Below are 243,617 nucleotides of genomic sequence, written 5' to 3'. Positions count from 1 at the left end.
CCTGGCCAAATTTCCCATTGGTCTTTACCAATCATGGCCTCCTAATAATCCCCATCTATAAAAAATGCATTTATCACTCTGTTCACCTCCACACTATTAGCTGGTATATGGTGAAACGGTGTCCCCATTGTGCTTTGCGTCAGTATCCTGAAGGGAATTCTGTAAGGAATTATTAATTGTAATGCAGTAAAGCATAATTTCTACCAACACAAACAGCACTGTGATGCACCTTGGTTGCAAAAGGCTTCCTTCATTGTATTTCAACATGTTTTTCAAAGTCTGCTTTCGTCTCTGATTTGAGTACCATACACAAAATGTGAGCAAATACAAATTGGTAAAGGTGTTTCAGTAATGCAAAACTACTAGTACCAGGGCTAGCTGAACACAGAATATTTGGTTCAAGTAGGTAGCTGTGTCAGCATGTGTAGGCTGCAAAGGAACAAGTAAAGGTTTATTCCACGCTGAAAAGAGAAGAAAAGAAACACAACATTTTGGCTGTGGAGCCTGACACACCTTAAGATGTTGTGTTTCTTTTCTTCTCTTCTCAACGTGGAATAAACCTTTACTTGTACAGATGATTTGGTTAACTTGCTTTCTTTGTCACAGTACATTCAATTGCACAGTAAGGTCCTGGTGTGCCTTAGCATTTCCTGTCTTCAATTCATAATTGCCCAACAGCAACTACAGTAATAGCGTTCAGTACAAGTGTATAAGTATGTGGGCAATTCACAAATTAGACACTGACATCACCAGGAGATTAGTGCTATATTCAGTTATGACATTTTGTCATGCAAGATCAAAGAATATACATACCTACATATTCTGATGTTAATGATAAACAACTTTTCACAGTTCAGGTTTTATGTACTTGCCAAACTAAACCACTAGACTGGGCAGCAGGACGATACATAAAACCAACATCGTGATTACCTGGTCATTAAAGATACAACATCATTTACAAATTTGAATCTAACCTGCCTAAAGTCCATTAATTGGAGTAAAATTCTGCTTCAGTTATTACTTAAGAAAGTCCTGTTCTGCTGTGTACTGGGACTGCTGGCATATAATGGCTGCTTCATATCACCAATGTAGGTAACACATGTCATTAATGTATGAAGCAGATCGCTAACTACTTTATATGTAAAGCACGTTAGGATGCTTTAGTATGAAAAATGTTACATAAATGAAATTAATATTTTGTTGTTACACCTGTTGCATGTACAACCTTGGCGAGTTTGGCTACCGGCCAAACATGTTTAGTCCCTTAGGCTGCAGTTTCTCCTTTTGGCCACAAGATGGTGCTCGTTTTACCCTGTGTGAGTGTTGATGGAAGTTATAATAATAATAATAATTGCTTACACTTATATAGCGCTTTTCTGGACACTCCACTCAACGCTTTACAGGTAATGGAGACTTCCCTCCACCACCACCAATGTGCAGCATCCACCTGGATGATGCGATGGCAGCCATAGTGCGCCAGAACACTCACCACACATCAGCTATCAGTGGGGAGGAGAGCAGAGTAATTAAGCCAATTCATAGATGGGGATTATTAGGAGGCCATGATTGGTAAGGACCAAGGTGAAATTTGGCCAGGACACCGGGGTTACACCCCTACTCTTTTCGAGAAACGCCCTGGTATCTTTAATGACCACAGAGAGTCAGGACCTCGGTTTTACGTCTCATCCGAAGGATGGCGCCTGTTTACAGTATAGTGTCCCCGTCACTATACTGGGGCATTAGGACCCACATGGACTGCAGGGTGAGCACCCCCTGCTGGCCCCACTAACACCTCTTCCAGCGGCAACTTTAGTTTTTCCCAGGAGGTCTCTTATCCAGGTACTGACCAGGCTCACACCTGCTTAGCTTCAGTGGGTTGCCAGGTGCCAAGTTTAAAATGTATTATTAATAATACATTTACATTCACAGCCGAAATGTGTTTTCTCTCTTCTCTTTCAGCATGGACTAAACCTATTGTTCCTTTGCAGACTACGCATGCTAATGCAGCTGGCCACCTGAACGTATTAATAATAATCTTTACTCTTACATACACTTTTCTAGACACTCCACTCAAAGCGCTCTAAAGGTACTGGAGACTCCCCTCCACCACCAGCAATGTGCCCACCTGGATGATGCATACAGTAGACAGTGCGCCAGTACTCTTACCACACACCAGCTTTCGGTGGGGCTGAGAATAGAGTGATGAAGCCAGTTCATAGATGGGAACATTAAGAGGGCCATGTTTGGTTAAGGCCAGGGGGAAGTTTTGCAGGACAAAGAGTTAACAACCCCACTCTTTTCAAAGAACACCCTGGAGAGTCAGGACCTTGTTTTTAAGTCCAATCTGAAGGACAGTGCCTTTTTACGGTATAGTGTTCCCATCATTATACCAGTGCATTAGGACCCACAAAAACCATAGGGTGAGAACTCTTAACTGGTCCCACTAACACCTCTTCCAGCAGGAACTTTAGCTTTCCCAGGAGGTCTCACTTCCAGCCAGCAGCCCCCAGTACAGTATATTGCTGTATAGAACAGCATATAGCTGTTGGCTTCTTTTTCTTTGTCTTCATTATTATTATCATTATGATTTATTATCATTTATTATTTATAGGTGCTGACTCACTGGATTTTCTGCTGCAAGAAGTATTCATACTGAAGATGATTATAACCCTTTCGTGTTTCTGATTTTTTTATCAATGAAAAAGTTTTGCTCCTGCCTCCATTATGTTCTCAGTGTGGAGCACATAATAATGCTCAGGACTGACCTGGGGTCTGTATGTGTTTGTACAAAAAATGTACATAAAGCACTTTATTTTAAAAAAATTAACTATAAAGCACTGCCACCAAGAGTCTGTTGTTGAGTTTTACACCATATACATACAAATTTACCACAGACGGCACCCCAGGTTCAGAATTGAACCCAGACCTCCACCACAGCACGACAGCACCATTAACCACTGTGCCATACAAGCTGTAATATGGTTATCCTACTTGTTTATTTCCAGTAAACTGCAAATTTAGTTTAGTTACCAAACTAAAAACAGATGCAGTAATGCTATCTCTTTTTACAGAAACAGAAGATTATCTGTTGGCATCTGTTTAGTGTGTATTGAAGAAAAAACAATCTTGTTTATACTAATTCAATACAATAAAAATAACAATGTGCTTGTTTGAAATAAAGCAGTTTTAGCTTTTAAATCCTGTGTATTACACTTCATTCTAGTTATAAGTACACTTACACAGGTCTTGGAAACCCTTGGAAATAAAGTCTTTATTTTTTATTCTTTACATACAAAGTTTTTCCTTTAAAGGGCCCGGATCCCCTGTATACATGAACACATTAATTTTAACTGCTGGTGGTATGTCTGTTTGTGCTCTTTTCTATGCTAAAGTATCTCGAAAGCACACTATTTTTTATAGATCTTTATTACAATAATGTTAAGACTTACCTATTGTAACAATATATTATATTTCCCCTATAATAACAATAAGAGAACAAATCTCTGAGGACTCCTTGGGGAAGGCAGAAAAAAAATACAAAACCTACTATAAATTCATCCATCTGCTTTATGTCTCTCACTTCTTTATTAAATATTATAGATATCACATTACTTAGATACTGTATCTTTTAACCATCAGTTATCAAATTTTATTTTTAGGTACTGTTGATTTATAATTCTAGATATAATTTTAATTAGGGATGTCCACATTTGCACATGAGGTCTATTTGTCCTTAACCAGTTCCTAGTAGTTCCTAGTGTTCAAAGGGTTATACTGAAAATATAAAAGGTTTAATATAGCTGTGCTTCTGATGGCAGTTATCATGCCTATGAGCAATTTACAATCACTAAGCAAGGAGCAGGTAACCCAGCTTGATGCTCAGAGATACTGTACCTTCCCTCTCCTTAGTCGGTCTTACAGTATTTTCAACGTTGCCAGAGTGTTTTATAACCATAAAATTAAAACCATATTTCCTGCAGTAAATGTCCCAACAAATCTTTAAGAAGCTACATGTTCGCAAAAGATGTGCCATTTGAGATCTAGAAAAATAAAACGGTGTCTTCCTTCCGTATAATTTAATTATCTTATCTGAGTCGGGAATATTGCCTCAAAGATGCTGAAAATGCCCCCTTTCCCCTAGTGCTTTGCTCATGATATCATGTTTCTGAAAAAAGAAGAAAAAAAATCTTGATGTTGCGGTTGCCGTGGAGACCAGAGAAAACCGATTCCAGATACACACAGAGACGCACAACATTTGCATCAGGCATTTTACTGGATATGAATCACAGCAATCGGGCTGGGAGCCAAGACCTCTTCTGCTGGGCAGCTGAGCTCGGTGCTACGCAGGCTGCGTTAAGCACAAAGGCTTCACGAGCTCCAGGAAGCCGGTGACTGAGGACCAGCAGCTCCGCTCGGGATGGCCGTTACCATGGAGTATTTCACGACAAGAAGGGGGCTGTACCGTGCTCGTCAGAAAAGGTGCAAGTCACTGACTGCATGACAGAAAAAAAAGGATTTTTATCTGTACTCAGATTCCTTATGGGAGATTTGGCGGGGGAGTGGGGAGGAAGGTTTCGAATAAAAAAAAAACGTAAACGTAAAAAAAAAGAAAAATACAAGAGACCGTGATTTTATTATGAGGACCAAAATGCGCGATAAGAAATCTGCAACAACCGTTTGGGGTCAGACTCGAGTGCGGAAGTTATTTGACCTGCGTGGACACCCTCTTGACACGTCCTTAGTCGTAGACTGATATTTTAGAAGGCAGGTGTCTGTTAGAGTTGGTAAATTTTTAGAGTTAGTGGTTTTTTTTTTGCATGTTGAATATTCAAGACGAAAAGTGGTTTTATAGTATACCCCGACACCTCGTCAGCCCTGCCCCTTCCTGAACCCCAACCAACCCTATAATCGTTCCGCAAGCCGTTCCCCCCAGATTTTAAAGCCGGACGCACTTGGCCATCACATTATATCACATATGCGCAACAAAAATTGAGAACGATTTTTAATGACAGATTGCATCAGACTGTGTCCTAGGGCTGTGCCCCTTCTTTGTCGAGTGCAATCTGATCCATCGCTTCGGGCAAGTCACTTGTGCGGGTTTGAAATGGAAATTGGCACCACTACCGTACAGGACGTTCTGTACTGTCATGACAGCCCTTGCACTGTGAAAGTTTTAATGGTTACATTAAAGGGTACAACTGTTAATGGTTACAACTGAATTACTGGTGCTTCTGGCTGGCATTTTGAGACATTATTCAAAAACCGATTCTGTTTTTCAAGAGTTTTCAGACTTTTAAGATCACTTTATTGGCCATATACAATTTCTTGTATTAGAAATGTGTTGTTGTTTTTTTTGCATACTCCAACTTGTTCTCCATGAGACACACAGACAGGGAGAGAAGCTTGGGGTCAAAACAGGGTCAGTCATTTATACAGTGCTCCTGGAGCAGTTGGGGTTAAGGGCCTTGCTCAGGGGCCCACTGGAGTAGGATTCCTCTGCCAGCCACAGGATACAAACCAGCATACTTCCAGCCATAAGCACAGATCCTTAGCCACAGAGCCACTGCACTGCACTGCACATTTGGTGTTTCAAGCTATATTTTAAAATCCCTATCAGGAATGATAGAATTGTTTTCAATTTGTCCACACAGCTCCATTACTAAAATGTGGAAAACCTGTATCTCTCCATCTGTGTTTTATTTGTTGTTGTCTAGTGTACAGAGCTTTTCTACCAATAATGATATGCAGTTCTGCATCAGAGTTAATCAGGCCTTGAATTTCAGTCTTCCTCTTAGAACGTCCATTTCAAAAAGCTTTCCTTTCATACCTATTATCTGCTATAAGAGAATGTGTTATACAACTCCTTTTGAAAACAAACCAGTTAAAACAATCATCACTAAATGGATTTGTTTTAGGGGTTTGGGATTTTAGGATTTAATCCTAAAATCTAGATCATAGATGAGCCTCTGTTTGAATACTCACATTGATATTTCTTTTCAAAACCTTAAATAGGTTTTTAGCACTTGAGGGTTCTGCATTTTTTACCTTAAAGCCACATAAAAAACAGTGACGAGTGATTGGAGTCCTTTCGTTTTTGAAGGTTCTTGTTTCCTACTAAGTATAAGAAAAACCTCAATGCTGTGTGACTTTGTTTCAAATAATTAATTTGAATTACATTCCTTCTTTGTCGTATGAACAGATTCTAAACAGGAATTACAAACCAGCCCTGTCAGAAATCTATCCATACTGCACTGTTTAGTTTGAACAAACTAAAGCTCTGGTTTGTTTTAAACACAATGTCAGTGGGGTTGGGGGGTAACCACTACCTTAGTGTTTTTAACACATTTTTAGAGCTAACCGTAAAATTATCCTCCAAGTGCTAATATAAATAATTATCAAGATCTGAGACTGGGAGATTGGCTCTTGTAACAGTCCTGACTTCATTTGGCCATATCTGAATATGAATAATGATAAACATTAGTTTTTTACAGATATCTTTTATATCTTTTGTAGATTTTAGTGAAGAGTAGTTTACATGGGGATGTTGGCATATAGGGCCTCACAGCACTGAGGCCCTAGGTTCTGTTCCAAGCATGGGGTACCAGCTATGATCCCCCTGTGTTTATGTGGGTTTTCAAACATCCAAAAACATACTAGTAAGTTAACTGGCTTCTGGGAAAATTTGCCCCGGTGTGAGTGTGTTTGAGTGTGTGCCCTGAGATGGACCTCCGACTCGTCCAAGGTGTGCCCTGCTTTGTGCCCACTGCTTACTTGGATAGGCTCTGGCTCTCCCATGTCCCTGACTTGGAAGAAACAGTTAGAAAGTGGATGGATGGATAGCTTACAGTGTTACACGGTTTGGGAGATCGGGTAAAATATAGGAGCGACTGCTCAAATAAATACTGGTTGATGACCACAACCGAGACAACCAAGAATTAATGAAGCAGTCATATATTCAGACTTGTTGCTAGACTGCAAAGGGGGTCTTATTTCAGCAAGGGCAGGCTTTCTTAGTAAGCAGGGTAGTTGTCCAGGATTAACCACAAAATCAATAAATTGGCTGAGCACACCAACATGGACAGTGGAATTTCACTTCAACAGATCTTTCATGAAAGCCCCTTATCCCCCTCCCCCACTTTCACCCCACCTGACTTGTTCATTTCAGCAGATGTGATCAAATAAAATGAGAAAGAGCTAAAAAGTGAGTGAATACATGGATGATTGCTGTTTCTTGATTGTGGATAGTCATTTCTGTCTCACATACATTAAAAGTATGCAGATGTAGATGCAAGCAGCAGCAATAGTGAGCTTTTCAATAGTTATAACCTTCACCGATGACAGAAGCCCCTTACTTCACCAAGGGTTCAGATACAGTATGTACACTATTCATTTGAATACTTGTAACATTAATCAAATTTAGTATATGCAGTGTAGCCCTTATAATGGCCTATCAAACTGGACAAAATGTTTATACAGTTGAATTTGCTGCTTTCTTAAAATAATATTAACAATAATAATAATAATAATAATAACAATTGCCCACATCCATGCTGTTTTTGTTGATTTATCTTTTAGTACCTCCAGCACATCACATTTCACTCGTATCTTGTGATTTTTTTCAAATCATGCCTTCTTCTGTTGTAAGCAAATGTTTTTGTGTGTATACAGACATTCAAGGTCACTGATTAACAGCAGTTATTGAGCAGACAGATGTAAACTGGGGTTTCTACATTTTTTACTTCTTAATCTCTTCTTGTGGGTGAAAAATGGGTCAAAACAAAATTTAACCTGCAGCATTTCTGGTTTTAAATGTTGTCACATAACACAAGGAATACATATAACAGCTATTGACATAACACAAAAAAACATAAGCAAAATACATAGCATATAGGCTGATATCTGTTTGGTGCTAAATTGTTACGTTAGCATGTTTTTCAGAAGCCTCTCGTGGATGAAATCAATTGCACCATTTACGATGTAAACCACCCTACAACGTTTTTATTTTTTAACATTTTTTTATAAAGCTGCTAAAATAAATCTCATATGTACAAGTTTTTGCGTTTCAGATTCAACTAAATGTAGCGCTGCCAACGTTATTTCGGTAGACACGTTTTGATTGCCATTTTCCTGTCAAATACAGGACAGTGTGTGAATTACTGTACATATAAAATGCTTAGTTTTGATTTATTCGAGAAAGCCCCCTATTGTCTGTTATCACTGTTATCTCCCGTGTGGCGTACGGTTTTAACATCCATTTCTGTTCTCGTTAGCTAATTACACTGGCCCGTTCATGTAATTCACCGCGGTGGCGTTTTGAATTTCCCTCCCCGCTTGTGCACCGGCGATTATTGCTCGGTGTTCCCATCTTGACGCAGGCGTGCTGGATGCGCCCCCCCCGTAACGGACCGACCGAAATACAGGCAGAGCCCGAGATCCCCATAGAGACAAGCTTTCTGCACTGGCTGTGTCGGCAAGGTAGAGCTTTTATTTTATTGAAAACGAAGACTGATTTGCAGCCTGCTCGGCTTGGAGACAGGCGAGAGAGCAGCGGAAGAGCCCGGTCATCGGAATCTAGGGGGGGTGGTTAAAATTTGCAAGCCTTTCTTTTTATTTATTTTTTATTTTCTTCTCATTTTTCTCCCCCCCGCTTGCTCGCTCTCTCTCCCTGCCGTGGCGGTTACCATGTAGGCCGCAGATTGGATCGCGTTGTTGGGGAGGAGACCTTTTGATTCCGCTGCTGGTGCTGCTTGGCCGATATGCCACAGTGGAACTGAATTATTTTCCCTTTATACGTCTTGGTTGCCTTTTTTTTTAAACTAACATTTAAAGCTGGATTGTGGATCCTGGACGGTTCTAAAGGTATTATTTAATCCGCTTGTCACCCATCGTAACAAAAAGCTGTCTGTTTAGCCTGTTCACACGAACATTCATTCATTATTTTTTCGGCTTTCTGTTGCCGGTGCCATATGCCATGCTATATGCAGTATTTCTGAAATTGTTTTTAAATATTCACTGTTATTAATCGGCAAATACGTGTTTGTTAATCGTTTTAAATTCGAAAAGGGATTCCTCCGAAAATTACTCGCTGCGTTCATTCTTAATTATACCTTGTATCTTCTTATTTTATAATTGGGCTGTGATTATAGCTGCACTTGGCATTATCACGCCCAGCTTGAAAAATGTCATCTGCCTGTATGTATGTGGATGAACAGGCGAGGCCTCATACGAAACGTTTTAATGTCACGATTAACAACTTGTGAAACGATTGAATTCCCAATGCGAGGGTCGAAAAATGTGTATTTATGGGCGTTCCGGTTTTGTTTACGAAGCATATTTCAGTGGCTTTGTGGCACTGTTTTTTTAATTCTTTTTCCCCAGCTCTATTTTTAATCAAGCTAATTAGTTTACATCAGGCTCCGCTTTGACAGCCTCCAGATAATTAAGCATTTGGGTTTTTAACGAAGCCGTATGTGTATGGCATTTGTTTTCTGTATCTGTGCGACTAGGTCGTCTGACAAGAAAAAAAAAGACACATCGGATGTGAAAGTATCAGCCTGGGCTTTCTTTCTGCTGTAGGATGGATGTAGATGTCTGTGCTGGGGGAGACAGCACCAGAAGGAAGATGGATTCTGGGGGAGACGGGGGGCCGGAGGTTGTACCTTTGGAGCTCTATGATTCATCCCGGGCAAAAATAGCTGCTAATCTGCGCTGGCTGTTCGCGAAAGCCTACGGGATAGGTAAGTAACCGATCGGTCATTGTTCACATTTGCGATGCCGGATCAATTTTTTTTTAAGGCATTGTATCGAGAGCCAGTGAGATCATCACTGAGATACTGGGTTTAGGATTTAATATCGGTATGTGACCAGTCTTAATCAGGATCTGTTACAGGATTCACCCCGGAGTGATTGAAAATGTCGTCTTCATTTGTGCTACACGGTGGCCCAGTAATGGTCGAACCGTAAACGCCGGAAACCACACCAAACCACACACGTATACGGTGTGTCAAGGGTTTGATGTTGGAAGTGTGTTTCTTTGTGCACAGTACTGTTGTACAGGTAAAAGGACTGAGGGGAAAATGACAAAACTGATTCAACTGATTTTGCGTGTTGTTAATACAAGGACTTTGGATGGTTTAGGTAGGGTTATTTTAATGCGAGAAAAGAGGGAATTCGGGGGGTATGTCTTTTGTCTTTCTTTGTTAAAGAGCAGCAAGAGACAGTAGTGCCCAGTATTCGGCGAAGGAAGTTGGACGCTGAAAGAATGTAAACAGACCACACGAGTTGAAGCTTCCCTGATCCCTGATCTGTTTTAGGGAGGTTGTAACAGAAAGCAAAGAGCCATTTGCACAAAATTACATTTAAAAAATAATTTAAGCTATAAATCCCAAGTAAAAAGATCTCAGACGACCTGGGAGCTGAGTTTTAACAGAAAATAGTGGTACTTTACTTAGATTAGATTTCGTAAGAGATGTTTTGATTTTAACATGCTTTAATGAAGGGTCAGAGGTTAGTGTAATTTCTAGAACTCAAAAGCCTCATTCTGTTATCATTTAAATTATGTATATAAATTAAAGGAGCTTGCTGCATGTTTGTAAGTGGTGATTACAAGACCACTATTGTTTAAATTAAGCTATGACTTAAGACATATTTCACACATAGAGATGTCTGAAAGCAGTATAGCAGGAATGCACAGTAAGCTGGAAATGCAGTGTCTGTATCTACTTTAATCAATTTTTAACTTCTGTTTTTGATGTAGCTGCTTGTGGACCCTGGTGCTTGTTATGTTAGTGTTTCTAGCCTAGTTCCGGTCTTTGTTACATATGCATCACTGGCAAAATAAAATAGACCAGTTAAGTCTGTCCTTGCTAGGGACAAGAGCTACAGACTAGGGGTCAGCATTCTGTGTGCTCCATTCAGAGCTGATAACACAAACACTACAGTCATTTTGTTCTGAGAAAGAAATTGTTTTGTGGAAAATTGTTTTAATCTTAAGTAAAGACAGTTATCTATAAATGAGACTTCGATCCTTTAGGACAGAAGTAAGTCTTAAGGAATACATTTTTATTGAAGTTTTATTAAACAGTTACTCTTGGTGAATCAGTTTATTCCCATTGTGTTTGTTTTTTGCTAGGAAAAGCATTGAATGTTTCTGTGGGTAAATTCTGTGTCTTACTAGCTGTGTGCACAGAGGTAGGGTACACATATGGATTACATGGCATGTGATTGGGAATTGTTTTGACCTAGATGGATTGTTTGAATTTGAACTTTTAAAGCTTAAGACTATTTGACATTTAAAATGCATGATTTTGGTAAAGTAGTTGAAATACAAGCTATATGACCATTAGCTCCTTTCAGATATTCAAAGATCCTGTTGCAGATGGACTGCCAAAAGCAAAGCTTGGTGTGAGGTTCATGGAGTATTTCTGATGAGCTTATCTTGTATTGTTTCTTGTGTTGGTTATACAGACCTCATTTATTTATTGATTTATGTTGCACAGCAACTTCAGAACTGAAACAGTTGGCTGTGGTGTAACTTGATTTGTTTTTAATCACTGCTGAACCAATCTGAGTGTTAATTGATTTAGAGTGAGATAGTAGCAGGCATTTACAGGCCTCACTTCAATTTATAGTTGCCTCCGATTACATACTGATTTGTATGAAAAAACTTGCCTCTTTTCTGATCTCCAAAGTTATCTTAAAAGGGAATGCAGCTTTTTGCTTAACTCTCTAGGAATCTGAGGAATGCAGCTCAGGCAAGATTGTGTTTTAAGAAATTATATTCTGGCTGCTCTTTTCTTAAAAATTTAACCTTTTGGCTAATTATAGACATAATTTCTTTTGTGCAATCAGTCCAAAATACTACAATAGTTGAGTTTTGCTGGGTGAAAGGTGTCTGTTAATTAGTTTTAATTAAATCTGACTTGATGTTTCACCCTGATTTTCAATGCTTGTCTTGTGTAACTGGACTCAGAAGCACTGTGCGTGTTACAGCATTGATGTCACCCACCCCTTCTTTTTGAAACATAGGCAGTGTAGAATTCTCCCAACCTGGCCTTTTGGCATAGTTGAGTTCTCTGCTGTTTAGTAAGCGGCGCTGTGTATGCTGTAAATCAGCAAATTATCATGATCAAATCCTGGTACCAGCAAAGAAAATCTACACCTGTCACCCCCTGCACTCTGTTTTTTTTATGAAGCAAAAGATATTTCAGAATTTCAATACTTACATTGCTGTCACTGGTTGTAACAGAGTGTGTGTGTTAAATAGATTATCAAAGTAATCTTTGTCTTGTTTGAATACATATGGGGAAAAATCTTGTTTTTGTAAATAATGATACCACTAATTGTAATGTATTTGGCAGGGGCATTAAATTTTATTATGTTGCGAGACGCATTGTACTTAAATATTAATGAGGTCTGTCCTTCGACTGGTGTGACAGATAAGTTAATGTTAAATTGACAATTCAAGAGGTTTAGTATTCCCCTTAAATTTCCATTGTTTGGATCCTTCACGGCGATTAAAGAATACTGTTGGAATAAGGGAAGAAGGTTAAACTGTGCCATCCCAGTTAAAAGACGTGGGCAAACCTTGTGTAAATTGAGTAAACACTAAATTTGCTGACGGGGGATGTTCAGTGCTGTGTACTGGAGCCGAACTCTGTTCTAATAATGCACGCAAAACAGTGTTTTCAGGACTGATAGTAATCCCTGGCCAGGCAGCTAATAAGGAAACATTCCAGAGCGAGCATTACATGGAAAGGAGGTTAAAATATTACATAGACGCCTCTTTCCCCACTTGACCTGGTTTTTAAGATATGGGTTATCGTTACGGGTGTTACACTGTGTTACACTGTACTCTGTGTTCTGACTGTTAATATTTCAATATTTAAGACTGTAGTGGTGGAGCAGATCAGAGGGAGGCTGTAAATAGTGTCTTGCATGATACTTGGTTTCTTACAATAACAACTTTATTCAGACTGCATACACCTTTTCTTCTGGTCTTTCTTCTTATTTTACACACATTGCACAGCCAATCCAGCTCAAAACACCTGCATCTTTAATGGCAATGATAAACTGCTATTAATTTTGTTGGAACCTCTACTGGAAGGTTCTTAAAGTTGCATTTGTAATTCCGTAGTTTGATTTGAAAGACCTGTGTTATCAGTCATCAACAGTTCTGATTGAAGTCTTAGTAGAATATTAACATTTTGTGCCTGTCCTTTGAATTTTCATTAGGCCTTTTAATGTGTATTAATGCCAAAATTAGTTTATGTACAAACAAATGTTCTTGATGTCATATTACTGCATTAGGGTTCATTTTACAACTGAGCTTATTTTTAATTTATTTGTATGTGTGATTACCATTTGTCTCCAGTCCACAAAATTGGCATTTAATTAGTTCCTTTTTATTTGGTCGAGGAGCTGTTCAGTGGGTTGCTGTACTTGTGTTTTGGCTGGTGCTACACTGTCCTGCTGATATTCAGGAAATTGCAGCCTTCATCCTAGTTAAATGACCTTTATCAGTGAACAGGAGTCATGCATAGTTTTGTTTTGGTCAAGACCAGTGAATTTCAATCATTAAAAAGATGCACATAAACATGTTTGGGACTCCTTTTGTGTATTGGTTCACATTGTTTTGCATTTGAACTGCATTCATGGTAAGAAATGTAACCACGATGCCATAAAATGAACATCCTAAGCATTTTACAATACAGTCCAGGCATTTTTTTATCAAATGTATAAATCTTACTATACTTTTAATTTCATGGTAGATTATGCTGCTTTCGCCAGCAGCCATATCACCCTGCAGTTCTCAACTAGCTACCCACTGTAACTAAGCAGGGTTGAACCTGGCCAGTACCTGGATGGGAGACCTCCTAGGAAGCTAGGGTTGCTGCTGGAAGTGGTGTTAGTGGGACCAGCGGGGGGCGCCCACCCTGCGGTCTGTGTGGGTTCTAATGCCCCAGTATAGTGGCGGGGACACTATACTGTAGTGGGCGCCATCTTTTGGATGAGACGTTAAACCAAGGTCCTGCCTCTCTGTGGTCATTAAAGATCCCTGGGCACTCGATAAGCGTAGGGAGTTATCCTGGTGTCTGAGCTAAATTTCCCTCCTCAGCCTTTACCGTGGACTCCAGATTGTCCCCCTGTATGATTGACTTGCACTGGCCCTGCGATGGACTGGCGTCCCGTCCAGGGTGTACCCTGCCTTGCGCTTGTTGCTTGCCGGGTAGGCTCTGGATTCACCGCGACACCGTATGGTATAAAGCGGTTTGGCAAATGACAAGACATTATTCTGTTTTCTAGAGATGTTTTGGAAATGATGAGTCGAAAAGCAAGCCTGTAGTATCTGATAGGCCTGCAATATGATTCGATTAAACAGTTTAATAGTGTAATAGAAGTGATTTAGTTCTGTGTTTAAGATGCTGTAGTTTACAGAAAAATCTTGTGATACTCAGATTCATCTTGCAAATTGAAAATCTTATAATTAATCCAGTTTTTCTAAAAGTAAGGCATTTAAATTGTTGTGAATAAAACTCCTTTTATAACTACTGAGATTTTATTTAACAGTTACATCAGTAGTGAGTCAACGTAGTTCATGCTACATTATGAGGTGTTGTTGCTTTCTGCTGCAGTCTTAATTTATTCTCATTCAGGAAACGTAGACAGTGCTCTTGATTGCTGAGTGAATATTCAGCCTTCTGCAGTTCGTAGTTGGCTTACAGAAGAAACAGAGTTTTCAGTGCTTGCTGTCCTCAGGAACAGGAAAGGGTTGAAGAACACTATAATCTTCTGGATTCCCAAGTGACTCCACCCTTGAAGGCATTTATTTGGAGCTGAGCCTTATATTTCAGAGATGCCCAGTGTGATAAACTGTTATATGACTGTGACCTGGACAACCCCAGTAGTGTAAAGTTGTCTGAGTACTTCTGGGGTCAGGTTGGTTTCAACAGGACAGGCTATTCTTGGCTTGTTATGTACCACTGACCTCTGTAAGCCTGCAGTTCTCTCAGTGAAAACTGCATCACCCATTAGATGCTAACATGGGCAGTTGTTGCTTTAAAGTTTAAATTGTAAAAATAGCAGATGGCTCGACTTCATGCCTTGTGGGTTGTCTGTATCCCTCGCATGTTTGTGTAAATTCATAGCTGTAAACTCAGTTGATTGACTATTGACAGCAACAGATCTGGAGAAGTGTGTGTTTGAGGTGGGTAGGGGGCTGTTTTCCAAATGTGGGAGGAAAGAAAAAACACCAGTGTAGTTTTATCTGGAATGACAGGATTGGGCCGCACTAGTACCTGAGCGTTCCTGCAGGGTTTCCAGGTACGGGCATTTCTGCTACATTTAAATGAAGTTATTTATTCTATAGTAAATGGTCAAATTTTGTTGAATGTATAACTTCTGAATGTGTATCGTGATCATTTTAAACAGAAAACTGTGGAAAAAATAGATATAATAAGGCATATTATGCATCAGTATTTACTTTGCTGAGCGATGAGAAATTCTGCAGTAGAAGGAGAGACGTTTTATATATGAAATGTTAACAATACACACTACTAAGCCTAATAGCTCGAATCACATCATGTTGCTTTGTTTCTCTCATGTTGCTTTATAACAACAGTCTCGTTCCAGAGTAATAGCTTTCCTTTTCTTTTCACGAGCACCTCACACACTAGCAGAATGCTTCATACCCTTGCCACTCATTATAACAGCAAAGTTTCTATCAATGTTTCTAAAGGATGAAAATAGGGCTGAGCACAGATGCATTTGTTGCATATGCAGGTTGGGCAAAAACTGACACCAATGTGTGAGATAATTCCCCCAGGATCCCAAGCATGTCTTGCTGCGCAACCGTCTTTATTCTAGTGGAACTAGTGACGCGTGAATACGGTACACGATTACGTTATGCACAACTTGCACCTGCAAAAGGCGTTATTTCATGATAAATCATACAGCCAATTAGTGTTATGGAAAAACATGTTACAGCAGAAATGGCTGTACTCGTGTAAAATTAAAAAAATAGATGATCAATAAAAATATGTATTGGTAATTGTTTTATAATAAACTGAATTACCAATTAGCTGATTTAGGATGAAAGGATGCTAGGGCCCTATCCACTCCAGAGCTCTAGTGTTGTCCATCCCTGCAAAGTGAGAGTTCTTAAAGGAAACAGAGACGAAGGCTTGTTGGTGCTTCACAGTTTTAACATTATTACAAGGACTCCAGTGATATCTGACACAGCCTGGCTTTGAAAAAGCTTTCCCATAGCTGTTGGGCTGAAAGCACAGTTAACACACCCAGGCAGTTAATTACAGAAGGTTTTTCAGTTGGTGTGGTTACCTTACCTGGCATGGCTGCAGCACACTGAGTTCATCCTGGAGCTCGTATTGATGATTAGTCTAGAAAACAGTGGTGAGATTTCCAACAGGCATCCTGTAATGTACATAATGGAAAATATCGGCGCATTGGACTGCTGAAATGTGGGCTGCTCTTTAACTGTTTGGAATTTATTTGAAGTAGCTTCACTTACCTTAGAATGACCTCATTTGCAACGGTAATGAAAGTCCTGGGGATTTAGCTACACTTAAATAACACTGGATCAAAATGAATCTCTTGTTTAAAAGGTCTAAGTGTGACACTCCAAAATAGAACCTTATTTATATCCAGTGTGTTTTAAAGTGGGGCTTTCAGGACAATTCAATAACTAGAGTATACAGACAGCATGCTGTTGCGTCTATGCTTTGTTTTCGTATTGGAAATCAAATATGTGTTTTTTGCTGTGTCAGTTTGTCCAAGGTTATCTATCAAAAGTGTAAATGTTTTGAACTTTTATGCTTGCATGCACAATATTGCTTTCAGTTTGTAGAACCTAAATGTTCAGGTCACAGTTTCTTTCAGTTTTCCAAACTTCTGTTATGTATGTTTCTGAAAATAATGGAAAGATGGCACTTGCTTTCATGTGCAACTGTAGATGAACTATTAGTAAAAAAACTTCCATTACGTTGTATAAATAATGCATAAAAACTGGTCACCTTCCATTTAATGCAATTTTTTAAAGTAGTTCCACATCCCACTATGTTCTGACCACAGATTCATCTTCTTTCACACTGTCATTCATATTGTGAAATTGATAATATGCTGTATTAATGAACCTTTACAACCTGGAACCTAACCTGCTGGGATAAATCGAGTTTAAATAAGGAATCACTTTGAATCCAGTAGTTCCTTCTGTGTAATTATCACATGAGTGGCAGTGAGTGGAAATGTAGTCATCTACATTTTTGGTGGTGTTTTGGTTTTTCTCCCATCTGTGCCAATTATTTGCCACTGGTATTGTAAAGTGAATTGTTGAGCGTGCTAATAAGAAAAACAATGTTCTGTATGGTACATTAGCCTTTTAGAACTTGTGGCTTTTTATGAGAAATTTAAAGTCTTGTGTTTAAATAACCATCTGTAGACATACCTCTAGTATTTTGGAGTCTTTTAAAAGCCTTTTATGCTGATTTCATTTTCACTGCATTGCTGCAAGCGCTTTTGTAGTTACCCAGGTACAGTATATTTGATTCACAGAGCCACACCAGACTCTGGTATCTAACATTTCACAGTTTGTGTTTGTCAAAATGAAGAAAGTACGTTTTCAAGAACGATTTTTACAGAGATTGTCATGTGTAAAGCCATTGACCTATTTTTCTCAAAAGCAGGTGCCGAGGTTATTAATGTTTAATTTCAGGATCATAATTTCATTTTCATTGAAGACATCTTCACCCCATCACAATAGTAATACATTTCCATGAAACCTGTACAGCGTTTATGAGTCCTTAAGCTTTATAAAGTTTCGAAAATGAATAGGTCAGCCGTGTTGGGCTGCCAAGCACTCCTTATCTTTGATATCTTAGATCTTCTTCATAAGGTTAATGTGCTTTAAGGTAGCTGGGTTATGCAGGGAGTTTGGGTAAGCTATTTCTGTCCTTGCATATGCATATGCAGTAGGTCTAGTCACTTATCTGTTGTGGTGAGATCATTGTATGAAACCATTAGTTTACTTTGCATTTTAAAAAGCTCGTAACCTTTCTACTTACATCATGTGGATGTAAGTAGCTCAAATCAGAACTCTGCACTTGAAAATAAAATGCTCATTATTGTTAGACAAAAGTAAAAACAAATGGGGAGAAGAAAGTGTAAAAGTGTAACTGGTGTTCTGTCGGCCTTCTGCTTTTCCTGTTGCACATTTGCCGAAAATGTTGAATGGTGCAGAAGTCAGTTGGCTCTTTGTATGTGGTGGCATTGTCAGCACAGAGAGAAGCAGGCATCCCGCTCTTTGTGCACAGGAATGCCACGTTGTTTCAAACAGTGATGAGGGCAGTCTTTTGTTGCAAGTTTGTGTTCCTGTGTTGGATTGCAGACGTGGGTGGCATCGTGGTGTGGCGGTCAGGGCAGGGTCTGCCACAGCTAAAGGCTCCAGACTGTAGAGCCCTCTCTGTGGATTGTGTGTGTTCTTCCCGTGTTTGGGGTTTTCTCCTCTTCTGGCTTTCTCCCACTCTCCTAAGACGTGCCAGTTAGGTTAGTGTCCCCTAAAGCAGCTGCTGTGTGAGTGTGTGGGTTCCATTGTGTGCAAATGAATTGGAAAGTACTGATCAAAATAGTTTCCAATATTTGGTTTGAGGTTCTTTGTCGGCATTTGGCAGTTCAGACCCTTATCTGCTATAAATAAAGTAATATTTCACTTTCAGGTAGATGGGCATCCTCACCCTCACACTTCTAGAGGTGTCAAAAGATCATTTGTTTCTGTTTGATGTGTTCTGTTAATTTTATTTTTGATTTTTAATCACTTCCCTTTGTGCACCTAAAAGCTGTTAATATTCTTCTTTTTTTGTCTGAGTGGGTTATGCAAGTTTAGACACTCTTCCAGACTTGTTTCCCACCCTTTTTCCACATACACATAAATAGAGCTCTGTGGTCAGGTGACCAGTGTCTGCCAATCCAGTTTCCTTATTTCTGAGCTGTTACAAGATGAGGGATCCAACTTCTTGTCCCAAACGGCTACTCTGTGCTAAAAACAGAAGCATGATCTTGTGGCTTTTAAGAACAAGGGTATTCCAGTTCATCTGGCTGGTTATTCAGTTCTTTTTATATATGGAAACACATATATAACACATTTTGAATAAATTATGCATTTTTTTAATTTGTATTACTTTTTCTAATTGGTTACTTTCTTTTGGCAGAGTTAAATGAAAATGAACAAGAATATACAAGTTTGGACATTCCTTCATGTATTTTAACCATGAAAAGAAAAACCCTTTCTATCCTATGTGCACATTTGATTACTCATAGTCATCTCATTGAGCCACTGTCAATCACCATTTATCACAATTGGATTTTGCAAAAATGCTATAGTTATTGATTTTTTTAATGTGCGTTCTTTGAAACGGCAATTAACAATGCATGAACATGCTCTTTCTTTGATGAGAAATGTTGTCGATTGCTCTTTAAAAGGATGATGTTTCATGTTTGCAGCTTATGAGACTTTCTGTCTGGTATCTTCTAAAGTAATCTTGCGGCAGCTTATAATCTTTCAAAGTACCTCGGTATCGCAAGGTCACAATTACAGTGCAGGAGCACCTGAGTAAGATTTGTTCTTCTATCGCTTCATGATCTTTTGTGGACAATATTTTATTTTGACTTTGCAAATCATGTCTTTAGTGAGGTCCTGTTTGTATTGTGGTTAAATCATAGTCATAAATCAGCCATTGTAACATGAAATCCCCTTATTTATAATTAGTTGTGGTCAAATTTGTTTTTATAGGTTCTGCTCCTAAAATGAAACATTGTATTGTTGTCCTAATCTCTTCGTTGTCGTGATTGTGTTATTTCCCCAAGGGGATAACAGCTTGAATTGAACTCGAAATGTTTTAATTGCTGAAGTTGCTTAACATAAGATTTCAACCATTGATGGCTGAGCAGACAGATCCTATAAGCTTTTAATCTATCACCTTGTTACATTACTTGGGACCAGTGCACTGGGTGATGCGCTTTGTTGGACGGAAAAGGAAATGTTAATCTCCAGATTAGAATGAAACTTCTGAAGAGAAGTTGAAAGGTGAGAGGTAGTAGCTGTGATTTAAAAACAGCATGCAAAAATAAGTTATACTGTTAATAGAATATTAACAGTCTAATATTGATTTTAGACCATGTAGAACTTTGTCTTGGAATAAGCATCAATAAAACAACCATTCATATGTTTTTGTGTTCCTCTGTAAGCAAAGACCGAAATTACGATTCCTCCTGTACTCCATGTTTTAGCTGTGGATTCACAAGACATTTATTATGATTTTATGTTATGATTATCTATATGATATATTTTAGTACTCTATCAAAGGCAGGAGTATGTCTTTATCTTAGTAGGGCTGATTTTGCTCAAAAATGAAACAACTGGGGCTTTCCCCATATGTTTGCTTCTCTATAGTCTATTGTTCCTGGGCCTAATGAATGCTTGCAAAGGGGATTGATAAAGTCTGTGACACCAGCAGGCAGCCAAGTTAGGAACAAAGCCATATCAGTGCGCAAAAACAGCAAGTAGATGAGGCATCATGATTGCAAGCTGCTCCCAGTTTTGTATCCTGAAAGCTGTGATGACTGCTCTAAGCATTAAATAGGCTGCCCACGGGGAAGTGTTCATTATGGTTATGTACCCTGTTCACCAGATTATTTGCAGTTATGAATACTGGAATTATAAATGGCCATCTCTGCATTGTGTAACTGGTGGAAAATATTATGATGGTCAAACTTCTCTAAAAGAACTACACACTTCTTTAAAAGAAGGGGGCTTTTGAGATGGTTTCAGTTTTCTACTGTTTTAAATTTAAGATCAGTAGAGCACATTGTAAACTGATTATTGTCCTGACTGGACGTGTTAATGTTTTCAAATAGTGGGGCAGTGGTGTTTTTTTTCTCTAGGATTCCAAAAAGTAACACTTACAATAATGTATTACATCATACATTCTATTCCATCCTTCCTTACCCATGGAAGGAAAACAATAGGAAACGTTCCAAAAGTGAAAAGTGAGGACGGTACCACTTAACAAGGTAGTTTCCTTTGAAATGTTAAATGTGTATAATTCAACCTGATAGTATCATGAGCTCTAAGGGTAAAATTAAACCGCATCTTCTGAGCAGATTTGGGTTCCCAGAATTAAGAACGCTAAGTCAAAGCTTCTGTATTTCAGAGTATTTTAAAGGACTCGTTTACTTTGTGTGTTTTGGGGAGGGGGCTTGCATTTCATAACTTAAACGTCGGTTCACCCTGTTGTGTATTCAGGTTGATTGCCTTGTGTTATTGTTTAGTCTAAGCACAAGCTGGATTGCTTTTGGAGAAGGTACTAAGATGAAGTGCAGTGGAGGAAACATATCGGCGATGCACAGTGCTCTGAAGACCCATTAATGAGGCATTGTAAACTGCTGAGACCTGTGCAGCATTGACACTTTTCCTTTCATTTCTGTGCATTCGCCCTGAGTGAACCTGGATGGGAAACATACTTTACTGGTTTATTTGGAATAGCAGATGGGCATTGTACAGTTAAAGATCACACAGAGAATGGCAAAAGAGTATTTGCAAGGCTTCTGAGCAAGTTAAACACTGAGAGGGACAATGAGTTCTAAGCAACCCCTTTCATTCGGATTGTATCATAGAAAGTAGGCAGCTCTTGTGTGTTGGTTGGCTAACTTCAAAGAGGTATTGCTCTGTTGTGGAATTTATGGCCCTGCGTCAATAGGTGCGGCTGGGCAGTTTGCTGCAGTACATGATGGGGAGCTGCAAGAGCTTGCCTAACGTGTTAGACAGGGAGGGGAGAGGAGACAAAGGGGGATAACCGTCCTTTTAAATGTAGCCCCAAATTCATTGCCATCACGAAAATCATAGGATTAACCACATGAAGTGGTTGTTAATAAGATGTTAATAATTCTTTTCATATTTGCAAATTGGCAAGCAACTGCCATAGTTAAAGTTCCAAGTGGAAAAAGGATGCCTGGATTAAATAGGAAATGCTTTCTGCATTGAGTCTTACACTAAACAGATGCTAGTAATGTTAGAGGGCTGCATTCTGAACACATTTATAATGGATGAAGCCTAGAAACTTTTTTCCCCATTTCAATTCCTAGAAGGTATCTGAATTAATAAATATAGTTTGGTAATACTATTCTTCTCAGGCCTGTCTAATTTAGAGAGAATGTGTTAATGTGAACAAAATGAAATGTTTAGATTTTTAGGATTAACGGAGGTTATACACTATTGGGTGTCCAGGAAAATAAAGGAATTTGCTTTCTTTTTTTTTTTCCATTTAAAAAGCATTAATTTTGTGTTCGCTAAAGACTGTTTTTTTAGTTGCTGCTTCTCAGGAATGAGCCATTGCTTCTGCACACAGTTTCTTTGTACCTGTGGTGCAATAATTCGAACTTGTCAGTGCGGCTGAGCTCAGTGAAGCTTGATGCCTTGGAAACTGAGATCTCCAGCTCTCTATGGGAAGCAGCATTGTACACCACAGTAAATTCATGCAGGCCTCCACTGTCTCCGTACTGTTACTTGAGAAACTGATCAAAAAGGAGTGCATCTAAAGGATATAAAATGCTGATCATCCTTGTGTTTAGCACTACAGTGTAGTCCAGTACTCTGTACAAAATGTATCATTAGTAATTTAATTTGGTGATTTCTGTTTAGAGCCTATGCTTTGCAAACCTCCCTTGAAACCTAAGAACATTAGCAGCCGAAGAGCTATATGCTTACAAAACTGCGGACATAAAAATCGTATGCTTGGAATTCAGGGAGCTTTGACACTTAGATTGTGAGGTGTCATGAAAGGGTTAACTCTGTCTATAATGCGTATTTTCAAGGTTGTGGTTTCTGTCGTGTGTGTGTGTTTTTTTTAATCTGATATTTCTATGTTAACAGCTGACAATTTACTGTTTATAGTGTGTTTCTTAGGCTATCGATTGTCTTGCTGGGGAAAAATGCAGCCTTTGCGTAATCGGCCAGCAAAGTCGACCTAGTGTGTTGACGGCTTGTCTCTTTTGTGCTCCAGACAATATCCCAGAAGACCTGCAGGACCCATTCTACACAGACCAGTACGAGCAGGAGCACATCAAGCCACCAGTCATCAAGCTGCTGCTGTCCAGTGAGCTGTATTGCCGTGTATGCAGCCTCATCCTTAAAGGGGATCAGGTGGCAGCTCTGCAGGGACACCAGTCTGTTATTCAGGCTCTGTCTCGCAAGGGCATCTACGTCATGGAGAGCGATGACACCCCCGTGTCGGAGTCCGATCTCAGCTGTGCCCCCATCAAAATGGTGAGTGAAGTGGAGCAGTTAATTGCTTGAGTACCAGAGGGCACACAGAATATATTTCTCTGCTGGTGTCAGGTGGGTGCTGCTGCTTGGTGTCTTATGGTTGCACTCCTGAAAATGCTATATCAGATGATTGTTAAAGCTTATTAGTACTCAAAACAGACATCAGTGCTTTTTGTAAATGCTCAGTAGTACAACATTCAGCACTTTTTAAAAGCTCTAGGGGAGCAATGTATGGCGCTGGTTAGGCCTCCGGACTCCAGTCCTGGGTGGGAGGCCATGCTTTTCCCTCAGAAAAACTTCACAGAACATTTCTGTAGTAAATCCCCTGCTGTATGCATTTTTATTCTCAAAGTCATAATGGTAAATTATAGTTTCTCAATTCCCTCATCTTGTTCAGACGCATGCTCCGTTTTTTTCTGCCTTTTTGAAAGAATTTTAAATCTAGGACTTAATAGCATTACTCACTAAACTTTCTTTATAAAGGATTTGGTTAAATTATTATAGCACGAGTTTTCTTCCACTTTTCAGGATTATTACTTAGATATTTCAATGAGCTAGTTCAATGTGTGAAAAATATTCAGACATTTTGTGCAGGATTTTTAAATGTCAGTGTTATGATTTATTGGTCTATATAGTTAAGTTTCTGTGTTTACTTGTTACAGTTTTTGTTTAGATAAGTTGATAGAAAAGAACACGGTGAAAATAAAAGTAGTGTAGAAATTATTGCTGACATGAATTGCCTTACAGTTTACTCTCTTCATTTGTCAGAATAACTGTACAAAGCAATCATGTTTCCACTGTATAGAAAATGTTAGGGGATGCTGATGACTGTACTTCAAAAACATAATCTGAATTAGAGGAAACTACCGGCAAGTGTACAAGACCACGAATGAAACCTTTTCTGTCTGATTAAAGTTACTTTAGAAGTGACAGATTGCTTTCAGAGCAGTTTTCATTCCCAGTGGGTTGAGTGGTGATTCAACTACTTTTTTTTTTCTGAAATAACCAAGTAGATAAGGGAGACCAGGGTGACATGTCTCAGTGAAAGAGAGCTAGTTTGAGGATGTGCCTAAAGCAGTTCTTCATGCAGGTGATCACTTATCTAATTCCTGATGTCATTTTGTGAATAAGCCATTGTGTAGTTTTTGCTTATCTTCAAAACCTGAATGTATCATTTATCTTTGTGATGTAAAATTTAACAAAAAATAATCTAGACTCTTACGCATTGAGCTCTTTTTGTAGATTATTGCTAGTTTTATGACTGGTGGAAAGCTATATGTACATAAAACAATACCTTTTTCAATTTTAATTTTTTTTAGGGAGGGTAATTTCATAATCTATAATTTGAACTGAAGTGTCAAGACCTTTGGATGTGAGTCTTGTTCCCATGTGGAGCAGGGCAGCTTCTTGTTCTGTGCCCTGGCTGCAGTCAGTCAGTCAGTCAGGCTGGTGGGGTAGATGCAGAGCCAGAGGGAGGAGTGGCTCAGAGCTCAGAGGTCAGTGGTTGCCTGGGGAGGTAAAACTGAGAGATTATTGGAGATTCATGCAGTGCTGACAGCTGGTTTTGGGACAGAGGAGGTTAGACAATGTTTTGTGGCACCAATCCCAGTGACTTTAATGGAGATGTAATGATCATTTCCCAAACCTCGTTGCACTTTTGTCGAGCAAAGAGTTGTTTTCATTTATTATTTCATTAAAACCTGTTTAGTCTCTTAATGGGATAATCAATATGACTATTTTGAATAGTCTACATGTTTATAAATGGTTCCCTCATCTGTTTTGTTCATTTAACTTGTTTATGCAGAAACCCAGTTTCTATCCATGTGGTGATATTGACATTTTTGGGGCATAAGTAGGTCAGGAGACACTGCGGTGAACTGTCATCTGTCACATTGGATGGGAAGTTATTTTTTTCCATAAAGACCATGATGGTTGAGACCTTTTTAGTAAGCAATCAGTAGGTATGATGAATGAAATGTCTCCTTGAATTAATTTACAGAGACATGAAGTGAATAGTTTTTGAAGCATCAGATCAATTTGCACATACTGTATTCTATTAAAACACCTCACTGTACATCCTACTGCTGCTATGGAAACAAATATTGACGTATTCGTTTCTCACTTTCTCTATTTTTTCCCCTTGGCGGGCTTGTTCCAGTTACAATGAAGTGTTATGAGCCGAGAAAGGTACAGAAGTGTATGCAGGGATTAATCATACCAAGATGCAGATCCTTTTAAATGCATAAGTTTTCCAAAATGTCTCATGTGCTCTTGATGAGTGCATTTACACAGGACTGACTTGTATGGTTTCCATAGTTACTACAAGGCCCTGTAAGCTTCGGGGTGTTCTGTAAATCACATAACCTGATTTGGTAGAACATTTTTGATACATTTTATTTGGAAGCCCACCCATATTTAAATTTAAAAATAACTTTATGTATCTTTTTTCATGCAAAGACTTCCAAAAGAGTTTCCCGCATTTTCTAAAGAGTGAAAATTTAAATGTATTAAAATGATAATAGCAGCAGAACAACCAACAATAAAGTAAACGGCAAAGTATAGCAGCCCTCCACATTTTCTCTGGACTGGCTACTTTTCACTGGTTAGATTTTCTTGGATTCCTGATTTATATTTTTATCTTTTTTGCTTAAGCAGTGTTTATCCTAGATACTGTATGTCTGGGTGTTGATTTAGTTTTTTTCTGATTCGGGTTTCTTGGATGTATGCAAGGGTCTATTTAATATGAAAAGCAAGTAAAATGCACATCCAAAGTAATACAACTTATTACCAATGTAATAACTCTTAATTTTATAATTATCAATACACCTCTGTGAGGTCACTTTTGTGTTTTGTGATGTGTGTGTGTATGAGACTGCTAAAATAATAATAATAATAATAATTGCTTACACTTATATAGCGCTTTTCTGGACACTCCACTCAAAGTGCTTTACAGGTAATGGGGACTCCCCTCCACCACCACCAATGTGCAGCATCCACCTGGATGATGCGACGGCAGCCATAGTGCGCCAGAACGCTCACCACACACCAGCTCTCAGTGGGGAGGAGAGCAGATGAAGCCAATTTATAGAGGGGGATTGTTAGAAGGCCAATGGGAAATTTAGCCAGGACGCCGGGGTACACCCCTACTCTTTTCGAGAAAAGAGTAGGGGATCCCTGGGATTTTTAATGACCACGGAGAGTCAGGACCTCGGTTTTACGTGTCATCCGAAGGACGGCGCCTATTTACAGTATAGTGTCCCCGTCACTACACTGGGGCATTAGGACCCACGTGAGCCGCAGGGTGAGCACCCCCTGCTGGCCCCACTAATGCCTCTTCCAGCAGCAACCTTAGTTTTCCCCAGGAGGTCTCCCATCCAGGTACTGACCAGGCTCACACCTGCTGAGCTTCAGTGGGCTGCCAGTTGTGAGTTGCAGGGTGATATGGCTGCTGGCATGTCTTGCATGATAAGCCTGTCTGCAAATGTCTTGCTATGAAGACCTCATATCTTTGCTTTGCATTTAGTTTTAAAACGTATCGTGAAAGATGTGCACAGGTTTCCTTAGGAACCTTAACAGCACAAAATATTTGGTACCAGTTGCCATATGTGAGTGCAAATGATGGAGAAACAAGACGATGATAAGGAAGTAATTTAAATATGTAAATAGAGGCCAGGTCTAGAATAATTTAAACATTAATGCTTCATATCTGTCATGATAAGTTTTTCTCCATTTTGAAAAGTACATAATACCTTCCTAGAATTTTGACTGAAGATGGATTCTTTTGCCAGCTGACTCCTAAATCTAGCTGTCAGACTGAGCATTTGAGAATACTGGGTGAGGTCCCTTGCCAGTGTAATATTTTTGTCTGGAATGGCCTTTTTAAATTAAGGGGAAAGTTTGCTTTTAATGCCACTTGTTTCTTTAAAAAAGCTGTTTGGTTTCAGTGATATAACCAGGTATCCTGCTTGTTCGTTCACTAGATGTATAAATGCTTATTTCTATCAGTAGTCAAAAGGTCAGCCTTGATTCAGGGCTGCATATGAGCAAATAGTTTTCACACATCTGAGTTGCAGCATTGCAGCTGAGTTTATTTTAATTTTTTTACTTAAGTCACTTTTTTTTCCCCTTTCATTAAGGCTTTAACCTTTATTTGACACACAGATAAAGCTACATTGGGAACATTTGGAAAAAAAAAGTGTGCGTTTTGTGGGAAATATGTCCAAGGTGCAAGGTGTTGATTATAATACACAGTGTATTACAGTATGGGAAGCATCCCAAAAGATGGTTTGGTGTTCTTATCCCACTGTTCTTAAGTTACCTGTCAAGGGGTTTCCAAGCCACTAAAACCTTGATGTGATTGGGGAAACAGTCACTTCTTCTTCATCAACATGGATCTGACATTTGGTGCCTCTAACCCCTGAAAGGCCTAGCTGATTAAATTATTTTTCTGACTTTTTCATGTAGTCTCTCAAGGAAAATGCACTAGTCAAAAACACATTTTAAAATTTCACCATCTATGAATGTTGACGTTGAATTAAGACTGTGAAAAGGCAACCAAATACCAAAGGAGCATCAAAGCAAACATATCTTCCTCATCAACTTGTGTACTTGGTTAATATTTTAGGGATCTAAGTCTAAAACATTTCAATCTTAAATGGGTAACATTTAGACCTGTTACATTAATCCTGACAAACCCTGCGCTTTTCACGTTTTTGAACTTCTGAACAATATACCTTTATCAGTATAACTGTATATATTGACAATACAAGAAGTGTTTTTATAAAAAAATGTATTTGTGCTGTTATGATATTTGGAAAGTGTTTTAAAGGTTTTATTAAAATGAGCACTAGGCTTTGGTTACTGGTCAGCCTCTTTCTGATAATTCATCAAACATATACTCAATTCTACACTGTCCTCCAACATGTGTTATACTACGGACTTTGATTAAATGCTGTCTACCTCAATTTACTCCTGGACGGTACTTTGTGTTGCACATAAGCATGTATGCTGCCTTGCATAATCAAGATTAATCACAAAGCTTGTTTCAGGCTTGTAAGGCATCCCAGCCAATAAGATTGAGTTGTTTGGTATTTATATAATAGCAACACCCTAGGAATTGTACATATGTAGTGTTTTATGGTAGATGGTCTTATTTTTTTCAAATATTGAAATAGTAGACCAATTTAAATATTTGTTTTTAAATTGCTGGCACTGAATCCTACCCCAACACTGTTTACGTTATCATATGCCTTGGTAGTATATAGCACTATCCTGTCTCTTTTTGTCAGATCCTTTTGTAATTGTAATAAGCTTTTGTAATTGTGTCTGGACCCCAGTTAGCAGACAGATTCCCTTCTGTTTTTAACTGCTATTATACCCTAAAACCTGCAAGCATTTTACACTGGTGGTATGTTGGCTAACTGTTAATATGTAGTGTATTTTTGATACATTTTAAATTATAATCGTGGTAAAAGTTATTACACTCTGCAGTACTGAGTAACAGATATTGGGTGCAGATGTAGTAAAAAGTTCACTGTCCAAGGAAATAATAAAGATGTGATGTAAAAAAGCTGTGGGATTAAAGAGCAGTTTGTATCTGGTTTTAACTAACCGCAATCTGTCCCATAGTCTGTAGATGGGATTACTTTGCCTAAGAGGGTTGTGCATTTGGAAAGCTTCAGTACTATTTAAGGCTGGCACTAAGTCATACCTTTCTTAGCTGTCCTGTGCTTGTACTCGTTTGTTTCTGAACAGTCTTGTCTTCAGAGACCACTGGAGTTAGCTTTGTGCAGCAATCTGACTGCCAGAAAGCAGGATTTTACTTTTCTAATGAATTATATTAGATCTTTTGTTAAAACATAAGAATATTCAGAATATGATAGTTGTTCGATTTACAATTTGCTAATAATGGCTCTTGTGATAAGATTAACGAAATATGGATATTTGGAAAGGCTTGAATGGAAGAGATTTGGTATCAGGGTAAGTTCATATTAACAACTCCTGGTTTGTGTTTGTCTACTTGTTGCTTTTTTTGTATTGTTGTGTGACCATTTGTTATTTTAAAATACTGTGAAATTCATTTCACTTGCCAAAAGGGTTTGTTTAGTTAAAAAAATGACATTTGATTGAAGATGAGTGTAGTCCATTATTTTCACTTTTTGAATTGGTTTCTCTTGACAGAGTGCACACATGCCAATGATCGATGCCCTAATGATGGCCTACACAGTGGAGATGATCAGCATTGAAAAAGTGGTTGCCAGTGTGAAAAGATTCTCCACTTTCAGTGCCTCTAAGGAGCTTCCTTTTGACCTGGAGGATGCAATGGTCTTCTGGATAAATAAGGTATGTGGTTTAGCAGGGGATCCATGAGTGGATCCATTTTACAGGTCAGCCTAAATCACCTGTTTCTAAACATTGGGAATACCTGTAAGTGATCAATTTAGCAATTTCATCAATTTATAAAGCTTTGGGCTCTGAAGATTTAAGAGTTTTGCTCCATCAGAATTAAAATGCTCCATATAATAGACACTTTAATGTCTATTAGTCAGTGGTCAGTAGGTGGAGATGGGGGTTTAGAGCTTATAGGGTTTTTCACAGATAATTCAAATATTTTTGAAAATATTTTTACAGAATGTACATTGTAGTGAAGATGATGTAGGTATCAGAGGAATACTTTATTCATAGGCCCTATACAGAAGTAGGATTTCTTTCCATATAAATTTGATGTTCTATGACAATTATGTCAGCCGTCTGGTAGGCAGATAAAGTTAAGATGGATTTGTGCATTGTAGTAATACTATATTGATAAATATATACACACCTATCAGTTCAGCAGAATTACTGTACTATATATGTAAAAAAAATGTAATATTTGGCAAGCTTTGCATCTCTCCCTACACTGCAAAGATAAGCTTAGTTCTGCCCTCAGAGAGCAGATCTTTCAAAACAGCCTCTGTACAGAGAGAAAATCAATTCTTGTGCTGTTGCTCATAATCTAACTGTTGGCTTGTTATGGTGTTTGAGTGTTTTGAGTCCTGGTCAGTTAGATTTATTGTTTGCACAAAATTAAAGCAAATAGGTTGTCAGCGTTTGCAGGCATGGGTGATTCAGCACTTCAGGTAGGGTCTAATTACATCTTTATCAATGATACATTAGAGCTGGAGTAATGCATTACATCCAAAGTGACTGCTGGAAGCTATGATTTTGTGACATCTTTTCTCCTCCTTTCTCTTACAATAGGGAATTCTCAAGAAGTGATTTTGTTTTAAAAGTCCTCTTAGGCTACTTTAGACATTTGTTAAAAGTTCTAAGAAATTTCTTAAAGCATGATTTGGATTTCCTATGTTCTCCTTTCTTCTATAAGAATCCTTATGTGATAATAAGTTTGTTTGATCACCTGTTTCAGAATCCTTATTGCAGATATTTATTTAAGTTAAAATTGTATTTGTACTAAGGAAGTGCTTAGTCTGACCTCTGTAACCAGTATTCTAGAGTATTGCATAGTAAGTGAAGCTGATGTATTTCAGAGGCCCTATACTGAGTAACTTGAGGAACCTTTGGCACAATGTGGAGGGACTATCTGTAATCATTTGTTCAGGGTTTGGTGGGAAGGAATGTAATGCCAGAAATTGTTTAAGCTGTATTTTGACAGTCCTTCTACAATATTGGCACATGCAGGAATGTATATAAATTGGCATAATGTAATGTGAACTTTGTGAAAGTGATTTAACAGGTGTGGTAATTTTTCCACTATTTGACACAATTTCAGGATGATAACTCTGAATTGTCTTTTGTTTTATCACTGACAATTATGCTGCAGTGAATGGCTTTGTTAATTAAATTTCAGGTAAACCTGAAGATGAGAGAAATCACAGAGAAAGAGATAAAACTGAAACAACAGCTGCTAGAATCTCCAAGTCATCAAAAGGTAATGGATCACAATTGTGGTCAGATTTTGAAAAATGTTTTCAAGCTTAAATTTGGCAATTTTAATTATCTTTGAAGTGGGACCTGTTTTTTAAAAAACATTAATACCTGAATACTCCTCTTTTGTGATGTTTACCAAAGAGACTTATCTAGACTTCTGGACATTGAGACCCCTAAATCAGTAGCAGTAGTAGTAGTAGTGAAAGACCAATATTCTTTCAACAGAAGGATTTTATTTTGTATTTGGACTATATATTTTAGTTATTTTTAATTTAAAAAACCAACGTGGTCCAATTTCAATTCCATGATCTTTATTACTTAACAGAATTAATCACGGGAATGCCTTTTATTATGTGAACCTTTCCTGTTTTCCTATAGTCATAATTTGCTAGAAACATCCTGCCTGTAGTATGTGTTCCCACATTCCCCTGGAAACTAGTAATCTTGTATGTTTATTAACCTATAAATGACATGCATGTTAAGTAGATTCCTCAGTGAAAATCCATTTCTGGGTTTGATTCAATGGATTATTCCTTTTGACAAGATTGTTTGATTAACCCTTAAGGTGTTTATGCTAACCTAGATTTTGTAGTAGGTTTGATCCTGTTGATTTGCATCTGACTTTCTCTGCTGCTTTTCCTGTTTTCCTTTCCTAACTCCTACCCTGCTACTTGGATAGTCTCCCTCCAAATGGTATTGGAAACTAGTACCTGTAAGTTGATTGTTAGCTCTTTTTTCCTCTGTTAAAAGGCATTTTCCACCAGTGCACCATTCATCTCTTAATTTATGCCTCCTTCCCACAGCAATAAGACGCACTCTGTTGATTGTCTGGGGCAATTGGCTCATCTCTAGATGATCTGGTTTAGTATTCTGTCCTTCCTGTGTATTTCAGAGGTGCTGATGACAACACAATGCTTTGCAGTGGCCTTTTGTAACTAAACTTTGCCAATCTCTTTGTTAAAACATGCTGTACACCATATTCACATTGTCCTATAAACTTGCAATTCCCTATACTGTGAGGATAATGCGTTGACAGTCCAATTGACTGTCTTAGACACTGAAATATCAAGGATTTGAACATTATGGATTTCCCACTCAGAATCTAGTTCAGAATGGTGGTTTCTTTAACACACTTATAAAAGATTTTCCGACAGAATATCACGGGGTTGTTCATGAATATGAACATTATACTTGCTTACATAGAGAGCTAATAAGACACCTTGCAGAATTTGGAGTGTAAAGCTGTGTGAGCTTTATCATTTCTCCTTATCTTTCTTCACTAAACTATTTCTATGTTCTTAAATATTGATACTACCTTCTGTCTGAACTCAGCCTTGTCTTTTGTATGTTTATTAGCCTGATCTTATGCATGCCTTAGCTCATTGCATGCTGGAGCCATTGGAATACTCTCGTGTGGTACAGTATGCTTTCTACTTACTGTACTGTTTGAACAAAGAAAAGGATAGTTGCTGGAAATGTCTCCTTAGACGCTTTGTACTCCTTTTAGTGTCATAAATTCCTTTATCTTCCTTAACATGCAGTTTCATATCTTATATTCCTTTTCATGTTTTCTGTGTAGTACAACAATAGCAGATTTGGTTCCTTTCTGGGGTTATGTTTTTAGTCCATGCTAATTTGCATTTGTGACAAGACGCAAAATCACAGATCCGTTCTACAGGGGAAGCTTCCCTTTCAAATTACTGTCAAGTATTCTAGTATTGTATATCAAAGAAGCATTAGAATCTAAATGTACATTAAGTCCAGCCTGCTTCTTCTTTTGTACTGTTCAGATCGTTTAAAAAGCAAAGAGAAACATGAAAAGGAGCTCTAACATCTGTAAAAACAAATCTTTTCAACGGTGCCATGTTTTCAAATACATTGGTTTGCTTGATACTTACATCTGCTTTTACCACAGGCAATATAGAATACAGCTTTTCACCCTTTGATTTCACATACTGTACGGTCTTAAAGCTCATCCTTTTTAACACTCACAATTAGTCAAGGCAGTGCAGGCAGGGATTAAACGTGACACAATGAAAGTTGTAGACATGAAGCAGTCCCTCTGGGGCTTCTGTTAGACCGTTACTGTGTACCAAGCTTCCTTACAGTCATTCTGTTTTAGATCCTGGTCCCAGACATGTGATGATTGGTAGATCCTCTGTGCCATTGATTTGTTGTCATAAAGCAGTTTTTGTATTCATTCTTTACAACTACAAATTTGATCAAGCCCTCCTGTAAAAATATAAATAACATTTTCATTGATGTTTTTTAGGTGCGTTATCGAAGGGACCACCTCACTGGCAGACAGCTGCCATACTTTCCTTTGCTAGAAGACCTGATGAAGGATGTGTGTGATGGTGCTGCGCTCTTAGCTGTTATACACTACTACTGTCCTGAGCTGATGAAACTTGAGGGTATGCTAGTGAAAGCTGTTCCTGTAAAATTGGTTTTAAATCCTGAGCCTGGTTTCAGCTTGCACATTGATATTGCTGATCTTTGTAACATGTAGTAAGGTGATCTTGATCTATTGTACCAAATCTGCAAAGGCTATTTGAACTTCATCTCATAGACTTTACTCTCGAGTGAAGTGTGGAATTTAGCAATGCATTAACTGTGTCAACCTTTTTTTTTTGTCAGATATCTGTTTGAAGGAGGTGACCTCTATTGCTGATAGCCTATACAATATACAGCTGCTGAAAGAGTTTGCTAATGAGTACCTGAACAGAGGCTTTTATCTCACTACAGAGGACATGCTTTATGCACCTTTAGTGCTAAAGGTAGGTATGTGAGAAAATATTTATGTGAATGTAGCTCGGAACTGACCCATTCTCAATCTAATTATTTTTGCTTTTTTTTTCTTTTTAGCATAATGTCATGGTCTTCATTGCTGAATTGTTCTGGTGGTTTGAGATTGTCAAGCCTGACTTTGTACAGCCAAGGGACATTCAAGAGGTTAAAGATGGTAAGAAATTGCACACAAGTGAACAGACCTTTTCTGAACCTGATAGTGTTGGTTAAATGATTTGTGTGGAAGGTCACGTAGGTGTGCTGCATTTTTCATCTCCAGTTTTAAAAGCATTCCTACTAACTTGTACAACCAGTTTCAGGTGTGGTTGCAGTAAGCAGGAAAGTATTCTAAATGATACATCATGCAAATTACATGGGCCATTCTGATAAATGCACTTTCATTGCTAGTGATTAACTGAAAGTTTCTGTGCTTTTCTTTATTTATAACAGGATTGGTTCCTGTTCTGTTCATTTGTTTTCACAGCTAGAACAGTGCTTCACCCTAAGAGTGCCCGACCTCCTGTCCCCATCTCCAATGCAACCAAGCGGAGTTTTATGGCAAGCCCTGCCAGTGTGGCCAGCCCAGCAGATGCCCCAGCACTGGTTCAAAGCAACTCTGAAGTCTGTAACAGGTACTACCTGCACCCCGAAGAGTCTGAGACTCTGTAAGTCTGTCTTGTTTCTGTTTAGCTCTTAGTTTTTTACATGTGCATGTCTGACGCTGGACAAAGCAGCTGAGAACCATTTTTAGCAATATCCAACTGGGGCTTTGAATTCAGGCATTTGATTTTCTGTTTTTGTGAACTAGCTTTTTCCTAAAAACAGAAAAAGGGACCCTTCAGTAGTCAGCTGTGATTGAAATACCATACAGCAAGGGTCTCGGCACTATGGATCTGGATGCTAGAGGATTTCCTTCCAAGTAATGTCAAGACAGGAGCAAGCCAAAAGAGCAAATGCAAAAGCTTGCAATGCAGAACCAAAATCTTTTTAGCTGCTGCTGTGAGAAGCCAAGATAGGAGTTGCCATTTAACAGGAGTATTAGAGCAAAGTAAGAGCAGGGAGTGCCCTTGCTGTGGAACAAACACTAACAGGAAAAGTGTTTCCAAAACCTAATTGCATCAGGAAGCTCTTATAAGTCAGGAGGACAGATCATACATGAGTAAATAAGGACAAGGTTCATATTATGGTACCAAGGAGAGTATGTGTCCAGTGTGTTTTGTGCCAAAATTTTAAATGACTTATTTGAAGATTTGTTTTTGTTGGAACCTAGATTTGCCCGGAAAACTTCCTTATCTCTAGCAGTCAAATCCCTATTCCAAAAAAAGCCTTAACATAAATAGTTGGATCAAGTACCTTTTTTGCCCCTGAAATCCTGCAAATGATGCACTAGGTGAGTGTGGGCAGCCTCTCGTCTGAGGGGATGTCACAGGCATGCATTACAGAATTAGAAAAATAAAGCTGGGTCAGGCAACCCCTGTTAACATGGCAAGTCCTGGAATGTATCCTTAAACTTCTTGAAAACTAAATTGTCTTCCAAAAGCAGTTGTCTGTCCAAGTGCTGTGGAAGCTTGAAACAGTCGCAGCTGCTGGATATGCTATTGTTATAGTGTGTGTGTGTGTGTGTGTAGTCTCTCCTGACTATTCAATCGTGCTGTGCCAGAGCTAGAAATCCCTAAGGAATAGGTTTTTAGTATAATGTCATGGACATATACCATGTAGATGTTGCTACAGAACCTCCAGGTTGGTAACCATGAATTTAGAATTGTCCTCAGTGTTCAGTAGCTTTTTCTGTTCCATTTGTACAACTGCTAACAGTTGTTTTAATATCCTAACAGTGTGGTATATGGCTAAAGCTCTAGTCGGGGGCTAACAATATATTGGTCAATTTATCTCCCAGTTATTTGATTTCTTAGAGACTTAAAAGTATTTTTTTCATGGTTAACTAAAAAGTCTAAAAAGTTCCTTCATATACTGCCGAACAACAGCAGAAAGATTTTCTCATAGCTACGTCTTTTGTGTTTGCCTGCTGTTGATGTTTTTGTTTCATGCATATTGGTAATTTTGTTAATTGGCTGTTGGTACATTCATTATTTAAATAGATCAGGTAATTTTTATTCAATAAAATTAAAACTTAAGTTACTACTGAAATTTAAAATCATTGGTTGATCATATTTTTTGTACTACAATGTAAATTGTACTTAAATGGGGTGTCATTCTTGGCTTTATCTCATTATGCTATTAACAATTTTAAATGTGCATTTAGTTCCGTCTTGACTGCATCAGTTCTTTACAGTGCTTACAGGAATATGTTTTTGGTTATATAAAGCAGATTAAGGCTTCCAGGTCTTGTCACCATTTCTTAGCCTTGATTTATATCCAGTTTACCTTCAACAATTTCAGCTTGTTTAAAACTGTACTTTTCTCAGGCTAATTGGATTAAAGTGACAATGCGTGGATTGTTGGCTGTCAGAAATGTTGAAGTGTTGTTTCACATGTACACAAGTCCTACAGAAGCTTGGAGGTGTTTTAAGTATCAAGAACCATGGCCGTGCGCCTTGAATCCGAATCCCATTTAAAAGGATGGTTTGATGTTTAATATTATCTTGAACTGTTTTCTGTTGTTTCTCATTTCCAGTTCCTTTTGTGTTCTGTATAGTATCAACTATTTTCACTAACACTTTTTTTAATGCATGAAATAACACATGATTTCTTGTGGAGTTAATGCTAAATGCACTTTCAGTCATTATGTAATTAACATACCCTTACAAAACCTTACCAAGTCGACTTATATGGGATACCTTCCTGCATCCTATATTTCTATATTTATAACAAACTAAAAAACGTTTTTCTGCAGTTTTCTGTAGTTCTGTCTCCAATGTTGAGCTCTTATACTTGTAGTCCATTTTGTTTAGTTTTTTTCAGCTTTTATTAGTGCTTATATCAGCCCTGCAGTACCCCTTCAATTCTGGCATATTTTAATCTGTTTTGTAATTTCTTTTATTTTCATGATTCTAATATGACTAAACTAATAGTATACAAGTATACCCCCACAGACCCCCACAGAGGAAAGGTCATATCTTTATTATTAGCATAAGAAGGACTCCTGTTTTACATGTTTATAAATATTTTAAAAGTGCCTTTGCTATACTTTTTTCTTTTTTTTAGGACCCAGATAGTCTTCCCACATCATTAACAATGGGGCTAGTAATGCTCTGCTAATGAACAGATCTATGATGCAGTTTTATGCACCTTGAGTGGTGGTAGTTAATGGATTGATCTTGTAGATAAAATACTGTTGTTGTACTAGTCCTTCTTGTATCTCACTTGCACAGTTTCTCATCACAAATGCCCAAGGCTTTGTTTGAAACCACAGCACCAGCTGTATCCAGTTTGATAAAATGTGCTTAGGTAGCTATGAGGATGTCTGCATAAACATGTCATAGGATGTTTATCCCTGTACTGGTTATAAGGGGATAAAGCAAATGTTAAATCGAGTCAGCAGTAAGCTCCAAATTTGTTCTTTTAAACACGTTAATAATGCTCTGCCAATTAAGCAACAGATCAGTTTTATACAAAGAATTCTATAAGAAGGTTATGGTTTGGAAACTCATTACAAAAATGTATTAAACTGATTAAAAGCTGGAAGAATTTAAAGAGATTAAAAGGTGAAAGAGTTTATATGAGTTTTCTAATATATTGGCCATGAAGCAACATTACCATCTTTTTATTGAATAAATTGCATTGAAAATAAGATTTGGATTTCAAAAATAATTTTAAGCGCTGATTATTTTTTTCCGAAGAGTAACATCTTATTAATTTTGCAGTATTAAAGGGAGTCCAGCATTTAGCCCATCCCATCCTTTGCTTCCTCTGAGACAGAAACAACAAAAATCCTTGCAAGGAGAAGAAAGTCCAGGTAATATGACGAATTCAACTGTTTTGCTGCCCTCTTGTGGTGTGCTGGAAACACACAACAGTGCATGGAAGTTCCAAGTTGTCACCATGCATCAGAGCTTCTCAGTCCTAGTCCTGGAGTACCCATGTCTGCAGTTCTTAGTTCAATGCATTGGTGTTTGTAACAAATACCTTGAACTATATTTTTAACAATTTCTGCGCACAACATTTTGCAGTCTCTACTCAACCTGATTATGAAGAATTTCCTCTTTTATTTCTTACTTAACAACTCTTAATATGTTGTCAGCTGGTAATGAATAGGAGGGAATGGCATGATGTCATTCAGTTCCCTTAGTTGAGTCAGTGTTATGTTTAAGATTTTAGATTGTAAACCCGAAAGACAATATAGGGGTTTTCTGGACCACGATTGAGAACCGCTGCCATACATAACAATTTGCTTGATGATAATGTCACAGACTAGTGATACTTATGCAGTGTGATACTTATGCAGAACACCAAATAATGCAGAGAAACTCATTCATCAGTTCTTTCTGCTTTAACCAGGGCATCGTCACCGATCCAACTCCCTCACACGAATGGACGGACAGCCCAAGGGAGCTGTGGTAGCCTGGCCAGAGAAGAAACAGAGGTACAGTGACCACTCTCAAATGCTCAGATGTGGCTTTCTATTTGAGCGGCCATTACCTTTGAACTAAAGGACCTTGTGTGATGTTTTACTGCATACCTTTAGTTGACTATGCAATATCACATAGAAAACCATTTTGGGATTTTCAGAAGTAGATTGTGTCTGACACTGGTGTTAAATTTAAGGAGACTTGTTCTTCTGTAGTTTTGATTAATTGGAAATCGCCTGATTTCTTGGCTTTATGATGTAAGTTCATTTTTTTACAGATTGCCTGTACAATATTCTATAAAGTTTACCAAAGTGCCGTCGAAATAGTCTAGAAATTTAGAATGTTCATCTTAAGCAATAATAACAGTAGCAATTGCAGATATACAGAAACTGCCTTTTAGGTTGACCCTTTTATATCTTTGTTTCTACAGACCTCTGTCCCAGCCGACACCATATGCTCTTCATTATGCCACAGATAGCGATGTGGACATGGCCTCAGGGGACAGTGTTAGTCTAGCCAGGTCCATCAGCAAAGACAGCCTTGCTTCGAATGTAGTCAACATAACACCCAAACACCAGCCGCTTACTGCACCTCGGAAGGTCAATGGGCAGGGATTGCTGGGGAATGTCAACATAGAGGATGATGAGGAAGAAGAACTAGTGGCTATTATAAGGTCTGAAGATGGACTGCACAATGAGGGTCTTCCTAACCAAGGTGACCTACAGCTGCAAAGCATTTCCTCAAGGACTGCAACAGCCAGGTCTCCGAAAAGAAAGGTGGAAGAAGTACCCCCAGAATCCAGATCTGATAGCTTTTTCTTAGAACCACTGATGCCTGCAGTATTAAAACCTGCGAAAGAGAGATCTATAAACCTTAACAAAGAGGATGAAAGTGGAGAAGGGAGGTACAGAGGGCCACCCTCCAGGAGAGGGGTTGATGGGCAATTGCCTTCAACAAAAAAGAAGGTTGGCATGACCACTGGGGGCGATCTCGATTTAAATCGCACCTTTACTCCAATTTCTAGTTCAGAATTTACCACCGCAACTGATCCCCCACTTGCAGAATCAACAGAGAGTGTGCATAGTGCTTTCAGACCTTTGGTCACCAGCAGTCTCGATCCTGCATCTCAGGAGCAGTTGGGAGGATTTTTCCTCCATGCTTGTGAGTCCGAGGATAAGCCATCTGCTTCCGCTGGCCGTGGCAGAAGTAGTCCATTTTATGCAGCTCCATCAACGTGGGAGATCAAGCAAGATTCAGATTCTGAAGTGCTTGATATGGATGAAGTTGATCAAGATTTTGAACTTAGTAAGGAGTTGCACCCTGTCAGACGGAAATACTTTGAGGAAGAGGAATCTGCTAAGCTCCAGGAGGATATGAAAGTAAAAGAGCACGAGGACAAAGATGGAGCCAGTGGGCGCTCGAGTCCTTGCCTCAGCACCATCTCCCAGGCCAGCAGTGTATCCATGGCAAGCGGCAGTGTGAGGATGACTAGCTTTGCTGAACGTAAACTGCAAAGGATTAACAGCCACGACACTAAATCGAGCACAAGCAGCTCACAAAAGACTACCCCAGATGGTTCAGAAAGCTGCCCTTTACCCCTGACCACCTGGAGACAGAAAAGAGAACAGAGCCCCACCCGGCAGAACAAAGACAATGTCCATGTCCTTGCCTCAGAGCTGGTGCAGCTTCACATGCAACTGGAGGAGAAAAGGAGAGCCATAGAAACGCAGAAAAAGAAAATGGAAGCTTTATCTGCAAGACAGAGGCAAAAATTGGGTAAAGCTGCTTTTTTGCACATTGTTAAGAAAGGGAAAAGTGAGACCCTCCCTCAGCCCCTAAAATCGGACTACTTTTCAAAAGAGGACCAAAAGGTCAATGGAGAAAATTTAATCATTTCTACACAGGATTCTAGAGCTAAGGAAGTGTCATCAAAAGATGAATTCAGAGAGGACATGACCATAGAAAAGGACACGCAGGAAGGCAGAGGGACAGTTAGATGGGCAAGAGAATCTCCAGGTCCTCCAGGCAGTCTGGAAATGGACAACAAATTAAATACCACCATCATATTGGATGATGGGGCATCAGAACCTGACCTTAATGAATGCAATCGTTCAATTGAAATGCTGAATGAAGCCATAAGCACCATTCAGCAGCAAATGATGCAGCTTTCCTTGCAGCAGGACCTATTAATGAAGCAGAATGTCCCGTCTCCAACTGCTCCTTCTGCCAATGGGAGAAGCAACCCACCAGAACAAAAGGTTAGGCCTTCTGTCCATTTCGTGGAGCCATTTTCCCCGACAGGGAGCAGCACAATCCGTAAACCACCACGTTTAAGTTCAGGGAGGCCACCGCGCTCAAAACCAACTGACCTTAAAATATCAAAGGATAAGCAAACTGTCTCTCGGGTTATCACACCCACTCAGAGTGTCGAAACACTTCCTCATTTAAGACAGTTTCCAGGTAATAGGACACCTAAAGGGGAGCCAGAGGATGCGGGTTCTACAGACAGCACGCCTGCAGACTCTGGTAGCAGCACTTTGGACCGGGGCAACCTTAGACCTACTGCAACCTTCCGGCTTCATGGTGAAGCCAACCAGCGGACATTAATTCTTTCTGCTTCTAGAGATACAAACAATGTCATTTCTGAACAAACCTTCGATGAGTGTTTGCCCAACAACCTGCAAGAGTTGGAACTCAACACTTCAGACAGCTCTGGCAAGGAAAATGTTCCGTGTGAAGAGTCATCCAAAACTAAAGCTCATCTCATTGAGGTGGATCTGTCTGACCTGAAGGCTCCTTCAGAAGAAGGGAGTTCCGACATTCAGGATATGACTGCAGAGGTCATTGGGGATGGTGAACAGAAGTCTGTCTTGGGATTCTTCTTCAAGGTACAGTGTGTGCTGGATTGTGTGTATAGATCTGATTCTTTAATTGGAAAAGTTGCTTTGATTACTGCTTATAATTGTGCCTCCTGCATGTCTGTTCTGTGATAAATATATAGATTCAAGGCTTTTTTATTTGCTTGTTATAGGATGAACAGAAAGCTGAAGATGAGCTTGCGAAGAAACGGGCAGCTTTCCTCCTGAAACAGCAGCGTAAGGCCGAGGAGGCTCGTCTGAGGAAGCAGCAGCTTGAGGCAGAGATTGAAATAAAGCGGGATGAAGCCAGGTACAGAAGCTTAAGAGGCTTACAAGCAGGCTCTGAAGAAAGTTGCTCAAAATCAAGATCTAACAATGTTTTCCAAGATTCACTGTTCTAATGCACACTTGCTGCAATATAAACATTGCATGACCCACTACTCCTCCATTATTCAAAATTGCAACATCTTTTATTGAGAGTTGCAAATTCTGCACTAACTTCATTTCGCACTAACTGAAGTAGCTTCTAATATGATGAACAGCTCCTAGTGTGCGACCCTGTGCTTTTTAGCTGTTGTTGGATTGCGTGGGATACTGACGTTCATGCATTCCACTTAGTATAAACTATTTAGGCTACAGGAAGGTTTAATTGCAATGCCTAAAGGACTGGAAGCTTTGCAGAGTTTGTTGTTGTTGAAATTATTTGATCAAGTATATTAAAGTGATGTAATAAGGAGGGCACAATGTTACAATTTTACAGACGTCAAAGAAAACCTAGCTCCTAAAGTAGCTACAGCGCCTTACAAAAGTATTCAGACCCTTGACCAGTTCTCTCATTTTATTGAATTACAAATCATACATTATAATTTAGTTCTCTTTTATATTTTTATTTCTAAGCAAAGAAACTCAACATGAATTATTTTAATGTGACATTGTTTTATGTAAGAAAATATTTTTAAGAAAAATAAAAAAACTGAAATATGCTGTTGGCATAAATATTCAATCCCTGTGTTGCAGAAGCTCTAAGTTTACACAGGTGAAAAATGATTGCCCTAATGAGTACACAATTGCCTTACAATTGGCCTTTACCTATGAATCATTATAATAACTGCCACATTTTCTGGTTAAAATCCCCACAGTTAAAGGATCAGATTGTGAATCTGAAGGACAGCTGTGAAAATGAAGACTAAAGAGAATTCCAAAGAAATTAGAGATAAAGTAAAACAAATGCATGGATTATGAAAAGGGTAGAAAACAATATCCAAGTGTTTGGGTGTCCCTGTAGGCAGTGTTGGTTTAATTATCAGGAAGTGGAATCTACATCCAGCCACCCAGACATTGCCTAGAAAAGGTCATTCCTCATATAAATCTGTGTGAACAAGAAGGAGACCTGCGAGAGAAGCCGCAATCACTTTGAAGGAGCTGCAGAGTTCAATAGCTGACAGCGGAGTTAAGGTGCACCACTCAACCATAACACTGGCCTGTATGGGAGGGTGGCACAAAAGAAGGCATTACTCAAAAAGAAACATGTGAAAGCACATCTGGAGTTTGCCAAAAAGCAGGATAGTGACCCAGTTGCGATGCGGGAAAAGAGTTTTTGGTCAGATGAGACCAAGATAGAGCTTTTTAGCCAAAGTTCAAAGCGATATGTGTGGCGCAGATCTAACACTGCCCACACCTCAAAAGACACCATACCTACAGTGAAGCCTGGTGGTAGCGGTATCATGCTGTGGGTCTGCTTTTCATCAGCAGGGACTGGACATCTTGTTAAAATAGAAGGAAGAATGGATGGTGCAAAATATAGGGAAATACTGCAAGAGAACCTGTTTCAGCCTGCTAAAAAACTGAAGCTTGGGAGAAAGTTCATTTTTCAGCAGGACAATGATCCCAAACACAAGGTCAGAGTAACACTGGAGTGGCTCAAGAACAGAAAGGTGGATGTCCTGCAGTGGCCCAGTCAAACCCTGATCTCAATCCAATGGAGATTCTGTGGTGCTATTTGAAAATTGCAGTGCACAGGCATTATCCAACTAACCCAAACAACCTGGAGCACATCTGCCTGGAAGAATGGGCCAAAATCATTTCTGAACAGTGTGTACAGCTGGTACATACTTACCCCAAAAAGCTTAAAGCTGTTATTCCTGCAGAAGGTGGCTCTACAAAATATTACTATGTGGGGATTGAATATTTATGCAAACAGCATATTTCAGTTTTTTATTTTTCTTAAGAATATGTTCTAACATAAAACAATGTCACATTAAAATAATAAATTGAGTTTCAGTTCTTTGAAATAAAAATATCACAGAGAACAAAATTTCAATGTAGGATTTGTAATTCAGTAAACCGAGAGAATTGGTCAAGACACTGTAGATATAGGCCTAATTGAATGTTGATGAATGTATGTGTAAGTAGATGTTTTCTTAGTTTTCATACTGGCTTCAAAGTGACTTTTTTCATATTGCAGGAGGGCTCAAGAAATATGTGCATGTAATTTAGCCTATTGATTGCAATGTTGGTAAGAGTGTGCACTTGGGTCATCCAGTTTATGATCGTGGTGCTCACACAATTTCCATTGCTTAAAGGCGAAAGGCAGAAGAAGATCGCATCAGGAAGGAGGAGGAGAAGGCACGCAGAGAGCTCATTAAACAGGAGTACCTACGGCGAAAACAGCAGGAGATGATTGAGGAACAGGGGCTTGCCAAACCCAAGACGAAACCCAAGAAACAGAGACCAAAATCAGTACACAGGGACGAGTCCTCAAGTGAGACGCAGTCCAAGTGCTCTTCGACTCGTAAGCATCTGTTTTCTCGTATTGCCATATTACAGAGCACTAATGACCTGTCTGCTGGCTATGTGTCGGGTGTTTGTTCTGCTTTGCCCTGAAAGGAATTTTCAGGGTTACCTCAGTATTACAGATAGTAGTCTTGAAAGGAGTGTCATTGGTCTGTTTTGAAAAGTAAATCATTAATGGTTCTTTACCAGTAGTCCTGTGAAATTCAAACCTGTCTTAGCATGAGTGCAACAAAAAAAATACGTTTCAAGGAACGTTTTGCTCAGTGCGGGCTTAACATCGATGTGTTATAACAGGGATGTTAAAATAGGGTGAAGCATAGATGTGTTATGTTCCAAAGAGTATGTGCAGGTTATTACGAATGTGAAACACGTTTTTAAACTCGCTGTGGGTGTCTTTGTATGGCTACTAACCCTTTGCATCTGTCAAAACCACGATCCATTGTATTTCATAGGATTTGTAGACTACTAAAGTAACCCCAAACCTGAACCACTTGGGGTACCCTACTGAGAGCACTCAGGATTGATTACAATAGTATACTGCATGCTACACATCAAGGTATAAATCTCCTTGCTTCTAAAAGACCCCTTTGTCCTGTAAAGAAGCACTGTCTTGATCACTGTCTGCTTTAGTTCTTCAGTTTCCCATGTGTCTTGTACACAGGACAGTCTCCCAGGAAAGCATTATGGATGGCCTTCCAGAGTCGAGCTGAAGTTGTAGGAGGTGACTTTTCTTCCAAGTACCCATGCACTGCATGTTGCCATGTGTCATTATTTTTTTACAGAAGTGGAGAGGCTGGGATGCAAAGGGTTATGATGTTATGAGTTATGTGCAGTAGGTAAGGGCTTTGTTCGAATGGTGGAGCCCTCCTGAACTATCTGCCTGACTTAAATAGTTCCCATTGGAACAAAATGGGAAAAACGCACTGTTTCACATACAGAATGGAGGCCCTTAGTTTGGACGGCACAGTACATTATATTCTCAAACTTTTCACGGTTTGATTTCTCTCATCTTTACCTCTTATCTTTTTCAGCATTTTCTCTCGTTTTCTGCTGAAGCAGGGTCTTACTTCTCCAATGTGTCTTGTTCTTCTCTGTTTTCAGCTGATAATCTCAGCAGCGCTCAGTCTGGGTCCAGTCTGTCTTTAGCTTCTGCTGCCACCACTGAGGCTGAGAGTGTCAACTCCGGAGGAGCAGGCTCGCAAAGGTACGCCTTTTCTTTATTCCAGATTTCTCTGAAATGTTATCTTTGCTCTTCAGTCTTAGACTAATCACTAGAAGGCGACATCCTTTCTAAGCCATTTCCTATTTTTTAAGGGGGGAGTCTGTGGAATCGTTCCCCGGGTTGAGCAGAAATGCCAGTCGGAACACTGAGAGGGACTGGGAGAATGCATCAACAGCATCTTCCATTGCATCTGTGGCTGAATACACAGGTAAAAACACACAGAAGGCAGTCAAAGCAATGACTTTATATTCTGGCTGTATGGTGAATGCTCTTTGATATCGTTAGTGGAATTAGTTAGTGGAATTAGGAAAAAAATCATCTTGTTTCAAGTACTGAGTATACCTGTAAGTTTAAATAAGGGAATTGTCATTTTTCAATAACTAGTCTTTTTGGTGCCCACTGCCATATAAAGTATTTCTGTTACAAGTTCTCAAAGATGGTGTTTCATTAATATATTTACACTGATAAAACTATTTTTCCTTCCCTTTCAAGGTCCAAAATTGTTCAAGGAACCCAGTGCAAAGTCAAACAAGCCTATAATCCACAATGCTATTTCGCACTGTTGTTTAGCAGGAAAGGTAAACGAGCCTCAGAAGAATTCCATTTTGGAGGTATGTTGAGCCGACCTGGGTGGTTGTGATAAAAATATAAATAAAAAGTTTTAGATTTTGAGGTGCATGTTAATGTAATACATTTATTAGTGCAGTGAAGAATTTTTAACTCTTTGGTTTCACATCTTCACAAATTGTGAAATGTTTGTTTCTCTCCAATACTAAAAACCCTTATTTATTCATGTAGGAGCTTGAGAAATGCGAGTCCAACCATTTGATGATTTTGTTCCGTGACGGCGGCTGCCAGTTTAGAGCACTTTATTCCTACTTTCCCGACACTGAAGAGATCCACAAGCTGACTGGCACAGGGCCCAAGAGCATCACCAAGAAGATGATCGACAAACTCTACAAGTATAGCTCAGATCGCAAGCAGTTCAATGTCATCCCAGCTAAGACCGTGTCTGTCAGCGTGGACGCTCTCACCATCCACAACCACCTCTGGCAAGCCAAGAGACCAACAGTGCCAAAGAAAACGGGGAAATGAGGAGATCGCTCCAAAACCTTGCTTTCATCCTGGCTGGACTGCATTGACATCCACCACGTATATTTTCCAGTAGATACATCGAAGACTCCTAGCATTTTCAGGTGTGACTTGCAAAACGGGACACAGTGTGGGATTTGGAAGAAGAAGGAGTATATTATTTTTTTGATATTTGAAAGTGTGAGTGGAGAGACATCTGCTGGATCTTAATGCCATCCGTTCAGGGTTGTTAGCGTTTTGTTTTTTTTAAAAAGTCTCTGCATGTGGCGATTTTTTTCTAACAGGTGGAATTCTTATTACTTGAAGTTTTTTTTTGTTTGGCACTAATTGTGGAGTTCTTCTTTCGCTGATTCACTCTGTGACGAGACGATAGGGGAAAAAACATTACTCAAGGGACATTTTCTCTCTATATCTTTGTCCGCTTCTTGTTCTAAGACATTTATTATGAAGCTCCGGACTTTTCTTCCTTGGCGGGAGTACAGCACTGTACTTGTTCTTTCGCTGTAGTCTGACATCACATAATGCAAATGATCAAATATGTACTGCCAACTTGTCTCCCAACTTCTCTCAAAACATGCTGCTCAAAAAAAACTATTTTAAAGAGGAAACAAATGCAGGAGGTCCATCATAGGCTTTCACTGATTGTGGTACTGTTGTCTATTTATTTTTGACTTTTAATTATAATAAAAGTCTGGTAATCATAAGGTAAACTCCAGGACTCATGACAAAGATTCATGATTTGAAGAGTTTTAAGGAATAAAAATAGAAGGTACGAAAGGGATAAGTGAGACCTTGGTGCAAGTGTCAAATTCTCTTTTTTTAAGAAGTGTGTGGTATAAAGGTTTAAAACAGGTGTTGTGTGTTCCAAAACAATTGTTAGAGGTAGAGGTGTTTCTACACAGGGCACAATATTCCTGTATGGAGGTGCACTCATGATCACGTTTTTAATGGTTTTATCATGCATTGTAATCATAACCAATGTTAGCTATTATTTTTATTGTTTTTTATTCAAAGTGAGCAGCATGCTCTGTTATGAAGAGTACATATGCTGCTAACGTCTTGGGTGACAGTATTTAATCTATTCATAATGGCTTACTCTTTTGGATTGTTGTCTAATTATTTACAGTTATTAAAGAAGACACTCATGGAACACTTGAGAATACCAATCTTGAAACTTTTTTCTTTTTTTGATATATTACCAATAGAAAACAGTTTCATGTTTGCCTCAAGATCAAATAATGAGAAGTTTGCACATAACCTTGCTTGCTGATCAAAGTAGAGTTCACTGCTGAGACCCTGTCAGAATGTGTAAAATGTGGGTTGCAAAACGCCATTCATGATCGTATGTATAAGCTCCAGCCGTTACTTAAAAGCGAGATGTACATGTAACCAAAAAAAGCAGATAGGTTAACACTAACCAGAGCAAGCTAAAGGTCTTCCATTGCCCTTTTTCTCATGTTTCCAAATCATTCTTTAAAGAAGGCTTTAGAATACTTGTTAATATAATTTGCTGCATTTTGTATATATGTTTTGAATAGCTGTCATGTAAATAACTTTTGGTTTGTTTACTAAAAACTGGGATTAGAATGTTTTTTTCTGTTACAAATACCATGCTTTTCATGCTTGTGCTTTTTTCCCTGTTTGTTTGATATTATGCCATATATTTATTTTAAAGAGAAGCACTGAAATTTAATAAATATTACCAGTAAATGAAATGATTTGTGTCCATTTTCCGTCCCATTTTAACTGCTTTGCAATTTCACAGTTTCATTTGCAACATGCCTTTTGATTTTGTCCTTTACCTTATTTTTCCCCTTTTGTCAAACTTAAGCAATTAGACATACCCCTCACCCCACAAAATGAGCTCTGTTTGTATATTTAACACATCCTTGCAATTTTAACATCTGAGCATAGCAGGGTGTGCGTTCTGAAAGCTAAGACTTGCTGTAAGTCTTGAGTGGGGAACTGCTTCAATATTTGAACTGCAGAGGGACAAGTAGAGGTTAATACTACACTGAAAAAAGAAAAATATGGAGTGTTTTTCCTATTTCCTTTTACTTTAAAGGGAAAAATTAACTTTGAGCTGTTTGTAAGCCTGGTAATATTGTCAAACAATTTTGGACCTTCTAAAGAGCATTTATACACCAGTTTTAATCTAATCTATTTTAAGAATTGGTCTCTACTTGATAAATATGAGTATTTAGGATATAACATCTAAAGAAATGACCACAAAAACCTGTTACGTGTTTGGGAGGTAGGGATTAAATTGAAAAAACACTTACAAGCTTCATAAAATAAAGTTAATAATTCTAATGAACATTCTGAGTAACTGTTTCTACTGACATTAAAAACAAAAAGGTATGAATTTTATGTGGGGTCTTAGATGTTGGTCGTGGCAGCGCAGTGGCTCTGTGGCTAAGGATCTGCGCCTGTGGCTGGAAGGTTGCCGGTTCGTATCCTGTGGCCGGCAGAGGAATCCTACTCCATTGGATCCCTGAGCAAGGCCCTTAACCCCAACTGCTCCAGGGGCGCCATATAAATGGCTGACCCTGCGCTCTGACCCCCAGCTTCTCTCCCTGTCTGTGTGTCTCATGGAGAGAAAGTTGGGGTATGCAAAAAGACAAATTCCTAATACAAGAAATCGTATATGGCCAATAAAGTGATCTTATCTTATTAAATAGAACATGTCCTCAGGTCTTAAAATGCAGACTCTTTGGCATGTACAGTATGAGAACACAAAAATCCAGCGAGAGAAATACACATTCTGTCTTATTCATATTCACACTTGGTTCATTCAAGAAGGTGTGATTGGTAGATGTACCAGAAAGTACATGATGTTATAGCCTCTGGTTTTTTGACAAATGTGTTCTACATCACTAGCCATGTGGAAATATGAAGATCAAATGCACAGCAATGCCAATATCTATGGAAACCACCAAAGACAAACCAAGCCAAGGAGACAGCAGCTGAGCTATGAATTGTTGAATATTTTCTAAAGTTCAGGACTATACTGAGTGAGACTGGGCTGGTGGACAACTGTCAGTTTTTAACAGAAGATGTTAAGAAAAATGAATTGTAAGTACATTGTTAAACTATATATTTTTTCAACTTATTTTTTCAAAGTGTTAGTCTTAACCGTGATTTTTTAAAAATAAATTCATAAACTGCTACGAGGGTAAGGTCACGTTGTGCTTTGGTCAGTACTATTAACCGTTTCTGAAGTCACTTTTTAAAATGTATTTGAATTCCAAAGATTTGTCCAAAGTTACGTGCTGTGTAAATGTAAATATCTGAAATATAGCTAAATGTTTTACAATACAGCTAAAAGTTTTCTTTAAAACTTGCGCTTCATGAGCACGTCACAGCAGGAGATTATAGATATTGCAGGTTAATTTTTGATTTTGGCAACCTCTTGCAGTTTTCTTCACAGTTGTTTTAATGACTGGATATTTTAACTTCACAAGTTGTGCCGACTGCGTTCTTGAATCAGACTACATGTACATCTGCACTAGAATACCACAAAGTAAGTCTGCATGATTAAAGAACTCTTTACTAATAAGATTTTGTAGTGAATCCTGAGTAACTGCTTCTTGCAAACGTAAACTGTATGTCTTCTCCCAAATTGTTTTAAGTCTGTCTTAAATACAATTTGTTTAGAGTAATAATTTTTACGGCGTTAATTCTGTCGTTTATTTAATATGTAGAAATCAGCTTTTTGCTAAATTTTAGAAATATGTCACAGGGCAATAGAAAAGGAGGTTCTCTGCATATACTGTATATTAATATCTTTTGATGACTGAAACTAATGTAAAAAAAATATTGTAATCCAGATTTGAAATACAGTATGTGTTCAATTAAGAAATGTGCCACATAGAGGCAAGTCTAAAAAGGTCATGTTTTAACCTTTTTTCATTTTTCTCATTCCAGACTACCTTCCTGGTATTTCCTCTGTTGTGTTTATAGGCAGTGACATTGGGGTGATTAACTCATCTGTGTTCACCAGTCCCAGTTTGGCTTCTGTTTCTAGCCTGAGCTTGGGAAAAGCTGGCATCACTCAGATTCAAACTGGTGCTTTCAGATCCTTCCAGCAGCTGAAGAAACTGAACTTGTATAGCAACAAGTTGACGCAAATCAGCAGTTCATGGCTCTCCAGACCAGACATCCTGGAGAATCTAACCATATTCGAAAACGAGGTCCAGAAAATTGATGTGCGGACGCTGTCTGAATTTTCTAACCTGATAGCCCTCAACCTGGCTAGAAATAAAATTGCTGAAATAGCCAGTGGAAGTTTTCAGGAGCTCCACAAATTGGCTGTTCTGGACCTTTCTGGGAACAGGCTGTCATACGTAAGCAAAGAAGCTTTTCGTTCATTGCGGTCAACCAAGCTGAGGCTCGATGGGAATCCATGGGACTGTTCCTGTCAGCTGAAAGACTTCAGAGAGTTTCTTCGAGGTAATGGAAATTTGCTTTTAGAGGTTTTTTTAAGGGATTCACATGTTATAATGTGATTAGAGCAATGAAAAGATGTTTTATTCTTGGATCAAAGACTGTTTCAGTTCTGTAGTGCCCGAAACACCTTACCTTTTCAAAAATGTACTTCAATAAATTTAAATAGCAGTCACATAGCAGATGGCCTGCAATTTGAAGGCATGCATGAGTCAGCAAGGGTGATAAAACTGAACTGAGTAAAATTAGTTTTTTCATTATTATACCTTTAATTTTTGTTTTAATCTAGCTGGATCGCACCTTATGGTTCGACTAGTTGACAGCAGCCGTTGTTGAAACATAGGTTCATCTGGTTGCTTATATCAGGTCAGGCGTTTCTGCTGCCAAATGCTGGACTGTAATCTGTGAAATCTGCTTTTGGGTTCTCTGAAATTAATGAAGGAATTTTTCTTTTCTTTCAGATATGATAAATGCTTCTTTACTTGAAAATTATTTGGATGTGACCTGTGAAACTCCACCTGCTTTAAAGGGCACACCTGTATGGAACATTTCTGAGCTGAACTGCTTATCTCAGAGTACACCCAAACCTCTCTTGGAGCCCCTTCTCAATATAGGAGTCCCTATTTTAATGGGCATCCTGGGTAAGGGTCTTACGTGTTTCTCTTGTAATTCCAATCTGACTGACGCCTGCAGAGGACCTGACAGAGTAAAGATTCTTGCAAGCTTAATTGGAAATAGTTGCAAAGCGATTTTATAGACTGTAATAGGCTCTCATACCATCTCTTGTTTGCAGTCTAAATTGTACCTTCAGCTTTGCTTCCAGGAGGTCTGCTAAACAAGTGCTGACTGAGTCCAGGCCTAATTACTCCTGGTCAAAAAGCATCATGCCCTTGACGTTCTGGCAGTAGTCCAGAGATGTGCACTGCAGTGTAAATTTTTTGAAGCACCAGGTTTACCTCCCAGGGTTGGACATCAGAGCAATGAGAAAACCCAAACTGCTGCTTCATTTTACCTGGTGTTTTACATTTAATGGTAATGCAAATGAGATCTATTTTAAAGGTTTAAATGAGCTATCATTCACTGATTGTAGCCAGCTCTCTGCTCAGTCAGTAATCATGTAAAAACTGACTGCATAGAAAGTGCTGTTCGTCACAGCTGCATCCCAGCAATAAAAAAAATGTGTTGGTGATTTACAAACCTGCAACAGAACTGCACGCATCACATAGCAGGAAAATGCAACTTGGGTTAAGCTACCACTCCTACCTCATGTACATGTTTATAAAGGATTAAATATTATGAAAGAAAGGAAATGCAGCCCAAAGACAGTTCATGGGAGGCTCCATCCTTCATGAAGGACCGAAAGAAAGAGAGATGACAGGAGCTCAATGTTGTGCATGGTTCTGTTTTTCAGCCATCCTCTGTTGTGTCGTGTGCCTCGCTTTTCTGTGCAAACGAAATCAAGAAAAAAAACAAGTGAACCCGGGCGGAGGAAGACGAGAGGAGCCAGGACTTCCCAAGGGCAGGCGAGCTGTGAACGTAGCGGTGTGCCAGCCAGGAAAGTCCCCGCAGGGGCCCGACGCTCACGGGAGCGGGCTGAAGAAAGGTCGGGCCAAATCGGCCTGTGCAGTGCTCGTGAGATCCCCACTTCCAGAGCACAGTCTCCGGAAGGAGGAGGAAGAGGCCGGAAACAAAGGCCAAGCCAATTTTCAGGCTGTGTATTACTGTACAGCCATAGCTCCAGGAAATGGAAGAAGAACTAATGAAACTGACAAAATGACGGAGGTGAGAGGCGGAGGCGGAGAGGGACCTAATTTCCCACCATCTGGACCAAAAGGCATCACAGCCACCAGCCCTAATTATTTGTGTGAAGACAATATGCAGTGTCAAACTAAGATCGGGAATGTATCCTTCACTGTGGAAAGTCCCCATTCACACGAGTTAGTTACTGAAACAAACCAGTGTTCTCATGGAGATGAAAACTTACCTTATCTAATCATTAACACCCAACCAGCCAAACTCAACGTTGAATCCATGGTTCAGTGCCACCCGTACCCCACAAATAAACCAGTGCTCTTTAACCCTGTAAGGGTTAAGAGGATGTCAACCTGGCCCCCAGCAGCCACAGAGTGGAAAAACAATCAAGTGGATAAAAGTGATGTCCAGAAGTATTTTCTGAAGCAAGAGGAAGAATCTGAAATGGAGCACAACAAGGAGGGCCGTATAGTAGTTTTCTCAATAGGAAATGATACCCAGAAGGCATTGCATGCAGACAGAGCAAAGAAGACATTGCAAGGAGGCGAGGCCCAGAAGGCATTGCAAGGAGACGAGGCCCAGAAGGCATTGCAAGGAGGCGAGGCCCAGAAGGCATTGCAAGGAGGCGAGGCCCAGAAGGCATTGCAAAGAGGCGAGGCCCAGAAGGCATTGCAAGGAGGCGAGGCCCAGAAGGCATTGCAAGGAGGCGAGGCCCAGAAGGCATTGCAAGGAGACAAGCCCCAGAAGGCATTGCAAGGAGACAAGCCCCAGAAGGCATTGCAAGGCGAGGCCCAGGAGGCATTGCAAGAAGACAAATACCAGAAGGCATTGCAAGGAGCGAAGGAGAGTGAGTTTTCTCCAAAGAATGATGGTATAGATGGAGCCGAACCACAAATAGACTGGAACCGCAGGTCGACAAATGAAGAGATGGCCAGAAGAAGTCTAAGTCCCCAGTTGTTAACAATTGAGAAAGCAAACAATGGAAAGTGTTGCAAAACCAGCAGGGGCTCTCAAAGGCAGGATACTTTCCCCAAGAAGAGAAGTCAGCAGAGGCAGAGAACATCCCATGCCAGGGACAGAGAAGATGACGAATACGATCAGCCTCCTGTAGCCGTATGTGATTCACCAGTGGATGAAAACCTGCTTCACGAGGTGGTTGAGAATCAGGGCAGGTGGACCAGAGATAGGTGGAAGCAAACTCACAAAGCCAGACAAAAGTGCAAGCAGCAAGGTGAATCCTAATCGCAGAACCAGGACATTCTTCTATGCTTCCAATTAATGCAGACTTTATCCTTTAAACATGCCATGCAGAGCTGGAGTCACTTTTTAGAGAAAGATTAAACGATGAAAAAATAATTTAACACACCTTTAAAAAAGCACATTTATTATGATTATGATTCATTACATATTGATCTTCACAAATGTTAGAACATGTAGAGCAACACAAAAGATTAAACGGTTTTTATAAAGTACTCAGAATTTACCATCCGTAGTTGTTTATAGCTCAGTTAGCAATTTTTGAATGTTACATGTACAGTAGTTTACTGTTATTATCTGTAAATGTAAAATTGAAATTTAATTTAATTTATACTTGATGTTGAAGAGAATGCATTTCTATTAAATTAAAACCAAGTGTTAATCAGTTTTTGCACAAATTTGCAGTATACTTTATGTATTTTTGAGTGGTAAGCTACAGGGTGATCTTTGTATATCTAGTTATTTGCAAGTAAATTAGATATTTTAAGAATCTGAAAACAAAAACTGTGGTACCCTGAAATGTTTTTTTGTTTTGTTTTAAACAATTCCTTAACAAGGTGTTTTAGAAGAAAGATTTATAAAGAACTTCAGAAGCAGAATATTTTTTGAGTATGGTAAGCTTTTATAAAATTAAGAATACAAAGACATTTAAAGATAAATAGCATTTCTAAAGTTGTTTTCTTTCTTGAATGTATTTGTTGTACAACATAAAATGTCTTAGGTTAGATATTCCAAAACAACAGGAAAAGTGAAAAGAGCTCAGCTAGGCACCACAGTCATAAGAAATGGGAGCACAAACTGTAGTTAGACCACAAAGCAAGTAATATTCTAGAGGTGTGATACTGTTGTGTCATACAAATGACAAAGTGCAGGAGTCTGTGATGCAGAAGTCTCCTTATAACATATGCATATGGAAGTCTGGCTTGCAACCACCAGACTTAAAAATAAGTGGCTGAAGATGGTCCTTTATACCTTAAAACAAAACCAGTTACTATGATACATTCTAAACAAATGATACGACAGCAACACATGCCAATTAATTATATCTAAGTTGCAGACTAGACAACAGTTAGTTCTTTTCACATTCTGGGTGTACAGCCAGCTTACCAAATACATGCCCTTTAACTTACTGACCAAAGACAGGCAGCATCTTTATATATTTGAGTACAAAGCTAACTTCAAGACACTGGAGTGCATAGTTTGCAAAAATACAAAAACAAGAAATTATATTATTATCTTGCTTCCCAGGTGTCTCTCTTATCTCTTCAATACCAACCAGTGGCACAAGCTACAGTATGTCTCTTACTCTTTCAGCCAATAGGATAGAAGAGGCAGACAGGAGGCAGCTTTGATCACAACTACTAACAATATACCCAACAGCCAACAGTTATTGGTTAATGTTTCTTAAAGATCTATACTGGGTTATTAATGGTCCATAACCAACAAGGGGAGTCAATGTGGGCTCTTGCCACCATCTTGAAACAATGCACCAAGGTACCCAACTTCTTGTCTTTCTAAAATCAGTCTGCTAAGAAATCCACGATATCTCTTATAGGAATATTAATTGAAATGGCAAAGCTAATTAATATGCATTCCCATAATTACAGAGACTGCATGTAATTAAAAAACGCCACTAATCAGAAAGTTTTTTAATTCATAAATAATGATGTTTAATCTCTTTGTAAAGACCTTTTGACCATACTGGAAATAAAAACGGCAAACTTTCTGAATGTTTCTTAAAGATCTGCTGGGTTTTTAATAGTCTCTGTATTGGTCTTAAAGTATGTAAAGGTATTAAATGACACAACATTTTAAATACTGGATTACGATGTAATGAAAATAACTATTTGTAAATATATAAAAATCAAATTTAATGCTACAAGAGCCATTTAGTCAAATAAGCCTCATGTAAGATCTGAAGAGGACAAAAATTCCACTAGTCCAAAAAAAAAAAAAGAAAAGCATTTGCTGTGTATTTGGTAAAAATGACAAGTGGCCAATCGTATTTGCTGGATCAACTTCACTGAGTGAATGAAGAAATTCTTCAAAATTCAAATTTGTCAGTGAAACCAAACTCAAAAAGCAATTTTGATTCTCATTGTTGGATTCCTAAATATTTAATATTTTATTTCCGAATCAACACATTTGGGGTACATTTTTTCAATCATTTATTCTCAATCTTAACAGAAATAGTTAAAATCACTGATTTAACTTCCTTTCTATTGCACTTCTTTTTCTGCCTACAGTTGTATAACCTAACACTTGGTTTCATTTTTAATATATTTATTGATTTAAGAAGCCATATCAGATTTTTCATTTGCTTTAAAACCAGCTTCGGATGTTTGAATTTTTATTTATCATGGGAATACGTCTCATAACTCAACCAAATGAAATACCTGACAGTCCAGTTAAATAATTAATAATAGTGACAGAATGTCTCAGACCCCTAGCTGGTTTATTAGAATTTCAAGTCACACGAAATTTAGTGGCTACTTGCTTGGGCTTGCTAAGATGGGTTAATGTTTAAGGCCTATGTAATACGGTTGATTGGCTTCAGTGCTCATCCCTAAGCCAAAGAAAATAAAGGTTAATTAACAGCCGTGAATGCTGGTTGTCACCAACACTGCATCGATTACTGGGCTCAAAATGCTGCAACACAGAGTCCACTGTTCATTCACTCTTCAGTCTTGTTCAATTCAAATTACCCTGAGTAAGAAGAATGGACAGTAAGTTAACTTTCATCAGCTCTTCCAGTCTCTTATTTCTGTTCTTAGTTCCATTTTTTTCCTCTTTCTGTGAAGGCTTTTATTAGAGAATTTATTTTATCATGCTTCTGTAGAGAAGATGCTATTCCGAGTTTAAACTTCTGTTAAAGAAATCAGTTTAAAGTTCTGCATGACCAGTAATACAGTATTTGCTTTAGCATTCACAGCCTAAAGCTACAATGCCCCTCACAGTGTGCACTTGTTTTCAGAGCTGTTGAAGATTCTTTCTCTGACGGTCTTGGTTTCTGACTCTGCTCGTCTCTGTCCCATGAACTGCAAGTTCTGTCTTACAGGCCTGGCGGACTGTACACATGTTTCCTCTTTGACAACTGGTAAGAATTGGCACGTCCGCTTTGTTATCGAGTTTGGACATCTTTTAAATCACCCTTTTTTTATTCTGCAAAAAGTAACTACATACTGTATTGATCTTCAAGAAGAATAAAATTGGTTCATGTTTTGATGTTCTGTTTAAGTTAATATATACTGGGTATAGAGGCATGCATCATCATTTATATTCTTGTACATTATATTTGTAATGTTGCCAAATCATAGTTTTCATATGTAAAATCATGTCATGCACAGCTTTAGGTAATTTATGTAGCACTTTATGTGAAAGTCCGGGGAGAACAGAATTTTGCCTAGTCATTAATTCTTACATTTGTAATTGAATGACCTTATTTATTCAAGTGTCATAATAAATACACTAAAATGAAATAGATGAATAGAATGTTTCTCTTCATCCAATTCAGTATTTGAATCTTTTAAATTATTATACTTTTTGAATGATTTGAATACAATGTGGTTCTAACATAAAGCAATTAAAACATTAAGTACTGTGCATGGAAGAGCTTTCTAGAATAATTATGGGCAAAGGCCATTGGTTTTGACACAATACATGCAAATAAAACATGGATTTTTAATGGAAATGTTTTGTTGGAAGTTTTGGCAGGTATCCCCACCTCTATCGATAAGATACTACTACGGGGCGGACCTCTGACCCACTTTCCAGCTGAAGCTTTCAGAAACTTTTCTCAGCTCAAGGTTTTGTCCATCAATAACTTTCCTCTTTCTTCCCTGCCGGAACACTCATTCGCCCTGGCCGAGCCGAACAGCTTGACAGAGCTGGACCTCAGCAGCAACCTCATCCGCGGCTGTGGAGTTGAAGGTGCTGCCTTTGCTGGCCTTCACAACCTCACTGCGCTGACCTTGTCTGGCAACTTTCTAGGTAGTCTGAGAACGCCGTGGTTTCAGCCCTTGGCAAATCTTGAAATTCTTAAACTGGATAACAACGGCATTACCTATCTTCAACCAAGAATTTTTGAGAACTTGCTTCACCTCAAAAAACTGAATTTAAGCACCAATCGAATGACCTACGTTTCCACAGATACGTTTTTCGGTTTGAGATATTTGATGGAACTGGACTTGTCCAGTAATCAGCTGATGTTCGTCAGCGGCGATTCCTTCAGACCCCTCACCCAAGTGAAGGAGATTGTTTTGTTTCGTAACAACTTAACATCTCTTCCCTCCATTCCAAAATCCACAACAACTTTGCATCTCCACACCAACCCATGGCTGTGCAGCTGTGTGCTGGTAAGCACCATAACTGCTTTGAAAGTCAAGGTCATGGATCCCACCAGAGTTACCTGTGCCAGTCCAGCTGAGATTGAAAGACATCCAGTTCTTGAAGTCTACCACGTTGTCTGCAATACAAATTCATCTGAAGATAAATACCCACATGACTGCACAGCAATACTGGACTGCTGCCAGTACTGGGTTTATGGATTGATGGGTAATATAACCTCCTAAATCACATATGAAATACCACTTTATGTTCACCAGTATGATTAGTGTACCTATGGAGAATATATGCAGTATATTTTTTTTAAATTGTGGTGACTGCTCTTGCAACTTCTATGCATTTAAGATGTCGTGGTTAATAAGTATATTAAACAAATATCGTGTCACTTAAATCAAACACTGACAAATGGAAACAAATACAGCTGTTATGGCTATTATATACTGTATCTGTTGCTCAGTTCTTCAGTATTTTAAAACTTATACAATTTTTCTAACACAAAATGTAAAACAACATGGTTTCAATTATGTCGATTTTATCCTAGTGGAGGAGTACGGCCCACTGAATGCTTTTATTGAAACATTTTTTTTTTATCTTGCAGCTATATTAGGATGTGTACACATAGACATTTCCAAAAAGATGGCAGTAAGGATTCTCCTTGACAAATTTGATTTTTCTGTCTTCCAGGAGGGTTCATTCTGTTACTGTTTGTATTTTTGCTGGTCTGTCTGATGCATAAGCACTGCAGACAAGATCGCCTCACTGGCCCGGTGTCTGGGAGGAAGGACTGGGACACTGTTGATTGTGAAAGGGGTTTTGGAGACACAGATAACAGGCTGTCCAGTGGTGCAGATCGTCCCCATTCTCCTCCACACTGTACTTTCCAAGGGAACCATGCCTTGACGTCTACAAGAAGAGGAAAGGAGGGAAGAATCACTCAAAAGATTGATCAGATCCGTTTATGCAGGACAGCTCCTGACTTGACCTGTCTGCCTATGGCCAGCAAACTGGGTCAAGTGAAAAAAAATGTAGAAAGAACAGACCATTTTGAATCAGATGGTGAGTCTGTAGCTTCCAGAGAAATATGACATATATTACCTTGATGGACCCTTACATGGTATTTACAGAAGCCTATAAGGAAGTGCTTGATATTTAAATGTCTCAATGTAAAAATTCACATTCTGGTGTGTGCTGCGGATTTTTCAAATTCATACCTTTCAAGTGAGTCCTATTTATATACTGGACCTGAGTGACTAATGAGAAACACTTTTCATTATACTATGCACCTGTGTAAGTATAATGACAATAAAGTTGAATTGAATTGAATTTTGCTTTTCTTTTACAGACGCAGAGTATTTCAGAAAGGAGGGTGTGGTCCACTGTGAGGAACACAACATCTATGTTCAAAATCCCAGCCTGCATGACATCGACAATGCCCAAGCCCAAATTGGAACTCAAGTTACAGCTGGGATTTGCAGTGTGGAAGATAGGCGCTGGCTGAAAAGAGCTTTAAGTAAAAAAAGCAAATCCTGCCACAATTTGAATTTCAATATGAGGGATTTGTCTCTTGAGGGGGAAGAAAGAATGTGGACATGTGATCTTGACCTAAACAAAGCTGCAAAACCTACGAATGAATCATTGGCCAAAGTTCACGAAGCAAGTTACCAATTCAAAATGGAGGATCATTCTAAAACAGAGGACCAGGGCTTGCAAATTTTGGAAGACTTCCCAAGTTGTTTGGTTTCCACTAAGAGGTTCTTCTTCAAGGCTGATAACGCCCCACACTGTGGTGATGTGGGATGGGATACTGATGAGCTTGAAGGCAGTTTGGGGCCTCCAAACTTTCAACCGTGTGCTGCCGAAAATGTAAAAGATGAGGGACCTGACAAAAAAGACGAGAGGGATGAGGCCAATGAGGGCAGCAAGTGGCCAGGGGTCGAGGGTCATTTGTACAGAAAGGCTCATGGGAAAAATTGTTTCAAGAGCCCTGCAGTTTCCGATGCTAAACGTAAACAAGGCCATACTGTGTTGCAGCGGAAGAAGACAAAGCAGGAGAAAAAGAAAGTGGTCTTCTGGACAGGTGAGCTTCTGACCCGAGAGAGGTTCTGGAAGTATCACCAGAACTGCTGTGATGAGTACAAGCCCTGTCCAGCGGCCAGGACTATTCTGAAACAGCTCCTAGCGGCGCCCCCACGCGTGGTCACTGGCAAGGCCTCAATCGAAAGGCCTCCAGGTGACAGCGACCTCCTGCGAAACAACAAAATGCTCTCAGTCAATCTCTTACTCAGGCTCCAGGAGAGAGAGGAGAGGAAACGGAACAGGAAGAGTGCTTTGAAATAGATTCAATCCAGTCTGAGCAAAAAAAAAAAAGGCATCAGAATGAATTTCAATTTTACAATTTAACCTACTGTAAATCCATATTCTAAATCATTTTATTCATTTGATTACTATTAAACATTCTTAAGTGAAAATGTGAATTAATGAAAAACAATTACAGGCATGCTAGTTGGAAGCAAAATTGACCTTGGAATTTACATGTTGTCTGCTGTTCTTTGCTTCGTCAAGAGAGTATTTTGTCCAGGGCATCATTTTAAATATTATCTTATTTTTAATGGTGTGACAATAGAAGTGACATGAACAATTACCAAATTGTTTATGCTGGGCAGGTCAGTGGTCATGGTGTACAAAGGTAAAATAAGATCTAAGATGTCAGTAAAAAAAAAATAGATTTTAGATTTTAACTATTAAATATTAGTCAATTCTTTACATATCACTTTATACTCTTTTCTGCCGTTGATTTTTTCCATCAATGGCACACACACACACAGTACAGTTTCTGTTTGTAGTACTAAGACTGGCATGTGTGCACCTGACAAGCTGACAACTCCACAATACTCCACAGTATTGTTGCTATACAATACTTTTTAATTCTGTAAAGTGCTCTGTGCCCAACAGTTGTGAATTGCCATATAGCAAATAAAACACTGATTGGGAGCCCATGACCCTGGAGGAAGAGTCTTATCCATTCTAAGCCCAGAGCTGAATGGTGTATATTCTGGCATTTTATTTTAAAGCACGTAAATTAGTTCAGCTGAATTGTGCTTTCTTCCCCCGCAGCATGATTACATCTTAAATGACAGGAAGTCAATAATACAGGAGGGAACTCCTACCAGTGCTTCAAGCCATGTGCTCATAAGAGCAGAAAGCTCTAATTCCTTAAAAATTACTTTTAGTAACACAGTCGCAGTTATGTTTATTTTGTTGCTCACTGGATTTTATAGATGTTCTTTGTGATTAAGGATTAAGTGTAAAATAGTCTCTACAGTCTCTACTTTAAAGACTGTTAAGATAAAATAAGATTTGATTAGGGAATAAATAATTGATGTTTGCTGTAAACATTCCTGTAAGAATGTGCAACACTGCTTTGGGTGTTGTTCCGTTTTAACAATTTTGCTTTGTGCCCTGAAATTCGACTAGGAAAAAAAAGTGCTGAGGCTCAGCCTTCTGCTTCAAGTTCTGACATGGGAATCCGCAGCTGAATAGAATCTTTCCTTGTAAATTCTTCAGGCTAAAATATATTAAAGCTTGGCTAGACTATTTCAGCAGCACACTGTAAACAATGCACATTTGTAAAAATTAAACATGCCAAACACCAGGTTAAACTGGTATGTTGCATAAATGAAATTATGTAAATAACATGAAATATATTAACATTTGACTTCTGATACTTGTCCAATAAAACAGTGAGAACTGATTATGGCTGCATGCAGCTAATTTATTGTTTTTTTTTTACATAGAACAATGAAGTACGCTGACTTCATATAAGAAATTTTACAAAACAGTTTATACTTTTTTTTCCTCCTTAACAGAATATTTCACACATTCAGAAAAGAGGGTGTCGCATTGGAGGTAAAATACATTACTTTTGGCAAGGAGAGAACATGCATTTCTGAATTGTTAAACATATAGTGTACAGATGCAATAAAATATAAAGTTTACAACAGATTTGCAGTGCAGTAAAGGAGTTGGGTGATTTTTTAAAAACTATATACTCAAGTCTGTAGTGCATAAAATCTGCACAGGGCTAAAAATAAAACAACTGATGAAGATGAAAACACATACTGTGAGAAGCAAATTAAAACATGATCTGAGTGTTCACAAAGAAAAAAAGGTTCGAAAGAAGAAGAAACAACTCAGTCAGTCTAACTCATTTGGTTGCCAAGTTGCTCCATGATCCAAAAATGTGAAGTGTGTTCACTTGCCAAAAGGAGTTTTAACAAATGGTCGGGAGAGATGACATCAGTTCTCCTTCAGCTCTTGTGCTCTAACTTGTAATTTTGCCACATCCTGAAAAAAAACTAGAAATACCATAGTCTGCCTCCGTCTTGCTGGCATTTGTGATCCTGCATCGCTCCCCCACTCTATCTCCACCTGTGAGGCTGTCCCTGGGTTAACTTTTCTTCGTTTCCTACAGCTTAGCGATTGGCTCTCAGGCAAGTGGATTAAGTCAATAGCTCCCCCATCCCTAACTCGCTTGTGTACATCATTATTGTACAAAAACATCATTATTCCTTCAGAAATATCACCAGACTACCTCTAGTCTCCGTGCGTAGCTTGGCACATTAGTACCTGTCTGACTTACCATCTTTCTACTTCCCACCTTGTAACCTTTGTTCATCTGATTCTGGTCTCCTGTCCCCCCCCAAGCTTGCTTGCACCCTATGGGTGACATGGCCTTCTCCTGCTACATCCCGAAGCTCTGGAGTTCTGTTCCCAAGGATATCAGAGCCACCTTCTCTGAGCACTTTCAAATCCAGACTCAATACCTTCTTCTTCAGAAAGGCTTTCAGTTAAATCAGTTCTACAGTATGTCTGCCCCTTGCATCTACTTCTGCATTCTAAACCCTTGTGCAGATTAACTCTTTTTCTTATTTTTTTTCTTGCTTAAGTAATTTTAAAGGCACTATATAGAATAATGATTATTATTTATTATTACATTCCTAAATGTATTTTCATACCAGTTGATGTCATACCTTGCAAACTACATCTTAAATCGTTTTGTCATTCTGTGCGAGCTTAAGAAACAAATACAAATTCAAATGAGAATTCACATCATATCAGTTATGAAGATATACTGTATGAAGAATCGTGGGGTTTGCCTCACACAACTGGGCACTGAAATATCGAAAATGTTTTTAGTATCGCAGCATGCATCACAGGATTCCAAAACTTAACTGTGCCCACAGAAGTTAGTACATGTCAATTCCTTGGTGATTCTGGAAATTCATTTCCTACAAAAAAAACAAAAAAACATGCAGATATGTCTAGGAAACCTTACAGTCCTGCTCCTATCCCACTCAACTGTGGTGAGCAGAGGCCAATCTGGTTGATGTAGTAGAGGACAAAAAAGCATTGATCCAATTATCACTGTTGTGGATTTTTTGTTTTCAACAGCTCTGTGAGAAAGTCACGGGTACAAATTGTCACATCCCCGTCACAAAGAAACCTTGTAAGATCTGTGCAGCTTTTTGCAGTGTTCAACCTCTGTGCCTCTGAAATCAATCAGGTTTAACCTCCCCCCTTGTGGGTATTCCACAGAATTGATTGGTTGTCTGCTTCCTCACATTTCTAAATTATAGATACGGTCTCAACAGGTTCAGGAAATGTGAGTGAGACAGTACTTGCAAAAGAATGTACTGAGAATTTGTGCTATAGGTTTTTGGTGACACAGGCAGGCTTTCAGATATGCTTGTCAATACTGCATTAGAATATTTACTCGTTCTTTGCAAAAATGAAAAAAAAGTGAAGAAGCACTCAGGCATTTATCGTTTAAGTCATAAGTCATAAGGATCCCCAGCCCCTTCTCTTTGTATTGTTATTGTGACACCTGTGATATTACAACATTTTTTTATGCCTTTCGGCCCATAGAGCTCACAGTAGCTACATAATGCAGGGATGTCATCCAGCTGTTCCTTAAGAGAAGCCATGGCATCAGCTTCAACATGGCTGGGTAGCTTGTTCCACACCCCCACAACCCTTTGGGTAAAGAAGTGCTACCAGTTCATATAATAGAAACTGCCCTTCTTTAGCTAAATGCATTAAATAAAGCCACATGTAGTACAAGTATATTATATACTGTGAACTAAACTACTTCAATGACATATAAATTGGCATCCTTTTCATTTCATACATAAAATTTGGCAGGGTTACAGCAAACATTTAAATATATTTACATATACTTTTCATATAAATTTTATAACAAAATTTACATAAAATAAATGATACATAAGTACACATATACAAAATCACCAGCTTTTGGAATTGCAAAGCCTCCATCTATTAAGACCACTCAAGATCGCATCAAAGCACATAACACAACTGCTGACAACAGCAATAGCCCTGTATCCTAGCAACAACAGAGACTGCAGGTCTCGGCTGTGTGTAACCCTATGACTTTTACAGTAGAATATTTTTTCACATACAGGTACAACAGAATATAATAATACATGATATGACCACAGCACCACTCTGTGTGTGTGACGGTGTGCGTTAATGCGTAACTGAGGTACTGGCTGATATCTACAGTAAATAAAAAATACAAACATTGGATAGGCCTCAGGACATTCCTTCTCTATGCTGTTCGAGGTTCCAGAAAAATCCAAACGTGGAAGTCCTAAGTTGGCAAAGCTTTGACTTGCTGTAAAGTGTTAGACACTGACTGTTCTGGTGTGATGATTAACAGCTTCAATGACAGTAATGAGAGCAAAATGATACAACATTCTGTAAAGCGAGTAATTCTGAACCTTTTTGGTGAGCATCTTGTCGTCACCTTCACTGGGAACTGCACAACGGTGTGTCCTCAAACACAATCCTTCCTCATCACAACAGGCAGTGCCACCCAGCTCTGTGAGAAACTCTTAAACATTTTTATTATCCTACTCTCTTTATTGAATTTTCCCCGCTTTATATCAAAACACAATTTTAGCATGATCTTCCATTTGAAAGGTTATCAATTTTGTTTAAAAACAAATGGTTAATGTTGATGTACTGTCAGAAAGTCGGTGTCATAAATAATTAAATTTTTATTTTAACATGTATATATATTTTCTGTGATTCATTGTACAGTGCCATACAGATGATGTAGCATGAAAGACACTATAAAATGTTTTATTTTGTTTTAAGTGCTTTATGGTAAATTAAGAGAAGCTGCAGAGAAATGTGCTTCTCTCTTCATTCAAATGAGGTATTAAACAATTCAATAAATTAAAAACTATATGTATATATACAGTACAGACTATGTAAACATTGTATAGAATGTCCAACTTTTCTACAGACACCACCTAATCTGTAATCTTGTGTTTTTGCTTTAAGGGCCAATGAAGGAGTTGGCAGGTATAATAATAATTGCTTACACTTATATAGCGCTTTTCTTGACACTCCACTCAAAGCGCTTTACAGGTAATGGGGACCCCCTCCACCACCACCAATGTGCAGCATCCACCTGGATGATGCGACGGCAGCCATAGTGCGCTATAGATAGGGGTTATTAGGAGGCCATGACTGGTAAGGGCCAATGGGAAATTTGGCCAGGATGCCGGGGTTACACTCCTACTCTTTTCGAGAAACGCCCTGGGATTTTTAATGACCACAGCGAGTCAGGACCTCGGTTTTACGTGTCATCCAAAGGACAGTGCCTGTTTACAGTATATTGTCACCGTCACTTTACTGGGGTATTAGGACCCACATAGACCACAGGGTGAGCACCAACTGCTGGCCCCACTAACACCTCTTCCAGCAGCAACCTTGGGGGAGGTCTCCCATCCAGGTACTGACCAGGCTCACACCTGCTGAGCTTCAGTGGTTTGCTAGTGGTGAGTTGCAGGGTGATATGGCTGCTGGTATAGATATCATACTCATCCTCCCTTAAAAAGTAATCAGTTACAGGTTTCATCTATGATTTAAAAATGTAGTAGTGAGACCTTTTGTCTTCTCAAGTTCAAAGTGTTTGTGATACTAATCCCTGATTTCAGGGTTTTTGTCTATATACAGTACGGTGCAAAAATTATAGATAGCTGATAGTCAGAGGAACAGTGTGCAATCAAAGTATTAAATCAAACCAACCAAAAGTAGCAGCTCAGTATTAATATTCTTGATAAACAGAAGTTAAAAGCAAAATTAATGAAACTTCTGATTTTGTCTGTTCAGACATATTAATTTTTTTGCTAAGAAACTAAAATCTAAAGAACAAGATAAGGTTAAATTATAGGATTGTGTATTTAGAAATATGTGCAAATATTCTAATGTTCTGTTCTTACAATATTAAATGCTCCATTTCATACAATTTTAAAATATTTTATCGATTAGTGTTGGTAGGCACACTTGAGGTACACCACCATTTAATTGTCTTAATTAACCCTTAGCTACTGTTTGACAAAAGCATGAATAAATCTGGAAGCCACAGTACTTACCAATTTGGCTGGCAACAGGATTCTCCAGAAAAAGTGGAATGAAACTTTATAACCATAACTTGAAATAAATAAGGCAGAAGATAAAGACAACGATGATTATAATCCTGTCACTCAATATACAGACCAGCTGGCATATGGCTTAGTGATGCATACACATACAGTATACAGGCTTTAATAAGGAGACCACTGAGCCACACTAGTTAACACAGGTGTGCTGATACACAGTAGATTCTCAGACACATGAACACCATAGTTATCAACAGACTATTCAACAATCCTTAACTCTCCAGACTAGAATTGATCATGAGGTGTGAGTTTGGATATTTTTAAGATAAAGATTAAATGTATTAAATGTTTGTTTTTAGTAAGAAGGCTTTAAAATAGTTTAAAACGAAGCTCTTATTTTGTTTTCATTTTTGTCCATGTATAGCAGAACACTAAGACATCCGAAAAGAAAAGATTACTTGCACTTTAAAAAGAGAAACTGAGGGGAAACTAACATACAGCACTGTACGTGCAGAAAATAGTTTTGCACAAAAAATGAAGGGACTGTTTAGCATAAGGTTTTGACAAGTTAAGGAAGCTTGGATATATAGGTTATGTTACAGATCAACTTAAATGATTCAATTTGGCATTTTTCTTCTTAAAGCTTTTCAAATCACTATAATGTGTATTATGTGAATTTTCAGTTGTGAAAGAACATCCATGACCTTTTTCAGAAGAACATACTGTGCATTTCCCTCATTCCAAACGTGCTTAGAACTCTGGGGTTCCACTGTTACTATGATATGTGATGAAGTCACTAACAGAATAACAAGAATCATACACGAACCAAATCAGTTAAGACAACAGACTTCTCAGTTGCTTGCGAAAAAATTCTAACCTACGCCAAAATAATGATACACACCTCTGAAAATTGAATCGTGTGGCGCAGCTGTGTGGTTTTTCATTAATCTCAAAAGAATCAATAGTGAAATAATTTAAGAAATCTGGTGCATCATGGCAAAAGGCTGTTAAAGATGCGTCTTGTTCTCTGCGTGACCTACTAGCAACATTTACTCTCTGGGGGGTCTCACCAGTTTCCTGGTGATTGGCTCTTTGATTTAGGTAACCACTGTGCGAAGTTTTCCTTCCCACAATCATCTTAGTAGGTCAACAACTATTTTATACAAGACGTGCTCCAACCCACATTTTTTCTGGGCCTGTTGTGTGGATTCTTCTCACACAACCGCACTGATTAGAGTGATTAGAGAAGTGCTGCCATTGTGGAAGGGGTCTGTCAAACTGACACTTGCTCATCTCGGTTCCCCCCCTTCGTGTTCTCGTCTCACCAGTCCGTCCTCTCCCCCGTCTCAGAGCGGACAGCTGCCCCCTGCCAGTTGCTGTGTCAAGTCCAAGGCACTCCCAGGGCGTCTTCGCCAAGCAGAACAAGCAGCAGGTCGGTTTGGGGCTGGAGGAAGGGAGCCCTTTTCAGAGCTGCGTCTCGTCTCTGGTCTCGCTCCCGAAGTCTTGTTTCATTATGCCTTTCGCCGCTTGAGGCTCATTAGGGACGTGAGCCAGCGGGTCCGATCGGATTAGGTACCTAGAGCAGAGGAGAGGAAATAATTAAGAATCCCTCTAAATCCTCTACATCAGCGTTTCCCACTTTTGCTCATTCAGGCTGGTTTTTACTCCAGCTCAGCTCCGAGTCATGTAATTTGACTCTTAATTGAACTAATAATGTGATTAATTTAAACTTAACGGTTTCAGCTCTTCAGTTTATTAGAGGTTTCATTTTATTATTCAATTTAATAAGTAACATAAAATGTCCTTCTCAATTAAAAGCTGGGGAACCCACACATTGGAATTGGTCATTCCTGATTGAAGTTGAACTTGCAATATGAGGCTCCAAACACTAATTGATTTGTTTTAACCTGGAATTACCATTTAGTTTTTTGTTCTGTTACTGTATACTTACCCAATTGGTAATCAGCCAATTGTATATGACGTGGCTTTATGGTTAAATCTCATTTATCTGCTTGGAAGAGAGTCAGACACAGGTGCATTCTCCTCTGACATGCCAGTTATCATTTGCCACATGGAAAGCTCCACAGGAGAGTGAGCACCAGCCGAAGGAGTGGACATTCATCAATGTTTCCACAAGTCTGAGGGGCCAGGAATGTCACAGGAGCACCTAGGAGATCAGGCCTTATCTGACCAATCCCCACTCTATCCCAGCCACACTGAGCTACTGTAGCTGTGCACTGCTGCTTGGGCAATCCCAATGGCCTCCACTTGTTTGAATCTGTTCTTAATTCAGTCACAAACAGCTAGCGCCATACCTCTGACTTGAACCAGCAATGATGGGTTCCATCGGTTCCTACGGTTCGTAGGACTTGACCTGAATTATAAAGAAGTCCTTGACTGCTTGAGCCAATCTTGTGAGCCCCAGAGAGCAGGGTGTTTGGTCCCCTCAGAGTCCTGAGTACGATTGCCTTCTCTTTTTCACCTTGGCTGTGGGATGTTTTGCATGCAGGATTCAAAGACTTTTCAAGCTCGTCTTCAAGCACAAGTACGTTCTTTGTGCTGCAATTATATTTTTATTCAGATGTTTGCTTGATTTTTATTTCATTGCTTTTCTTTAGACTAAAAGGGCCATAGAAAGACCACTGTATATTGCTGTAGGATTTTAAGCACAAAACATCAGGAAAATGTATATAAAAAAACATTTGGCAGAAAGGCAATTTGTATTTTGTTTGCTATAAATCCTATCTTTTTGGTTTTTAATGCAATTTAATTCCATGCCAGATAACAATGATTTGTGGGCATTGTGCTGTGAGGTGATTTTCCCTTACACAGGTATGTGCCCCCTATAGAGGGTATCACTAAAAAACGTCACTGCTGGTACCTACACAATATCGTTGAGCTCCAGGCGCGTATCTGGGGGAGGATTTATAAGAACATAAGACAAGGTATTCTGGTGATCGTTCATTTCATCTGCAATAGAGACAGGAGAGTAATAAATTGAAGCAAAACATCTTTAAAAAAAAGGTCCAAGCATGAAAAATTAAAAGTATTTTATCAATTTTTTAAATTAAATGTTATCTACATACCTTCTAAATGTGCTATCACTAAAAAAAAAAGCTTAATGAGCCAAACTAAGAAATAAACGGTTCAGAAATCTCCCAAATTAACTTTGTATAATTTTCTAAACTAATTTTCTTTTTCTTCAAGAAAAATCCTGATACTTTGGTACAGTTTCACAATACGTTTTTGCTAAACTTTAACAATTTAAAGGTGCATCTTCAATATTTTCTTCAACTACTGTATAGTAAAATTAAAATCAATCAATATCTTTACAAAATCATTTATGAATTGAGATTTCATACAACATTTGTAATGAAATTGAGTTATAAAATGCATTCATTAATGTCCTTGTTTACATCTAAAAAAAACTATTTTTTTTCTATTAAAATAATAATGTTTTAGCACATAAACCTAAAAATGCTTGGTATACAAAAAAAAACAACATTTGAGTTTTTTGAGATTGTTTACATGAGCGATATTTAAAACCATAATGGAACTTCTATTAATTAATAATCCTTTCTTGTTAGGATTTATGAAGACCGGATGTTTATCACAAACCCACCTGTGAGTATCACTTAAATTGCCAGGAAGAGTAGGGAAAGAGAATGTCTTACAGTTACAAGTATGTTAAGATTCATGACTAAACCCCATGCAACAAATGCAGTTTGGACCAGTAATCTCTAGTAATACAGAATTTAATTCCATGCAGGAACAATGCTCATTTAGTCTGCTTAGGAGACATGTACAGATCACTTCAAGACTTATAACAGCATCCTGGGCCGAACACTCTCCACAATAGAGAGCATCCTGTTCTTGGGCATGCCCTGATAGTCTAAGGCTAAATGTTGATGAGGCAGTTTGGAGTTCAAGATGAGAACGTTTTATTTTAAAAGCTCCATATACAAAGAAAGATCATTCAATTTCGGCGATGCTAGAAGTCTGCAACAATGCAAAAATAATCCAGACTTGATGATAATCATTTCCCATTATAAAGGTAAAGTAAAGATAGACCATGTGTAAATATCTCACCGCAAATCAAAGATCATGGTCCATTTTAACTGGAACAATAACCTCTTTTTGTTGTTCTTCTTTTTATGATAAAATTAGAAGCTTCAAAAAGAGGAAAGTTGTGCAATTTACTCATTTTTCTCAGCTGCTTCGAATCCTGAAACGAATCAAACCTGATATGCAATGGGAGTCTTACAGTAGTTTTTCCCCCAGACTTAAAGAAATGGAGTGTATGATAAAACAGTACAATGATCAAAACAATCTAGTCCAATTCCAGTGTGCTACAGAAGATCTTAGCTGGAAGTGAATTTGAAATGAGGCGAGCAACCACACAGCACGTGAAGACATCATGCCTCATTAAACCCACTTATATTCATATATGAGTGGGAGTTTCAAGATCTACTGGCTCACCGCTCATAAGTCACTGCCCAAAAAATGAACTAGCACTTGGATATGCTCTAGAATGGGGCAATCTTAGAGAAATCAAACCGATATTGCACAAAAACTGGCATGGCATTATTATACCTAGCCAGTAGCAGGCTTTTGCAATAAACGGCAAAATAAACTAACAACTGATAAAGAAATCGGGCCAATTATGTACTGTATACTGTGATGAGAACAACGCCAGTTTTTTTCTTGCATTGTTCTCATCATAGTATACATATACATAAAGTTTAAACAAGAATAAGATAAATACTTGACTGATGACAAATTACTGATGTGATCATAAAAGACATGCAAAAACAAAAGATGGATGTTCCACTTGGCAGGATGTATTCTGTCATCAGTTAACACAAGCCTTTAATAGAGTACATTTAAACATTGAAAGAAATACCATATCTTACTATTACTTTAAAACACTTCAGGATCACACAATTTATATTATATTACTTAAATTATAGTATATTACTAATGTGGAAAATTAAATAGCTTGAAGACTGTAGTTTTTGAAACACACTTTCTTTTTAATGGAACTTAAAATATAATGTTTTAACACATTTATTCAAAAGAAAATTGGTTACTAAAATTATTTTCTAGGGTTATTTTGTTTCCATAGGTTCAAGACAAACATGTTTGAAGGTGTAAAGAATTTAGTTACCCTTTTTACATGGTTAAGTGACACACAAACACCATTTATGTTTGTTAATATTTTTATATTCTGATATTTTGTTGTTTTATTTCATTACCATCAGTAAACGTAAGTAAAAAACCTCATTTTAATAGTGTCTCTTTTTTGTTTACATAATGCGTTTATCTAGTCCTATTTTTCTGAACATCCTATTTACAGCTTATATTAGATCAATCAAAGAAATGGTGTGAATCCAAAAACATGGACAGCAATCAGAAGCCATTCGGCTTACAGGCCCCATCTTTCATCAGTTTAAAATGTTCTTATAAGGCGAGTGCCTATGAAATTAACAGAATGTGCGTCAAAGAAAATCGGAGTAGCTTTTGAGTCTGTTAAGGTGAAGGACTAATTCAATTTCCTGTGAGTGCCGTCTTCAATCCCAAGAAGGAAATGAAAATTTGTAAAGATCTATCAATTGCACTTCTTTGCCTAATCCACTTTTAGTCTCTTTGTAATTATACCTATTATGAAATGGTTCCTAGATGATGAACTCCAGGATTTGTTGGGATTTGCAGATCTAATTAGATTTCTGCTCCTGAAGAGCCACTATGACTCCAGTGTGACAAAACAATCCCACCTTTAGTCCTTGGCCTGGGCACAGTTGCAGAGCTGAGACTCATGCAATCCATCCCTCATGAGTGCACTGTCAAGCATGTGATCTAACTGTAGCACACTACAAAGGTCTTTTAAAGCTCACAAAAGGGTATTTCTGAACCAGGACTAGATTGATTAAAGGGGGGGTGGGGTAAAAAAAAAACAAACAGATTATTTTAAAATGTAACACCAAGAAAAGAGAAAGGGATGAAATTGGTTGTGATGTTTCAATCGGCACAAACACTGCTAATTTGAGTTGGGTAACTGAATGATCTCCCAGTGTTCATCAGATGCTCATAGCCCTCAGCTGAACTGTTCCTGTTAGTTTCATTTTTATTTGTGCTATTTCTGCTCCTCCACACCACCTCCTGAATAGTTTGCATGCTTGTTGTGCTGGACTAAGTAACCTTTACCTTACGAAGCACTAACCCCATTGCAGAGGGAGTAAGACATCTGTAATTATGTGCTTGAATGCTTAGAAAGGAAATGCAAGTAGGAAAGCAAGAATTAAAAAAGGCAAATAGAAGAAAATTCTGCATTATCCTTCAACCAGCCAACTATTAGAGAAAACTGCTCACCAGTTTTGTCTTTTTTTCAAAGAAAATCGGGTCAGATGGAAGATGCTCTTCTGTTATCTCGTCTTTCCCAAGTAAACATGCTTTACTTACTCTGTTCTTCTGACAGTCTGATCTATTGCCTTATTTCAAAATATTGGAATTAAGAGCTTGTTTACAGATAAAGTGATCATGATGTTATGATTGTCATTCATTTGCCTAGTGGTTTTCCCATGTAACTTCCAAATGGCTTTTGAATTGGCACATTCACAGTTACTATGACCATAAATACTTTAAGGTGGAGTTTTTTTAATACTCCAAAAAGCGTTGAATATTTTTGTAAGTAATCGGAAGATTTCCCTTGGAGCTGAACTTTTCTATTCATATATATAGTTCATTAGATATTTAAAACTGATAATCTTGTTGGGCTTTTTCATTTTAATCTCTAACCTTCATTTCCCAGAGAGGGTTTTGCATTCTTGCATTTCAGTAGATTTTCTCTTTGCAAACAGCAACCCTAGCAGAAATAAGGCAAGGCAGTAAAGAAGCATTTTCCATCCAACCTCATTCTTGGGCTATTTGTTATAAAGCAACCAAAGCACGCTCAATAAAAGAACGCCAGCTCTTAGAAACAAACATTATAAATACTAGCATATTTGAAGATGTGAATCTTGGCAATTATTTACAATGTAACAATAACAGCTAATAAGAATAATGTCTTATGTGGTTGCAATAATTGTATTGGGAATAACATAATTGTTATCAAAGGACAGAGAAGCCATTGATGTCCTTTAACAGGCATCATAGTTTTCAGATTGTTTGCTTTGGCCGTTTTGGACTTCAATACAACACCTGAAAGATTGCGTCTAAAACAATCACGCAAATATTTTAGGCATTTAAACAGAAGGGGAAATACAGTTAATTACAAATAAGACTACTGTCTGAACAAGCGATCTAACTTCATAGGACAACTAAGTGCTTTAGTATGCTAAAGGTACTAGGAAATTAGTTTATGCCAGATGATAACTATCTTGAGATCAAAGTTATGACAAATAATTCCAAAATTCCAAGTCACTTTATCATCTGGTACTTTGGTGGATTCTAGATCTTACAAATAAAGCATTTTTGCTTTGGACAGAAATTTAGACAGCATTGTATGGCTCACAGATGACATAGGATTCCACTAGCGAATTTAATTTTAATGGGAGGCCTGATGCAAGATTACAATCACATCTTCCTATTTCTGCAGCTCTGGTGGGTTCAGCTTATTGAGCGTGTCCCGGCGTTTTGCTCTGATACCCAGGAGAGGAATTACCTTGCAAATATCCTAGGTTTACCCGATTCATCACATCACTCGCTGTTAAATTTGCTACATCCTCTACAGGCCACAAAAGGAAAACACACACACAGACACACAGAGAAACAGAGAGAAAGGAAGAAAGGAAGAGAAAGGTCAGGCAAGCAGTGGCAACAGCAGTTCAGAAAAAAAAGAAGCTTGGAGCCACGGCGGAATTAAAAAAGGCTGGAATGAGGAAAAAGAAGGAAAGCAGGCGAGGATCCAGAGGTATCGAAAGACTGTGAGGCATGAGAAGCTCCAGACTGCTGTCAAGCCACAGGCTACACAGAGCCAGCTACAGCTACAACTGGGGCAGTGTGGTGGCTCTGTGGTTAAGGATCTGCACCTGCGGCTAGAAGGTTACCGGTTCGAATCCCACAGTCGGCAGAGGAATCCTACTCCGTTGGGCCCCTGAGCAAGGCCCTTAACCCCAACTGCTCCAGGGGTGCTGTATAAATCGCTAACCCTATGCTCTGACCCCAAGCTTCTCTCCCTGTCTGTGTGTCTCATGGAGAGCAAGTTAGGGTATGCGAAAAGACAAATTCCTAATACAACAAATTGTACATGGACAATAAAGTGATCTTCTGGGACAAATCTGCAATATTAATGAAGATGCCTAAGGAAATTTTGCATATTCTCATGCCCCATGAGGAAGCCAACTGTATACGTTAAAGTTTGGTTCTTCCTCAATTATTGCCTTTTCATAGTGAAAATCAATACATTGCAAATGAATGTACCTCTCCATTCCCCATCCTTACCAGTCATTCTGGTTGTTTGCCGATCATTTTCCCTGGATGCAGTGGGGAAGCCCCTATTAGTATCATCTGTTCGAGCCTTAACAATATTAATGTTCATTACAATTCAATAAAACAAACCAGAATTAAGCCAAAAGAATTGAAGACCTAATTATTTCTCAGGATTTGAGAAATGTTCCTATTGCACTTTAGTAAATTACAATCATTACACATTTATGTGTAAATATAAATCATGCTCATCACATTAGTACTTTGACATGTCACAAGTACATTAGAACTTTGAAATGAACCATTATCAAAAGGCTGGAAACGATGACTAGCACTTCCTAAACTTTGTTCCCCACAGAACAGTGAGAATGTTCCCAAGGTTATAAATTAGGATAGGACATTTTGTACACCACCTAGATCATCTGAGTTCTACTGTAGGACACAAATTGATCCAAGAATCTCATCGAGCTGCTTCTTGAAGGTCGATATTCTTTTTAAACTGTTTTTATATCCATTTTTATTATGCCTAAGAGACAAATCAAGATTGATGAGGTTTTCCTGCACCCTAAAGTACTAAGAATTGACTTATGACTTGACTTGTTGTAATTGGCTGTTAGCAGACGATGCATAGGTACATGAACCTGTGAGAGAAAGAAAATGTGAAAGCAATGGTGGGGAATGGGATGAAATCATGCTGAACATTTCACTGAACATTTTCCAGTTTCATTTTCGTATGCAGAAAACACACATAAATTATATGTAGTTTGGGTCAGAAAATTGGATTATACAGTATATACTGTGCAACACAAAGGGTTATTAAATGACAGGGGGTTGCTAGTATTAACCTTATTTACTAGAAACGTAACTTTTCTAAAGATGTTTTTTGTATTTACTGCACACAATACTGCCCTTATCTGTTAGTCTTAAATGAAAAAAAAATACCTAGCATAAAATGGTCAAAGAATATTGCCCAACAAGTACACTAACATAGATTACATAATAATTTTTGTAACTGATAGGGAAATCACTCCCTCTTTCCTTGATTTGAAAATAACTTTGTCATCTCTATTGGTGTATAGAAAAGTAATGTGCAAAAGGATCATTACTGGGAAAGTCTTAGGTTAAAAGATCAGCTAAACTCTAGAAGGCAGAATGATAGTTTCAATACCAAAAAGCACTACCAGCCCAACATGGAAGTGCAGTAACAGAACTTCAGTGTGTAGGTTTGATTCTTTACTACACATTGTTGTTGTGCTCTTGAGCAAGATATTCTATTCTTATTACTCCAGTCCATCCATTTAAATGAACAGATACCAGCATTGCTGGAAGAGTCTCATGTGGAGGAATTTATGAACTTTCAGAGCTCTTGACACCAAGATAAGCTCTTGCCTGATGGAACATTGAAATCAGTTGGCTGAAATCAAAGCATTGAAGCACTTTCTGTGACAAAATGGAACCAAATGTGGATACCACTGTATACTGTATGCTTTTTAAAGTTTACATTTGTTATTAGCACTAATGAAACAAACCAGATGATGAAAGCTGCTTTTCAAGTATTGTAAAGCAGGTGAAAATGCTACAGAAACACAGTAATGTGTCTGGGAGCCCACAAACAGGGGGGGAGGTCTGTACTTACCATAGCCGGTGGTAGGCAGCCCCAGGTGTTTCATTCGGTTCTTGACCAGCTCAGAAAGTTCCTGCCTTTCGGAGCGGCGGTACAGGTTCAGACGCTGCTGGCTGAAGCGCTCGGTTTTGCTCGCCGGCTTGTTCCCTTTCCGGCTCAGTCTCCGGGCCCACTGCATGCTCTTTTTCCTCAGCAAGGGGTGCTCTGATTGGTCGCTGGAGGTGGAGTTCCTGTGGGTGCTTTTATTGCTCCAGGAATCCCTGACCTCCTTGGTGTCCTCACAGTCTTCCACGTTGATGGAGATCTGAGACTTGACCACAAACAAGACAGAGCATTACCCAGAGACTTCTGATTCCAGAGAATCCTCACCTGCAGATCTGGACTCCAGAATTCAGCTAAAATCGTTTTAATACTTCAAGTGTTTTTTCTTTCACAAATAAGACTGTCAGTAATATGGTCTGTTTTGAATTTTTATTGCAAAAAGGCTGCAGCATGCAACCTTTCTTTGGACTTATTTCTCTATTGACGTAATACTCATCTTAACAATTATAAGAGTATGAAATTGTGCTAGGCAGCAAGAATTGAACAAAGTGGGAAGTGATGATGTATACGTACCTGAGCACAAATATCCTGTGACTGAAAAGGAAAAACAGAAACAAAAATGAAAATGTTTCTGAGAAATAAAACAATATGTGTGAAAGATTTTTCAAATTTTGGTACTTCCACCAGGCAGCAAAAATTAAAGCATTAGATGGGAGTGTTTCAAAACAAATCATATTCCTTGGAATTGACAAAATGAAAATGAAGGTCATCTACAGTACATCACCACACATCTAATGGCAAGCTCTTGTTTTACAACTAATTTTTGCAAAATTTGACACCTGTCACTTATTCCGACGAAGTCAGTCACACAAATGTCATTTAAAAATGTTACAGTACAATTTTAAGACAGACAATTCTTATATGGAAAAAATGACAATACTGTCTAAAATATACAAATAATATATATTTGAAGTTCAATAAACTAAAGCCTTTCTCTCAAAGATGTTTACAAAATAATTTAATTTTCATATTTGTTAAGCTCTTCAAACTTGTTCTGAGTTTATGAAAAGAAGTACATGAAACAGCTTGACTAAGTCAAATGGCACAGAGGCCGACTTGACATTACTATGAAATGGAACAAGTAATAGGTTTATTCCATGCTGAAAAATAAGAAGAAAGAAAACACAATGTTTCGGCCGTGGAGCCTTTTTCAGGTGTGAGGGCTGCTGACGCAGCTACCCACCTGAACTATTACTATGAAATGACCTAGTTGGACATAACTCAAGGAAGCAAAAGCACATTTATGTTTGAAACTCTCACAAAACAGGAGCCATGCTTTCATTTTTCTGTCATCCATGCTCTTGTAGAGTCTGAACAGCTTCGGTCTCACCTCAGACGTTGAGAACATGTGTGACTCAGTCCTGTATATCCCTATGGGGATTTCAGCACTGGATGAACAAAGCTTTTGGAATAACCTCCCATAAGTCCTTATCCATAAGTCTTCTTCTGTGACCTTCATCTGATTAAGAAAAATAAATAACAGCACAAATTAGTATAGAATTACCAATAATCATCATCATCACATCATGTACAGTTTGTACTGCTTTACTCAGGATACAGTACTTCTGGTCAATTCACAAGCTTAAAGTTTCAGTTTTGGCTAATTTTGTTTTAGTAAAAGTCAAGACTGTCTTTATCTCTAACATTAATACTTTATCTCTAACATTAATAAAGACTAACATGTTAGGACTCCTCTAAAGTCCTTCTGCTGACACTTCTTGCGACATAATGAAAAAGAAAACAGGATGATAGCTCCTGGTTTTGCAAAATCAAATTAGGGTTTGAGAGAACCTCAAAGAATTTTTCAACAAGACTACTAAATGGTGTTATAATAAAAGATTAAGTGCATAATAAATGTCCTGATTAAATAATTCACAATAACTTGAAGGGTAAAAACATATTAGTTTTGAACAATACTGATTAACCCTCAGAGGACAAGTGTCAGGTGTCTTGACAGAGAATGAGAAAGCACAATACTCACAGCACACAGGTATCCTGACCCAGGGGTTGTGTCAAGGCCCAGTAATAATCTTGCTATGGGTATCATGTAGTCTTTTACAAACGACTGATTAACAACAACAAAAAAGAAAAATGAAAAAACCTTAAGTTAATGTAGGAGGGTTAGGCATTAAAACAGCTCTTGAATAAAATCTGATGTTTTAGGAATTGGGCTCGAGATGAGAGAAGACAGACAACTGGTCTACATTAAAGAAAAGAAGGCTGTTTAATTGTATGCAAGATTTAAATAAGAATGTAAACGTATTTTTAGCTGCTTTAATTGAAAGTTCATCTTTAGTTCATTGTGTTTAGTTTTTTCATTGCTAATGTAACTGTAGTAGGACTTTCTGCAAAGTTGTTTTCAACAAAATATTGGATTTTGGTTCTACACAAAAGTTTGTTTTATTTTATTTTTTTGGATGCTGCAATTCAACCTCTCCAAATCCACCCACTGTAAAAGTACTACTAATAATGGTAGCTAATTGTGACGCAACACATTGAAACTGATTCAGTTATTCACATCTTCAGTGGATCAATCACAGGAGAGCTGTTCTAGAATGTCATCTACAGATGGGCATTACGAGGTTATGAAATCCGTACTGGAACCAATAGCAGTTGTTGAATTTTTAAGACATCTAAGTATGGGTTTGGGAGAATAAAAAAACAGCCACAGAGCACTCTGGAAAAACAGCAATCCTACGGTATGTCATCAGGGCAGGTGTTATGCCCACAACAGACACTGGAGGGCACTGCAGTTCTGCTACACAGAGAATGTTAAAACTATTACAATTCTGACAATCCAGCCGAATACATCAGCAAAAAACAGAACGAGACACATTGTTCAATTTCAGCTATATCACTGTAAGCTGTCATTATTTTTTTCTGGGATGATCAGCAGCACATTCTAATTTATATTCCAAAGGCAGCTGCATTATACTGCTGTAACTAAATTACACAAAGTGAATAGAAAATAAGGGTACAAGAAGATAAATAACCATGAAATTACAACAAACATGACATTTCTGTGACCACGCTTTTCATCAGGAATAATGTCTTTATACTACCTTATTAGCTTCTGAAATTTCACATCCACAAATTTCTTTCATTTTTTATTTAATCATGAAGTCTTCCTTCCTTCTTGCACAGTACATAAACATTTCCTTTTGGTTACTGGAAAGGGAAGTTTGTTGTATTATAATTCTGGGACATGTTTCTTTAAAAGGAAGTGCCTTTCTTAACTTTGAAGAAGTTAAGGATCTCACTGAGTTATAAAATTATCTCAACATTTCTGACATAAAAACTATATTTTGGCACTCGCTAAAGTTTACTTCAATTTGATCAAAAAACCAAAACCACAAGCTTTACTTAAAACAAACAACCCATTGGTACTAATTGAAAAGCTGACCTTAAATAAATTACCACTGAAGATGCTTGAGAAGAAAACACTAAAACAAAATGTGGATACTGACAGAATTGATTTTTATGACCTTTGACTTTAATGGTGAGCAAAATTTAGCATTCAGATCATTTCTCAAATAAAAAAGCACACAAATAAGCAGCTGGAGCTCAATGCTGATTGGGCACTGGAAAATAATCATATTTCTTCTGAACTCATTTACAGAGCCATGGGGAGGCATTCAATTAAAATGCAATTTCTACGTCAAGAAAGGAGAAGCTGAGGCTGCCCAGACTATTTTCAAATTGAACGGTAGGGAATTCTATCAAACTGATAACAACAATCTGCATAGGAAACACGGATATTGGGCATAAATCAGATCTTAAAAGATGCAGTTCTAGCACAAAGAAAATACCTGTCAGTCTTGTCTTTCAGTAAGACAGAAACGAGTGCAGGAAATGTAGGACCCTCCAGCCTGGACTCACCTGGTACAGTAACGTGTCCAGCATGCTGATGCTGAACACTCTCCCAGCTGCAAAGGGAAGCCGGAACATAAAGGCCAGATTGGAGCCTTTTTCGCGCTCCTTCTGAAAAACAAGAAGGGTTGGAACCCATAACCGATGGTGCTGAGGCTGATCCACATCGGGGACATAGATTTTCAAATGAAAATATCCCAGATTTTCAAATGACCTGATTCAAGTTTTTTTTACAAGCTACAGAGGATGATCCCAGTGGACTTTCTTCAGAATCAACGGTTAAAATACAAACCAGGAGACATCAAAGTGAGAACAAGAGACTCTCTTTTACTTGAAGGGTTGTGGGATCATGTTACGGGCTTCCCAGGTTTGTTTTCTGGAGTTGATGATCTGGCTTCTTTCAATTAATGGCTGGTATTGGATCCTTTGATCAATAAACTACTTAGGCCATGGACTAAGGGACTGAATGACTTCTCTTTCACAACACTTCTTACATTCTTACCCTTTTATACAGTATCTGAGCACAGACTTTCTGTGACTGCACACGCACACAAATGATAAAAACGCAGAGTGTGTAACGTTAATAACAATTCATCTCCTTCTTTACGTTTGGCATGATGCACATTTTCTCATTACGAGCTTTAACTAGGCCCAAAAATGTACTGAGCAAGATGTGTAGCGTATCAAAGATGATAGGGACATTTCACTTTTAGTGAAGAAAAATAACAAAAAAAGTTCTACTCTTGGAAGGAATGATACTGTACCCCTCTTATCAGGTGTCTCCAGATCTTCGAAAGCACTGGTGTGTGTTTTTCCTTACCTTTTCCAGTTTGGAAAGTGCCAAAGAGTAGCAGTCCTTAGCTCTGAACTGCATGAACCTCATGTTGGAGGGGTGTGTGAGCTCTGTGATTATACTGAGGCTGGGGAATAACCTAGGAAGAAAGAACAAGATGCATTTTTTGAAGAGCTCTTACTTTAGGAAATGACAGCCACCAACCTGTTGCTGCTATATGAATGAGTCCAGGGTCACAAAACTGCTAGCAAGATCCTAAAATACAGCAGCAGAGCTGCAATGGCAATGACTTGAATGATTATTTTAAGGGAAGGTATTACAGCCAGGCTGCTGGAGATGCTGAAATGGGCAATCATTTGTGACACCTACTAGAGAAGGGTCGGGAGTCTCTATGAGCCGTCAGGGCTCTGGACTGAATCTAGGTGGCCTTGTGGACTCTTTACCTTTCCACATGAACATCTTCAGAAGTTACTCTTTTGCACACAGACACTTATGTGACAAGCAAAGCTCCCACTATTGGCCACATCTCTCATATAAAACAAAAGCTCTGGTTGTCACATCCGTTTATACCCTGAGAGACAGGGTAAATTACAGCTCATTAAACAGTTAATTACAGGCAATTTGGCCAGCTTCCTCTGAACAGCCTTCGGAGAAACGCAGTCTTTCCTGTCCTGCCTGACATACTGTAGGGAGGCCAAGAATCTTCAGTGAGCAAGATTACAGAGGGGAGGGATGTATGAGCTCCTGTGGTCCATAATGCATTCCCTCTAAAAACCCTTCCCAAAATTTGGAAAAACACTTTTTATAAAAATGATCTCACCCAACTAGAATTGTTACAACACAAGACCCATAATTTCACCAGAAAGCTAAAAGCCCCAGGCCCCTAACAAGTTTGTAAATTGAGTTTGGTCGGCTGAAAAGCAAAAATGGATTCATCCGACAATTACAATTTACCAGCTTATTACTGGTTGCCAATGGATACGAGATCTGTCTGGTAAACAGAAACCAGCAGCTAGTGTCTAAAACGGGCACGTGTGAAGAAGCTTTGATTTAATCAGAACTTAATCTGAATTTAGAGTAAAAGAGTGTTGTAGCTGAAAAAAATGGCATTTTTACACATTTTCAGGTGGAATAATGCAAACATAAAAAACATGACATATCTGTGGATTATTCACTATTCCTCATGAAACCATGCTGAAAAGCCCATTATTGGGGAGCGCTAGAATGGGGATGAAACATTAGGCAGACCTGAACATAGTTTGCACATTGACAATGGTTTTGGCATCGGCCATGTAGTCTTCTTCCGCACTCATTGTGCTCTCCTTGTCCACCACAACAAGATTGTCGGCATAGATGATTCCGCACTGCAGCAGGTTATCCAGGCTGAAAGAACACGAGGCAAGAGATCCTTTAATTTTTACATGACATCACACAATCATTCTGAAAATTGCATCCATTGTGAGCCCCTCTGCAGCCGTTTTAATAGCTGTTATTATCTTCAGCTGCAGGCCCTTGGTTTTAAAAGCCCTTTTAAAAAAGAACAAAACACAGCGGTGCTCCATTTATCCTCATCCAATCCGGACAAGGTTGGTAAGTGCAGAAATGTAGTTTAGAAAGGAATAAATTAAGAAAACTACTCATTTTAAATTGATACATACTTGTCGATAGTTCCAGCCATAAAGTAGACCATTGGGAAACAGCATATCGCTTCTAAAAAGTGGTTGTCTGGCCTGGAGAGAGGAGATAAACACCAAAATTAAAATAAAAAAGGCAACTGACAATAAAAGCCAGTGCCATTTATTGGAGATTCACCTTTTATTTTACAGTACCTGTTTGTTCGAGGTAGGCACTATGGAAAAAAATTACTGATGTGTACGGTCATAAATATGTGGATTTTGATTTTTATTGAATGTATTGTACATTTTGTAGATTTATTGGAAGACACTGAAACCTGAATCCTGAGGGTTATTCCTGATTCAATGTACAGACAGCATAAGCCGAATGAGTGTATTGTTTCTTAATTGAAACTGGCTCGTGACTGCATTTAAAAACAAAAAATAATACGGATGCAATGCTTCTTGTCATCAATTATTCAGTGCATTTGGTCCAAAATCGAAACCTTTTTTTAGAAACAGGTGAAATAAACATTCACAGAGATAAAACGTTTTATTTGCACAATGTTTCCTCTGCCTAGTTTTATTTTTAGTGATACTTTGTATTGTCCAATTCTATTATGCGCATCACATCGTCTCTGAAATGCAAAATGAATCTCAAAAAACATGCACTATGGGTAGCTGATCAATCGTGCACTCCATGTCGGAAATAATGGAAAATTGCAGCAGACTGAACCAATTGAGGGTGGGAGAGTGGCGCAGTGGTTTGCATTGCTGCCTTGCAGAGCTGGGGGCCTGGGTTCAGTTCCCAACCTGGGCTGCTATTTGCATGGAATGTGTATGTTCTCTCAGCGTGTGAGTGGGTTTCCTCTGGGTGTGCCAGTTTCCTCACACAGTCTAAAGACGGTTTGGTAGGCTGACTGGCTTCTGGGAGAATTGGCCCTGGTGTTTGTGTGTCTGTCTGTATGTCTTTTGATGGCCAGGTGTCCTACCCAGGGTGCACCCTGGTTTGCCCCCATTGATTACTGGGATAGGCTCATGCTCCCCTGTGATCCTGAACTGGAAGAAGTGGTTGCAAAATGGATGAACCATGCAAACTCCACCAATATCTCCTCTTTGGAAACATATTAGGATTAACTCTCCTGTTCTCGCTATCCTGCAATATGTGGCAACGTGAATTCTGAGGTGCAATCTGAATGATATCACTGGCAACAAATTAGCAAAATGTTCGTATGCTGTGACGAATTTGGTGGAAGGATGGTAATATTGTTACACCGGGAAAAAAGAAACGGGTCAGAAAAAGGAAAGGTTTGTCTGAAAGTGTGCACAACCTGCATGTGCATGTGTGAAACTGTCAGGTAAGGTTAACTCTGACAGAGCTCCAGTCTGCGTGTGCTACTGCTTCTACAGCAATTTGTCAAGCAAGACAAGAGCCTTTCAATGCTAGGCCTTTCAAGGATAATCCCCTTCCCCCATTGCCAACACACCAATTCAGGGTGTTACTGAGTTGCCATGGAAATCCTTTGTAAATGTACAGTACATCTTTTCAAACAAAACATCACCACTCATCAATTTCCCCTACGGGATTAATAAAGTATTATCTATCTAACAGTTTCTTATTAGGATACAAATCTCACATTATTTCTCCAGATATGCCTAGTCTTGTCAGGATGTCTTTAACCTGTCTACTTGAAAGAAATAATGCTAACTAAAAAAAACTTACAGTAATGAATCGAGACACTCCCTGGAAACATTTAATACAAATATGTATTGCCAACTGTTTCTTCCTTCCGGAAGCTGATTAGTACAACAGAGTTTTTTTCACATCATGGAGAAAAAATCCTTTTTTTCATTTAATAATTTGGCATTTAAACAGATATTTTGCGTTTAAATTAGACATTTTTTGCGTTTAAACAAGATTACAGTGTGTTATATATGGTGTATATATTGAATAATATTGTCCCATGCAAAGCAGCATTCTCTTTAACAGCAGAAGAAGCACTGCTCTTTAATAAAATGAATTAACATAAAGGAACATGTGAACTTTTGTGTACAGGAAGTAGAGTATCCTGCGATTGAGCATTCCTAGGTTAAACCAGTGTCTTTTTCACCATTTCTGAAAAGCAGAAATGACATGGCTTTACTAATGTATTTTATTCTTCATGTAAACCTGCAGAAACAGAATACATTTACAATGACTTGACTTATACTTGCTGTTGGTTTACTGCTACTGTTACTGTTGGTCGATGATTGAGTTTTTAAGCATAACTTAGCCTATCCTGACATCAAATACATTTGAATTTGGAATTTGGAAGGGAGAAGAAATCAATTTTTTTGTCTGGAATTGCTGTATCTCTTTACATCATTGTCATTGCATGTGCAGCAGGTATTACCCTCCTCCATTCCACGGTCTGATCAAAAACGGATCGGGTGAGCTAAGAGAGTTATACATTTATGAAGAGTGTACTATTAATGGTGTTTTTCACTATTACGTATCTAGTTCAAATGCAAAAGTATATGCTTTATACGCACTGTTATCTTGTTTAAATGCTATTTTTTTTCTCTGTGGCGCTAATAAGCTTCCGTACTTCCCCAAAAAACTGAGAGATATTAAATAAGACACTTAGTCCCAAATTAACCCACAATCAATTCCAAATAATCTTTAAACACCTGGTGTGGACCACAACAATGAAAAAGTGTGACAACAGCACATTTGGGTTAATGGAAATCCAATGAATTTTTGTTTCCTCCAGGAAAGAACCGAACTTCGTGTTTAATTGTGACTTAATGAATAAACACACACAAGCCAGCAGGAGAGAATATCGGAAATTAAGGCCGAGGACATGACAGTGCTCACGGGTTGTCCAAGAGGAGGACGATGGGGTTCAGCTCCTTTCTGGGGCGATAGTAGGCACGCAGAGGGACAATGAAGTTATACAAGCCGTTCCCTGCTGTCTCCGCTGAAACGATTATCAGCTTGTTCTTAAAGCCGTATGCCTTTGCATCTTCGAAGCTGTTGTGCCTGCAGCCCTAATGCATTTACAATAGAAACACACACAGAACTATAATAAATACATGAAGAAAGAAAACAAATCTGCAATAAACCAGATGATCCAACTCAGGCAGTGGAAACTGTATAAGAATGTAAGAGAGCTCAGGAAAGATGGAGCTCTATCCTGCCTAGTCAAATCCAAGGTGTCCAGGTGATAAAAAAAGAGCAGCTGAAAGGAAAACATTTTACAACACTAACAAAATGAAAGTTTTAAAGCACAGCATGTTTTTGCTAATACACTGGCCTACACTCGTGCTCTCCCAAATTTAAAAAAGTTCTGCAAATGTGATTGGAACAAACATTCCATGACAGACCCACTAGTACTTCAGACTGAGTTATATAATGTACATGAGACTTCCAGTTTCAATTTCTTTCTCACAATATCACCCAGGGAGAAAGGTGGTTCCATCAGATTTCATCTGCTCATTTAGGTAGGAGTGTGAATTTCCCAGGTTCGTGATGAACTCATCGGAAGCAGCCCACTCATCTGAACCCCCTGTACAAGACGATGGCACAGTTTCGTGATTCACTATTCCTTGAGCTCTGTGTTTGCTCTCATAAACCCACTACTGTGAGAGGAAGGAAAAACAACTGGTTTGCTCTTGGTGAGGACATTAAGAGAATGGGTGATCATCTTCAGAGGACAGCCACCCAAACCTGAAATAAACCAACTTGTCACATACTACATGAGGCTGAACTGCTTCCCTGTGTATATTCAGCTTTTATTTAGCTCCATTTAACAAGGCTGTCTCCTGGTCCTCTGTTAGGAATTTCGCTCAACAGTATTCACTTCTGACATGTTATATAGTGCTTTAGGGAAAGCTCTTCGCTTGAAACTGTTAAGTGAAGCTGCAGTAGTTCTTCTTAATTCCTCACCTTGTCCAGCCGCAGACAGCAGAATGGAGCTTTCTGAGGAAGCAGGTGACACAGGGTTGGGGAGCTCCCGATATAAGGGGAATTCGGGGGATAGCCTTTCACGTACCTAAGTGCAAACAAAGAAACAGGAAAATGTTTCATATTCTCTTTTCCAATTAAATCAACTACATCTTGAGTCTACAAAACAGGGCTTTTAATATTTTAAAATGAACAATTCCTAGAGACTTGGTACAGTTTAGCTGTTAACAATTAAGCAGGTAATTTCATAAACTAAATAATTTAGAAACTATTTGACACAAAAATCTGAATCCTCTTTAGCTTATAAGAGCCATGGTTCTACTAACTGAACAAATTTCTTAATCAATTAATCAATTGAAATAAGCAAATGAAGATGCCCTACTGTCTAAAACATACTGAAAGAGGGTAAGAGATTCCTGAACTGGTGCAGTGTTTCTCATTCTTCATATTGCAAGTATCTCAAACACAGATCTGGCTCTGAGGCTCTGAGGTGATTTATGAGCACCTTAATAAAGTGAATGTCTTATGGAGTGTAAAAGACCTTAAGAAAAATCCTACATATGTCTAAATGAGAAAATAACTTGCTTAATTGTTTAACTGACTATTCAGTCAAAAAACAAAACAAAAACAAAACACAAGTCCCTTCAAGGATTGATATTGAAACCCTTGATCTGCAACTTTGTTGAAAACTAACTGCAAACCTTTTCACATCTCCACCATTTGGGGGCGCTGTGAAACCGCAAATAGCAAAACAAAAGTACAGTAATCCTCCTGGGAGATTATTTCATGAAGGGCACTGGCATATCTTAAGGGAACACAATGCAAGGAATTACTTTGAAAAACATCTGAAAAGACCTTTATGTGCATTTTCCCTGGCGAGGCCTTTCAAATGAGGAAAAAGCATTGAAAACAACAAAAAACGAGCACTACAACAGCTGCGGCTAAAAACTAGAACGATGTTGCCAGCAAATTATTCTCAGGACCAGGCTGAGTCATCCATCCTCGTGACAGACGACTGAAGCTGCTGTCTTTTCACAGGTCTGCTCTGTACACCACACAAATGCAGAGACGAAATCTTTAAACAGCAAAACATAACTACATTGCTGCGAATGTGAAAGTAAAGCACGCACGAAGTGTAATTTCTTTTCACACTATGAAAGGTTTCCTTAAAGCTGGTGGATGTTCTTAAAACAGCTACTGTATCTCCTTGACCTCTGCTTACAGTATGTTTGATCTGTCATCTCTGGGACACATCGCAGCACAGAATAAGACAGATTACCAAAGCCAGGAAGCCTAAAAAAACAGCTATCTGACACAGCACGAGTAGTTATTTTCATTCTTGTGATGCCATTGCAACACACTTACAGCAAATGAGCCCTGTAACATCACGACATGAGCAATTTAAGAATAGAACACACCAAATGCTGAAGCATGTAACCGGAGCACATTTGAAACCCTACTATTTACATTTATAGAAGACTGGAAAACAACAATGGGGTGCCAACATCTTTCAGACACAATCTTCATATGCTCCACTGCTCAGAATAGTTACAGAGAGAGTTTGTCATCTGTGAACAAAACCCCTAGTTTTTAACATGCTGTAGTTCCTGAAGTAGATATTGCACAAAAGACACAAAAAGGAGATACAGAAACCTTTACAACAGATGTATTAATAAACCTTAATCTACCCTACTCATAATTATTATTGTCAGAGAAAATCCATTTTCATTTCAGAACTCCCAGTTAATCACTGCTCATTGTTCTCCAAGTGTTAATAATCCAGTGACGTAGGAAGTGACATCAGAGAACTAGATGCTGTACATTAGGCAGATGAATTCAGTTTAAAGAGAGCAGAAAATAATAGTCAATGTGAATGTGGTACATGAAGCAACAGGGTTTAGTTTGTCACATTTTTCTTTTTGTAACTAATTTTTAATTAATTTTCAAAAACAGAACAAAATGAGCAATAAAATCCAATAACCAAAGTTATTGAAAGTCAAATGGGGGAAAAGGGGGCTGAATTGCACGTTTTTAAGAGGGAAGCACCTGACTTGGCTGACGTGCTTGAATACGTCATGAGCTAAATACGTGAGCAAAAACAGCTAATGTCATATAGCACATCAGATGCTATAATTCAAAATCACTTTTCTTCGCATTTTAAACAACTCATCTTGTGTTCTCTGGGTGTGCAGAGTAGAGGTGGACAAATCCATATCTGACAGCCATAAAATCTTCTGCTTTTAATTCCTGCTCTGATCTTAATTACTTAAAGAGGTCAAACCACCTGATTAATTAGGCTGTCATCAGTTGGTAATTGAAAATAAGTAAAACACCTTAGTATTTCAGCCCTTGAGAATAGGAGATGCCCATGTTCCATTGTTTCAAAATGTTCAGGCATCTACTCCAATTAGGACAGGATACTTTAATCCCTATACTCATTTTATACTCATTTATTCACAAGTAATCAAGATCAAAGTAATTATTTTTGATGAATTGCACATCATCATAATGATGTTCCTCAAGCTGAGATTTCTCCATCCTATCCACTCTAATTCCATCCTGCTATACAGCTGTCTTTGTTAAATATGCCAACCCTTTGGCTAGGGCAGCAAACTGGGCAGCTTATTGGCTGAGTCTTTAGAAACTTTAAATCTGGCTCATTGTTGTGATCTAGAGAGCACAAATCAAAAGATAAGATAAGATCACTTTATTAGCCATATACAATTTCTTGCATTAGGAATTCGTCTTTTCTCATACCCCAGCTTGCTCTCCATGAGACATACAGGCACACAGATAGGGAGAGAAGCTGGGGGTCAGAGCACAGGGTCAGCCATTGTACAGCACCCCTGGAGCAGTTGGGGTTAAGGGCCTTGATCAGGGGCCCAACAGAGTAGGATTCCTCTGCCAGCTGTGGGATTTAAATCAGCAACCTTCCGGCCACAGGTGCAGATCCTTAGCCACAGAGCCACCAGAAAAGGGCACTAAACAGATTATCAGCAGCAAATCTAATGAGTTCGAATCAATAATGTCCAATAAAAAACATTTAACAGAAGATATCTGATCACTGTACAAGAGAGATAAATGAAGCTAATCAAAACACAATTAAATTATGTTCCCAAACTAGAGCCAAAGATACAGCCACACAGAAAATTATATTCTACGGGACTGGTAAATAATAATTAAAATATGTCACATCCCCTCAGGCTTGAGGCCAGAAGCCCTCTCTTCTTTCAACCTTATGCAAGAGGCTTAGAATTTTAAGACAACATAGAATCATATTTCTCTTTGGTTCACAGTTAATATATTAGTAACACGAGAACTGGCAAAATAATCAAAGTGATAACAAACTAACTTACTGAAAGGAAAGAACTGAAAACCTGTTGTTTATTTACTTTTAAATCAAGCCTAGTTGTTTGTTTAAAGCAGAAGCAGTCAGCCATAGGACAAAGGCCCAGCAATAATGCTCAAGATGTGAAATTAAACTAGTTATTATCTGGTCACAGGCATATTATGAGTGATACCTTATCATAACCTTGAGTAAAACACTATCTGGTATTTGGTCATGATTTCAGATTTCATCTTCTCTGCTTCCAAATTAAAATCCTTTATGGACTGATACTATTTAGAAGTTTCTGCAGTACAAATCCATACACAAAAAGTGCAACAGATGGTTTCCAAGTAAATGTTTAAAAATACAGTTACTATATATATGGAATCAGCTTGGGATGACCTATTATTAGTTGGGTTTAACTGTAGTAGAAAAGATAAATACCTTGTTTGAAGCCTGCCCTGCTCCACAAGAGAGATGATCAATACTGAGACTAATGGTTCTCTGGGGGACTGTCTGACCATAAAGTGAAATATAATCCTCAAAATATCTGCCCATAACTGACAGTGTTGTCTAAATTTCAAAATTGGCTGTAAACAATTGTAGAAGGTGTAAACTTGGAGACCCTAGAGGTGTTTCTCTGGCGATGACAGGCAGTTTGCAGTCATTTTGCTGTATTTGAAGACAGGAGTACATTAAAAAGCAATAGCCTAGTCGGTTTTTAAACTTTTTCCTCTTATCCCAGATAATTTGAAGAAGAGTTTCAAATTTAAAATGAGACATAGCTACTGCCCGAGAGTGTCTGAGAAAAGATACGAACCTGTGGCCTAAGCAAGACAGATCTATCAAAACACTTAGATCCTGTCAACCTCTGTGTGAAAACTACTTCATTGAAAATATATCTAGTGTATTTAACTAAATAATATAGAACAATAGAATCCTAATGTAGCTGCGAGAGTTCATCTTGTTCCTAAAATTTGCATGTACATGTGAGAGATACAAATATACATCCATCCAGTATCAATGAGTCCATGATTGGTGAGGGCTGCAATAAGCTGGAGACTATTTAAAGACCAGAAGGGACAGGGTGAATCTTAGAGCACATGTCTGCATATCCCCTGGGCCACGGAGAAAGGGATAGCTCTGGCAATCAAACTTAGCCAGCATTTCTCTGGAAGGAAGAAGGACTGAATGTACCAGGCCAGTCTTTGAAGGCAATGTAATGACACTGACTGACACTAGAGCCTGCAAAAAGGCCTTGAGGAATTTTATTGTTTCATCAACCTCTTATTTAAGGTGGCACATAGAGCATCCAGAGGATGCCTACATGAATGTCACAAAGCGTTTCTTTCAGGACAACAATGCAGACAACACAATCTGGGAGGGAGTGAAGGAAACACGGGGAAAAAGACATGCCAGGGGCTGCAAGAAAAACAGGGGGCGTGTCCATAATGCGCTGGTGTTCGGGGGAGGTGTGGCCGAGGCAAACAGTCCAAGGGAGTCCAAGGCAAATCTGGGAGTGTAGCAAATGTCCAAGACCGGGTAATCCATCCTGACAGACAAACAGAGTTAAACCGGAGTGGGATCCGGCAGAGGGTCAGGGGAATTAAAAAGGGGGTAACGGGACCAGATGCTCCCTAGTCCTGGACTCAGTAGGTCAGGATGCCGTGATGAAGCCTATGCCGTCGAGTTGCTCCTGGACTCGCGGGTAGGCAGGCTTCCAGGCGTCCAACTTCCAAAGCTGAGCCCCGATAGGCAGGAACGCCTGGCTTTTATAGCATGGGGGGCTGAAACTGGAGGCAGGTGCGGGAGATGAGTATAAAACAAGGTAGGGCTGGAGCGTCCTTAAGAGGAGGGGTTTACGATCGTGACAATGAAGACAAGAAAAACATGCAAATGGATGCCTGAGTTTCAACTCAAATCTGGGACTTAAGATCTGAGGCAGCATCACTAACCACTGTGCTACCATGTCACTCTGTACAAATGTCACTTGCAATACAGAAGAGTAATATCAGATAATTAATGAATTTTCTGCTGTAGTCCACTTCCCTGTCCTTAAAACCACCCTCAAGAAACAAGAAACACCTCCTCCTTTTCTCTTTCCACCTAAGGTAGTTATACATCCTGTAAGGCAATTCCTTCCCTTCTCAACCAGAGAGCCCCAAGATAACTCATGGTATAGTAGTACCTGGAGGTGGGCACAGTAAAGTTGATGTGCTGTATGCTGATCAACAAGTTTAATGGTCAAAACGCAAAGAACTGCCAAAATAAACTGTTGGATATGCAAGCTAAATAATGGCTAATTAAGGCAGAAAGCACAAGGTGAATCAACATCATTTCAAGATCAAAACTGCTTCGGATACCATTGCATTTCATATTTATGGACATAAGATGGTGGTGCTGTGAATCCTAAACTCATTTATCATACCTCATAATGTTCTGTGGAACCACCAGAGGAACCATACTAAGTCAATATTTACACAAGATGCAAATTACATTTCATAGTATTTCACCAACAAAACCAAAAAAACTTTACAGAAAACCTTTTAGCAATCAAAAATAGACAACCAGAGATTCAGAAAACCATTGTCAGAACCAAAATACCCCAAGGCAATCAATCACAATAACACTTGCTATGTGATGACGCACTTCAGCAAACTTCCAAAGTTCATTGATAAGTAATCAATAACCACCAAAAAAGCATATATCCCATGTTTTTACCTTGGTCGGGGCATCCATAAGATCAGAAATATATCCAGAAAAGGCTAACTATAAAGCTCCAGACCTGAAGAAAACTGACAATGACTATTGGAACTGAATATTGAAACTGACTGCTTCGAAAAAGCTGGTCTGATTGGTGGAAAACACTGTCATCAATTGTATTTTTAGTTTTTCAGAGCCCTTGGGGGATGGGACTTCCTCTGGGAGCCTCTGGCTGCATTCTAGCTGTATTCCAGCTATCAATTGTTGACACAGCAGGTGGTAATCAATCAGTTTCTTATCAGTGGTAATTTTTTCACACCTGAAGGCCACTCTCAAAGTTTTTTTCAATGCCTAAAGGCTTTTATAGCCGTTGCAATATCTTTTACATCTTTTATATTTTTATATGACATCTAGGACAAGGCCTACAACCATTTTGAGCCAACTGATAGGCCTAAAAAATTTGAAGACAGGAAAAAATTCTGCCTGCTGTTTTTTTTGTTTGTCTGCTTAGTGGACACATTAAGAGATCAACGAAATGTATGCCAGGTGTTAAGGTGCCAAGGGTGTTAGCTTCAATTTAAGACCTTAACCAGGCTTTTGCTACATTCTGCTGCAGAGATATAACAAAACAGGGGAGAAAATTCCAGGTGGAAATTGGCTCTCTAGGGGCCTGAATCACTAACAATTACAAGCTGTTGGCAAGCTTTGTTGACAATTTATTGATGTGGAATCACAGTGGAAATATTCTCTATTGTTAAGGTAAAAAAGAAATGTTAGAAACTATGGGCAAATTCCAGCACCTGCCTGTGCTCCCCTACCACCGTGCCTCATTGATACATACTCGGGAGCAGGTATTGTCTCATCATCCGACTGCGTGGTCTCATCTTCTGATTGGTCGCTTAATAGGTCACATGGCAGAATGGAGGCGGAGTCTGCGATCTCCAAGACAGGCGCGATGCTAGGTCTCCTGCTGCCTGCTCCATTCTCTGCAGGCAAGGCCAGCTTGCTGCTGTTGTTGGGTCGGCACTCTGTGTTCTGCAGGTCCATGGCTACAGTTCCTGAAATAAGAACCGCGGGTACTATTTACTTTTTCTGCGGTGATATGGAAATACCTGGCGGTAGTCTCTTTTTTTACTGTGGCCCTCGTGACCGGCAAAGCAGGTATGTTGAGTGGCCTAGATAACATTCTTCAAAAGGGCACGTTTTAAAACGTTGAAATTAAATTATTCGGAAATGTAAAAATTAATAATTTAATTCAATGGCAATCGGGTATTAAACATTCACAACCTCTGAGAAAAAATGCGTTTTTTCAGACATTCCCCAGAACTAAGTTAAATAACCTAATCACTCTAAACACATACAGTGCAAGGTCTTAGTGCAAGCTGCATTTTGCAAAATCAACAAAGCTGAATATCTGATGAATCTGCCCACAGTATACAGTGGGTTTTGCTCGGAAATTGTTCATAAAACTGAACTGTATTTTCAGAATACAGTGATAATTTCCCAGATTGTGTATATAAACATGCAAATTCCACTGATATTTTTAAACGTTCACAATCCTATGTCCTATCATACTAGCTGTTGGAAGCAAAACCTCCCATATGGACAAAGGTTAGTGCTCTGTTATAATGTAATATATCTTTCAGATATTGTATAATATTTATTTGCATATTAATAAACAAATAAATATTAAAAAGGATTAAAAGTGTGTTGAAAGAAGTGTGCAGTAACCAAGACAGTATGTACAGTACATTATCCTGGTTTTTAGAAGATAGGTGGCATTCTTTTTATGTTTTAGGCAAACAGAAGTTAAATAAAATTTAGAAAATAGCTATTTAGAAAAGTTTGATCACATCATTTTGGTTAACCATTCATTATAGTGTTAAAAAATGCTTGTTTCTTTTTACAGTACAGTATGTTCAGGGCGGGTGATTAGTTTGGCTAAGCTTTTGCACAATGTCTAGAATTTAAACACCCAATTCTCTAGGAATAAATCTCTGCTGATAGTTAATAAGATGCTTCTAAAGGTCTAGAAAGAAGAAGTGTATTTGTTCCAGGACCAAACTTCATTACAATTCTACACAAGTATAGAAAACAGTCTATATACTGTAGGCCATTTTGGAAGGAAATGTATTTCATTTTTTTTAGACAAAGTAGTAACAAAAGCAGTGTAGACATAGTATTATTTGTGATGTCTTAGGAATAAATCTGGAATCCTATTGTCTTATTCTTAAGAAAAAGCATTTTAGGAAGTTCAGTTTGTCATTACCCATTTCTTCAACTGGAGACATATTCAGTACCACTTTTGGGGGGCAAAAGCTCGCCTTGCAAAAGCAAAATGGGTGCAAAAAATACAAATCTATACTGAAAGCTTTGAAACATTCCTTCCTTTGTTTTCTCTTTGCAAAATGCCATTGAAGCGACATGCACAACTTACCATAGGCAGTGGACTGATTAACTTTAAAATATTAAAGAAAAAGAAACAATAAAAAAGGGTCAGCCAAAAAGAGAAAGAAGTAAAACAGCCAAGAAAACAGTCAGCTTATGTACTCATGCTGATACACGACAAGGGCAGACAAAAACACATATACTGTACTAGTAGTCTCTATTTCAGAACATAACAGAAAAAAACTGGTACCTTACAATACAATACACCTATTTAAAAGGAAAATCAAAGATTATGAAGATTGGTAGGAACAGAAAAAAGGAAAAAAAGGAGGAAACCCTATTTCAGATGTTTAAGTTTTGAAGTCAATTAATGAGATTAAACCAAAATATTTTCAGACCAGGATTGAGTCATTTTAGAAACTGTGAGGTCACCTGGCCTCTAACATGTACAGTGTTCTGACTTACCCATACTGGCGATGATACTGTGCACAGGGAGCCTTGATGGAGCATCGTAAAGACCCCCAGGACCAACTCCTATTCTCTTGTGCTTTTCTTCCTGTTTGAAAATGAAGGCTGAGTTCTCCTCCTTGGTGATGTTGATGTAGTAACAGGTGTCAGAGGAGGCCATGATATGCCGGGGGCCTGGGTTCAGCAGAATGCTCTTGTTGTCTTCTCTCTTGACTCCTATCAAGCACACGCCGTACCTGACGAGGGAAGAGAAATTAGTTTTTTTTTTTAACCTTATTTCTCCTCATGACTCTGCTCAGCGCCCGAGAGGCTCACGGCGGGCGTCCGAGTTTCAGTCCCAATAAATTCAATTAAAATTAATCAACCCAATTGGCAAATCTAATTGGAAGATAGCACTTAAACTCAAAACCTACACCAACCGACCGCCTCTGACTCATTCGGGGCTTCCTGTAGTGCTCATCCAATAATCCTGCCCTGGCTGTGGGGATGAAATTTGGCATTTGCTTCACACCTGCATATGTTAAGCTGTAAACTTCACAGTTTGGGAAAAACATTATACTTGCTTTTTATGAGCGTGGAAGGAGGCATAAGTGAAACTCTTCCCATCGTACTCCCCGAAGAACTTGCTGTCTCCCAGCCTGATGCTGTAGACCTCATTCCCCGAGCAGCGTCCATACATCCTCTGCCACTGTTCAGGAGACTGTTGGCCTTCCCTGAAACACCAGCAAAAGCTCAACATCTGTAAAGCTCTGCCCATGTCCGGGAAGATCTGTTTCAAGATACTGTCAGCATAACATGATGGCCTCAGAAGTTCACACATTTTTTGTGTCACTTGTGTCTTGTTCCATTCTTTTTAGAGTATTGCTTCTGGTCAAGGAAGGATAAAACATCCATTTACCTGACCTGTAATGAACACTTTCTTTTGTAAATTTCAGGGGCCATCTTGTCTGCCATCTGTGATTATCGTCCATTTTAAGTTTGGTCCTTCCGAAGGACTGAAGAGATGCAATATTAGTTTTCCCTCTTTAACCAAATTGTTAAAAAAAGCATGAAGTGGTGAACTGCACACAGGGCATATAGAAAGGGGATATAAACATAGCCGGTCAAATCAAAGCATTCTAATGAGCCTATGTGCAAAGTAATGGGTGATGCGAATTGCCTGATTCTTAGTGGGCAGGTGTTTGCTGCTTCTACATGTCCCTGAGCATGTAACATTGTCACTGAAAGCTCCATCCCTCCTCCAGTTGAGGCAAGCTCTGACATGAGTACCATGGGTGATTAACCACCAGATGTTGCTGGTTTAAACCAGTGCCAAGTCATGAATTGACAGTGACCAAGTGGTCCTGTGCATGTAACAGAGTATCACCAGGGTATTAGTGTGGTATAAGTCAGGCAGGGCTTTTTGCAAATAGGGATCCCTGAGACTTGGTAAGGGACATGGAGATTTGTAGTGAAGTCAGGGACAAACATGTCCCTTCTCCATTCAACAATATCTCTCCAGTTAGGTGCTGTGGACCTCGGCAGGTGTTGCTGTCAACCCAAAATGAGTGATTCCACACTGGGAGGATATATAATAAAAATAAGCAATTCCAACTAAAAAGACAAACCAAGACAAAATAAAATATTAGGCAATAAAAATGCATCATGTTCTCTTAACGTTGCTTGTAAGAATGCTCTTAAAAGACCAACCAGCTTTATAGCCTCTTAGATATGCTGTCAGACACACACAATGGAGGCTAGTCTAATGAAGTGATTATTTTCAGAAGTGCTTCCTATGAAGGTCATATCACCTGAATATAGAGTGGTATGCTCCTTGTCTCTGGTCTAAAGCTTCCAAGGGAGTTCTGTAAATAATTATCATTAAGGTGTCAGTAAAGAATTAGGAGATTTAGAAAAACAGGAGAGTCTGTTATCAAAGTGACTCCTGCCCTTTGTTTGAAGTCAGACTGTCAATATTCTGATCCCTCAAACAATGCAATGCTACAGTTCACTAGAAAAAAACCCCAATATGAATTTCCATAAATTACTTTATTGCAAAAAAAAAACATTTTCCACTTAGATGTTCTTATACGCATTCTCTGTGAGAAAGATTTTGAAATGTTTTTTAATTGCAGGCTGTGAGCTAGGTCATTAGAATCAGCTGGAAGAATTCCATGAAAAACAAGTAACAGAATGAACAAAAACCAATCTGCCATGCTGACGTCTAAGAAGGTTGCATGAAATGGTGGATGAGGTTTCTTTTCTGTATTATTTGTATTGCGGTTTGTTGAACAAAAACCACAACCCCAACCTGAAGTTCTACTGTCATCACAAAATGGACCGTTTTCACCAAAAACACATTTCATACACCCAGGCATTGGATGCATTTTAAAATAACACTACCTAACCATATTGTGTTTACAGGGCAACATGTCTAAAGAATATCAAAAATACATTTACTATTAAATAAAGTTGATATGCCAGAATATTAGAATACTGTTGATGTGATAGAAATTATAAACATAAAAAGGTTTTCTAGCCCAGGAAATTACTCAGTCATGTTTAATTTGTACAATTTAAAAAAGTGTATCCCAAACTTTCTTATTAACTACATAACAGCTCATTTATTTTTTCTCTAATTTAGAATCACTAGCTATTTTTATTCTATACCTACCCAATTTTCCATCACCAACTGTGTTTTATGGTCTGATATTACAGGGATGACCCCTGTATTCCACACAGGAATAAAACAGTGCATATAAAGGTCCTACAACCTGTCCATCCATCATGTAACACACCTTTCTCACAGGCTACAAGCTGTGTGTTGATGTTCAGTACAAGAATTCCAACACCCACTGCTGGAGGGGTGCAGCCCTCTACACAGATTTCCCCACAAGACTGCTAGTAAATGGAAAGTTTCTGGGGGCGTCGTTTTACTGAGAGAATCTGGCTGGCTAAGATGGACAAAAAGGACAGCTTCTAAGGAAATCCTTTTCATAGTCAGCTAGTACCTAGCAAATACCTGTTTCCAATGACAACACTGAATGAATTTCCCTGAGACTTCAGTTACTGCTTAATAATGTTTACCTTACATACCATACAGATGCTTTTTGTCTCGAGTAAAACACATTTACAGTACGTAGAGAAAATCAAATATTTGTATCTGCAGACACCACCCAAAAAAAGCTAGGAAAGTATGCTGAACATACAGAAAGTAGGTGGTTTTCCTAAAATAACGTACTGTATTTTGGTATAATATGGCCAAGTGATGCCTTTAAATTGTCCTTGATGATCAGTAAGATCTGCTGATTGTAGATGAAAGGGTTGATAGAGGGATCAAGGTATGAAATGCAAGCCTTCTAGTGACAAGAAGTCAAAACGTTCACATGCAATGGAAAGGAAAAAGATCAGACACACATGGTTAAGTAGGGAGCAGCTGCCCAAAAATAGCAATTTTCCACCCTGGCTTTAACTGCTAAGAGACTCTTTGAACATAGGAAAGTGTACAGAAAACTATATACCTCTCACGTTTTGTTCACTGAAACAAAGCCACTGGCATGAAGAGCTATCTGTTAATCAAGGCCACTTGTGAAGAAACATTATTAGGAACACAACATTAGGAAGAAAACAGAGGCAAAACCGACAAGGCATCAAACATTTCTTTGCTACAAAAGAACAGGTAAAGGTTTACCCGAAGAAGGCTCCACAGCTGAAATGTTGTGTTCTCTTCCTTTCAGCATGGAATAAACCTGTACCTGTTCCTTTGCAGCCTAAGCATGCTGACGCAGCCACCTACTTCAATTTCTTTCATTTATCAATGAGCTGATACTCACTGTCCCCGCGAGGTATGGACTAGCAAAGTTATGAGTGTGGAGGTGGCAGGGCAAACGCAGTTCAGGGCTAGCATGGCGTACTTGAATTCCTCCTCACACACAACATGGTCTGCAAGACAAGGAGACACCCTCACTTCTCTATTCCACCACAGGAAATAAACATGATTGCAACTAGGAAATTAAAAATACTTACCTGCAAATTTCACATGGAATTTATTTTCTGGTTTCAGTATCTGCACATAGAGAGGGCGGTTTGGTGCAAAGTCCTTGACAGCCCATGCTCTCAGGATAGTCTGATGATCCTGTAGAAACAAAAAGGCTTCCTTGCTACCAATGTTGTAAAAGGCAGTAGTTTCAGTTTTTCAGAATTAAGTCAAATCTGGCCTGAGATGTTTTGTTTGGAACTCAAGACATGAATTACTAAGCAAGTGCAGACTTTGAGATAAGAATGAAATGAGTCTCTTCACAAGAGCACGGGAGTTAAGAAACATCAGACAAGGTCTGTTAAATACATATTGAAATTTAGTAAACAGGCAGGTAGCACACAATTCCTGAAACCATAAATATTTTTCATTTGCCTCAAATTTAATATACTCCACATACAAATCATAAGTATGAAAATAATAATTTTATGCTTTTTGTGGATTAGCCTTGTAACTACTAATGAAAACTGATTTATATTTTCAGTCCTTCAAAGTAGATAGTTGGTTTATAGTAGATAGTTAAAGTAGGAAATCAATTGTACCCCAATGTCATTTAATATTTTTAAATGACTGCTTAAGCCCTAAACATTCAAGATTAGAGAAAAGAATCACTTCCAAAGGTAAAAGGGTGCATATCTATGTTGTGCCTTATTTCCTAATTTAATTTTAAAAATAGATCATTGCTTACAGCTGCTGTCCTGTCCACCTCATTTCTACTGCTCAGAATGAAACAGGCCTCTGCATCATCCATTCTAAAAAGCCAAAAGAAAGAAAAATTCAGCACACTTCTTTTTTTTAGAAATAGGTGTTGAATTGGTAAAAAAGAACGGCCTAGATCTTCACTAGTTGATTGTGAAAAGGTGACAAAGATATTCCTGCACAGTGGTGCACAAATCATGTAGTTCACTGCTGACAGAGTGCCACAAAGGTAGGATTGCCCAACAGCTATATCACCCTACAACTCACAAATGGCAACCCACTGAAGCTAAGCAGTTGTGAGTCAGTAGCTGGTTGGTCAGTACCTAGATGGGAGACCTCCTGGGAAAAGCTAAGGTTGCTGCTGGAAGAGGTAGTAGAGGGGCTAGCAGGGGGCGCTCACCCCACAGTCTGTGTGGGTCCCAATGTCCCAGTATAGTGATGTAAAAAGGTAAAAGATACTGTAAAAAGGTGCCTTCCTTCAGATGATATGTAAAATAGAGTTCCTGACTCTTTATAGTCATTAAAAATCCCAGTGTGGTTCTCGAAAAGAGAAAAGAGGGGTGCTATGTCAATTTCCCACTGGCCTTTACCAATCATGGCCTCCTAATAATCCCCATCTATGAACTGGCTTCATCATTCTGTTCTTCACAGTGATAGCTGGTGCTCTATGAGATGAGTGTACTGGCGCACTATAGCTGCCATCGCATCATCGAGGTGGTGGTGGAGGGGAGTCCGTTCAGCGATTTGAGTGGAGTGTCTGGAAAAGTGCTACAGTATATACTGTAAATGTAAGGGATTATTAATAGAATTAGGATTAGTTGTCCAGGACTCAGTGCTTGAAGAAAGAGGGTGACCTGTGACTAATTTGTGACTTGCTGGGTTCCTGCACTCACAGAGATGTCATCTTTGATCAGTGTTAGGTCTTATATTTATTCTCTATAGAGCCTACAGTAGTCAGAAGACAAATGGGTCTAGTGGGAGCTATTAAGAGTAGCAGGTTAGTGAAGCCTCTCTCCCCTGCCCTATTATTCCCATGCAAATCTGCAGGCCCCTACTTATACCAGGTAAATCTACTATATTAACATTTCACAGATTCACAGACGAATGATTTCAATTATTGCTCGAATACTCCACATTGACAGAGAGTGGTCATGACTCTCTCTCTCTCCTTTCTAATATAATTTACTTTCTTTTCGATGAAGCACAGTGTTGATTTTACACCAGCGATTTTAATGGCGTCCAAGGTGTTTTAATTCCTCAAAAAATGGTAATAATACATGAACACAAAGGAGCTGTCAAACTGGTAAGGCGATGATGGCAGGCTGAGTTATAACAATGTGTTTTATGATTAATGAAACGTGCAACAGGAAGATATTTTGAATGCCTTCAAAAGTATTTGTCTTCCCTTTCAGAAATTATTGTGGCCCACAGACATGAATAGGTCACAAAGAACGGGAATTTAAATTTCAGTGCTTGATAAATTAAAATAATGATAATAATAATGTTTTGACATGCAACAGAAATTATTAATACTGGTGGCACTCAGAATTCAGGAAAGAGTGTCTCACACATTTATGTCTGTGTTATCATGAACTAGCCAGAATTTATTACTTCTGATAAACAGCTTTACTGAAGGTTTTAAATTATTTTTAGGACCCAACCACTTCTATTTAAAATGCAAATACTTTTTTTTTGCTCGACTGCTGATGCAGAACAACAAATAAATGCTGTGAACTAGCCTGGTAGCTGCAATAACTTGTCTTTAAAAGTCAAATTTTTGGTTTGGGAAAAGAACAATTAAGAGGGGGAGTAAAACAACATTGCCAGAAATGTCCCTGTAGAGCAAGTCAGAAGGAATAGAAAAAAACATTATAAAAAATACATGGTAAAAAAATCCTACAATACTTTTACATAACTTATAGTGTTTTTGACTACAACCACTAATTTAACTACTTCAGTTTTATGAAGTAGTACAGGGTTAAAACTGACCTACTGTAAATATCATCCGCCTAATGAACTGACAGGAGAGAGATAAGAGAGAGGGTTGTTCATACTCACTTAGCTCTCATGAGATCCTGGTCCTTCAGAGCTGATCCCTGAAGATAAATGACCCTCTGGGACCACAGTGGAATCTGCAGGACACGTCTCACCTGGAGGTCCATCTCTGTTGGGCACAAAATGACTACGTAGTAATCCTGCAAGCAGAGAGAGGAGATCTTTCACTTAACAGGAACAGCCTCCAATGAGAAAACACCACTGGTCCCAGTATGGCAAAAAACAGTTTAAAAAATGGTTGATTGCACACTTAAAAATTCCATTTGTGCACTTGGACAGGTGATAATTTCATTTTAAGCCTCAGCTCATCTGATCAAGAACATTTTATTTTAAAGAGACTGATTTTTTTAACAGCTGAAACAAATTAATAACAAACTACTGTACAATTCCACAGACATTTCAATTAAACACATTTAAGATAACAAGTAATAGGTTTATTCCATGCTGAAAATAAGAAAAGAGAGAACACAACGTTTCGGCCGTGGAGCCTTCTTCAGGTGTGGCACACCAGAAGAAGCACACCTGAAGAAGGCTCCATGGCCGAAACGTTGTGTTCTCTTTTTTCTTTTTTTCAGCATGGAATAAACCTATTACTTGTTCCCTTGCAGCCTACGCATGCTGACGCAGCTACCCACCTGAACTACAACCACATTTAAGATAACACGTTATGTACAATAATAATGACCTATAAGTTATATAATTTAAATAATTTATTCTTCAGTATGTAGACCACAGAATAATGTTTTTCTAATGCCAAAATATGCCAAAGTTACAGATTTCACCAAACTGTTCCTAAAGAAAAAAAATGTACTTGTTGATCAGTACATTCGACTTCACTCCTTTTCTGCTGTTTGCTAAAGGATGACGATACGAAAAGAAGGAATTTTTCAATTTGCCACTGCGTTCTTACCTGAAGCCGTGGATGTGCATAGAATTCATTGAGGAAATCCATCAGAAGGTCGATTTTCAGAGAGCTGACGCACAGGACCACGTGTTTCTCCGTCTGAGCTCGGTGACGGCTATAATTACCACCCGATTTCTGCCTCTCCATCCACAAGTACACCAGCTCTTCAAACTGCAAGATCAGAGTGTGGCTCCATCATCCAACACATTGCAAAACTACTGACAGGTGGAGAGAAGTCAGTGCCGTTTCATTTTTAAAGAAAAGCATACTTTCACAGTCTGGTTAAAATGGAAGAAATGAAAGAATCATGGGGAAAAATTGAGAAAAAAGCACATTTAAACTACATTTTCCACCATTCCTCCTGCAGCACACTCTCAATCATTTGGGGGGAAAACAGTCTGTTAAAGAATGAATTAAGAAATGTATAGCTTTTACAGCATGACCTTGTATATCAGTTCCACAAACCTCTGAATCTTTCTTTGACTTGCCTATGGTAATTTCAGAATAGCGATGTTAAATACTAAAAAAGCCCCCAAGCAGCAGCTGTGATTTTCCTACATCCTTTGATTAGCCATTTAGAAATAGCTCTTCTTTCATACAGACTGTTATACCGTATCTTGATAATAGACTCTGTCAAGGCTTCCTAATAAAAAAGAACTACAGGGCTTCATCTTCTTCTTCTACAGTCCCAGTAAATCCATTTAGCAAATCTCCAAGTACCATGAGGCTAAAAAACTCACAAATCCTACTTACAAACTGCCATACAGAAAAGAAGCAGCCGACCACAATTTAGGAAATCTCGCTTCATTAAAAAAAAATACCCAATACTTTTTGGCTTCCTAATCCCTGTCAAAAGAAGAGTGGAATCCTTTTTTAATTAAGATTTGTAAAGCTTAGTGGGTAAATTAATCTGTTATATCTGACAACATTCAAGTCCCATCTACCTGTTATAATCTGAGTCAAATATGTTTGAATTGGCTTCATTATTCTTGCTCTTCTCCCCACTGATAGCTGATGTGTGGGGAGCGTTCTGGCGCACTATGGCTGTCGTCGCATCATCCAGGTGGGGCTGCACATTGGTGGTGGTGGAGGGGAGTCCCCATTACCTGTAAAGCGCTTTGAGTGGGGTGTCCAGAAAAGCGCTATATAAGTGTAAGCAATTATTATTATTATGTTGCTTATTCTGAAATCCCTTTACCGACCATTGATAATACACACTTTTGACATTTCTGTGGCTTGAAAGTTTCCAGTTTGGCATTGACCAGGCGTTGTGATGCAAAATAGCAAAACAACTGTTGGCACAAATTTCAGCAGGGATAAAGTCAGCCATCCAATTCCACAGGATAACAAAATGCTCAAACTCTGAGCCAGCTTAGACAGAACACTGCTCTCCCACCTGTAGTGGCAGCACTACGAGAGCCACGCAGATCATGATGACAACAAGCAGCTGGGAGGGCCAGATCCGCGGAGTAACGTCGCCATAGCCCACAGTAGAGAACGTGACGATGCAGAAATAGAACGAGTTGAACAGAGAAAGGTTTTTCCCAGCTCTTTCCAGATGCTGGATCCCACATGTCCTGAAGATGAAAAAAAAAAAATCTTCTTCTTTTGTGTTATGTCTCAGGGAGCACCTGCACATAATACCAAATACATCATAGCTGGTTTCAGTCATGCGCATCTCTCAGTGTTTGCTAGCACCCTGCTGGCTCAACGTGAGTTCCTGCTCAAAACTAAAATAGAAAATGAGTTGTGACAGGTTTTGATGGATGATGCGGGAGACTGCTGTTCTTTAATTTGATTCTCATATAAGTCAGATATTGCTTTAGACATCAGTTTTTATACAATGCCATAAGCTAAGCTGAAAACATTCCTATTTAACAACTGGTGATTAAACACCAAGATTTTAAGTTTCAAAATGTACATTATCCCTAGAGTTCAGTGCAAACACAACCTCCTGTTCTTTTTATGGTATTTCTGGACATACTGTACACAAGGAGAAAAAATGAATTTTGATTCTGCTAGAAGGAGAAAATCAAATACTGTACGTAATCCTCATGTCCTTAAGCACTCATCATCAGTGGATGAACAAAGCTTTGTATTGTATTGGAATTCTGTCCCAACTCTACGTACAGAACTGCAGAGGGAATGGAAGTAAGCTTACCCTGTAAACACCAGGCAGAGCAGCGTGCAGATGAGAATAAGGACCTGATTAAACATGGCAGACTGTGTCCTCTGAATGGCTCTGTGCAAATCGTTCTGAAATAACAATGTGTTGATAAATGATAAATGAGCACCAGGATGTTGTGAAATCCCCGACTTTAGACGGGCACATTTTTATCTGAGATATACTGAGAGGCATTTAAAGTGCAACAAATGCTATTGGTTCCGATATGCCTTTGTCGCACCTCCAATGGCTCTCAGTATATACGTGGATTTTCACCTGTCCAATACTTATTGTACTCCATGAAAAAAAAAATGTAGATTTGAAATAGATCTAAGTTTGGGTTAAGGTCATCACAATCCAGTGGCTTACAGAGCCAGATCTTCAGGGTTTTGTAATGGTCCACAGGCTGAGAACACAGGACTCTCTACTGGATGGGAAACAGGCAGGAGTCCAAGACAGATAAACCCACAGTGATGTAGGACCCATCTACAGGGTCTACTGGAGCAAGAAGGCAAAGGCATCTTGTTAAGGACCTCAAAGATTTTCAGCATGTGGACAGAGCCCTAACCGCAACTCCATGCTGCACAAATTACATCAATTTTTTCAACTGCTTTATCCAGTACAGGGTTATGGGGGAAGTTGGGGCCTAACCTGACCAGCAATGGGGGGCCAGTCCATTGCAGGGCACACATGGACACAAACATGTACTTAAAGCAGGGACAATTTTCCCAGAAGCCTATCAGTACGTATATATTTGAAGTACAGGAGGAAACCGGAAAACCCAGAGGAAATTGATGCAAACACGGGGAGGTTATACAAACTCCTTAGCACTGAGAGGCAGCAAAGTTAAACACTGTGCCACCATGCTGCCCCACTTATTACACATTTGACAAAATCAAGGCAATCACTGACAAGGCAACGCTGTAGAACTGAAGGCCTGATCTAATTTACAAAGCTTTTCATATTGCCTGACTGAATAAATTAACCAGCAGGCATACAGTCTGATGTAAGAACTGGAGTACACTGATATTTAATTTATCTGTCCTGTCTTATCCTGTTGTGGCTCTTCTTGGTGACTCTGTTGTGGTTGCAGCTGAGATTATCATCTGCCGAATCTGCTGCACACTGCGGCACAACCTGGTCCTGTGAATCAATTCCTTACAGCTGCACGTGAGGAGAGGAAATGAGGTGGGAAATCACACAGCTGTCATGGAATACTCTTAATAGGATATGCAAAAGGAAAGAAAAATTCAAGGATCATTCAGGTCCCATACTGTATATGACTGCTTGAGGTGGTTCAACCAGCATGCATGAACTATAATTTTATCTATGACAAAGGAAGCTGTGTTATTATTGCCTGAAAGCCTAATCGCAAAAGCAGAAGGACTAAACTTAAACAAAGAAATAATGGGTTCTGTAACTCCTAACATATGAGTAATTATAACCAACAGATTTAGGAAAACCACATATACTATAGTCTGTTCAGTCCAGTTTTTTGTCAAGTGGTTTACCTTCAGACATCCATGGCTACGCCAAAGAATTTTGGAAAACTCAAAGATATGAAAAATTAATAAAGTATTGCTTATACAGGAGCTATATTTGTTACTGTTGCAGAGTAACCAAAATGTGGTGCTGCATGTTTGGTCCACAGTATAAGACTGTTCATATGGGAATGTCGTGGGCAAGAATGAAGTTTTTAAAGTTTGATGGATAAAAAAGGCAAATATGGAGCTCATTAATTCCTGCTGGGATAAGGTGAATTTGCCCTTCTAGGCAAACACAGCTTAAACATTGAAATATGTTTTGCTAATAATATTAATAATAATATGTTTGGGCCAATGATGTGTGTTTGGGAAGGGAGGGGGTCTGTCACAAAACCTTTATATTTATGTAAGAGTGGTTGAGTCCAACTCTACAAGCTATATACTGTAAGTTCTGATTTTCCATTCATCTGGCAAGAGTCAGAGATATATTTAAAAAAGATTAGTTTTTTAAAGTAGTTTAAAAAAAGCCAGTTACCCCAAAATATTATTCACACACTAATGTGAACATGTTTCGACAAAAGTTCAATTGTGTCTTTTTTCCACGTACAGCTTAGAAAACAAACCAACTTACTATCATGTTCTCCAGTGCACATTTGGCCAGCCAGCAGTTCAAAAACACTGGAATAAAGATGTTCCTCAATGGAGGCCAGAATATCTGAAAACAAAGAGATGTACAGTATACTTTTTAATGTGTAAAAGCAATATTTTACACTGCATGTGTTTGTAATTCTTATGTAAAATGAGTACCACTGTTTATGATATGTATTTATAAACCCCAAAATTATCTATTGTTACAGTACATATAAGCCACAGGTAATTTTTCTCTTCAAACACAGAAACACTGCACTTAATAATAGCATTGCTCTAGTTTCTTACTCAATATTCTTTCTATTATACTTTAGAATGTGTTCAAGTCACATTCCTTGTAATGTAAAAAAAAAATTCTGTTCTGATAAACCTTGGAGCTCTTTGGGCCAAAAGATCTATGCATGTAAATTACTTGCTGCTGTACTTGGTGAAATTTATGTACTGTACATCATATAAGGCCTCTATATGCCATATAAGGCATCCTGTATATTTGGCCTCTGTAAGGAAATGCAGGAGCTGGAGGTGATCTACTAACTGAACGCTGCAAGTATCATGTAGTATCAAAGCTGCCAAATTTATTATTTGCATAAACTGGTAAACAATAGTCCTAATCACAATAAAACTATACATGACATATCACATATTGTAGTTCATGTTCATAGGAGTTGTATACAACTCTCCACTCTCCACTACTTTGAATGCTCGGTTGTTTTGACTTTCAAAACCAATGGACATTAACAGTTTATGTTAATGATAACCTCTCATTTAGGAGGTCTCCTCATGCAGACAGAACAGAACAACAAGACAGCCGGCAACCTGCTTTCCAACCTGCCTGAGACACTCATACACAGAATGGCGGCACATTCACTTACTGTAATTATAAAAGGGACAGTGTTGATCATCTCTAAAATGAAGGATATTTGAAAGATCTGCTCCCAAATGTTTCCCTTTAAAAACAAATAAATATAGTTATATTGGCTTAACAAGACTTATCATTTGTGGTTCGTTTTCAGGATTGTTTCCAGTGCCTGGCTAGCATACACAACACAAACTTGTCTGACCTCACAATTACACAGATATTAGCAATAAGCTTTACACAAAATAAAGTAAATAAAATCTACCATAGCAATCAACGCAAAACATATTATAATCACATATACAGTACACAGCTTTAGATTTTCAATTAACTTAAATACAACATACACAATGAAATCATTCAGTAACCTATAAAATTAAAAGCTTAGAAGCCTTACCTTATAGCTTAGATATGTGAGAAGCATAGCCTCTAAAAAACTTATTAAGGCAACGATAACCTAGGATATGACAAGGACAAGTAGGATATGATATTAAAAATAAGACTGAAGAGACATGCCTCATCAAAAACTCAATTGGTCTTCAGAAAGGATGCCCAATCAAAGAAACTTCAAAAGATAATTTAAAAGTTTTACTGGTAGAAGAAAATGATTTCCCGAGGATCAGGGGAATTTGCTACTTCTCTCTACTTCTTAAGCCCTTTAATCCTCGAAATCGATTCATGAATAAAACCATACAAAAATTACAAATACAACCTCTGCATAATACACAGTTATTGAGCCACAGTTAATTTTCAAAATATATATTTTTTAAGTTTAGAAAAGGTCATGTAAAATCTTTGTAGAGACATTAGCTTTCTTTAGTATAAAGACAGTGTGCATATTTAATTGCAATAATAACTCACAGTACCCTTCTTTTCAAGTTCTAGAAGACGAGAACCTCGATAGAGATATGACTTATTACTGAAGTAAACTAAGTTGGCAAACTCATTTTCTCATTTCATATCTCATGTTATAAAATATGCACTAATTACAAGGCAACTTGTCATTCACATTAATACATAATGCATGCTCATATAAATCCTGGCAGATGCACATTGCTGAGAACCTACAACATTTAGCATAATGTAACTGATCTTTCATTTAATTGACCTTCTCAGCAGAAAGGACTTCAGTTCTAACTTATGTTATTCACAAAATATTTACTGCAGCTTTTCATTAACCTCCCTCCTTTTTAATTTGGCTGGCTGCCTTTGTCAATGAAATATTAAACTGGAGAACGTTTCAGAATGAATGCTTACGTCTCGGGAAGCAGTTACTGGCAATGAAGCTCATTGATTTATTTACCTCTTCATTTTCAACCTAAGAGAAGGCTTCTACACTGATGTTAATACTGTATGTCTCCTCTCTCCAAAATTAAAAGTACATGAAGGTATATGCATACGAAAAGGAAGATGTGGAGGTTAATTCCACTCTGAAATGCAAAAATAAAGTAGAAAAACACAATGTTTGGGTTGTGGAGCCTCTTCAGGAGTGTGGGGGAAAGAGAGAGAGAGATGAATGTGGGGCCGAAGGGTGGGTAAGATGAACGTTGTGTTTTACTTCTTTCTTCTTCTTTCTTTTTTATTCATTAACTGGCAGCCAGCACACTGACACTCAAACCCTTTTCTCTATATAATATACTGTATATCATATGACTAATGTTTTGTCAGGCTGGCTTCTGTACATTCTGGTCACAAGCATATATTCTTAAATGTAATCAAATAAATAATTTGATTTGGCTTGGGAAGAATTCATTACTGAAGATTAATAGGATGCCTACAATACATATACATGGATTGATTGTCATAAAATGAATATGCCCTTTTGTATTTAGGCCAGTCTTAATGCTTCAATTAGTCTAACCTTTATTTATCTAATTTATCACTCACCTGTATTGCCCACACTGGCACTCTTCTGTTGACCCAGAATATGACATGCCTGTAAGAAAAAGTAACTGCAGTGTCTGCGATTTCGTACATCTCTAACTCAAGATAAGATGAATACTGTAAGATAAGCCCAGCTAAAATTAATTACAACAGTTCAGTTTGTACAGTACCTAAGTACACACACATCTTGGGAGTACTTTTGAAGGGATTAACACATACTGAGTAAAACAATTATCCGTGTTAAAGTAGTGTCAGGTGTCAAATTTGTTCAGTTTTATATTTCAATATCAACACAAGCTTCTCATCACAACTTTATTCTGCTCTGTGGGGATTATGATTTGTAAACATAGAAAACATTTTTTTATTACACAAGTTACTTTGACTTAAAGGGAGAGGGCACATAGCTTAACTGCATATAAGAAAGAAGAAAGCGTATTAGTGCTAAAAGTGTAGACATAACACGAAAGATAGCATTATCTTAAAGGTAAACCTCAGAAAGGGTCTGGCACTACCCCGTCTACAGCGATGGGAACAAAATTGCTTCAAAATCTACTTCAGCATAACCCAAAAAGAAGTGCTGAAAGTCAAAATCAGATCCCGGACAACCATTCAATGCAGGTGTAGCCCATCACAGGGAATCATGCAAAAAAGTGGCCGAACCATGGTTTGTAAAATGCAGAAAGTGTGCCAAAAATACAGCCATTGACTGATGTGAAAACTGGTGAGGAATATTCCAAAGAAAGTGGGAACAGAGGCAGTATTGTTTTCTTGGAAAAATGGAAAGCAGACAAATGACCTCTTGTTGAAATATATATATATACATATACATTTTCTAGGAGATTTGTCACCCAAGATTTTCCTATGTTTTCTCATTTTCTTGCCTGATTTGGCCATTATTACTGAATCACAGGAAATATACTGACACTATTTCCATCTATTTATATTCCAGAGCAATATTTATTGGCTTTCATTTATCACACATCTTTGATATACAAACGGCATTCACCAGTATGAAGAAATTGTCTTACCAGTTGATTTCTTGTGAACCTTCAGTGCTATTTGGGCTGTGGCAATTCTCATTAACATTACTATGGAAGAAAAAAACAAAATCATTCTGAGAATAATGTTATGGTTCTTACACACACCCCAGAGAGAATAAGCAACATAATTAAGTGTGGTTTCTATGCCAACCAAAAGAGGCATTTCTGTTGTTGGCAGCTTGTGAAATCTGAACATCTTGTAACCTTCTTATTGTACTTTCTCTAAGTACAAGTATTGTACATCTCTGGATGCTATGTTGTCTTCTAAAACCACATTGTTTGTCTTTTTGAGGTCAAATGCTCAGAAAAACCTTTATAAAAATTAATGCTACAGCAAAGGTCAATAACTCCTTTAGTACACATGTTCAGAAATAATTTTAACACATCACGTCAACAGACTTTGCTAAATTAATGCCCACTCCCAGTCCTACAATCAAAATGGAAATGAAATAAGAAGCCCCAACAGAACAGTATTGCACTACCATTGCTGCAGAATTCTGCATCTAACTCAAAGGCTTTAGATTGGCCTTACCACATTTTGGGAGTGCTACTGGATTACAATTAGCAATGACGGAACATTAATTGGTATTATCTTGAATTTCTATTACATTTAACCTTTTGTGTGGATAAAGCTTTAGTTTTCTTCGCAGTACATTCTAGCTGTATGATCATTGCTGCATACTTTGAGCTTTCAATATTGATCTACATAAAAGGACCAAACATGCTTGGTTTCATTGCAATTACTGCATTACAGCACCAGTGGACACAGAATATTAATTATTTCCAAGTTGTCTCACTCTTGAAGTCATTTCAGGTCCTTCTCCAGCATTGTTGTCATAAGGACACTTCATATTGGTTTGAACAGCTGCTTGTATCAACAGGAACCACATTGTCCTAGTTTTTGTAGGTACAGTAGCAGCACATTTCACAGTTCTATTAGAAATGTCAGATAGCAAAGCAATAATGTCTACACAGTTAGGATTTCCAGCAGGGTCAGTTTCTGAGTTGCTTAACCAATAAAGACACTGGCTCCACTGGCTGAGCTCTGTGATCTCTGTGCTCTGTGATTTAGTGGAGCATAATTCCTCAAGAATCCAAGCATCCAACTTTTTGTGAACCAGTTCATCCAATTTAGATGAGCCTATCCCAGCAGGCAACAGGCATAAGGCCATACCAGTGCTTCATAAGGCAATTCCTCAAGCAGTGGCACAGAATCAGTGCAGCCCTTCTAGGGCAGAGATTAGTCATTGTGGGCTCTCTTAGGGTGACTTCCTGAGTGCCTGCAGGCTTGTGTTAATGTGAAAGAGGGATGCATCACTGCCACGCTTATAAAGCATGACTGGCTTCTTGGATGAGAGGGTAGAAAGAATTTGTCTACACTTCTCCCTTCTTCACAGTGTGGGTACAGAGGATGTTGCTGTGATCTTAGATATAAAGACGCAATTCCAATCAGGTCATTCCAAATTGAGTAAATATATAATACAAAGTAACTGACAGGAGCAGGAGAAAAAAAGATTATCAATAAAGCATAAGTGAAACAGTATCGAAAACGGAAAAAGTCTTACAGGCCATAGCATGTAAAACCACTGGTGTTTACTTTAAAAAAAAAGGTTTTAGTAAAACAACGTTGCAAATTTCCTCCCTATGACTGCACATACAGTACTGCTAATTAGCAATTGGAAACTATGCTAATTAACTATTAGCATATGAAAACTGTATGTCCATGTAGCCATTACCGGTGATTTGCTGAAGGACCAGCAATAAGACTGCTAAATAGCCAAACTGCAGAACCTTCAGCAAATCACCCATAATGGCTACATGGACATACAGTTTTCATTGTATTCGGCATACTGCACTACTTCGACATAAAATATTGCATACAGCCTGGACACACAGCAGCTCTATTTTTATTGAGCTCTGTCTGAGTTTATTTTACTCAATTTCTATCGCACTATTATGTATTATTATGTAACCTTATTTTGTAACTTAAATTGTATGATTTTAACCCCCCGGTGAGCTCGCAGAAAAGACATTTCATTGCCAGCAACTACTGCTGCACGCTGTATTGTTGTGCATTTGATAAATAAACTTTGATTGATTGACTGATTGGAGAAGTAAACCAATTATCACTGCAACGAACAACAAGAAATAGCAATTGATGCTATCACATCTGCAGTATGTCTACATATGCTCTATTAAGTTCAAGAAATAATATCAAAGTACAGATTACGCAAAAGTTCTTCTAGGTATACCCTAAAACTTTGTGAATGCCATGAATATTATTACTGAGTGATTTAAATCTGATAATAAATTGGCACAGTATAACATTTTCAGTTAAATGTCCAAACCACTGGTGATGTTTTCAAGAAAAAAATTCCCCTTACCATCCACTGATTTCTGCCGGGTGATCTAATAAAACTCGTATGATGTAGAGCAGACAGGTGAGCAGCTTTAGAGAGAAGTTGAATAGTCGAATTCTCAAACCTGAAACAGCGACAAACCCAGAGTCAGAGAAGCCTCAGACCTTCAGAAGGCCTCTGCCAGGGCCAGCTCAATTCCTCCACTTAAAGCTTAAAACCTTTGACTCTTATAGAGTCCACATTTCCTTGCACACATGTATAACCCTACATGAAATTTGATCTGACCATCAATGGCAGAAAAATGAATTTGCTGACAAATCTGCAGGCGCTTGAGTTGTGAGAATAATCTCAGAGAATTTTGACAGATCAGATCAGAGACCTACTGTAATTGTGCTACTGTATGTTGGCGCAGTACTGCCAACATGTACTCAGAAAGATTGACCCTGACTGCTTTGGGATGATCAGGGAAAAGAAAATCAAAAGCCTGTTAAATTATCCATTTACATATTTCAATGTGACACAAATGGTCCATTTCCACTTCTTTGGATTTAAACCAATGAAACTTCTAAACCCAAAAAGAAGCTGTACTGTATTTGATGATGTTCCTTAAAGCAAATCTGACTACTCTGTAACCCCTTTCATTACCCCCAGAAACGTGGTGGTGAAAACAAAACAAACATAAAAAAAGAAAAATCAAGTAAGTTTTCCTCATTACAGTGGTCTACAGGTCTACAGTCCTGTTCTGTAAATCTTGTGCACAATTTCAGAATGTAGGGAAAAAGGGAAACAAAGCCAAGAATATACAAGAGATCACTTATATATAATCTAAGTTATTATTAGCATTCTCAACACGACAATATTAGACACCTATAGTGCACACAAAAATAAGCTTTCCTACAATTGAAATATATCTTTGTGGAAGGAAGACATTGCCCCATGAGAACATAGGATTTAACAGGAGCACCCAGGTTTATCAGCAGGAGTGTACTTTTGTACACTGACATTTGTAGTGACTTTAAATAAGAAGATTAAGACGTATTAATGTAGCTATACATGATACAATTGAAAAAATAAATTCAACAGATAGTGCACTCCTGAATTACATTAGGTTTTTAATGTACAGTACTCAAACATCTGTGCGTTCTCAACACCCATTTCTCCACTGGCTGCATTAAGACTTAATTTTTTAACCAAGTTCCCTAACAGTATGTTCTGTATGAACAAGCATTTTGGCATTAGTCTGTGAGGGTAATTTTAATTAATCTGTAAACTGGAATGAAGATGCAATAATAAGTGGAAGCCATATAAAAGTGTGGCTTAAGAAAGAGGAGCTAAAATAAATCAGTATGTTCTAATTGTTCTGTTACCCAACTGGGATCTAATCCAATTCCACTTAATTAAAAAAACCACTACTGAAAGTCTTTTTCTTACTTCAAGTTTATGAATCTGACAAAGTCACATTTTATAGATATAATAAAATGTAATTTGTATGACCCAAAGCTTATTTCTCTCACAAACAAAACCTTAATAAAACTAAGAACTGCAAAGGCACATTATGTACTAAACTAGCTGCTTAAATAGTGAAAGCATTGCATAGTATATGGTAAATTAATAACTTCTTATACCAAACAATAAACCCTCATTGTTGATAGACATTATGTTAATATGGTAAAAATGATTTTGTGAAATCCCTAACCTAATAGCTTGTCCAATACTTTGTCATTGTATCCAGAAGATTGAGCTGATATACAGTAATAGTGCAAAGCATTATTGCATTAAGTGCATTATTATAACTTAGTAATTTAAACAAAATGGTCCATTTACAGTATACAGTGCAAACTTTGAGATATGTTAGAAAAAAACCACACATACAGTATTTACTAAGCAGGATTAAAATTTAAGAAAGATTGCATATTTTGTGAGCCTATTGAGAAAAATTCAGGTTATCTAAAAATGAGAAGTGTTGATGACTTGAAAAGGTGAATCATTTTCATGAAATGATGCATGTTTCATTTGTGCACAGTCTTAGAAGATGAAGAGGTATGCAAGTAAATAAAACACAGAGAAATTAAATACTGGGAATGTTTTATGGTTTTGACCTCTTTGACTCAGTACAATGTGATTTAAAAGACAGCTTTCTTTTCCATTTCCAGATAACTGTGAAGCATTTATTCACAATTAGATCTTACATTAGAAAGGACAAAAAACTGAAAAAACACATAAAACTCGTCACATGTGCCCTCAACTGTATTTTAAAGAGTTATAGCAGAAGGAGAAAAGATTTTTGGACTGGAACATGCTTGCCATAGAGTTTTTTTTAATAGTTTGCTGGTTGTTTCCATTTCCAAAAGATGAGAAGATTTGCACTCAGAGTGCAAAAAGTACAGAAGGCGTGTAAATTCAGTAAATTCAAACTACCCCCACGTAAGTGCTAAATGTCCTTTGTCTTATTTTTGACTTGTTTCACACATTTGCCGAGATTAACTTTTTCAACACGTTTCATGTTTTGGCAAACCTAAATACTATAAAGTATTGTAGTATAAATTGTTTATTCCATGCTGAAAAAAGAAGGAAGAAAACACAGCGTTTCGGCTGTGGAGCCTTCTCTGTAGAGCCTTTTTGTGGAGCCTTCACAGCCGAAACGTTGTGTTTTCTTTCTTCTCTTTTTCAGTATGGAATAAACGTATTACTTGTTCCTTTGCAGCCTACGCATGCTGACACAGCCACCCACCTGAACTACTTTAGTATAAATTGTCCTTGTAACTTCTCTCTCTCAAGACTAATGCGTTCCTTTTAACTGTCTGTATAATACAATGTGCCCTTTGGATCAGGACTCCCCTGTGCTCTCTCTCGAATTTTCCTTCTCAGTTCTGACTTTGTCGTGTTGATGCTATGGCAACAAATTTCGACTAGATGGAGCTCCGGACTCACTGAAGCATCACGCGGGCTCCAAACTAAAATCTGTATATTATTATTCATTAGTCACGATCATTAAAATTAAGTCATGTTTTGAAGTCTGGACAACCGCTTCAGAATGTTATTGCCTGATCTGAAATGAGTGCTGCTGCTTATCTATTTTTTCTCATTTTGCTCTGTGAATTATCCACCCACACACATCTGCAGGACATCTCACTTCTTTCTGGTTTGAAGTCGGACTCAATCTAAACAATGAGGTCTGCTCACCACTAAGGGGTTTTTATGTGAATTAGTGGCAACAGTTACAGTACATATGGGAAATGTACAGTAGGTGTGAATTACCTATTTGGTGCAGTAGATAAGTAAATTTTACACAGAAAACATACATTCAAACTGCTAAGTAGTACCCGTAGATCTAAAACCAAGTGAGCAGATCTGACAAATCTGGCATTTCATAAGGGAATTTTTGCTATTTTAATTTTAAACGTATCAATTATTGAAAAAATTCTGCTGGTTGTTTGACTGCTTTATTGCAGCTAGTTTTTCAGGATTCCAGGCAGCATACTACTGAAAAATAAGGTCTGGTCTTGGTTTGCCCTTCTTAAAATAATTTATTGTATTCATTTAATCTATGCTTCCTTCTTTTGGTCTCTGTGTGTCACAAATACAGTACATACATTCACATTACATCTAATACACTCTGTCTTTGTTTTTTAAAATTAAATCAAAGACTAAATCAAAGACCTTTTTTCTTTATGGATGTGTACAGAGGATCAAACAATGTTAATGAACAGACAAACCCAAGAATGAGTGACATAGATTTGATTGCCAAATGTGAAGGATCAGCTACTACAATGCATTGGCTGTTGATATATAGTTTATCATAAGTTAATGAGCAAGTGTTTGAAGATTCTGATCCATGATGAAAATTGCTAAATGACAAGCTTAGTTTCTTCTTATCCCACATTAACCCCAAAATTATACTATATTACTGTATATTAACCCCAAAATTGCTGGAACAGTAGAAACCTCTAGTGGAGACTTTAAATAAACTGTCTATACTCATACATATAGATAATTTAACATCATAAAAATTTTTATACAAACAGTGCTCCAAACGTCTTAGACATATATATAAAATGCTGACTGCATATCATTTTATTTTACATGAAATATACAGCACCACTATCTCCATGCTGTAAATATACTGTAACAACAATATATATTATTTGCTGGATCTGGCTAACAGAGCAATTGCTTCAAGTGTTTAAAGAAAGGTCAGAGCTAAGTGTAGCAGAGAAAACAGTCCAATCTCTGTAATCACTGCCGACAGGGCTAACACGGGTCCTTATATAGAAGACTAAGCCCTCTGCTTTTACTCACAGAATCTATTTTTTTAAAGATGTTCCTACTGTACCTATCTTCAAGAGCTGCACACAGAGGCCAGTGCACCATTTTCAATAGTGTTTTTTCTGCATGAACAGCACATTAAAACTGTCCTTATTTACACAGGAGTCATGCATCTTCTGTTCCCAAAGGCTACAGAACCTTTTCAATTTCATTACCTTGTGTGCTTCAAAGTCCTAAGGTGGTCCTTTTAGTCATGCATTTCTAAAGCAGTCAATCTTGTTGATTAACTTGCTTTCATGTTTTTAATCAATGAATTAAGTCTTTCTCCAGATTTTAAACATATTTCTTTAAAACCCTGCCATCCAGTTTGTTCTCTCTTTTTTCCTTGTAAAGCAGTTAAAGTCTTAAAACCCATGTCTCTGAAAGGGATAATGACAGCAAAGGAGACATCTAAAGAAAAAAAAAACCCTTGGGCCATTAATAAGTTGGCGTTATTTGGATTACTGATGCACACAGAGGAGGTCTTTCATTAGGATATTTCTTAGCTTGCATCTGACAGGTCAGCTTGAAGGCACAACCTCAGAAGCTGTGGTATTGTTTCATTTTTTATATTTTTCCCCAACAGCCATCTCATCCCAGACTAGCCCGGTTGCTATTGATTCCAAGATGCCCTGAGAGATTCTAGCTGAGATTGGATCTTTTATCATCCTTTTCCCTGAACAGCTTTGTGGGGCCCAAATTGTTATCATTGGGGGCTACAAATTAATTCAGGGGGGCTGAATAAGGTTGTCCATCCTGGGTTTTGCTTAAAGGTTCTATCACATCAGGACACCTTTAACCGATATCAACAATGTGCATTGTACAGAAAATCAATTTTAAAAAGCACTTCAGCCAAACAGATGTGGTGAAAATAAATCCCATAAGATTTTTTATTTTTTTGTGACTTTTCCCTGAGGCCTTCCTGAGAGCTACATGTTGTGTAAAGCTGCATGTATCTACCACACAAGTTCACACATGTCCAACGTTACACATCACCTTCTTTTAATTTGAAATGCTTTACCGCACCCTGTTTATTGCATATTTACAGACTGGCCCCTTGACACAGGTCACCACATAGAATTTTAAATTATTCCACTTCAAAGCCTACATACAGTACCCAATTAAATTGTTATCATCCCTAAAGGAGCAATTTGAAGAGCTTATTTGTTTTGAGCTTATCAGCGTTTTTTAGAGCACAACAACAAAGCTTTTAAAAGTTGTCAGAGCTGATGGATTAAGCATACCATCATACCATAACTACAAGACTGAAAACATGACCCATCAGTTTGCCAAATGTCACAGCCGTACGACTTTCAGGTTTCAGCGACACTGTCTCTCTTCTGGCCTTGCCTTTACCTTAAAATGATCCCTCTCTCTCAAGATTATCCCACAGCAGGGCACGACAAGCATGACAGGTAATTTAGATTTTGACACAAAAAAGAGTTCTTTGGAACTTGGACCACATCCAAATAGTCCTGCCAGTATCCAGATTTACTCCATTCTGCTCTCTTCACTGTGTTGACTTTTCCAAAAACTTTCCCAAGGCTCTTAGTGACAGCATATAAAGAGGTTGCTTTCATTTTTACCAACGTAAGTGGAAAAACAACACACAATACAGTAACTGCAGGCCCAAGGGGAGCAAAAAGGCATTATTATTTCAGGCCATTATAAATTATTTAGAAATAAATAAATTATTTAGACGCAAGTCTCTATCAGCGTTGCACATCTTGACACTAGATTTTTTTCCCATTCTTCAGGGAAAATCAGGTTGGATGGGGACCGTTTGTGAACAGCAATTTTTAAGTAATTCCACAAATGTTCAGTTGGATTGAGGTCTGGACTGTGACTGGGCCACTCAAGGACATTAACCTTTTTTATTTTAAGCCACTCCAGTGTGGCTTTTGCTGTATGTTTCTGGTCATTGTCCTGTTGGAAGATGAGGCATCTTCCAAGTCCCAGTGCTCTTGCAGATTGTAGCACGTTTTCTTCCCTGAGTTTTCCGTACTTACGTCCATCCATTTTTCCTTCATTCTTTATGGGTATTCCAGTCCCTGCCACAGAGAAGCATCCCCAAAGCATGATGCTGCCACTACCATGCTTCACTGTAGGGATGGTGTTTTCAGTGTGATTAGGTTTGCGCCAAACATAGCGCTTAGCACTGAGGTCCCAAAATTCAATTTTGGTCTCATCCGACCTCCAAATTGGGCAAACTCCAGCGTGATTTGAGTTTTTTTTAACAAAGGCTTTCTTCTTGCCACCCTTCTGTACAAGCCAGATTTATGAAGTGTGCGTGCTATTGTTGTCTCATGCACAGTTTCTCCCATCTCTGTCACGGAGGACTGCAACTCCTTTAGAGTTGCCGTAGGCCTCTTGGTGGCCTCCCTTACTACGGCTGTTCTTGCCCGGACACTCAGTTTTGGAGGACGGCCAGTTCTGAGCAAATTCACTGTTGTTCCATATTTTCTCACCTTTTTTATTGATGAACTTCACTGTGCTTCGAGGTATATTCAATGCCTTGGAAATTTTCTTATATCCTAGCCCTGACTGGCATTATTCCAAGAAACCTGGTCTCAGATCTGCTTGGAAGTTTCCTTGGTCTTCATGGTGTAGTGTTTCCTTGGAAAAGCACTACGTGGGGAAGCTCCCAGACACAGGTGTATTTATTTTGAAATCATGTGAAACACTTCAACTGCACACAAGTGGACTCCAGTCAAGTAATTCTGTGACTTGGAGAAGAGACACAGCCATCGCTAAGGGAGGGGGGGGGGGGCATTCGGGGGCAGTGCCCCCCCCCCCATGTGGGCTAACGTGCCCCCCCAAAATAATTTTCTGATAAAGTAGAAAGAAATGTTTTAGTTTATTTTTTTTAGAAATATTGAAAAATATTTATGTAACTAATCTACCATTTCAATCAAATTTTCTTTTTCTGTCATGACGAATGAAAACACCCAGCATCATCTGTAGAGTCATGCATCTCAAACTAGCGCTCAAACCAGGTCCCCCAGGTTAAAACCAAACGTCCACCCATTCAAATTGCTCTGGTGATGGCCCTGAGAAGAGAGTTGGTTATTTCATAGGTAATTTAGGTGTGTCAAAGCAAGGGGGTGAATACTTATGCATTCAATTATTTTCTGTTTCTATTTTTAATTAATTTACTAAAATGGCTGCATTTTTTTCCCCACTTTGACAGTATAAAGTACATTGTGTTGATGAGTGGGAAACATTATCAGTTAAATACATCATGGTTCCTTGCTGTAACACCATAAAATGTGAAGAAGTCCAAGGGGGTGAATACTTTTTATAGGCACTGTACAGTATATGGGGATACTGTATATTTCTCCCAGTTAATGTATATATTAACTACCTGTCACACATTTTCATAAATGTATTCAGTATATACTGAGCACAGCTTTTTCAGTGGGGTAGATTGTTAGAGGCTGTTTGTTGCTGAAGTGTGATGATGTTAAACCTCTTAAATGGCTGTGATGCCCCTGTTTGGTATTATTTGGTGGGACTTGTTTTAACTATTAGCGGTACAATTATTAAAAGGGGGATCAGAACCCTCCTCAGCTTATCACAGTGCCGGTGTTTTCCAACCCATTTTATCATTTTGCCACTGCAAAAGGGACACGACAGCCATCAAAAAGGGTAACATGAGTACAGCTTTACATGGTCACCACAGTATTACACCTATTTCTATCAATTCAGATATAACTTCACTGAGTGCAGAAAACTGCATCAGCTACAGTACCTCCGACATGATCAGTGGGTTTTTAGCTTGTTTAATGAACCTCACTGAAAATGGGTCCTTCAGTTATTTCCATAAAGACGAGACGAGATCTATTATCGACATGCATGATTCACAGGACAACACAAAACAAGACCAGGTACTCACTCGATCTTTGGTTTTTAATAAAGAAAAGCTTCAGTCTCTCCTTGAAGGTGTTTTCATTCACATAAAATTCGACTTGCACTCTGAAAAACAAAAATCCAGAGGTGAGAAACAATCAGCACTTTTCTTCATTCACATTTCGTCCTCTGGGTGCAGGTTTTGGTGAATAGTAAGCTGGTGTTGAGAGGACATGGAGAAATCTACTCTAAAAATCAACCTCTGGGCTTTCATTGTCTTGACTCTACAAGTCAAATGACCTGTTAGTTTTGAAACTGCAAATTTAAAAGATTTGTTTAATTGTGGCTCCACATTTATTTGGCAATAGAATTACCCTGATGCAGGTCACATTTAAGCAATTACAGAAGCATGCAATGGTAATAAAAATTGAATTAAAAGGATGATGTTTCCACCTACTCTTAGATCTTTAGAATTGCTGGTCTTCGGTCTTCTTCATTGCAATATAAACATTTGTAAAACAAAGAAGTGGCTATACAGTACTTCACTTACTTTACTTACATTACACAGTACTTCATCTGCATCCTCAGATGTAGTGGTTATATTTCATCATGTGATGTGTCTTCTAACCTACATTATGGCGACCATACTCAGTTTGCAAGTAAAAAACACAAAACTTGAATAATTCTGATGCCAGATAAGCTCTTCTTAAATTCATATATTGCTTTCAGTGTCTCTTTGCACGTTTGGCTATGTTCGTAGTGTTGTACAGATTTGTGGACAAGTATTATTTTGGCATTAAATATCCATCTGCATTACTTAAAATATTAATAAAAAAGTATCTAGGTGGCATTGTGTACTTAAGCATGACAAAAACATTCATTTCAAAAGCAATTATAACAGTTTCAGGAGCATGTCATTCAAAACTCAAGCCTGAAAACTTCACATCTGAGTCATCTACAGCTGTTTCACCTATAAAATAATTTAACGATGATAAGATTAGATAAGATCACTTTATTGGCCATATAAAATTTCTTGCATTAGGGATTCATCTTTTTTGAACATTTGATAAGCAGTTTCAACTTATCTCAGAGCCCTTGTTAGGAGAATACATTGCTGAATTTCTTTTAAGATCATTTAGATTTTAGTTTGCTGTAGGTCTATATGCATATTGCAAAAAGGACACTTCAATGAAGAAATATTAGTGAAGTGCTCTTCTTCTGCTCTCTGTATTTCTAGGAAGAAATGCGTGGAGTGAATCTCTATATAGAGCTTTTTAAAGTACTGCTAACACATAATCATCCAAAATCCCAAAAGAGAGTGTTCTATTGCCATAATGTGACAACACTTTCACATACGTGTTATCAGCATTATTCCATGGAGATTCCTCCTGAATTCCTCAGACACAAACGTTTAATGAAATCATAATTTAAAATAAATTACTGTGCTGTATTACAAGTTTATATAAGTACTTTATCAAGTAGAAAACAGACCTTTTTCTGTTCCAGTAGACATATTTAGCATTCACTCTTGCTTAAAGTTAATTTCAATTGATCTCCAGCTGCAGCTATAAATTCATGTAATAGCTCTTGCAAAAGTCAAATTGGTTGCCAATGATAAATGCTTCTCGAACTTACCAAATGTGCATAACTCATTACCACAAGCCAGTCTATCATGAAGTACTAGCTAAATAGCATTCATGAGATGTCTGTCAGCACTATTCTACCATAACAACAAGCTTTTTGATGTCTAAAAATGCAACTTGAATATTTAAAAGTGCTAACTTTGCAGAGTACAGGAGATATGTACTGAGCAAGTCAATGGCTTTTATGTTCCAGTCTCCACAGATGTAACTTTGAACTTTATTAGATATTTAGTTTCCCATTTTGTGAGGTATTTCAATTTTTTAATGAGAACATAAAAAGTGTGCATTTGCTTATTTTTAACACTCTCAAAGTTTTATGCTTGAGAACTGTTAACTATTAGTGACTTAAAGATATGGAAAAAGTATTTTTGTTTTGTCCATGTTATTACAAATGGAGCCATATTACTGCGATTTTATTTGGTTTGGATTGGTGATCATAAATCTTGAGTCTTAAGGGTTCTTTGGTGTCTTCAAATTAGAAATGCCAGACTGGAGAATAGGTAATTTAGTGCAACACCTTTTTTCAGTTCTCAATAACTCTAATGATTAATAATACATAGAAAACTTGTTGAAGATGGTGAAAACAGTTAAGAACAATTACATTATTTCAATGTTCCCCATTTAATAATGGGCTAAAGAAAAGTGTATAAGCACATGGACTGTAACACGCAGAGTGAAATATCTGTAGTACACCACCCAGCTCTGAAAGAGTCCCCATTTTTTCAGGGAAAATATTCTATAGGTTTTACATTCCCTTTTCAATTAGTACTTCAAATAATAGGTGATTTGATTACTTGTACAGTACATATTGAAATATTTTATTCAATTAAGCACTTAAGGTCAAACATGGAATGAAAAACAGGACCCTACCATACTTGAAATCTGAAATATAGTCTATAGGAGTATAGCAAACTCTGATTCCTTAAATGGCATGTACTTTATAAATAAGATTTTCTTACAAATTTGCAGAATTAGCACAATACATTATATATCCAGTGGTAAACAATTTACTGTACTACTGCATATACCAATGAAGGTGCTGTTGGTATAGTATATATACATATATATATATACACCTAAACTGTGATATTGAATTTCCAAATTAAGGACTAATAAATGAATAGTTATAGCAAAGTTATACAATGAAGTGGATCATAAATCCACAGGCTGAGTGGCACTGCTGTGGTGCACTGGGCTTGGAGCACCGGAACTCTGCAGGTTTCAGACGCAGCTTTTAAATGGTATAGAACCATGGTATAATTTACTTTAGTTCATTAAGGCAGCAATGGTAAAATCATTTAGGATTTGGGTGGCATGAAAACTGGAATACCCAGATCAGTGCTGCAAACCCCTGTCCTAGTATCACAATATACATAATTAAAACAACAAACGTTTTCTCCTTACTACACTGAGATACTGTACTTACAAAATTGGAAAACTTTCCTGAATAGGCAATTCCTAAAATACACACAATAATTGGGCCATGTTCCCACTGAGCAGTCAAAATCAGCAGTTAATCTCCATCCATGATATGCTAAAAAGGCAGGAGAACTATGCAATTATCTTGATCCAGTGGGAGTCAGAATGCTTGTAAAGTCATAGCCCGCTTTGTGCTTCTTCACCTCCTACATAACAACCCCTGCAGCTGCATGTTTAATAGCACAGGAATCCTGCACTTTATATCAGCCTTTTATACCACTATTACCACGTGTCAGAAGAGCAGTGTCAGATGCAAACACAGAACTCACAGCTTTAGACACATATCTGAAGGGGTCTCCGTACATCCCAATTCACACCCCTTTGATGATGAAGCAACACTAGACCAGAGCATTTTGAATGTATTTCTGCTGATGGTTTAGCAAAGGCAGGTACAACTTAATTCTGTTTTGCAGACATGCATCGTGGCAGAGCTTCCCCAGGAATTGTTGTGAGACTGTATAACAGAAAAACACAATGTTGAATAATGTACAGGAGCAGTGTGATGTTAACAGCTGAATTTTAATTTATTTTGTTTTACTCCTGTGCAGAGAAGAATCATTTTCATTTTTCAATGCGGACCCTGGGTACAGGTACTGTTAGTGTTGCTGCTTCACTCTTGGGATCCAGTGCCTTCTGCGCAGAGCTCACATTTTTTCTCAGTGTCCTTGTGGGTTTTCTTCAGGCTCTCCCCTTTACTCACCTTCCATAGACATGCTGGCTTGGCTAATAGGCATCACCTTATCTCCTTATACGGGTGTTTATAGGCCTTGCAATAGATAAGCATCCTGTGGGATGCAGGGTCCCATCTCACACCCCCTGTTCTGGGGTAACAGGGTCCCATCTCACACCCCCTGTTTTGGCAGTATGACCATAGTTGTGACTCCCAACGTTGAAACATTCCAGCTCTTTCTTTGGTCAGTCCTGAATGTCAGAAATACCTCACTTCAGGGGTAAAGTGTCAAAGCATCTCCTGCACACAGATTTTTAGTCAGCCTCACCTGAACTGCTCATACTAGTTTATGACTAACTACTCAGTATAAATAATCAGCCAAGTAAAAAAAAAAACACCATACCATCAGAGTAGGAATAAAGCATGCACATTTAATAAAGGAAACCAATCTGAGAAGTACAAGCTGAAAAGCAACAGGACAGGACCAAATTCAACCAACTAACTACTACATCACCAGGGCCAGGTTATATGCTATGAACCCCACACCTGGTCCTCCTGATGCACAGGTGAACCTCCATTTAAAGGGATGGGTCAACATCTGGTCCACAGCATCTAACACACAACTCAATAAAACAATACATACAAAACAGAAATAATGTAGCAATAGATAAACTATATATAGTTTAAACTATAAATGTCCTATGACAAGCCATAAAGGCCATGCGAGAAGGGGTTAATACAGCCCTTCATCACATAGTAGATCAATTTAAGATGAGAACATATACTGTAAAATGAAGATTTTTCGATTTGCGGAGATCCAATTGGTTACATTTCAAGTTACATACCTGAATGATGGCAGTTCTTAAACTCCAAAAGAAATTGGTACAGGGTTCATTGTACTTTGTCTCTCTTGGCAGATTTAGGTCTGAAATTGGACTAGTTAAGTCTTGTACTCCTCGGGGCTCGATACTGGGGCCCCTACTTTTTAGCATTTACATATTTCCACTTGGTCAGGTTTTAAGATCACATGGCCTCAACTATCACTTCTATGCTGACAATACTCAGATCTATATCCATACCACTGATGTGGCTGTCTCTATTCTTTCTAATTGCATCTCTGACATAAAAACATGAATGACTCACAATTTCCTTCATCTAAACTGTGACATGACTGAAGTCATGCTTACTGGCACCCCCCATCAACTTTGTAAAGCTAATACTGTAAACCTATCTGTGGATAGTACTGTGCTTGAGCTTCAGGCTAAATTAAAAAAATTGGTTTGATATTTGATTCAGGCTTGACATGTGCAACACATTGTCAAAACATAATTCTTCCAACTCAGACATATCTCCAGACTACATCCTATGTTATTGCTTACTGTTGCTGAAAATCTGATCTCCACATTTGTCTTTTCCCAGATTGACTACTGTAATGCTCTACTCGCTGGGGGTTTTAAATCCAATTTGAACAAACTCCAGTATGTCCAAAATTTGGCAGCCAGAATCCTGACCAGGTCTAGTGCAAGTAATCACATTACTCCTATCCTGGAGTCCTTGCAATGGTTTCCTGTCAGTTTTCATGTCCACTTCAAAATCCTCATGCTCACCTATAAGGCTCTGCATGGCTTGGTCCTTCAGTACCTGTCTGAGGTACTATTGTCCTACTCCCCACCTCGCAACCTTCGCTCTTCTAATTGTGGTCTCCTGTCTCCCAAGCCCATCTACACTCTATGGGTGACAGGGCCTTCTCCTGCTGCACCCCAAAGCTCTGGAGCTCTATCCCATAAGGATATCAGAGAGTCACCTTCTTTAAACTCCTTCAAACTCAAACTCAAAACCTTCTTCTTTAGAAAGGCCTTTACTTAACTGGTTCTGTTCTTTAACCCTCTGCTCCTACCGTATTCAGTACCCCCATCTTCTGTCTCCTCTCACTGTTTTTAAATGTTGTTGTCATTCTGTAAAGCACGTTGAGAAGCCACCTTTAAAGGTGCTCTATAAAATAAAGTTTTTTATTATTATTATTATTATTATTATTATTATTATTATTATTATTATTCACAGCAATTACAAATCCCATTTTTAAGAGCTGAAAGCAAATGTATGAATATGGGCCAAAAAGAAAAGTGAAATCATTTAGCCTGTGATTAGGAGCAAATCCCAGAAGACACACTGTTCCTCCAGGACCTGGGCTGAGAGCAGTGGCTGTGGATAATGGATAAGGGAAAAGCATGTTACTGTATGCTTAGTTTCCTGCATTTATTTGATTGACACAATGGTATTTCTTTTGGCAGTTTTTGTTCTTTTCTGAAGAGAGATCTAAGATCGTGAGAAATTATGGGACCTGCAAGAGATGAAACCTGTTCCGAACTACAGCCTGTTCCTGGTTTAATAAAATCCAATTCACTGATTAATGTCTATGAGTCTTACTAAATACTTAAGCTTCCACTAATACAAGCTTCATTGCAACCGCAAGAGTCAGACAGTAATGGATACAATCATTTACTGCCTTGTTTAATTAGGTTTTAAAGAAGTGAAAAGGTTACAGTGTAATTTGTTTTTGATTAAACTGGCTATTTTGTGCATGCAACCTTAACAAGGACTATTTCTATGAAGCCAAGTATTTTGCATCTGAGTAAAACTGCAGATTTAAGGACAGACCCTCAACTAAATAAGACAAGGAGTTGTGGAAAAACTTTGAGTCAAAATAAACAAGTTTAAAATTCTCAATATCGACTAAAGCTCCATAATGGTGAAAAGCATGCTGTCAAAGGAAAATGTAAAAATAAATCAAACTAATTTGTTTCAATATCCTAAAGTTCTTAATTTGTTACTCTTTCTTCTTTTACAATGAGGGAACAAGCCCTGTGACTGATCTGAAATACTAACCTTTGATCTGAGCTGAAATACTGGTTTGAGGAACTATTCCCTTTGCTTCAAAAAGCCATTGTCAGAGATATAAAGTTTCTGGATTATACACCGACAGGAAATTTTAAATATGTGCTATCCGAAATAGCATTTTGAAGATTATTCCATTATCAGAATGAATTTTAATAGGAAAAGGAAAATGCATGTCTGATCCATTAGTCTCAGACCACATTAAACATGGATTAATATATCAGAGGTGCACAGTAAAATGTCTATTTGATTTAAAGTAGTCATAAGAGTAAAGATGTAAGAAAATTCTTGTATGCATCCTTCTCCCAAAAATATTCATATTATTATATTATATATTATTCATATTCAAGAAACTGATTATTAAAATCACCAAAGTCAGAAAGATCAGACTTTGAAAAACTGGCCAAAATATGCATATAGCGGAAAATAATCCATTATTTATATTTTATCAAGGGGATACATTCATTATAATGTAGATCTCGATAGAAGTACCAAAACATTTTTCTGCCAAAGCTGTTTTGTTTAAGCTGTTTTGACAATGGCTGTACTATGCAGAGTTTATAATGTAATGCTCTGCAGCAGTACTAAACACTTCATAATCAAGACTTTTAATTAAGGAACAAGAGAAAATGTCTTATTTAAGAAATATATTTTTGGGTAATAATAATTAAAATATATATTCGTAGGTCACTACTACTATTTATGCAGCATTTATTAGAGAGTTTTTTTCTTTAATTTGCCGTCTCCCTGCAAGGTCATACTTTCCAATATTAAATTAAACTAGCGCACTTAAATAACTTCAAAGGTGCACAAAATGTGGCGAGAATCTCTGTATGCTGTATATTCCTGGGTTTTATTTATTTAATTTTGCAGACAGTACATTGTGCATATACTGTACTGTACCTTCCACTACAAAATTCGAGTAAAAAAACACCTTTTGCAATAATTAAGAGAGATATTTTCTTTTTCCTTCTGTGACAAAATAAATGACACTGCTTGGATCTGCAAGAAGATCCAGAAGTGTCTCAAATGATCACAGTTGTAAAATGGAGATAATTAATTTGTTCTTAGTAGAACTGCAAAAAGAGGAAGAAAATAACTCAGAAACCCACAATAGCAGAATCGAAGCTCTGAATATATAACCGTTCAATAAGCACATCCCTTGAGTGAAGTAACCAATACATTTGCATTATATTAATCTGGGTTGTATTTTTAAACTACTGGCCTGTTCTCTTTTGCAGAAAGCCTGTATCTGCTAATATTTAATTAAAATACTATTTAATATTGATGAAACTCTGTTAGCCCTGTGGAGTTTTACTTATCTCTGCAACTTTCACACATCTCAAGGCTGTAAGGGAGGGAGAGCGCTGTGACATCTAGAGTTCTGGACAGACAGCCAACCACTTCTCATGAGCGAATTGTTCCCTGATCTTAGCCACACACCCTGCCAAATGTATAAAGGTAACTGCTTGCTTTGTATTCTCTGAATATCCCCACTATTGAGGTGTTCCTTGTATGCATACAATAAAGCCAGTCTGTTTTCACTCTCATCCTGGAGCAAGAACTCTTCTGTCACAACAATATTAATTTAAATTTTATATACAGTTTACGGATAGCTAAACAATACAAATTTGAGAGATCCACAGATTTGTTTTATTAGCTATTATCATCTCTAGGTTTTCACTCCATGCTTACAGACAACCAGACTATAAAGTTAGAGTCAGATATAGCTGATGTTTTTAAAAGTGTTTCGGGATGATCAGTACTGAAAAAGACATTTTATTGACATACTCTCCACTATAATTTGTCTATGACCAGTCTATTACTGGCATAATAAACAATTACAGTACATATTTATATGTTTTTGCATATTTCACAGGAATTGAATAGGGGTATGAGAAAGATTGGGGTTTTGTTAATACCATGCAATTAATCAGCAACAACAGAGGTCGCTTATTATGTATGAGAGTATACTAAAACATATATATATAATCTGCATATAAATGACATTAACAACAACAAATCTAAAGTTTTATTAAAAAGAATATAAAATTGTACTATTAGGCATTATTTCTTAGCTTTATTAAGAATTTTGTCTCGATCAGTTAAAAATTGACAGATCAAGGGTTTGAAAAACAGCTATATGATATAATATAATGGTGTTCACTTGTGGTGCATGAAAGACTTGCTTCACTTTTCCTGACCAGAGCAGTTCTGTTCCAGTGGAACACTTATTGCAATCCCTCTCACCAATACTCTCTTCACAGCTTCAAACCCAGCATTGTGCAAGCACCATGGGTTGAGCCTAGGCTGCAGATATAGCTGTTCAAGCTGTTCTTTCTGCTCTCAGAAACCCAGCATGCTATTCTGGAAAGGTTTCCTAATATGTTGGACAGCATGTACTGAATATAATATACAGTATATATTTCTCTGATTAAAAGGACTCCTTAAGAAAAATGTAATCTTTATCAATGCAACTCCCATCTGTCAACACCTCTGCAGGATAATGAAGGATGCTGTACAGTGCAGTATGACATTGAGAGGGATATTTCTAAATTTAATTTTCAGGAATTTGCCTGGGATATCATTCACAAGGCATCCCCTGGTGAACACAGATTGATTTGACGCTGATCAGCATATGCCCCTCTGAGCAGGAGGAAAAAAAAAAACACTGCACAACTTGTCCACTTGGTATCAAGCACACAAAACCAAGCTGTTGAGATCATCTGCATCTACGCTACACTTTACTAAGTCATTCATCAAACACATGGGCTGATGAAAAGCAACTTCTGAAACTGGTATTTAAGGAAGTGAAGACTCCACATGCTAAGACTTTTTAAATTTATGAGCTTTTATCCATTCATCCATTTTCTAATTGCTTTCTACAGAATTGTCCAAATTCCCTGGACAACACACCAGTCCTTTGCAAAGCAGACACAGACACAAAAACAGACATTTTGTTCCCAAAAGATAGTTAACCTACGGTACCAGTATGCCTGAACTGTGGGAGGAAACCAGAGCATCCAGAAGAAACCCATGAGAACATAGTACTCCAGGTCTGGAATTGAACCCAGGGCAGCTGCACTAAAAAGGCAGCAATGCTAGCAACTGCACCCTGTGAGTTTTTTAAAAACATAAATTGCAGTTGGTTTAGAGTCATTGCTTGCTAATCTATTCAATCTTAATAAAGTTTAATCATCTCCTTCACTTTATCTTCCAACCCAGCAAAAAAGCAGGAAAGGCATAAAAAAAAACACACAATCTACAGTAACAAAAAATGTTTCGAATTTTTAACTTTCTATGTGAAAATCTAAATAAAATCACAACAAAAGCAACAATCACAAACTCACTTTTCTGGTATCATATGGTTACTTCTAATAAAATACTACTCACGAAAATAATACACAGTATATGTCACCACAAAAAAACCCAACAATTTTAATTCCATATTACATTACAATGTAAATGTTCAGAGTGAAATCTGCCAAACATTGGGGTTAACTGCAAAGTTGCTTTAATTTACTGACCTCCATGATTATTAGGGCACTGCTGAATTGATCAGATAGGAAAGTGATGTTGGAACAGCACTTACAGTAGGTGGTTCGGGAACAGCATTGCAACACTACAGTATATTGTGGTGTTCAGCATCTTTGAAATAAAGAATTGAGACCGTAGCCCTGAGTTGTAATTAAAGTCAGATCTCTGCTTAATATCGTGTGGTGGAAGATCAATCTGGACAACAAAATCCTCACAGCAGAGCAAGTAAAAAGAAAAAAAAACTGGCAAGAATACCTAAATCATCTTCAAGGGCTGCAGAATGATTCACAAATACCACACTTTCCCTGCCTACAGTACAGCATGTGTCCATTTTACTCCTTTACTTCATTCATATGTGAAATTCACTCAGATCAGTAGCTACCCTTTGGAGAGCAGCTATCATACGTGACAATAAATACAAGGATCTATTTAAGGTACATCAGAGGGGCTCTGCAATTTTTTAAACTGAACCCTGCAGTTCTAAGCAGCCATTGTTGGTCTGAGGAGGCGGAAAGCGAGTTAATAGACTGCTTTGATAGTACAGACTGGGACGTCATATGTGAGAATGCTGTTTGTGGACTACAGTTCAGCATTCAATTCCATCATACCCAGTCAACTAGTGACAAAGCTCAGGGGATTAGGTCCGTGCAACTCTGTCTGCAACTGGCTGCTGGACTTTCTAATCGAGAGACCACAGGTGGTGCGGATAGGCAATAAAACATCAACACCACTCACCCTGAGCACTGGAACCCCACAAGGCTGCTGTCTGAGTCCAAGGTTGTACTCCCTATTTACTCACGACTGCAAAGCAAGACACAGCAACAACTGCATCATCAAGTTTGCCGATTACACCACTATAATAGGACTGATCAGTGATGATGACGAGTCCACTTACAGGGATGAAGTTGTACAGCTGCTAAGGTGGTGTCATAGCAATAACCTGGACTTGAACATAAAGAAAACGAAAGAGCTAATAGTGGACTTTCGGAGACACAGGCCACACACTCACAGCCCACTCAGTATTGATGGAACGGAAGTGGAAACAGTTACCAGCTTTAGGTTTTTGGGAATTCACATCTCTAAAGATCTAACCTGGACTGTGAAAACTGACTCTATCATGAAGAAGGCTCAGCAGCGCCTTTATTTCTTGAGGTGCCTCAAGCGATGGGGGATGCCAATACATGTGTTGGTGAACTTCTACCTCTGCACTATCGAGAGCGTCCTCACCAACGGGATCACCATGTGGTATGGCAACACCTCTTCGCGAGAAAGAAAGGCACTGCAGAGAATGGTCAATATGGCCCAGAAGATCATCGGCTGCGGTCTCACCGAGATTAAACAGCTCTATGAGGACCGCTGCCGTGGTAGAATTCTGGCCATCACAGAGGACAGTCACCACCCCGGGCATGAGCTCTTCACCCCACTGCCCTCAGGCAAGAGATATAAGAGCATACGGACACTTACCACTAGATTCTTCAATAGCTTCTATCCACAAGCAGTGAGACTGGCGAACACATTTAGCCATCCCCCTCGGACCACACCTGCACCATCACCATCTACCTCATTGTAATTTATTTATTGTACGTCTCCAGTCATTGTTTACACGTCTGTATTGTTTACATTCAAACTGTCTGCATGTTTACTTGCACATTGTCTATTGTTTGTTTGTACATTGTCTTGATGCACTGTTTGCACTTTGTTTTGTTTTTTACACTTGTTTTACAATCGAGAGACTTTCTGTGAGTAAGAATTCCATTGTACCAGTACCGGTTACATATGGCAATAAAGTTCAAGTTCAAGTTCACAGTTCGGACGGTACCAGCAACTTACTGTTTCAAAATAAGATCAGTTCGATACGGGGCATATTGTGCAACAACACCAAGGCTGTAATAAAGGCTCAAAAGATGTTCAGCTTACTTAGACCATAATAAATACACCTCTTCCGAGAGCTCCATGTGTTGAAATCCAAAAGAGAAACTAATGAAATTGAGGTAAGCTAAAATACAAGATGATGGTGGTAAATTGAAAATGAGCAGAGGTGAAGTGACAGCACTGAAGACGGAGGCAGAATTTGGATTTCTCTGACAAGATCAAATGCAGCACATCGACGGTCATGCTTAAGGTGTTTTGAGTCTCCAAATGACCTGTAATGTTTGACTTTTCATTTTCTAGCAGGGACTAACAAAATAAAAAAAATGAGACCAGTACAAAAACATTAGATTACCCTAGATATTTATAAACTTTATAAAAGGTCTTTCATAAAAATCTCCTATCGCTGTACAGTACAAAACATGGAACAAAATACATACTGTATAAAGGAGACAGACAAGTGTTAAAATAAACATTTCCGTTTGCAAAAATAATCAATTTTTTAAAAGGATTTCAAGGAAACCACTTCCCTTATTTAAAAAAAAAACATTCAAGTGCACAGTGTGATCACACCAACCCCCAATCAACACTGGACAACCAAAAACCTTGATTTAATACTTTACAGTCCAAAAGCTGTGCTTATGTTCAGTAGGAGCACATTTTGCTGGGCCTTCACAGGACTTCCAAGTACCTCAAACTGTATCAGAACCTAAATAGAGGTCAGGCTGAATACTGTACTCTTTATTTAAACAAGTTTGGGTCTGTCAGGGTACCTGTGGAATGAAAGTATCTCCTTTGGCTTGCGGATGGTCTCAGTGAAAGCTGCATCACTGCTCCAAGGAATGCCAACTCTGCTATGTGCGCTGCAGGACTATGATGTTCCAAAGACTTACAGTAATACAGTACATTCTTTCTGAAGAATGCTGGACTCTGATTTCATCTGCACTCATACAAGGGGTGGCAAATCTGAGCTAAACTGATGAATGACTGCCTTTCACCAGTTGGTACTGCCAAGGTGAATGTGAAAAGATAAAGTGTGAAAAATAATTGGCAATTCCAAACTGTCTGTAAAAATGCCACAAAATACTGCCATCAAAGGAATGTCCAGTCCTTGAATTAAAGCTTGAGGGACTAATTGTTTTCAATGAGCTCTTACCAGTAATAAATCTGCCTTTTTACCACATTGTGCAACATGAAACATGGTCCCACTTTCATGGCTGCCAATGTGTTTTAATGCCTACTTATCCCAGTAAAACTCTCATCTCCCCAAAGCAATAGGAATAGCTGCCTCAGTGACAGAGACGTGCAATTACATTTATTTTTCGACAGGCACAAAGGTCGATCTCAATTAATGCTGGTCATTTTCTGCCAGCGATTCAGAGTTTGAAAAATGAAATTCACTTAAACTAAATTGTACTTTTTTTTAAAATTATATTATTCATGGTCATTAGAACTGCTCCTCTGTGCTCACGGGAATCTACCACAAATATGGGATATGAACTATATATCACAGATCTGAAGAATGTATTGAAATATGTTGTACGGTCTTTATCAACTGTAACAGTAACAGTTAAAATACTGGTGTCTTTCAAATGCATGCATTTCAGTGAATTCAATTTCATGATCAAATTTTACAGATATACTGTACTTAACATTCACAGAGTGCTTTATAGATTTACTAAAGCTGACATATCGATTTTGGGAAAAAATATCAGTGGCGCACCAGGGGAACAATATCAGTAATGCACCAGAATTCTTTTCTGATGGACAAACAGAGCAACAGATCTATTTTAATTCCCCCTTGTACTGTTCCCGGAAATACATTCTGAGTTTTTCTAAAGCTGTTACTTTGGACAGTTAATTACCATGGATAACAGCACTCTAAGCTAAACCACTAAAAAGGAACCACTTAGGGCGAACACAATTAACTTGAAATGAAACACAAGTAAGAAATGACACAACAGGAAAGAGTGGATGGTATGATATGCACATCAGAACAAGAGATTTATCAGTTTATATTCCAGCTTCAGATGTTACTGATACTGTAACCAAGACAGCATTTTCTTTTGCAAATTCACCCTTCTGCCAGAGGATCTTTCTGTGCTGCATTTGACAATAAAAATGGGACGTAACACCTTTCTTTTAACTAGGACAGAGTCATCTGATCATTTTTCAGTCAGATATTATGTCATTTCAGACACATATCTAAAAGAAGGCAAAACCCTAGTAAAGTCAGCATTGGGACAGGTTTTAATCCCATTAAAACGTAATTATTCATTATTTACTATGATGTTTCCTTTATTCAACTATGGAATTTCTATTGTCATAGGAAGGCCCATGGGTTTTCATTTTAAAATTACTGGACAGATAATTTCAAGGCCACACTGGAATCTTAGGCTCAAATACTAATGGAGAATTTAAACCTAATACTGCACAAAAAACATCAAAATTCTACAGAAAAGATACTTTACATTCTGTATTTTGGTACAAGCAAAGTGTATGTAAGACCAGTAAAAACTCTAAAGCAAAGCAGTTTTAACTGTGACTACACAAAAAAGCATAATAAAGGAGAGAGGAGCACAACGGGGAGCCTTAGATGTTAATAATTGAGGTTTGAGGAAGGACAATTTCAGCATTAAGATTATGATAGACCAACCACTTTCTCTCCCTGTTATCCACCTGGGTATTGACACGAACCACGGAACACAAAAAATAAGGAAACATTTCACAGTATGAAATCTTTTAGCCAGAACTTCAGATGAAACGGGTTTTTATGTTAGGCATCCTAAGCTTCATTGAGCCCAGCAGCAATCCAATTCAAAAGATTTCAACCAACCAACTCAACAACCATGTCTGTGAGTTTCTCCTATCAATTCCGCTACCCTATTATATCTGCTACCCCTGCTGCATCTACTGATGTATTTTCCATTTAGAAAATGGAGTCCATCACATCCCATGTTTTTACATTTAATATCTTTTATCATCCTAATTGAATTTCAGCTGCTGCTAAGCAACAATCTCAGCATTTCACCCCACATAACATCATGATGCAGCTCCCTTATGTAGAAGTTTTAGCCTGTAGAAACTAGAAAAGTCTTTGATACAAACCTGCTTCCCACAGAAAAACATTACGTGGAGTGTTGATGACTTCAACATCTCTACCAAAGAGCTGATAACATTACAAAGAAAAGGTGAACTACTGACTTTTCCAAACTCAATTCAAAGGCAATAAGGATTGAGCAGCCTAGAAAGAAAGGCAGGTTGTGCAGAAAGTCCATATGAAATCTTCAGATTAATTTAGGGTAAAGGCATTCTTTGTGGTTGTTCTCTGTCAAAATCTCTGCTTTCAGCAGAATGAGAATGTCAACCCATTATGGAGGTTCCAACACATTATGGAGGGGTTGTACTGGATAAGATTGAGGCAGAAATATTGGGTAGCTCCATCTAAATGCACTCCTCACCACATCCCCATTTAGAAACAAGCATACAGGCCTCTCTAACTTACTGTGCATTAGTGGAATCCATACTGTACTCCTCAGAGAGCCTAGACATGGAACACGTGAATAAAAGAATGGAAAAAAACATTAGGGAAGAAGGGAGGGAAAAGTCAGGAACATGCAAATGTGGATGAACAAACGAACTACGTTTAAACCCAGATAGGAGCACCAAAAGACAAGATGACACCCATGCACCTGGACTGGGGAGACGCACACTCAAACATTCAAAGCGGCTGTTTTGACTGCAGTCCAGACACTCGACCTTGAGTGGTTTATTGTATTTGTAATGCAAACCAAAGGGGTTTCACCAAAAACAAGTATTAGTTTACGTCTGTGTGAGTAGCAAAGCCATGCCTCTTACTGATTTTTTGTCTACTTGGAAGTTTGTTTCCAATTAACTGAAAAGAGTTTTATTAAGAACAATGATAAACATATTTACATTTGTTGTAGGATTTGTTGTGTAGGCCTTTTATAGTTCGGCCTGACTTGAGAAAATAGCTGTCTCACATGCATCTGCTAAGATACCCTGCGAAAAAAGTGTCTATTAAGAACCAGATTAATCAAAATGATTCCGACTCTGCACTCTGCTCATTGATTCTGCCTGCTAATGAACAACACAAAAGATAAAAAGATACTGTACATCTGGAAAGATTGCCGGCAATTGTGTGTGTGCTTGTGTATTAAGGATAAAAGCTTTGGACACAGTGAGAAGAAAGGAGCTCCGTAGGGTTGTGTGGATGTGCGCCCAGGTAAAAATGACAAAGCAATACGTCTAAATACTAGAATAAAACCCAGCACAATCATATTCTGAATTTGAACATCATGGGAAGCAAATGAGCTATCCTACTGTAAGTATTCCACATGGGAATTCCTCCTGCACTAGAACAGAAGCCAGGCTGGTGTGAGCAAGAGATTTCAGATTTTTTCATTCTTGCATTTATTATTAAGCCTTTTTACTTTTCTATTACACACTCTCTAGTCCCTTTGGCAGAAAGAAAAACTGCCTCACACACCCACAGAAGAAGAAACACTAAGATTGCCGTGGCTTGTACTAGTAAATCACTATCACTATTACAAAACTGATGTGGTGTCTTCCCACATGGAATTAATAAAAACAAAAAAATAAAATGGAGAGCTCTGCTTAACATTTATCTTCAAGTATGCTTGGCCTGGACACTACTGTATGTTTGGGCTGTGAGTCTAACTAACATTCTTAGGCTGGTTGCTGAAACAGAGAAATGCTTGTAAGAACTGGCAGTAGGTTCATGCAAACTCCACATCAAGTCTGTTAAAAGCAGACCCTACATACTGTAGCAGGTAACTGCAGCCCTTATTGGTACAAGATAGGGGAGGGTTTATGACTCGGTGTGTTTCAAATGGGCCAAAATGTTATTGCACATCTGTCTTGTCTTTCTATGGGACAGCACCTCTTACAGGAAAAAGACTACACTAACATAAAGCTGTGGTATTGATCTGTTCCTGAATCTTACTGATGGTGGTTTTCAAGAGCTCCAAGTGAGGCATCCACTTACAACAGAGAAGACTGTCCAACCAGCTTACAGTAGTACTACTACCTGCCCCAGACATGTTAGATGTCTCAGCCTCCAGAATGAATTTGAGAAATGTTTTGAGTTTCTCAATTTAGTGTCAGTGTAAAATCACTAATTGTGGCCAATTCTGACAAGATCAAAAACAATGAAGCGGGCAATTGAAGGATTTTTCCATCAAACTCAGTACTATAACTAGGGGTTTACTTACTGTACAGTATCTAACTAAAGAGCCCTTATCACCTTAACAACCCTGTATTTAATAGGGTACAGTTAAGCAGCAAAATCATGTAAAGTTTTGGTAATAAAGCCTGTAGTACTCCACATCATTTTAAAGTCTCCCGTCATTCATATAGGGAAATGCATACAATTTCTGTATATTTCTATAGAATTACTGTTGCTGTTTAATTCAGCTTATAGAGGGATAGGACAGCAACCAGAAAATATCTGTTCAAGGACATTCAAGAGGATTATGTACTGTTCCCACACTGGTACAAACAGGCCTTGTCACAAAGCTTGTGGAACCAACAGACAAATCAATAATCTTGCTATCACAACTCCCAGCAGGTATTTAAATGCCTGCTGTCAAGTGGATAAAATAATACAAAAGCACTTCTGAAATAGTGCTGCTAGAAAATCCTAAAATCAGGGTTCACAAGTTACTTGTAAATTCAGAACAAAATTGATAAAAACTTACATCTAAAATAATTCCATTGGCTCTTTTCTGGGCTCCTTACTTCCCTACTTAAAATGCTGCAAGATCCACAAGATCTCTGCAGTAAATTAAAAGAAGTGTGGGATTTGTAGTTTCTTTAGTACTGCACTGCACAGTCATCCTGTGCGTAGGAAGGCTTTAACAACTACAGTTCCCATGAACTGTTGAAGCAGTCTTGCTTTCTGATTGTTACTGCAGCCAACTTGTAGTCAAAAAGAAGACAACGGCTCATGCATCCAGAGATTACCTTGCCTCCTGCTGCCATTAAAAGGAGGTGCCAAGAATTCAACATACTGTAATTAGTCATCACCACCTCTTTGTTTCCTTTAGCTCAGCAAAGCGTGATAGAAAAGCTATTGCAGTTTTTCAGAGCTTTAAGCTGTCTCCATGTGGTGACAAATGTTTGTGTAAGAAAATATCTGCTACATTGTTTATACATGTTGGCGAACGTACTCTACTTGATGCTGAACAGCTAGAAGACACACTTAAGCAAGTCTCACGCCAAACTTGCTGTGACTTCAGAAGTCATGTTGATTAATGATTGCTTCTATGCATGTTTGACTACAGTGGAGTATCATCACTTTCATCTGAAAGCCTGTCACTGCAGAAATGGATGCTCATCACAGCCAGTATGTGCTTCTTAATAAGGCACACACACAAATCTGAAGCAGGGACACAAACCAGAGAGCCAGCGTTGTTCTCTGAATCACACATACAGTATACTACAGTATATACTTTTCTTCAATTCTTCAAGATCCAAGCAATTGATTCGCCATATCTGAAATCAAGGCATGAATTCATGGTATAAGAGGAAAAAAAGGCAATACAGTGCTTCAATAGCAAATGCCACTTAAATAAGAGAAGATTGTAATTTCATAAAAACACAAAATATGAATCAAAGTCCAAACTTCAGTTGCTAAAACAGCACTTTTTCTAATTCCTTCACACCATGATCCCTTGTCATTTCAGTCTACCCCCCTTTGGGGATGAGAGGGCCTCTGAATACTTAATTCCTCCTCAACACAGAACAAATGTAATGATGCTTGTCAAAAATTTTAAAAAGGAAAATCAAAGGTTCTTCACCAAATCACAAAAATGATTCCTCATACAAAAGGGGAAAGCTACATTTCACCATCTTTTTGTAACTAAGTTATTGCTAACTATTGCTGAAAATCTGATCAACACATTTGTCTTTTCCCAAATTGACTACTGTAATGCTCTACTCCCTGGGGTTTTTTAAATCCAATTTGAACCAACTCCAGTACGTCCAAAATCTGGCAGCCAGAATCCTGAACGGGACTAAGTGATCACATTACTCCTATCCTGGAGTCCCTGCACTGGTTTCATGTCCACTTAAAAGTCCTCATGCTCACCTATAAGGCTCTGCATGGCTTGGTCCTTCAGTACCTGTCTGAGCTACTATTGTCCTACTCCCCACCTCGCAACCTTCGCTCTTCTAATTGTGGTCTCCTGTCTCCCAAGCCCATCTACACTCGATGGGTGACAGGGTCTTCTCCTGCTGCACCCCAAAGTTGTGGAGCTCTATCTCATAAGGATATCAGAGAGTCACCTTCTCTAAACTCCTTCAAATCCAGACTCAAAACCTTCTTCTTTTGAAGACACTTTACCTAACTGGTTCGGTTCTTTACCCCTCTGCTCCTACTGTACCACCATCTACTGTCTCCTCTAACTGTGTATTCTAATCGTGCATATCTTGTGTATTTTATTTTTTATTGTTGTTGTCATTCTGTAAAGTGCTTTGAGAAGCCAATTTAAAGGTGCTATATAAAATCAAGTTTATTATTATTTAATGGAATTGCTACAGTATATTCAAAAGAAATCAATAAACAAGTAAATAAAATTAAGATTTCTGTATTTTCATGGCTACTTCTAAAAATAACCAGAAAAAATATATGCATTTAAAAGAGCAAATTATTAAGATTGAGTGGAAGAAAATGATTTTTTCATTGACTATAAGTTGTCAATCACTTGAAGATTGAATTCCATCTGTATTTTAATGCCAAAATGAAATTTGCACAGTAAACTTCTTCCTGCTGCCCCAAACGTCTATAAAGAAAACTTTGCCAAGCCTGTCTTTTCCAAAGACAAAAATAGATCTGATCTCAAACCTAATGAAGAAATCTATGACCTCATTTGCAAATTTTATGCAAATCGGGTTTATCCAAATGGGTTTTGAACTAAAAACAGGCAGCTGAAGAGAAATAATTTCTTCCACTAATATTTACTGTATAAGACCTGCAAGCATCACTAAATGGTTTCTTAACCATATTCTGCTGTGCTTTTCAAAACATTCCCGTAGTAAAGACCTGAGTAATTGGACTCTCTGTGCAATTCACTCACATCTGAAACTGCAATAATAGGCTCTTTAACTTCAATTTGTCATGGTCTGTATGCAGTAAACACTATGTAGTCAGTGTGAGTAGTTACAGTATGTGTTGGAAAACTAAATCACAGACATTTTTATTTACAGCTGAATGTGACAAGAGGACACCAATACTGTAGTGGGAGAAAGCTGCTGTAAAACTACTACAGCCAACTGTCACACCTCTTTGTTCGCTTCATTGCCTCTCAAGGCTCAATATGCCTTCCTCCTGTAAAAGTCACGACTAAGTTCTCCGAAGATAAACCCACAAAGCAGGCGCACTGTTAATTACCAGGACTGAGATAAACTTTCCAGCACCTCTCGTGTGGGAGAGAATTCGAGGCTACAGCACAGGAAAAATCCTACACGCTCTGCTTGCAAGGAAAACATAAGAAACCATTTGAAAAAAAAAAAGCAGTCTTGAATCTAGCAAAGAAAACATTAAGCTAGACGAACATCCATGTTGCTGATTGGGTTTTTTTGAACACCCCTTCTGGACCAATGATGAACATTGGTTGAGCATATTGAAGTCCTGGAGTTCTTGCTTTGCTACATTTATGGCAGGGGGTTACTCCAGTACTGGTCTGGACCGGAGATGACCATTGTTAGATGGGGCAGGAGCCATTAGGCTTCTTGAAGTACTGGAAAACTTGTTCTGAAAATTCAGATAAAAAAGGGGAAAGCAAACTAAGAGGATCAAAACCACAGATGGATTTGTGACTGGACTGGGAAATGAGGTTTTAATTTATTCTAAGCTTGTGAACGCGTGTGTTGTACACTACATACACTATACAATAAAACAGGACATGAATAAAGAATAACATTTACAGGTGCACTTTACATAGTTAACAGACTTATAAGTTGGAGGATTTCCCTGTAATCACACCAGGCTAGGTTATCTTACCAAAGTCTTTCTTTGGAATCTTAAGTTTATTAACAAACTAAGAATAATAAAGCCAACACACATAAAGAGAATTTCAGAGTTATTGAATCCAGTTCCTCAGTGACTTGATGTTTTGTTATGGGGAAAAACAATAACAACCTCAATACATTAAATATTTTCACGACAGTGATAAAAAACATTGATATAAACCCAAAGAAGTGCTAAACAACTTTTCACAGTGAAAAAATACATTAGGTTCTTCTCATACTTGTCTGCCTTTTGGCTTGCAACAAAACAAATTATAGGTCTTGTAAGGATTAGATAGTACTATAGACTGATTCTTTAGTTCCAAGAAAACAACATTTCTCTATTTTAAAAGTGCACTGCAGTTTTAATCTCAGTCTTGTGATGCTCAGCCATGGTCCACTAAATTTGTCAAAGATCCTAAAATCAGCAACACCTAAAGATATTTTTTTTTCCCATGTAACTTATACTAAACAATTACAAGTGTAGCAAGGACATTGTGAACGATCCCAACTTAAAAAGGGGGCTCAATGTTTCTGAACATATTGAAAACAACTCACAATAACTATACTAATCAATACAGGAGCTTTGCTATTCTAAAACACAGCCACTTACACTCTTCACACCAAATATAACAAATCACAGCACTGATAGAATGTGTCTTCTGAACCCTTTTCTGATTATCCTATTAAGTGCCGCTGTGTCTATTTACCAATTATCCTATTCACTCGCTGTGTCTATTGACAATTAGTGGGAGGTCAGCTGTAATTTCAATCTTTCTGACCTGGCCTGCTACTGGTATAAACTAAGATCAGTAGTCTTAAGACCCTCTCCCCACAACCTCCACAGTTTGTAAGTGACTAGCTTTCCCTGCTCTTTAACATTAGAATCATTTAAATTGTATTTTTAAAAGTACTGATTGAATTTGATGTTAGGTTTATACAATATCTTTTTCAGAAAGCTGCATGTTCTTCAGCCATCCCCTTAAAGGAATGTTAATTAAATTGATTAAAAAAACACTTCTAGGTGTTTTCATGTAATGTAAAATAATTAGAATTACATTACAGTACATTCATATCTTGGGTTTGCTATTAGAAAGAATGTTTTGCATATACGAAAGCTAGGAAATTACAACATTATTAAATGAACCTGATTACTCTCAGACATAGACTTTGATCTTTAATAAATTATTTTCCAAACTGTGGATTTTTTTAAATCAGTTAAGTAGTAAAAAACTAGGTTTGCAACCTACAACTCACTTTTAGGTTTCAAAAGGCTGTCTGAAGAAACAGTGATATCCCTGAAAAATTTGGTTAAACAAGACAATTAACTTCCTTACGCACGCCCTGGAGGTGCATATCAAATATTCATTTTATTTTCTTCAACTAAAACCTACTTGTTATTCTGACTTTGCCTGCATCCTTTCCAGAGGAAAACCAAAGCCTCCAGTTAATAACATTAAAGAATTAGTTGGTGGTGTTTTCACTTCTTTAAAAGAAATGTTGGATCACTTTTGATTTCTTCTGAAAAACAAAATCTTTGCAAGGCAGATCTGCATTTTTTCCCCCAAAATCGATTTTCCTAGGACAACAGCTACATTTAGCATAGTGGATTTGGTTTTAAATGTGGCTACATTGTGCTTCTTACATGACATAATACCTTTATTACATGTAATTTTAGAAATTCAGAGCAGATTAATTAACGCTATGGCTCTAGAAGTCCAATGGCCTCCCAGGAAAATACCCCATATCATATATTTCAGTTTTTTCTTTTAAATACTACTTCCACTAACAAATACTTTCTTTAGAATGAAGTCAACATGAGGAACATGAGGAAAACAAAATCACTACAATGCAAAACTATTGTGACTTAAACTTCCCAGCTAACCCCCATTAGATTTCTTACTGCTTAGCACGAAACTACTTTGTTCTAATTATTTTTATTCAAAACCCTGAAAGGCAATAAACCTGTCTCATTTACAGGTAGTACTGTATGTGAAGCTTGACAACTAAAAGATATATCGCAGAGAAGACAGGTGTGTGTTCTTTGATTCCTTTTCAGGTAATTACTCTGTGGCTAATGATGAATGAATCAAAGGTACAGTATTACCGTTTAGAAAAAGCACAACCCTTCAACGGCAAGAGGCCCCTGAAGCCAATATAAGATTGACAAGTGCACTGATACTGTTTCACAATTACTGACAGACGCTACACCTGATACACTCCTAAATGTCATAATATGACATTCAGGAGCAGAAGTACAGTACTAAGTAATGGGCTTTGTAGTGCACCTGTACATCAATTTGTATTTATCTAGTTCTCTGTGACTACATAAGCTGTACCACAGATTTTGAATGGAACCTTCTAAAGATACTCCTCAGACATGCTCACCTGCCACAGCCATTCAGCAGTTAATAATAAGAACTGCTTGTATCTGTGAAGCACTTCACAAACTGTATAGGAGGGAAAACAACTTAATTCACCAATGAAGTGCAGCACCCAGCTGGGCAACACATGGAAGACATATGAAGCACCAGCAACTCTATAGTAGAAGAAGATCAGGAGAAACTTTACTGCTTGAGGAATCCTAGTCAATGTCAGCTAATGACATGCCCTTGATTTAAACTGCAGCTCCTTGCAGTAAGTGTATGCCTATTAAAACGTTATTGCCAAAGGAGCAGCTATTCTAAACTCTGAACTGTTGCGCTTTGAAGTAAAGATATACTGTAGCCGTTACGAATTCAAAACCACCAAACTAAAACGAACAACATGCATTCTTGTGCTTTCCTTATTTTTCCATGGTGAGGTCTGCTTAAAATAAATTGAAGAAAATCTTCATTTTTATTGCAATAATTATGACAAAAAGATACTGAATGTTCACCCTTCAAACATCTTTCTGATAGTCACCAAAGTCATACAGTACTTACATCTGTAAACCAAAACTTTTTTCTCTTTAACCTCTCTCTCATACAAATAAAAGAAAACACACAAACTTCCACAACATGACAATTTTCTCTTTTTTTGCGAACTAAACAGTTCTATACACATATAATACCGGTGTGGCTCTGTTACTGATTTTTTTTTATTTATTTTCATTTTTTTAAGTTAAAAAGGATACAAAGGCAGGCTCAAGTAAAAAGAAAGAGACAGAATTCCGTCAACCGGAATTTACATTCTGGGTTTCTGAAAAGCATATACTGTACTGCAGTATCTGACACCATGTTTTATTTATTTACTGCCAACTTTAACTTATCAAGACAGTGTAGTTTTCAAGTCCCAGAGGTCAGATTTATTATGCTTTGGGAGTTGGCTGTATAAGTAATGGTGGCTGAAGAAGCCGCTTTGAATGACTTCTGTTTTGCAAAATATCCCCTTGGTTTGCACTACAATACTGAGTAAATAAAGTGACAGAAACATGCAGAAAGAGAATACAAATTCAAATTCTAGTTATCTTATAAGAGGCAACATCAAGTCGAAGATAATAAAGTATACTTCAAAATACTGGTTATAACATTGTACCTTATAAGAAAACATACTTTTGAATTACCTCAACATGTTAATACATAAAATACTATTTAATAAACAAGGTAAAGCATCTGTAAGTTTATGTAACCAACGGTTTATCGCCTGAACATCTTTTAAGACATATTGGCGAGCAAGTGTGTTAGACGGAGAAATCATAAACTGTATACTTAAAACCACGTGTTCTCTTGTTTCTATTAGTTCAACCTATTCTTACAAGCTATTCTATGAAGTCCTGCAAAGCGTATTGTTACTTGGGCAGGTATGAATTTAGCGGATTAGTCTAAGCAGTGGTTTACTTAAAATGACCACCGTACTGGTTTAATTAAATGGCCCAATAGATAGCACGATTCCTGGAATTTCTTTAGTTTACAATAAAACAGGCCCATTTCATGTGTGAGTCCTAGTGTCGTGCAGTAATCCAGAAATCTTTTTTAGAATTGTTTCTTGAAGTTTTAACACATGCATCTGATGTCTCCTGCGTTAAAATGTAGTAATATTCAACCTAATCCGTATTTGCGCATTTTAGATGAAGCTCAATTTGACAGCGGTGCAAGTTGTAGCATGCTGCAGCTTTAAGAATCAACTACTGGTGCCTTTCAAACACAGCTACTGCGATTCTGCAGTACCTTGGACCAACATCGCTTCCGAATGATCCCATCCTCCGACTGGACATCAAGGAGTTGACCCAAGTCGCCTCCCCGATGCTCGGAGTGTCGTTCTTCATATCTGCATCAATCTCTGAAGGTGAAGGCATCAGCTTGGCTCCAGCCATCTCTGGGATTGATCAATTTAATCTGATTGCTGATTTACTCCGAGCCAGTTTGCTCCCTTTCAATAAAGCCCAACGCACTATTTAGCAGGCATTTGCACTGCAACCCTTACACGCTTAACGCTGCAAGCTGGTACCACCTGATTTGATCGCATCATCCTCCCTGCAAGATTTTAGTCAATGGAACAATCCTGGAACTGGTGAATTTCTTGCTCATGTTCTTAGCTGCTTAAAAAGCGCAGATCGTAATTGTTTTCCGCGAAGTACTGTAGGTTGAAACACTGTGGACAAGCGCTCTGGTGTTCTTATCAATATAGCGATTCTGGCGTTACAAATTGTAATTATGTGCCTCTTCTAATCATTCTGAAGTACCGTACTCTAAAATAACAAAACCAAAGTAATTATAAAAGGTAAGAATGATTAAGTTAAACGATGAGAAAATATTTAGCATTCTTCCCTGATTTAAATGGACACCTTCAAGCATTATTCTAGATTTAACACTTAATTTAATTGCATTTGGGAGTATCAGCGGTGTAGACGGAAAGATTTATGAGGTAATACTGTACAGTAGTTTCCTTAATCTGAAAAATAATACGATATTATAATTACAAAGCATATAACAAGGACAACAGTAAAAGTGTGAAGTATACGGCATATTTTAGATGTTAAAAAATAGTAGGTACTGAAATAGAAAATAACGTGCTCAATTATGCTATGACGACTACTGCTAATAAGTTTAGTTCCTTATATTTAAAAAAAATATTACAGTGCGAGAGTTTTCGTGTAGTGTATACATAGATAACATCCCCTAAAATCAGTTTTATTTTCCTATACGGTTTATAAAAAGGGGTACTTGACCAAAGGCTCACATCTGCAATTAAGCAAAATCACACGAATATGTTTATTATTATGTACAGTATTATATATGTAGGTCTATATAAAAACTTGTGCAATCTGTGCTACCCTTCGATCTGAAGGTAAAGAGTTAAGAATTAGTTCCAAGGTAATTTGGCTCTGTGGCTAAGAATCTGCCCCTGTGGCTGGAAGGTTGCTGGTTCAAATCCCGCAGCCGGCAGAGGAATCCTACTCCGTTGGGCCCCTGAGCAAGGCCCTTAGCCCCAACTGCTCCAGGGGTGCTATACAATGACTGACCCTGCGCTCTGACTCCAGGCTCTCTCCCTAACTGTGTGTCTGTGTGGAGATCATGGAGAACAAGCTGGGGTATGCGAAAAGACAATTCCTAATGCAAGAAATTGTAAAGGGTTAATAAAGTGATGTTGTTATTATTATTAATTGACTTTAGGAGAAATCAGATATACAGTATGTCTATGAAAATAATTCAGTTGTTTATTCAGGTTGGAACTGTTAACCCCAGTCTTAAACACACCACAAAATGATTCTCTATCTTCGTTTCATCCAACTGTGCTAAGATTAAGTGATCAAGCTCAGCACGGTCCATGGTGATGGATTGTGATTCAAGACATTGGAAATAAGCAGAAATTACATTTAAAAGTTTTAGGTTTAATCATCTTAATTTCCTTGGGAAATGTGTGTTCATAATTTACTTAATTTGCTAGATCATAGTTACTAGTTTACAGCTAACAGTTCAGGGGTTTCTTTTCTAAAGCAGAGAGCAGCAATCTAAAATGGGGTTTATATTTCAATATACAGTTCATTTTATTCATTTCAAGACTTATAATGATCGCCCTGTAAAATCCACTTGAGAATACCTACTGTGGGTAACATTACTATTAATCCATTGACAATCCTATCCACTTTTTTTCTAACAGCACATACATTTAGGATTATTTTCCAAAAGTACTTCTGACATGAAAAAACGTTTGTTATCCTGATAGATGTCTGCGAGGAGAATGCATGAGGAAAACTTGCATTTCAGTCCTAGAAATGGTGGCAGTTCTTTATTCAAAGGGTTGTGGGAGTATGGAACAGGTTACCCATTTATGTTGTGGAAGCCAGAACTTTCATCCAGCCATTTCTTCAAAATTCATGGACCAAATGAGTAAAAATTGGAATGGTGTCTTTTCATTTGTAGCCTTTAATTAAGTTCTGTTTAGGGCAGCACGGTGAAGCAGTGATTAGCACTGCTGCCTTACAGCACCTCTGGTCCAATTCTTGGAATACTACAGTATGGGTGTCCTCCCACAGGTGAAAATCATATTGGTTGTTTAACTGGCTTCTGGGGAAATTGGACCTACTGTAGGTCTGAGTGTGTGTGTGTCTGCCTTGCAATGGACTGGTGTCCTGTCCAGAGTGTACTGTGTTTTGTGTCCATTGCTTGCCGAGATATGCTCCAGCTTTCCCTTGACCCTGAACTGGAAGAAGTGAAAATGGATGATGAAGTGATTGATTTTCCAAAGCGTTCAAACAATGTACTGTATATGTATAACTTTAGAAAATCCTTGTAGTCCCAAAACACTGTACAACTGAACCCTGTTTGTCATATTCATTTCTGAGGTACATTTTCTCAAGAAGGTCTAAAGCACATATTGACATATAACTGGAAAACCACGTAGTAACTGTATGAAAGATTCCAGATGACACACACTGTAAGCGTCATTTAAGAACTAGGGAATAATACAATCTATTCAAATTATTTTCTGATACTTTACAAAAGGCATGATCATCTTTAAAAATTATTTGATAATGACAAATAATTACAGAATAACCTTTTTACCCCACAGTGCTATCTCAATGAGTCTATAATCTCTGGTACAATACTCTGTCATTGCTGTGAATTATTTATTCAAAATGACAGAATATTTGTCTTATCACCCTTATTGTTCAGTATAATAACTGTTATGCAAATTGGAAGACTAAAACTACATCACCCCAAGGGCATTTTTCCTGAGGGATGATGCTGTATCAGAGTTTATTATATATTGTTCATTTATTATTTCAAAGCAGTTGAATACTATAACCCCTGCCTCACCAATTTTGGCTGAATGTGTTTGTAGTCATCAAAATTTAATAGAGACCATTCTGTTTTTTCTACAGCTGTCATTGGATAGCATGCAAAATGAGACTGCAAAGAAACCTTGCTTTGCATTGTAGCAAACAGTGTTTTAGTCTCCCAGTCAGACATCTAAATTTCTCATGAATTTTTCATCTGTGTACTTTGATAAAGTGGATCCTTCTCACTCACCATTTCAGATAGCTTACTTAATCTAAACACCAGTTCAGTCCAGTGCATGTATACTTTATTCATTCTCAGGGGATCACAGAAGAGCTCATCAGATGTTACATGTGCTATTCTTTAAGTAAGTTACAATTGCCCCTAATTGCTCCTACTGCACATTAAAATCCTGACTGTCTCTGCAAAAGGGCATTTCAGGTCAGAGGGAAACCAATTACACCATTAAACATTTAAAAAAAAAAACATCTACATTTGTATACTTCAGACACATTTGCAGCCCCAGCCAAGACTTCACACAGCAATTATAGTAATATAAGTTCGGTGTCCTGGTCAATATTTTCTCCTGGCCTTTACAAATCATGGCTCCTAATAATCCCTATTCATGAACTGGCTTCATTACTCTTCCCACTGAAAGGTGGTGTGTGGTGAACATGTTGGTGACTGTTGTTGTATCATCCAGGGGGGGCTGCTGGAGTAGATTGAGCTTCAAGTATAATAAAAACTCATGTAACTTATGATCTTTGTTTATTGGTTCATGTACGTATATATATAGGTATATATAAGTTTGATTGGATAGCTGCATGAGCAGGCATAAGCTGCAAAGGTTTATTCCATGCTGAAAGGAAAAGAAAAGAGACTCAACATTTGTGGAGCCTTCTTCAGGTGTGAAACATTGTGTCTTTTTTCTCTTCATTTCACCATGGAATAAACCTTTACTTGTTCCTGGGTAAGTATTTTTGTACAAATAAAAGTATATATTATTAAAATTTAAAAAAATGATGATGAGATTACTTGAACCCCCTTTCCAGAAAGGTTTGATGCTTTAGAAGTCAAGTTCAAGTTCTCAGTGATTTCAGGATGAAAACTCAGCCTGATTACTCAACCTTTTCCTTGGAGTTGGGCAGGTTTAGAGCTGTTGATTTGACCTTGCTGAGCTGTTCACCGAAGGACAGTCAGCCTAATGTAACACTTTCTGCCTCAAAGGAAAACATGCCTTTCATTCTGTGGAAATTAACGTTCCCAAAAGAAAGACTGCAAAGGAATTAATTTGACTAAACTGACACTTTCTAATTGCAAACATTAAATAATACATCTGCTACCATGTTTATTTGTTTCCGTTTAAGTACAACTTAAATTCTACTATTAACTAGTGAACATTTGGTAAAAAAAAATGTCATTAATCTGCCAAAAGACCAGGGTGATAAAATAACAACAACAGCAATAACAAACAAACCATACATATATGTACTGTATATACTTATTCAGAGGTATGGCCAGTGGCCCAATGACTTTTAAACACAGACATGCACCCAAAGGAGAATTAATGTCACAAATGAGATCACACACCCCATTATAACAGAACTGATTCTTGGCTCTTGTAATCGCTTCTCATTAAAATTATTCATGTATGAATCACAGATCTCAGTTCCCACTGTCAATTCAAAATCAAGACTCCTGGATATGACTATTTTATGAATATCAAATAAGATCTCTTTATTGGCCATACAGTATACAATTTCTTGCATTAGGAATTTGTCTTTTTGCATACCCCAACTTGCTCTCTATGAGACACACAGACACAGAGAGAAGCCTGGGGTCAAAGCACAGGGTCAGCCATTTATACAGCACCTTGCTCAGGGGCCCAACAGAGTAGGATTCCTCAGCCGGCCACAGGATATGAACCAGCAACCTTCCAACCACAGGTACAGATCCTTAGCCACAGAGCCACTGCACTGTCCCTAATAAGAACATCCCAGCCTCCCGATATGGGCCTCAAACCCACAACCCAGATATTAAGAGTCTCATGGTCTACTGACTGAGCTAGCCGGGCATTGGTTCTATAACAGTGTAGATAGGGAAGGAATATGACTGCTCAAAAAAGTCAAATAAAACAAAAGTGAGCTCAGCCACAGACCTGCAATAACCTTTTGAACTTGAACTTGAACTTGAACTTTATTGCCATATGTAACCGGTACTGATACAATGGAATTCTTACTTACAGAAAGTCTCTCGATTGTAAAACAAGTGTAAAAAACAAAACAAAGTGCAAACAGTGCATCAAGACAATGTACAAACAAACAATAGACAATGTGCAAGTAAACATGTAGACAGTTTGAATGTAAACAATACAGACATGTAAACAATGACTGGAGATGTGCAATAGATAAGAAATCATAAAGAGGTAGATGGTGATGGTGTAGGTGTGGTCCGAGGGGGATGGCTAAATGTGTTCGCCAGTCTCACTGCTTGTGGATAGAAGCTATTGAAGAATCTAGTGGTAAGTGTCCGTATGCTCTTATATCTCTTGCCTGAGGGCAGTGGGGTGAAGAGCTCATGCCCGGGGTGGTGACTGTCCTCTGTGATGGCCAGAATTCTACCACGGCAGCGGTCCTCATAGAGCTGTTTAATCTCGGTGAGACCGCAGCCGATGATCTTCTGGGCCATATTGACCATTCTCTGCAGTGCCTTTCTTTCTCGCGAAGAGGTGTTGCCATACCACACGGTGATACCGTTGGTAAGGATGCTCTCGATAGTGCAGCGGTAGAAGTTCACCAACACATGTATTGGCATCCCCCATCGCTTGAAGCACCTCAAGAAATATACGCGCTGCTGAGCCTTCTTCATGATAGAGTCAGTGTTCACAGTCCAGGTTAGATCTTTAGAGATGTGAATTCACAAAAACCTAAAGCTGGTGGCTGTTTCCACTTCCGTTCCATCAATACTGAGTGGGCTGTGAGTGTGTGGCCTGTGTCTCCGAAAGTCCACTATTAGCTCTTTCGTTTTCTTTATGTTCAAGTCCAGGTTATTGCTATGACACCACCTAAGCAGCTGTACAACTTCATCCCTGTAAGTGGACTCGTCATCACTGATCAGTCCTATTATAGTGGTGTCATCGGCAAACTTAATGATGCGGTTGTTGCTGTGTCTTGCTGTGCACCTTGGACTCAGACAGCAGCCTTGTGGGGTTCCAGTGCTCAGGGTGAGTGGTGTTGATGTTTTATTGCCTATCCACACCACCTGTGGTCTCTCGATAAGAAAGTCCAGCAGCCAGTTGCAGACAGAGTTGCACAGACCTAATCCCCTGAGCTTTGTCATCAGTTGACTGGGTATGATGGAATTGAATGCTGAACTGTAGTCCACAAACAGCATTCTCACATACGAGTTCTTAGTGTCCAGGTGTTCCAAGGCTGTATGCAGAGCCAGGGAGACAGCATCATCCACTGATCTGTTGTTCTGGTAGGCGAACTGCAAGGGGTCCAGGGACTCTGTGATGGAGGAGTTGATGTGTGACAACATCAGCTTCTCCAGGCATTTCATCACCACAGATGTTAATGCTACTGGGCGGTAATCATTCAGGCATGTCACTTTTGTCTTTTTGGGGGTTGGAACAATAGTGTTTTTTTTAAAGCAGGTGGGGACCATGGACTGTGACAGGGAGGAGTTAAAGATGTCTGTAAACACTGTGGTCAGCTGGGCTGCAGATGTCCTCAGGACGCGAGGTGGTATCCCATCAGGCCCTGCAGCCTTGCGGATTTTCACCCTGCTCAGAGTCTTCTGCACGTCCTGCTCTGAGAGTTTCAGAACAAACTTGCCCTGCACAATATTTTCTATATGTAAAGGTGAAATCTTTCCATCGATAATAGGCTACAGCTGCAAACTCAGCACAAAGAGCAGCCAGAACAAGTACTGTAGCAACACAGCACAGTGTTGCTGTAAATCAGTTAAGACAAAAGGAAAAAAAATCACTTAAGTACAAAACACATTTGAATCTATGGGTATCTTCACACGGGATCAATTTGTGGAAAACAAAGTGAATATTAACACATGATTCTCAAAATCTTCCATGATATTTGCAATATCAAACGCTTAACAAACAAGCAACAATTACAATAAATATAATACTCAAGCATGTGAGTGCATTTATGGACAGAATCAATAAAAACATAAAATAAACTAATAAAAACCCAAGCATAAGATAAAAAAACACAATTCTCATTTTATTTTTCTGTTTTGTCACATTTTTTTATTTTTTGCTAAGGCCCTATATCAAGTTGAGATTTGTATTTGAGTGCATCTCTATCCCCAATTTGTATTATTCCAGCCCATGACCAGATCAAACCATGTGTATGGCTGTATAATGTTACTGATTTGTTCAAAAGCATGATTTCAGGAAAGGTTTTATACTGGCAAGCTGATAACAATCACATCTTGTGGGGATTAATCACCAGTGTTCATCTCAGCAAAGATGTAAGACAGAATAGCCAATTCGGAAATTAATGTATTTCTTTTTCAGTTGTAAAATCCTGTCCCATCTCAGTGTCTCTGGAAGCACAGACACTTAGGTTCACCCTACCTTTGTTGATTTTGAATATGCTTGAATCAATAACAATCATTAGAACCACAATGTGCAATTCACTCCAGCAAGGAGTGAATTGCACTGTTAGAGCTTTTGGTAACCTGTATTTACAGTATATGGTTAGCAGTTTGAATAGAGCCTACTGTATAACTAAATCATCGCTTTGTAAAAGCTGGAGAAAAGATCGGCCTATTCAGGTAAGGAAATATTTGCATTTTAACAACAGATAAGGAAGGATGCATTCAAAGATGTTGTAGCACAGAAATAGAGAAGTTTTACAATCTTTTTCCACATTTAGAGGTCACTAATGTTTACATAACTGTCAACTGGATAGGCTCAAAAGCTACTCTCCTGCTTGCTTGCTAAAAAAGTAGACTGATATGGTATACATGAGCTATTAAAAGGCCCTGCTACTTTTACATAATAACTTGATCCATTAACAAAATACTTTGTCCAATGCAGCCTAATTTCTTAATTCAGGTAATCAATTAAATTACTCTTGATACTATTGAATTAAGTTTTCTATTAATGCCATAGGGATATGAGTTTTTACAGCAAAATGTGTCCTACAATTAATCAGCTAGATTAATTACATCTCTTTCTGTGCCATATGCTGGAAATGAACCCATACCGTCAGTAACATACTGTAAAATATTTAAAGATAAGATAATATCATACAGTATGAGAAAGTAAGCAATGAAACAAACAAGCAAAAACAAGAAAAAACAGCAAATGTTCGGAGACTGAAGAAAACAATGATTCAGCCATCTCCTTGAGTTCCTCTACAGACCATTCTTGTCCTTAAGTGTCTTGTCTGCTTGTTTCCATGGTAACATTTCACTGAACAAAAATAAATCTACTAGGCCTCTCCTCTTTTTCACTTTCAAAGACCACCTGCCTTCTCACCTTTGTTTATGACAGTGGTTATTCATACATTTACCTTATTAAAGAAGTATTTAATACCACAAAATACTCTATATGTGCAAACCATCTAGCCCTATGTCGTGTTAGCCTTCTACCACCTAATTAAGATTTTTTTTCTGCTTTGTTTATTTTCCACACAATTCACAAATTCAGTGTGGAAATCGGTACTGAAGGACCCTGAGGCAGCACGTCAGAATGAAAATGCCAGGGAAAGCACAAAGGAACACCACATTCGGTAACTCTGCCTCAAACATGCTGAGCTAGAAGAACACAGGCCCAGGGAAGAATTTCTCCTTGAGCTTGTTATTGTTCTGAAACTGTCACAGGGGATCAAAGCAGAAACACAATGAAAAGTTCATCCAGTGTTTTCAAGACCAAGGTCTTGGGGGAGAATGGGGAGAAACCTACTAGAATGAAATTAAAGACATGTGATTCAATCAGAGGAAGGTGCTCTGCTGAGCCCTAAAACCCCAACATTCCCAGTAGGAGTCTGGTCAATTTCATCAGTCAATTAGGAACAGGACTCCCCAAGAAAAGCTGCTCACCTAGCCCCCAACTCAGTCAACAGTGACCCCTATAGCTTGCAGTGTTGGCAGTGGGAGGTACATCACTGTTCCAAATGACGCTAGCTCTCCTGTAGGCATGGTGAGTCTCAAAGTCCAAGAAATGGCATACAGTGAGCCTCAGTTCACTTGCTAGAGGAAAGCATGCAGTTCCTCATCCCTCTCATGTCCGTACTGTACCAATGGAGTAGTGGTAAATTAGGTTGATTCGAAACTGCAGAATCTGAACTACGGGGATATAAAGGAGAAAAAGGTTGCAAACAGAACAAAAGGGCAATTACTTTGAAGAAGGCCTCTCTGAGTCATCCATAAACAGCAGCAGTAGGAAGGAGGTAGTGGAAGGAGATTCTTCCTTCTTGCTCTCTGCAGTTCTAGTACATCTACACAGCATGTGGCAGGCTATAAAAATCCACAGACCTGGAACTCTCAGCAATGAAATAAGGCTATTGAGAGGAAAAGGAGCAACAAATAAAATACATAAAAATGGAAATATGTGGTTTTATATTGAATTGTCCTATTTTAATTGAATGAAGTGGAGTTATGTGTTTTTTTTTTCAAACAAATTTGAAGTCACTGATTTTCATGTTTAGCTACCCCAGTTCGGAACTGCTGCTAGTTTTATGGCAGAGCTCTTCAGCACAGGTGTACTGAATATAAAGGACACCAAGGTGGTTGTCTTGGTGAAATATATGCAGTAAGAAATGCTCACAATAACCCCTGTCATGTACAGTTCATTCCTGGATATGTTCTTGTCCTTTTAAGGTCATTAGAATATAACAAAGAATATGAATAAGAAGAGGGCATTTAGTCCATTCTGCTTATTAATTTTCCACAAGTTGTATGATGATGGTGGCCATGATGATAATGTGTAGCTTCTACAGTATATACAGTAGCACTTGTCATTCCAAAGGATCTGCTGGACTTACAGGATGAGACTCACTTCCTGCAGCACTGAAGTATAGCACTCATCTGGGATAAATATGGCTGCCACTGTGTGCCAACTGCTGCACCACACTGGAGGTCAGATAGAGGTGAGGGACATCTTCAGCAGTACTACTTTAGGTACTATAGGTAGGCCAGAATGTGCAAGTCCAGAGTAAAACAGACAGGAAAACAGGGTTAACACCCTTTCTTCTACAAACCTTTCTCCTACAGCCTAAGAGATCTATAATCAACAAGTTAGTTTAAATTGTCCCATTGGGATGAATCAAGTATTTTGAATTGGGCTGAATAGTCAGAACCTAGGTTTAATATCTTATCTGAGGGATGACACTTCCTTCAGCATGATGTCTCTGGTCACCACACTGGGTCAGTGAATTTGAACTTCCGGTCCAGAAGGAGGAAAGCTGGTCCTGGTTTCTGTATGGTATATGAGAATGTTACAGTTTATTTAAGTTTCTTCGTCTCCCGATGTTTTTCAGATTTCACTTTGCACAGTGTAGTATAATGCTCATGATCAATGAAAACTGCTGAAAAAAAAACAGTGAAAAGAAACAAATTTGCAAATTCATACAATCTCATTTGTGCTGGTCACAATCTAAAGTGGTTATAAGATGACAGAAGCTGGTTGTAAGTATCTGTAAATCGCGTATTATCCTTTGTAAGGATAAATGGACTATTGAGTCTTAACAATTAAGATCCAAAATAATGCGGCAGCAGCCTTCCACAGACGTTACAGCAGAATTGAGGCTACAGTGCCACCGTATGGTAGTAACGCGAAGTGCACGTTTAGTTGATGCTACAAAAGGCATCCTCTAGGAGTCGCACTTCTTCCACTTCTTCCAATAAAAAAGACGATCCTAAACTACCCGTATAAATCTGTATTTCTTAAAACCATATAACCAAAAATAAAAAAACACAAGATATCCGAGAATGTGGTTCAGTATCTTAATCAAAATATGATGTTCCCAATGTTTCGTGGAATGTGCATCAGATAAATACTGATGAATAATTCACATGAAGTACGTGCATGCACGTGAATGTCATCTCGCCATTCTGAAACTGAATTGGAATAAAGGCTTTATGATCTTTGTACATAAGTGTACAGTAGTACGATAAGGAATTAATTACATTTACTACTACATTATGCATTATATCTTCTTTTATGAGGTGAAGATGCTTTAGCAATAAAACACAAAATTATAAATAATCAAGAACGCTCTTTTTAGTAGTAAGGGCTTTTAGATTTCTGCATCTCTTTTTCTAATTGTTTTGATACAAAAAAAGCCTTCCTTGTCACATCTGAGAAGACGAAAAAAAATCAAAGTGAAGCATATTGTCATCCATCAACAGCATGTTTATAAACTGCTTCTGTGGTTTGAAGAGAAAGAAATTCTTCAATATTTTGCTGTTGCTAATAACATTGCAGAGTTATTTAAAGGTCAGTAAAAGGAAAAGAAGAGCGAAATGGGTGTCAGATTTTAATTTGGTTATGTAATTGAAAATCTTACAGGCTACAGTTGTATGAATATTACTCAGTAAACATGGTACCATCACATCAGATGAAAAATCCTGAGGTGTTACTATTGTACGCTTTTAAAATGTGAGCTACACTTGTGGATTTCAAGTGCTTGTGTGGCCAATCAGACAACCTTTAAACCTCTAGGGAATCAAAATTGCACTTCATTTTCAGTTTAGACTGTAGTGCACTAGAGAGCAAAAAAAAAAATAGAATAGCCAGCATTTACTGCATATGATATAACAAGAAGTCAGTTTATGTCACGGAAAATAAAATGGAAAATATCTGAACCTTCAAGAACTCAGGGGCATAAGCATTCAATTATACTATGTACCTCTTGGCAATAATCCACAGAAATCAAAAGAAATGGGCTGTACGCTCAATTTGATCTCTCTGCTCAAAATATATAGAAATATGATGCTTAAGTCAAGTGTCAAAGGTAAATTATGTCAGATAGGTGTTACGATATGCACACATATGTAAAAAAAAACTAATATTCCTCTTTTTTAAATGAATGCCATGCTTTTTTTATCTTTTCCATCCACAAAATTGAACTAATGCATTTACCCGGTATTCAACTTTATTTAGCTGAAACCTATTTATCTGAGATCAGAGGATTTGTTTGGAGAACCTTACACCACAACAACAGAATCAATGAGAGACGGCAATGGGTTTTAGCTATCAGTGGTATTGCATTAAGAAAAAGCAATACAAACTGAATCTAAATTGTTCTGAGCTTTTGAAAAAATGTTTTTAAAAAATTACACCATGTCCCCAGAAAGATAGTAGGCCTAAACTTAGCAAGCAAGTAATAAGACTTCTCTACAATGTGAATGTCTTTTTATTAATCTAATGTATTTTTTTTTATTTGAAAGTGTAAAAAATATATTTTATCTACTGCCACCGGCTGTGGAGTTTCAATTTCAGTGGCATGTGTATGTCTGTACGTGGTGGTAGTCCAGAAATAATAATAATTGCTTACACTTATATAGCGCTTTTCTGGACACTCCACTCATAGCACATTTTCAGGTAATGGGGACTCCCCTCCACCACTAGTGTGCAGCACCCACCTGGATGATGCGACACCAGTATGCTCACCACATACCAGCTAGCCTTCGAGAGGAGAACAGAGTGATGAAGCCAGTTCAGAGATGGGGGTTATTAGGAGGCTGTGATTAATAAAGGCCAATGGGAAATTTGCCTCAGACGCAGGGATAACACCCCTACTGTTTTTGAGAAACTGCCTGGGATTTTTAATTACCACAGAAAGTCAGGACCTCGGTTTATGTCTCATCTGAAGGATAGTGCCTTTTTACAGTATAGTCTCCCCGTCATTATACTGGAACAATAGGACCCACACAGACCGCAGGGTGATTACCATTATTATTACTGTTATTAGAGAAGATTTGTTCTTCTGGACAAACAATTCAGAAAGGCACAGAGGTCATCAGGATCAGGGCTCATCAAATTTCACCATCTACCCCTGGAGCATACAGTATATTCATTATATAAAGGTTTTGTTACCATTATTAGAAGTCAACAGCACTGGCTTAGAGATTAATAGAGGATAACAAAATCACCATAATGTAATTTTAAATTAAAATATATGCAGCCCATTGAAACGCTCGAACTGAAATGAATTGCACACAAAAGGACAGTGTAAAAAAGTTATCTTCTATTTGTTCTACATCATTCATCACTTTGGTTGCTATATCATTTGCCGTGAATGAAATAAAAACAATCACTGCCTGCGATTCTTAAGCCATATGCAATCATTTAGCCCACTGAGGCGCATCTAGATGTGATGGAAAGGTTTAATACTGGTCCTTGTGCAGTTTAAAATGCTGTCTTCGCTGCAGGCACACAACACTACAGATTCAGGTCTTTTGAACTCATTCAGTTCAATAGATAATTTTCTGTACAATTTATCACAATTTAACCTCTTTTTCACACCATTGATGGTGATAAAACAATTGAATCCATGACGCTTCGATCTACAGGAAGCCTAAAATATACCAGGAAATGAGTAATAAAATTCATCCAAGCTCCAGTGATTCTCACAGTTTGCGAACTCATCAGCGACACACATGCTTCCCATCCAGAAATATGAGATTGCTGATTTATGACTCTGCAGGAAAACAAAAACCCTTAAAGCTTCTTTTCACATGGATTCCAGATGCTTTCAAAAGCCTGAAAATGCTGAATAAACCTACAATACATAATTTATCACAAGGCAGCAGTGGGGAAAAAGAGGTTGTTTGCACAGGCATTTCAATTAATAAAACATTTTTTGTGTTTTAGCAATAGGAACAAAGACAACTATCGTCCATAATTCCTTAGAGCTTTCCTTCTTATTAAAGTTAAAATGCAAAGTTTCTCACAGGAGGGCCATTTCATGCGTTTTATTTCAGGAGGGCTTGGGGGACAGTTAGTGCACTGTCCAAGTGCACTTGGAGAAAGGGGGTCACATACAGCATATGGGAGCACTTGAAGATCATTATTATTCTTTATTATTATTATTATTCTTTATTTTAAGGTTGTGCTACACATACTGTATGCAGAGTGGCTTATCGGTTTTAATTTTAAAAGGCACACAAGATCAATGTTTAATGGTAGAGATAAATTAAACTAAAAACCACAGGATAAATACCACAAAAACAACTGGAAGTGAAAGTACCAAGACAATGGTGATAGTTTTTACGTGAACGCTCAATACAGAATGTGAAGCTGTATCATATTCATACTCTTCAGCACTGTTATCACCAGCAGCAGAAAACAATTTGAAATGTCTCTAGCAAAATTCATTACAAACATTTCCGCATGCCTAACCTACCGAAGTCTGGGGGTAGAAACATAATAATGAGACATGTTAGAGAAGATCCCTGTTGAGTCACAGAGAAGTTAATCCTGCTATTAAACATTCCTCATTCGTCACCGATTTGGAGATGTATTTTGACTGTTCTATTTTCTATTTTTTAAGCTATTTGAGAAACTAACTGCATGTACTGTAGCATGTGCAAAAATGGTTTTAAATCTACCACTGTAAATCACCATTTTTCAACACAAATACATACAAACATTAATTTCATAGAAATGGCCTGGAGGGCTTCATAAATATACATATTTATGTTTCATTTTTTGCCACAGAATTAATTATGGTATCTTCTATTAAATTGCATTAGACAGGAGCACACGTTACCATAATCCCACTGCCTTTGATTGAGAAGGGTACAAATTGTAAATGGTAATCTATCATCCAAAAAGGGTTTAAAGTAATTATTAGTATCTATGGAAACTGGATTTATTTTTCTCTTAATGTCAAATCACTGCTCTCTGAAATCAATAGACATTCGTTGTCCTATACTAGAATATTCTAGAATACTAGGTTATTCTCTTCTCTGAAATACTGTAGCAGTGTAAAGTAAAATATGGGGTAAAAATCTGGATTGTGGGAGAACTGAATTACCATTTGTTAAATTTATATGAAATGAACAGATGGATTTTTGCCTGCCACACTCTTCTCTTCCACCTAGCTATTTTATAATAAGCATTTACAAAAGAGCAGAGCGACAAATTTAAGTACCTTAGTCGTGATATTGACAAGTTGGGAGCAAATTAAAGGAACAAGGAACAAACCTGGTCAGACATTATTGTATTCCTTAGAGATTTTCTTAACAAGTAGAACACTTTGGTTTTTGGCACATCAATAAAACTAATCAAGCTGCAACAAAACACCCAGCTTCATAAACCTCTTCACCAAAAATGGGTAATTCCAGGCATTGAGGACTGCACTGTAGAATCTTAAATCTTCCTCTGATTATAATTACATTCAGTATTCAACTACTTTATTTACGTACAGGAGATAAAAAATCTGCTTATTTGGTATCTTAATCACTTGTTAAGTTACTCATTGCAAAAGTATCTGTGAATTCTGTAGGAATCTGTTATTGAGAAGTGGATTAGATCCCCATTCTATGGCATAAATAAATATTACTCCAGCCAAACACCATAAGTGCCAATTTCAAAAAGCATTAGCATTGCACGCACAGAGAGTATTTATTTCTGAAATACAATCCTGCTTTATATGCAATAATTCAGCTTCAGGAATGGCTATTTCTTTATATTTCGTTACAAATTCCCATCATGACAGTGACACTAGTTGTGGTTAACAAGCAGTTACTTATCATTCAAAGATAAAATAATGAAGACGTTACAGTTAAAGGCCTTTGAAGTCAAAACAACTAAGCACTAAGGGCCATATTCAAATAAATAAAAACAATAGAAAGGCTAGTACAGTAGTTAATTGATCCAAGGATCTCATCCACCAATTTCTTGAAAGACGACAGGGTATTGACATTAAAATGGTCACATTTTGTAAATAGAAACAATATAGACATATACTGTAGACATCAAAAGCATTAACTGTAAATGTATCTTTGTAATTCTTGATTCTGAAAGACTTGTAGCACTTTCCCAACTTTTTCTTCCCATTTTTTGTTTCTTTCTCCCATAGGAAAAAAAGTGATTAATTTAGCACAACAGCAAAAGTCTTATTAATACAGCCTTTAGGATCAAGAAAATCAAAACAAATACAAAGTCTGGCACTGCATGTAGTTGAAACGTTTGACAAACCGACAGCCATTATCTTGAACAAATGAACCATAAGATTGCAGAAATATTTCAGATGCAGAAACATTGGATGATTAGTTTGACCACAGCAAGGCAGCAATTAGTAGAATAAGGCAATGTGGAAATGCAATTATCATGTTTTACTTTCATCTGGACACTAGGAAAGCAGTTAGACAATTAATTTATACTGTATAAACTACTGTACTGTATTACATTTCATATAATTTGGGTAGAGTTGTTTAAACTCTGGTGTTTAAAATGCCTTTGAGACTTAAAGAAGTAAGTTTTTTTTTCCATTTTGCTGGAAAATAATTACAATATTTTAATTTACAATGCTTTACAATGCTTGAATCCTACGCTAAATAAGGAAACCGCAGGCAAGTTTTCTTTATTTTCTTGTTTCGCTGTTATTGAATTTGGGGCCAAGCTATTCTCAAAGTGCTTTGTTCTCAGCTTAAAAGGTTACTGGGAAGAGAAACTTCTCTGAAAGATCAAAGGATAAAAACAACCCGATTTACAAAATGGGAAAAAGAAATTATGAGCAAGCACAAGGGCCCTAGAGTATGAACATCGTGTTCCATATTTCATTCAAGTGGTACTTTAAATTGAGCACCTCCTGTGAGGGCTTTTGTAGAACACCTATATTCAATTGTACTTTTCTTCTTGAAAACTTCCAGCTGCTCTGCAACCTAAATCAGAAAACCACTACAATTCACCAATGATGCCTCTTGACAAACAAACTCTTAACCTTATCCTTTCTTAATCTGACTAATTAAAATACGACAGCTAGGTTTCAAGCAATGTCAGTCCAGCTAATTGGTAAGATACTTAATGGAGTGCATAATTTTAATGGGGCCACAAGTCCGAACACGCAAAAATTAACTTTCCCAAGACAATATCTTCACAGAATTTCAATTACTTTGTTTATTTTGTTGCTTTAAATTTCATGCACTCAAGGGTATCATTATAGATAATAGAAACTGTACATTACAAAGCTCTGACAACTGCACTGAGTCGGCTTATAACAGAACCTAAATTACAGAAAAGAAAAATGGAAAATACTGCAAAAGTAAAACTGGTATGAACACATAAAGGCTGATGGAGATATACAGTACAACTACAAAAAAGCAAGTCTAAAATGGAACTACTAATTGTAGCTACTAAATGATTCAATCCTAGATTGAAAAGCTTTCCTACTATACAAGGGACTGTATTCAGCAACACGTGGCTAGGGTACGGAAAATGTTATTTTATTTGCTCATACAGACATTCTTCAGTGCACTGTTTTCTCATTAAAGTATTTAAATAACATATATAGATTATTCAAGATAACATGACTGAATAGTTGTGTGTTTGCAGTTCTAGTTAATATCTACTGTATACATTGATACTCCACACTGCAATTAATGACAATAATGAATCTTCTAGCAAAACTCTTAAACATAAACACATTTTCTCGCAATCTTTTATTATACTCTCATTATCAGGGTTTAATAGAACAATATTGTTCCCAAGTGGTTTTCTGCAACCTCTGTCTATCTGAACAGGCAAAACCTCTGTCTACCTGAACAGTAAGAAGGAACACAAAAATCACAAGTGGCAGAACATGTAAATAACAAAACAATTTCGAGGGCAACAGTTAACTGGGACCGCTATTAAAAACAAGCAGGTCTTCTAGGTCAGGTTTAACACTTGAATGCTCCATTTATTCTGTATATGCAGTACTGTACTGTATATATAGATGAGACAGAACATTTTAAAAGTAAAACACATTAGTGCTGCAAATATCCTGAAATAACAAAATATTTGAGAATATCCATTAAGAGTGCTAGCAGAATAATACAGTATGAATCATCTCCTACAAAAGAAATGCTACATACCAATTTGCACTATAAAAAAAGGTATTTTAATTGTGCTGAATGGGAAGCAGTTTTATGATGCATTTTATACTAAGAAAGCCCACTCACCGGGCTGTGACTAACAGTTTTCAAGTCTAGACTGGAAAAAAAATGGGATGTGCTAATGTATTAACCTGCTGTGCCACCCAGACCACTTGTGTTATCTGTTTTGTACTTCATTATATTCGAGACCAATGAATAAAGATGAGCAACACCTCTTCTGCAATGTAGTCCTCAGGTGGTGTGCGGACTTTTGTTAGCTTTTGACACCCTGTAGGTAATTTCCCCGAATAACACAGGAACAGCACTTAACTCTTTAAAATGCATGACTTCCCCTGGGAATTCATCCCACGCATGGAAGCAGTCGTGAATCTTTACGTCATCACCAGTAGGATACTTGTGAGTCACTGCCATTTTGGTGTCAGTCATGCTTAAGTATATCCCCTGAAAGCAATATTTGTTTAAAAACTATGCACTCGCAGCAAGGAGGTTGCGTAAGAAGTACAAATGCTAAATTGAATGGCAGAGAGGGCAAAGAAGAGGAAAAAGCCCTTTGCTTACAGAAACAAATTAATTTACGCCTCCTTTGTCAGAACTTTGTACACCAATTAAATTGTTGCACTGGGTTTTGACAATCTCAGCACTAGTGCACAGTACTATAGCCCTTTTAAGGTTCCTCATCTTTTCCTTTATGTTTGTATTATTAACGTTCCCTCTTCAATTTCCTTAAAATTTGCTCTGGGTTTGGAAGCTCAATCTCTTTATGCACCAATAGAGCAATTTTGATAACAGCCTGCTACTTGTCATTCGGATGCTGTATTTTGACTAAATATATTTCCTCTTTAGCAGGTTTGCAGTCAGTGTCTTTATCAATGGCACCCAGATATATGCAGACGTTCCAGTGTTCTTCAACTTCTCCAGTTATTATGCAGCTGAGTTAATATACTAAGAGTGCAGATGTGATAAATATCAGAATCCTCTGCAGCTCTGCAGCTCTTGAGAACTAAGAAAGCATAACCAGCACTTTCAGTAGGTAGTTGCTTCAGCATGCGTAGGCTGCACAGGAACAGGTTCATTACATGTGGAAAAGAAAAGAGACAATGTTTCGGCTGTGGAGCCTTCTTCAGGCTTGGAAGAAGAAATCACCACAGCTGAAACGTTATGTCCCCTTTCTTTTCCCTTCAGCGTGAAATAAACCTTTACAGTACCTGTTAAATTACCACACTGTCATACAGTAGTAATGTGATGACCAGCTCCACATCTCAAGATTATTTCTCTATTGGATGTTTATTCTTTTTATCCATTAAGATTTCAAAACAGGAGTATCCACTCCTGGTCCTGAAAAACCCAAATCTATCCACCCGAAATTACATATTTATAAAGACTGGGGAAGGAGTTTTTAGTCATTGATCTAATGGGAAAGCAATTTAATTAATGCAGCTCTAGAGGAGAGTATTCTGAAATGAACCTGCTTAAACTGGTCACAAACTCCCCCACAATAGTTTCCTGTAAATCCATCTGGATTGGTCTTGCTCCAGGAGCAAGAGTGCACAATTCTGATTGTCGGAAAAGGCTTTTCTCTGTCTCTGGAAATCATCGACTGCTGTAGAAGTGTTTAAGTGATCCAGCTCAGTTAATTAGCTCAGGTGAGGTTGTTAAGAGCTGAGGAGGAATGAAAGCGTGTAGGCACAGCTGGAGTTGGCACCACTCTTTTAAGAAACATAGAAAATCTGTGTCTCACATTCCAAATTTTATTTTAGAATTAGGGCCCTTTGTTCTTTCTGTTTATTTTGCTACCTTTAACTACGAATCTCTATTTAAACTATAATAAGCAACCTCTGAGCCTTTATTAGAATTGAGAGAAAAGTACATTGTACTTGTGATTCTTGTACATTTAATACACCTCCTAAAAGAAAACAAAACCTGTTTAGGTATCTGTCTCAGATAGCTGGTTAAAAATCACTCCTCAATATAAAAAAAATCAATTTCTAGGCTAGGATACCTCAGATATCTCAAAGTGGAATATGCCTGATATTCCACCAGTTCCAGAGGCATCCTTGGCAGGTGCCCACACCACATCAACTAGTCCCTCTTTCCTCATAACCTGTTTCTTTGTGATCTTGTTCTCCATAGACAGGATACAGGATGCCATACCTGCATTGACTCTTTGCTTTCCTGTTCATGAAAATCACAACTCTGAAAATCATGACCAGGAGTGTAGACAGGATGCACCCTTGGTATACATCGCCCTATGAGCAGACTCGGCACAATGTCAAGCATATAGTATGTGCACAGCTCTAACTCCAAGATTAAAGGAACCAGAAAATATGCAGAAATGGTACCGGCGCCTCTCACTCCGACGGTACCTCTCACAATACATCTTGAGGAATGTGGCCATGTGCCTTCTGCAGGTCTACAAAAATGTAGGAAAACTCTCATTAACCCTCATATTGTATCTACAAGATAGTAAAGGAGCTCTGCCCCTCCTGTATCTGAAGATCAGCTAACGGACCTCCTGCTCTACAATACACAGACATCAGCTTAGTAAGTGAGGCTGAGGTGTGTGTTTCCTTTATAGTAGAAACACACACCTCGGTCCCCCTTCTTAAAAATGGGGACCACTGCCCCAGGCTTATTCTTTATTCAGATTTTATTCACATTCTCATAAAAAAGTCCTCATATCAGAAATGCAGCATGGGGGCGCTACTGTATAATAAAAGACAAATGTGGATTGAACCCTGTGGTAAAACAGCCCACTAATTAAAATCATTGTTGTTACTTCATTTTCCAGACCACCAGCTCACAGAATTGAGTGTGCAACTCTCAGACTTCTGCTTTGACTACCGTCCAAGCCAAATATTGTAAACCTGATGCAGAAAACGCTAATGGTCTGCGTATCTCCTAACAACACTTTTCACAGTCATGATTATCATGGGGATATAAGTGTTACAGATTGCGAAGACTGCATGAGGCACAAAAAAGCTTGAAAGGAATGAGATGCAGTCTTTCAGACACAGCAATGATTGCAGAAGAAAATGCAGCAATTTAAATACAGTATACTGTAGACTTCAAATCACCTGGAAAATAGAGACAGATATGTAAAAAATGCTATAGGTCAGCTTTACATTACAAACAATATGTAAAATATTGGAATTTGAAATGCTAAAGTAAAGGAGAAAAATGCAAAAAAAAGCTAGAATAAGTTTATTTTATTATTATAATGTACTTAAAATATGATGTTTTTCCAGTTCTAAAGAACACAAATAAGCATGAAGTAAAAGGAAGCCTCTTACAATATATAGTCGTTTGTGATGTTTTTCTTCTTAATTTCAAAATATTTTTTTAAAACTGAAGATTAAATTATACTTGTGAGAAAACGTTTGTGAACCCTTTGGAATTATCTGGATTTCTGCATGAATGTGCTCTGCCTGGTTCCTCAAATGTGATCTGATCTTCATCTAGGTCATAATAAATAAAGACAGTCTTATTTAACAAACAACATTTTACACGGTCATATCTTTATTGAACAAATGGTTTAAACAATCAAGGTCATTGATGGAAAAAGTATGTGAACCTCTAGGATGATGACATCTTGAAAAGAGGGTAATTGGAGTCAGGTATTTGTCACGGGAGCCGGGTCAGACTCCCGTGAAGTGTGTTGGTAAGACCCTATGCATGACAGTATAATCTGGAAGAGTCTGGAGAAGGACATCAAGGGAAGACACAACAGGGTTAGGTAGGGTTGAAAGACGGTGGGGGGGGGTAAACATTGTGATCTGCTGCATGGGGGAAAAAGCACAGGAAACCAAATCCAGGGAAGTCCAAAAAGGGTAGTCAGGGCGCAGTCCGTAATCCAAGAGCCGGGAGATCCATTCAAGACACAAACGATTAAAACCAGGGAACAGGGAACTAGGACCAGGAACACAGAGATGAAAACATGACGGGACTAGGGGACTAGCCCCGGACATCTGGGGATACGGCCTATGCGTTCGGGCTTTTCCAGAGCCCGGTGATAGTGCCTTCAGATGTCCGTCTTCCAGCATTGAGCCCAGAACAGCGGAGACACCGCTTCAATAACAAAAAGGGGACGAGACACAGGTGAAAGTACTAAAACTAAAAACCAATACAAAAAGGTAGGAGCGCCCTCTAGAGGAGGGATGACAACCAGTTTCCCAATCAATGAGTCAGGTGTTCCAATCCATTCAGCTATGTGACCTGCCCTACCGTATAAAAAGAATCACACAATTTTGATTACCTGCTTTTCTCAACAGAATTCTGTTGAAGTGCAATATGACACAATCAAAAGAGATTTCAGAGGACCTCAGAAGACTTGTTGAAGCTCATTAGACTAGAAAGGATTACAAAAGGATTTCTAAAGACTTGGGCCTCCATCAGTCCGCAGTCAGGCAGATAGGTTACAAATGGAAAAAAATCAGCACTACTGGAACAATGTTCTGTAAACAGATGAGACAAAAGTTGAACTGTTTTTAAATATACACAGCGTTATGTTTGGAGAAAACAAAACACTGCATACCAACACCAAAAGCTCATCCCAACTGTGAAGCATGGTGGAGTTAGTATAATGGTATGGGGCTGCTTTGCTGCCTCATTGCCTGGATGGCTTGCAATCATTAAGGGACCAATGAATTCCACGTTGTATCAGGAATTTCTACAGCAGAATGTTAGGGTGTCTGTCTGTGATCTAAAACTCAAAAGAAGTTGGGTCATGACATGACAATTATTTAAAACACAGGAGTAAATCAACAAAAGAGTGGCTCAAACAGAGGAAATTCCATATTTTAGAATGGCAAAGTCAGACTCCTGAACTTAGTCCTATTGAAATGCTGTGGCATGATCTAAGCAGGCTATTCAAGCAAGATATCCTAAAAATATACATGAACTGAAACATTTACAGTGGTGTGAAAAAGTGTTTGCCCCCTTCCTGATTTCTTGTTTTTTTGCATGTTTGTTACACTGAAATGTTTCAGATCATCAAACAAATTGAAATATTAGACAAAGATAACACAAGTAAACACAAAATCCAGTTTTTAAATGAAGGTTTTTATTATTAAGGGAGAAAAAAATCCAAACCTACATGGCCCTGTGTGAAAAAGTGATTGCCCCCTAAACCTAATAACTGGTTGGGCCACCCTTAGCAGCAACAACTGCAATCAAGCATTTGCGATAACTGGCAATGAGTCTTTTACAGCGCTGTGGAGGAATTTTGGCCCACTCATCTTTGCAGAATTGTTGTAATTCAGCCACATTGGAGGGTTTTCGAGCCTTAACCGCTTTTTTAAGGTCATGCCACAACATCTCAATCGGATTCAGGTCAGGACTTTGACTAGGCCACTCCAAAGTCTTCATTTTGTTTTTCTTAAGCCATTCAGAGGTGGACTTGCTGGTGTGTTTTGGATCATTGTCCTGCTGCAGAACCCAAGTGCGCTTCAGCTTGAGGTCACGAACAGATGGCCGGACATTCTCCTTCAGGATTTTTTGGTAGACAGCAGAATTCATGGTTCCATTTACCACAGCAAGTCTTCCAGGTCCTGAAGGAGCAAAACAGCCCCAGACCATCACACTACCACCACCATATTTTACTGTTAGTATGATGTTCCTTTTCTGAAATGCTGTGTTACTTTTACACCAGATGTAATGGGACACACACCTTCCAAAAAGTTCAACTTTTGTCTCGTCAGTCCACAGAGTATTTTCCCAAAAGTCTTGGGGATCATCAAGATGTTTTCTGGCAAAACTGAGACAAGCCTTTATGTTCTTTTTGCTCAGCAGTGGTTTTCGTCTTGGAACTCTGCCATGCAGGCCATTTTTGCCCAGTCTCTTTCTTATGGTGGAGTCATGAACACTGACCTTAACTGAGGCAAGTGAAGCCTGCAGTTCTTTGGATGTTGTTGTGGGGTTTTTTCTGACCTCTTGGATGAGTCATCGCTGCGCTCTTGGGGTAACTGTGGTCGGCCGGCCACTCCTGGGAAGGTTCACCACTGTTCCATGTTTTCGCCATTTGTGGATAATGGCTCTCACTGTGGTTCACTGGAGTCCCAAAGCTTTAGAAATGGCTTTATAACCTTTTCCAGACTGATAAATCTCAATTACTCTGTTTTTCATTTGTTCCTGAATTTCATTGGATCGCAGCATGATGTCTAGCTTTTGAGGATCTTTTGGTCTACTTCACTTTGTCAGGCAGGTCCTATTTAAGTGATTTCTTGATTGAAAACAGGTGTGGCAGTAATCAGGCCTGGGTGTGGCTAGAGAAATTTAACTCAGGTTTCCAAAGATGTGATAAACCACAGTTGATTTATGTTTTAACAGGGCAATCACTTTTTCACACAGGGCCATGTAGGTTTGGATTTTTTTTTCCTTAATAATAAAAACCTTCATTTAAAAACTGCATTTTGTGTTTTCTTGTGTTATCTTTGCCTAATATTTTAATTTGTTTGATGATCTGAAACATTTCAGTGTGACAAACATGCAAAAAAACCAAGAAATCAGGAATGGGGCAAACACCTTTTCACACCACTGTATGTATAGAGGAATGGGCCAAAATACCTCCTAACCACTGCACAGGTCTGATCAGCAGCTACAGAAAGTGTTTGGTTGAGGTTGTTTGCCAATAAGAGGAGGTACCACTATTTATTTACTAAATACATACTTTTTCCATCAATGACCTTGATTGTTTAAACCATTTGCTCAATAAGGATATGGCAGTGTAAAATATTGTGTTTGTTGTTTGTTAAATAAGACTGTCTTGATTTATTATTATGACTAAGATGAAGATCAGATCACATTTAAGGAGCCATTCATGCAGAAATCCATAACATTCCTAAGGGTTCTCCATCCCTTGACCACTTATAGGAGTGGCAACATCACATAGAAATCCTAACATTGCAGCGCAGAACTTGGTATAAGAATCTGTGAATTCCTACACATAAAGCTTCAGTTGATAGATTTGGTTAATCTTTAACTTAATGAGTTTTAATAAGTATTTTGCTTAATTACTCAAATTCCAAATCATACTCATGTCTGACAGCATGGAAAAAAATGTGATAAAGATGCTGGTCAGTTTGAAGGCTGCTCAACCAAAAAGACATACACTAGGATCAGATAAGACTACAGGGGGCATTGGATTGCTTAGACACTCTGGACTCCCTGGAGCCTAGTAACAAAGAACAGAGATATAAATATAGAGGTCAGTGCATTTATCAGTTGTCAAAGATAAATTGACGATGTGGACTGAAAGCTTTACTGCGTCTGACAAGTGGGATCTTGACTCGGCACAGGTAATTAAGACAAGAAATGAGTGAATCCAGATAGGTGCTTTGTTTGTGTCAGATTCAAGACAAAATGTGCAATGCTGTCCACATTCCTAATGTGCCCCATGTCTTTACTCATCTTCCTCTATATTTTCTGTTATTTTAAAAAGATAACTTTTTCAGAAAAAGAATTTATGAGCATAAAAGCATGTGGTGTGATTTTATTCTGCTGTCAGAAAGCAATTAAAAATAATCCTCAGAAATGGTAGCAAAATGAACACCAAGTAACAACAGGTTTAATAATTAGAAACCCATCCAAAAGATCCGCTAACAACACAGTACAATATTCCAATCTGTAATGTGTTGAGAATGGTAGAGAATATTACATGGCTATGGGGGCTAGTTGTGAGGGGCGGCTCTGGCCTTGTAACTAAAAGACTGTGGATTCAAATCCCAGCAGTGGCAATGATCACCCCTGAAGATCTTTTTCCCCCCCACTCAGATGGCTTCAGTTAAATGTCTAGTAGTATGAATAACATACACATTTATCAAAAAGTAAATTAAAGTCATCAGCCTAAAAAATAATACCCATTTACCATTGCAAATAATCAACTGTGTTGTGTTGGGACAGTTAGTTAAATATTCTCTTATTTTACACACGTCATAATAACCCTCCCGCAAAGGGCTGTGAAGAAGCTTGCAGTCACATTTTCTTTGTCACATTAATTCTGATGAGGAGCCAGAGCTGCAGGCGGTTTTGGAAGAGAACTGGTGCCATGTCATGTGAACTGATAACAAAAACCTAGCAAGCTAAGAGCAAGCGTTCACTGTAAATAAAACTACCTCAAAAAACTGCATCCCTCATATTACCCTATAGGCCTCTTATCTTTGACAAAGCTAGCTCTAATTGTGAGCTAGCATTGAGTACTTCTAATTTCAGAGCTGCTGTGATCCACTTTACATTTACAAGTGCTCTATGTATGAGAGGTACAGTCCAACCACGCAGTCACTGGGAAAGAGAATAATTATACTTGCATCCTCATGAAGTTCCCCACCATCAAAAGTACATACGAGGACAGGCTGCCTCATAGTTTGGTAAAAAAAAAACTGTTATAAGAGAAAACACTTAGAATTTTTTTTTATTGGAACATATGTACACTGCTTCTCCTAATAGCTCTTAAGAGCATAACCAGTGAAAAGACACAGATGATGAAGAAGCTACTGTGCATATGAGAAGTGTACAATAGTTGCTAACTTGGCTAGATGATTTTGAGCCACCCATAAAAAGGTTTATGAATTCAACATTAGTTTTTGAAGCCAGTAAACAATTAGGTAACTTTGTATTGTTTTGAAGCAGCTTCCAAGTGCATACTGTAACTATCATTAAAAAAAGATTTTGTTACAATCCTAGAAATCCAAACAGGATTTTCACAAATTTTTCCCCCCCTAAAGTGAAACCACAAAAAAAAATAGTTGTACATTGCAGTTGGAAGAGCTATGGGACATGAGCTTGAGCTATTATTCAATACTTTTAAATTTGCCACCACAGCACAAGTGTATCTTTTGTAGGTGATGAGTAAAGACAATATTCTGTGTTTTGCAGAAGATTGACCTCTGGTAAAACATCTATTTACTTACAAAATATAAACGCTACATTGCCCCTGGATAAAGAAAAAAAAATCTGTATAGTATCTCCTTAATTTCTTAACAAATTATTGTGCAAGAGGGGAATGTAGAGTATGTTGTGCAAACTTGCTTCTGTGCTGAAATCATACATCACCTTCAAAATAGCAGTTAGAAATGATCATCCTTGAGTTGAAACATTTTCTCTGATGCTTGCATTTGATGCAGATTGCCTAAGGGCTTGCTTCCAGATTTTCAGACAGCAAAGTGAGTGTATCCCTTCAAATTTAATATAATATGAATGACCACTAGCAAGATCATAATTGCAACAAGTGTGCTGAAAGCAAAATACAGGTCATGTTTCTAAAACATAAAAGTTCAAACTGTCACCCCTCATTTCACTACAGACACATCTTTAAAACTTAACATACAGCCAACAAGCTCCGTAAAACAATTTAGTTCAATCGTGTTGGAGATTTATTACCTTTTACAAAAGAGACACATTCAAGAATGTTAGAATATAAAAATGGCTCATTGTCTTCTAAATTTATACACAATATGCCAATAAAATTATTTCTTCTTTCTCCTCTGTTAAATTACTGTATATCCAAGTTTCCCTTGCTTGTGCTTTAGAGAACAGACTTTTCCACCTGAATGGACGTTTTTCATGTTGGTTCTTTGTATGAAAGAATGAGATAAATGTCATGATGAAGTGACATGTCGGTTTTGTATGTCATCACTGAATATTGGATTTGCCTTCACATTCAACCTACTATACCGGGTTAAATAAAAGCCGTGGATAAGTACAAGATCCTTTTGGTGCATTTAATTATAGCATGATTTTACCACTTGCATACTGGCAAGGTTAATAAAATAGGGAAGGGAAAGTAGATTAAATAATTGAAACGCGACTCCCACATCAGAGTGATTTGAAACACAAATGGCTCAACTGAAAGGTTTAATTCCATCCACACCTGGCTTTTTAGTAATCTCTGGAACAACATGGCAGGCTCGTCCCTCAAGGGTTTTAATTCAATTCCCGCTTTAAACTGTGGGGTTCATTCCATCCTTAAATCACCGACTTCATTTTAGCTTCCAACGTTAAAATGAGATGGTGGCGCATTAAAGACTCAGTGCTCCCTCTGGGCATCACAATACATTCGGTTACATTTTTTTTTTAATCAGGCTTTACATTTATGATATTGAGTAACTGAGACTGCAGATAGTCAATCTTCTTTCACTTCCCATAACCTTTTCTCATCTTATGTCCTGTGTTTTTGTTCTTTGCTTGTGGTTCACTTTATTGATCCTAACCATCTAGTTATGGGGTTAATGTCATCGGTAAATCCAGAGGGACTCTGGACTCATTGTGCGCCACAAACATTTGTTGAACTGGTGGTTTCTTACAGCAGGAATCTGCCCATCTGGATTGATAGTGACTTTAACAGAACACTTTAACAGAGGGGCACAGTAAAAAAAGCCTGAGTACAGTGCAGAAGAGAAACAGTAAAAATTGGAATTTTAGGAATTACTCTGAGTGTGCTGCTCTAGTTTCCAGTAACATTCCTTTCTAGACAGGAAAAGACACATGATTGCAGACTTGAATGAGGGGTGACATACTGTATGATTGCAGACTTGAATGAGGAGTACACAATCTGATTCTAACAAATGTTTCTATAGAATAAAAAAAGCTATTTAGAAAAACAAAATAAATTCTACCTACAGGCTATTCATCATGGTTATAAGTACACACAAGTCTAGTATATAAATTTCTTTGCACATAAAAGCATGGAAACCAGAAGGAAAAACGAACACAAAACATGGATTCACGTTTGTCTTTTAGCTCTGAAGTCTGAGTACAGCAACACTGTCAAATGTTTTAATTTCACTTCTGTTGTGCACAAAAGCCATAACAGTGGGAAACACAGTGGCAGGATTCAGCAGCGTGACAAAACCATCTGATACACACTGGCTGATGCACACAAGAGGGGGACATTAAATGCATCATTCAGAACATTTTGGAAGCTCACAAGCAAAGGCATGTTGTATTTTACACTGCAGTAGACCCTTTATCCAAATAGAGAAGGCAGACAAGTATTTACATGGGTTTTACTTGATCTTTCTATTCTTTCTGAACCACAAACAGTTAGCAGGACCACTTTCTGTGCCAGTGGAAACTGTTCTCTGGCAAACACTCTCACGATGCTGCACTTAAGTGACACATGAAGTGGGCCCCCTTCTATATACAAAATGCTTTTGGGATAATTGTAGATATAAAACAAACAATAGAAATATTAAGAATGTAATGTATCCATACAATTATGGTGGATCACATCTACATGATATACAGTAGGCACCAGTTTGCTTTGGGACAAGGATCTTCAAAAAATTCAAAGGCATTTAAACTGAAATGATAAGGAGGAGATTGTTAAGAAAATCAGCAAAAGTGAATACATGCCATATAAAATTGAAAAGTGAGCCTAAAAATAAAAAAAACAAAAACATAATAAAGGACCAGGTTATTAAGTGGACAATCAGATCACCAGTACTCAGGATGTATATCCACATGTAGAAGAGGAAATGTGAGATTTTGTTTTCCCCTCACAGCAACAGCGAGCGACCATCAGACATATCAGAAGCTGAAGCTGAGACATGGGGAAAGCACAGTCAATGCTAAGAAAAGGAGGAACATTTTAAAGTAAGAGTTGTGGGAATCTGTAAAAAGCTAACAAGCTCTTGTTAGTAACCTCTTCTGTCTTTATGTCCAGGTATCTGAACTCTTTTGACACACAAAACATGAAAACACAGAGGTTCACAAGAAATATTCCAAAAAATGTATTGCTCTGGGAAACCCAAAGACCAGAACCGCCCCCATCACCACAAACATGATATTGGAGCCACAGGGTCCAAGCTAAAAAATATGCCAGTCAGAAAATGTATACCAGTTTCATTCTCTGAGGATATGTTGGTGACATCTTGCAGCTGCTCAATTGCCTATGTAGACTATTATTAGATTTCAATTTGGAGTCAGCAGAGAAATTCCAGTCTCAGTCTCAGTCTCACAACATCTCACCATTTACTGACATTAGTTTCTTACAATATTACGGCTTTTCTGAATGTTTCTATTGTGTAGCTTAAAGTATTAATGCCATCTTTCATTAAAGCTCCCTTAATTTGAAACTGGCATGACTCATCGGCTGGTTCTTATTTGCTGTGTACTGTACAATATTGTACCGTTAACTCCCTCTTTGCTAACTTTAGCAGGAGTCCTGTGTAATTTTTACTTTGAATTTGTACATAAACTGTAGATAACCACTTAAAAAATTAGAAGCAGAAATTCATACCAAACAAATAAGTCTTAGCAATTTTTTTTAAAAAGTAATGACGTTTTTATGTACAGAAGCAAAATACGTGAAAAAACTACGTCACCTAGAAAATTTGGTCCTTATAGTCGGAACTACGTAGTAAGGCAGTTGCTTCACATTTTCTTAATATAGCATTAATTTAGCATTAACTACAATTTGCAACGATTCTCACGAATGATGTATATGCCAAGAACACCCTGTGTACACACACACACCTGATTAACATATTATATAAGGGCTCAGAACATTTGAAAGAATATTCAGAACAATAGACATTTGTTTAAGGTGAAAATCGTGACTTCCCGCTTATGAAGAAAGCTCAAGGCTAAAAGGCAATTAAAAACGCCTCCGTGACTGTCTTTATAGAATTATCGTCAGAATTGACCTGAAAGTTGATTCTGATACAGTAACTTGTATCGCATTTGCATTATCAACACAAAGACGCTAACAATAGATAAATACAGTAGCTAAAGGCCATTTTTAAATACACCTTCTCGCTGAAAGCCCATTCAAGGCATATACAAACCAAGGTCAGAGCTGACAAAGGTTCGGCATGACCCATAATGCAATTGCTGTTTGAAATATGCGAATTCGTAAGTACATATGACAATTAACAAGCACTACATTTCATCTAAGTGAGAGAGAAAGATCAAAGCTGCTCCGATTACACATTAAGAGAAAAAGACTGGAACAGAAAACCATTCAGCCTTGTCCTTAAAGCAACTCTGCAATATACAGTAACGCCCTGCACTCAGCCGGCATTCACACACTTCAGCACCAGGAATCAGGACAGCTCCTTTCTCAAGTTCCGGAAGTTTTCACGGATAATGCTTGGGCGTAACCAATGTCTTACCTATCGTCGTTCTGAAAGGATTGGTCCCCCAGCAGTAAATCTCGAAATCTGTATCGGGGCGGGAGCGGCGGCACCTCCGAGTCCAACTCGGTCATTTTAAGATTGGAAATATCCAGAATAACTCCAGCGTTACTGCTGCTGTTCTTCTGCACAGTTTCAGGTGAGAGCCTGTGAACAGAACGACAGTCCTTCAGTGACCTCCGGCCGGAGAACACGGGCAAAGTTACCCTCCGGTCCCCGCAGGTTTCACGACTCGGGATCATTAAAAATACTTTTCTTTATAAGAACGAATGAAGCTTGCGGGGATACACAGCGAGTGATATGGTGAACGCAAGCAGCACGCTGCCCGTCGACCCCACAAAACATGAATGAAAAGCAACCATTTGAACTCGCAAGAGCACTTCAAGCTCTCCAGCGCTTGCCTTAACACCTGCACATCCTTTTCGTGTTATCTGCGCTATATTTATATAGCAGTTCCGCGTCCTGCGCCGGTTAGTTTCATTTAGGCGCCTATATTTGTCATTTAACACCTATGCAGAGATTACCCGTAGCCTAAAGTGGAGATGGTTATATTAATAATGGCAGCTACATAATTTGAAAAGCTAATTAGGACATAATCTTCTTGATGCTTGCCTCATGGAGCCGCTTGTTTTATTTCCTCAAGGTCCATACAAAGTCAAAACGAAGATTAAGAAAAATGCAATTTTGTTCATTTTAATTTAGCCTAGATTTATAGTCTCTCCCCATCGGGAGTATTCAAAGTAATCCGTTGGTGCCAAATAACCCGCCGTGTGATTTGGATAATATTACAAAGGAAAACGTTTGGCTAATTAATGTATGTGCTGTTCGAAAGCCCTGAAGAGAAACTATTGAAACTACTGAAAAACAAAGATACCAGCACGATAAAGTTTGTCAGTGTTTGTCCTCCTTGCTTTTACAATTCATTAAGCCCCCCCAAACATCTATTTCGTGAAAATCGCTCAAGATTAAATCAATTCAATATTCAGTCACGGTGCGAAATACATAGAAAAAGGAAGAGTAAGAAAGGCTTCTTTAATTGCTTTGGCTGTGTCTTTCCCAAAAGGATCTACACCTAATCTCGTCGCCTTAGTCCCATGAAATACTACTGTAATTATCTAGTTCTGTTATCACCCCTCAGACCACACTCTCCCCAAATAATGTGATCTGTTACATGAGATCGGGAACTTCATGCTGCACATTGGTGGTGGTGGAGGGGAGTCCCCATTACCTGTAAAGGGCTTTGAGTGGAGTGTCCAGAAAAGTGCTATATAAGTGTAAGCAATTATTATTATTATATTATTATACTGTACTTCATGATTCGCGTGTCTTCTGAGCACGGCGGGATGTTGCGCAAAAGATCATAAATATTTAAAATATTATTATTATTGGAGGTTGACTATCCAAATAATTGCACTCACAAATGTAGTTGTAATTATGTGAAATAAAGTATGTTCCATGCAAACAAACATTAATGTAATAATTCATGATAAATCCCAGGTAAGGTGTAAACTTGAATCATGGCACAATAATTTAATTGCAGGTAGTATCCTTGTTAATTAACACAACTGAGATGTTTAAATTTTGTTTGCCCATGATCCACTTTAACACCTGCATGAGATACAGTACATGCCTGTGCACTGCAATTGTGTGCATGCAGTAATCAGCATGCATTTTGTGAGAAGAAACCAAAACTCTGGAAGAGAGAGAATCAGTTTTTTTTTTCATTTTTACTTAGCACCTTATCTATCAGGTGATCTGGTATCAGTCCTCTTAAAATAATGTACTGTAAGAAACTAAAAAATGTTGAGTATTAGTAAAAATTGCTTTGCTGTTTTGAAGATGGGTTTCTGCCCAATACACATTTCCCTTTCCTTTGCACTTATTCAGCAAAATACAAGCTGTATATAGCTTTATTCCTCTAATCAAAGGCAACATTTATAAGATAATCAATAATGTATAATGGAGCGTCACATTTTTAATAGATTAATGTTGCTTTTGAATCATCTATCATGTCACATGTGATGCTCATTTTTGATAAACTCAAAGGAATTTAGACAAAGAAACAAAGATAAACACTTTGAATTATTTTCAAAAGCATTGTGCATTTCTTTAGCCCAAGTGTGACAGCGTGGAACTTTTCCACAGAGTTGTCTTCATACTTAATGCAGTACAGGATGAAAAACAGGCAGCTGTAGGGGGGAAAGGACATTTCCCTTTAACTAGGCTCTGTTTTGCAAGCTACTGTATGACTATAAGTTTCAGTGAATTAGCTCTCCCAGCATGAGAGGCTTACAGTATGTGCTGTTGAAGTCCCCAGCCTGTCTGTATGATTGGCATTCCACATGCTTGGGTGATTTACTACATCAAATATTACCTGTCGCCACTGGAACTCTGGGAATGAGATCGTGGTCTCATGATTGCTTCTTCAAAGGAGGTTTGAAATAAAGAAAAAATAAACAGTAATTAATAAAATTTCCTGAGTATTTAGTCACACATTCAACTACAACATGGACATTAATAGGTAGATCATGTCCAAAAAGCAAGAGTCATGTAAACTACGTTTATTGTGCATACACTATGACTTCAATAACTTTATAAACACAGTATCATTACACACATTAATTCATGTGTGAAAATTAAGGACTCTGCAAAGCACAAACGTGATCTATTGTCAGGAAGAAGGTTGTTAAGAGTTCAGACATGAGATTAAATACTTTCTCTTGACCCACATACATAGTGGCATGTGTACCTGGACAGAACATGTAGAGCAGATGACTGCTCAGAAATATGAAAGATTTTATTCCTGATGGGAAAACAATGCCTTCTTGAAGAGTGGTTTTCAGAATTGGTGATTTGTAGGTGGAATGAAGATTTTAGTTGAATACTTGCCTGCGTAGGGCTTAAGTTTAACTCAGAAAGTAAATCTAAATACAAAAAAGAGAATGAAGAAACAAGGAAAGGAAAAAAAAACAAGCAGTCAAGAAGACACAAATGAGGCAGAGGAGTGATTATTATATTAATTTCTATTTCAAACGTGGGACATTATCAGAGTCTGAGATTAAATGGGTGATGCTGGTATTATGTAAAGACAGAGTTATTTAAAGGAGCACAACAATTTTTGTAATCACTAGCAGGCATGCATTAAAGAAGCTTGAGAGGTTCCATTAGCTAACATTCAGCTTTATCCTGGACAAAGGACTGAACAATATCAAAGGGAGGAGTTGTATACAAGGACTGGACACATTCATCGTGCAAAGCAAGAAAGTTAAATGCATTAATGCAGAGGGTGAAGAGGGCAGGATTTTTAAGGCTTTCAAGTTTTTAATCCAAACTGGGTCAACAGAAACTACTAGAAATGACTGAAATTACAAATAATGGATTTTCCCCTCAGCCCTTCAATCAGATCCACTTGCCTTACTTGGTACTTATGGTTCATGAAAGGAAAGTAAGTGCCTGTTGGTTGGAGATGTGGCAAGTTCTGAACCTGTGTCCTGACCAAGCACCCTTATTAGTTAAGCCACTTGAATGTTATTTGCTCTAACCTAGATGAACTGTATCCTTTTAAACTTCACCCATGGATACTGGGAAGGAGGCAAAAAGAAAATTCTTTATCCCTGAACTAAAAAAGCAACATTGGAAAAGTGGAATACTGAGATAAAAATGTTTGTTTTTCAAATTAACCCAAATAAAATACAGTAACTATGGAAGTTAAAGTAAATTGGCATTTATTTAATTTCGGTTCACGGCAGTGAAACACCATCTCAAAAACTGAAGGTTTAATTTCACACTCTACTTTTACCAAATTCAATACTGAACTCATTCGCTTCTTCTAAACTGAAATCACAGTGGAGTTTGTGGGATTGACTGACCAATTCAATCTGTTGAAGACTGAAGATTAGTATAACAAGTAACATAGGAATAGAACTGTCAGCCCTGTTCTGTAGTCCCATGTTATATAGTTGCCAATTACAGAGACAGAGGAACAGAAGAAGGGAGCATGGATCTTCAGTACTGAACTATTTGAATTTGTATCAGATATGTAGGCATTGTTTCAAATCTGTGTTCATATGCATGCAACAGCACAGTTGGGCTACAAAACACTTTGACAAACCATTGGACTATCCAACAGGATAAGATGTTCACATTTAATAGCACAGTTCACATTTAATAGAAAGATCAAAAGAGCCATTTTTAGAGCACAAAGATTAAAATGATCAGATCTCTAATTTCTACACCTATACAACTAAAAAATAAAATAACAAACTTAATCCATGTTTACACTTGTCATACTGCTTTATTATTTAGAGTGCAGGTGCTGTATTTGTTTCAGAAGAAAAAGCTTACAGTAGGTAAAAGTATCTAGATGACACTGGCCAAATGACAAACCTTAATATCTCACAAATATTTTGAGAAAACTGTGGTGCACAATTCTTGTTTGATTGCCATTGTAATCAGATTAATGAAAGGCTACATGTATGTTAACTCAGCTGTAAGAGAGAAAATACCCTCAGCTCTTGGGTACAGTTTTGTCTCACATAATCACAAGGTGACAGGACATCTAGTTTCACAGAAGGAAAACTGTCATCTGTTCATTATATATTTTGTTGAGTTGATGTGAAAGCTCTGATAACACCATTTAAACGACAGGAGAAAAGGATTGTTTTTGTGATCAGTACATATGATGACCAAGTCTTTGTCTCCCTTTATAGCTGCTTGAGTCTCTGTAAGATAAATATTATCCGTACTACCTGAGATAAACTTAGATCTCTTTGTGTCCAGTTTATTTTCAAACTCCCAGCCTCCCTTTAAACAGTAATGAGCAGACACTGAGTTTCACTAATTTAATAAAAAGTATTATTTGTCTACTGAGTTTAGGATGATATTATTAATTATAATGATTTTAAACATTGCATTTATTACTATAATACATTGTACTGTATACTGTACATTATATTGTAAAAAATGACTAACATTTGTTTGGTTGTTTTGTTTAACTGATAGTGAAATCAACATGCAATCAGAAAATAATCTATTCTAGGCTAAATTTTGAAACTGCAGAACTAAAATGTGAGTTTAAAGGAGTCTGAGATTAGTGATCATCATTTCCTGAAACAGGTAAATGTCTGGAGGGATGAAGAAAACAAACAATCACCATCTGTGATGTTAAGTGTAAAGCAGCTCATCTTGTTCCATAATTAGCAATTCTAGTACTGTAGCGCTCTCAGGTTCATGTGGAACACCCTTGCCATTGCCGCCTCAGGTCGGCCCCACACCGCTGGGGACTCGAACCCGGGCCCCTGCCATCACTCAACAGGGACCCAGCCAGCTGAGCTAAAGGGAAAACTCCCGTTAGCCTGACGGCTGCGGTCCCTGCTATTCACAGGGAAGGGCGGTGACGTCACCGCGCTGGTAAACCGGCTCACACAACCTGTAATGTTGGCCATATGCGTTACAGTATTTTTAACAAGGAAACAGTGCCTTACGGTCAGTTTAAAGGAATGTTACTAACAGTACATAACTAAAAATATAAAAATGTCTGCCATAAACATGGCCAGAATTAAGTGTTTGTAGTCAAGACTTTTCTACCTGGATTAAACTGTCATTAATACTGTATAGTATACCTATCTATTTTTTTACAGGGAAGCCAGCAAATCAATTGGTCATTAAGAGCAGTTTGATTTTCCTCTGTGCTGTTAGGATTAGCAGTTACAGAAAGTTGCATTTGTAGGAATAATGATAAAATTAGTTTTTTCATTTCAACTCATAAATTAGAATCATATGTTGGGGATTTACAAATATCTGAACAAATATCTGATACGAATTTGTTTTTTGCTTTAGAATTCATATGGTGTTCACAGCTATGATTTTACTCTGTCAATGTTACTGTCATTATTGTTAGTAATTAATTTTCACTTTCCTTGATGAAAGTCAGTTTTTCTAGCTTGTCTCCAGTGTAGAGAGAAATGTTGAAAGACAGGAGGACAATGTTTGTAAGGAGTTATTAGTTACGATTGTTCATTAAAATGAACTTGTATTTGTGAAGTCCATTAGGAGTGTTAACAGTGTTAGCTATAACCTAATGGTGGGATCTGAGTAGTCTTAATTTGATTTGAGTTCACCTGCTAACATCTAAATCTACAGTATGTGATCAAGGACCCCACACCATTTTGAGGCACTCTCAAACCTAATAGCATCCAATTTCTGACCATGAGCATTTCAGTCGACAATGCAATTAACCAAATACCAGCTTACTAGTTAGTCCAACTGTATCTTTAACCCTTTTTTATTTACTACAATGATTTATATATAGTACCAGTGGTTTCTAACCACAGGCAATATATACAGTGCAACACAACTCTTCAGTTCAAGACCTGAACAGAATCAAGAGGGCACACGCTTGCTTTTAAATCTCTTTGGCAGGGGAATGGTCTACAATACTCTAATCAATTTAAATGAGTGATCAATGGAGCTGAAAGTTCTGTTAAATCAAATACTCGAAAACCCCACAACCATTCAGATCCACTAGTATTTTACCTTTTTCTGCATAATGTTGCATAAATATTTAACTGCTACCCGAGTTCAAAACTACAGGAAAATAGGCTGATTTGACGAAGATACAGTATATGTGGATCAGTGGCAGGAAAAGAACTTGTATAACTTTCAGCAATTATGTGTTGAAAGCAAAGACAAGAATGCATAGATTTTCATGTTTATGACAACAATAGTAAGCGTGTAACATCTCTGCAAAGAAGTTTAAGGTTAGGTGTTGAACACTAACTATAGTGCTGTTTTCCACATACAGTACTTGTAAAGTACATGACTAGGATTCAACAAAAATGCTTCAGTCAGCTCCTTGACTGATCTTTAATTCTGAGCTATTCTCTTGGAAGATACTATCTCAAATTGTTCTGCCTTAATCTCCTCTTCCTCAAAAAGAACACACAGAAGTGGAACAGAATCAGGTTTCTGGTAATTTATGGATTTGAAATTGATAAGGTAAGAAACAAAGAGCAATATAAACCCTACCTACCATGATGGGTGTTTCTAAAACTTTTCCAAATTTAAAAATCCATCAGTCTACTGATATTTAGAAAAGTGCAATCAATTGCCCATTACACAATAATGCCAAGATACTGTGTTACCATTAAATTATCTAGCAATATCTTGGGATTTTCATTTGCATCGAAAGAATCCAAAGACAGGCATCTCACCTCTAGTTAAAAAATTCTCTTTTTTCATTAAAAAACCTTCTCACTCAACATCTTTTTACTGGATCTCAGGTGTGTGCACCCCTGTGATGACAGCTATGAGTAATGAAAGTATAAAAACTGCAGAAATCAGCAGAATGGAACAGATACCTCCAGGGTTATCATGCCTAATAACGTATGGCACTGGACTGGAACACAAAGTATGTAGGCAGGCAAATTCAGGGAGTACATACTGCACATAAATAGAAAACAGAGACCTTGAATGTATTGTGTATTGCACTGCTGTCCAGTGCATTTGGAATGTGGGGGAAGGTGTCTGTTTACCATTTTTCTTCAGCAAGAATGGAAAACAGTCTGTATACACCTCCAGTTTCCCTGTATCTTTAGTGTTCATACTGCAAGCCTCCCAAGTTTCCCAAGTTCTTGCACAGAAAAAAAAAAGAACGTTTCTAGTGTTTTTGGTCTATGGTTTCCCAGCACGGTAGTTGATCTGGTTAATATTGTAAGCAGAGGAAATGTATGTTTCATTTCCCAGCAGGAAAAGATGACCCACCCACTTCAATTGCACAAAAAAGACCAACCTCCCAACCCACCCACATGTGGAAGAAACCACCTGCAATAGTGGACAGGTTTGAAAAGACTGCAGGTGGCAAAATTCTCTGCGGATTAAGGAAGTTCAACAAAGAAGGAGAGTTAAGTCAGGACTCCATGTTCTGTTCAAAGTCCTCATTTTCAAAATTGCAAGCATTAGTCATACAGCGATACACCACAAGAGACAGTTAAGTGACCTGGGTCAAAGGCACATAAAGCAGAACTTTCAAAGACAATTATCCATCAGATACGACAGGGTATTCTACATTTCTGGTGTTCAAGTAATAATCATCTGTATCAACGATGATAACTCAAGACAAATCTGAGTAATCATCTAACAATACACACTTTAACTAAGAGTACAGTGCATTTTACATAACTGGATTATATCCATCCACCCTGTTTCTAACTGCTTTATCCCATTCAGGGTTGTGGAGAAGCCGGGGCCTATCCTGGCAAGCAACGGGCACAAGGCAGGATGCAACCAGTCCATCACAGGGCAGACAGAGACACAAACAGTTTTACACTCAAACCAGGGCCATTTTTCCCAGAAGCCAACTAAGCTGTCACTATGCCTTTGAACTGTGGGAAGAAACTGGAGCACATGAACATGGGGAGAACACACAGATACAGTCAAAATACAGGAATTCAACCCAGAACCCCAATACTGTGAGGCAGCAGTGCTAAACACTGTACCACCATGACATCCAGTAGGATTTTAAGCTTTATTTTTGTTAAAAAATGGCAGTGACATCCAGCTATAAAAAAGGAAATCAACCAGCTTGTGGCAGCAGAAAGCAATAATTATTTTTTTAATGTATTAGTGGGTTTCACTTCAGTTGATTAAATCCCCCTAGAAAGCAATAAGTGTCAAAGTGTTTTGAATATAGGCTCTTGTGTTATTTTATTTTTAATGTATAGATGGTGAACTTTTTTCGACAACACAGAAATATCTTCCAAGCATCTTGATGCTACAGAAAATTGTTTGAAATATAAAATTTCATGATGCTAGCTTTAAGTAGCAAACAAAATATCAAAACTGGAATAAAAGATCAAAACTTAATTATATTAGTAATCTGCCACACACAACCATTTACAATCGTGTAAGATGTCCCTCCTGAGAATGCACAATAATATAGCTAACATTAAATGTTCCTCAAAATCAAAAACTAGATATTATGTTCTAAAAAATATCACCTTCCAAGATCCATAATTACTGTAAGCTTAGAATGTTAAGTTTGAGTTATAATTATTGTGATTTAGTCCCTGGTATCCTGTTTGGTTGAATGTCAAAGATAATTCAACCAAGAATCAATCAAAGGATGTGATTTTTTATTGTGCATATGTTTCTATGCCTAATAATAATAATCCCATTCTTAGACTTTCAACTCTAAGTTTTTTTCAGGCTCAGCACTGTTTTCTATTTTGAAATACGAGTCTTTATCCTTGGCCCAGTTATTTAATTAAGTTTTCTTTTGTATCCTTGTTTTTATTGGCAAATGTGATATGTTTGTTATCGAACAGAATCTAGTTATTACAAATAACAGTTTTTAGTACATGATTCAAAAGATCTGTAAAATCAAAAAGACAAACTACTGTAGAATGACAGTAGGAGACTGTGATGATAAATTATTTAAACCTGCATTTCATGTCATTTAAAATACAATACAAATGAGACTGGTGGACTTAATATAGAGATTTATCTTATTTTGCCTTAAAACAGTTTCTGCATGTTTAGCTGTGCTTTTACTTTTCTCTTCTATGGATTCCTGTGGGTGGTTCAGTGCTTTAACACAATCTGCAAGAGTTCCAAGAGTTTTCTATGCGGTTTCAGTTCACTTTTTGACTTGGGTAACCATATCAACCTGCACTTAACTCACATTAAGTTATGTACTTCATTTGTAATTATGTGCTGAAGTTACTTCAGGAGTGAAGGATGCAGCTTTTTGAATACATACAAAATTGTTCACTTGAGGGTAAAGTGTTTCATGGAGCTTGTCTGCCTTAGTGACAATTTAAATATATACAGATAATTGTAATCATTTACTCTTCGTTCTACTGTATTTGATTACAAAAACTAGGAAACGGTTTGGTTTTTCATGTTAAGTCCTTGCTGCCACTTGCTGGTAAAACGTGGCAACTGTGAATTTCAAAATTGGGAAACCTTAGAATAATTGAATCCGATTTTACAGCCGTTTCTTAAAACTGTCCTGTTTCGGAATCTTCGGAAACTCTCTCCTCCAGAATTACGGCGCTTTTGAGAAGGAAACAAAACCGCACAAATGGGCCTAATGTTTTTTGCAAATACTGTACATTTGGGGTTATAAAAATACCTGAAGATACTAACGTTAAGGTATAACAAGCGATTAGTCTATGGACCGAATATATAAATATTAAAAAATTAACGCTACAGTTAAAAGATTCGGCCATTTTATTGCTGTCTTTTGTATTGAGAAACAAAAAATAACAATTCATTGGTAAAATTAAACTAATGTTGTACTGGAAGACAAATACCAGGAATTGTCTTCGGTTTAATTGTGATTTTAGCAGGCTTATCCAGCAAGAGCCTATGGTTGCAGTTACCAGATAAACTGGCCAATTGAAATTCTTTATTGGTCATTGGCATTTAATTACCTTGGGTATTAGCAAACCAACATTTATTCTAATTCGTTTCAAATTGATTGTCACTGTTAAACCACCAGGGAATTCAAATGTAAAGTTCTCCGTTTTATTTCACACATTACGAGAACACTAATTTATTGCAAAACTGAAGTGCTGGCCTGGAGCACTGCAGCTAACATACAATATTTGCGGAACATTGCTGGAGTATGTGGGATTAATTAAAGGGTCCTAACCCAAACACTCACTATACACTATATCGCCACACACACACATTTCATTCATTCGAGTAATTGTATTACCATGAAACGATCGTTTTCAATATCACCTCATAGGATATTTTAATTCACATTACCAATCACAAACTTTTATTTAATCGACCTTTCGATTCGACAGTTTCAATAATGCAATAATTATTTTGCTTCTACCCACTTCTTATAGGTGTTTTTCACTGTGTTAGTATGAGGCACACACCGTATTTCTCGAAGAGTACTTTATAAAACACCAGATCAAAATAGAACAGATGAACAATTTTCCGACCGCACAATTAAACATTTAATGGTGCAAGAAAAAAAAAACTGTTCATATGCAACAATATATGCACTAGTTTACGACAGGCAGGTAGAGCTAACCTGAGAGAAACAGGGAATTGTCTAAAGTTTGATGTCAATGGGCAGTGTGTGCTGCATTACGGTTAGTCCCTAATGTTTCGACCTCTATCGTAGATCTGCAACTCATTAATCACGCTCTTACATCAATCCGGCAATCTCCACTCTGAAATGAAAAGAGAAATTTAGAAAAAAACACCACTCTACCTGGCTGTGTATTTATGCGCGGTCCCATCATCATAAACAAACGTCTGGTTGGTATAACACTCGCTACACATCTTGGATTGAGCCCCAGCTGATCTGTTGTGGAGAGCTGCCTTTTCGAAATCGCCGTCTTCCCTTGAAAATTTCATCTGAGGCAAAACAGGAAGCTATTCTTCCGGAACACAGTCTCAGGGATGCCCGAGCAAGGCATCAAGTCCAATATCTCGTCTTTTGAGCATCTCTTATCAATTTATTCTTTAATACATTCCGTAAGAGAATTAAGACACGCATGTTTCCATCACATTACCGGGTGTATGAGAATACATATCGCACAAAAATAAACATAACTTATTGAAATGTCAAATCATTGCTTTCGTGGGTGATTCTTGAAAGTTCAATTTTGTTTTAAATACATTTTAATAAAAAGCACAAAACGCCAATTGGCCTGTACGTTTCATATCATTTTCTTTGATCATTACAAATGCATCTTTTTAAAAAAACATAGAAAACTACAAAGAGCTTTCCGGACCGTATATGTCTTTTTTAATAGCTAAAATATACCTGGACTTAACTAAACTGATGTTCTTGAACAGAATCCAGATTTTTTCTAGCAAGGCTGCTTTTTTATACTAAAAGGCGCCGCCTATGGGAGGGTTTTAATAATGCATGCATTGGTTTTCCAGTCTTTTCAAAATTGTCGATCACAAAATGTATTTAATCTGGTTCAGAGGGAACGAGAGCTTAATCCCACTATTTCCATGCTGTTTTTTTATCGTCAATCATTTTTACACCAATATACTGACACTTGTTTCTAGTGCTGTGGTTAGAAAAAAGGGAAAAATCCAGTATTTTGCCCTTGGTCGCACTGATGCAGACGTACAGTACTGCGCTTGTATATTTTAGTAAGGAAACCATTATTTCTTCCACTACAAACAACTGTAGAATTTCAGTTTTGCAGTTTTGAGAAAACTCCACAAGTTCTATATCATTTTTATTAATGATGATAAGGAAAAAGACTTATATAGTGGCTTTTTATAAACCCTCGGAATTTGTTGTAGTTCAAAGAACCCTTTGCAGTACATCTAGTGGCATTAAATGTAACTGCAATTGTTTAAAAATGTACTACGTCTCGGTACATTTTCCATTATCACTTTGGGCACCAAAAAACAGCAGCATAGAGCATATTCGTTTGTGAAAGGATTACATATATGTAACCCACAAATGAAATGAATGATACATGTACATACTTGAAAGCTATACAGTACATATATGCTACTGTATGTGTGTGTACTGAATAAAAAAAAATCAATGAACATTATAACTCGTGTAGTGAACGTCCGAAGTCTTTTCAGGATGGTTGCGCTATTAATGCCAAGGTCATATCGGCACCAACGTGTTTTAAAGTATGTTTGTGGAAGTCCAGTTAGGTTTGGACACTTAAATGTTCCCTTCAATTCTTCACCTGCACTGCCACTGTACTGTCCAGTACTGTACTGTATATGCAGTAGTCATTAACGTGGCGCAGAGTGTCTGAGAGCTGGTGTAGTGTACTGTACGTATAAATGCTACTGTACACTTCGGGATGAAAAGCGCTATATAACATGCAATAAGTCATTATTACTTATGTTGTTATCTAGTCACAAGCAATAAGGCATTTCTTAATATAAACTGCTTGCAATGGTTCTCTCCCTGCAAGCAGCGAATAACATTTTTCAATTAATATCTCCCCTCGAGCATGACGCACGCATCGAAGCATCCAAGAGAATTTTGTTTAGGATTACTCATAACGTCAGATTAATGCACTGTCATGTGTGGTCCAGGCGGGAAGATTTATTATACACTATAGCTTGTACTAGTATGCCTACTGTTTGGTATGGCATAAAGAATTTAATGCTGCACGAAATGCAAAACTGATTTCATTTATGTTATCTGCTGCAAGGGTGCAAGCCTCTGGCTAATGTCATCTTTGTCAACAAGAAATTTTTGTGGAGAATAAATCTGGCTCAATAAAGGTTTAATTAATTATATGAAAATCAAAGCTTTGGCTTGATTTCAAGTAGCTAATGACTTTGAGAAATCACTAACCTCAATACCTTGAAGACACTGGATTGTTTTTCCAAGTTCAAAACAAAGCACTGAAGCGCTGTGATAAAACATCCATCCATTTTCAGCATTTTTGTCCTGATGAGGATCGCGATACCACCTCATCAGGACACTATTTCACTATTTTGAGAAGCATTTAATATACGCAATCAAGATAAAGTATAGTTTCGCTTAGCAACTTTATCAAACGCTACTCTAATACAATAACCTTAACGCCTTTCTAAAGACAAAATATATATCAACAATTGAACATTTATGAAACAAAATAAAATTTATGTTGGATACCAAGCTATAATATGCAAATACATAAAATATAGGAAAAATGCTCTGATAATTCAAGCCTAAGTAGGCTGATTTAAACTTCCAAATTGGAGATTAAGTAAACAGTTCTGGATGAATAAAAATAATAACACTGGATCTTGATATTCTTGTGACCATAGAATTTTCTGCACTATATGCACTGATATTTTAAAATCATTGATGTTTTAAAGTCATTGATGCTTTTTGAACTATCCACAGTGAAGGTTAGGTCCTTTTTTGGGCAATCTGTCTTGACCCGTTCAAATTCCAATCATTGCAGATGCACTTAATTAGGAAAAACAAATTTAATCTGAACATGATCAAATTTCCAAGTCCAATGCCATCTCTATTTCTATATCCTTGCCCTCTCTGTAGGTGGCACAGTGGTGCAGTTGTAGGACTGCTGCCTGTTCTACTGCATACAGTATGTTCCTGCCTCTAAATTGCCTGTGTGTGTATAGTTGCCATATAATGGACATAGTTCAGGTGGGTAGCTGAGTCAGCATGTGTAGGCTGCAAAGGAACAAGTAATAGGTTTATTCCATGCTGAAAAAAAGAAGAAAGAGAACACAATATTTCGGCCGTGGAGCCTTCTTCAGGTGTGTCATATAATGGACATTCCATCCAGTGTAGAGTCCTGCCTTGAACCTTATGTCTCTGGGATAGATGCTGACTGTTGTGGCCCCTACCTGACCTGAGCAGCTTTTTGATAATGGATGTACTCTCTGCTCTAATAGCCATTTTGTATGATTACAAAAAATTAAACAGAAGGTTGTTTATTCACCCCCCCCTTTGGAAGACATGAAAGAATGGGAAATATCTCCCCATAGTTTTTCTTCATAATAGAAGCCAGAGCAGACAGCGAGTTTGGTCATCTAAAAACTCACATAACAGACAGTTTAAACATTTTAGTGTTTAAATAATTAACAGTGGCAATCACACCTCCAGACCTGAAATTATATAGATCAGGCCACCTTAGTAATTCTCCCTTACATCCAAATGGAAAACATCTAAAAAGCATGAGCCTGACATAAGAGGAAGTCGCTCACTTTCTCATGGGGAGAAATTGCAGGTATAACACAGCCAATCCAGATAAATGCCTTTAATGACGGGGAGTGAGATAATGGTATCCAATTTTGCTGTTGCAAGGTCAAATTTAGCCAGATCACTGGAAGATAGGAATCAGACCAACAGTGTTTTCTCATTGAGTTTACCATCCCCACATGTATCCTTCCATTAGAGATATGGATTTAATAGTGCATAGTGAGGTGCTGCAATGATTCATTTGTTCTGTCCATGATCACAGTTATACTGTAGTCCATTACAATGTTGAGATGCAGAGAATATCAAGTGTTTTTCACAAATTACAACATCATTGTGCCACAGAATTGTTTTTTTTTCAGTTTTTAAAGATTCACTGACATCACAGCTATTCAGAATATGTAAATGAGGAATATATTTTTAAAGCATTAACCCTTACATTTCTAGACTGTCAGTAAGAATACTGACTGCCTTTTACAGAGTCTTTCAAAGTACAGTAATGCTTTTGTAACAAAAATGGCAACTTTCCCCATTACACTATAGTAATGAGGTGGCCTTTTTTATTTCCCCAGAGTTTCTTCTAAATATAGAAACAGAAACCTCAGCATCAGCTACCCCAGGTGGGGAAAATATGCTCTCATTTTGTACATACCCAGGAGAAGCTTTTTCCATGAGTTGCATGAGTTCCTCGTTTCTAAGACTTCAGACAGAGGATGTCCCAAAGACATGCGAAGGTGTCTACGCAGACAGAACTGAAAACAATCTTCCTGAGTAAGACACTTCTCAAAAAGCCTGCAGTGGACTATTCTCTAACCGAGCAGAATCAGAGTCTTTAAAAGCAATAATATAGTGCCCCCTGAATGGAGTGTTGGTATTTTTCCTGTGGGAATAGATTTTTCCTGTCAGCTTTGTTTTTTCCCCAAATATGCATGGCTCTCATTTCCCACCAAAGGAAGTTTCTTACTCAACTCTGAAGCATATTGTAATCTGGGAAAAACTTGCTATTACATATATATATATAGTATAGTGTATGTTTATACTGCAGTTGTTTGAATGCATATATCTAATTCTTTTCATACATATATTCATTGAAAGGAATAAAATATATCTTTATAGTAAAAAATATTGATAGAAACACCTTAAACCAGAGAATACATGTGGAACCATACCCACATTTGTAAAACCTTAATAGATAAAATAAGCAGAAAATAAATAAAGAAGGAAATGGAAATGTTTTTAGGATCCAAAGATTTTTTTGGCAACTATGGATGTGGTAGAGGAAAGGAAATAAAGCATTTCCTTCTGGACTTATGGAAGTCACTTGTCACATAAACAATTTAACTATCAAATTACTATTACAAAGCAAACAATAAAATGACTTATAAAGTCCCTTTCCCATCTTAAACATAACAGAGCACTTTAAATTAAAGACTTAAAATGTAATTTAAAATTTAAACTTGAGGAAGCACTGCCTAAAAGGGACTTTTGCTTGTACAGTACAGTATGTTGGATTTTGAACTGTAGGATGTTCCAAGCCTTAGAGACAAAGTAGTAAATGATTCTAGAGCCAAATATTTCAAAAAACGGATCTTAGGAGCTGCAGCATTTTGTGACAGCAAAAGCAAGAGATGCTAAAAAGTACACAAATTGAGGTGCTTAGCTTTTTCCCCCTCCTTATTTGAATTTCCTTATTTCTGCAATTATAATAGGCAATTACAAACTTCTGTTCTTTATTAGCCAAAGATTTCCCGAGACTTTCACTCTTGTCCTTGTAAGAAAATAGCTCAGTCTTGATTTAATTTGATCTTTAAGGACCAACACAAAGTCAATGTATCACTCCAATTAAACCAATAAAACCAGGCATTGTTTATTATAGCAGTGCTGAAGCTGCTGCTGCATTTGTGTAACTTAATAATGCCCTTGCGTATGACTAAACAAGCACAGAGACTGTATGTTTTCTACAAGCAAACAAATTAGACGCTCAGAAGGCTTTTACAGTACTTTAGGTGCACTTATGGAAGTAAAAGCCACTTATATTAATCTTCAAAGTATTTTTGACATTCTAATACTGAAAAAGGGTCACTTCACGAGCTGTGAAGCATTCAACTTAGCAAACTAACAAGTTTGCCCAGTAATACTGCAGTCAATCATCAAGAAGGTTTTTAGAAATGCACATGGAGCCTATCTGCAGCCTCTTGCACCAGTTTTAATATGATTCACACTTCGCCAATGGGTCCTGGGTAACCTTTTCAATTTTGAAAAGCAAAATAGAGTGTGAATGAACACATGCAGGTGTTAATTGGCTCAGAAAGAGTCCTTCCCAACCATGTGATTAAAGTTATAAAGCATCACGCTGCTCCATCTTCACCACACCAGCTCCACCTCCAGGGTGTTTAAACTTCATGCTCCCAAAATGCCTGAAAGAGACAAACAAACACACATTGCTTATACCCAAGGTGCCAGATCGAGGAAGCAAAGTGAATGTGTCTGTAACTCCCGTGTAGTGCATAGTTTAGGACCCTACGCAGATGGTAAAATCCGGAAGAGACTGGAGAATGGCAACAGGGAAATATGACAGGATCAGGACAGGATGACTGACAGGGGGGTGTGTCGGCAGCGTTCTGGTGCTCGGGGAGCGTGGCGCAGGTGAACAGGTCCAATAACAATCCAGAAGGGGAAACCTGGAAGCAGTCCAAAATCCATTACCGCTAGGTCCATCCGAGACACAGGAACAAGGAGGTAGAAACACAGAAGGGTAAAACCATAACGGAGCCAGGTGCTCCTAGCCCCGTACCCAGATGGCCAGGACACCGGGGAATAAGACCTGCCTTCGGGCTACCTGCGAGCCCGGGGAATAGGCAAGCCTTGTGGCGTCCATCTTCCAATGCTGAGCGCAGAGCTTTGGTGACACGGGGTTTAAATAATACACACGGACCAGGGGCAGGTGAACGTAATAATGACACTCAAATACAAAAAAGGGTCGGAGTGCCCTCTAGAGGAGGGATGACAACCATGACAGCGTCAAAAGATAGCGGCCCAACTGCACTGTACAGAACGAGACAATCTCCCAAGGCAATACCTGCTCGACCATTTGGAGAGAGCACAGAACCCATTTCGGTCTGATCGGTCATCGTCTAAACAAAGAATGCAAGATGGGGATGGCTAATGTGCTGCTCATATTATTGAATCGTGTAAAACACCAAACAGATCTAGGGATCAAGGGGAGCACACTTCCAAGTGCACCAGAAGTTGCTACATTGGCTTTGCTTAATCACCATTAATGCCTATATAGTTGAGACGTGTGGAATGACATGGAATACAACTGCATGAAGCTGTTCTATGCCCAGTGTTGTTCGTGATGGGAAAAGATTTCTAAAGATCTATTTGCATATTTTGTAGTGTACATCATTCACAAAACAGATGACTAAATAGGTAAAGCCATTTTGTGTCCACCATGCTTATGCATAATATATTGTAGGTAAAATGCATGGGTATTATAATTTATTGATATTAAATAATTATCAATACTGCTAACAAGTATTCCCAATTATGCAAGTATTTTATAGAAGCGCCGATTCTGGAGAGATGCCCAGCATGGTGCATGCTGTTCATGGAGACTCACTCCCCTTTTTATCTGAGCTGAACTGATCTGTATTTCAGTACTCCTTGTTCAAATGAGTTCAAATGTAAATCTCAATACACCAAATGAAGCTGGTTGTCTTTTCAAATCTCTAATCAGTTTATACAATTTACCCATCAAATATAATTAATGGGCATGCGTTCTTTTAACACTAATAACACGGTTATATTTAATTGCAGTGTACTTCTAATGGCTATTATAAAATTGATACACAACGTGAACTCCTGACCAGGGAACTTGTTCTTGACTACATCTTCTATTGATTAAGCATTTATCAAAGGCTAAGCCTATTTTCTTGTTCAAATCCTGATTCTTATTGTACTTCAGCCTTGAACTACTAGTGGCGTTTTGAGGCCTCGTCGATAACGCACACCTACAAAATGACGAAGATAGGAAAATCTGAAGCAGCGAGCAAGAAAGAGAAAAACCTTGAGAGTCAATGGTTGCTCCTCACTAAGACTGCAGACGACACTGCCAGTGTGGTGAAAGGAATGTGTTGGCGAATGTGACCTTTATGACTCAGCCATGGTTGTTCATGGCTAATTCCCCGTGGAGAATCAACTGAAATGAAATGAACAAACATCTAAAAATAATTTTCATTCTTCCGCGTAGATCAATGGCAATGTGCTACGTGCAGTGAACATATGGAGCAGTAGAATACTGAAACGACTAAAAGTGGAGGGAAGGAATGAAAAAACGGCAAAGGTTATAGGCACAGCAGTGTCAGCGTGATAAAATATAATTCATTCAGGATACCCGGTATATCTTGTAACACAATATTTAGAAATAAACATGAATAGATTAGCAAGGTCGACATTTTCAATAGCATATATTCAAGAATTACTATAAATGTAATTTATATGATGTATTTTGTTTGAACAGCTAAAGTATATTGTGTAAACTGCTCAGTATAGCAGTGCAACCTACTGTATTACGGCTCTAGTAGACACTACTGGGACCAAGAGAACACTCTTCCCCAGGAGAGCAATTGGGCAGTGAATTCTGCAGTGACCACTAGAGGGCACAGATTCCATTCCTATGGTATAGGATTGCCGGGACACCCCCTTATATAGAACCATCTGGTGTACTCAGGTGTCATTGTCAGTGGAAAATTATTCCCAGTGGTGTCATAAAACATTAGTTCACTGTGCACATTTGCGTGATAGTTTTCTGAATAGGCCAAATATTTTTTAAGCACCCTAGATTAACTCATCGTACAACATGTACTTCTAGACTATGAACTGGAAAGAATCTTGGCAGAGGGACTAAACTCTATTACTACACTCTCTGCTTTTACAAGCTCTGCAGTGCTGAATACCATACCTCCATGTGTTTGTCTCATAATCATAGATTTCCACTGTGTTCAAATCTGTGATGCCATCATTACCCCCAACGGCCAGGAGAAAACCATTCAAAGCCACCAGGGCCGCCTGCAACAGGAAACAAGTCATTATTATTGTACAGTAGCTGTTGTACACGTACTGTATATGGCCAAGAAAAGCCTGTTGTGAAAAGAACCTAATATTGCTTTGTACATAACTGCATGCAGAACCTCGAAAACCTTCATGCTTCCAAAACACTTCAATGAATCCCATAATTTTTCAAGGAAATGAGGTCCAGGAAACATGAATAAAAAGAATTTGCCCTTTGGCTACTTGTCACAATCCTATACTAACATGCAATTTCTCATCTCAGCTTAAATAGGAGCTCTATTCCAGTAGTTGCTTCTGATAATAGCCCTCAATATGAACCTAAAAAAACAATCCAAAATGTTTATAATGAAACATTTCATTTCAAATGATAAAAAGTTTAAAGTTGAACTGCAGGCAGATACAGTACATCCACTATAAACACAATCAGGATTGATTCATTCACCAAAGCATACTAAGCAATGTTGCTATGTTTAGGGTAAATTGGTTTACTTTTTTTCCATTTTGACCATTTTGAAAATTTCTTAGACTCCTTGTGGAACACTGGGAATCTGGATGAGAGCCGTTGTATAAAGATATACAGTACAGGAGTACTTTATTGAGTACATGCCGTTGCAACTTTAACATAAGTGATTGTTTATATTTTTCATGCTGTTTGCTTTATGTCCCAATTTAGTTTAAGTTTCAGCTCATGGCAACAACTCCTTTATTGCACAAGGTATGGAAAGAAGCTTTGACTTGTTCCCTCATGGGAGCTACCCCTGACAACGTTTGCACTGACTGGAGAACTGGTGCATCTCACCTAATAATAATAATAATAATAATAATAATAATAATAATAATAATAATAATAATAATAACTACAACAATAATGATGATGATGTTGATGTTTGTCCGTTGTGTCTGACGATGACAGTTGTACTTTGTGCAGCTCATCTGTTTGGAAGATGAGCTGCACGAAGAAAATTGTGCAGGACTGTTGCACCGGCACAGTCGCATTCTCGACCTCAGAAGCCTGGGTCCAGCGGTGCGAGTAGTTGTCCCGACTGGAGACTTCCTTGGTTGCAATGGATGGCCATGACGCCTTTCTGTACTTTGCCATTCCTTTCACTTTCTACGGAGCATTGCGACAGTATAGTGTCCCCGTCACTATAATGGGGCATTAGGACCGCACACAGATAGCAGGGCGAGTGCCCTGTACTGGTGCCACTAACATCTCATCCAACAGCAACCTTAGCTTATCCAGGAGCTCTCCCATGCTGTTACTAGCCAGGCTCACATCTGCTGGACTTCAGTGGCCTGCCAATGGTGAGTTGCAGGGGGATATAGCTTATGCCACTACAAGCCTTCTTTGGAATCCATGAGAAAAATGCATGGGTTGCTGAATTTGGAAAACCAAGATAGCACAGACTGTCTGACCACATTCCCTTGGCTCTGTCAGTTGTGAACCACTGCTTGGGCAATTCCCTGTCACGGTGTGTGAGTGCTGCTACCCGGATGCTCCCTGTATTCAAGTGTCACTAGTTGTCAACGGAATTGATACTGTTCCAACACTGCGGTCTAAAGATTCTTCTAATAGGAAGCAGCCAGTGTAACAGATTCTAATATTCCAGTTTAGTAAAGGGATGTGGAGATGGCTGTTTCACTACAGAATAATTTTTGCTTTGAACTTTGAACAGCTTAAAAGCCAAAAACTAACACACTGTCATCTAGTGACATGACTGAAACACTAACTGATGATGATGATTGGACCACAGAGCCTAACCTGTACTTGGAATAAGAGCCCTTTCTGTTTACGCCACTCAGAAAAGACCCACGATGAATCTTTGCCCACCTGATTGCGTTTGGACTTCATCGGCATCACTGGCGACCACCTGAATGTCTTGATGTCAAACCTTTCTACGGTGCTAAGCTCATGAATATCATCACGTCCTCCCGCCACGTAGATCTTATCCTGAAAAACTGTACAGCCTGCATTCTCTCTCCATGAGCCCATTGCAGGACAGGTAGTCCAGTTGTCCTCTGTTGGGCTGTATCGCTCCACTGGAAAACAGTAAACACCATAACATCACTTTATTAGCCCTATACAATTTCTTGCATTAGGAATTAGTCTTTCACATACCCCAGCTTCCTCTCCATGAGACACAGACAGGGAGAGAAGCTTGGGGTCAGAGCGCAGGATCAGCTATTGTACAGCACCCCTGGGGCAGTTGGGGTGAAGGGCCTTGCTCAGGGGCCCAACAGAGTACGATTGCTCTGCTGGCTGCAGGATTTGAACCTGCAACCTTCCAGCCACAGGCACAGATCCTTAGCCACAGAACCGCCCTGTTGCACTGTTCCCAGTGTTGCACCGTCCTGTTCCCAGTTGCACTGACAGTGCTGAGAATCCTAGACACGAAGCAAGGAACATCAGATATGCTTCAGGTAAAAGCACCACTGTAAGTTATCCCTCTTAATGCTTTTGTTCAGTGTACTGAATATTTATTTTTGATACTGCATGCATGCTCCCACAAAGCCTCCTCAGATGCTGTTTCCAAGCACTTTAAAAACCTGCAAGATGTGCTTAGCTTCCAGATATTTTACATTTAAGGAATTATATGAAGAATAGTAAACAAGATACCAAGTCGATGGTACAATACAGTATATGTAACTGTATAGGAAAATGTCATATTTGTTGTCGAATGCTGGGACATAAATATTATAGCATAAACATTTCTTAATATTAGAAAAAATCCAATACAGCTTCTATTACCACTGAATTGTTGTACATAATTACATAATTAGTTGACGGTAAGGCATTTGTTTACAAATGTGCGCATAGCTGTGATTTACTCAAATGCACAAGGTCAAACAATTTCAACTTAATAATAACCGGAAATGATTGGATTGTGTCCAGAAAAAAAAGGGAAATGCAGTGAGTAAAAGATCTAAAAAGGAAATTACAATGTGAATTTCCCGGTTAAGAAAGACCTTCCTTTCCAGGAACTGTTTAGATGCAGAACACCTTTAAAATCCTCTTCTGTCAGCTGCCTCTTCCACGGTTAGTAGCTCTTGTTTCTGACTCTGAAACTAGACAAGGTTATGGGAGTTCTGTTGACCTTGACTTCCCAGAGACAGAAATAGATCCTCTAGCTGGCAGTAAAAGTCATTCATTTTTTTTTTTTGATTTGGCTACCAGTTCCTAGAATAAGTGATGCACTTATTTTACTGTTGAGCCAAATTAGAATTTACAGGAGTGTTATGAAGCCAATTAGGTTGATTGATTTTTATTCAATAAAAAATAAGCAATTCAACATCTTGTAGGAAAATGTTCCTCACAGCAGCTTCTGTTGTCCACATTTCTGATGGCAGTAATTTAGAGATGTTTTGCTTGGCTTTAAAACTGGATTCCCTGCACCGTCTTATCAAAGTTTCTGCATACATGACAAACCAAGACAGCTGCCAGACTGCATGTACTCCAGAGAGTGGTTTAACCCGCTTGAGAAAGTGAAGCATTGCTTTTGAGTTGTACTGTACATACATGTTGTGCATTGATTCAAAGGTACTGTATCACCCTCTGTATCAGGAAATCTGATTCATTATTTGTTTGAAACATTATTGTTTCTTTATTTTTCTAATAGATGGCTTTGATTAGTTTCTCAACGGCTGTTCATAGCAGATTTATCAGTTTCTCCTTTTGAGAGAAGGGGAAATGAAGAAGAGAAGGAGATGGTATATTCAACTGTATTGATCAAAGTGAGGTGGAGGGAAAATGTCAGGGGGAGTGGCATGGCAACACTTTCATATCAGAATCGCATGGCCATTTTAGGCCCTTGACTGAAATTGCGAGTATTAATTTTAAAAAAAAGAGCACAGAGTTTCTCCAGACCAACAGGGTGTTTGAATTTTCAGTTTCTGATGGACACCAAACCTCAGATTTAGCTAATCCATCTTGAAAGTCCTGTGAATAAACGATTTAGAAAATATGCAATAGATTTATCCTATACTGTACATCACTAGGAATAACAACACCCAAGAATTAGGTGTACTGAAATGATTATAGAGTGTTTTGTGAAAATTTGAATTAACCCACTTGGCTGAGGGCTGAACTCCTGCCCAGAGGACAAGGGGGCAGGGACCCTCTTGCAGAATGAGGAGTGTCCAAGGTGCAGTTGTAGAGGTGGAGATGGGGTTGGGGTGGGATGCAAAAAGAGGTGTGCGAGGGAGAGAAGGGGATCACATACAGTGTTTAGGAGAGGAAATGATGTCAGGAGTGATCGCTAGTTATTGACAGCCAGGTCTGATTGAACTTGGCTGTTGTCATCCCTCCCAAACTTTTGTTAAAAAACTCCATTTGCTGTAGAGTACAGTATATGAATAAATGGAGGGAGGTTATTTCCACTCTGAAAATACAAGAATCGGGTTGTCAAGTATTCTTTGGGTGTGTAGGCTCCCCTACTTTAACCCCTCAGTATACAGTATATTGTGTACATTTATATTTATAGTATATGCACTGTAGTTATTTTATGAGGGTTTTGATAAAAGCTGTATGAGATGGACAAGACCACCCTAGTATGGGTGCATCTCTTCAGTGTTATGTGAGTGTGCAATATGATCCTTACCAGTGTTCAAAGGTGATTCCCCATCGCTTCCTCCCATTACATACAGGAATCCAGCCAAAACTGCTACTGCAGCTCCTGCTCGTCTATAGTTCATGGGGGCTACTTTGAACCACATGTTCATTTTTGGGTCATATCTGAAACCATAAACATATTCATCATGGACCTGCCATTAATTCAATTGCAACAAAAAAAAAACCATTGCCAGACTCCACTAATAAACCCATTACTTTACTCAGATCACCTCCAGGTCCAGAACCTGATCTCAAATTTCAAAAAGGATGATCAGTGGTTTACAAATTATGTTAGTGCAAAGCAGTATTCAAAGGATTCAAAGGAAACTCCATGGCCGTAATGTTTGGGGAAAGGCCAGTGTGCTTTGTAAATATTGGCTAAGCCTGCATTCACTGCTGTGTTCAAACATTTCACCTCTCCACGATGTTGGTACTGGTGGTGCCATCACATCCACCCAGAGCAAACAGGCACTCATCCATGGCAGCCAGTCCCACTCTGCTCCTTGCGCTGCTCAGCGGTGCCACATCACTGTTCCATGTGTCTGTCTTTGGGTCATACCTGGAAGAGGAGCGATACAAAAGGGTTGTCGAGAGGTCCAACGCTAGAAAGGTCTGTATGTCGGTAGTCAGAGGTTCGAGAACATATCAAGCTCAGTTGGTGGATAGATTCCTAATACCAAGCGATGTTACCAGGTGAACTGAGGGTTTAAATAGTGAAGAAAGGGGTGTGTAAGGGAAATTGGATAATGAGGGGTTAATTAGGACCAGTTGCAGCTGTAACAGATACCAGACATCACACTCAAAAAGAACACTGTTTTGAAAGAAGAAAAGAAATTCAGGGTAGACAGTACTCGTTTACATTTACAAGCACTTTAAACCTTCTTACTGAACTTAATCCATAAAAAAATGATTAAAAAAAATCACAAACTACTTACTGTAAATGGCCTCTTTTAGGGAACAATTAATAAAGACTGCAGTACCTATATACAGTATTACAATATATTTAAAAGAAAGTCTAATGAAGTAATACTTTAGAGATTTGACCTGGCATCAGGCTAAGTGTGCCTAAATAAGCATCCTTCTGATGAATGACTTCTAACAAAGATCCTGATGTTTCACTTGGGTAATTAGCTAAGGAACACTTACTTAATATGTACACTCTTAGTAAGACAGGCCTTATCTTACTGCTGATACCGACTTACACTTTCACTGCCATAAATGAATGGGTTAGTCATCAGCCACTGGGGAGAAAAATAGTATCTCTTAATAGCCATCACATTAACAGCTATTTTCATTTAGCATCACTGCTTTTTTTTTTAAATGTAAACCCTATGGTAGCCCTGCCATTGCTTTTAGTTCATGTATTTGTGACAGGCAGTGTTAACAAAGATAATTTTCTTCTAATGGAATCTATTAGTACTAATGGAAAGTCATCCATTTATATCTGCTATGGTTCATTTATCCACTGGGGAAGAATGTTGCATGTACTTGTACAGGAAGTGAAAAACACACATTTCTATACATTTCTCTAGGTGTTTGAGTAAGGATGCTGCATTTCTGGTTAGGACAAGCTATTGATTTTTATACTGAAATGTGGCAGTTATAAATGATGAAGAATTTTGTTTAATTCTGTAAAGAGGCATTAGAAAGACAAAAAAAAAAGATGTTTGAGGCAGATTCAAATCGCCATTTTCTCTAGGTACTGTAGTAAGTGATCTTACAGTATATTTATTTTTCAAATCTGCCAAATATTGCTGGCATCTTCAAAACATTAATTCCTCACTATATAAAGAGAATGGTGCATTTTTATTTAAAATAGAGATAATGCTGCTTATTGCAAAATCTCTAACAGTGGTTCTCTTACAAAAGAATGTAATGAATCAAAACCATGGTAAGAGCAGAGTACAGTGAAAGCATGGTAAAAGCATGGTTAAGCCCAGAAAGGTGTGGTAAAGGATGACACACACTTAAGGAGAGACTGGTAAAGAAAATAAGCTAAACTGGAATCATAAATGCTTTGTATCATGTTTTCCCTTCTACTGTATATTTGTATTGATTTCCAATTTAGAAAAAAATACAAGGTGCTATTTTTTGTAATACTGACTCAAGTGTCCTCCTAGGTAGATTAGACGTTCCCCTAAATCACAGTCACAGTAACCCCTGCTCAAGAGGTCATAGCAGAGGGACGTTAAAGTTGGAGTCTCTTATGTCATTTATGTTCAATTATCTGGTAACAGCAACTGATATATTTCACTGTAAAAGCACAAGAAACTATAGGAGCTTCCATCATTTCTGAAGGGTGGATCGCTATGAAAATTTTACCATGCCAATTTAACACTTTGCCTGTAGTTTTACTATGTTTTTTACTGTGGTTTTCCTATGGTTTACTGTGTTTTCAATATGCCTTCACATTGCTTTACTACGCTGACCCTGGAATGTCATTGGAAAAACAAATGTTTACTATACATGTTTTGCTTAAATTATGAAGTATTATGCTAATTCCATGTTCCAGTGTAATACAACTTGCTATATGTTCAAAACTCACCAGACCCTGGCAGCATACCACTCATACACTTACAGTAAGTCTACATTGGTGGCATATAAATATACTGTAAGATCTTGTTACTGACATTGAATTTGGAATTTTATATTTATTTGTTTACTTTTTGCGGTCCTTTTTCTTGTTTTTGTTTTATTAACGATGTACAGTGACCTTGGTTTTGGAAAGGTGCTTTATAACTGAAAGGTTATTATTATAGTGAAGGTATGTCAATACCATTTATGGCAACAACAAAAAAATTACAAAAATATGAGGACTTATTTACCAACGTAAGCTTTCATACAGTAACGGTAGTTTGTAAAGAGTGTGGAAACAATCTCTATTGGGGAATTCCAGGTTGGGGAACCATTAAAAACAGAAAAAAGATCTTCATTGCTCGTACTGTACCTTTCTACATTACGGACGCAAGATATCCCATCATGACCCCCCACAGCATAGATGAAGCCCCCGACTCCACAGACGCCCACGTCTCCCCTTCGTCTGCTCAGCGGAGCCATCGCCTTCCACTCATTCGCCTGGCTGCTGAACCTCTCCAGCCGAGATGTGGGCTCATCAAGGCTCCACCCGCCAGCTGCCATAATTGGGTAAAAAAGTATTTGTACTCAGCTGCATTCATTTAAACTGGATAAGTGTGAGGTGAACTCAAACTCAAAAGATTCTGGGTAACACCTGAGCACAAAAGACCTCTGGAAGACATGAACTGTACTTTTACTTTATTGATGAAACAGCTTGCTAAGTCATAGCCTAATGCCTTAATAACATGTCTAATTAATGAAACATGAAGGATATGTTTTTGTTATTTATTATGATGAGAGGTATTACTGAAACACTTCTGAGTTTTTTTTGTCTTCTCAATAGACTCAATTGATGATTACAGTAATCCTTAAGGTTTTACAGCTATTCCACAGTGTTCCCTGAATTCCCCTTACTGTATATTTGTCATTTTCTTTGCTTTCCCATGGAATCCAAAGTTTTGCCTTCCAATATTTCCACTGCGGTACTAAATTACCTTATTCTTTTGCCACAGTATCCCACAGGGAACATTCAGCACTGGCGTTGATGTGAAGACATGTAGCTTTTTCAGTCAAATTTTTGTACACCGAGTGGATATTCTGCAGTTTTCACAGCTGTGTTTTTGCCATGTGACATTTAAAATCAGGTTTGGTCACTCATTGCACAGACAGTATGGAGACACACTCAATGCCAGGGCAATGAAATAATATCCTGTGACATCTTTATAGGAGTCAAAGGCATGCAAAGGAGATTCAAGGCATTCTTCCATAAGAAATGTGTGTGGGTTATTTTAAACTGGGATTAAAAGTAATTCTGACCTAACCCTACTACAACATCTAAATTAAATTAAAGGATCCATGTGAAATCTTATGCTTTTTTACAGTAGTTTAATAGTATTAATTAGACCTAAGAAAAGATTTAATAAAACACACTTTGAATGTCATAATTGTTGCTTAAACACAGTGCAGAATCTTTCAGGGTTAAATATTAATGGATAGCCTTAATAACACAGACTAAGATACATTAGTACGATATTAACTGTTAGTATTTTGACTTAAATAAGAATCTATACTTCTGAGGAAAGTGCAACAAGAATATATTTGTTTCTATTGTTCTTATAGCTATGCATCATTATATTATGAAGGGAAAAAAAAACAAATTCATGCCACCTCAAACACTGCCACTTATACAGTTTCATCACTCTTCATGTAATGTAATGCTGGATTAAATGGTATAAACAGTAATGATATTAAAAATAAATGAATATAGTAAAAGACAATAAGTGTCGCTTAAAATGACGTTTACACACTACAGATTGCCTCTTTTGTCATTCTCAGATTCTATAAAACCCTTGTATGTTCATGAGATATAGTACATTCCCCTTTTTGTATCTCAAACACACAGAGCAATGAGAGGGCATTGTGATGACTCTTCAAACAGACAACCTTCCTGTTATCCCATATCATGGAAACTTCTACTTGATATAAATATTCTTGAACACTTGTTACAATTTTATTTTGTGGCAAAGTAATTTCAATGTGTCCGCAAAGGAGCTGAAATATCCTTTGCATTCATTCCAGACCCTGCAATGCCCTTTAAATGTACTTCAGCAGTCTCCTTGATTTCAGCCACTGTGTTTAGGAAGGTGACTAACCTACAAAGAGTACGTCTGTGTACTGAGGCTTCTGGAGAGTCCTGCAATGGGCACTCTGAGTTACATGTTTGTCCTGAGGAAGCTCAATGGATTTTGGTGCACCGACAGCTTCTCTGCAAAAACAACAACAACAAAGAAAAACATTAATCTAACATGGAAGAGAAAGAATAGCTACTTAAGTATATAGTATCTACACTGGAATAGAAATTTCAGAGAATGAGACACATTTAGAAAATTACATGTTTTAAAAGAATACTGTATATAGACATTCATGGGCTATTGCTTACCTTTTGTTTTGACTGAGGCCAGATGAAACATTTTAACACAAGAATAATTAACATTTTAAAATCAGTATAATGAAAACCCTTTGCATCAACATTTTTTTATTCAGCCACCTTTCAGATTTCATTCAGCAAAAATAAATAGCCTAACAGACAATAAAACGTATCCAAAGATTGGAGATAATATTGGACAAAAACATTTCTGTACATGTAAGAAATAATAATGGTAGCCATCGTCAGTCTGGCATAAAAAACTGAAAATAATAGTGAAAGTAGTTAGTATTGATACCCTTGTTCATTGTAAAGACCCATCTTGTCCTACAGTAGTATTCTTCCTTTTGACAACTTCTGACTTGCAGATGACCAGAGTAATGATCACCTCACACCACACTCCTCAGATTGGATCACAATATGCAAGGCAGCAGGAGCAGCTCTTCTGGTTGGTATGTACAGTATATGTAACAGGGTCACACAGAAAGTGCCTGAAACCCTAGCCAGATGTCACACACACTCAGTAACCAACCCTGGTTTGTTGAGTCAAATCAAGGTATTTTTGCTATTTCAAATTGACATCCAATTTCTGAATAGTAAATGCTGATTCAATAAAATACTCAGGGCTGAGTAAAGCTGAGCTGCAACAGTAGCATAGTCCAAGAAAATCAACCATTGAGAAAGCAGGGCAACAATCTGGATATAGTAGAAATCAAAGCTTTTTGAAAGAAACCCGTGACAACGAGTGTTTTTTGACTTCATTCTCCTTTAACTTCTGTGGCAGCAGAAGGGTATTTGTGCCAAATCTTAAAAACAGCACCCTGTGACATATTATATGACAAATACAAATACAAATAATGATAGAATAGCATATTAACAGACTCATTTATTCTTTATAAAAGGCTATAGCATGCAAGATAAAGAAGCTTTCCTGAAAAGGAGTGGCTGCAAGGTCCATCAATACCATAATTTGAAACTTGGATTCAGAAGAGTCCTGCAATTAGCACCAGCTGCTAATTATTACCCATCTGAATGTCAATGATGATTTATTATGCTTGACAGTTTTCCAGGCACTGACAGGTGTTTACAGATAATGCCGCAGGAGGATGAAGCCAGACCTTCGGGATTTCTGAGCTCACAACGCCTCTCTGATAACCCAGGCCATCCGCCTCGTTTTACAGGGTAACAAACGGTAATGCTTGTCTTCCAACATAAATCACCCTCCAGTTGCAGTTGCTGACAGCTCTGCAAAGCAGCTGAGAGAGTAGGATATTCCTGTTTGTTGGGTGCTGAGCAGCTGTTGTTACTCATGTGGCTGGCCTCTGGGATTTGAGGTGTTGTCACTGTGGTGTATCAGCTGCTTTTCTTTTAAGTTATCCCTTAAATCTTTCATTTTACTGTATATTCATTTTGTTCCTGCACAGATTTGCTAAGAGATACCTGGCTACTTCTTATATGTTAGTATGCAACCTGTATGATCAGTACTACATCTTTTTTAGGGATATCCATTTTAATATAAAGCACAATAAGTTCAGGACACCTCTGGAGATGAAGTGTGGAAATTTTCCATTAATTTTGTGGTAATCAATCCCTTTCATTATAAAGGGAATTAATTATAAGCTAACAACTGCATAGAACAGTACTGGTTGAGAACAAGGACTGGGTTACAATAACCTTAAGTGCACTCCAACCTCCTTTGAGTATGTTCCTACACACACAACCCTAAATATCAATAGGATTGCTGATTGGACCCAAGTCACTGCACAGCTGTCACAGACCACAAACTGCCAACCTCAGCTCACCCTGCGGCCTGGGATCACATGCAATATCCTAACAAGACGTGTAGAAAGGTCCCTGTGAAACATCCTCACCCACAAAATACCACTCATACCTCTTGGTGTAGAGAAGTATTTTAAGGAAGCAGAGGTTGTGTGCAAAAGAGAGTTTTGCCACACACAATGAACCGAAAGATGAGAGGATTTAAGTCCGGGAGGCACCAGCCCACAGCATGAGTGATAAGGATGGGTTCAACTTCACCCAGATATGTAAATCAAATTTACACCTTCGGTTTAATTACAACAGTGTGATTCAGCCATTAAAAGATAATGCCAGTCAGTGTCTGAATGTAAAGGACCAGTAAGAACATCTTCCAAGCTTGTCATGTTACATCTGGTCACTACTCATCAATGTGCAAGTAAAAGAGTCTGGGTTTCTCTGATATCTACTTTACTGTGACAGAGTTCTTACTCCTTTTAAAAACCCTTATACCCTACAATTTGTATCTCTGATTCGGGTCCCCTTTAAAGCTTCCTTGCGGATTTGGATATTTTAATAGCATTTTTACAATACCTTTGAATTCCTTATGATGAACAATTGATTAGGTGTATCACTGTCTTTGCATGCAATACCTTTTTTACTTTTTAAACCAAAACAATACAAACTTCAAGTGAAAATTTAATTTTACAACCATCAGCTATTTCAGTTGAACTCAGGAAACAGAATCTGACCATGCTAGCACACTCATTTGCATTTCAAGTGTGATGTCTTTCTTTCAGACCCCCCTTGATGGATCTCTAGGTCCACACATTGGTCCTCTCTCATGGACAGCTGCTCTTCACTTAGATGTACTGTAGTTCCTCACTTTTCAGACTCTTCACCCTTCATCTTGAATAATTGCTATGCACCAAAAAAGTCATGACCACTGTGTGAGGGCCAGCTTCTCTTACCCTTCCTGCTTGCACTGGAGAATTCAACTTCAAGTCACCAAGAAAAGATCAGGTGTTCAGTCGGCAGAGCCTGACCTTGGGCTCACAGAAGCTGAGCACACTAGCACTAAAAGGGAAGATTTACTAACGCTCTGACAAAGAAAAGAAAGGTGTGAAACAAGGGAGAAAGGAACAGGAAGTACTCAACTGGATTCTTAAGATATAATACATCAGTGCAAGCATCAGAATGAATAGCATTTTGGGACACAAAAGAGGTACATGTACAGTAAGCAGCTGACTCTGCTTGAAACATTTGAGAATTCTGTTGATCATGTAAAAATGGCTCTGTTGAACCTGCTCAGTCAAGCCTTAGCTTTCTAGTTTGGATTCCACCATCAGCCACTTGCAATATTCACTAAATTGGTCACTAGAAAATAGATATTGGAGCATTAAACAAAACTTAAGTCTTAACACCCAGTTCTCATTCTTCACTACAATAGATGTTACAACTACGACACTTCTCTAAAAACCAGAGCTTCACAGGCATCCACCAATCCCCTATCATTAACAGCTGCTCCTGTTTGGCCAGTAACACCTTTTAAAATCAAAGCTTCCACCCTTGACAGCAGCTGGCTGTTTTCCTCCCCCAATCTCACATTGCCTGTCCACCAGTAAAGATCCAGGTATTCAAGATTCAGTCTGTCATGTAGTCTCCTGTCATCTCACCAATGAGAGAAAATCCTGACAAGCAATGCACCCAGCTCCTTCAGGGCCAAACATCTCCCCATCAGTCCCCGATTCTGCTGGCCCACCCTGTTCCCATCTGCAGTGCACTGTGTTCATATTATGCTTGATCAATTGTCTATCAAACAGCTGCCTGTCCAGCCCTTGTGACACCCCTCATTATAGACCTAAACTACTTTCTCAAGTATTTCTAACTTACTGAGTTTCACAGGCTATAAACCAGCTCAATCCAATGCTAACAAGCACCCCGCAATATAATGTAATACACATTTACTTACAGCCTAAAACCTTTTTCCTCCTAGCTTGTCTTATACACCTCTTAATTAGCCTAGTGGCTAATTCCACAGAGAGCCTATCACAACAGCTCCTTTCCCTCAAAGGAATTTCACTCCAGCTGCATAGTAATTTCTCATTCAGAGCAGCTGTGTTTCATTCTACACTGTTTCATCCTGACTCAATCCAAGTAGGAGAAGAGCTTAACTGACACTTGATCTTGATAGAAAATAAACAAACATAAGACAAAGGGCACACAAGGACAAAGGATATGTAATAATTAGAGTCTTGAGCTGGTATCTCATCTTTACAGCTGAACCTTATTACCCATTGTTAAAATACTTTCAAGCCACAGATTAAGTTGATTCCTCTGGTAGTGAAATCTGAGAGCATTACTACTAAGACGAACGCATGATAATGTCATGCCCCTTTATTCTGTGGAAATTAGAAATGTACGTACAATAGTTGACATCTAGCCATGTAATGCCCTTAACACAAGTTGCTAAGAAGAAGTTGGTTAGAGGCAAATGCACATTCAGAGACTAGTCTGACACATTTAGACATCTCTGGAGATATGATAAGTAACACTCAGATTATAGTAACATTCTAAAACAGCACAGGTTTTACTGCCATACTGCCAGAAAATTAGTTTGTCTTGAAATGCACGTAAAAAATGCTCAGTTATTATTTTAAGTTGTATAGGGTTCCAGTAAACTCTCCATATTGTAGCTCTTTTTTGTCATCTACATAGTTAAGGGTTTTAATTGCTATTCCACATCCATTAAAGATGGTGAGTGGAAAATAGGAGCTCATTTTTATTCTCTAATGAATTACTCAGTTTTAATTATACTTAAAAAAACTGCCGTGGAATACCATAATATTCCTCTTTATATAGAAAAAAGGGTGGCACACTAATCAAAACATAAAATACTTCCATGGGTTTAAATTACTGTATTTGCAAAATAATAACATGGTGTTATCATGTGCAATAAGATACAGTAAAGTACATAACCTTGATATTTCACCATGTGAAATGAGGAAATTCGAATATACACTCTAGCACACTTTAAAAAATACTTAATTTAAACAATTAACCTGGCAATGCAAAATAATTTCTAATCTGCTTTTTGTGTTTGCATATGATAATTAAATAAAACACTTCTAACAGCACACAAGATCTAGACATTTCAATGAAAAGAAAAATACAATACTGTATAAAATGTTTTTCCTCTTCACAATTAGTAGCAATACTTTATACTGTAAATATACTACACAATCTCTAAATGTCAAGCTAGTGTGACAAATGTGCTAGTCTAATGTGAAATGAATGCCATAAGAAATTCTACACTAGTGTCAAACATGGAAGGAGATACTGTGCATTGCACACAAAAAAAAGACTCTCTGCAGGATGAGTGCTCTAGGTTGAGAAGGTTACAGGCTCAAATAACTGCATTCCCAGCCAGAATGGGTACCAGAAACTTATTGTTACAAATCTATCCTGACCAAGGCTCACAAAGTGCTAACTACATCAACAGGAAGCAGAAAAAGACATGTTAGACAAGAGCTATGATCCTTTGGATGACTCTCATTGGCAGGAACTGTAGTGCGGTTGAAGAAAAATGGAAACAATATTTGCATCCAGCAAACCTTGTGTACATGGAGTACATTCAAAAAGCTCCTAAAATCAGTATCAAATGAGTCTTCCAGACAACAGCCTGGGCAGCGTTTTTCTTTTTTTATTGCCTCTAGAGAAATTTGGAACAGTAAATTACAAACCAAATGAATAATATACTGTTTGAGTACAAGTCTTTCTGCTGGGCCTGATATCTTATTGTGCATTTTAAGTCCTGAAATTCATTATTCATGCCCTGAAAGTGGAAGATAGGAAAGTATTAATTCTGTGTAAGGCAGGAACTCACAAGATTATGTGTCACAGGGCTGATTGCATAAGATGAGCCTGGTGCCACTTATCTGCGTCTCTCAAAAGTGTTTTCAATCCTGGGTGGAGCAGACTGGTCTTTTTAAAATGCTTCTTTGGCCAGACACTCCTTCCATCTGAGGTGAACATGTGATAGTTGTTCCTATTCAGTGTCTGGCCACATTTCCTAAAAATACTGATGTATACATATAAAAATACTGATGGGGTAGTTATAAGATAAGATCACTCTATCGATCATATACAATTTATTGTATTAGGAATTAATCTTTTCACATACCCCAACTTGCTCTCCATGGGACACACAGACAAGGAGGGAAGTGTGGGGTCAGAGCACAGGGTCAGCCATTTATACAGCACCCCTGGAGCAGTTGGGGTTAAGGGCCTTGCTCAGGGTCCCAATGGAGTAGGATTCCTCTGCCAGCAGCAGGATATGAACCAGCAACCTTCCAGCCACAGGCATAGATCCTAAGCCACAGAGCCACTGCATCACCCTTATTATGGCAAACATACTGTGCTCACATTCCATCACCTTGTCCATCTCGATCTGCTTTGAATTAGATGCACCATGCTTTACAACGCATTCACTAATTACGTTTGAGGAAATGTATAGCAAGGCTTTAGAGCTATACGCGGGTGTTCCTAAAAGATCAAAGTAACAAAATGCACAGCAGTTATAAAAAATTATTTCATTCATTAATGAGTGTACAGTACTGACCTCCCATGTTTCAGTGGATTTTGTTCCCCAAAATGGATGGGACATTGTATAGCCAGTAAGACTTTTAAGCAATGTGGATTGCTGTTCTGTGGCTAGTGACAGTAAAGTACTGCAACTATGTGTTGTAAATACTTAGTTGGATTGACAGTAGTCATAATCCCTAATTTGATGTCACTTCAGGCATCACTCTGCAGCAATCAGTGCAAGCATTTAGCTTTTCAATCAGCTTTTGTTTCACATATCAGTGCATAATCATTATAACCGGCATAATCAGAATGAACAGAACCTCTATAGAATGAAATAGCCACAAAGGTCATGCCAGCATGCTCGTGCTCCTAGTTAACCCATCGGCTGCAGCCTGTTGAATCGGAACCACGAGGGAAACAAAACTGTGACAGACGTCCAGGTGCTGACATTTCAGAGAGCAAAAGCTGTCAACGTATTTTATTCTTTCGCCCCTCAAAGTAATGATAGCCTGTGGCAAGACCAACTCGATGGCTTGAAGCAGCAGGGAGTGGCCTTTAATTGCTGATCACCTTTTATATTTAGTGATTTCAGTGTCACAACGACAGGTCATAAACACAGTGTTACTGTAATACAGTACATGGGGTTTATGATGTTTCAATATTATTTAATGAGTATTGTTTTGATCTGTTATAAACCTTCATTCAATATGAACATTTTTCAACCTGGGAACATTTGTTTTACTTACCCACACAGCACACAATAAATTATTTCCTGCTGTGGAATATTAATATTCAGGTTTAAGGTACAGTATAAGGGCTGTTGCAAACACAAAATTCCTTACCTAAACACATTCGATTTTGGCTTGGATTTTCTTGTCTTGGGGATTATGAAACTACAGAGCTGTCCTTTTGTTTGTGCAGGGTGGAGCTGTTCTTTGATTTTTGTCTAGTTCCTAGATTTATTTAAGTGCTACAGGTAGTTAAGGAGGTGGCTTCAGTGCTCCATTGCTTAGCTCTCTTGCCCGCCCTCCTGCTGTAGAAGTCTGCTAACCATTTTATATAAGAAACTCAAATGCATTGTTAAAAGTCTCTATTTCACTAAGCTGTATGCTTAGAATCGCATTACAAATGATCAGTTTAAGCCTACAAAACAAAGAGTGGAATAATGTTAATTCCCAGGCTGTAAATAAATCAGGAATAGAATGCATGGTTTGCATATAGATATGTGCGTAGTTAGAAAAAGAATGACCCAGGTGAGAAAAAGAACGTTTAATTCCACGCAATAATAGATTGCATGGAACAGGTGAGTGTTCCAGGTACAGTATTTACAGCTTTTTTCATCTCTGGTAGCGCTCAAAAATGGAAGTAAACCATATATGATATATAACTAAATTTTATGAAACCAAATATAGCGATCTACTTTATAAAGTAAATGATCTGTCCTCAGCCTTTCCTGTGTGCCATTTCTTTACATGCTGCCTATTCACCAACCTGGGCTATCAGTACTACTGAACAGGAGTTCAGTTTCTTAATGTGGTGGAACATACTGTATATTTATATTTAAGTAAAACAGAAACTTTTACTTTTTCAATTCCTAGATTGAAACAGCTTCTGTCCAGTGCTGTATCTAGGATTTTCGTCTTAACCCATATTCATCACATCAATATATTCATGTGGAAGGCTTCTTTCATTATCATTTGGCCAGTCATTCGAACAGGGTGCATGGGATTGCATTACTTGTCTTTGTATCTGGTGACTATGAAACTGAGGTCAGTTGCACCGAAACCTAATTACTGTACCATATTGTTTTATTAGCTTCAGACTGACTTTCATGTGCAGTACAGGACTGTAGTAATACATCTTGATGAAAAGAAAGTCGCAAACCAACTGAATGAGCCACCATGCAAGTAAGTGCTACATTGATTTTATATATAATTTCTTCTTGATATCATTACATACATATCTACAGTAATAAATATTACACCCATTATAAATGTCATGAATCAAGTATTGTTTGCTTTAAAAGATAGCTAGTGGACAATTCACAATAAAACCAACTGAAATTAAACTTGAACATGAACATCTTTTAGATTTAGTCATTTATGAAAAGCAGGAGCAACTTCTTTTACTTATCGGTGTGTGTTTTAATTGTCAAGTATGAAATAAACTGAAACAGAGAGGAGTACTATTTAGCAGACACCAGTAGTGCGCATTTTGTAGGTACCAAGTTCAATATATTATAAATTGAATAACAAACAAGTTAATTGGAACCAAAATGTATTTTATTGGGTGACTAAGCCAGTGTAGTACTGGATGCTCCTTCTGATCAAGAAACTCTGCTCAAGTGAAAATGACGTACATGATACACATGCTAAATGAAGTGTAGTAACATTTGCAGAAAGCACATACGACAGAAAATTAGTAAATATGAAATTTCCATTTGACTACATCTAAGTGCTTTGGTTATGTTACTCAAAGCTTATTCTACTCATTAAAAAAATGAGATGATCTGATGCTGAATGTACATCAGTCCTGCTACCTACAGTATGTTTCAGGGTTACAAGTGTTGATGAGATGTCTGTCAGAGTGTGACAGGCCACACAGATATTTCTAGGCCTGATAATCCTCTTTTAAAGTTCTTTAACAAGACACCTGTTGTTCCAGTTATCATTCTGCAGGCTTCACACTCACCAATGGTGCTTCCTTCTCTTCAACATCATCCTCTTTCACGCCTTGCTGTTCGGAGCGGATTTTGTGGAAGAATACCTTCTCCAGCCCTATCCGGGCACATACAATGATGGCAAAGTGCTAGAGATCCGAGAGAGAGCCAGGAAGCTGGACCTGAATGTGGCAAAGGACAATATCTCAAAATACTACACCATCAGCAATCCCAATGTATGTTCTGGCCGGGACATCTTTCTGTTGTCTATGATCTTCAGCACACCAGAGAATGGGACAAGAAGAGAGGAGATCAGAAAGACTTGGGCTAACTTTACCGAGGTCAAAGGCTTTACAGTTCATACGTTGTTTGTTCTGGGGTCTTCACAGTCTGGAACCATTCAGGCTGAAGTCATGGAGGAATCCACAAGGCACAGTGATATCATTCAAGGAAAGTTCATTGATTCTGCTAGCAACCTAACACTCACGATGGTTCTCACTATGCAGTGGACTGTGACTTTCTGTCCCTATGCACGTTTTATCCTCAAAACAGATGAGACCATGTTCGTGAACTATGCAGCTGTAGTGGAATATTTATTAAGCTTGAGGAGGCATCCTGAAGATCTCTACATTGGTAGAGTGATCCATCAGGAAATGCCTAACAGAGACCCACACAGCAGCGACTTTGTGCCAATCAGCCAGTATCCAGATAAGTATTTTCCTGACTACTGCACAGGCTCAGCTTTCGTTATTTCCCAAGATGTAGCCCGGAAGATATTTGTAGCTTCTGCTGAAGTAAAGGTCCCTGTGCCCACAGATGTGTTCATTGGATTGTGTGCCAAGAAAGCAGGTGTCACCCCGACTCATAGTTTCAGGTTTTCTGGGGAAAAGCACATAAGATACAATAACTGCTGCTACAAGTTTATCTTCACCTCTTCTGAAATGACGACAGAGGAGCTATTCCTTATTTGGAAAGACCTTAATGATGGGAAGAGTTGCACTTTGTTAGAAACTTACTACGGCCTAGTGGCATGTAAGGTTCTAACCTACCTTGACAAGTTTGCCTTCTTTAATACAGGTTCAATAAAGGAAACAAATTAATCAGGGGATATCTATTTTTGGGAAAATGATACTACAGCTTCCATTTTTTCCATGGGGCTTTTAACTGCCTATGATAAAAAAGAAACAAGATCTCTAAATATTAGTTTTTTCTCTTTCTTGTAAAATTTCGTTTCCTGACTCTCTTGTTTTTTATACTTTCTCTTTAGAAAAATAATAGCAAAGATGTTTATATAAAATGTTCATCGACATAATGTATGGTATACTGTGAATTCTAAAGCACAAACAAGATGAAAGACAAAACTCTGTTGGCATAGAAATTAGTATTCTAAGTATGTCTGCTGAAATACGGGTTGAAAACAATCTGTGTCCTGACAGGTATATGAGGGCATTGGTGAGATTCTGGGACGTGTCTCTCCTGAACCTTGAACCCCAGTGACGAATCCCAGCTGTTGCATAATGCAGCCCTCCCTTTCTGTGAGAAACAGATGTCTGACCTTGGTGAACAACAAAGGCTCCAGGAGAAAAGAAAATGTAATGCTTCTGACTAAAATGACAGATGATGCTGCTACCTTTTAAGTCCTAATTAATCAGAGGGGGCAGATGGAAGCAAAAGCTTTCAGAATAAAATCAAAGAACTACAAAACTGGCACAAAAACTTTTAACTTGGAGATTGTGTGTTATTTATTTATTGTCCACTTAATTCATTTCACCTGGGTGTCATGTCTAAATTTACTGAACGCTTCTATGGCATTCATAGTTGTGTTTTGCAGGATATGCATCTATAAAGAAGTTCAATATGCAAAAACTAAGATATTTTTCATGCAATTTATGTAAAAAATACATTGATTATAGAAATTAATGTACTGAATGAAGTTAGCTGTTTGTACTGTTAAGATGGACATACATACTTCTAAAAAGTTATTTAATTACACATAATACATTAATTATTAATATATTTAAATAAGTAAATTACCTTTAGTGCATACTTTCAATCATTTGTATATTTGCAATGTATTTTGCGCCCTCTACTGGCATTATCCAAGTGAAGGAAGAGAAGAAGGTTAAGAAATAAACGAAATTGATTCATTTAAAATGATTCTGATTTTCTCTACACTGTCCTTTTAACTGGAAATGTACTGTAAGTGAATGATATGAGATCCCTAAGCCCGAAAGAATAAAAAAGAAAAAACAACAATACTAATTCGTGGTTTGGACTGCCATGTGTTTTTTATATGATATTTATACCTAAATTTACAATGACATGAAAAGTTACTCTGAAACCTTTTCACTAAATTCCAAACTTAAGCATCCCCAGGCACATTAAAATAATGTTCCGGCTCTGTTTAGGAATATGGGTGTGCAATGTGAGGAATCACAACACAGTATGCAGTACATCACTCAACAGTTTGTGTGTTGAAAACGATTCATAATAGACATACTGTAAGAAAACAGATTAACTTCTAAAGATATGGAGGAGTGCATCCGTCTACATGCTATTATAATAAACTATTGCACTCTGTTTCTCCGGTCTTGAAGTAATTTCCTAAAGTAAGTCTGAATAAATTGTTTGAAACTTGGTGTTGACTTACATCAAAGTAAGAATGCTCAAATGATTTAATATTACAATTCAGTAGATAATACAAAAAAGTATGAGCTTACTAATTGCAAATAGTAGATTTTTGTTCACTCTATAGTAAGAGAGTACAAGTAACTTTAATGGCAAGGTCAAGTCAACAGATGTTGGATGACTCTGCGTTTGGGAAAATCTTTTGACAACATTTTTATTTTGTCTGTGGTAAGACGCAAACTGAGTGTGAAAGGGGTGTATTTGTCATACCGTAGTATTTTAATGCTGTTTTGAATAAACTAAAATAATATACAACTGTGAAAGTGTCCCCAAGTATTCGTTTTGTGTGTGTGTGGTGGGGGTGTTATAAAGTAGTCCCTATGTACAAATTAGGTGTATTATCCAATGTAAGGATAAAGTATAATCTGAACAGGTATCTGAGTATTTAGTGATTCAGTGTAGTACACAGAGTGTGTGCACACTTACCAAGTTGTAAAAACTTGTTGAGCTTTGTTTTTTTTCCTTGCAGAGATGTCCGTAAGAGAGGTTGAGAAGCAATAAATTCTGCCTGTGATTTCCTCCCCTCCACAAAGTTTTGATGCTAATGAGTATTACCTGGTAAAATGCATACCAGCATTTATAGCCTTAATCAGTAGTGCTTAGTGTTGGCAGTGCACACAAAGCTGTCCTGCACTGTATCTCTTACAGCCTGGAACACTGAAGACAACATCTCAACTTAGACAATTGATTCACAAAAAAATACAAAATCTGGACAGTTTTTCATTGGGTTTTTCATGAATTGTGAACAACATGGAGGTTTGTGACTGACCTCCACATACTACATATTAACAAAGCACAATCCTTATACAAAGTAAATTGGTCTCATATAACAAGTAGAAATATATTCTCTATATATTTCATTGTACCTGTGTACTGTATATAAAGTACAGTATGCTTCCGTACACACACTACAAGTGTTTCACTAGGAATAACAGCCTTCTGAATCAGATGCTTTTGGAAAAGTTTTTTTAAATATAAGAAGTTTTAGCTTAACCAACTTGGTTAAGCGGCAGTCCTCTGGCCATACAACAAGAGAATGTGGACCCACGTTCAGAGAGAGGAGGTAACCAAGCAGGGGTGGAGATGGAGTGGAGGGATGCTTGAGACAAAATCTGAAAAAGAGATATTTGTGTGTGATGTATGTTGCTAACGTCAATCATAATTACGACTTAGAATCATGAAGTGAAATTGGCTTGTTTGTCATCATTGCTCCTCACCTGCAGTGAACAACTTCTTTTGTTTTTTAGATATTGCACTTTAACAAATAAATAATAAAATTAGATTCTACAGATTCATATATACAGTACTGTAAATAATAGAAGACATCTGTAGTAATAGAACTATAGTATAAAATTTAACGATGCATGTACAATATAGAAGGTAAAAGTCACTAACAATGATTTCATCATCTCTTATGTGTCTTGCTAAAATTGTGGTGAGGTGAGGTCAGAAAAAGTTTTAAAGTTCCAACTATACCTTGTTTGGAGAACCAAAGTTCTACTCAATGGAATGGGGGTGGTGGTGGGGTGTTAATTATTATTAATCCCATATAGAGTCTTTCACCTTTCCCTTGTAAAAAAAGAGATTATTAACTAAAGCTAAAGAGGGAATTCAAATCCCAATTAACACAATGCACCAATAAATATAAATTGCATAGGCTTTATGCAAAAGCAGCCAAAAAACAATGAAGTCAGGAATGAGGACAACACGAGGACAACATTTCTCCAAGCAATCCTCTGATTACAATTTGGAAGACCAAAGGGGGCTATTAGCAAAATATAACTTGTTCACCACAGGGTACCTGGATACCACATTTCACCTTCTTCCAAAAAAAGTGCCAATATATCAGCAAGGCTTTTCGAGTGAATAGAAAAATGAAATCATTCTTCCAAGCAGAAGGTTTTCTGGCAGGGAGGGTAGCAACTGGTCTACTGAATGATATGATGAATAAGCAAACTTATGTTCTCAAAGGCAAGTCAAGACAGGGTCATGGCCTCGAGATCAACAAATACTAGCTCGATTGAAAATCTAAGAAAATTTGAACAAAAGCCTATACATATAAAAATGCATTCTAAATCCACAGGTTGGCACAGAACTTTGAAAGTTTTCTCTTCGCCAGACATCTGTATTCCATGGAATAAAAAATCACTTTCCTGTTATCTAGGGAATATGGGAGAGAGACTAACATGGTTTTACACTCCAGTAGTTTTAGCAACAGCTCCCTAATAGTTTTGATCCCTTCAGATTTACCCTTCATATCTTTCACTTGACTTCACATCATTTGTCAGTTCTCCTCTTGTGACTACTTTAGCCTAATGTGTACATGAAAACCACAAAAGTTGAGTTTTATTCTTTAGCCTAATGTGTACGTGAAAACCACAAAAGTTGAGTTTTATTCTTTCTCTACCACAGCAAATGTAATCCATCATACAATATCTTTATATTACACTGGCCTCTGCATAAAGCCCCGCATTGTTGATGTTCTATTGCTGTTTCTATGAAATCATTAAATGAAGCATTGGTAGTGTGCCATTGATAGACTCCCTGGTTCCTAGCAATTCAGATTGAAAGTGCCCCTTCTTGTATTCTTGTGAGCTAATATTCTCCAGGTACACGTTTTCTAATGGAGTAAGAGCAGAAGGTTTGGTTTTATATTTTCAAACTCAATAACACTTGCCTGCCACTACCTTTGATGATTATCCAGTGCTAAAAATGGCACTTTTGTTTCCTGCACATCTCAAAAGGCATCTTCAATTCATTGTTTCAAGGCAGATGTTCGTGAAGTTAATGTCAGACATGATGCAGCCAGAGGGAAGTGCTGCTGGAAAGCTCATAAATATGTCTTCTGTAACAATGATTATTTATTGCAAAACACAAATACTTTCAAACTATTAAACCAACAACGGTTTTTAAGTGAGTAATTATCGTGCACCAGAGCTGGCAGCCAGCTTGAAGGGTTGAATCCCATAAGGCTTTAAAAAACACTTGTTTTTTGGGGGGTACTTTACCTTTTCCATTATACATTTGAGACGAGCTGGATCCTAGTCCAACAATGTATACAAGCGTCGTAGGGCACGCACAGATACAAACAGAGACACACACACCTCACACCCGGGCAAATTTTCGCAAAAGTCAAATAACCTTCCAGCATGTTTTTGAACTGGGAGGAAACCAGTGGATCCTGTGGAAATCCTCTTGAACACAAGGAGAACATACCACTTCCACACAGACACTGTAGCACCCCAGGTTCAGAATGGAGCTTGGGCTCCATGTCTTTAAGGCAGCAATGCTAACCATTGGTCCACTGTGCCACCTACAAATATATATATATATTTGAAATTCAAATCAGTCAGGAAGAATCTTTATACTAATGAATGTAGAAAAATAATGTAAAAGAAAATTAACCACATAACATAATAGATCAACGACTTTGGAAATGAGAAAACAAATCAGGAGTAACAGAAAACTAAGCTGGTCAGACCTTCTTCTCGTCAAGAGCCGACGCCAATGTTGGTCTGACTTAAAACAAACTATATTGCCACACAAGTCAATTTAAGCGTATGTCAGCTGTTGAAATCCAGAGTGCACAGAAAAACATAAGCTGAATATTTTAAAATATAAACAACTGGGAAAATTCAACTCTAAGAGAAAAGATTATGTATCTGGGCAGATAGACACAACAGGGGCCACACAGCATTTAAAGATTCATTAGGGAGTTGTTTCTTCAAGCAGATCTGAGAAACAAACTTGCTGGCATCTTATGTTACGACACTGGTGTGACAAGAGCTTGGAGCAAACAAAAGATCACAGAAATGTGACAGAATTAGATCACCCCAGGCCTGCGTCCTTGAAACACCTGAAAAGTTAATTAAATTAACATCTGCGATCAACAAAAAAGGTAAGACTTTTTTCATTGGATTTTTGAATGTTATTATTGTTTTAATGCAGCAATTTCAGCTGCAGAGCTCAAGCTTCTTAGCAGAAGAGTACATTATGAAAGCACTTCAAGAATTTCAGCATATTCTCATTTTGTTTGCATCATTTGTTTGCCTGCTTAGCACTTGATAGGCAAAAAGACAATTCAACAGACTTCATAACTGAATGCACTGTTGCCAAATATTTTACATTTAAGCCTAATGACTGTTAAGTTACCCCCCCTGCAAAACCGAGTTCAGAACCAAATTCAACCTGTAAAGAAGAAACAGATTGTTAATTATCCTCCAGTGAATATGGCCTAGAAATTTGACTTTTCAGTTGTACCGTATTGTGTCAAAATCCTTAAACTATCCTGTAATGAATATAACACACGGAAATTAATTATCAGAATAATAGTAATAGAATGATAACTGTTCCTGTACTGTTGCTGGAAAATGTACATTAAACATTACAAATAGAACAGAACTGTATTCCTCAGGAGTAATTTTAAAGCTTTACTTTACATTTTAATGGTGCCATGAGTATTCTATAGGATGTTTAACAACAGTTTAAGGCTAATTTTGGCTTTGATATGATGCAGGGGCCTCATGTATACAGAATCAGTTGAATGCTGATCTGCCTGGTTTATCACCATTATTAGTGTTGATGGACAACTACATACAGTATTAAGATATATTATTATGCAGCAATTCTAATGCTCAGCAAGACATGCATTGTTAAAAATATATACAAAAAGTCAAGTATGGAAAAGTTTAATGGCCTACAGTACTTACAATAGTTTGCAATGCATAAATCTAATGTAGCCAATTATACAATACAATAATTCCTAGCTCCTCAGTTCGTATAAATCTTAAGCTTTCTCGATTTTTTTGCTGGTACTTGCTATATTTACTATATTTATTGCGATATCTTTCTAAGAGAAATTACAATATTATCAGATGAAACTGGTTGCACTTGAATTAGTCATTGATTTACATAAGGATGCTTGTGAAATTGAAACAATTTATGACTATCAACAGAACACAATTTAATTGCCTCAGTTCTTCTTTCTTCTTTAGCTTCTGTAAAGAAATTATCCTACCAATTAAAGATGTTGAATAGCCTCTTGCCAGTAAGTTCTCTCATGTATTATTCAGAAAGAAAATTAGTTCCTGCAAAAATATCCTGTCATTTGACAGCTCTGAGCCACTTGATACTGTATTGTTCAAGCTTGCTCAAGTTTCTGCAGCCTAAAGCAACTTTATATTGTATTAAAAAGTACAAATTAAGAATTTTTTTGCAATTGCACATAGATCAAATGAAAACAAGAAAATTTGGAAGTTTATACTGAACAAATACATTTGACAAGCTATTTACTTTGACATCAGACCTCTTTCAATAAAGATTAAAAGTTATTTACTTATTATTACAATTATTACTCTTTATTATTATATCATTTATGTAATTAAGAACCTTAACTTACCTTTAATAGAGTACACTACATTATATACTGTATGTACCCCTAATTCACAAAACACATTTATAAGAGAGAGTACCTTTAATGAAAAGCTATTTTAATATAGAAATGCATACAGTACATTCACTTGTAAAAATCATCACACAAATGTTAAAATGCATTAATAATGAAAAACTTCCAATAGGTAAACTAAGAAAAAGAAATGAGAAAATAAATCAGAAATTAGAAAAGAAAAGCCTAAGTATATATATTTATTTAACACTATTCTTATATAAATTATGTATACAGTTAAAATAATGTAATTTGGGGAAGTGCAGTGTTCAGATTTATTCATAACTCTGATGAAAAAAACCCATCATACAGGAGATTGAGTTATAGATTGGATATTGTATTTCACATTCAAAATTGTCAAATAATGTTATAAGGTAATAAAACTAGCACACTATCTATTAATAACAGTCTTATGACTAACAGTCTATGACATGACATAAGAACATTTATAAGAAAATGTGTTTGTTGTATAGCAACTGTTTTTAACATGTATTATTAAGTTAGATATATAGTTAATGGATAACCTTAAAGGTTTACTGCTGCAGGCAATGTAGCCTATCAGCCTATTATATATTATGTTCATGCAGTACAGTGTTTCCTAACTGATGTTGATATGATTTTTCATAGACAGTTTAATCACGGACTGCGAGAAAAGGTGCAATGAATTTGAATCAGGATGGCTCCTTAAAAAAACAACAGAAGCACAATGAACAGTTTCTTCAGAGTTTGTTTGAAAGGGGATTCTTAGCTTGGAAAAAAGATGTTGAAGTAAGTGAACTCTATGCATTACTGTATGTTATTTTACAGTGTGGAACTCCAACATATAAGGATAAACATCTTAACCAGTTATTTTGCATTCATGAAACTTTATTATTGCTCTCTTGAACGTAAATATGATATACCCAATGCAAATTATGTGCTTTTGTTAAATTTGTTTCTTCTGTATCAAAAGAAAGTAAAGGTCTGTTGATAAAACAGGTTAAAAAGCAAAACAAACAACAATTTGATGTTCTATGAATATTATTCATTTTCTTAAAGAATTTTGCATATAATAAGCATAACAACCTAGACATTTAATTGTCAATAGTGGTTAAACCAACATGAAAAAAGACACCTTGAGAGAATGCCAAATCATGACACGATGATCTGTCTCTCTGCCTCTTTAATCTCTTTAGAACAACTGTGAATTACCTGCTAAAACGAATCAGTGAGATGAGTGGTTTTCAGCTGAGAACAATAAGTCTCCTTTTCAATACATTGTTCAATCTGTCATGAGAAACCTGACTCGTAAAAGCCGGTTAATAAATATAATGATGATGGATGAATTAAGTAACTAGGTTATAGAGGAGGATTTCGATGAACAAATTTGAAAAAAAAATCTTGTGATGTTTTAATTTGAAAATCTGCTAACACACCACAGTGCACAAGAAAAGATACTGTTGTATACAAGTTTTATCCATTTCATCAGTGGGCTCTTATGTAAGCCAACCTGAACAGATTTTCATACCCCAGAAAATTCACAGTCCATTGTAGCATTCTCATAACTTATTCAAGAGCCTTCAGTCTATAAAACGGAAATGTTTATAGACTCTGAAACTGCTGTTATTTATTTCTAGTTTGGGGTTGTGCTATAACAGCATTGTTAATTATAATTTATCATTATAATTCCAGACAACAAATTAAAGTGTTCCACAGCTGCCTTGACTTCACACAAGCCAAACGTTTTATTTTATGCTTAGCAAATCTGAAAAGACTGAAAAAGAAAACAAAAAGGATTTTAAAAGGCTATCTTTTAAAAGCACATGGTGCAAACCAACCTTGATGTTTTGGCGTGAAGCATTTCTGAAATGTTTGGCACAGCTGACCCTGTTATTGTACAGTAAACATAACTTGTTTTGAAGTACAGAGTCCTATGAGGCTGACATGTTCAGACAGTGGCTTGGTGCTACTTAAATAGCCTACGAAGCCACCAAAACACAGAGGACACAATCATTCTGTGTTTGTTTAGATAAAAAGAGTGGATTGCTCAGAGGTTGCAACCATATATCAAACTGCAATCTTCTGTATTTTAGTACAACACCACATTTTGGAGCTCAAATTGTCAATTTTTTCAGTCTTAAACTAAAGGTGATCGGAAAATGTTGAAACCATTGACTACTGACTACCGATACTTGATATTTAATTCTCAAAATACTGTATCTGCAAGCCACAAGCAACTTTACACCAGATACCCTTCTTCCACAAATAATATAACATTTTTGGATGGTAATTGTCCCTAACATGTTCATTTTAGAGTTTATATCACTCATATTATGTGGATTTTGGTAGAGATCAGAGGCCTGTGTGTCTGCACATTGGGATGGACAGTATATTGCCCAACAGTAGCTGTGAAAGGGGCTTGTTTTTCCTGGAGAACATCAGTGGCATTGATTCTGTCTCTCAGGTACCTTCCATTACAGTGAAGTTTTCACTTATTTTTTCTGCTACTCAGGCACTTCATGAACAAATTATCATGATGACACAGAACAGTTGTTCTTTCGGCTTAATGGATCTGGTCTTTATAGGAACTGTGGTTTAATCCTCCCCAGATGCGTGATGAAAATACCTTGTGAACTAAAAGAAAATTAACTGAAGCTATTGCAATTACCTAGGAATGTTGCTTTCTAAAATGCACTACTTTTCAGATGCACTCTTCAGTACATAAAGCAGCAGGTGGAGACAAAAAATAGATTGCATTACAATTAAAAAAAATTATTGTGTTTTTTGTCATGAATATCTCTGCTGGCACTCTACAACATCCAAAGAGAGTAAAAAATGTTATATGGTTTGACTAAGCTTAACTGTGTCTTTTATTCCCAGGTGGACAAAGTGGCCCTGCAAAATATGTTTCGAGACAGAGGAGCTGTCAAAGCAGTGCGCCTGCCTGGCATTAACAAGAAGACTTCACCGTCATGTGTGCAGGATCGCAAACACAACCTCAGCCATTCTTACCCCTACCTCTACAGAGGGATCTGTAGTTCACTCTCCTCCATTTTGTCACAGACATGGTTGCAACAAAAGAGTCATCAGGCTGCCAGACTGATAAAAGTAAGTGAAGATGGCAGATTGTAGATATATGAAGCCAAAACCACAAAAATGCAGCTGTGCACTGTGAGAGCCCTAGCCTTTAAAGCCACATGCAAATCACATGCTATGGATAAAAACATGTATTTATTTTTGTGGTGAAAAGGGGGGGATTCAAAAAGAAATATCTTCTTGTTTTCTATCCATCACATTCTGCTCTGGGAGTTTTCACTCATATTTGCTATCACAGGAAGGGCACAAAGGCGTGAAACTCTCCAGGCAATCCAATGTAGCCATAACAATGACATACCTTGGACAAAGGCTTCCAGTCAAATCCAGAGACGAGATGAAAGTCTTCCAGCAGATCTGTGGGGGAGAGAATATCTGTGTTTTTAAAGGCCACTTACTTCCAGGAGGTACGTTCTGGGACAGCACTTAATATTTTCCAGAATTTGAATTTCTGTAGTCTTATGTTACTGTATGTGTGCAAGTAACATCTCACCTCACCTCTCACCTATGATCTGAACCTCACAGTGCCTTCTTCCTTACCAAAAACCCACACATTGAAATCTACCTCTACCTTACATGTAAAAAAGTTCACTCCCCATAATTTCTATCCTTCTATTTCATTCTGTTGATGCATGTTCTTGCACATCATGTTGTTTTTGCACATTGCCTGTTGTTGTTTTGCACACTGCCTGTTATCTCTGTCTTTCTTTTATTATACAATTGTATTGCTGTTGTTTTTTTTGTACTACGTATCGTCCGAGAGCTAGCTAAATAGCATTTCATTATACCATATACCTGTATATGAGTATAGTGACAATAAACTTGAACTTGAACAATGCTCAATTCATTGAGAAGTCTTATCAAAGAAATAATTTAGCATTTTGTCCATTTTGTTATTTACTCTATAGTTTCCACAAGATGCTATTTACGTGGACTTTTAAAAGCTTCCAGTTCACCTACAGTAAACCAAATGTTTTAGGACTTTAGGAAGAAACCAAAGGAAACGTGCTAAATCATTTTTGCTCCGTTGAGGACCTTAGCTCCCTTGCTTGTTGTGATTTTCCATCAGTTTCATTTTCATCCCAAATTCTAAACATGACATCACTCTTCATAGTTCACCTTAATGATTTTTGAGTGGTGGGGGAATGATACTGGAGTTATGCCTTTACAAATACGACTTATTAAGGAGGAATGAGTCTCATGTGATTGTCATATGCAATTTGAGGAAAAAAAATACTGCTCCATTTTGAAAGGTGAAGAAAAAAAGAAAAGCCATTATATTAGTCTTTTTGAAATGCTCTTTTTATATTTTGAAGATTTAAATACTCATTCATTTTAGAGTTTGTTAGTGGTTGCGAAGGGACAGCTAAGTATCTCAGGATACAGTAGATGTATCCGTTATTCTGCTAATCTTATATTTCAATTCTGTGATAACCTGCTTCAAATTTTAGGACTTTCTAAGAGTTCTTTTTGCTTGGATTTTACAGAATGCTTCCAGTTTGTTTCTAAAAGACATTATGGCTACCCCTTCAGCGCAACCTTCTTTGTCAATGGTATCATGGCTACAAGGATTAGCTCTTGCTGTGAATACAGGTACTCCATAGGCTTCCAGCAGGGAAAACATGGCTGCTTCAGAGTTATTAATCTCCAGGGAGGACAGCCATGTTACAGGTAAGAAAAGGTGACAGCTTTTTATCAGTGCAAATATGCACTAATAATACAAATATTTTAACGAATCTACTCTTTTGATTACATTAATTGGTAAACACAAATACTGCAAAAGCTTAGATAAAAGCAAATGATATGTAGAGTATACAGACTTACAATTCTGACAAACTGTGATTCTGGTTTTGGCTTTAGAAACAATGCAATAAGGTCCATTATACAGTATATTTTAATACCCTCATTACTTCCACCTCATTTTATTTGTTACTAAATTCAAATTCCACAATGGGTCATTGAAGGAATATGTTGGAATGACTTTTATATAGAAATATTCTTACCCAGTTGTGTCCATGGTTAGTCCTGGAGACCAGTGTCCAGGAGGTATTAGAGGTAACCTCAAATGGTCAGTGACCAGAAATCAGGAACGTGGTCAGAGTTCACCTGGAATCAAAAACACAATGCCCCTCTAGGACTAGGGTTGTAGATCCCAGACACAAACAACTATTAAGACAGTGTAGAAAGTGATATAGTTTTCATGCTTGGTTAAAACTTAAAATTGTATATTTTCTATGTATTAAAGATGTGCAAGCACACGAAACTGGAAAAAGAACACTTGGAAAGCTGAAGGAAATGAAGAGGACAGCAATTTCTGCAGTGCTCCATCTGAGGAGAATTTGGAAAGCGGTGAGTACTTACCAATGCAATGGAAGAAAAACTGCAAACTGGGCTTTTAAAGATCAGCTGGAGCAGAAATTTTCAAGATCTTAATTATGATCATAAGGGCCTGAATACTGTAGCAGTTCAGTGCAAACTAAATTAAAAATTGCAATGCTAGGAAAATGTTTCTGAAGTGGTCCATTAGTAAAAGTCAAAGAGACTAATTAAAACAGAAGCTTCACCAGGCAAAGACACAACAGATGAGAGTGGAGGAAGAACGAGTAATTTGTATTTTGTCCTGATTAATGATTAAATACAGTATGTCATTTTTTCCTGATTAATCACAATGCCTGCATTAGTCATTTGAGCTTTGTGAGACAAGTCGGCAACATCTGCTTAATTAAATATTTTTGGCATTGGTCTAAGTAAATGAACGTCTCAATTTTGTTTCGTTTCACAGCAGTAGAACCAAAATTCAATTCAGTAGCAGCAGTGGCCAAACAGTGGTTTTTGTATTGGTTTTCTCCACAGCTGAAAAAGAATCATGTGTCTCCTCCCCTCTGTTCATCCCAGTAAAGAGAAGTGGCAAAAAGAGCAGAAGGTCATTGCAGGCCAGCAGAAGACATTATCAAGAGGCAGTCAGTGGGTCAACAGACGAAGACTGGCATTGCGCTACAGAAACAGGTGACTGCCGCAGGCAGAGGGAAGACGTTCAGAAGAAACGTTCAGAAGACATTAGTGCCCCTGCAGGTGAGGAGGCCTGCACTGAAGAAAGAACAAGTCTAGAGATGGCAGAGACTGTGTCCTCACAGCCTGGTAAAACACAGGAAGAAACCAATAGTTTAATTCCTGCCACAGCCATGCAAAAGACAAAATTAAAAAAACCAAAGAGTTTAAAACTTAAGAAGAAAAAAGATGAGCTCGAAAATGAAATAACACTGAACAGTAAGTAGCATTCTGATTTTTTACAAAAATAAAATAAAATAAAGCCCTCCCACTTCTGGGCAGTATTACATTTGTTAGCTTTTCCTTTATCTGTATTTTCACAATAATACAAATGCAAAATGAATTGCATTCTACACTGTCAGATAAAATACCTTTCAGATAATATATAGGAGATTAAAACAAATCTCCTTGTTGCTTTACCTATCTTTCAAATAGATCCTGACTGTTTAGTCGTTAAAGATCTCATGAATTCTGCTTGATAAGGCCTCAGAGATTAGAAAGAAGCTAACCTGGCAGGATGCTAACCTTTATATTGGCCAGTTTAAAATAATGTCCTTCTCATAGAATCAATTTTTAAATTGATTGCTGACTTTTAAATCTATGGTACTGACAGAAAGTATGGCATCTAACACTGCTTTTTGTACTCTTACCATTGAAAGAAAGTCAACAAGAAAGTGCAAAGGAGACTGAACTAGGGGGGCAGTTAAACAGAAACACACTCCATGATAAGCAAATTGGAATCACCTCTAAACCTGAAAACATCCCAGACCAGCAGAACTTGCTCAACAAAGATGGTAAGCAATGAAATTCTAGAAAAAAGTGTTTCTGGACAGAACCCCTGTCTAAAAATGTACACACATTCTAATTCAGACAAAGGAAAGCAATCTCAGGTATTGCGCCCATTGATCTTGATGACTGAGGGTGTTTCTCGAGTTCAAGAAATCAGAAGAGCCAGTGTTGTTGATGGGAAGGCCACCTAAAATGTAATTATTGTTTTGGAAATAGAGATGTTACGTGCAGGTTTGTGGAATGCCCAATATGCCTGAAAGACCAAAGAATGATCAAAGGGTAGCTTTAAAAATTGACTTTTGGATTAGAAGTCAGTTGAGACTAATATCTTGACTGAATTGCTAGGTACATGATTTACATACAATAAGTAGACAAGAGGAACTGTGCAAGAATAGCATCTAACCCTCCTCTCAAATTTCTGCTATAAACTTCATTATCTTAATAGCCTTCTGAGATATTAAAATAGCAAGTGTAAATATGAGACTAGTCCTTAATTAAAGAGTGTTGGACAAAGCACTCCAAAATCCTTAATGTTCTCATCCTAACTTCATCTTTAATGTCATAACTTTCTTCAATTCAGTGGAAAAGAGACAAAGATTGCAAGAGAAACTGTCCTCTGTGTTTTTCACTGAGAATTGTCCCTCAGATGTGGAGCTCAGTGACTCCAGTGACACAAGCGAATACAGTACAAGCTATTACACCATGCAGAGGATCAAGAGGCAGGAGAGTAGACCACTTGGCCAGCATGCAAATGGTAGGACATCTATTCATTCAGCAAATAAACTCTGTGATCTCAAGCTTGCATATTTAGTTGACACTTGGTTTGTCTCTCAACTCTGCATTCTGTTAGAATGTGCATATCTGCAAAACAGTTCAGATAATCATTATTGGTGGTTATTATAAACCAATGTCCCAGACTAAATGATTAACAAAACTATTTTATTCCCCCCACTCTCCTTTTCAAAGGTGAATTGCTTTTGCCATCTGTATATAGACACAATCATTCTGCCATGCTGGAAAGAAATGAAAGACCTTATAAGGGTTTTTCTTTGAAGGAAGGAGACACAGAAGTCAAGAGTTATTTGCAACCTCAGGATGAGCATCGCTCTAATGGAGAAGGTGAAAACAAGCTTACTGGCCCTCAGAATTTTAAGAATCACCCATCTGTAGAAAGCCAGCCTGATGGTACATTACCTCTATATATTGGTGACAAGGAACTTATCATACTGCAAGTGAACCATGAGATGCAGGACAAAGCTCAGTATCTAAGGAAACAGGTAATGTCAACCTGACAGCTGCTTCTTCTGACAGTAGTATTGTGTCAGACACCTTGTATGTGTCATCAGCTACAGATGCATAATGTATGTCAGATATCAGCAGTTGAGTATGGCTGGGCTTTTTTAGTACTGCCATGGGAGAAAAATGAAGATAAACCAGGATGATGCTGTAAGTGGTGTTGGTGGAACATGTAGGTGGCACTTTTCCCATTGGACCAGAATTTCAAAAATCTATACCCTAGTGGACGGGAAGTAGTGTAAACTAAGATCCTGACTGCTTGGTCATTAAAGATCTCATGGTACTCAGAACTCAGAGCAAGGACATTACAGCCAGTGTCCATGCTACTGTACATTGCACTATGGGTTTACACAATCTGGACTCCCTGAAGCTCCCTCTCAATACGATTGGTGAATTGAACTGGTGACTTAATTTCTCACTTCTCCACCTAATCTGCTGAGCAGTGGGGCTGATGCTGCCAGAGAATTGGCATAGACATACTGTAGCACATTATGGATCAGAGATAGATGAAGTGGGTTCATACATGCGAATCTCTCTACAACTAGAATTATTCTTCTTCAGTTTACTACTTTACTAGTTTACTTGAGTAAACTAGTTCCAGACCCAGTCGAGTAAAGAAGGAAGAAATAGTAGTGAAGTAAAAGTCATAGAAAGCATAACTGTACGTATTATGGCAAATCTGACCAACATATCCAAATTCAATTTCAACAGAGGCTTTCTCATCTCTAGAAAATACAGATGTTTGGTTCTGCGGTGACCTTCAAATACTGCAGGCCACGAGCCAAATAGTAAAAATGACATGGAAAAATAACAGGTTCTGATTAACTCTTCCAAAATTGTACACAAATCCATCTGGCCTATCATTACCTGCCAAGAATCCAGGGCTGATAAATGAGCTCGGGCGTACAGCCTTGTCACACAAGCAGTTGTTAGAGGAGAACGACAAATTCCACACTGTCAGGCTAGCTGACAAGAGAGTATTTAGGTTACTGATCAGTCAGTGCCAAGTATGTAGCCTTTCAAAGCCCCTGTAAATCCAACAGTCAGTGCCAGATCCATTACCATTATGAGTTATACATTCCACTGCTTCAGTTCATCTTCAACTACAGCAGGAGATCAAAGACTAATGTGATGATTGCCTTTATGACATTTATAAAAGTAAGACATCAAATGGTGAGTGAGATTTCTTATATGAATGAGCAGCACTGTGTTGGAAAAGATTTTGAGGAAAATAAAACTCAGCACACAAGATGCCAAGCTAGTTACAACTAGTCAGAGTAGAAGGAAACCATAAGAGAAGCACTTGAGGGAAGGGCCCTCAGTTTGCAGGAGAACCTACATTTGATTAAAACCCATGGCTTACATGTGTGAAAAAAATCTTAATGAATAGCGAGTAAGAATGCTTTGCCACTATCGATTTCTGAAACTTTGGTATATACAATGGTGGCAGAATTGCAGGAACTAGAAGTTTGTTCTCTGTTGCAGGTGGATGACATGGTCACAGTTTTGGAGGCCAGTGATTTAGTTGAACAGCTGGTTCTGAGAAACACAGGACTGACTGATGACTTACTTGGACGCCTCATAACGGCAATGATGAACAGCCCATCTGAAGTGGAGATGATAAACCTGAATCTGAACAGTATAGGACCTCCAGGAGCCCAACTTCTGTTAGACCTGCTCAAAGTCAAGCCAAAAGTTAAAGGCCTTTTGTAAGTCTAATAACAGAAGTACATAAATCTGATTAAATGTGTTAATGAATGTTGCAATGTGCACTTCCTGATTTGCATTGCTCTCTCTTAGATAAGAAAATATAGCTTCCAGATAAGATTGCTGATCATTCTCTACTGTGTGCTAAATTATTCTATGTACAATATAACAGTTAAGTTGTAGAATGATATTTTTAACTACTGTAAGTATTAAGATGGGCTCAAAGCATAGAGTGCTATGACATACAGTACTAGATGACAAGTGATTGAAAGTGATTACACATGTCGAAGAAAAGTCTTCACTCAGGTTAGGTGTGGTCAAGCAGAGTCCCTTTATACATGCGCATGGGGAGGATATAATCATGCAGATCTGAGAGCAGCCTCTCATACAGATCTGTGAGTAACCTCTCCACCGAGATGATAAATGCAATGAGTTTTATACAGCAAATTCACACAGGAAGCTCTTTCTAAGTTTCCATATTAGGAGTTGTTTTTTTCTCTCTACGAACATTTCTTTGTAATTGACCACATTCTTCTTAAGAAGCAGTTCTACCTTGCATACAGACAAAAGGAAGTATATAAATAAAAGGTATGAAATGAGCTAGACATCCTGCAGTTGTACCATTAATATCAAAATGTCAAATAATATGCTTGCAATTGTTCTTTCATACTGTTGCTGGGTAAAAAGCATTTTTTAAAGCCAACTAGTCACTATCTTATACACTTAAAAAAAGGTAAATGCTAAAATTCTTCCTCACACATTAGTTAAATGAACCTGAAACTATCATGAGAAAGCTCTTTGTTATTCCTCTTTCACATTATGGGATATTCTAGACTTGCTCAATAGTCATACACACAGAGCACAAACATGAAACTGACTATGATTCCAAGAGGCAAAACCAAAATATACATGATAAAAATAACTACCCATACCTGTAGCTGTATTTCAGATTTTTTTGTGTCTTGTCACCCCTAACCCAAACAGTTAGAATTGAGGTTTTTGCTGGAACAATAGGATAACTGGGTTATAATTCTTCTTTCAACAGGTTATTTGGAAATCAGCTTGGAGATGATGGTGTCTGCAAACTACTGACAGGTCTCACAGAACTCCAGATGGACAGAGAAGATGAGCTACTTAAACTCCAGCACTCGGGAGAGAGGAAGAACTTCACCTTATTGGAATTGGACATTGGTGGGAATAAGACCACCAGTAAAGGGCTAAGGGCTGTGGCCTCTTTTCTAACTCGGCATTCATTCCTACAGTATTTGGGTCTAGCCCAAAGCAATGGTGCAGATACAGAAGGATGGGAAGAGGTCTTTAACAGCTTGAAGACCAACAATTCAGTCAGCCACATAATCCTGGATGAAAACTGCTTGGGTGATGAAGGAGCAAAGCTATTTGCAGAGATGTTAAAATCTAATCAGAGCCTTTGTAAGGTTGATTTAGACAGTAATGGAATTGGGGAACGGGGTGCGCATGACATCCTTGAAGCTTTAATCAGCAGACGTGGATGCTCTCTGGAACACTTGAGTTTGGAAAATAACGTCATTGGTGATGAACTCTTAACAAAAATTCATGAGCAACTCAAACCTAAGTTTTTATAATGCTTTATAAAGTTGCTTTGTTTCAGAGCTTGTAGATCAACTATTTCAATTAAATAACAATACTAAAGTCAAATACAATTAGGTTTTACAAAATGTTTTACTTTTCATTGCCAACCATATCATTTGCACTGTACGACTTACAATACAGCTCTTCACTAGTCTAGTAATTTTCCATCAGTCAACATTCGTCCAGTCCATCACAAATTTAGGCAACATATTTTACTGCAGCCATACTAAAAAATGTTGTTTTACCAAAATGTGATACAAACTCAACAGTATTTCCTCCCACTTTGTCCATTCTTCACATATAAAAGATCACATAAAAAATATTGAATTTAACAATCCTTAAGTTTTAAGAATAAAGCAAAGCAAATGAAATGTCCTCTTTTATTTCTTGTAACTTTCTCATCTTCTCATTCACAAGTCAGTGAAATGAGAGGGTCTCCCTACTGTTTTTGGTTCTCTGACATTTATTCTGCACCTTCCACTGTTACAGACGAGACTGCTGTCACATAATACGGTCCTTCACGCATGTAAGTCCGGAGACGCAGATAATGTTGGTTTCCAAAGATTTCTGCTGTAGTTTTTGAATCTACAAGTGCTTTCACAAGTTCGTATTTGGCATCTTTTGACTCTTTATCGGGACCAGTAGAACGGTCTACAATAAACTCCACAAAACCTGGAGTGTCAATCATCTTCTTCTGACCCCATGGCTGGGAAGCCATCCCCTTTAATAAAAAAAAAACAGAACTGTTGTTAAAAAACAGCGATTTAGGCAGATTTAGTTAACATAAATTTAAACAACCACGTCAAGTCAAGTATCGATATTATTTTCAATATTCAGTTTAGAGACCTAGAAACAAAGCAATCAAGTCCTAAAAACATAATCCAAACAAGCTTTCAGCCTCTTGTGATCTTACATCATGGAGGGAGTTGGATATGAATTACTAAACAGTGCTGGGAGAATAATTTGCACCATATGATTTCACAACCATCTTTATCTATTACACTAAAGAAGTCATAGGTCTCCGATTCAATTTCTCATGGAAATGTTTTATAAGGGTACAAGCGTACCCAAGTGTAGCAAATTGAAAGAAAGAAAAAACTATTTTAAAGGGCTTCAAGGAAGGACAGTGTATACTCACAGTGAAGATCTTCAAGGCACTGCAATGGAGTTCTGGAAATGGCTGAGTACTGATGCTCTTGAGCATTTCCATGGGCTGGCTGGAGAGGGAATTGAACCAGGATTCTGTCAGTCCTAGAAGATCCTCTGTCTGCTGTTCTGCCTGGAAAAAACAAAAACATTTACATGATCACATACAGTATCACATTGGTAGCTAGGATTTACCAAGATTTCACTGGCTGCATCTGATAACATTCAGTTAGCAGTTCGTGTACAACGAAAGAGAACAAATTAACAGGGATCACCTGCTCATTAGCAGGGGTGTGTAAATGTTCCATATCCTCCTTTGTTGCGTGTCAGAGGCTGTTTATATTTAGTCAATGGTGTGACAGTTTTATAGATGCTGTATATATTAATCTATAGATTAATGGATTAGTTTTGTTAGAGGATTCTTCCTTTTTGACTGCCCATAATCTATGTGGTTTTTATTCCGGACAAAGCAACTTTTATTTAATTATAAAATATTCACACAAATCTGAAAACATGCACTAGCTATTCTAAGCACTTAAATTTCACCCTAAACCCTTTGATGTAAAATGCACCAAAATATTTTACCGGTAACGTGAGGAGTAAAGCTATTGCCTCCAAACTGCGAACACGCAGCTCTGTCGTTGCATTTCTTGCCACATTACTCATTCTTTTCAAAACATCCTGAAATTTTTCACCTGTAAAATAAAATGAAGAATGAACAGTTAAAATTATACTGAATTGTTAATATCACTCTACAAGAGCACAGTCTGAAAAAGAATCTTTCTATATTCTTTAATGTTATTAATCAAATGTTTGTTCTAAGAACAAATGCATTATGGGGAAATGCCAGTAGTATTCAAATGGTATTTGAATATAATCAATTTAAATGCCAGTTGGATATTGTCAATCACTGTCTTGTATGCACAATTTTCTGGAAAAATGTTGAAAAGGCTTTACAGTTTTCTAAACAGACTTATGAAAACACCTTAATTACGTGGATCGTACAATGGGTTTTAACTAATTTTGCTACTTTAGAATCACCTAAATTCTACTATAGGAGTGTTATAAAAAACTGATCAATGTCATATTTACGGATTCATGAAATACTTTGGGACGTACAGTACAGATGTCATTATTTACATATATAAAAATATCATTGTTATCTCCACCTTTGGGAATGTTTTCAATACCAACAGCATTGCTCTTTACCTGTTTTTTGTAGAACTTGTTTTCCTTCTATATTTGAGCCCAGGATTCCAAGGGTGTCCAGTGCCACCCCAATCATTGTAGGGTCCTGTCCCACTGCCATTTCAAATACTTTTTTTAGAAAGGCAGGGTAGCACTCACAGATTTGCTGGGGACTGTCCATGATTGCCAAGTTTCCAAAAAACTTCACCAGACCTAGTGCAAACACAAAAGCGACAGAGCAAATCTTCATTGAGAAGATGGTGCTGTAACTTTTGGAGAGATACTATCACTTTTCTTGTCACCCAGGATTGTGGATACAAGTAGAGGAAATTAGGTTTCTCTGTATTGCTGCTGGGCTTGCTCTCCTCCATGACAGGGTGAGGAGCGGAGCTTGGCAATCAGGGAGAACCCTGGAGTAGAGTCGCTTCTCATCTGGATCAAGAGGAGCCAGTTAAGGTGGGTTGGGCATCTGGTGAGGATGTCTCCAGGGCACCTCCTATTGAAAGTGTACCAGGCATGGCCCACTGGGAAGAGATCAAGGCTTATCCCACTTAGTTAGAGGAACTGGAGAACTGTTGCTGGGGAAATGGAAGTCTGGTCGGCCTTGCTCAGCCTGTTACCACCACACCCCCCGTATCAGTAAGTGTTTAGAAAATGAAATGTGGTGAGATACCATCACTGTTAGCAAAGAGAAGAAAGTCAGCAACATCTGTTTTCAAATACTCACAACTGGATATGAGTGTATGATGAGGATTTACTGTGTTATTAACTCCATGAGAAGTATTAAGGTGACAATAGAATCTTTACCTGGTAAGTAGAACCCGGAGAAAGGGTCTGATTCTGCTCCAGTGATCATGTTTGAGATTTTATCCACAATTCCTTGCTGTGCAAGGTACTGTCTTCCATGCTGACTCTGGGCTAGTGTTGTTACCATCTCAATTGCTGTAGCCCTAAAAAAGAAAATAATATTCACACAAATGGACTAACCTACTGTAGCATTTTGGATATCATCTCCTATCATAAAGCCACTTGTTCCTTCTAAGGCCTGCAGCATCCTGCAGCCAATCCTGCCAAGCATAAAAGCATAAAATTGGAATATACTCTAGAGAGCAATAACTTTGGAAGTATTTAAAATGTATTATTTGGGTCTAGAAGAAGGGCACTTTCTATACACAGTTTACATGCTCAACATTCACATAGGTTTTCTCTGGGTGTTCTGATTTTCTCCCACCTTCAAGACATGCTGGCTGAATTGTTTCTCTAAATTTTCCCTGTGGGTGTGCACATGCCATGAGTGAACTCACAATATGGTCCCACCTTGTACCATATACAGTACTTCTGGGATAGGCCAAGAACTGCTTGAAGTGGCTTTCTGATAATGACTGAACAGATGAATGGGTTCTCCAGCCTTAAAAATGAAAAACCTGTGATTTAAGTGATTACATATAATTTAAAGAGAACATTTAACATCTAACGTAGGATCTCAGTAATAAAGTTAAATGTTAGTGGCTTTCACATTTGCTACGTACTACTTGAACTGCAGACTTTTGTAGATGTTTTTTGGATTAAACGCTTATATAATTACAAAGCATAAGGTCAATAATGGAAAACAGTTTCCCCTTTAAAAAAGAAAGTTCTGCTTGTGTAGATGTGGTTAATAATGTCACTCTTCATCTTCTGTTTCTGAACTCACCTGACCAGAATGTCATCGCCTGTTAATTCTCCTATCAGCTGGGAAATAAAGCTACTGTTTGCACAGTAGCCCAGAGAGACCGGGGAGACGGATGATATTTCAACCACAAGCTACAAAATAAGGAAAAACCAAGCCAAAAATAAACAAACTGGAAAATGTATTTGCTTTTCATGTCTTTGCTTTTCAGAACTTAAAAAAGGCAAAACAAAAGCAAAGTTTCAGCCTCTCTTTTGGTTGAAAAATGTTGCATTAGGCAAAAAAAAAACAAGCATTACCAAATTCATAATAGTTTCATTTTGGCTTACTAAAGCATCCAGTATTTTTGGTTTTCTTTTACTCTCCGTAAAAAATAATGAAAAAATCATACCTCATAAACTCTGTATCGCACCACATCACTTGTGGCCATCACATCTTTTAAGTATTTCAGCAAGTTGCCCATAAATAAAGCATCCAGTCCTGCCTTTGTCTGAGCCATTTTGGAAAGTGCTTTTATAGCCTGAACAAGCAAGAAAAAAACTTAACTAAACTGACAGCACTGATTGAACATGCTTCAACAAAAATATATTTCCTGAAACACCAAAAAAACATCTGTGACACATGTGAATAAATCTAAATTAGTATTTTCAATATTCAGGACAAAAGGTACCTTGCTATATCACAACCAAAGAGGATTAAGCTAGAAAAAGCAGGGCCTTACCTCTTTAGCAACAGATATTTTTTCTCCTCCAATACAATTAATGATCTGTTTGACAAGCTCTTGGCTATTGAGAATTTCAGTTACAGCCTCTGGATGTTCAACAATTCTTCCAATCTTAGGAAAAGCAGTAGCATATAAAGAAACATGAATAACAATGAGCAGAACACAACTCCCTCTTCAATTACTATAAGAATTTACTGTGTGACTATTTTTGTCTCAAGCTGGGGTGAGTTTCCCAAAAAACGATGAATCTTAGAGATTAGCGAGCAACTTTACGATGTACGTACGTAATGTACGTGCTACTTTTTCGAGTGTTCCCCAAAACCCCTCTTAATCGATCGTAACGCGAGTATAAAGTACTTCTTTGTTAAACCCGCCCCTGAAGTCGCTTAGCAAAAAGATTCAATACTTTCATTATATGGTGTCGTTTTTGGTCCTTCAGTGGGATGAAATAAAGTTATGAAAAGGAATATGAAGTAAACATGACATTATAATTTAACAACCAATTAAGCGAAAGCGTATAGATAGGCACAAAATCATACACCTAATGTCTCTAAGACAAAGGAAAATAAAGGACTGACATGCTGTAAAAGAAAATCAAGATCGACTGCCTGGACGGTGTATGCGTGGTGGTTTTGGCGTGTTGCTATTGAATCACCGTGTTTCTTGAGAAAATACTGCTGTTATTTATAGTTATTGGGTGTATTGGAACTACATTTTAATTGGTCTTATTAACATGACATCTGGAAAAATTAACTACTAAGCTTGGCATGTGTCACTCAACAAATACAGGACCTATAATAAAAATTAAAAACAAGTAGGTCTAAGCATTACCGTCAACAATCACGACAGAACATAAAACGGTAATTGAACTTTAAATATAAATAAATATTAGGTCCAATTATTTAATTTAAATAATGCATTATTATATTTCATCATGAAAATCATATCATCTAGACAAGTATAAATCTTAGCATTTAGATGTATTGTATTAAATGTATTGTAACGGACTGGGCATGTGCCCTCACCGCTCCCACCCCAGTTCGTCCCGCCACCACATGGGATCGAACCCGGGACAGGGTGGCCAAACTCCCTGTTATGCGTAGGGGCACATTCGTTACAAAATAACACATTTACAAATACAAATAGAGGAGAAAATACAGATAAAAGAAAGAAAACATAAACAGAGCAAAAAAACAATTAACTGCCAGCGGTAATGAGGTAAATATTTATGTAAGCAAGTTATATTTTTACATATATCAAGTGTTTTCCTTGCTTTAGCATTTTTCATGTTCTTTATAGAATTGAAATAGCATTTCAACTCAAAAGTACTAAAAGAGGGAGTATTATTGGACCATTTGACTTATGGATATGAAATGTACCCCGAATGATTAATAAATTAATTACTGTATAAATAAATGTTCTTTTGCCAAATTTCCTCTTACATAGTACAACAAAATTTCAAAATCCTTAATATAAAATCCAAGTATTCTAAATTTCCAGAGAATTTTCATGAAGCGAATTTAATGTGCTCTGTCGGGCGATCTTGGTCTGTAAGGTTGGCGCAAGAGGTGATAAACGAGTGGGTTGGGGAGCACGTAGATTACGAAGGAATTAACTGGATTTTGGGAAATTAACACTCGATCTTAAAACCAGGTTTATGATGTTCTTAGCGCTACGATGCTTTCGGGAAACTCACCCAAGAAAAGGAATAGGAAGCGGCTCAGAGAAACACTTTGGTTTAGGAACAGTCATGCCTGGATCTCATGGCAAAGTGTGAAAAAGTAATATGCTGACACAAAATCAAGCTGGGAGAAATCTAGTTCTCTGCCTAAGCAGTTGCAATGCCCATGGAAGAAAGGACAAAAAAGTGAACGCAGAATAGAAATCCTCCCAAAGCAATGTGGAACAGCTAACTGTTTTGAAAGGATATTTAAAAGGCTAGAAAACGCCTTAAGTAGGACACTTTCTAGTTGTTTTCTTGTCAATGCTAGCTGAATGATA

At 37.9% G+C, this 243,617-nt stretch overlaps 8 protein-coding genes across 31 annotated transcripts in view; 5 read left to right on the top strand and 3 right to left on the bottom strand.

Moving 5' to 3' along the window:
- Positions 1-4,213: 4,213 nt before the first annotated feature.
- On the top strand, positions 4,214-48,811 carry camsap1b (calmodulin regulated spectrin-associated protein 1b). Of its 13 annotated transcripts, none has more exons than XM_015366781.2 (20): positions 4,214-4,479; positions 9,577-9,737; positions 23,070-23,332; positions 29,513-29,674; positions 31,179-31,259; positions 32,615-32,674; positions 33,531-33,672; positions 33,896-34,035; positions 34,124-34,220; positions 34,530-34,677; positions 37,870-37,961; positions 38,504-38,588; positions 39,005-41,462; positions 41,606-41,742; positions 44,015-44,223; positions 44,887-44,946; positions 45,327-45,429; positions 45,540-45,655; positions 45,940-46,058; positions 46,246-48,811. In XM_015366781.2, the coding sequence occupies exons 1-20, from the start codon at positions 4,418-4,420 to the stop codon at positions 46,540-46,542; spliced, it is 4,992 nt and encodes a 1,663-aa protein (XP_015222267.2). In that variant the 5' UTR covers positions 4,214-4,417; the 3' UTR covers positions 46,543-48,811. The 13 variants fall into 13 exon arrangements, with proteins under 13 accessions (XP_015222267.2, XP_015222265.2, XP_015222266.2 ...); XM_015366779.2 differs by having other exon boundaries at positions 34,530-34,710; XM_015366780.2 differs by lacking the exon at positions 32,615-32,674 and adding an exon at positions 31,938-31,970 and having other exon boundaries at positions 34,530-34,710.
- A 484-nt stretch (positions 48,812-49,295) lies between these two features.
- LOC107079807 (uncharacterized) lies at positions 49,296-55,728 on the top strand. Its single transcript, XM_015366557.2, has 5 exons — positions 49,296-49,614; positions 49,958-50,062; positions 50,467-50,991; positions 51,447-51,626; positions 52,397-55,728. The coding sequence occupies exons 1-5, from the start codon at positions 49,596-49,598 to the stop codon at positions 53,977-53,979; spliced, it is 2,412 nt and encodes an 803-aa protein (XP_015222043.2). The 5' UTR covers positions 49,296-49,595; the 3' UTR covers positions 53,980-55,728.
- Positions 55,729-56,181: 453 nt separating this feature from the next.
- Positions 56,182-62,089, top strand: LOC107079794 (uncharacterized). Its single transcript, XM_069183292.1, has 5 exons — positions 56,182-56,720; positions 56,969-57,091; positions 57,700-58,548; positions 59,023-59,394; positions 59,681-62,089. The coding sequence occupies exons 1-5, from the start codon at positions 56,714-56,716 to the stop codon at positions 60,673-60,675; spliced, it is 2,346 nt and encodes a 781-aa protein (XP_069039393.1). The 5' UTR covers positions 56,182-56,713; the 3' UTR covers positions 60,676-62,089.
- LOC102686091 (potassium channel subfamily T member 1) lies at positions 62,087-190,852 on the bottom strand. 12 transcript variants are annotated; one of them, XM_015366483.2, is made up of 33 exons: positions 190,113-190,851; positions 178,859-179,026; positions 122,378-122,457; positions 114,202-114,301; positions 111,806-111,865; positions 110,781-110,829; positions 109,291-109,350; positions 108,910-108,984; positions 108,021-108,104; positions 105,903-105,997; positions 105,138-105,318; positions 103,748-103,912; positions 102,841-102,977; positions 100,772-100,835; positions 100,074-100,182; positions 99,881-99,989; positions 97,859-97,912; positions 96,632-96,781; positions 96,066-96,304; positions 94,054-94,270; positions 87,164-87,269; positions 86,093-86,265; positions 83,281-83,352; positions 82,871-83,005; positions 81,650-81,761; positions 80,839-80,940; positions 78,941-79,024; positions 78,290-78,418; positions 77,473-77,493; positions 76,870-77,167; positions 74,470-74,532; positions 69,695-69,779; positions 62,087-68,385 (listed from the first exon to the last, which is right to left on the bottom strand). In XM_015366483.2, the coding sequence occupies exons 1-33, from the start codon at positions 190,256-190,258 to the stop codon at positions 68,274-68,276; spliced, it is 3,834 nt and encodes a 1,277-aa protein (XP_015221969.1). In that variant the 5' UTR covers positions 190,259-190,851; the 3' UTR covers positions 62,087-68,273. The 12 variants fall into 12 exon arrangements, with proteins under 12 accessions (XP_015221969.1, XP_069039389.1, XP_069039392.1 ...); XM_069183288.1 differs by having other exon boundaries at positions 80,839-80,937; XM_069183291.1 differs by lacking the exon at positions 190,113-190,851 and adding an exon at positions 181,254-181,298.
- Positions 190,853-195,314: 4,462 nt separating this feature from the next.
- Positions 195,315-208,684, bottom strand: LOC107079799 (kelch-like protein 20). The gene is made up of 8 exons (XM_015366517.2): positions 208,533-208,684; positions 207,963-208,075; positions 206,183-206,366; positions 203,651-203,794; positions 203,225-203,358; positions 200,458-200,666; positions 198,517-198,623; positions 195,315-195,970 (listed from the first exon to the last, which is right to left on the bottom strand). Exons 1-8 carry the CDS (start codon positions 208,553-208,555, stop codon positions 195,892-195,894), a joined length of 993 nt encoding a protein of 330 aa, XP_015222003.2. The 5' UTR covers positions 208,556-208,684; the 3' UTR covers positions 195,315-195,891.
- Positions 208,685-216,477: 7,793 nt separating this feature from the next.
- On the top strand, positions 216,478-218,354 carry LOC107079817 (beta-1,3-galactosyltransferase 9). The gene is made up of 2 exons (XM_015366577.2): positions 216,478-216,483; positions 217,241-218,354. Exons 1-2 carry the CDS (start codon positions 216,478-216,480, stop codon positions 218,333-218,335), a joined length of 1,101 nt encoding a protein of 366 aa, XP_015222063.1. The 3' UTR covers positions 218,336-218,354.
- A 10,307-nt stretch (positions 218,355-228,661) lies between these two features.
- On the top strand, positions 228,662-237,260 carry LOC102685891 (glutamate-rich protein 3). Its single transcript, XM_069183147.1, has 9 exons — positions 228,662-228,845; positions 229,926-230,109; positions 230,684-230,787; positions 231,292-231,705; positions 232,146-232,280; positions 232,856-233,029; positions 233,242-233,552; positions 235,057-235,280; positions 236,324-237,260. Exons 1-9 carry the CDS (start codon positions 228,731-228,733, stop codon positions 236,880-236,882), a joined length of 2,220 nt encoding a protein of 739 aa, XP_069039248.1. The 5' UTR covers positions 228,662-228,730; the 3' UTR covers positions 236,883-237,260.
- psmd5 (proteasome 26S subunit, non-ATPase 5) overlaps positions 236,961-243,617 on the bottom strand; it is a 7,748-nt gene continuing 1,091 nt past the window's right edge. Inside the window, exons 3-10 of the mRNA XM_006640536.3 lie at positions 241,614-241,727; positions 241,284-241,412; positions 240,917-241,026; positions 240,031-240,173; positions 239,245-239,436; positions 238,621-238,730; positions 238,028-238,168; positions 236,961-237,610 (exon numbers count right to left, since the gene is read on the bottom strand). Of these exons, the coding sequence (XP_006640599.2) occupies positions 237,353-237,610; positions 238,028-238,168; positions 238,621-238,730; positions 239,245-239,436; positions 240,031-240,173; positions 240,917-241,026; positions 241,284-241,412; positions 241,614-241,727 (1,197 nt within the window). The 3' untranslated portion in view covers positions 236,961-237,352. The remainder of the gene's footprint in view (positions 237,611-238,027; positions 238,169-238,620; positions 238,731-239,244; positions 239,437-240,030; positions 240,174-240,916; positions 241,027-241,283; positions 241,413-241,613; positions 241,728-243,617) is intronic.

Source organism: Lepisosteus oculatus, chromosome 24, assembly GCF_040954835.1.
Source record: "Lepisosteus oculatus isolate fLepOcu1 chromosome 24, fLepOcu1.hap2, whole genome shotgun sequence".
In the NCBI taxonomy this organism is placed as follows: Eukaryota; Metazoa; Chordata; class Actinopteri; order Semionotiformes; family Lepisosteidae; genus Lepisosteus; species Lepisosteus oculatus.
The sequence above is the reverse complement of the archived record's forward strand: the minus strand, read 5'-3'. Positions and strand labels throughout refer to the sequence as shown.

What these genes read in the sequence shown, in the direction of transcription:
- camsap1b (XM_015366779.2), top strand. Translation starts at nt 4,418, where the DNA reads ATGGCCGTTACCATGGAGTATTTCACGACAAGAAGGGGGCTGTACCGT. An exon ending in CGCGAAAGCCTACGGGATAG is followed by an intron (nt 9,738 to 23,069) that starts GTAAGTAACCGA and finishes TTTGTGCTCCAG; the next exon opens with ACAATATCCCAGAAGACCTG. An exon ending in ATGCACCTTTAGTGCTAAAG is followed by an intron (nt 34,036 to 34,123) that starts GTAGGTATGTGA and finishes TTTTCTTTTTAG; the next exon opens with CATAATGTCATGGTCTTCAT.
- LOC107079807 (XM_015366557.2), top strand. An exon ending in CTTCAGAGAGTTTCTTCGAG is followed by an intron (nt 50,992 to 51,446) that starts GTAATGGAAATT and finishes CTTTTCTTTCAG; the next exon opens with ATATGATAAATGCTTCTTTA. An exon ending in TATTTTAATGGGCATCCTGG is followed by an intron (nt 51,627 to 52,396) that starts GTAAGGGTCTTA and finishes TCTGTTTTTCAG; the next exon opens with CCATCCTCTGTTGTGTCGTG.
- LOC107079794 (XM_069183292.1), top strand. An exon ending in CTGGGTTTATGGATTGATGG is followed by an intron (nt 58,549 to 59,022) that starts GTAATATAACCT and finishes TCTGTCTTCCAG; the next exon opens with GAGGGTTCATTCTGTTACTG. An exon ending in AGACCATTTTGAATCAGATG is followed by an intron (nt 59,395 to 59,680) that starts GTGAGTCTGTAG and finishes TTTCTTTTACAG; the next exon opens with ACGCAGAGTATTTCAGAAAG.
- LOC102686091 (XM_015366483.2), bottom strand. Translation starts at nt 190,258, where the DNA reads ATGAAATTTTCAAGGGAAGACGGCGATTTCGAAAAGGCAGCTCTCCAC. An exon ending in CCGGCAGAAATCAGTGGATG is followed by an intron (nt 111,866 to 114,201) that starts GTAAGGGGAATT and finishes TTTCTTCCATAG; the next exon opens with TAATGTTAATGAGAATTGCC. An exon ending in GTCCATACCTCGCGGGGACA is followed by an intron (nt 97,913 to 99,880) that starts GTGAGTATCAGC and finishes AATTATTTACAG; the next exon opens with AACTCCCTTGGAAGCTTTAG.
- LOC107079799 (XM_015366517.2), bottom strand. Translation starts at nt 208,555, where the DNA reads ATGGGTCTTTACAATGAACAAGG. An exon ending in TGCGTCCGTAATGTAGAAAG is followed by an intron (nt 203,795 to 206,182) that starts GTACAGTACGAG and finishes CTCCTCTTCCAG; the next exon opens with GTATGACCCAAAGACAGACA. An exon ending in AGTACCAACATCGTGGAGAG is followed by an intron (nt 203,359 to 203,650) that starts GTGAAATGTTTG and finishes TTATGGTTTCAG; the next exon opens with ATATGACCCAAAAATGAACA.
- LOC102685891 (XM_069183147.1), top strand. Translation starts at nt 228,731, where the DNA reads ATGACATACCTTGGACAAAGGCTTCCAGTCAAATCCAGAGACGAGATG. An exon ending in GGAGGACAGCCATGTTACAG is followed by an intron (nt 230,110 to 230,683) that starts GTAAGAAAAGGT and finishes TATGTATTAAAG; the next exon opens with ATGTGCAAGCACACGAAACT. An exon ending in CTCAGTATCTAAGGAAACAG is followed by an intron (nt 233,553 to 235,056) that starts GTAATGTCAACC and finishes TCTCTGTTGCAG; the next exon opens with GTGGATGACATGGTCACAGT.